This window comes from Carcharhinus amblyrhynchos, chromosome 22, assembly GCF_965287045.1.
Source record: "Carcharhinus amblyrhynchos chromosome 22, sCarAmb.v2.hapA, whole genome shotgun sequence".
NCBI lineage: Eukaryota > Metazoa > Chordata > Chondrichthyes > Carcharhiniformes > Carcharhinidae > Carcharhinus > Carcharhinus amblyrhynchos.
The window spans coordinates 6,477,839-6,744,374 of NC_137345.1; the positions used below are offsets into that span (position 1 = coordinate 6,477,839).

At 44.7% G+C, this 266,536-nt stretch overlaps 3 protein-coding genes across 6 annotated transcripts; 2 read left to right on the forward strand and 1 right to left on the reverse strand.

Annotated features, from left to right (window-relative positions):
- The first annotated feature begins 21,816 nt into the window (after window positions 1-21,816).
- dstyk (dual serine/threonine and tyrosine protein kinase) lies at window positions 21,817-118,150 on the forward strand. 2 transcript variants are annotated; one of them, XM_080209749.1, is made up of 13 exons: window positions 21,817-22,114; window positions 47,948-48,336; window positions 75,656-76,346; window positions 86,159-86,397; window positions 89,410-89,493; window positions 92,859-93,035; window positions 95,137-95,266; window positions 95,927-96,083; window positions 99,441-99,573; window positions 103,087-103,200; window positions 107,609-107,723; window positions 108,846-108,980; window positions 112,787-118,150. In XM_080209749.1, the coding sequence occupies exons 1-13, from the start codon at window positions 21,862-21,864 to the stop codon at window positions 112,966-112,968; spliced, it is 2,799 nt and encodes a 932-aa protein (XP_080065875.1). In that variant the 5' UTR covers window positions 21,817-21,861; the 3' UTR covers window positions 112,969-118,150. The 2 variants fall into 2 exon arrangements, with proteins under 2 accessions (XP_080065875.1, XP_080065876.1); XM_080209750.1 differs by having other exon boundaries at window positions 21,817-22,042.
- Window positions 118,151-132,093: 13,943 nt separating this feature from the next.
- On the reverse strand, window positions 132,094-180,116 carry LOC145356882 (uncharacterized). 2 transcript variants are annotated; one of them, XM_080209851.1, is made up of 15 exons: window positions 179,799-180,116; window positions 168,832-168,856; window positions 166,341-166,466; window positions 163,303-163,421; window positions 160,954-161,065; window positions 151,590-151,637; window positions 150,972-151,111; window positions 150,274-150,348; window positions 150,132-150,186; window positions 147,945-148,108; window positions 144,404-144,472; window positions 142,193-142,247; window positions 138,700-138,786; window positions 135,899-135,970; window positions 132,094-133,511 (listed from the first exon to the last, which is right to left on the reverse strand). In XM_080209851.1, the coding sequence occupies exons 1-15, from the start codon at window positions 179,964-179,966 to the stop codon at window positions 132,610-132,612; spliced, it is 2,217 nt and encodes a 738-aa protein (XP_080065977.1). In that variant the 5' UTR covers window positions 179,967-180,116; the 3' UTR covers window positions 132,094-132,609. The 2 variants fall into 2 exon arrangements, with proteins under 2 accessions (XP_080065977.1, XP_080065978.1); XM_080209852.1 differs by lacking the exon at window positions 168,832-168,856 and having other exon boundaries at window positions 179,799-179,859.
- A 9,689-nt stretch (window positions 180,117-189,805) lies between these two features.
- rbbp5 (retinoblastoma binding protein 5) lies at window positions 189,806-225,340 on the forward strand. 2 transcript variants are annotated; one of them, XM_080209751.1, is made up of 15 exons: window positions 189,806-189,922; window positions 190,499-190,524; window positions 194,116-194,288; window positions 197,014-197,154; window positions 198,971-199,133; window positions 201,498-201,607; window positions 203,293-203,412; window positions 204,357-204,510; window positions 205,991-206,062; window positions 207,954-208,071; window positions 211,543-211,612; window positions 213,900-214,005; window positions 216,320-216,443; window positions 219,134-219,322; window positions 221,306-225,340. In XM_080209751.1, exons 1-15 carry the CDS (start codon window positions 189,904-189,906, stop codon window positions 221,332-221,334), a joined length of 1,614 nt encoding a protein of 537 aa, XP_080065877.1. In that variant the 5' UTR covers window positions 189,806-189,903; the 3' UTR covers window positions 221,335-225,340. The 2 variants fall into 2 exon arrangements, with proteins under 2 accessions (XP_080065877.1, XP_080065878.1); XM_080209752.1 differs by having other exon boundaries at window positions 219,134-219,211.
- Window positions 225,341-266,536: the final 41,196 nt, after the last annotated feature.

The window sequence follows — 266,536 nt, forward strand, 5'->3', positions numbered from 1 at the left end:
TAGAATGCCTACAGTGCAGAAGGAGGCCATTCAGCCCATCGAGTCTGCACCGACCGCAATCCCACCCAGGCCTTATCCCCGTAACCCCATGTATTTTCCCTGCTAATCCCCCTGACGCTATGGGGCAATTTAGCATGACCAATCCACCTAACCCGCACATCTGTGGACTGTGGGAGGAAACTAGAACACCCGGAGGAAACCCACGCAGACTCGAGCAGAACGTGCAAACTCCACACAGACAGTGACCCAAGCCGGGAATCGAACTCGGGTCTCTGGCGCTGTGAGGCAACAGTGCTAACCACTATGCCACAGTGCCTCCAATTGACCCAATTGGTCAACGGGGAAGATTTTCCTTTCTTCTTCAGCCATGATTGAATGATGGAGCATACCTGATGGGCTGAGCGGCCTAGTTCTCCTCCTATGTCTTATGGTCTTATCTCTATCTTGAATGGGTGACACCTTATTTTTAAACATCGATCCCTTGATCTAGCTCCAACAAGAGGAAACATTCTTTCCAAATCCACCCTGTCAAGAATCTTCTCAATCTTTCATGTTCCAATTAATTCGCCTCTTACCCTTCTGAACCTCAGTCAATAGCCTGACCAATCTTTCCTCATAAGACAACCCGCTGTTCCAGATTTAGACCAGGAAACCACATCTGAACTGTTTCCAATGCAATTACATCCTTCTTTAAATAAGGAGACCAGTACTGCGCACAGTATTCCAGCTTGCCCTCAGCAGTATCTTTCAGAACTGAAGCATAACCTCCCTACTTTTGTATTCAATTCCCCAAACAATAAACAAAAACTTTCCAGTAGCTTTACTAACCTTTTGTGATTTATGCACAATGACACCCAGATCCCTCTGCATCTCAAAGTTCTGCAGTCTTTCACCATTTGGACAATACACATTTTTATTCATCCTGCCAACACGGGCAACTTCACATTTGCCCACATTGTCTTCCATTTTTCAGATCTTCGTCCACTCACTTAACCTCAATATTACTTTTTGTAGCTTCCTTACGTTCTCTTCACAAATTACTTTCTTAATTATCTTTGTGTCAGCAAATTTAGTAACCATATTTGCAGCCCCTTCATCCAAATCGTTTATATAGATAGAACATAGAACATAGAACACTACAGCACAAACAGGCCCTTCGGCCCACAAGTTGCGCCGACCACATCACCTACCAACCTACAGACCTATCTATAACCCTCAATCTCATTAAACCCCATATACTCATCCAGAAGTCTTTTAAAAGACCCCAGCGAGTTCGCCTCCACCACCACTGATGGCAGCCGATTCCATTCACTCACCACCCTCTGAGTGAAAAACTTACCCCTAACATCACTTCTGAACCTCCCTCCCCGCACCTTAAATCTGTGTCCTCTCGTAGCGACCATTTCAAACCGGGGAAATAGCCTCTGAGAGTCCACCCTATCTATTCCTCTCAACATTTTGTAAACTTCTATCAGGTCAATGTAAAACATTGAGGCCCCAGCACTGATCCCTGTGGCACACCTCTTATTACATTCTTCCAACTCAAAAATAACCAATTTACTCCAACTCTCTTACCCATTGATGCTGTCAGACCTGCTGAGATTTTCCAGTATTTTCCAGTGTTTTTGTTTCAGATTCCAGCATCCGCAGTATTTTGGAGCTCTGACGAAGAGTCATCCAGACTTGAAACGCTCGCTTCCATTCAATCTCCACAGATGCTGCCGGACCTGCTGAGTTTCTCCAGAATTTTCAGTTTTTGTTTCAGATCCCAGTATCACCAGTTCTTTTTCATTTTTCTGCCCACTCTGGCCAATCATAGAATCCCTACAGTGCAAAAAAAAGTCATTGGGCCTGTCAAGTCTGCACCGACCATATCCCATTCAGGCCCGATCCTTGTAATCCAATATATTTCCCCTGACACTAAAGGGCAATTTAGCATGGCCAATGCACCTAATTTGCACATCTTTGGAATGTGGGAACACCTGCAGAAAACCCATGCAGACACAGGGAGAATGTGCAAACTCCGCACAGGCAGTGCAACCCCGGTCCTTGGCGATGGAGGCGGCAATATTAACCACAACACCACCATGCCACCCATGCATAAAATCTTCTATTCATGCTAATAGCACACTGCACCTTGAGCTTTTACTTTCTGCAATAATCTTTATAATGCCTTCTAAAAATCTACAGTATATCCCCTTTAACCATTGCACATGATACTTCAAACAATTCCAATAAATTGATTAAACATGATTTCTCTTCACAAAACCAAATTGACTCTGTCTGATTGCCCTAAATGTATCAAAGTGTCCTGCTATAGTATTTTCATAATAGCTTCTAACATTGTCCGTTTGTACCCAAATAGGCGCTAGTGTGTGGAAACTAAAGGATTTTCACAATACCTTCACTGCTTGTTAATATAACCCTATTTGTGATACTAATAAATAATTAATTAAAGTGGATTTTGGAAAGGTTTTGTTTTTTAGGGGTGGCACGGTGGCACAATGGTTGGCACTGCTATCTCACTGCGCCAGGGACCCGAGTTCGATTACCGGCTTGGGTCACTGTCTGTGTGGAGTTTTCACATTCTCCCCATGTCTGCATGGGTTTCCTCCGGATGCGCCATTTTCCCCCCGCAATCTAAAGATGTGCTGGTTAGGTGGATTGGCCATGATAAATTGCCCCTTTGTGTCAAGGGGGATTAGTTAGGATAAATGCATGGGGTTATGGGGTTAGGGCCTGGGTGGCATTGCGGTCGGTGTAGACTCAATGGGCCGAATGGCCTCCCTCTGCACTGTAGGGATTCTATGATAGTATGGCAGATATGAAGTGATCTGACCTTTAGTTTCCTGCATTCTGTCTCCCTCCTCTTTTGAATAAGGGAGCCATATTTGTTATTTTCTAATCTCATGGGAATTTCCCCAAACCTGGAACTTTGTAAAATTAAAACCAATGCATCAACTAACTCACTCGCCGTTTCTTTTAAGACACCGGGACGAAATCCTTCAGAGCCTAGAGTCTTGTCTGCCCAGAGTTGCAACAATTTACTCGATACCAATTCCCGGAATATCAATTCCCTGATGATTGTAGTTTTTTTAATTCCTCCTTCCCTTCCATTTCCTGATTTACAACTATTTCTGGGATATTACTTGTACTCTCCGTCATGAAGACCCAAGCAAAAAACCTGTTCAATTCATCTGCCAGTCCATCTCCTTATTTTCCATTATTTATTCCCCAGGTATTTTCTATTGGACCAAAACTCGCTTAGTTAACTCTTTTCTCTTTAAAATAGCTTCAGAACACCGTGTCCTGTATAATGTTTAGTTTAGGCCATTAATATATATCAAGGGAAGCAGTAATCATACTCCAACCCCCTGGGGAACACCATCAAATACTTTCCACCATTCCAAACAACAACTATTCACAGTGTCTCTGTTTCCTGTCATTCAGTCAATTTTGTACCCATGCTGCTACTGTCTGTTTTGTTCCATGAGCTCGAACACTGCTGATAGGCCTGTGTTGTTAGAATGTAACCAGTGACAACCTTGTATTGGATGTAATGTGACCAATGAGAACAAGATGTAAGGGTCAGCAGACCCAGTAAACCATGGAACCAATTACAGAATGTCCAGTTGACCAACTGATTCACTATAAATAGGAACCTGTTAGAATTGTAGGGAGCTTGGAGGGGCCCAGGGTGAGGTCCCAAGTTTGGAATAATGATGTTTCTTTATTAAACCCTTTCTTTGATTTATAAGTTGGCGTAAGTTTTGTTGTATTTTCGTAAGTGCATTTTTGAAGTGTTTCTTCTGAGGAAACATACATGGTGAGTTGTGCTGATTGTCCCTTGAAGGGCAACACAGCAGAGTAAGGGTCACCTGGCTCAGTGGAGCAATTGGGGTGCAGAGTGGGTGATCACCCCAGAGGATGAAGGACTAGGGCCGGTGTGCTGACTGCTGTCTATTTTTTCCTTATTGATAAATATCTTTGTGTATCTCATGAAGTCTGTGAACATGCATCATTACAGCCTGTTCTGTGGCACTTTTGCAACTGCCTTTTGAAGTCCATATCCAAGGGGAGGCAGTGGTGTAGTAGCACAATCACTGGACTTGTCATCCAGACTCTCATGACAAGATCTAAGCACCTGGGTTCAAATCCCACCTTGGCAGAAGGTGAAATTTAAATGCAATAAAAATCTGGGATGAAAATGCTGACCATTGTTGATTGTTGTAAAAACCCATCTGGTTCACCAATATCCATAAGGGAAGGCAATCTGCCATCCTTCCCTGGTCTGGCCTACATGTGACTCCAGAGCCACAGCAATGTGATTGACCCTCAAATACCCTCTGAAATGGAGGGCAGTTAGGAATGGGCAATAAATTCTGACCCAGCCAGTAACACTCGTGCCCTTAAAATGAATAAAGTACACCACATCAACTGCACTATCCTCATCAATTCTCTCTGTTACCTCAACAAAAAGCTCGAGCATGTTCATGAAACATAATTTTCCCTTAACAAGTCCTTGCTGGCTATGATCTACAAAATACACGTTCGTCGAAATAGCTGTTAGTATTGTCCTGAAATATTATTTCTAAAAGCTTTCTCATTAACTAAGGTTAAACTGCTGGGCGTATTGTTGCTGGGATTATTCTTGCACTCTCTTTCACAATTCTTCACTACTCTGGCACCACTCCTGTCCCTAAAGAGGTTTGTAAGGTTATAGCCAAGGCCTTTGCAATTTCCACCTTCTCTTCTCTTTGAACAACATGGTGGCACAGTGGTTAGCACTGCTACCTCACAGCGCCAGGGACCTGGGTTCGATTCACGGCTTGGGTCACTGTCTGTGTGGAGTTTGTACGTTCTCCCTGTGTCTGCGTGGGTTTTCTCGGGTGCCCCGGTTTCCTCCCACACTCCAAAGATGTGTAAGTTAGGTGAATTGGCCTTGCGAAATTTACCCTCGGTGTACCCAAACAGGCACCAGAATGTGGCGACTAGGGGATTTTCACAATAATTTCATTGCCGTGTGAATGTAAACCTACCTGTGACTAATAAATAAACTTTACTTAGAAAAAAATGCAACTCATCCAGTCCCAATGACTTAACAACTTGAAGTAAAGCCAGTCAATCTCACAATTCATCTTTAGAAATTTTTAGCGCATCCAGTCTCACAACTCCCTCCTCCTTCACCATGAGTGGTGGAGGACTGATGTAAAGGACTCATTTAGTGCTTCAGCCATGCCCCGACTTCAATGTGTAAATCTCCCTGTCAGCCCCGAAACTGCCAGTCTCTTCATTTTAACACCCTTTTCTGTGCCGGGAGAAAACTTTTGGATTCTTTGTCTTCACCTTCTCTGAGATCTACTTCTGAGGCCGATATTTTATGAAGGTGCCTAAATGCTTTTTAATTCGGCAATTATTATAATCACAAAAGCAAATTAAATAATAAATAATTAGCTGTTGAAAAAAGTTAAATATATTAATTCTGTGAAATTGACACAAATGCTGCAATGTGTTTAGTCCAGGGCAAGCAGGCAGAAAGGATAGAATGCAAAATCTGTAGCTGGGTGCATTGAATGTTGATGGATTTGTCGTCACAGAAATGGTGTCATGTAGGGGTAAGAGAAGTTCGAGTAGATTTACTTGAATGGTCCCTGAGGAAGAAATAAATTAATACATTGGAGGTATTCATGGGCACAGCCACAGAGAGTATTAAAATACATTTCAGCACGGAAAGCCTGAAGTGAGAGTGAATTGAAGTTGTGAAGCATATTCTCGGGGTTTGTGTTCCCGTCTTGTTACCTTTCTTTGGTATTTTGTCTTGTTTAATGAATGTGTGTGTTTTTTACATTGGTTACAATGGTAATTACATTTTTCAAAAGCATCTAAGTGCATTCCCTTTTTTTCTGCTTCTTTTCATCCCTGAAGGCACTCACCCAAACAAGTAAAAAAGCTACCTTGCCAAAAAGCCAATTCCACATATGTTAATCTTGACAGTGAGTTTTGGCAGGGTATCTAACTGGTGGAGTGAGATGAAGGGAGGAGAGAGATTAATGGTGAGTTTAAAGCAGTGCCTGATCATGTCATGAATAACATCCTCAAATTCTTTGCTTTATTACCTTCACACTTTCTACCCTAACTGGAGGAAATTACGGAAGTATGTCATCACATGTTTTCGGGCTGTGGGCAACATTTTTTTTTATTCCCTCGGACTTGTAGCTCTGGGGCATTTTGAGTCAACTCTGTAATGTGGAATTGGAGCCATGCATAGACCAGATCAGATAAGGTGGGCCATCCTGAGGCTTATTAACTTTCTTTTCCTGAGGGATAGAAAGATCTTTACAACAATCCAACCAATTTCATGATCATTTACTTGTAACACTTGTTTACTTGATACAGCTTTAATTTAAACACCTTCCAAGCATTCTAGTTTAATGAGACAAACAAGGACAGTAATTCAACAATTCCTTTATTTAACACTTCTGGTACCAACTCAAACATAAACAGTTGAAACTCATTAGCTCTTTACTGAACTTTAACTCTAACTGAACTTCAATTTTCAACTGAACTTTAACTCTTAAACTGCATATTAACTTTAATGGAGCATCAAGTTTGACAAACATCAACTTTAACTATTTAATTGAAAATAGATGCTACTGAGTTTAGGAAAACTTTGACGAAGAAATATCCTCGAAGTAGAATCTATCTTCTCCTTCTCAGAAGCATCCTTCAGGGTACAGGTCTTCTTGCAATGATTTGTCTCTTGGAGCAATCACTGCCAAGCAGAAGCTCACATGTCTCTTCATCCACAATTCTCACTTGCTTCCAGAAGATTCTTTGTTATCTTGACAACTGCGTTGTCAGAAATTGATCATATGGCTCAAACATCCAATGAAATTACTTTTAAATGATGCCATTACACTTAGTTCATTTGACATGTACCACACATGGCAGCCATAAAAATCAGAAATGCGCTGTCTCGGTCGATGTAAAAAACTTCCTTCAACTGGCCAACACAGGAAGCTTTAGATCACAGCTCCCAGGTTAGAATCTCTTTATGTCATGCATCTAGTCTTAATCTATAAATTGACCAAAAATCCCAGAATGCTTAGCCCTCAGCCAGAATGGCCATTTTAAAGCCACTATTGCCATTATTGTTGTTAAATCATTATTGCAGCCACTCTTGCTCGGTTCACACACTGAATTTTCTTCCACAACTTATGATGGGAATTTAGCTCAGAAATTGTGGGTTTTTCATCTAATAAAAGAAGACATGGATTTATGGAGAACTTCCATGACCTCAGGATGACATAGAGCACTATACAGCCAATGAAATTCTTTTTGATTTCTAGTAACTCTGATATCGTAGGAAACGAGGTAGCAAATCAGAATTCAGAGAGGTCCCCCAAACGGAAATCACTGAAAATCTGAGCTTGTTTATGTTGACATATTGACCAGATCACTGACGACAACTTCCCTGCTCTTCTTTGAATAATGCAATGGGATCTTTTGCCACAATAACGCATTTTGGATGGTCTAATACAGATAGAAAATATCCAGTAAATGACAGAGTCCTTAAAAGTATTGATAGGCAGGGGGATCTGGGTGTACATGTACACAGGTCACTGAAAGTGGCAATGAAGGTGGAGAAGATGGTCAAGAAGGTGTATGACATGCTTGCCTTCATTGGCCGGGGCATTGAGTTTAAAAATTGTTAAGTCATCTTGCAGCTTTATAGAACTTTAGTTCGGCCGTATTTGGAGCGTAGTGTTCAGTTCTGGTCACCACATGACCAGAAGGATGTGGAGGCTTTGGAGAGAGTACAGAAAAGATTTACCAGGTTGTTGCCTGGTTTGGAGGGCATTGGCTATGAGGAGAGTTTGGAGAAACTTGGTTTGTTCTCACTGGAATGGCGGAAGTTGAAGGGCGACCTGATAGAAGTCAACAAGATTCTGAGAGGCATCGACGGAGTGTATAGTCAGAAGCTGTTTCCTAGGGTGGAAGAGTCAAATACTAGGGGACAGAGGTTTAAGATGCGAGGGGCAAGGTTTAAAGGAGATGTACAAGACAGATTTTTTACACAGGGGATGGTGGGTGCCTGGAACTCGCTGCGGGGGTGGTCGTGGAAGCAGATACAGTAGTGCTTTTAAGGGTGTCTTGACAAATGATGTGGGTATGCCGGCGTTGGACTGGCGTAAACACAGTAAAAAGTCTGACAACACCAGGTTTTAGTCCAACCTATTTATTTGATAATATACTCACAAGCTCTCGGGGTTAGCCTCTTCGTCAGGTGAATGGAGAGTTCTGGCCTCAGACAGAACATATAAAGCACAGACAGTTTAGAGATTACTGATTAGAATGTGAATCCTTACACCTAACCTGCTGTTCAAGACCTGAAGTGGCTGTTAATGTGAGTGGAGGGAGCACTGATCACAGTTTAAAGAGATGTGTATTGTCTCCAGACAGTACAGTAAGTGAGGTTTTGCAAACCCAGTCAAGTCACGGGGGTTACAGATAGTGCGGCATGAACCCAAGATCCCTGTTGAGACCGTCCTCTTGTGTGCGGAACTTGGCTATCAGTCTCTGTTCAGCGACTCTGCGCTGTCGTGTGTCGTGAAGGCCGCCTTGGAGAATGCTTACCCGAAGGTCAGAGGCTGAATGCCCGTGACCCATATCATTGATGAAGACGAACATCTCGCCAGGGCTATCCCCACACCCCCACTTCTTGCTTTCAGACAACCACACAACCTCAAACAGACCATTGTTCGCAGCAAACTACCCAGCCTTCAGGAGAACAGTGACCACAATACCACACAACCCTGCCACAGCAACCTCTGCAAGACATGCCGGATCATCGACATGGATACCATCATCACACGTGAGAATACCGTCCACCAGGTACATGGTAAATACTCTTGCAACTCGGCCAACATTGTCTACCTGATACGTTGCAAGACAGGATGTCCCGAAGCATGTTACATTGGGGAGGACACCTCATGCTGTTCTGAATCTACAACAAAAAATAATTAATAAAGGCAACAGAAGAAAATAGGAAACATAGGAGGAATATATTTACTGAAAGCATTACTGAAACCAGGACTTGCATGGGGAATCACTGATTGATCTCCCTGTAGGATCCGGAGAATACGAGCTCCCTGATGATTGGTAACTATTTTACCAGATGAAGCTCTATCCCAAGCCCTTTCTAAGGCAGCCTCCTGATTGGATCCATTGACGTATTGTCTCTGTTGGGACAGTTTGTGTTTACCGCAGGCTTGCGATTTTTGCTTTATTTTGTGCCATAAAGCACTGTTCCTTTAGAACCAACTCCTGGAGTTGTTATAGAGGCAAGCATGTTGAACAGATTATCAGCAGTAGTGCAACAAACACGGTTTCCACTTATATAGCACCTTCCACATTGTAAAACATCCTGAAAAACAATTATCAGATAAGTTTTGACAGTGAAACACATAGCAATGTATTCAAACAAATAACCCAAAGTTTGGCCAAGGATGTAACTTTTAAGGAGCACCTTTAATATGGAGGGGAAGTGGAGAAGAAGGAAGGTGCGAGCAGAGAATTCCAGAGCTTTGGGTCTGGGTAGCTGAAGGTAATGGAGGAATGAAATAAATCAGCTATGCAGAAGGGGCTGGGATTGGAGGAGCACAGATAGATCATAGAATCTTACAGTGAGAAGGAGACCATTTGGCCCATCAAATCTGCTCTAACCACAATCCCACCCAGGCCCTATTTCCATAAACCCACACATTTACCTTGTTAATCCCCTGAACAATCGAGTCAATTTAGCATTGCCAATCCATCTAACCCCGCACATCTTTGAACTGTGGGAGGAATCCGGACCATCCGAGGGGAAAGCCTCGCAGACACGGGGAGAAAATGCAAACTCCACACAGACAGTCACCCAAGGCTGGAATTGAACCTGGGTCCCTGGCGTCGTGAGGCAGAAATGCCAACCACTGTACCACCGTGCCACCCCATATATCTCCAAGGATTATAGGTTTGGAGCAGGTTACAGAGGTAGGGAGGAATTCGGTCACGAAGAGCTGTGAAACTATAATGAGAATTAAAAAACCCAGATATTCCTGGATTAGAAGTAATGTTCGGGCACAGGGACAATGGGTGAAGATGACTTCATGTAAGGTGGGATACAGACAGTCGGGTCTTGGATGAGCTCAAACTTATCAAGGTTACAAGAAGCCACAATGAGTTTCCAGAATGCAATAGACATGAGCATCAACGATAGGGATTCAGGGTCACTAGGAATGCATTCAGAGAAGACTGCAGATAAGCTTTGCTTTAAACTAGGAATTAGCACTCAGAAAGATGTGATGCAAGAAATTGAACCAAACAAAATCAATGTTCCAGCAGAGAATGCTCTTGAGTTATGGTGGACATTTTTATTCATAGAGACATAGAATAGTACAACGCAGAAGGAGGCCATTTGGCCCATATGTATGAAAGAGGATTCAGGTTTTCAGCCCGAAGGGATGTAATTTGTCTCCTAAACCTCTATAATCCAAATTTTTTTTTAGAATGCTAATAAAAGCTACCTCGAATAAAGCTTTCACTCACCTGTTCTCAATCTTAATTTAAGTGTTACTTGTGACTAATAATGGAGTGGCATGGTGGTACAGTGGCTTAGCATTACTGCCTCACAGTGCCAGGGAGCCCAGTTCGATTCCTGGCTCGGTCACTGTCTTTGTGGAGTTTGCACATTCTCCCCGTAACTGTGTGAGTTTCTTCCGGATGCTCCGGTTTCCTCCCACAGTCCAAAGATGTACAGATTAGGTGGCTTGGCCATGCTAAATTCTCCTTTAGTGCACCCAAACAGGCACTGGAGTGTGGCAGCTCGGGGATTTTCACAATAACTTCATTGCAATGTGAATGTAAGCCTACTTGTAATTAGTAAATATAGAAACAATAAACAAACTTTACTTGATCTCTTTCTATGACTTGGTGTCAAGTTTGTCTGAGGACACTTGTGTGAAGTGCCTGAGGATGTTTGACCGCATTGGGGATGTTACATAAATACATGTTTTTTTTTAATGCTTTTATTTCAATGAGACATTTTAGTGGCACAGAACAAAACTAACCTGCATTGTCAGAGAATTTCTTACATGGAACATTAGTTTCTCCATGGCGTCTGGCCTTGTGGGTCAAATTATAATTGGATTTGTTGAGTTTTTAAAACTCAGCAAAAATCTGAGCAGGGATGTTTAATAATTTATTTCAGTTTTTTTTTCCTTGGTAATTACACATTGAAATCAAATCCACAGAGAGAGCAGCTGCTTGGTTTTGGTGAAGGGGTTATGTTATTTCCTTCTCCTCTTTCTGAATAGGAGCTGAAGTGTCATTTTCAGGGCTTCTCTCTCACAATGACTGAATACATTCGATTCCATTTCAATTACACAAGGTTCATGGTGCTTTACTTTGTATTTTGGTATTTCCCATTCCATCAATTCATCTGTTGAGACTGTAAATTAATGACTTGGAACCATCCAAACATGCAACACAGAAGGAAGGGCATTCAGCGCATCTGGCACAATGGTTAGCACTGCTGCTTCACAGCGCCAGGGATCCCTGTTCAATTCCCGGCCTCGGGTCACTGTCTGTGCAGAGTCTGCACGTCCTCCCTGTGTCTTCCTGGGTTTCCTCCGGGTATTTTGGATTGCTCTCACAGTCCGAAAGAAATGCTGGTTAGGTGCATTGACCATGTTAAATTCTCCCTCAGTGTACCCAAAAAGGCGCTGGAGTGTGGTGACTAGGGGATTTTCACAGTAACTTCACTGCAGTGTTAATGTGGCTAGCACTGTTGCCTCACAGTGCCAGGGACCCAGTTTCGATTCCCAGCTTAGATTACTGTCTGTGTGGAATTTGCACGTTCTCCTCATGTCTGCGTGGGTTTCCTCTGGGTGCTCCGGTTTCTTCCCACAGTCCGAAAGACCTGCTGGTTAGGTGCACTGGCCATGCTAAATTCTCCCTCAGTGTACTCGAACAGGCACCGGAATGTGGCAATGAGAGGATTTTCACAATAATTTCATTGCAGTTTACTGTAAGCCTACTTTTGACAATAATAACTAAATAAATTTTACTTTATGACACTAATGAATAAACTTTAAACTGTTCCAGCTCTTTGAAAAAGCTGCCCAATCAATCCAGTCCCACTCCTCTTTTCCCAAAGCCCTGCATCTTTTTTCCTTCCGAGTGCACTGTAATCTCTCTCCTGTCCATCGTTCAGAAACCCCAGTTATCAGGAAATCATTTGAGCAATCCGTGCATCAGTTTAGTACGGTACTCTGGAAGCAGAAACATGGAAGACACAGTATTTGGATCAACAAAATAATTTTGATTTCTGATTTGCCATTGTTCAATGTTTCAGGCAGCTATTTACATTGTGGTTCAGACAAAAGTTAGGCATTCTGAAGTCATTCAATAATCCAGAAAATTCCAAATTCCAGGCAAGACTTGTCCAGACTACAGAGGTTGGATGTATTTATCCAATTCCCCTTTGAAAGCTACTGTCAAATCCCCTTCCCCTCCTCTTTTGGGAATGCATTCTATGCAACTTTTTACAATATACATTGACAATTTGAAGGAAGGAACTGAAGGCATTGTTGTTAAGTTTGCAGATGATACAAAGATATGTAGATGGACAGGTTGTATTGAGGAGGCAGGAGAGCTGCAGAATGACTTGGATAGGTTAGAAGAGTGGGCAAAGAAGTAGCAGATGGAATGTGAAAAAAATGTGAGATTATGCACTTTGGAAGGATGATGTGGAGATGCCAGCGTTAGACTGAGGTGGGCAGAGTCAGGAGTCTCACAACACCAGGTTTATTTGGTAGTACGAGCTTTCGGAGTGCTGCTCCTTCATCAGGTGTATGAGATGATGGAGCAACACTCCAAAAGCTCGTGCTGCCAAATAAACCTGTTGGATTTTAATCTGGTGTTGTGAGACTACTTACTCTGAAAGGAGGAATGGAGGGATAGACTATTTTCTAAATGCGAAAATGCTCCAGAAATCAGAAACACTAAGGGACTTGGGACTCCTTGTTCAAGATTCTCTTAAGGTTAACATGCAGGTTCAGTCAGCAGTTAGGAAGGCAAATGCAATGTTAGCATTCATGTCAAGAGGGCTAGAATAAAGAGAAGGGATGTAGCTCTGAGGCTGTATAAGGCTCTGGTCAGCCCCCATTTGGAGTATTGTGAGCAGTTTTGGGCCCCATGTTTATGGAAGGATGTGCTGGCCTTGGAAAGGGTCCAGAGGAGGTTCGCAGGAATAATTCCTGGAATGAAGAGCTTCTCATATGAGGAACGGTTGAGGACTCTAGGTCTATATTTGTTGAAGTTCAGAAGGATGATGGGGTTCTTATTGAAACTTACAGGATACTGCAAGGCCTGGATAGAGTGGATGTTTCCACTAGTTGGAAAAACTAGAACCAGGGGGCACAACCTCAAGCTAAAGGGATGATCCTTTGAAACAGAGATTGGGAGGAATTTCTTCAGCCAGAGATGGCAAATCTGTGGAATTCTTTGCTGCAGAAGGCTGTGGAGGCCAGGTCATTGAGTGTCTTTCAGACAGAGATAGATAGGTTCTTGATCAATAAGGGGATTAAGGGTTATGGGGAAAAGGCAGGAGGATGGGGATGAGAAAAATATCAGCCATGATTGAATGGTGGAGTGGACTTGATGGGCTGAGTGGCCTAGTTCTGCTCCTATGTCTTATAGTCTTTGGCCTTATCATGACAACTTGCTACGTAGAGGATAAAATTCTCCTCATCCACCTGTATTCTTCTATTGATTTATGTTAAATCTTTGCGTTCTCTCCTGCCACAGCTTTTCCTTTCTTACTGGAACAAAACCACTCATAATTTTGGCCATTTAAAATCAAACTCATAGAACAAACAGTGAAAGATATTTATGTGAGATATTAGAATTCCAGTTCAATGAATTATGTTGGAATTTGGTTGTATTAGTGTCTGACATGCCCAGTAAAGGTACGACCTAATCATCACCTTAAACGTGTTCATATGTAATTTCTTGGAACTGACTTTCATTTAAAGATGGACACTGACAAATCTGTGTCAGACAACAACTGTGGTCAGGTGACTTTTGCAATTTCTGCTTCAAGCTTCTGGAAAGTTCCTGATTGAATAACTATGGATGGAGCCTTTTTCCCCCCCAACCCCTGAATGACAGGACCAATCTATGGGGTTTATATCCGCTACTGTCTGTGATCTACTCCAAACTTAAAGTCAATGGGCCTCCATACTTCACATCTCCAAAGGTCAATGTTTAACGAAAGGAAGCTGAAGAGATCAGTTATCCACAAGTGTCATTGACCTCATATTCTGTAGCAATTGTATCAGACTTCCAAACTGGTCCAGTCGGACAACATTAACATTGGCCATGTAACTGAAACTGGCATGAGATAACAAGCTTTATTATCCAAAGACCTAGATAGTCAGCAAAGAACACCACTGCAGAATATCAGCTGTAGACTGAAGTGATAGCACCAAAACCTTGTGAAACTTGGAGGCTCTTCAAATATAAAGAGGGAACACTTTCATTTAGTGTAACTGTTCAGAACAGAAGCTTAGATTATGCAGATGAGAAGAGAAAAGCACACGATGTTTAATAATTTCCATGTTTGCATGTTCTCCCCGTGTCTGCGTGGGTTTCCTCCGTGTGGCCTGATTTCCTCCCACAGTCCAAAGATGTGCGGGTTAGGTGGATTGGCCATGCTAAATTACCCCTCAGTGTCAGGGGGACTAGCTAGTGTAAATGCATGGGGTTATGGGGATAGGACCTGGGTGGGATTGTGGTTGGTGCAGACTCAATGGGCCAAATGGCCTCTTTCTGCACTGTAGAGATTCTATGATTCTAAGACATTCACCGAGTTCCACTTCCAAGATTTTCAGTACAAACCTGCAAACGTTTTCTCTTCTGAATAGAATGATAGAAGAACCAACGAGGCTGTTTCGTGGTAATTATGAAATTGGTATGCCATTAAAACCTCAGTTACATTTCACTCAAGATGTGATATTTTCTGCGGTTTTACACGAAGGCTTAAAATGTAAGAGTGGAAATTCTTGTTAATTCACTGATTGCTTAGGAATTGCTCTCTGGGGAAAGCTATTCCATGCACCCTCTGGAGCAGTGTCGAATCTGCAAGACTGAGAGCTCATCTTATTTAAACATATCAGATCCTGAGGGGGTTTGACAGGGTAGATGGTGAGATGTTTCCACTAGAGGGAGAGTCTCAAACAAGGGAACACAGCTACAAGCTGAAGGGATGGTCATTTAAAACTGAAGTGCTGTAATAAGACCTCAGAGGCAGAAATCCCTTCACCAAAATCCCTTTATTTACAGTTCTGACAACAGCGTACAGAGTGTTTTCAGTTTGCAGTCTGCACTAGGAGCCAAGTTCCGCACACATGAGGATGGCCTCAACTGGGAACTTGGGTTAATGTCACTATCTGTAATCCCCACAACTTGCCTGGGTTGCAAGATCTCACTAACTGTCCTGTCTGGAGATAATACACATCTCTTTTACCCGTGCTTAACCCTCTGTCCACTCACATTGTCTGTACCTTTAAGACTTGATGACCTGTGAAGAGTCGCATTCCAACTATTATTTTGTAAATTGAGTCTGTGTCTTTATATGCCCTGTTTGTGAACAGAATTCCCACTCCTCTGATGAAGGAGCAGCGCTCTGAAAGCTTGTGGCTTGTGCTACCAAATAAACCTGTTGGACTTTAATCTGGTGTTGTTAGACTTCTTACCGTACTTACCTCAGTCCAACGACGGCTTCTCCACACCATGACACTCAAAAGGAACTGACAGTCCTGGTTCAATCCAAAGTAAGAGGCTCGCTGATTGGCTCATCAATTTGGCCCTTAATCAGGGAGCTCATATTTGAACAGGCCCACCTCAATTGCCTGGTTAAAGTCATTATGGTTGTGTAGAAATTTCTTCTTGCAGAGGGTGGCGAATCTCTGGAGTTCTCTGCCCCAAGGGGTAGCAGGGGCCATAAGTATTCAAAGTGGAGGCGGATAAATATTTGATAGATTGAGAGATAGAGGGTGATGGGGAAAAGGGAAAGAACAGGAGTTGAAGCTGTTACAGATCAGCCATGATCATATTGAATGGCGGGGCAGGCCGGAAGGGCTTGGTGGCCTCCCCCGCCTCTATTTCTCGTGTTCTTGTGTTGTCACCATCAATTATGAGCATTTACCCTTTAACGAAAGTGTAAAAAGCAAAAAATATACTGCAAAGGCTGGGAATGTCACACAAGTAGAAGTTGGAAGACCACAAGGAGTCCGTCAGCGTATTGCGAGAGAACAATTGACTTTTCTCATTCAAATCTTTCTTCAAAACTGAGGAATAAGAAGCAGGCAGACCGAGTCACATAGTCAGAAAGTTTTAAAGTTTACTTATTAGCCATGAGTAGGTTTACATTAACACTACAATGAAGCTGCTGTGGAAATCCCCCAGTCACCACGATCCGACGCCTGTTCGGGTACACTGAGAGAGAGTTCAGCATGGTCAATGCACCCAACCAGCACGTCGTTCGGACTGTGGAAGGAAACCAGAGCACCAGGAGGAAACCCACACATACATGGGGAGAATGTGCAGACTCCGCACAGACTGTATCCTAAGCCGGGGATGGAACCTGGGTCCCTGGCGCTGTGGAGCAGCAGCGCTGACCACTGTACCACCCTGCTGCAGAAGATGGAACATATATCTGACAACCCAAGGAGAAAGGATAAAAATGGTAATCTCTTAGAAGTAATAAATAAAAGTCCTGAAGCATCGTTGAACCAGATAACCACGGAAGTGAGAGGTTTGGGAAATGGGAGAAAGTAGTAAGAGGCGGAAAATATGGAAAGCTCGATATCTAATCAGGGCTGCCAAGTGTCCAGGGCTTCCTGGATCCTCTGAGAATTAATGATTAATCTCCCGGAAACTGTTGCGATAATATACAGGATAAAAAAAGTTAAAACGTCTGCGCTTTCTAAAATTATCCTTGAGTACTTCTGTTTTATGGTTATAAAAATATTTGAGTGGGAGCCGAAAAGCAGTTTGTCTGAGAGGGCTGATAACAGGGCTGCTGCTGAAGAAACATTTCCACTCCAGCGTCTGTAACCCTGAGTCAATTGCAGAATGAGAACATGTTTTGAAAATGAGAACTTGGCTACGGGCCAAAGGCTAGGATTTTCCAGCCCTTCATGCTGGCAGTATTTCCAGTCCTTCCAAAGGCCATTCCTCAATTTTGGGATGGGTCAGCCACGCAAAACGCTGGAAGATCCCACTGGCATCCAATGGCGAACCACCTCCAATGTGGGAAAACACGTTGTTGGGGGAGTTGCCGGAAAATCCTGTCCGAAATTTATTCAAGCCATTGCTCAGTTCAGGGTACGTGGGAGAGAGAGGGGAGATCTTTATTTCGTAGATTCTGTTGAGCTTCATTGGAATGGTGAGCAGAGTCAGAGGCTGAAGGGTCGGAACAGGGAGTCGGATGTTCGGGATCCTGACTTGTCTTATGATGTTGGCGAAGGACGACAATGTCCATCAGGCTGTGAGTTTCAGCGTGTGTGCAGTGTGTTGGCCGGATGTCTGGCATTGCATGCTCAAGTCTGGGCCTCATCTTCGAAACCTAAAGGGCTCAGCCACCCTGACATTAGTCCACATGAATGAAGGAAAGGAAAAGAAACGGCACAATAGCTGCACGTGACCAGGGAGCTGAGTGCCCCAAACAGGAGAAGAGTTGCAGACAGTAAGACGTCCCAAAACATGGAACTCAGACAGGGTACACAACGAGAGGATAGGGAGAGGTCCCCAAAGAAAGGGACAGAGAGTGAAAGAAAGATGCTCCAAAGAGTAGAAGATCTGCGATTGGCCTTGGAGGGAGTGCAGAGGAGGTTTACTAGGCTGATACCGGAGTTGAGGGGGTTGAGCTATGAGGAGAGGCTGAATAAACTAGGCTTGTACTCGTTAGAGTTTAGAAGAATGAGGGGAGATCTCATTGAGACGTATAAGATGATGAATGGGATGGATAGGATAGAGGTGGAGAGACTCTTCCCGCTCAAAAAAGACAGTAGGACTAGGGGGCACAGCCTCAAGATAAAGGGGAGGCGGTTTAGAACGGAGTTGAGGAGGAACTTCTTCACTCAAAGGGTGGTGAATCTCTGGAATTCTCTGCCCGTTGAAGTGGTGGAGGCTGCCTCACTAAATATTTTTAAGAAGCGGGTTGATGGGTTCTTGATAAGAGAGGGGATTAAGGGTTATGGGGAGAGGGCGGGAAAGTGGAACTGAGCCACGACAGATCAGCCATGATCTTATTGAATGGCGGGGCAGGCTCGAAGGGCTAGATGGCCCACTCCTGCTCCTATTTCTTATGTTCTTATGTTCTTATGACTTTAAGCAGCGAGGGCCCAGGAGAAACCCTGATTACTTGAAAGGGCAGCAGAATGTTGGTGAGACTGTGTTGCAGTTCACTGGGGCAAAGGGAGGAGGGGATTTTATCCCAGCATGGTCGAACAGCTGATATTGCGCGTGTGGGACTGAAATCCCCTAAGGTAGAGACAGGCTTTCAACAAGACTGGTTGACTCATGGGAGCAATATTTCTGTAGAAGTCGGAGCGGGCAGGACAGAAAATTTGGCGGACCATTGAAAGGTTCACTGATCTCGGGCAGGAATTTCCGGTCTTGGGGAACGCACAGCCTGAAAATCCCACCCATTGTGTTTCCTGACATCCGGGTGGGTTGCTCAGAAATTCAGGGTATCTGTCTTGGTCTCATTTGCTTTTTAATTTGTCCGATGGCTTCATTCTCTTGGTAAGTGCTTTGAATCTCAAACATTGTCAACTTTAAACAAAAAGTAATTGGTTGCTAACTGATTGTAACAAGTGCATTAGCCATGCTAAATTCTCCCTCAGTGTACCCAAACAGATGCCAGAGTGTTGCAACTAGGAGATTCGCATAGTAACTTCATTGCAGTGTTAATGTTAACGTACTGTAACACTAATAAATAAACATGGTGCCAGGATCATAGCAAAGGATATTTGGAGGATGGAACGTTTTCCAATGGGGAGTTGTTGAAGCAGAAATCATCTTGAAAGGGAAAGGGTCACATGTTTGAGGCAAAGAGAAATAATGGACTGCGAGGAGAGCTCGTTCTGGAAGTGCAGGAGTTCTGGAGCGCTCGAGTATCAAGCTGGCTGATTACCATTTTAAATCTCTATACTCATTAAGCTTCGCCCTCTCAAAAATATCATTCGAAATGAATATTTTTTTAGATCAATGATAAGAAAATGAAACAAGAGGACTGCTGAAATAATAAAAAAAGTTTGATTCATAATGTACGGATGACTGTATTGTTACTGTTTGAACATTAAATCATAGAATCCCTGCAGTACAGGAGGAAGCCGTTCGGCCCATCTAGCATGTGCCGACAACAATCCCACCAGGGCCCTTTCCCTGTAAACCCACACATTTACCCCGCTAATCCCCCTGACACTAAGGGGCAATTTAGCATGGCCAATCAAGATTAAAGTTCTTTTAATATTTATTAATGTCACAAGTAGGCTTACATTAACACTGCAATGACGTGACTGTGAAAATTCCCTAGTCGCCACAGTCCAGCCCCTGTTTGGGTACACAAAGGGAGAATTTAGCACGGCCAATCCACCAAACTAGCGCGTCTTTCAGACTGAGCCTGCACTCAGATTAAGAGTTCAACAGATATTTTAATTTGAAACACATCAGGATTTGAGGTCTAGTGTCTCAAAATATTGGGATGGGGGAAGCTGAAACTCAGCTAGGGACTGTAGTTTGGGAGTACTGGTACACAGTGAGAACGTAGTTAGTGCTGCCGCCTCACAGTGCCAGGGACCAGCAGCATGAAAGCATCAGCTTTCTCTGACACTCTTTCTTCCTAACTGGCCCACTCCCTGTCACCTGCCTGTGACTCCCCTCTGCTTATAACACTTCACTCTCAATTGCTTGATTGTGGTGTTTGCGCTCATTCTGTGTATTTTTCTCTTCACACCTTACGAAATCCAAAACTCTGTACTGTGCATGTGCGGCCCAGTCCTTGGTGAAGAACGTTTGGAAACTCCTGAGGCATCTTGTTGATGAGGTAAGACTGGATCTCGTAACACAAGGGGAATGGAATATAAAAATAGGGATATTTGCAACAGTTGGACAGGGCAGTGGTGAGACCACATCTACAGTAATGTGTACAATTTCAGTCTCCTTATTGAGGTGGGATTGGCTACAATAAATTGTCCTTGTGTCTCCCAGTATGTGTAGGTTAGATGGATTAACTGTGAAAGATGTGTGGGGTATAGGGATAAGATGGGGGGAAGGGCCTGGATAAGGTACTCTGTCAGAGAGAGTCAGTGTAGACTCGATGGGCCAAATGGCTTCCTCCTCCACTATCGAGATTCTATGATTTTATTTCGGAAAATCTATAAATGTAGAGAACAGCTACTCAACTGACAGCTGGGCTGGGGTGGAGGAAAGGTTGAATGGGTTGGGCCCATATCTATTGGAGTTCAGAAGAATAAGAGGTGATCTTATTGAAACATATAAGACCCTGAAGGGGCTTCACAGAGTGGATGCTGAAAGGAGATTTTCCATTGTGAGATGAACGAGGAGACACGGTTCAAAAATAAAGGGACTCCCATTTAAGGCAGAGATGGCGAGACTTTTTTTTCTCTCAGATGGTCCTGAATTTGTGGAACTACCTTCTTCAGAGAGTGGTGGAGGCAGGGTCTTTGAACATTTTTAAGGTAAATTCTTGATTGACAAGAGAGTCAAAGAGAAAAGAGAGTAGGAAGGCAAATGTAGCTGAGACCATAATCAGATCAGCCACCATCTGGTGGGTGAGACTCGAGTGACCAAATGGTCTGCTCCTGCTCCTAGTTTGTTGATCCAAATGCAAATATGTACATTCAGTACGGGATGAACAGGAATTCTCTCCAATTAAATGTATGGAAGACTGAAGACGTTGACTGTTTCAAACCCATTACTTATTCAGGAGTTCGATGCCACTCCCTGGAAACAGTGTGAGATTGAACCAGTCAATTTGAAACTTGCCAATTTCTTCAACAGAACATTTTTAACCTAGAACCTCTATCACGCGACAAGAACCCAGGCAATAGGAGCAAAGGAACACCACCAGCTGCAAGTTTCCCTCCAAGCAAATCCTGACTTGGAACAATATCCCTGTCCATTCACTGTGGCAGGGTCAAAATCCTGGAACTCACTTAGAAGACAGTGGGTGTACCTGCACAAGATGGAACTGCACAGTAGTTCAGGAAGGTGACTCACCACCGCCCTCTTAAAGGGCAATTAGGGATGGGCAGCACATGCTGGCCTTGTCAGGGATGCTTGCACTAAAGGAAGGCAGTGGGACTGCATAACCCAGAATCCTGAGGACTACAATACCCAGGGACCTTTGCAACTACATTACCCAGAGTGCTTTGGGACTACATTTCCCAGAGGGCTTTGGGACTACATTACCCAGGGGGGCTTTGGGACTACATTTCCCAAGAGGCTTTAGGACTACATTACCCAGAGGGCTTTAGGACTACATTACCCAGAGGGGCTTTGGGACCACATTACCCAGAGGGCTTTAGGAGTTCATTATTGGGGGAGGGGGCGGCCGTTTGGGACCACATTACCCAGAGGGCGTTGCGACTACATTACCCAGGAGGCTTTGGGACTACATTTCCCAGTGTGCCCCGGGCGGGTGTTGTCCACTGAGGGTAAACAGCGGTGGCGGTCCCGGAGCCCGAGTCCCTGCAGCCGGGCCGAGTTACCGGCCCACGCCGGGACATGGAGGCTGCAGGCGCCGGCGGCGGTGGCCGCTCCCTTACTCCGGCGGCCCGGGAGCTGTTGCGGAGCCTGGGCAGCTGCAGCAAACACGCCTCGTACCTGCGGCAGAACCTGCGGGAGACCAAGAAATACTTCAGGGACCTGCGGAACCCGCACGGCGCCAGCCCCGGGGCCCAGGAAGGTGAGCAGGGCCTGCGGGGAGAGGGAGAGAGCGGGCCCGCCGAGGCAGCTGACACTTGGGGGCGACTGCAAGGTGAGGCGGACCTGCGATTGTGAATGGGAATGAGGGGTGTTGTGAATGGGATTGGGAATGGGGGATGGTGGACTGGGAATGAGGGGTGTGGGGATTGGGAATGGGGGTGGAGGGAATGGGATTGGGAATGGGGGTGGAGGGAATGGGGGGTTGTGGGGCTTTGGGGAAAAGGACAAATATTGTCCAAGGCCTCAGGTGCTAAACTGGGGAAAGGCTATTTACAGCCAGATAAGGCAGGATTTGGAAATTGTTGTTTGGGAGAAGCTGTTTGAGGGTAAATCCACATTTGGCATATGGGAATCTTTTAAGGAGCAGTTGACTGGCGTGCAGGACAGGAGAGACAGGATTTGGGAACTATGGATGACCAGGGAAATTGCCAGTCCAGTCAAAAAGATCTCGGTAACTAGAAACTGATGAAGCATTTGAAGACTACAGGAAAAGTAGAAAAGAATTGAAACGGGGAGCCAGCAGGTCAAAAAGGGGTCGTAAAATATCTTTGGTAGACAGGATTAAGGAGCATCCCAAGGCATTTTATACATGTATTAGGAACAAGAGAGTCGGTGGAGAAAGAGTTGGTCCAGTCAAAGACAAAGGAGGGAAATTATGCATAGAACCAAAAGAATTGGGTGAGAACCTTAGTGAGTATGCTTTTGTATCAGTATTCACAAAGAAGAGGGGCATGTTGAATGATGGTGTCTCAGAGGGGTATGTAAACCCTACACAGCAAGTCACATTACAAAGGAGAAAGTGTTAGGTGTATTTCAAAAGCATTAACGTGGACAAAATGCCAGGGCCAGATGGCATCTATCCCAGATTACTGAGGGAGATAATTGCTGGGCCTCAAACAGAAATCTTTGTTTCCTCATTGGCCACAGGTGAGGTCCCAGAGAATTGGAGGATAGCTGGTGTTGTCCTGTGATCTAAGAAGGGTAGCAAGGATAACTGGAGTAATTGTAGGCCAGCGAGCTTGATATCAGTGATAGTGAAATTGTTGGAGTAGATGCTTAGGGATAGAATCTATACAGTGGAACTGAACAATTTTATTAGCAACAGACAGCATGGTTTTGTATGAGGGAGGTTATGTCTCACTAATTTGATGGAGTTTTTTGAGGAAGTGACAGACATTGACAAGGGAAGGGTGGTGGATGTTGTCTACATGGACTTTAGAAAAGCATTTGGCAAGGTCCCTCATGATAGGTTGGTACAAACAATTAAATCTCACGGGATCAAAGTGAACTTGCTAGACGGATTCAGAGCTGGAATGGCTATGGAAAACCAAGGTGGAAGGGTATTTTTATGAATGGAGGTCTGTAACTAGTGGTATTCTGCAGGGATCAATGCTGGGGCTACTTGTTTGTAACAGATAAATGACTTGGTAGAAAATGTAACTGGTCTGATTAGCAAGTTTGTGGATGATACTGGGATTGCTGGAGTTGCAGATAGTGATGAAGATTGTCAGAGAATTCAGCAGGATATAGATTGGAAAATCGGCCTGAGAAATCGAAGATGAAATTGAATCCGGACAAATGAGAGGTGATGCATTTTGTAGATTCAATTCAGGTGGGAGCTATAAAATAAATGGCAGAACCTTGAGAGAGGTCTGGGAATACAGGTCCATAGATCCTTAAAAGTGGTAGCACAAATGGGAAATGTGGTGAAGAAAGCATATGGTATGCTTGCCTTCATCAAACAGGGCATCAAGTATAAAAGTTGGCAAATTATGTTAAGGTTGTATAACACATTTGGAATACTGTGTCCAATTCTGGTTGCTGTAGTACCAGAAGGTGGTGGCTTTAGAGTAAGTACAGAAAAGGTTTACCAGGATGTTGCCTGGTACGGAGGGTATTCACTATGAGGAAAGATTGAATAAATTGGTATTGTTCTCCCTGGAAAGATGGAGGGTGAGGGGCAAACTGATACAAGTTTATAAAATTGAGGCACAGATAAGGTGAACAGTTGGGAGCTTTTTCCCAGGGCAGAAATGACAATTACAAGGTGGCACAAGTTCAAGATGAGGAGGGGGAAAGGTTCAGTGGAGATGTGCAGGGCAAGTTTTTTTTTAGTGGTGGGGGCCTGGAATGCACTGCCAAGTGAGGTGGTTGAGGCAGACACGTTAGTGACATTTAAGATTTATCTGGATAGGCATATGAACAGGTGGGGAATAGAGGGACACAGGCAGTTGGTCTTGGTAGGACAATGTGATCGGCACAGGCTTGGTGAGCCACACCTGTCAGTTCCTGTCCTGTACTGTTGTTTGGGTGTGGAATAGGTAGGGATTTTGGGGGCTGAGTGGGCAAATTTGCAGTGGGGGGAGGGGTGATGTTGTGTGAGGGGCTGTGGGTGGTTGCAAGTGGGGGTGGGGGAGGGCGAGGGCGGGGGGAGGTGCTGCGATGACTGGGCTCGGAGGTTATTCCTGGGCTGCTACTACTCGGAGAGGATGGAGCTGTCAGACCAGAGATGGGGCATATCTTAGTAACATTGCAGAAATGCCACAACAAGTCTAAAACCAGCAACTTTGCTTTGGGAACAATTGGGGACTTTGTTAAACTATGATTTTCAAAGATTTAACAATGAAGATTTAGTATGCGCTGATCTACATGTGGCGAAATCTTCAGCAAGGACCTGAGATTTTGTCTGATGTTTCTGCACAATTTTGACTCCAAAGGTGGTGTTGAATTTGGTTTAGAATATTTTTCATTTCTGGGACCTGATCCTGGCATAGACAGACAAGAGCTTAGTATTATCTCTTAGTTGTGAAAACCCAATATGAAATGATTGTCATGAGTTCAGAGCTCAACTGTTTGCAGACCAGCAGTGTTGCATAGAGGGATTACAGTGAGATCTGGCCATGTCATTCTGTGCAAGAGGAAATTCAGGTAACTTGGTTAGAACAGGTGATATAGTTTATCACCATCCAGTGCTTGATGCTGCCAGCTGATGAATAGCAAGACCTTCAAATCTCACACTGAACAGTACTATCCAATGAAAAAAACAGTCTACAAATAGGAAGAAAGAAGTCATTTTGACTTGCTGTCGCACAGAAATGGGCTACTTAGCTCAAATTGTCTCTGTCAGTATTTGTTTTGTGAGCGGTCTCTCGTCTTAGTTCACTGAACCCCACAGACATACCTTCATCCCTCAAGCCTGTGCTATTTCCCCTTCAATTCATCATTGTTGTACAATTGTGCACATATTCGAAGCAGTACTGTTGATGCACAGTGGCTAGCACTGCTGCCTCGTTGTCAGAGACCCGGCTTTGATTCCCGGTTTGGGTCACTGAATGGAGTCTGCACATTTTCTCCATTGTCTGCATTGCTTTCCTCAGGTTGTCCCGATTTTCTCTCCGTCTGAAAGACGCGCAGGTTAGGTGCACTGGCCATGCTAAATTCTCCCTCAGTGTACCTGAACAGGCACCAGAGTGTGGTGGCCAGGTGATTTTCATGGTAACTTCATTGCAGTGTTAATGTAGGCCTACTTGTGACACTAAACTCTAAATTTATAAGTATTCTATCTTTACAAAACTGAATTGTGCTTACTGCACCTTAGACATGGGCAAGTTGTTTATAAGTGTGAGTATACTGCCTACATGCAGCAGTCCTTGTTTAGTGACTTCAACTGCCATTACTTTTTACTTAAAGGTTGGGTACTTCATAGAGTTATGTGTTAAAAATATATTAGTTTGAGTATTTGTTTAGTACCTTTTTAGACACAGCTTGTGGCTTTAGGTTTCCAGTTTATTTGAACCAGGAAACATTGAAATCAGTCACATTTCAGAACTTTTAACACCACAGGATTTGATCATGCCCATTGCTGAAGAATACATTTTTTTTGAAGCTTTTCATCTTGAATTCATCAGGACAGTTGTAAGTGCAAATGTTGGGAATTTTGCGTTTGTCCTGATGAGTGTCTGATGAAAAACTTTGACCAGATGTCTTTACAATCAATACTCAAATTTTGTACAACCAACCAACTGTTGGGATTGCGAGTAGTTACTTTTTAAGTATTATAAAATATCTTGGCACAAGATAGGGATTTGAGATGGTTGATAACTGCGTGTCAACATCTTAGTCTTGTGGATGAGTCATACTGAAAACAGCCATTTGAAAACAAACCATTTGGTTTGTTTTAATAATCAATAACTATCTCTCCCATTGTGATGCAAGATATTTGATCTCTGACTGAACAGTCAGGAATTAAGCAAAAGGTCAGATACCGAAGCCAAACAATGCTGCAGTTGCAATAGAAGCTGCAGTTAAGGCAAAAATGGTGCTGAATGGGAAGGTTGAAAAGGGCAGAATTTAGAGGGATTAATGCATTTAAATCAAGCGAGCCAACTGAAGTGGTTTGGTGTAACATATAATTTTCATAGGCCATATTTGATGTGGATTAAAACAGCTCAGCAACTTAAACCAAGCATTGGGCCATTCTTTGCGATAGAGCAAAGATGCACAGATGGAGAAGACATTAGTCTTCTGGCTGTATACTGGATTCTACTGTTGTACAGGTCAATACAGGGCTGAATGAGTCAATTCCCATAACTGGTACACAGGGAGTGCCTCCTACAAATAAAGGTGAGAGGATATCTACAGCAAATCTAAACATGCTGGAATAATTCAGATTCTCCAGTACATTACCAAAGCCAACTCTGTTTTTGTTTCAAGTTATTTTGGAAAGAACTGACTTAATTGATTTATTATTGTCAAATGTATTAGTATACAGTGAAAAGTATTGTTTCTTGCATGCTATACATTCATAGCATACCATTCATAAAGAAGGAAAGGTGAGGGTACAGAAGGTAGTGTTACAGTCATGGCTAGGGTGTAGAGAAATATCAGCTTCATGTCAGGTATGTCCAATCAGAAGTCTGATGGCAGCACGGAAGAAGCTGTTCTTCAGTCAGTTGGTAGGTGGTCTCAGACTTTTGTATCTTTTTCCTAATGGAATAAAGTGGAAGAGAGTATGTCCAGGGTAGGTGAGATCCTTAATTATAATTTTCCGAGGCAGCCTATGTCAGTGGATGGGAGGCTGCTTTGAGTCATGAACTAGACTGGGGTTCATTCATGACTTTGTAGTTTCTTGCAGTCTTGGGCAGAGCAGTTGCCATACCAAATTGTGATACAACCCAAAAAAATGCTTTCTATGGTGCATCTGTAAAAGTTTTTGAGTTATAGTGGATATGCCAAATTTTGTTAGCTTCCTGAGAAAGTACAGGTGTTGGTGAGCTCTTAACTACAGTATCTGCACTGAGGGGCCAGGACAGGTTGTTGGTGATCTGAACACCAAAAAACCTAAAGCTGACCGTTTCCACAATTTTGTTTGGATGCATCCGGTGGCTCTCCATCCTCTGGAAGATGAACACTAGTGAAAAATGTTAGATCAATGTGAGAAACACATTTGCAATTCTGGACTGATTTTGGATTGGGGCACTGAAATATCAAATTCTGGTAACCTTGTGGTCGTGAGAAAAAAGAAGCATTGAGTCAACATTCATGATTTGGATGAGTATTTACGAAGCATGGTAAGATTGGTGGCATGGACAGGTTGGCTGAAGGGCCTGTTTCCTTGCTGTAAACCTCTGACTCTATATCATGCAATGGAGGAGGACTTGCTGCCCTTTTCCTCGGAATCCTTACAGTGCAGAAGGTGGCCATCTGGTCCGTCATGTCTGCATCGGCTCTCCGAATTCTGCTTTTCTCTTGGCATATTGGGACGGTCAAAGGAGAATTGAATGAGAAGGCACATCAGTGAATTACTGACATGAGGCCGGCTAAGGACTCTGAACCACAGTGAATGTTGCATCAAAGGACTAATGACATTCAGTGGTGAAGAATTTTACAGGGTGCATTCTGCAATTAGTTTCAATGATTTCATGAGAGGCAGTCAGGTTTTAATAAAGCCCATTCTAATTATGTTTTGTCTGTGAAGACTGCAAACACTGAGCTCAATAGCAGAGAGCTGTGAAATATCACACCGGTTCGTGAAGGCAGGCTTCAGTTCTCCATTTGACAGTGCCACATTATTTTGGGTTGGAGGCTAGATTGTGGCCATCTGGACCATGTGAACAAAGAACAAAACAGCCCGGGAAACACGCCCTTTGGCCCAACGAGCCCGCGCCACCATTTTAACATTAGGAGTCCCCCCTCCACCCATGACCCTTATCTATGCTTATTGTATTCCACATTGAGGGAAAACTAATTTAGGGACAGTTGTGCTGTGGTCAGGGTTGTAACTGATGAGTTTGGTGTTTTTTTTGACTGAGTTAGAAATGGGTTCTCAGGCTTGGCTAGTTTGTGATGAGGTGTTGGCTGTGAGGATGGAATTTGGAGGAACTGGTTATAGCTTCTTATCCTCATAGAAAGCTATGGTTCAGTGGATAGTGCTTTCTGGAATCACAAGGTCGTGGGTTCAAGTCCCACTAGGGACTTGAGCATTAAGCCCTGTCTGGCACTCTTGGTGCAGTATTGAGGGAATACTGCATTGTTGGAGGCCACCTGTCAGATGAGACTTTTAGCCGAAACCCTGTTGGAAGGATATGAAAAATTCCAGGGTTGTTATTACAAGGGGAGCTGGTGAGTTCTCCACAGCGCTTTATAACTCAACAAGCGTCTCAAAACATGTGGCTATGGACAAATTAGCTCGTATGTTTTTGACCTACCTACGGTAAGGACAGTTTTGGGGCCTGGGGGTGGGGAAGGGGTTTGGGCGTATTAAGTGGCTTTAGAACCAGTTTGAATTAGAACAACACTGGTTCCTGTATAAAACTGCTCAGTAACTTTGAAAGAACAAGACTTTACATTTTGGTTTTCCACAGTAAATGGTCAGAGTTCATATATGAGACATTTTACTGGCATCTTGGAATTGAGGGATTGGGTGGGAATGTGGAATTGCCGCAGAAGATCAACCCTGAGCATGTTGATGTCATGATATGGAGATGCTGATGTTGGACTGGGGGAGACACAGTACCTGAGTCACTCCAGTACCAAGTGTCAAATACATTAGTTTTAATGTTTCCTCCAAAGATGAGGCACCATCTGTCCTCTCTGGATGTTAAAGATCCTATGGTCACTTCTAAGAACAGGGGAGCTACCCTCATGTCTTGGCCACAATTCATTGCTCAGTTAAAACATAACAAGCAGATTGTTTTGTTCCTTATCTTTTTGTGGGTAAACACGATACATGCGTAGAGTCGCTGAGCAGAGACTGATAGCCAAGTTCCGCGCACAGGATGACAGTCTCGACAGGGATTTTGGGTTCAAGTCACACTACATGTAACCCCCAAGACTTGCCTAGGTTTGCTAAACCTCACTTAGTGTACTGTCTGGAGACAATATACATCTCTTTAACCTGGGCTTAATGCTCCTTCCACTCACTTTGGCCACTTTAAGACTTGAATAGCAGGTCAGGTGTGAAGACTCGCATTCTAATCAGTAATCTGTAAACTGGCTGTGCTGTTATATGCTCTGTCTGAAGCCAGAACTCTGCATTCGCCTGACGAAGGGGCAAACCCCGAAAGCTTGCGAGTTCAGTATCAAATAAATTGGCTGGACTTAAACCTGGTGTTGTCAGACTTTGTACCATATTGATGTCAGCATAGGTTCGAGCAACTGTATGGTCCACTCCGTGTTCCATTCCTTATGCCAGTAGTTCAAGAAATTGAAGCTGTCATTGCAAATATTGGCATGGACTTGTTTGGATCCTCTGGGATGTTGGGATAATTTTAGTCTTTCAGGCATGTAACAAATCCATTCTTCAAGCTTAAATTGTTGCTGAAGAAAAGGCACACATTTGTACTGAGTCTTTCACAGCCACTCAAATGCTTTACTACCAGTGAGGTGCTTTTGAAGTTCAGTTAGTCACTGTTGCAATGTGGGAAACACGGCAGCAAAGCTGTGCGGAGTACTCTGCCACGAGAAAACAAGGACCAAAACAATCTGCTTGTTATGTTTGAAGTGAGCAATGAATTGTGGCCAAGACATGAGGGTAGCTCCCCTGTTCTTAGAAGTGACCATGGGATTTTTAACATCCACCAGAGAGGACAGTTGGTGCCTCATCTCTGGATGTAACATTAAAACTAATGTATTTGACACTTGGTGCTGGAGTGACTCAGGTGACAGTGCTACTGCCACCCTGACAGTTTTATCATGGAATACAGACAGAAGGTGGCCGTTCAGCCCCTAAAGCCTGCACTGACAAAAATCCCACCCAGGCCCGATTCCTATTACCCCATGTATTTACGCTGCTAATCCCTCTGACACAAAGGGATTTGCACGGCCAATCTGCCTAAACTGCATGTCAGGGCAGCACAGGGGTTAGCACCGCTGCCTCAGTGTCAGCGAGCCGGATTCGATTTCCGGCTTGGGTCACCGTCTATGTGGAGTTTGCACTTTCTCCCCGTGGCTGCGCTGGCGTCCTCCAGGTGCTTTGGTTTCCTTCCACAGTCCAAAGGTGTGCAGGTTAGGTGGGTTGGCCATGTTAAATTGCCTCCTTAGTGTCAGGGGGACTGGTTCGGATAAATATGTGGGTTGCGGGGATAGGGCCTGAGTGGGATTATTGTTGATGGAGACTTGATGGGCCAAATGGCCTCCTGCATGTAGAGATTCTATGATTTTTGGACTGTGAAAGGAAGTCGGAGCACCCACAGGAAACCCATGCAAAAACAGGAATAACATGCAGACTCCACACAGTGACCTGAGGGCGGAATTGAACCTGGGCCCCTGACGCTATGAGGAAGCAGTGCTAACCACTGCCCACAGTTCAGTTACAGAGCAGTTGAATTACTGACTGTCCACTTTTGTTGGTGTAATACTTCATGTTACGTGCCCTTAATCTTTCTTTTATCTGCATTTGCAACAGTGTGTTAAAATGGAAAGCCATAATACTATTACGCCACATGGTAACCGTGCACTAAGGAGAAGCCAATTTTATAAATGTGGAATAGCTGGATAAAGGAATTGTACATAGTGAGCGAGAACTTTTACGCCTGATAGATAAATATGCCCCTGAAATGCTCAAATCTCTAATTATTCAAGAGTCCCCTAAGTTTATGACACTGAAGGTCTTTAGGCCCATTGTGGCTGAAGAGGAGAGATTCAGTCAAACCCCACTTCAGTTTGTGACCTGTGATGGGCATAGTTGTTAATTGCAATGAGGATCTCTACCTCTCAACATTTCAGGCAGCAAGTTTCTCAGATCCCCAGCAACCACTTTCTGGGTGAGTAAACCTGTCCTGTACGGCCCATGAATTACTTAAAATTTTTGCACCTGGTTATTTATACATAGAGAAATAGATCCTCACCCAGGATAGATTGAGTATCTTTTATCAATAAATCTCAACATTTTTGATTTTATTATTGTCATGTGCATTAATATAGTGAAAGTATTGTTTCTTGCATGCTGTACAGACAAAGCATACCATTCATAGAGGAGGAAGAGAGTGCAGAATGTAATGTTAGTCATAGCTAGGGTGTAGAGAAAGATCAACTTAATGCGGAGTAGGTCCATTCAAAAGTCTGGCAGCAGGGAAGAAGCTGTTCTTGAGTCGTTTGGTACGTGTCCTCAGACTTTAGTATCTTTTTCCCAACAGAAGAAGGTATGTCTGGGGTGTGGGGAGTTCTTAATTGTGCTGGCTGCTTTTCCGAGACAGTGGGAAGTGTTGATATGGTCAATGGATGAGAGGTTGGTTTACGTGATGGACTGGGCTCAATATGAACCTTGAGCGTGGAAAGTCTAATAGTCTCTGAACCTTTTCCTATATGCAGAATTGCAGGTAGCATCACGGATTGGAATTTAGTCCAGTATTTATTATTCAATGATGCATCTTTGTTTAATGATCGCCCATAGCTCGCTCAAGGTTAGGCTATTGTCTAAGTTTGTGTGGTATCTGAAAATCAAAATGATCAGAAATCCAAACAGCGATCTCTTCAGAGAATTTTAGGTAAGAGATTTAACCTATGTTGTTAGGGACTTGATGTCTCTGCTTCAAAGAAACCAACTTCAGCCGATCCCATCTTTCCTCCTAGCTAATATTATACATTGCTCGTGGCATCCACACAAATCTCTTTCTTGTACCCTCTGTCATGTTTCCTGTATTATCGATTTATATGAAATGTGATACTCTTTGTAACTGAGTATACGATGATGTACTTTTTTTAACACTTCGAGTACTTGTATTTCCTAGTATTTTTTTCAGCCTGTTTCCTTGGATATTGATATTCTCTCTTTGGCACCCCTTACATGTCAGTCACTTCACAATTCATCCATTGCCTCAACCGCATTCTGTACATCCTACCCATTCACTCTGTCTACACTTCGTGCTGCCACAGTGAAGCAGCCAACATAATTAAGGAGCCCAGACACTTCGGACGTTCTTTCTTCCATCTTCTTCGATGGGAAAAAGATACAGAAGTCTGAGATCGTGTACCACCTGACTCAAGAACGGTTTGTTCCCTGCTGCTGTCAGACTTTTGAATGGACCTACTTTGCATTAAGTTGATCTTTATCTACACTCTAGCTATGACTGTAACATTACGCTCTGCACTCTTTCCTTTTCTACGAATGGTATGCTTTGTCCGTATAGCATGCAAGAAACAATTCTTTTGACTGTATGATAGTACATGTGACAATTCATCAAATCAAATACATGAGCTGTTTGATGCTATGATGGAGAAACTTATTTGACTTGAATGGTTGATGTTTTGTGTAATATTCCACAGTGCTGAAATTTATGGCTATGTTCCCTGACATGAGCTTCTCTGACTTGTGTAGGTTTCTAGCAGTGTTTTAGGTTGGATTTTGAATTCCAGGTTGGCAGAAATTAATGCCTGTTAAGTCTCAGTTATTCCTTGAGGGTGTTTTTGGAGAGGAGCAAATTTCTCAAATGCGGTTTGTAGGAAACTGACATTTATTGATTTTTGTGTCAACAGAATGAATAATCTTTGTTGGATTACAGTGGATCCTGATGGCAAACTCATAGCAGAAGATCAGAGGCCAATAACAGTACATTTGTGTTCAATAATTAACTATTAATTAATTTGGGGCGGCACAGTGGTTAGCACTGTTGCCTCACGGCGTGAGTGACCCAGGTTCATTTCTAGCCTCAAGTGACTGTGGAGTTTTGCACATTGTCCCTATGTCTACGTGGGCTTCCTCTTGGTGCTCTGGTTTCCTCCCACATTGTACCTTTTAAGACTTGGTTACCTGTAAAGACTCACGTTCCAACCATTGACTTGTAAATTGAGTTTGTGTCTATACACATCCTGTTTGTGAACACAACTCCTCACTCACCTGAACGAGTGCTACCAAATAAACCTGGTATTGTGAGACGACTTACTGTTCCTCCCACACTCCAAAGATATGTAAGTTAAGTGGATTGGCCATGCTAAATTGCCCTTTTGTTTCAGGGGGATTAATGCTGTGAATGCGTGGGGTTGTTGTGGTGGTAGTGCCTAGGTGGAATTATTGTTGGTATGGGCTGAATGGTCGCCTCTGCATTGTTGGGATTCGATGAATTTCCTACTTAGCAGAGAATTTACTTGATATGATTTTAATGCTTATCATAGTGCAGTTAGTATGACCTTGCATATTGAATGATGTTTAAAAATACATAAATTTCCAGCATCCTGTAGTATTTTAAATGTGAACAAAAAATTGGTGGAAATGCTCAGGGCAGGCAGAATCCATGGAGTGGATAATAGTTAACGGTTCATATCAATGACTTCAGATTAAAACTGGCAATGGTTAGATATGTGAGAGATTTTAAGCAAGGTCAGGGAAAAAGGGGCTAAGAAGAACAAAAGCAAGGTCTGCAGTGAGTTGGAAGACGAACAGTTAAAGGACAAAGGGCTGATGGTGCAATGCAAAGGAAGGATGACAATGAAACAAGTGAAGGAGCAAATGAGGCATCCAGAAGAGCTGAAGGGCAAAAGCAGAATTCTTTTTACCATTGAACCATCAGGTTCTATTAATAAAATGTGAGAAACATATGGGGAAAAGAGATGGAAAATCTTTTCCGTCTTCTACAGATCCGTCACTTAAATTAAATTTAATCCTTTAACGATTTAAAATATGCTGGCTGGCTGGATCAGAGATAAAAATTAGTTTCTGAATTTATTGTGGTTGCTGGGATGCTTTATTTTGCAACAGATCCTAATACTTCAGAGCAGATAAATGAAGCATCTAAATAGCCACATGACCCAAGATGCACGTGGTTTGAGTATTGATTGTCCATTCCTTCACTGTATTGTTGGTGAGTTTACTGGCTAAAGAAACTGTGCTTTCGACATCATCAGAAAACACGATGCCATATGGTATGTGTACAGTGATGACTGTTACATTTGCCTCACCATCACTTCTGAGGATTCCCCCCACCTTGCCTCCCAAATCTACCTTGTAACTGAGGATAAACCAGCCAGTTTGCTATCTTGTTGGTAAGGTTAAATCATAACAAGGTGAGCTTGCAATCTCTCACTTCCTGCAAGACTGCTTACTTCCATCTCTGTAAAATAGCCAGAATTTGTGTGTCTCTTTATTGCTCTTGTTACACTTGCCTGTGCCTTTGGAATAATTAAAGTTTACAACAATGCTGTCCTGGCTGGCCCCCTAACTTTTGTGCATAAATTTGAGCCGGTCCAAAACTTTGCTTATATCTCACTTGGTAGAAGTCCTTTTTACCTGTCGCTCTCAAGTTTTCTGACCTACATTGATTCCAGAGCTGGGTAAGAATGCAATTTTTATATTTGATCATTTGATTAAATAGCTCCAGAACCTTGCCCCTCCTTATCTTTAACCTTCAACACTCCAAGATCTTTGCACTTTTCAGTTTCCAGTTTCTTGAGCAACTTCTGTTTTCATTATTTCCCTAGTTGTTGTGGCCCAAAGCCCTTGCGTTCACTCTGTCTATCTCTGCCCTTTTATAACCTATCTTTGATGAAGCTTCTTCCTGTTTGATTGTCTCTTTGTTAGGCTTGGTGTCAAATTTTATTTAATAATACCCTTGTGAAGCACCTTGTGTCATTATCTTAAACATGCAAAAAATTGCAAATCGTTTTAACGTTTTGGGGCATCATCTGTTACATGAGAGTGAGCCGGTTTTGTTTTACGTTGGGATAATTGTGCAAAATCCAAGACGGTTGGTTTTCACCCATCATTAGAATCTGCTCTTGGTGTTGACAGATGCACAGCTTCTTTCTTTGTCAAAAGCTGAAATGCTTCAATATATTTTGTGTTTAATGGTTCTCCCTCAGGATGCTTAAGTGAGGTCTGTGAAGGTTTGCTCTTCGAGACTGAGCTTAAATCAAAATCTCGTACTCAAATTAGATTTATGTTGTTTTTCAGTAAACATAAGAACATTAAAAAATAGGAGCAGGAGTAGGCCACCTAACCCCTCAAGCCTGCCCTGCCATTCGATAAGATCATGGCTGATCTGATAGTGGTTCAGTTCCACTTACCCGCCTGCTCCCCATAACCTTAATTCCCTTATTGGTTAGAAATCTATCTACCTGTGACTTAAACACATTTAACGAGGTAGCCTCCACTGCTTCAATAGGCAGTGAATTCCAAAGATTCGCTCCCCTCTGGGAGAAGAAGTTCCTCCTCAACTCTGTTCTAAATTGACTCTCCCTTATTTTGAGGTTGTGCCCTCTAGTTTTTGTTTCCATTCTAAGTGGAAATAATCTCTCTGCTTCTACCCTGTCGAGCCCCTTCATTATCTTATATATCTCCATTAGATCTCCCCTCAGCCTTCTAAACTCCAACGAGTACAGGCCCAGTCTGTTGAATCACTTTGCATAAGCTAACCCTCTCATCTCCGGAATCAACCTGATGAAATTTCTCTGCACCCCCTCCAAAGCTAATAGATCCTCCCTTAAATAAGGGGACCAAAATTGCACACAGTACTCTAGGTGTGGCCTCACCAGTACCTTGTACAATTGCAGCAAGACTTCCCTGCTTTTATACTTCGTCCCTCTTGCAATAAAGGCCAACATTCCATTTGTAAAAGGAGCTCCTTGCAAATGGGGTTTCGTACATAACATGATGGAATCCCTAGAACGCAGCAGCAGGCCATTCAACCTGTTGACAGTCCCACCCTAGCCCTATCTCCACAACCCTGCTGGTTGCCCTGATACTAAGGGACAATTTTAGCATGGCCAATCAACCTAACCCGCATATCTCCAGACTGGGAGGAAACTGGAGCACCCGGGGGAAACCCACGTGGACACTTGGAGAACATGCAAACTCCACACAGACAATGACCCGAGGCCGGAATTGAACCCAGGTCCCTTGCACTCTGAAGCAACATTGTTGTGCTGCCCATTAGTATGGCAATCCTTCACATATTTGTCTGATTTAGAACTGAAGTCATGTGTCCTAGCATGAATGCATTTTGATGGCAAATGGTTCATTCAACGTAAGCCGTGAGTTTTAGTTGTATATATTATTACATAACTGTTATGATCTAATAGCGACATCAACTGCTTTTCAAAAATTTGACACATTCACTTAAGTCACTTCACTCAAGTGATGGCAATCAGGTAAACTGTTGAATTCCTGTGGTCATGAAGACCAAATCTCCTTGGAAGCTGTCTTATTTCTTATTTTTTTGTTTGGGTTAGTTATAGCCTGGATACAATATGACATCAGCTTTGGATCGGTAAGTCAGTGCTATGGCACCAGATTATATTTCATTCGTTTGATAAGATAGCATAATTTACCCATGTTCCCCAGTGTCTTATTTGTTTTTTTTTTGAAAATCGAAATGAAGAGCGGCATGCTTTCTGACTTTACAGATTTGAGGCTAGACAAAAATCAAAAGATGGGTTTTCCCTTTAGTCATAATGATTTGGGGGTAAATATTAACATTTAAAGTTTATTTATTATCGCAACTAGACTTGCATTAACACTGCAATGAAGTTAAGGTGAAATTCCCCCTCATCGCCACGCTCTGGCAACTATTCGGGTACATGGAGAATTAAGCACGGTCGATGCACCTAAAGAATATGTCTTTGGCACTGTGGGAGAAAACCGGAGCCCTCGGAGGAAAGCCATGCACACGTGGGGATAATGTGCAGACTCCTAACAGTGAGCCAAGCTGCAACTGAAACCTGAGCCTCTGACATTGAGGCAGCAGTGCTAACTACTGTGCCACCATGTTGCCGGGTGTTAAATTATGCCATGAGATGTGTTATGCCTCCTTGACAGAAACTGCCATCACATCAACCAAAAGATAAGACCTTGGTGTAGTGCAACACTCAGTATTGCCCATAATTTAGTGGGCAGCATGGTAGCATAGTCATTAGCACTGCTGCTTCACAGCGCCAGGGGCCCAGACTCGATTCCCAACTTGGGTCACTGTGTGTGGAGTTTATACATTGTTCCCATGTCTGTGTGGGTTTCCTCTGGACACTCCAGTTTCCTCCCACAGTCAAAGATGTGCAGGTTAGGTTGATTGGCCATGCTAAATTAACCCTTCATGTCCTGGGATGCATAGGTTAGAGGGATTAGCAGGGCAAATATTTGGGGTTACGGGGACTGGGTGAGATTGTTGTTGGTGCAGACTCGGTGAGCCAAATGGTGGCCGCCTTTGTGATTCTATGAAGTATCTGGATTGTGTTTAACTCCTTGACTGACCTTTCTTCTCTTTACCTCACTGTGTTAGCTGGCTGATTCTGGGGTTCAGTCTGGGGAGTCCCAGTGTAGATGTGCATTTTCCCACTCGTCAACATTGGTTTAATTTTTTTCCTGGTGTAAACACGAGTTTAATGATCTGCATCATTGTGCAGTCCGCATTTTTAATATCAAAAGAAATTGATTTACAGGTCTGAGTAATGCTTATTTCCAGGAGTTGATCTGTACCCAGCATTTGGGCAGCTCAGTGGTTAGCACTGCTGCATCTCAGCGCCAAGGTTCAATTCTGGCCTCAGGTCACTGTCTGTGTGGAGTTGGCACATTCTCCCCATGTCGGCATGTGTTTGCTTTGGGTGCTCTTGTTTCTTCCACAGTCCAAAGATGTGCGTGCTAGGTGGATTGGCCATGCTAAATTGACCCTAATGTCAGGGGTATTAGCAGGGTAATTATGTGGGGTTATGGGAATAGGGCCTGGGTGGGAATATGGTTGGTGCAGACTTGATGGGCTGAATGTCCGCCTCCTCCACTGTAGGAATTCTATGGATTTGGTAGTTAAGGAACTGTACAAGATATTGGCAATTGCAGGTCTTAGGTTTTTCTGTTTGCGTTTGTGTGGCATTGGGTATAGTCCAGGCTGTTTGAATGAGATGAAACTGATGTCAAGCAATGGTAAGAGAGGTGACCTTAAGCATTGCCCAAAATTTGGGTTTTGGGAAGACTTACAAAGAGGGCACAGAATTGTGGCAAGACCAGAGGCATGTGAATGGAATCCTGTAGGAAAACCCGCAGGGAAGCAACTGCTTGCAGTTTGGGTTCAGTCTTGGTTTTATTTTCGATCTGAGTGACACAAAAGTTTTTCGTGAAGGTTTTGTACTTCACCAGATGATATCCTTCTCAAACTCTGAAACTTGAGCTGAGCTGCTGCACCCCCAAGTCAAGTTGTTGCTTGTTTGAGATATGAGGCAGAGAGAAATTTGACCCATTCGGATGTTTGTCTCCTCTGCCATTGGGCAAGATCAAGCTGATCAGGTATTTCAGACTTTAGTGCCATATTTCCATATCCATTCCACAACCAACAGCTATTAAATTGAAGTTTAATGTCGAGAGGTTCCCACTCTTTCAGCAATATAATTCTGAAAATGAGCACATCCAATTTATTGTGAGCTGATTGCATTTACCAGACAGCATGTTGTACAAGGACAAACCCCATAAGCAGCTGTCTGTTGCTGTATCCATTTGACACAGGAAGTTGTAAAAACCAAAATGATCTTTGACTCGATTCCAGCCCTAGTGTTAGTAAATCACAGCCATGTTACTGATTTTGAGGAATACACGTTTTACATCAGTGTGTCTCCGCAGAGAGTCAGAAACGAGTCAAGTCTACTTAGTGTTGCTCATCATTCAAATGTGTGTGGGTGGACAGGACTGAGCTCTGCTGTGCTGCATTGCATAACATTGTAAACTACTGATGCTTTATTGTCTGGGCTTGCTGGCACTGAATGGTCACTTGGTGAATAGCAGACACTGAACATCACAGACAAAATAACAATCCAAGGAATGGAATACATGAAGGTGAATAAAGCTGGAGCAGCTTGCAGAAAGTGGGTGAAATATCAAAAGGATTGATGGATGAGGTTGAGGGTTTCCAAGTTAATTTGGAGGATGACCTTCAGTAGCATACGAGGCCGAACAATCTTCAGGTGCTTTGCCGTAGATCTTCCATCCATCGTAAGGTCAGACGTGGGGATGTTTGCTGATGGTTGCACAGATGTTCAGCACCATTTGCAGCTCTTCAGTTGCCGAAGCTGTCCATGTCCAAATGCAGCAAGACCTCTACAATATCCAGGCTTGGGCTGACAAGTGGCAAGTAGCATTTGCACCACACATGTGACAATGTCAGACAATAAGCATCTCCAACAAGAGATAATCCAACCATCGCGTCTTGACATTCAATGGCATTAGCATAGATGAATCTTCCACTTTCACATCCTAGAGGGTACCATTGACCAGAAACTGAACTGGACATGCCATATAAATAGTGTGGTTCCAAGAGCAGGTCAGAGGCTAACAATTGCGTGGTGAGTAACCCACTTCCTAACTACCCAAAGCCAGGCTGCCATTGGCAAGGCACAAGTCAGGACTGTGATGGAATACTGAGTGCAGCTCCAAGAAATGGGGGGAAGCTGACCCATGTTTATCTTGCAAATTCGCAGTTGGAGTCAGTAAATTTTAACTGGTAATTGATTCTGGAGAGTGGGCTGTTATATCTCTTGGAAATATATTTCTATTTCACATGGGCTACAGTTGCGCTGAAGATGCTCTGATACATGTCTGTTTGAGACCAAATAAAAGCTCACTATGATGTCAGAGAGACAGACTGAGGAGTTGGATGGTTCTTTGATTTAAGTTTTTTAGGTGTTTGCTCAAAGCAGGCAGTTTTAGCATTGCGTTAACATAGACCGAATCTCACTGGGTTGGAAGAGCCAACAGGAGATGACTGTTGGTGAGGTCTGCCGTTTTGGCAGGGAAAACAATTTTATTGACTGTCGAATGTGAGTGGAACTTGAGCTTAGTTTGGATGTTAAGGGGAGAAAACATCAGGAATATTAGTCCAGTCTGCAGTTGGAGATAGAAATCTACAGTGGTCCTTACAGAACCTTGTGACAGAAATAAAATATTACGTTGCCAAACAGCTGAAACGTGAAGATAATTAAACTGAATTCTGTAAGACTGTCATACCTTGTGGTTTGGGCCTAAATTGAGTGACTGAACCTTGAAGATTCCTTTATACATTGCAGCAATGCTTCTATGTTGGATGGGGGTGGGAGAGTAAAAAGAGCTGAGGTCATAGATGTTATTCTAAGTTGTAGTTTTTAATTTGTTCTTGGGATATGTGTATCACTGACTCGGCCAGCATTTGTTGCCCCTCCCTGATAGCATTAAATGAATAATGCTTGCTTTGTTAACTAAAGAGAAAGCAGCCTATGAAGGAGCAGATCAAGTGAAATTACTTGCCGAAGCAACAAGATCCTAAGTAAAGCTGGCACCACCTTGACTCAAATCAATCCTCTGTGCCTCATCCTCCTGCCACCTTGAGCGCCACAGTTTTGTTTCTCGATTTCAGGTTGAGCATGATCAATAAAATTGTCAAGATTTTAAGATGCTGTACCACATTTCAACAGTTTTTACTTGAGCTTTATAATCTCGTTATAATTCGTATTGTTTCATCGGCCCGCAACTCGGGATTGTTTGCATCTTGAAATGAGTAAATATTTGCCTATTCTATTGTAAAGGTGTCTGTTCACTGTCTGCTAATGTGCCCTGGGCATATTGTATGAATCATGTGCGTAATTCCAAGTCTTAATAAATGGATTTATTGTTTGATCGCTTAGCCCTCTATGTTGCTTCCAAATTCCTTTCTCATAGGAAGCAGTTTTTTTCAATTGGGCACGAGAACTGATATTTAAAGAAGCTCAAGATAGAATGGGGTTGTGTGAATGTTTGAGCTTGTGATTACCTTTTATCCCCATTAGGCTCAACTGATTGCGTTGAGACATTTCAGGGTGAACAAATAGCGAGGGTCTTGATTACATTTTGAAATCTGCACAAGTTACAGTTCATTGTCATATGACCATCATGAGTCTCAATTACTAACGTTAATGTTAGAGCAACTAAATTGCTATGAGACTACAGTTTTGGAATTTGAGATGTACGTCAGAAAGTTGCTGGTTCCACAGAGGTCAGTAACTTCTTAATCAATTCTTTGGGTTGAAGAGGAATTAGTTTGTATTGCTAGGTCCCATATCCGTGCTCTTTGTCCTACTGATTTGTTACATAACGTAATAAAAAGCTTGTGTAAAGAAACAATCTAAAATGCCTTCCTTGTTCTTCTATCCTTGAGCTGAGAGCAATGGAATATGATCATACTAGGATTTTGGTGAAAGACAACTGTTTATATCTTGCCTTTCATGACCACCAGGGATGCTGAAGTGTTCTGCACACAACTAACTATCAAATGCAGCCAGTGTTGTGGTGTAGGAAATGTGACAGCCAATTTGCACACAGCAACTTGGAAACTTTCAACTGAAATCACTTGCTAATCTATTTTTGTGATGTTATGTGAGGAGTCATTTATACTGGCCAGTCGCCTTTGACAGTTCAGCACTCCTTCAGTACTGCCTTGGCGTGTCTGCCTTACTTGTTCTACTTGAGTAAAACTTGAACCTTGTGACTAAGAAGCAAGTGTACTCTTAACTGAACTGTGACTAACAGAACAGGCTAATTGATTTTGGAGATGTTGATGCTTAACTTGATCCAGTCTTTGCCCAAGATTCACTTGCCCATCAGTGCTTCTTGACAGCATTAGTGGCTAACACTCAGATGTGAGAGCACATCCTCTTTCCCTTGCGATCTGGATATTTTGACCAGCTCTTCGCAACGCCTTCAGTTTCTGTTCTTATTTCTGTTTCTGTTAATTCTTGAAGTTGGTGCGGTCTCGCGGGTTGATTTGCGTCACTTGCAATTGTAAACTAGGGAAGGTATATAGAATTGCTGAATTATCGTATTGACTAGATGGGCAGTGGCTGAAAGATGTGCAGATATCTTGCCATGTGGCGGCGGGGGGGGGGAGAGAAAAGTATTCCTCCTTTGCAGCAGCTCGGTGTCCAATTTGTCTCAGCAGTCAGCTTGCAGGTGATGAGCCACAAAGTCTGAACGTATCCCAGTTTGAATCCTAGGTCCGTTTGGTTGTTAGCCAATCTTTAGCAGATGGCAAGGTTTATAATTGCTTTCTGTGCCTCTGGCTCAGCGAGGGAAAATTTGGCCAGGATTCTTGTCCTTGATTGCCACCTTGTAAACACGTGTATGTCACGATTGGAGAGGTTTGTGTTTGAATCCATCTGTAGTCAATTGCACAAGCCCAGGTGTGTGTAAATGTGAGAAATGCTGCGTCAACATGATATTGGGAAATTTCTGGTGTTGATATGGTTATTCCCTAACGAGAATCAATGCCTTCAGTCAAGGGGATAGAGTGAAAGGCATGTGGAAATGGAGTAAATAAAGTGCCATTATAATGGGTCTCATGATTCTGTCTATTGGTTTGTGTTCATTGAAGTGGATGTAGAGATTGTGACCCTCGTTGATCTGGGGCATGAAATGATATTGTTCCAGCTGTCTGCACAAGTATGTGATTTTAACTTGCTCACATTTTGGTGCATTTGGCCACCACCTTTTGTGAATCAATTGGCACCTGCTATTCTTGCAGAAACATTAAATGAAGCATACTTTTTACAAGTAATCAGTCTTCTGGCTCCTTTATTAGTTCAACAGATTGAGTTGTGCAACCCCTTGATCAATGATGAAGCAAATTAGCCATGGTTCTCTTCTGACTACTTGTGGGAATAATGTGGAGATGCTGGTGTTGGACTGAGGTCGGCAGCACAACGAAGTCTCGACCAGGTTAAAGTCCAATAGGTTTATGTGGTGGCATGAGCTTTTGGAGCGCTGCTCCTTCATTACTCAAGGAATGAAGGAGCAGTGCTTGGAAATCTTGCGCTACCAAATAAACTCTTCGGACTTGAACCTGGTGTTGAGGCTTTTTGCTGTACTTGGGGAAAAGAACATCATTTGGTTTCAGTCCATTTGAGCTCTGAGGGGAATAGAAATGGCCACATGAGTGAGTTACTTAAAAAATGCAGGGATTTGTGGAATCACACTGGAAGTAAATTTTTTTTGGGGTTAGGAGTGTAGAACATTGCAGTGCTTGAGATTATGAAAGGTTTCTTTCTTTTGTCTTTGCCAAAGACTTCTTTTAAGAGAAAATAGGCTGCACCCTACATGTTTGAGATGATTTCAAGTTCTTGTATTGATAGAGATTTTGCAACGACTTCAATAATACTTAAGTCAGTGACAACGCTGATTTACATATCTGCAAAATGCACAAAGCTTATTTCTGAATGTCACTATTTGTTAAATTAGAACATAAAAGTTTAAAAAATCTTGATATGCATCTGAATTAAGATCTGTGTGAACACGGTCTTTCTCCAGTGTTGAAATTTGTTCAGTCTCGGTCATATCTCACCATGTGTAACACCCAAACTATAATGTGGAGATGCTGGATTTGGACTGAGATTGGTACAATAACAAGTCTCAACACCAGGTACAAATTCAACCGGTTTATTAGAAATCACAAGCTTTAGGAGCACTACTCCTTCATCATGTGACATTGATGAAGGAGCAGTGCTCTGAAAGCTTGTGATATCAAATAAACTGGTTGGACTTGTACCTGGTGTTGTGAGACTTAGTACCTTAACTGTAGTTCAACGAAAACAGCTAAGATTGGTTTGTAGATCATGAAAGCAATGCTTGTTTCTGGACAGATCTCAAGTGCTTGCTAGACATCTCCATTGTAACTGTGCATCGAGGTTTTTCTCTTATCAATAAAATGAAAGTTTGTGGCAATTGGCTCTTGAAAAAAATTCATGTTGTTGGCTGTGAAAATAGCAAGCAATGTTCCTTGCCTTTGTGGAATTTTTTTTTCAGTTCTCTGGGAAATTGTCTTGACTGTTATCACCACCCCGAAAGTCAAGCCACGGTGGTCTGGGCTTGTGTGCAAACCACTATTGTATTCATGTTTGTCGTATGTGGCTCAGCTGAAACCATTTGCAATCAATATTTGCTCGTCAGTGTTCAAATATTGCAAGGCCATGGAGTTGTGTAAAGTAGCTTGGTTACAGTTCCATTGTCAATCTCATTTGATCCTGTGTGTTCACTTGATCATTTCTAAAGTTGATGCAAACTAGACACAAACTTTGAGGTTGGGAGCTCTTCCTTTGCTGAGTCATCAGAATGTTCTGAAGTCACTTCTACATTTAATAAATGTTCCATTTCTTCGTGCAGAACAGCATGCGTGGCATGATTTCAACAAATCTCTCATTTCTAATCAAAGTTAATTCAGGAAAAACCTGCATCTATTTAACATGTGATCATTTTTCTAGAACATTCCAAGGTGCATCTCACATACAAATAATCACCGAAACATGCTAATTATGATTAGAGAACTGACTGCAGCACCCAGTTTGCTCACCACGTGGTCATTTTAAAAAAAAAATAATTTTTTTGTTTTGCTGCTGATTGAGGATCAGAGTTGGTCAGGACACTGGGACAGCTTTAATGTTTGAGTTTATAATCTTTTGACGACGATTGGACAGATGGATGGCTTTGGTTTAATGTTTCATCTTTAAGGATGACACCTTCAATGTAGCATTCTGCCATGACTGCAGTGAGATCAAGTTGAGAAGTGGAGCTTGAAGCCATAATGTTGAGGCGCAAGCAAGGATGCTACCAGTTGAACCAAGCCGATACTGGGTGAAGACAAAAGTGAAGGAGACACATTGCGATGGGTTATCCTGCTGTGAGATGCTTAACGAGTTTGTTTTAATGGCGTTCAGGTTAAGAATTGAATTGATCCAAGAACACTGTTGTGCAGCAAGATGCAACTGTATCAATTTTTATTTCATTTGCTTCGATCGTTCTGGTCACCCATTTGTTTGCAGATAACTTGATGCTGGAGATGGGGCATTTTTTTTGGTTGCTGTGTGTATATGTCCATACTCTATCCAGTATTGAACAATCTGAGGTTAAAACGAAAGCTGTTTGGTGCTCCGGTGCATGCACGTTTGTACTGGAGTAACGGAGACCAGAATTCTGGTAACGTACCAAAAATTCCAGTAGATCTGTCAAGCATGATTTCCCTTTTGTAATTCTGTGCTGCTTTTGTCTGGTTATACCACTGCCTTCCAAATGCCAAGTTATGGAATCTTTGACAATTGACTCTAGCAACTTTCCCAGTGCTGATGTTAGGCTCAGTGGTCTATAGTTCCCTGTTTTCTCTTGCCTTCCTTTTTGAAAAGTGGGCTGACAATTAGCTATCCTCCATGCTCCAAGCAATCCTTTGGAACTCTTCCAGAGTCAAAAGAATTGTGGAAAATAACCACCAATGGATCTACTATTTCCAGGGCCACTTCCTTAGGTACTTTGGGATGAAGATTATCAGGACCTGGAGTTTTATTCACCTTCAATCCTATAATTTCCCCAAATCATTTCTCTACTAATGCTGATTTCCTTCAGCTCTTATTAAAACATGTTTCTCTCAGCACTTCTGGTACATTATCATTTCTTCTTTTGTGAAGACTGAAGCAAAGTACTAACTTAATTGCTCCATCATTTCTTTATTCCCCTTTTTATCAATTCTCCTACTTCTGACTGAGGTCTACATTGGTTTTTATCAAAGTTTTTATCTTTACATACCGATAGTAACTTTTACAGTCAGTTTTTACGTGCCATGCTGTTTTTACTTAGCCCTTTCATCCTCCTTTGACGTTTAAACTAATCCCAATCCTCAGACCTATTGCTTTCTTTGGCCAATTTGTATGCTTGTTCCTTGAATCTGGTACTATCTCTGAGTTCTGTCTCTTGAAGCTGACTGAGATTGATTAAGAGGAAATGTATCAATTTAGAGGTTTCAGGCATTGTAATATTTAATTGCTGTAGAGTTTGTAAAGGATGACGCCTTGGCATTAAAACTTCCTTACTCCCTTCGTAACTGTGTTACTATACCCCAAGGCTGGCAGGTTTCACAGTACCTTGATTGCATTGGGAATGTAAGCCTACTTGTGACTAATAAATAAAACAATAAGATTTGACAGAAGAGAAGCAGTGGATGTGGTTTGTTTAGACTTTCAGAAGGCTTCAACAAGGTCTCTCATAGACTACTACATAAAGTTAAAGCACAAGTGACTGCTGATGGATAGAAAGCTGGTTAGCAGATAGTAAGCAAAGAGTTGGCAAAAAATGGGTCTTTTTCTGATTTGGCAACCAGTGACTAGTGGGGCTGTGTCAGGATTTGTGCTGGGACCCCCAGTTCATATTTATGTTAATGGCTTGGAAGAGGAAACAATGTATTATTTCCAAATTTGCAGATGATGTAAAGTTGGGTTGGGGGGGGTGAGTTGTGAGGAGGATGCAAAGATGCTTCCGTGTGATTTGGACAGGCTGTGTGTGTGGGCATCTGCATGGCAGATGCAGTATAGTGTGGATAAATGTGAGATGATCCACTTTTTGGTAGTAATGATAGGAAGGCAGATTATTACTTGAAGGGATGTAGTTAAGAGAATTGGATACTGAGACCTTGGAGTCTTTGTGCATGGGTCGCTGAAAGTTAGCGTGCAGGGCCAACAGGCAGTGAAGACAACAAATGGTATGTTGGCCTTGATAGGAATGTTTTGATACAGTTGTATAGGGCATTGGTGAGGCCACATTTGGAATATTATGTGCCATTTTGGTGTCCTTATTCCTTGCAAAAGAGGTAGTACCGTGATGGTTTACCAGGCTGATTCCTGGCTTGGCAGGTCTGTCATAAGAGAAGATACTAAGTCAGTTAGGATTTGTTGACTGGAGTTTAGTAGAAGGAGTGGGGACCTGAGGAACATAAAATAGTCTAACAGGATAGATTCAGAATGAATGTTCACTATGGTGAGGTAGCCCAGAACAAGGTCATAATTTGAGGGTAAGGGGTGGTGAACCTTTTAAAGCTGAGGTGAGGAGAAATTTCTTCACCCATGGAGTGGTCAATGTGTGGAATTCACTGCAACAGAATGTAGTTGAGGTGGAAATGTTTCAAGAAGAAATTAGATATGGTTCTTGGGACTAAAGGGATCAAGGGATATGGGAGGAGGGAGAGGATCAGGATATTGAATTCGATGAGCCATGATCAAAATGAGTGGCAGAGTAGGCTGGAAGGGCAGAATGGCCTACTTGAGCTTCTAGTTGCTATGTAGCAGCAACATTTTAACAACACAATTCTTTGTATTTTGTGCAGTATAGTGGCCTTGTCATTTCAGAACAGCACATTGTCTTAGATCATTAAAACCCACTGTTGCTTTAATATTATTTTGGAAAGGAAACCTGCTGTCTGGGTCTCCTGAGACTACAGACCCAGAGCTACACATTTTGATTCTCAACTGTCCTCTGAAATAGTCTAGCAAGTTGCTCAGTTGTATAGAGAAGTGCAATCACCTTATGAAATAAGGGTGGGCTACATAAATGCCAGCCTTTTCAACAACACCAAATTTCATGTATTTTTGAAAAAGATTGTGAAAACAGCCTGGGGATTTTTGATTGTAACATGTCTCATTTCTCTCCTTTATCCTCTAGGTGCTTTGAGCTGTATATCATTTCCCCGACATGAAGAGGAGTACCTGCAGGCAACAGTGGGCTGCTTTCCATGTATTATGATCCTGGGTCAGAACTGTGTGGCTAAGTGTCATGTACTGAACAGTCTATTGGGTGAAAAGCTCTTGCCGGTTGTCAAGAGTGGCAATGAGAAGAAGTGTAAAAGGAGACGGCTGAAGTTTACCCATGGAAAGAGGACCAGTATTAGCTTAGCCTTGCCTGGACAGTATGTGTTAGTTCATCATCTTGTCGCACACCAGGGCAAATGGGACACCATCCCTGAGGAGGACCTGGAAATCGAAGATAACAATGAAGACCCTGCACATCGTGCAGCGCATCTAGAAGTAACGCTACACCATCCATTGTTGCAGGTAATAGGATTACTGATTAACTGACAGTGAGTTTTGTTAGTCTTTTACTTTTGCCTCCAGTTCTGCTGAAAGATCACAAAGGTGTAATTTTTAAAATGTAAATTTTCACACAATGTAGGTGTCACAGGCTATGCAGCATTTTTTAGCCATCCCTAATCGCCTTTTCAATATCCAGGGGTTTCCAGTCACCAGAAACCTGGACTAGCCATGTGAATACTGTGGTTACAAGAGCCTGTGAAAGGGTGAAAATCCTGCAGCAAGTAACTTGCCTCCTGATTCAACTTTGTCCATCATCTACATCGCACAGGTCAGGAGTGTGATAAAATACTCTCCGCTTGCCTGGCTGAATGCAGCCCCAGCGACACTCAATTAGCTCAACACCATCTAGGACAAAGCAGCCCGCTTGATTAGCACCCGAATTGCTAACATTCATTCCCTCTACCCCGATGCATAGTCGCAGTTGTACAAGTTGCACTACAGGAACTCACCAAGGTTCCTGAGACAGTATTTCACAAACCCATGGATGGCACTATCTAGAAGGGCAGGAGTAGCAGACACAGCGAAACACTGTAACCTCCAAGTTCCCCTCCCAGCCACTCACCATTCTCACTTGGAAATGTATCTTACGTTACTTCACTGTCATTGGTTCAAGATCCTCAAATTCCCTTTATAAGAGCACCTACATTATCTGGACTACAACAGTTCAAGAAGGCAGCTCACCGTTACTGTCTCGAGGGCACTTGGGGATGGGCAATAAATGCTGGCTGAATCAGCCACGTCCACATCTGAATTTTTAAAGAACTGTTTCTCCATCCACCTGCTGCATGAGTTGCTGAGTATGTCAATCATTTGCAGCTTCCACCTTTCACACTATGTCTTAGCATTAATGTGCATTTGGAAATAATTTCCTGTGAGCTGAGATGCGATTGTAACTGTTCCAAGTATAATTTTTAAACTTGCTTTCTACGATGTAGCGTTGATACTGTTTTCAAAAAAAGGATGTACTTGCAGTTAGGATTGATGCTGAGTTTTGTGTGTTGATTCTGGGTATGAGTGGTTTGCCCTCTGAAGAGAGATGGTAGAGAGTGGACCTTCTCTAAAGTTGAGAAGAAATGAGACGTGATCTTGTTAAAGCATAGATAATTCTGAGGGGGTTCGACGGGACAGATGCTGATAGGTTGCTTTTCATGACTTGGGAGTCTGAAGCAAGGAGACTAGTCTCAGGAATATGAAGTTAATTCGTTACAAGTGAAATGAAGAGCAATTTCTTTACACGGAGGGTTATAAATGTTTGGGATTGTCTGCTGTATTCATGGAAACTCCCATTTGTTGAGTATATCCAAGACTGGAAATTTTTTGAACTCCAGGGTGTGTGATTTGGGTGGAAAAATGACATTGTTGTTGATCTGTCATACTCTCGTGAATAGCAGAGTAAGCATGAGGGGTTGTACGGTGCAGTTCTGTTCATTTCTTTTGTTCATGCCTCAAGTTCCAGAAGCTGTGTGTAGGCATGCATCTTTGCACTCCCACATCTGACCTAATGGAAGATCCATCTTTTTTCTCTCTACATGGTTCAGTTGTTGCTGAACCTGTTGTTCTCTCAGCTGCTCCTTTTTTATAAAAAAGACTTGCTTAACTTGAGGAACTTGAATGTTGGTCAGTGGAGCATGGCCCTCAGTTTCAAGTTTTAAAAATAAAAATATTTTATTCATGTCACAAATTGCCTTGTTAACCTAAGCCTATGATGTTAGTGTTCAATTTCTCCAGTCGCCCCACTTCAGTGGTTATACTGAAGGAGAGTTTAGTGGAGCTAATCCACCAAACCACGTCTTTGGGACTTTGCAAAGAAACCTGAGCACTCGGAAACCGACAGAATGTTCAGACTCTGCACAGACAGTCACCCAAGCTAAGAATTGAATCCAGGTCCCTGAGGCAGCAGTGTGAACCATGTGCTACCATGCTACCCGCCGAGGTGCTCAAGTGTTTCCATCTCAATCACCAACTTAGGCAGTGAATTCAAGATGCCCATTATCCTGTGGGTAAATAGTGTTTCCTCTTCTACCAATCACTTTGAATTAAAGCCCTTAGGTAATTGACTGCTCAGCTATGCGAAAGAAGCCTCTTATTTCCCCTATTTAGGCCCATGGTAATTTTGTACACAAGATTAGTGACTGGACAACGTTAGTTCATCTTGCAGCGCAAGAAATTTATGTTTGAGGTTTGTCAGAAGCTCTGCGGTCCTGTACACTTCTCAACTGGATAAACGAGGTTTGGTGCTCTTTGTAGTCTGGTTTGTAGTTGAATTTTTTGAGGAAGTGACGAATATGATTTGAGGCTAGGGCAGTGGATCTTGTCTACAGGGACTTGAGTAAGGCTTTCGACAAGGTCCCTCATGGCAGACTAGTGCAGAAGGTGAAGTCGCATGGGATCAGATCTGAGCTGGCAAGGTGGACACAAAACTGGCTCAATCAAAGAAGACAGAGGGTAGCAGTGGAAGGGTGTGTTTCTGAATGGAGAGCTGTGACAAGTGGTGTTCCTCAGATGAGTGCTGGGACCTTGCTGTTTGTAAATGATTTGGAGGAAAATGTAACTGGTTTGTTCAGTGAGTTTGCAGATGAGACAAAGGTTGGTGGATTCGTGGATAGTGATGAGGACGATCAGAGGATACAGCAGGATTTAGATCAGTTGGAGACTTCGGCGGAGAGATGGCAAATGGAGTTTTATTTGGACAAATGTGAGGGAATGCATTTCGGAAGGCCTAATATAGATAGAAATATACAATAAATGGCAGAATCCTTAAAAATATTGATAGGCAAAGGAATCTGGGTCTATAGGTACACAGGTCACAAAGTGGCAATGTAGGCATTGTCAAGAAGGCATCCAGCATGCTTGCCTTCATCGGTTGGGGCATTGAACTTAAAAATTGACAAGTCATGTTGCAGCTTTATAGAATCTTAGGCTGCACTTGGAATATCGTGTTCAATTCTGGTCGCCACACTACCAGACGGATTGGAAGCTTTGGAGAGGGTACAGAAAAGATTTATCAGGATGTTGCCTGGTATGGAGGGCATTAGCTATGAGGAGAGCTTGGAGAAACTTGGTTTGTTCTCACTGGAATGATGGAGGCTAAGGGGTGACCTGATAGAAGTCTACAAGATTGAGAGGCATGAACAGAATGGATGGTCAGGAGCTTTTTCCCAGGCTGGAAGAGTGAAATACTAGGGGGCACAGCTTTAAGGTGTGAGGGGCAAGGTTTAAAGTAGATGTCCGAGGCAGGTCTTTTGCACGGAGTAGTGGGTGCCTGGAACTCATTGCCGGGGGAGGTAGCGGAAGCAGGTTCTGTAGTGACTTTTAAGGAGCATCTTGACACATATATGAATAGGATGGGAATGGAGGGACATGGTCCCTCGAAGGGTAGGGGGTTTTAGTTGAGGTTGGGCAGCATGGTTGGTGCAGGCTTGGAGGGCCAAAGGACCTGTTCCTGTGCTGTAATTTTCTTTGTTCTTTGTTGTGTCAAATGATCTAATATCCAATTTGTTCTCAATTGAATTACTGCACATTGAATGTTCAAATGAAAAAATAATTTCAGACTTCCCTGTAAACGAATGGAATTATCAGCAGGTGGTATTGCTCTCATGTTTCTTTGTATCTATTGAAATGAAAAATTATTCTTTCGGCCGACTGTGCCCTTGGCTAAGATTTGATCATGGTTTTATTTAAAAATCGTCTAATGTCTTTACCATAATATACATTTCATACATTGGATGGAGGTCTTGCTGGCTAAGTTAGCATTTATTGCCTGTTCCTAATTGATAAGTTAAAAGCTTCTGCAGTCTGTGTCACTTATCGTTTTTGTCATGAAGCAACTGGCTTATTAGGCCTAACCTTAGTGTGTGGTTTGGTTTGGGTAAGAAGCCTAACGTAATGCAGGGACTTGGGTGACTGAACCACAAGTAGGTTGCGACTTTTAACTCCTTTGCGTCTACACAGGGTTCTTAAAGCTAAAATCATAGAATGGTTACAACTGAAAGAAAGCTATTTGGCCTGTCGTGTCTGTTCTGGTTCTCTGAAGAAGCTATTCACCCTTATCGCACCCTTGCCTTTTCAGACCATGATCCAACTGCCTTTCGAAAGCCTGAATTAATTGTGATTCCTCCACACCCTCAAACAATGCATTCCGGATGCTGACCACTTGTTGCCAATTATACTAAATTTGTGTTCTTGATCCTGCTATCAATGGAATTTCTAGCTGTCTGCTCTGCCCGGGCCACCTGTGATTTTTGCATACCGCTATCAAATCTCTCAACCTTCTCCAAGGAGAACAGCTCCAACTTCACAATTTGTCCGCAACACTGAAGGTCCTGTTGCCTGGAGCAGCCAGAATAGGAGGCATGGTTTCAAAATGAGGAGTCTCAGTTTTCAGACTTAGATGAGGAGACATTTATTTTCTTGCCTTTGGAATTCTGTTCAGAGAAAGCAATGGAGGCTGAGTTACTGACGACATGCAAAGCTGATTTAGGTTTTTGATCAGCAATGGAGTTGAGGATGTGGCAGGAAGTGGACTTAAGGCCATGATCCGATCAGCCATGACTTTAGTAAATGGTGAAACAGGCTCTGGCCCAAATGGCCTACTCCGATTAATCTTCTTTTAAGTATCTGTTTGTGCTGAATGAACTTTGAGCAGTATTTTCAAGAAGCAGAAAATCTTAATGTTTGAGAAAATACACAAGGGATTAGCATAATAAGAAGCTAATAGTCCTTGGAGGACAGTGCTTAGTCCTTGTTTTAATGGAGCCCAGGGCTAGAAACTGATCCTGTAAATCTCTGGATTCAGACACATGGTACAAGATGTTCTACCTCCTCTGTGTGTTCACTTTGCTTCGCTGCTAAGAATTCCATTGCATTAAATGCAGAACTTTCAATGAAATGTCTAGGTGTGAACTTGGGTGTAAATCCATAAAATAGTCAGGTGTTAAAATATTTTTCGGGCATCTCAATGTGGTGCAGATGACAGTTGCTATGTTTATTTCTCACTGGGAGTGGTATTGTGCATTTGGTAGATTATATAGCTATCTTTTGGAATGAATCTGCTTTAATTTTATCATTCAGTGATGCAGTGTGGCTGTTGAGGTGTTAAGCATCCAGTATTGATCAGTTTGCCCTATGCTACATGGAGCAATAAGTATTGTATTAAAAGCAGAAAATTCAGGCCATGCAGCACATGTAGAGAAAACTAACAAGTTAACAGTGCACTATGTCGAAACGGTTGTCTGATGCAAGTGACCTCCTGGCTCCCCTCAGCCAACATTACCTTCAGGCTTCAACTTTCACTTCATTTTGTAACAAGGTGCCCAATGGCCAGTCCAACAACTTGCAATTCTTGTGGAGTTTTTAATGTAATAAATGACGCAAAATGTAAAAACACCTGGCTGTTGCTATTGAATGGAGGGATACACATTGGCCAAGGTGCTTGGGGTCACTCAGCTATTGAGCTATTGCCATTGAATCTTTTACTGCCAGGTGGCAGGACTTGGTCTAACTTTGATCCAAAAAAGGTAGCGTCTCCAGTAATATCACTTATTGCTCAGCACAGCAACTTATAAATCAAGCTAGATTTCTGTGCTCAAGCCTTTGGAGAGGGATTTGAACCCAAAATCTTGACTAGGTTGAGGTTAGCCGTTGAATTATGAGTGACATAGATCTAATTCAGAGGTCTGGGGGCAGTATACAGCTCCTATCAAGAATACTACCTTTCAACTTAGCTGCATTGCAGTCAAGTTTGACATGTCCAGACACAGACAAGCTATGCATTTATTCTTGGGAAGTCCTTGTGCAAAACTTGCATAAGACGAAAGTCTGTTGCTGTGTATGGTTACACAGTATATATTTTTGATGTGCCCTTGTTTCAATCTAATCCAAAATATAGATGACCTTTATGGAAATTAAGCTGTAATCCCAGCTATAGCCAAGTATTTAATTCACTTTGTTCTGCAAGATTAGTGATGCTTACTTCAAATAAAGCAATAAATATATAGTGAACTATATATATATATTATATATATATATAGTTAAAAACTGCAGATGCTGATATGGAAAAATTAAGTTCAAACAATTGTGGAAATTAAGTGATGACAATTTTGAGTAATGGAAAACGATTATTAGCCAACAAGGTCTTCAGTGAGGCCAGTGCTTACGTACTCCGGATTAGAGACTAATCTAACCTTGCGTCAATTTCATTAACACTACATTCCAGGCTAGGACACAGGATGAAAACAAAGACAAGTTATCATAACAAATACGAAATAACAAGATATATTGTCATATTACGCTAATGAAAGAGGTGGTCTTCCGTTGGATAAGAAAGGACAAAAAGTAATGCTACGATTGGTAGACTATGTCTGCAAATAAAGGGTTCGAAAGTTGCTTGTTTTTCATTTGCTGTAACGATAACTGCTAAGTAGCTACATGAATCAAGAGAACACCATAATGAAATTCACTGTTAACTGTCTGTTCTCCTTGCTGTGGACATGCCGGCGTTAGACTGGGGTAAACACAATAAGAAGCCTCTCAACAGGTTAAAGTCCAACAGGTTTATTTGGTAGCAAAATCCACTCACTTTTGGAGTGCTGCCCCTTTGCTACCAAATAAACCTGCTGGACTTTAACTTGATGTTGTGAGACTTCTCACTATGTTCTCCTTGCTAGCAGGTAGTTAAAACAAAAAATTTCAAGGATTTGAGTACTCACCATACACTATTTAGGTTAATCAACACATGCATTAACTTGGTTAATGAATGTGATGCCTTTATTCCATTCCATCTGTTGAATTGTCTTCATGCTCTTTAAAAGTTAGTTCAAATTTTAAGTATTCCTTTCAAAACAATGAAAGGAAGTTTTTCTATCATCTCTGGATGGGTGGCACAGTGGTTGGCACTGCTGCTTCTCAGGGCCAGGGATCAGAGTTTGATTTCCAGCTTGGGTCACTGTTGGTGTGGAGTCTGCACGTTCTCCCCATGTTTGCGTGGGTTTCCTCCTACAGTCTGAAAGACGTGCTAGTTAGTGCATTGGCCCATGCTAAATTCTCCCTCAGTGTGCCCGAACAGGTGCCAGAGTGTGGTGACTAGGGGATTTTCACAGCAAATTCATTGCGGTATTACTTTAAGTCTACTTGTGACACTAATAAACAAACCTGGATCGAAGCTGACCTCAGACATTGCTTATTAAGATTGATTGATCCTACAATGCTTTGGCATTGGCATGAGGTTTTTAAAGCATTGATCAGATCATTGCTGTATAAACCTTGAAACCAACTGGCATGAAATAGAAGTTTGCAGTTTCATTTTTATCATTCCCCTGTAGACCTGACTGTGCATTTTACACTTGAAGTGTTTATTCAATTCCCCATTTATAACTGGTGAATCTGTTTCTACAACCATTTCAGCTGCTCATTCCAGATCATAGCAGTTTGTTGAATACAGTAAAAAAAACCCCTCCAGATTTTGTTTCTTTAGTTCACACACGCCTGTCTGTTTGAAATTATAACAAAGAATAACCGTGCAACATGGTGTGAATGAAATTGAGAAGATATTTGCTAAATTGGGGTGAGAGCAAAGAAACAAGTGCCAGGGCATGATAGTGATTGGACTAGAGTAACATTGCACCATTCATGTCTTTGCCATTTGAGAATGTGCTCTTCCATGCAAAACCTTATCCCAATTGTCCATCAGATGTTCACTTACCTATGTTTTTAAAGGAAAAAAAAATCTAAAAGAAAATAGTGGAGACCACATCCCATGTTGTTTACTGGAATGATTGCAGTTGGCTGTTCGTGGTTGTTAAGATTTCAGTTGTGTCTGTGGTATGGTATGGTATTTGGGATGTCTTTAAGTTTCCATTGTTGAAAATGAATCCCAGGGCACGAAGTAGGAAAGAATGGTGGTCCACGTGCGCGTGCCGCCACCGCCACCCGGCCCCCCACCCCCAGTCCCCCTCTCAAACAAACTAGTTCAGCATTTTGGCCTTCAGTAATGTTAGGAATGGAACAGTTTTAGAAATTACAGGTTTGTGTGCTATCTTGTGTGTCCTGATTCAATCTGGAAATAACGAAGAACTTTGTGCAAATTCATCATCACATCTCAATCAAAATAATGGAATTGAAGACTTACTTAGGTGGATGTCTAGTTTGAAAGTCAAGCTGTGAAGAAATTGATCAGGCTTGTACAGTATGAATGGTACTCCCAAGTGTTATGGCATACGTTGCTGAAAAAGATTTTTTGTCAAAGCTTCAATAATGCAAATCCAAAGGGTTCAGCAAATTTATGCTTTTGAGAAAAGTGTTGATTGGGTGGCAAGTAATCTCTGGTCAAGAGTTTGGCATGGAAAATGCCCTAGTTGATAGTGATTGAGAGTTAACTGCTGAACATTTGGAAATTTAAACCAGTTATTGATTGTGCCGTTAGTCAAGGCATTTATTTGAGGAATGAATCAACAAATGACTCATTTATTTTGTTCAGTTGAAATAAGCACAATGTGTGCACAAGAACTTTGTGATGAACAGGGCCCTGTGTATTAATATATTTAGCTTCTAGTATGCACATGTGTCACACTGCAGTGTTCAGAATTACTCTGACAACCAATTTAAGATTGTCAGTTGCGTTTGCAGTGTGGTGTGTGAGTACAGAGGGCACTGTTCTTTGCAGACTGAACACGTGCACTCACTGCAATCGTTTCACCTAAACAAAACAAATGATGGCCATTTGCTGGCTCATTACCCAGGGCAGTGCTCTGACCAAGCATGGTCAAGGTGGCTAGTTCACAATGATGCTTGGCAGCTCATCAGTAATAAGTGCATTTGTCATGGCAATGCCTATATCAATCACTTCCCAACCAATCAATACTCTCATGTATCATAAATTTGTTTCACTGGATTTTGATTCTTGCAAATGTCCTGATGACTGCAGGCAAAACAAGTTTTTAATTTGGCAGTGCTCTAATTTTGTGCTACCAAACAAATATTAACATTGAAGTTTGGTCTAGTCCCTGCCACCTTCAGCCTCCCTCCTTGTTCAGATTTTCATGCTTGCATTTAAGCAACACTTGGTACCTGTGAGCAGCCATATGTCATTCTTGATGCAGTTGTAACAGTGCTTCTGTGTTTGCTGACCTCTTCAACGCAAGTAGTGTACTTTTAAAATCATAGTGCAGAATAACATTTTTGTATGTGGGCCAGGTTCTTCAAATTCTTTCAGCCGCCCCCAAGTCTCCCCACACAATTTTCTCCTTTTTAATTTGCTGTGTGCAGGCTGTCAGGCTGGAGTACAGTTCATGGGCGTTTGCAAGCCCATGGTAACTGAGCATACCATCTTACATGGGCTCTGTTTTAGCATCTGCTTATTTTGTAGGAAGAGACGCATGCAGCCCTGTCCTGTCGGCTGATGAGCTCCCCTAGTTTGCAGGTTTACTGTATAGTAAAGGGGAGATTTGCTGATTATTATTGTCTTTCCCGTTGATGTCAGCTAACTTAGCACAGAAAGAACTTTGTTGCCTGGACCTTCCTCAATCGTGTACTCGAGCTATTAGTGAGCTTATCGTCCCTGTATCTATTACAGGGAATTTATTGTGGTAGGGAGGTGATGTTTTAAAAGATGTTATTAGGAACGATCATGGTTTAAATCGTCAAAACTTTCAAAGTTAAACTTGGCAGTTATTTTATGATCTGAAACTCATGATTTGTACAGATTTGGTAGGTATGAGGAAGAGTTAAACTTGTCTCCATATCCTGAATATTTAAAAGCATTATAGTTATGATAGTGGTTAGCCTTGTGTAAAGTGTTTGTGGGAATGTACTGAAGGAGGAAGGGTGTGGCTGTGGACCATACAGAGGCCTCTGAGTTGCAAAATGAGCTGAATGTCTGTCGTCCTTAATTGTACATGTGGTGGTGCTGCTGTCCGAATGTGTTAAATTTCATGAAAAAAGACTGAGTCATTCGAAAAATCAATGTGTTGCCTGCTCCAGCTGTTTCCGTTCCTGATCCTTGCGTGCATTGCAACACCTCTGGGGCCGCTTTGCACAGCTTCCACATTAATAACGTTGAAGTAGTTCATGTTAAAAGTTTCAAATATCAGCTTTAGGAAAGCCAGACTCCTGTGTTCGAAGTTGGAATATATTTATTTAGAAAACAGTAACCGTGGTCTGCGTCAAATAATGGTCCAAATCCTTTGTAACTTAAAGGATGTGCATATTGACTATTGTGTATACTGGTTGCATTACTCCATCCTTGATTATAGTTAATCGACCTGCAGCTCTCACCCCCAAATCATCATTTGTGTCTGAGTCTAATAGTGTTATTACCAGCTTTTGCATCAGATTTTAAAAGTTTTACTAATTTCTGGCCTTTTTGCAATGAAGGCTGCTGTGCTGTATTGTGGGACATTTCATCTTAAGTGTTGGTGCCTGCTGAAACATTGAGCTCTCAGCATTTGCTGTGGCATTGTTATGTAAAACCTTGTTTCTGGCTCTTCTGTGTGAGACTTAGTATTTTCCAAACCAAATATCCATGTACCTTTGGCTGGTCTTGCAGTGTGAATGTGTAGAAACTGGGTTGAGTGCCAAGACACACTCCTGACTGTTTATAAGAGAGAATACTAAGTAATTGAGGGATGATCGATGTTGCGGTAGGCTGAATTTGAAAGTGCAGCCTAACATCATCAAATCTGTGTACGACAGACGTCCGATTGATAACAACTAAAATGAGATCCAGGCTGAATGTCAAAGGTTACTAAGGGAAATGTAAAAGGAAGTGAGACAGAGTAAGAGAAGGTTATTCTCGTTAAGTGGAGATTTTGAGAGCTCAAGTCATGAGGCATATATCCATAGAATCCTTGCCATGTTGAAGGTGGCTGTTCAGCTCATTGAGTTTGCACTGATTCTCAGACAGAGAACCATACCCAGGCTTGATGAAATACTTCTGCCTCCTTGCAAAGTTTGTTTTATAGAATTGAATCATAGAATCCCTTTAGTGTAGAAGGAGGCTGTTTGGCCAATTGAGTCTGCACTGACCACAATCCCACCCAGGTCTCATCCCCATAATCCCATGGTTTTACTCGAGCTCATCTCCCTTGACACTAAGGGGCAATTTAGTATGGCCAATCCACCTAACCTGCACATCTTTGGAGTGTGGGAGGAAACTGGAGCACCAGGAGGAGAAAGTGCAAATACCGCACAGACAGTGACCCAGGGTTGGGAATCGAACCCAGATTCCTGGTGTTGGCAAGCAGTGCTGCTTTGCACCATACTGCCCTAATCTGCTGTTACGAAGACACAATAGAACGAATGGAGACAGTAATTGTTGTCATTTGCTATCCTTCAGCATTGATGTCAACTGAGAATCATAGGCTTCTTCCATGGGTCTTTGTGTGACTCAACAGGCTGATTTTCAACCCGCGTGTCTGAGCACGTGGGGCAGAGTAACCCTTGAGATAGTGGGATCCAGAGTGTAGGATTTGGTTCTTCTCGTGCTTTACTAAAAGCCTTGCTCTAATATGGTCATTTGGGTGTTGGTTTATTAATTGAGAGCACGGACTACCAACAGTGAGCTGCCTATTGTCATGCCCACGATGAAGGACCTTGGGTTGAACAGCAGCTATTTCTGGAAATCTGCACAATTTCTCAATGAGTTTCTCACCAGTTTGAGGAATTCTGTTGGACAGTGTGCAGTCCAGCTTTGCTGTTTGATGTCACTCCTGGCTCAGTATCAACTCCAGATGTTTTAAAACCCCTCTGCTTTTTTATTCCTTGTTGCCCTTGCATTTCCATAAATTTGACTTATTTGGGTGCTGCTGAGGTGAGTTATTTGGTCATGGGAAATTTGCAAGCAGAATCCATTTGCCAAGATTTCATTGCTTCCTCTCTTGCGACCTGGTCTGTTGCAGGCAATGTGGTGCCATGTCTCCTTATTAAGAGCAAGGACTCGGGTTTATATAGCATGTTTCACAACCACACAACATTCTTGAGCCTTTCACAGTGAATTGAATATTTCTGAAATACAATCAGTGTAATGTTAAAAATGTGGCAGCCAATCTGAACACTGGTAGAATCCAACAGCTGGAATGAATTAGATGATTGGATCATCTGTTCTGTATGTTAGTGGAAGAATAAATATTGACAGAGTTGGAGTTTTCAGGAAATGGGTAATTGAGGGTTTGTTTCGTATGATCTGGAGAACTCTGAAGTCGTGTTTTCTCAACAACTTTGCTAGTTCATCCAACAAGCAGCAACAGAAATGACTGACAAGTCAGTCACATCTCTATTACATGAATGCCTTTGCTCTCATCTCTACAAGCCAATAAACATGGTAATGCCTAGCCCCCCCCCCCCCCCCCCACCTCATTGCCATCCCTCAACCTCTTCTCTGACCCTGTTTCCAGCTGCTGGTTCAATTTCCAGCCTTGATTCAGTTGAACTTTTGTCTGGTTAAACGTCGTACAGAATGACAGTGTATTATTCAAACCTTCAAACCCGTTTGGTTTCCAGATTCCGTCACTGATTCTTGGTAGCTGCCTTAGGCTAAGTCAGACAGTTCGTACGCTCAGCATTGCATCCAACTGCTGAGCTCCTGACCCCATTTTCCTATTATCACAAACACTGCCTCCTTCCACTTCTCGAGTATCGCCCATCTGCTGCCAGAAGTTTCATTTCAAGTTTTTTTTTCTCAACATTCAAATTATTCCCAGTGCTCTGACCAGCCCCTGTCCCATAAATTTGAGCTCCTCGATAACATTCTGTATGCTGCCGTTCACCAAGTTTAATTCGTCCACTTGTTGTCTGGACCAGAAGCTTTGAAACTCCCTTCTGAAATCACCTCAACATACTTAAAAAGAAACCTTTGGATACCTGTCAGAATATTATTTTATAGCTTGGTGATACTTCCTGAGTTTTTTTTCTTTTAAGTGGCACAAGATGTAGTGGATGCATTGGTGATCACCTTCGAAAATTCTATGCACTCTGGGCTTCCTACAGATTGGAGGGTAGCAAATGTAACCCCACTATTTAAAAATGGATGTAGAGAGAAAACGGAATTATAGATCAGTCAGCCTGACGTCGGTCATGAGGAAAATTCAAGATTTTCTGGCCGAGCACTTGGAAAACAGTGGCAAAATTGTACAGTCAGCATGGACTTAGAAAAGGGAAATCATGTTGGACCCATCTCTTGGAATTCTTGGAGGATGGAATGGGAAGAGTTGATGAGGGGGAGCCAGTGAATGTGGTTTATTTGGACATTCAGAAGGCTTTTGACAAAGTCCTACCAAATAATTTAACATGTAAAATGCAAGTGCGTGCGATTGGGGGTTGTGTATTGAGACAGAAAAACAGACAGGAAACAGTAGAAATGAATGGGCCTTTGTCCGAATGGCAGGCAGTAAGGAAGATTGATATTGCTGTGGAGAGTGCAGTGAAGGTTTCCCAGACTGGTCCCAAGGATGGCTGCATTGATGTTAGAGGAGAGCTTGGGTTGGTTAGCATTATATTTGCTGGAGTTGAGAAGAATTGGCAGAGGGGGGGAGTTGGGTTGGGTTGTGGTGGTGTGTTCAGAACCAGGGATCATAGCCCAAGGATAGGGGTAAACGTTTAGGACTGAGATGAGAAGGAATTTGTTTACACACCGAGTGGTGAGCCTGTGGAATTCACTGCCACAAAACATTTGAAGCGAAAACATACGTTTTCAAGAAGGAATTGGAGTGCGTGGGAGGTCGGGGGGGGGGGTCAACAAAAGATAGGGCGTTAGGTGAAGGTGGGATCAGGCTGTGGAATTGAATGATCAGCCATAATCATAACTGGTGGAGCAGGCTTGAAGGGCTGATTGACCACCTTCTATTTGGTATGTTTCTATGTTTACTTTTATTCATACCATGCAGTTATTCACAACACCAGGTTAAAGTCCAACAGGTTTATTTGGTAGCAAAATCCACTAGCTTTCGGAGTGCTGCTCCATTGTCAGGTAAGTGGGAGTTCTGTTCACAAACGGCATACAAGATGCGTTTTTCTATTTGTGAACAGAACTCCCGCTTAGCTGATGAAGGAGCAGCGCTCCAAAAGCTAGTGGATTTTTTTACCAAAGAGGCCTGTTGGACTTTAACCTGGTGTTGAGACTGCTTACTGTGTTTATCCCAGTCCAGCACTGGCATCTCCACATGGTGACTACTTTTATTCATCCATGGGATGTCAGCATGCTGACTTTGCCAATATTTATTGCCCATCCTTAATAGCCCTTGAGCTGAGTAGTGTATTTCATGGTCATTATTGGACTTCTAATTCTAGATTTGTTGGAAAAAATCTAAATTTGACCGCCTGACGTTTTGGGATTTGAACCCAGGTCTGCAGAGCATTACCCCAGGTTACTAGTGCATTGCTAATATCACGGTGCAACTGCTTCCCTTATGTGTGGGGCAAGAGCAGATTTTGGTGCATTAAACTCTTGTGAAGCATCTTCTTTATTAAGTAAAAGCTACTATGTTAATGCAAGTTCTTGTGAGTTCTTAACTTCTGTTGTCATGATGAAAGACATCATTTTCCGCCTCTGACTGTGTGGCCAAATTCCCCTCCAACTCGATTTTCAAGTTTGCTGATGACACCACCATGGTGAATCTGATGCCAACCAATGATGGGGCAATGCAGGAAAGAGACACAACCTGGTCAACTGGTGCAAGATGACAATCTCTCACACAATGCTTGAAAAAAAATGAGGTAACCATGAGCTTCAGGAAGCATAATGGAGGACACGGCCTTGTCTACATCAATGGGGATGAAGTAGAAATGGTTGAGAGCTTCAAGTTCTTCAGTGTCCAGATGACCAGCAATCTGTCCTGGTCTTGCATGCGGACGCCATAGTTAAGAAAGCCCACCAACATCTCTACTTGAGAACATAGAACAGTACAGCACAGTACAGGCCTTTCGGCCCTCTGTTGTGCTGAGCTTTATCTGAAACCAAGATCAAGCTATCCCATTCCCTATCGTGCTGGAGTGCTCCATGTGCCTATCCAATAACTGCTTAAAAGTTCGTATAGTGTCCGACTCCACTATCACAGCAGGCAGTCCATTCCACAGCCCAACCACTGAGTAAAGAAGCTACCTCGGACATCTCTCCGATATCTCCCACCATGAACTATATAGTTATGCCCCCAAGTAACAGCTACATCCACCTGAGGAAATAGTCTCTGCACGTCCATTGTCGATCTATTGCCCTCGTCATCTTAAAACCTCTAAGTTGCCTCTCATCCTTCTCCGTTCTAAAGTGAAAAGTCCGAGCTCCCTCAACTTTTCCTCATATGACCTACCCTCCAAACCAGGCAGCACCCTGGTAAATCTCCTCTGCACTCACTCCAACGCTTCCACATCCTTCTAATAGTCAGGAGACCAGAACTGCGCACAATATTCCAAATGTGGTCTCACCAGGGCCCTGTGTAGTTCCAGCATAACCCCACGGCTCTTAAACTCAAACCCCCCCCCGCATTGGTAAATGCTAACACACTATAAGCCTTCTTCACGGCTCTATCCAGTTGAGTGGCAACCTTCAGAGATCTGAGAGTACGAGCCCCAAGATCTCTGTTCCTCCACATTGCTCAACCCTGCCGTTGATCCTGTAATCCGCATTCAAGTTTGTCCTACCAAAATGAATCACCAGTGCTTATCAGGGTTAAACTCCATCTGTAACTCTTTTTGGCCCAGCTCGGCATCTTATCAATGTCTCTTTGCAGCCTACAACAGCCTTTCACCTCATCCACCACTACACCAATCTTGGTGTCATCAGCACATCTACTGACTCACCCTTCAGCCCCTTCCTCCAAGTCATCGATTAAAAATCGCAAATAGTAGAAGACCCAGCACTGATGCCTGTGGTACACGGCTGGTAACTGGTCTCCAGTCTGGAAATTTTCCCTCCATACCACCCTCTGTCTTCTATAAGACAGCCAGTTACTTCTCCAGTCGGCCAAATTTCCCTCTATCCCACACCTCCTTGCGTTACTCATGAGCCTCCCATGGGGAACCTTATCAAACGCCTTACTGCAATCCATGTATACGACATCAACTTCTCTACCATCATCTACACGTTTAGTTATCTCCTCAAAGAATTCAATCAAATTTGAGAGGCAAGACTTGCCCTTCATGAATCTGTGCTGACTATCCCGGATTAAGCTACATCTTTCCAAATGGTCATAAATCCTATCTTTCGGGACCTTTTCCATTAACTTACTGACCACCGAAGTGAGACTAATTGACCTATAATTACCAAGGTCTTTGCTATTTTCTTTCTTGAAGGGAAGAACAACATTTGCTACTCTCTAGTCCTCTGGCACAATCCTCGTGACAGCAAAGACCCAAAGATCAAAGTCAAAGGTTCTGCAGTCTCATCCCTTGCCTCCCAAAGAATCCTAGGATATATCCCATCTGGCTCGGGGGACTTATCGACCCTCAGGTTTTTCAAAATTGCCAACATATCTTCCCTCAGAACATTTACTTCCTCCAGCCTATCGGCCTGTATCTCACACTCATCCTCAAAAACATGGCCCTTCTCCTTGGTAAACACTGAAGAAAAGCATCCATTCATCGCCTCTTATCTCTTCTGACTCTGCACAAGTTCCTACTACTATCCTTGACTGGCCCTACACTCACCCTGGTCATTCTTTTATTTCTCAAGATTAAAAAGCCTTGGGGTTTTCTTTTATCTGACCTGCCAAGGACTTCTTGTGCCCCTTCCAAGCTCTCCTAAGCCCTTTGTTTAGCTCATTCCTTTCGATCTAACCCTCAAGCGACCTAACTGAATCTTGTTTTTTCACCCTTACATATGTTTCCTTTTTCCTCTTGACAAGACACTCGACCTCTTTTTGTGAATCATAGTTCCCTCACTTGCCCATTTCCTCCCTCCCTGCCTGACAGGGACATACCTATCAAGGATACGCAGTATTTGTTCCTTGAACAAGCTCCACTTTTCATTTGTGCCTTTCCCTGACAGTTTCTGTTCCCATCTTATGCTCACTAATTCTGGCCTAATCGCATCATAATGACCCCTACCCCAATTATAAACCTTGCCCTGCCGTATGGCCCTATCCTTCTCCGTTGTAATAATGAAGCGCACCGAATTGTGGTCACTATCTCCAAAGTGCTCTCCCACAAACAAATCTAACACTTGGCCTGGTTCGTTACCCAGTACCGAGTCCAAAATGGCCCACCTCTTGTCAGCCTATCCACATAGTGTCAGGAAACCCTCCTGCACACACTGTACAAAAACTGCCCCATCTGAACTATTTGACCTATCAAGGTTCAATATCTGGAAAGTTAAAGTCACCCATGATAACTACCCTGTGACCTCCACACCTATCCATAATCTGCTTTGCAATTTCCTCCTCCACATCTCTCTCATTATTTGGGGCCTTTCTCAGGAGACTAAAGAAATTTGGCATGACTGCTACAATTCTCCAACTTCCACAGATGCATCATAAAAAGCATCTTTCTGGTTGTATCACAGCTTGGTTTGGTTCCTGCTCTGTCCAAGACCGCAATAAAGTATGAAGGGTCGTGAATGAAGTCCAGTCTGTTAGTCAAACTAGCTTCCCATCCATTGAACCTGTCTACATTTGCCACTGCCTCAGAAAAGCAGCCAGCAAAATCAAGGACCCGATGCACTCCGGATGTTCCCTGCTCCACCTTCTCCTGTCGGGAAAAATGTACAAAAGTCTGAGGACACGACTCAAGAACAGTTTCTTCCCTGCTGCCATCAGACTTTTGAATGAAACTACCTTGCATTAAGTTGATCTTTCTCTGCATCCTCGCTGTGACTGTAATCCTACATTCTGCACTCTCTCCTTTACTTCCCAATGTATGTTATGCTTTGTCTGTACGGCATGCAAGAAACAGTACTTTTCACTGTAAATTACTACATGTGACGATAGTAAATCAAATCAAAAAATCTTGATTGTAAGTGGAATGTGAAAAGTTTCCATGCAGCATGCATAGATTTCTGAAAGGATTTTGATTGTGTAAATAGGATGGGTAACAAACTTGTTTACTTGTAGATAGCAATAAATACCCAGGGGGAGAGGTCAGAATGAGTGACAAGCACTTAGTTGGATACCTTCCAGCTTGGTAGCAGTGCAACTGTTGAGCATTTTCTTATTGCCTAGACTCTAATTCAGTGCAAAGCAGTTAAATTTGCTGATGCCAAGTTGGAAGGGGCAATCAAATTAGGGGAAGCAATATAAATATTTGAGTTAGACCAAGTAAGTATTTAGATAAATCAGTGATTTCATGGTGTGTGAAGCATATTAGATTGAAATTTATAAATAATCTATAAATGATGGAAGAGCTGTGAATGAAGTATAAACAAACCTGAGTCTTCATTTGGACGTGCACTTGCTCAAACAAAAGGAGAGTGGAATTTAAGCCAGAGGCCCTGGTCAGAATTACTAAGTCCAGTTCTTGTTCCTCAGAAATGAAGGAGACATATAAGTGCTGGGGATAATGCAGGGAAGAGAAGCAAGGATAAGCTGTATCTTGAGCTACAAGGGATGACTAAAAACACAAGCTTTTGAGCCTAGGATGGAGATATGAGATGACAACCTTGGAGGTATAGCATATTGTAAGGAAACAATATTTCTTGTGTATTGTAGGTAGATCATGGGAGGAGGGGAAAAGGGGTACCAAGTTTAAGTAATGCAAATAACTTCAGGGACTGATATCATTTTCTTCATAGTGAGCAACACAGTGATGGACTTCATGCTAGGGAGGTGAGCCTCCTTGGATGCATTTAATAAATAACTAGATTCTACACAAAGGGGACTGAGGAAATTTTAGGTTAGCAAACCATTAGTAAAGTGTGATCCTCCTTTGTCTACAGTTGCCTTGTGATCTCATGAAGGGGTGGATTCCCTGACGTGTTGAGTCCAGCGACATGGGTTATCCTTCACGTTCTCACCCAAAGGACAATTCTTCAAGTGTGAGCCTGGATTCATTATTGGGGTGCTTCTCTGAGGATGTGGGAAGATGGGTGCAATGAAGAGAACGAGGAAGCATAGGATGACTTCAATGCAGTGGAAACTGGTGTACGATGTGCACACATTTCGAGGAGTAGTAACTAAGAAGTGAGCAGGAACTTGAGCTGATTATTTTGCTTCCCTCTCAAAACAGGAAGTGTCAAGCTGTGTGTATTCAGTTGGTGAATTTTGGCTATTTTCAACAGGATTGCTAAAACAGTGCTTACATAAGAACGTAAGAAATAAAAGCAGGAGTAGGCCTTCTAGCCCCTCGAGCCTGCCCCACGATCTTATTGAATGGTGGGGCAGGCTCAAGGGGCTAGATGGCCCACTCCTGCTTCTATTTCTTACGTTCTTATGTAAGCACTGTTTTAGCAATCCCGTTGAAAATAGCCAAAATTCACCAACTGAAGAGCATAAACTATCCTGGCTGAGTGAACCACTTCTTACCATAAGTAACTAAACCAAATACCAAATACCACATTCCAGTTCATCATCTGCCTGGGCTACTCCTTCACCTTTTGAAGAATTAGATTTATTTATTTATGGCTGTTTGAGTTCCATTTCAGGCTTGCTACGTGGTAGCTTGGAGATACCAGTGACTGCCTCCTTTGTAGGAGCAGTTTAGACTGGAGTCATTCATTCCCTTCAACCTCGAGCTGCCAAAGCCACAGTCAATTTAGCCAGGCTTTTAATAGTTCCTTTTTTTTTAAAGGAATTTTCATTTGATTAAAGCTTGTTTTATCTGCATCCTTTCTGCAGCATGATTTTAATTTCCAATGAAGCACTTTGAATATTCCAATCGTGATAAGGTTCAAGAGATTTTGAATGTTTCGAATACTTTTTTCATCGTCAACTGCTAAACACTGAAATATTGTCCATTTTCTGTAGATTTAGATTGTAATTTGAGATGAATTCTGGTGGGACATCAAGACTTTTAAAGTTCTTTCTTGATTTTTGCCCCTGTTTTCATGCAAGGTGTTTGTCCTTCTGGGTCAGAGAAATTTTCCACGAATGTTGTGTAAATTGTAGTTTTAAAATTTAAGTCTGTACTGCGTCTTGAGAGTCTCTTGGATAAAATTACACATTATCTTTTCGTCCCCGCGACCTAAGTCTCAGTCCAGCATGAATTGGCAGTATCACTCTACTTTTGCTGTGTACTGGCTTCATGAATATTCAATGTGGGGAATTCTGAACTATATTCAACAGTACGAGTGTCTGGAATTCAGCCTGAGCATTACTCATTCAGTTATCACTTAAAGATTCCCGAAGCATTAACTTCCACGATCCCAAAGTTTTATGAGGGGGATTGCAAATGAAGCCTTGGAAGTTGAGCCATAGATTTTAGACATGCTCATCTGAGGTCAAGTTCACGGCAGGGTGTGTTGTGAGGATCTACCAGGTGAATCGTATTTTCTAATTTTTAAGTTGTGGCAAATGGGGTGATGAGTGTTTGTGAGAAGATGTGCTTATGATGTTGACTGTAATGCACATTACTTTATAGACCTCCATAAGATCTATAATAATGAAGGGCATAGATCAGTTAGTTAGTCAGTGTCTTTTCCCAAAGTAGCAGAGTCTAAAACTAGAGGGTGTCGGTTTAAAGTGAGCAAGGAGAGATGCAAAAGGGTCCAGAGGGGCAATTGTTTCAGAGGGTGGTATCTGGAATGAGCTGCCAGTAGTAGTAGTAGAGGTGGGTACAGTTTTGGCTTTTAAAAAGCATTTAGACAGTTACATGGACAAGCTGGGTATAGGGGGATATGGGCCAAATGTGGGCAATTGGAACTAGCTTAAGGGTTTTAAAAAAAGGGCAGCCTGTGCAAGCTGGGCTGACGGACCTGTTTCTGTGCAGTAAACCTCTGACTCTATTAGTGCAGAGCAACACATGGCTCAAAATGCAGATCTTGCACATGATATGGCACCATTAAGATCTTTGGCCTATGTTGGCCCTTGCGCAGCCTTTAATGTTCTTGCATGAGTGTGGAGGTTATGGTCCAAAAACCCCATATGAAGAATTGAGCATGTCATCTCAGCTAATGCTGAAGATGCAAGTTTTAGGGGGAAAACATCTAGTTGGTTGTGGTATTTCAGCCAAGGTGTCTAGCCTTGGATTGGTGAGGCTATTCCTTGTGTCTCAGTCACTATCACTTCCCTTGTTTTGGGCTAACTGTGCAGTGTAGTAATGAGAGGGTGCAGCACTATATAAGGTCCTGGTTCAGAAGAAATGCAAACTGAGGACCTGTCAGCCCTTTCACAGCAAGCTCCCATCAATAGCAGCGTGATGATGACTAGATAATCTGATTCAGTGCATTGATTTGCTGCATAAATATCGGCTAGTGAACTGGGGACAATGTCGACTTGTCAAGTCATCCTTTTATATCCACCAAAGAAAGCAGATGAGGTCTTGGATTAACGTCTTATTTGGAATGCCGGAAATGCAGTCATGGAAGAGGTAGATGGTGGAGTGGGGGGTGTTTATTCTTCTAAGAAATCAGGGGAGGCAAAACCTGAATGCTTTCTTAGAAGAATAAACAGAGGGGGCTAGTTGAATTCAAACCAAGAGAAATGACTAATGGGGTAAAGCGCTCATGCAAACCACAAAGGGATCAAGGGATATGGGAGAGGAAAGGCTGGATCAGAATTTGATGATGAGTCATGATCAAAATGAATGTTTTTAGTTCTGACCAATTGAGCCCCTTGGAATTTTATTAGTAGACTGGCAAGGCTAATAATCCCAGCGAAGTAAAAAGCTCATGCAACCATGTTACGGTCCCTGACTAGAACCCCAAGGTAGATTGTGAAGCCAGACTATTGTTCTATTTTGGCATAAATGTGAGCAAAGGATGCTTTGTTCCAGGAGTAATTCCACTGACAGATTAGGGATCTTTTATCAAAATGAGCTTTATTCGTAACGTAATTCAATTTCGCTCTAACAAAATGTAACAGACTTACTCTTAACAGTTGAGCCATCTTGAAACATGAAAAGAAATTACTTTCTAATTACCACTATTTCAGTTCCAAATAAGCAACATTCCTCTTAAAACCCACTTCAAATATAGTTGGCTATTACCAATATACTTGCCAAAATGAATGTAGACAGCTTTAGAGTGTTCAGAGAGATGTCGAGTTTTTGGAAGCCAGCAGAATTCCCCTAACTAGAACAGCCATACTCCAACTCCTTTCTGCAAAACCTGTTTCTCTCTTTGCTGCAGATCCAGGACTGCATTTAAACCACAACATCATATGACCATGCCAATCACAGTAATCTGAAATCCCAGAAGAACTGAAGCAAACACAAGTCCATTAACTCCACCGAAGAGACCCACTTGTAAGGTTGAATTGAGTAATTATTCTGCTTCCCAGCATCTGAGCTGTATTCCTCCCAGAAGTACTGACTATCTGTCAAAAAAACACTGAGCTTCATAAGATTCTTTTGAAACATCTATAAACACACACACACATATATCATTTGCACACTTCATCACAACAGACCCTCAACCAGCTCTGTCATGGAATTAATGCTTCTAAGAATCATTGCAGTAATATTTCTCCAAGACTTAACTACTGAAATAAGTGTATTGAAATACAATGAAAACAGAAAATGCTGCAAAATCTCAGCAGGTTTGACAGCATCTGTGGAGAGAGAATAGAACCAGCATTTTGAGTCTGGATCACCCTTAGTCAGAACCCTGACAAAGGGTCATCCAGGCTCAACATTGCCTCTGTTGTCTCAGATGCTGTCAGAGTTAAAATTTTCCAGCGTATGTAGTATATTGCTTTTATCCCATTAAATCCAGATGGAAGACATTAACTTAACGTTTCTGAAGGACTTCAAGACAAGAAAAGGTGAACTTGCCCATTGACAGTAGTTTCTCTAGTGTATACACCCACCTAGTGTAGAATTTGACTGCATTCTATATCCAGCCTACTTGCCAGAATATAGTCCAAATATTTATCACGGTATTATGAATAAAATACTTCCATGTCTCAGTTTGATATGCAAATTTTTTTGTGTTTTGCTAGTTTGAGTACTGTCTGAAGCAATCTTCAGGGTTTGCTTTAGTTTTTAAATCTGTGTTTACATCAGGTGATGTAAGTTTCTCCCACTCAACATTCTTTTTCCTGAAAAGATGTACTTGCATGAGAGGAATGTCCTAAATAGGAGGTGGTTTTTCTTGGATTGTTAAAATTTAATGGATACAGTTCCAAGATTTGTAAGCTGAGTCCTTTGTTAGTGTTATATCCTCAAGTACCGCAATGTTTTCTTTTCCTCGAGTGAGATGACTTTGCTATCATGAGGATTTCATTGAAGTGTAAATTGTGGCTTTGTATAATTTATATGTAGTGCCCACTTGAACTGAATACATAATAAGTTTGCGTTCATAAAGCAGTCTAATGTTGTGAAACATTGCAAGGTGCTTCACGGTAGCATTTTCAAACAACATTTTGAGCTTGAACTACATGAGGTAGCCAAAAACTTGGTCCAAGTACTTGGGAACATCTTGGAGGAGAGAGAGACACTTGAATAAGTTCAAGGAGAAGTTTTCCAGGGCTTGGCATGGCATCAAGGCACATCTACCAACAGTAGAAAGACTCAAATCGATGGTGCATCGGATGCCAGAGTTGTTTGAGGGCTGAGATCTAGGAGGGCTTAAAAGGCTGGAAGAAGTTGAAGATGGGGAGGAATGAACATAGATCTGAAAGCACAGGAATGAAAGGTGAATGGGGACTCTGTCTGTTAGGCTATGGGCAGCCGAGGTTTCAGGGTGAGTAAAGGAGGCACTGATGTTGCGGTGTTGTCACTGGACAGATAATCCGGAGACCCAGGGCTTGAATTCCACCATGGCAGATGGTGAAATTTGATTTCAATAAAAATCTCTAGATTTAAAAGTCTAATGATGACCATGAAACCATTGTTGTTTAAAAACCCAACTAGGTCTCTAATGCCTGGCCTCCAGAAACACAGCAATGTGGTTGACTTCTAAGTACCCTCTGAAATGGCCTAGCGAGCCACTCAATTCAAGGGCAATTAAGAATGGGCAGCAAATGTTGGCTCAGCCAGCAGTGCCCCATCCCACGAATAAAAGATTAGCCAGGAATATGATTGTGAAATCTATCTTTACTAGCTTGTATCATCTCTGGGGAATTATTTAGAGTAATATATTACTCGATGACAGATGTTGTTAGAGTTGGCAGTAATCTGCAGAAAAGGAATATCTCATTTCAAGAATATTGGCTTTCGTTTCACTCTAGCCTCATTAACACAACAGCGTGCGTTTATGTAGCATATTTAATGTCAACTCTGAAAGTGCTTTGAAGGAGCATAATAAACATCAAAGATGCTGGAATTGGAGGGGTGGGTGACCAATAGTTCGGTGTTAAAAGCTGAATTTATTCAGGCTTGTGCAGGAGGCAATTTGTTGACACTTGGGTGACAGAAGGCGCATAAAGGAAGAACAATGTTTTGACTTGAGTGTCTGCGCATTGGATTTTGTGGGGAGGGGTTAAGCCTTGAGGAGGCTATGGAGAATGAAGGTGAGGACATGAGATTTAAATTAGATCCTGAGGGTTTTGGGCAATCAACCTATGTTTAGCGTAGAGGAATATTAAGTATTTGGGAAAGCTGACTGCGTCACTGTTTATTGTGAGGGGAATTGATGTAAAAAAAAATGGAAATTATGCTTCAGTTGTACAGGAGCTGCATGTGCATGAGGACATCTGCTCCTGCAAGTTCCCCTCAAATCCCACTATCTTGACTATTGCAATTTCTTCATTATGGTGAGGCCAAAATCCAGGAGCTGCTGACCTAAGAGCACCGTGGGAGTACCTTCACCACATGGACTGCAGTGATTCAAGAAGGATGCTTGTCACTGTCTTGCAGATAGGCAACAACTGCTGACCTTAGTGAATTAATAACTTTCAACCCTTTGTCAGCAAGTAACAATCACCTGGCTTGGGAAGTGAGTACTCTGTCCATTTTCTTGTGAAGGATAACCACGTAGGGCTGGTACCAGAAGGCATTCTGTGCCAAGCAAGAATGCAAGCTTGAGTGAGGAAAGGAGAAAATTGGCTTTGTGGCAAACTTAATTTGCAAAGAAATGCTGAGAAACGAGTGAGCCTCAGATCTTCGTTCCTTGTTCCTCTTTGTGGGTTTTTCCCTTTCGCTGTGGCAGTGGGTTGCAAACATGATGCTTAAAATAACTAAATTGGGGAAGTTATTTTTTCATTTTAGCATGTGCACAAAATTAAATGTTTGCACAAACACCTTGCATTGCATGACTATGCCCTATCCCACCAAGGATGCAGGATCCTTCTCCTGTACCCCTCCCCAAATTTTTTTCTTGTCATCTTGATCAGAAGGAATGGTTGGGGGCACAGTTCAGTATGGGTGGGTGATCGGGGGTGGTGGGTTCAGTGGGAGTGGGTGGTTGCAACATGGACCTTGGAGAGACAGGAAACCAAGCCCCAGCTATGGGATATGTTTGTCATTGAGTTGATGAATTGTTGAAAGAACATGAGTCTGGTCAAGAATCAATGGAATAGCAGGAACGAATAGGAGGCCAACAACTTGGTGCTGAATTGATACTAATTCCTGTTGAGTTTGCTTTCTCTGGTTTCGTGACTGTTTCTCTGCATGAGATAAAATATCAAACTCTGTTCAGTGTGATGAGAACACTTTCTTTTTTGTTAGGTGATTTCTGCTGTTAATTTTTTCCCGGTCTCTGAGATTTTCCTTGCCTGAGGGGTGGAAAATTATATATTTTTAATCTTGTTTGGGTTATTTAATTGTAAATTTTTGCAATGAAGTTACTGTGAAATTTTACAGAACATAACCAGTGTTAATGTAAGCCTACTTGTGACACTAATGAATGAACTTTAAAACATATTTAGAGCTAGGACATGTTGGTGATACTGTATAACTGTGTCCAGCTGCATGTTGACAAAACAGGCTACAAGCCTCCATGATTGTCATCCTTCACCTACAATTTTCATTCCAGTAATGTCCAGATATCATCTCAGGCTATCAGAATCTTGATTACCTGCTTCTGTCTCTACTATGTACTGAGTTAATTTTAAAAAAATTATTAGTGTCACAAGCAGGCTTACATTCACAGTAACTTCATTGTAGTGTTAAAATCCCCTTATCGTCACATTTCAGCACCTGAGGGAGAATTTAGCGTGGCAGTGCGCCTATAATAGTCTTTTGGACTTTAGGAGGAAACCCATGCAGACAGAAGGACAATGTGCAGACTCCACATCGACAGTGACCAAGCCGTGATTTGAACCTAGGTCCCTGGCACTGTGAGGCAGCAGTACTAACATCTGTGCCACCTTAACACCCAATTAAATGTTTAAACATTTCCTTCCCTTATTCTCAACATCATCTGCCTCAGTCCCTATTTCTTTGCAGTGCTGAATCTCTAGAGCATTCCTATGCTGCGTGAAGCCCAAAGCTTGCAGAGCAACATTGTGCTAGTATCTGACACTTTGGCTATTGCTGGTTCCCGACTCCAACAATCAATACGTAGAAATAAAAACAAAATACTGCGGATGCTCGAAATCTGAAATTAGAACATAAAATGCTGGGAAAACCGAGCAGGTCAGGCTGCATCTGTGGAAAACAGTTCACGTTTTGTATTTGTACGACTCTTCCGTGCATATATTTGGCTGAATATTCTTCTCGGTGACTAATGCTAAAACTGACTGAAAAAGGAAAAGAACAAGCTGGCCTTTGTACAGCATTTTTCATCACCTTAAGTTGTTCCAATGATGTATGAAATCTAAGTTGCTTTGAAGTGTAGGTATTGCACAATTGTAGGAAATGTAGCAGCCACATTAGACACGGCAAGCTCCCACAAGCAATGTGAAAATGACCAGATCATTCGTTTTGGTGTGGGATTGATTTGGCCAGGACACCTGGCAAACAGCACATGTTGTCTTTGAATAGTTGAGTGGGTTACTTTATGTCCATCTGCCCCATAAAGTGGGCGATGTGCTGGTTGGGTGCATTGACCATGCAAAATTCTCCCTCAGTGTACCGGAACAGGTGCCGTACTATGGTGACTGGGGATTTTCACAGTAACATGGTTGCAGTGTTAATGTAAGCCTATTAGTGACAGTAATAAACTAATATCTTAACATCCAAAAGGCAGAATCTCTAACATTGATTCTCTCAATGGGAGTAATTGATTTGATTTGTGTTCCTCAGTCACCTCTGACTCTGAAGTGCAACACTGAGTCACAGTCAGCAGCATGGCTTTGTCCCATTTCTAATCATTGTCTCTTTGTTCCAGGAAATGGATATTCTGGTTCTTCCGTGCCACGAAACTGGAGCAGAAGGGGGCAAGCTCGATGACTGTTGGAGACATTCCCTGCCCATAATTGTCTATGCTATCAGTGAGGATCGTTTGGCAGACTGGGAGGAAAGTGAACTGCAGGGGATGAAAGAACATGCCCTGCCTGTTTTCTTCATCAAGGTACCAAAACACTTGAGCAGCCTCCACCCAGACACTCACTCCGGACTGGACAAGGAGTCCTCGGTGAAAAATTCCAAATCTGAGAAGGAAAAGAGTTATCTTTATCGTCAGCTCACAAAGTTGGACTACTTGAACCCTATTGTGGCTGGGCTGTCTAACACCAGCAAAGCCCAAAGCATGTTGGTAGAACATTTTGAGAAGTTCCGGCAGATTGGCGTCTTCGCCAAGCAAGTGGCGCAGATGCACCTTGTGGATGCAGCAACTGTGCTGAATGGCGTCCACTGCCGCTGTTTGGACATCTTCATCAACCAGGCCTTCGACATGCAGAGAGACTTGCAGATCACGCCTAAGAGGCTGGAGTACACCAGGGACAAGGAGAATGAGCTGTTTCAGTCACTGATGAACATAGCCAACAGGAAGCAGGAGGAAATGAGAGACATGATCATCGACACTCTCAGCGGCATGAAGGAGGAGCTGTTGGAAGAAGCGGCAAACTTGCAATTCAAAGGTGAGATTGAGGTGTAATTTTTCCATTGCAGGTTCAAGGCAGCTCGCAGCTCCCTGATCTTACTGATCATTGCACTTCAATCAGCTCTGGTTTAAGGACAGATTCAACTGATAAAATGCCAAGAGTTCTAATTTTGCAATTTCTGTTCCTGCTACTGATTATTCCAGGGATAGGTGAATGGGAGGTGGGAATGGATTTGAATGGGGAGTGGAGAAATGACATGAGAGCTTGTATTGCACAGGAAAACACTGTGGTAATATTAATGAAGAAATGAGTTGAAGGAGCAGTGTCACCATAAGACTTTGGCTTCTACAGATATGGGACAGCCAATGGTAAGCTTTATTTTTAATCAAGTAACACAAACATTTTCCACTGTGATTTCCCATATGTAAGTTGGGGGAGAATTGTCTTGCATCCTTTTGTGTCTTTACAAACTTGCTGCATTTAGTTAAACCAATGATTATTTTTTCTTGAGTGTGAGCTCTCATTAAGCTGTGCATTGAGAACGGAGGGGGTAAGAGCTTGTTATAACAAGTTATAAGAGCTTGTTTTCAACTGAGTTGGAGAGGGAAACTGATGTTCAACAAGCCCAACTGAGGCACAATGGGCGAAATACCACCTCATGTACTGATTATTAACAAATTAATTTACTACTTTAATAAACAGGCATATGCTATTATATATAGCACATCAAGCAACTGTACTAGATTTGGAAACATGCCACAAGGAACTATTTGATTCTCTTCAGGAGCTGGCAGGAAAGCAGTGATAAACCCTAATCAGATTGGTCATGATCTTACTGAGTGGCAAAGCAGGCTTGAGGGGCCTCATAACCTACTCCTATTTTTCGAATCCTCATAATCCATTTTGTGCTAGTTGTGAACAAAGCTATCCAACAAATAATTCTGCATTTTAAGTCTAACCCACTGCTTCTCGGCACTGACTATTGAGCTTTGCTTTTGAATACTAACTAGCCGGCAAGACATTGCCAGTGCTGTTTTCCAGGCTTAAAATGGAGTATTTTGTTATTGATGATTTTATGTAGACCCAGTCGTCAGCCTGGAGCCCAAGTTGGCCTGCTGAACTTCAGCGAGAAGGTGATCTTTTCGTTCATGGTTTGTTCTGTTCTGAAAAATGATGAATAAGAACTGAATATTTAAAATTTGACAGTCTCCTTATCCTAACCACACTGCCTGCAATGGTGGTTCATGAGGGCAGTTCAGTGAGCGCGCACACGCGCATACACACACACGCGCACACACGACAGCAGCAAGAGCCATGAGCCTCTTCTGGTGACGGGCTAAGGTTTGGCATGAACCAGTAATGCAATACTGACCCAGTCGAATGGGGGACGGATTGCTTGGGTCGGGTGGGAGCCCTGAGGACGGCTGAAGGTGATATAACAAGTGTCACCAGGGCTAGGACAAATCTGTTTAAGGGGAAAAGAGACAAAGGAACATGAGATAACTGGTTAAATATATTGTTTCACAGACAGTAATCATTAGGGTGTTTAACTGTTGCAGAGCGATGTTCAACTCTTCACTGCTAATTTTCTGTGTCTCCAGATTGCTACATAAACTGAACATGTTGGGATAATTTTGAAACTAAGTACCCAACTGGTGGCAAGACGGGGGATTTTGCTGCATGTTCTTTGGGCGTACTTATTTGAATAGATTTCCAGCACTCTCTGCATCTGAGTCCACCTGGGAATTCACGTCCAAGAGGCTGGCATAAGCATACTGACCGATCCAGTGCACTTGCACCGATCTATCATTGGGGTCATTGCCAGCCTCGAGATGGCTTCCCCTATGCCAGTCCTGATTTCCACACCCCCCCCCCCCCCCCCCCCCCCCACCCCACCCCAAACCTTTATCAGCAGTTGGCCCTGCAGGGTGCCAGGCTGGCACTGCCCAAGGGAATCCCTCCTCCCACTCCATCCCCTGACCTCTCTTGATCTCTCAGGGGCAGCCTCTGTCCCCACTAGTGACTGTCCTCACGCCTGATTCCCACTGGTGCTCCAGTGGCAGGCTGGGAAAATCACACTCGTTCTGGAAATTCACGTGAACCAATCACGTTCCAGTTCTCCTGCTCGAGAGACACAAGAATTCATTTTTCAAAATTTCAAAGCATCATTAAGCATTTGGCAACCAATAAGATAACTGTCAAGTGTAATCACTGTTGTGACGTAGGTAATTCTCTAATTGATTTGTGCACAGCAAGCTCCCACTAATGGCAATGAAACAACTGCCCAGATGATGTGTTTGTGAATCGTAGAATCCCTACAGTACAGGAGGAGACCTTTCGGGCCATTGAGTCTGTACCGACCGCAATCACACCCAGGCCCCTATTCACACAGCCCCACACATTTACCCTCCCATCCTCCTGACGCTACGGTCAATTTAGCATGGCCATTCAACCTAACCTGCACATGTTTGGACTGTGGGAGGAAACTTGTGCAGACACAGGATGTTTCAACTCCACACAGACAGTGACCCAAGGCCAGGGTTTAACCTGGGACTCTTGCGCTGTGAGGCAGGACGCTGGGATCAGCTTCCTTGATTTTTCAATGGCTCTACACAATCTTTTCCCACAGCCTGAGAGGGCAGGTGGGCCCAAAGGTTAAGGTCGGTTCTGAAAAGCAGCACTTCTGACAGTGCAGAACTCCCTCAGTCTGTCACTGAAGTTCTGGCTTCTGGAGTTGGATCTGAACCTTCAGACTAACTTGTTCTGTGCATAGTGCCAGCCTTCATTTGAAAACCTGAACATGCACAGCTTGTGTTCAAAGTTATTTGAATGCACGCGCACACGTGCACACATCCACATGTTCTCATTCTGCAGCTGCAAAAGTTGTGCAGCAATATGATTGTATTTTGAAAGCCAGTGGAGCTGTGATGCACTGTGGACTCTGCTCGCATTAAGGTGTTGATGAAAGGGACCAAATATAGGAAATGGCAATGACGCCAATGTTTATGAAATTCAAGGCTGTGTTGTGAAATTTGTGAATCCATGTCGTCCTGAACAATGTGTTGTTATAAGAAGTTTCCACGAGAACCAAGTAGGCTAGGAAGTTTACGAACAAGGTGTCCTAGCAAAAAAAAGAGGCCATTTGGCCCATCAAACCTGCACTGATGACAATCTCACCCAGGCTCTATCCCCGTATCCCTGACACTTGAGCAATATGGCCAGTCCCCCTAACCTGCACATCTTTGGAGTGTCGGAGGAAACTGGAACACCCAGAGGAAACCTGCGTAGACACTGGGAGAATGTGCAAACTCCACATAGTCACCCGAGGCAGGAATTGAACTAGGGTCCCTGGCGCTGAGGTAGCAATACTAACCACTGTGTCACTGTGCTGCCTTTGAATGGATTAAGGGCCTTGAATCTCCTTGCTTGTCATTTTTCCCAATATGGTAATACCAAGGCTTACAAATTAATTTGAATTGATTTATTGATTGGCAAAAGGGTGCGGAAGACCTTGCAGCAGACTTGTGGTATTTCGTGCTTCACTGTTGTTTGGTCTGAGGCTGGAAGTATATATCTTAACGCTGACGCCTGGAGCTTTTACTGACGTGTGTATGGTCAGAGTGACACCTCGTGGTTGTATGCATCACTGCAGGAACTCAACAATTAACCTTAATAACTTGTATTTAGATAAGCACCTTTAATGTCATAAAACAGCTCCAGATACTTCAAATTTGACACCAAACCACACAAACTGATGAGGGCAGATGATCCAAAGCTTGGTCAGAATTTGGTATAAAGGAGCCTCTTGAAGGATAGAGTGATAGACAACAGGAGTGTCATGCTTTGTATAAAGTGTCGTTGAACTATTTGAATGCAAGTCATGCACTGAATCACTTTGCAATGCAGCCAATATTTATTATAGGCAAGAAAATGTCAGTCTGTCTGTATCAGATGATGAAACATGACCAATTGACTCTGCCTGTATTGGTGAGAAGAAACATTGGCCTACTGGATGTCTGCTCGGCAAATAATGCTGTTAGCGTCTTTAATGTCCTGCTGAAGCACGAGAATAGACAGGTGGTGTAACGTGTTGAAGGTTAGCATTTCCAACATTGCAGTATTTGCTCAGCAGTGTGCTGACTCTGCATTTGGACAGTGGCTCATTAAATTGTCAATCTTTTGAAGGGTTTCTCTCATTTTAAAAATTCTTTCATGAGGTATGGGCTTTGCTGACTCAACCCAACCTTTCCTGTCCATCCCTAATTATCCCCTCAAAGGTGGTGGTGAGTAATCATCTTGAACCACTGCAGTCCATGTGGTGTAGATTCACTCAGTGTTGGAAACATAGAAGATAGCAGCAGGAGGAGGCCATTTGGCCCTTCAAACCTACTCCGCCAGTTATTATGATGATGGCTGATCATCCAATTCAATAGCCTAATCCTGCTTTCTCCCCATGACCTTTGATCCCACTTGCCCCAAGTGCTGTATCCAACTGCCTTTTGAATACGTTCAATGTTTTGGCATCAACTACTTGCTGTGATAATGAAATCCACAGGCTCACCATTCTTTGGGTGAAGCGATGGCTCCTCAGCTCTGCCCTAAATGGTCCACTCTGAATCCTCAAACTCAGGTGGGGGAGTTCTGGGATTTTAACCCAATGACAGTGAAGGAGCGATGGTATACTTAAAAGTCTGGATGGTATGTGGCTAAGAGTGGAACTTGCATGTGGAGTGTCCCCATGTAGTTGCTACCCTTATCCTTTTTAAGGTGGTAGAAGTTGTTGTGGCTTCACTACTTAAAGTGTAGTCACTGTTTGTAAACACAAATTTAAATTGGTGAAATGCAGGGCACAGGAGCGACTCTTGACAACTGAGTGGGTAATTCAGACCCTACCCCCATTCCCCAGAGAGATTTCACCTCCATTCCTTAGCTGAGCAACACATTGCTGATCTATGTGGCTTGCAAAGCTGCCTTGTTCCAGCATCTTGGGGAATAACCAGCCCTGCTGAACTTTGTGTTCACCACAAGTTTTGTGTGTTATGCAGCAGGGGCAATGGGCAGTGCCTGGCTGGCCACGTACTTCTTAACCACTCTTGCATTACTTGCAGTTCTCAATAAGAAAATGGCCTTGTACAGGCAGCTCTGATCACCTGATGGTGAGAATATCAGGCAAAGGCATTGCCTTGGCTGCCCACACCTGGTTTTATCTGGTACCAGGATGTTCTCTCTGATGCAGTTTCAATTTTCAAACAACTAAAGGAAAATTAGTGCAAGAGCATTGCATTTCACATCCTCTGGACATCCCAAAAGCACTTCATAATACAAACTGGAAGGAGGAGTAGGCCGCTCTGCCATTTATTTTGATCGTGACTGATTTAACAACTTGAGTAAACTTATCATGATCCTCTCGGTCCCAAAAGCTAAATCTAATTTCTTCTTGAAATCACACGTTTGGCATCAACTACATTTTGTGGGAGTGAATGCCACACATTTACCATCCTCTGGGTGAAGCAATTTCTTATCAACTCAGTGTGAAAAGGTTCATCCCTTATCCTCAAAACTATGACTCCTTGTTCTGGACTCCTCCGCCATTGCGAACATTCTTTCTGAATCTACCCTGACCAAACAGCTGGGAATTTTATAAGTTTCTATGAGATCCCCCCTCACTCTGCTAAACTCCAGTGAATATAATTCTACCCAACTCAGTCTCCTCTTTATGACAGACCTGCCATCCCAGCAATCAACCTGGTAGAACTTTGCTGTACTCCCTCTATAGCAAGGGCACCCTTCCTCAGATAAGGACACCAGAACTGCACATGTTACTTCTGGTGGGACCTCAGTAAAGCCTGATACAATTGCAATAAAATAATCCCCATTCCTATACTCAAATCCTCTCACTACGAAGGCCACCCTACCACTTGCCGCCTTCATTGCCTGCTGTACCTGTGCGCTTGCTTTAAGTGACTGCTGCATGAGGGCACCAAGACCTCACTGAGTACTGGCCTCTCTGAATTTACAAAAATTGGTGTAAACCTAATTATTGGTCTTCTGAGTTTTGCTACTGAAGTGAATAACCTCACATTTATCCGCATTGTACTGTATCTGCCTGGCACATGCCCACACACTCAGCCTGTTCAAATCACGCTGCAGCACGTCTGCATCCTCCTCAAGTTCACTCTCCCACCTGACTTTGTGTCATCTGCAAACTTGGAGATAAAACACTTGATTCCCTTTTCTGAAGCAGTAATATATAATGTGAAGAGCTGGGGTCAGATCCTGAAGGTACCTCACTAGTCACTGCCTGCCAGCGGTGAAAAGAGCCAATTATACCACATCTTTGTTTCCTGTCTGCTTATCAACTTTCTTTCCCTTTCAAGACACTACCCGCAATCTCATGCTTTAACTTCACATCTGTGATATGAGACCTTGTCAAAAGTCTTCAAGTCTAAATAAACCACATCAGCCAGTTCCCCTTGGTTCATTCTACTTGTTACATCCTCAAAGAATTCCAATGCATCAAGCATGATTTCCCCTTTGTCACTCCATACTGGCAATCAATATTTTGGAATTGTAGTCACTATCATAATGTAGGGAACTTACTTCATTTCAATCTTGTACTGTTTTTGGATGCTTTCTGTGCACAAAATTGGTGCTGAGTTTCCAACGTCAAAACAGTGACTGTATTTCAAAATTGGTTCAATCCTTTGAGACGTCGTTAGGTTGTGAAAGATGCTATTGAAATGCAAATTATTTCTTTTGTCCCAATTTAACAGTTGCACCTTATCAGAGCTGAACAGGTACTTGACTTTAGCAATGCTTTCTTTCCTGAAGCAGGCAAAGAACACATTAGTCTGCTAAATCTTAGAACCCCTACAGTGCAGAAGGAGGCCATTCAGCCCATTGAGTTGCACCGACTACAACTCTGTAGCTCCACGTATTTATCCTACTCCATCCCCCTGACGCTAAGGGGCCATTTACCATGGCCAATCAACCTAACTTGCACATCTTTGGGCTTAAATAAAAACAAAGACTGCGGATGCTGGAAATCTGAAATAAAAACAAGAAATATTGGGAAATTGCAGCAGGTCTGACAGCATTTGTGCAGAGAGAAACAGAGTTCATGTTTTGGGTCCGTATGACCTTTCTTCAAAGTAGTAGAAGACTTGCATGGACTCAAAAGGTTAAATTGGTTCCTGTCTCCACAGAAGCTGTGCCAGACATAAGAACATAACATAAGAACATAAGAAATAAGAGCAGGAGTAGGCCATCTCGCCCTTCGAGCCTGCCCCGCCATTCAATAAGATCATGGCTGATCTGTCGTGGCTCAGTTCCACATTCCCGCCCTCTCCCCATAACCCTTAATCCCCTCTCTTATCAAAAACCCATCAACCCGCGTCTTAAAAATATTTAGCGAGGTAGCCTCCACCACTTCAACGGGCAGAGAATTCCAGAGATTCACCACCCTTTGAGTGAAGAAGTTCCTCCTCAACTCCGTTCTAAACCGCCCCCCCTTTATCTTGAGGCTGTGCCCCCTAGTCCTACTGTCCTTTCTGAGCGGGAAGAGTCTCTCCACCTCTATCCTATCCATCCCATTCATCATCTTGTATGTCTCAATGAGATCTCCCCTCATTTTTCTAAACTCTAACGAGTACAAGCCTAGTTTATTCAGCCTCTCCTCATAGCTCAACCCCCTCAACTCCGGTATCAGCCTAGTAAACCTCCTCTGCACTCCCTCCAAGGCCAAAATGTCCTTGCGTAAGTACCTGCTGAATTTATCCAGCATTTTACATTCTTGTCATTACCTTGTTGGTGAGTATCACAATCCACAAGTGAAGGAAATGGCTGTCAATTTAAAAGTAAAGTTTATTTATTTATTTATCACAAATAGGCTTACATTCACACTGCAATGAGGCTACTGTGAAAATTCCCTAGTCGCCATACTCCAGTGCCTGAATGGGTACACCGAAGGAGAAATTAGCATGGCCAGTCCACCAAACCGGCACGCCTTTCAGACTGTGGGAGGAAACCGGAGCACCCAGAGGAAACCCACACAGACACACAAGGTGCAAACTACCTACGTTCAGTGACCCAAGCCGGGAATTGAACCCAGGTCCCTGGCATTGAGGCAGCAGTGCTAACCACTGTGCCGCCAATGTTGCATGCATTACGAGCTCGGTACTTCAGCTTGAGACAATTCCTCCTCCATCCCTGAAAGATCCGACACGACCTCCTAGATCTGGCTTCAAAATTGCACAAACATCTTATTGTCATGGCAAGAATTATATTGGGACCTTTGAGTTGTGCAAAGTTTTACAAACCCTCAACTCCTTACTCAACCCATTTAAGCAGTTCAGCAAAAAGATTCCAGGATAGATTCTAAGTTCATGTTCACTTTGCCTGGACTGCGCTGTGAACTGTTCATCCTACCTTAATGAACTTCAAGAAGTCTACCCAAACACAGGTGATTCTCTGACTTCTGATATAACTTCAGCACAAGACTGATGCAGACTGGCTGCGTCTACTGAGTGATAATCAAGCCAGTCATTCAAATACTGTAGATATAAAAATTAATGTCATAATTTGAAATTGCAGATCTTTACTTTTTCCAAAAGGTATGGCTTATTGCAAGGGCTCAGATGAAGTTGGGTATGGCACAAAAACAAAGTGCTTCGTGTGTTTAAATGTGTGATCAGCTTGTGTATTGTACATATGAATTAGAGTTTTAAAAGAAGAAAAGTGGTGAACCAGCATGACGTTGATTGTAAAATCAAGGATTGTTGAGATCACTGTAAAAGACACTGACCTGCTTCATCAGCAGACTTCTAAAGGAATCATCTTGCAATGGTACAGAAGAGTTGTGCGATAAATTATAGCTTGGTATATGAATATTAACACCATAAACTGGTATCTGGTGGTTCTGCGATCACTGATAAATCGCTGTATTCTCCCAAAGCTTATGTGACAAAGAGCAATTTGAATGTCTAACAGTTGCCATCCATGTTCTGTCTTTAGCCAGTCCTCAGCAGATTTGGAAATAAGTCTGTCCAAATGTTAGCAACTGCACTTCATGTCCAAAAATCAATGTCTACCTTGAATATATTCAGCAACTGAGCATCTGATATCCTCTGTGGCAGACCTTTGTGTGAAATATCTTTATTCCCTTCAGTGGTTCGCACTGCTGCCTCACAGCACCAAGGACCCAGTTTCAATTCCGGCCTTGGGTGACACTTTGGAGTCTGCCCGTTCTCCTTGCGTCTGCTTGGTTTTCTTCCAAGCGCTTCTGTTTCCTCCCACAGTCCAAAGATGTGCAAATTAGGCGGATTGGGCATGGCAAATGGACCCTTAGAGTCAGGATGATGAGCAGGGTCAAAATGTGGCTTTACAGGGATGGGGCCTGGGTGGAATTGTTGGTGCAGGCTTGATGGGCTGAGTGGCATCCTTCTGCACTAAGGATTCTATGATCTTGGTCTGAAATGGCCAACTCTTTAGTGTGAGATGGTATCCCCAGAGCGTTCACCTTGGCCTCTGGATTGCAGTTTAGTGACAGCACTATGCCACTATCATCTCTTTTTAAATGTTCCACTAGTTAATTTATCTTAAGTCATGGGCCGTTTACCAGATGGTCTCTGTTTCCCCACTTTTTTGAATTAAATGTATGATACAGCTAGTGTGCGTTGATTAAATGAGACCTTTTCCCATCTTAAATTCCATTACAGAGGAAATAGTATCATTGCATCATTAGAATGAAATATGTTTTCAATATTTTGGTGATTTGGTTCTTCCAATCAGAATAATTGTGCCTCTTATGTTGTGTGTCCTCTTCTCTGCTACCCTCCCCATTTCCCCAGATATAATCATCTCAGAGAATGGTGAGACTGTTGGCAACAAGGACATTAAGTGCTGCATCAAACAGATTCAAGAGTTGATTATTTCTCGGTTAAATCAAGCAGTTGCCAATAAGCTGATCAGCTCCGTCGATTACCTTCGCGAGAGTTTTGTCGGGACCCTCGAGCGCTGCCTCAAGAGCCTGGAGAAATCCAACCAAGATTCTGCCATAAACAATGCCACCAGCGATCACCTGAAACAGGTGTGTGGACAGTGCATTCAACCATCACAAGCTGAATGCAAAGAGATTTCTCAGAACTGCACAACCTTGGTTGGTTTACAGGATGAAAGCCCTGCCCCACGGCTCAAATGCTTTTCAAATAAAATTTTGTTCTTTTGCTAGACTTGTGTGTGGAATCAAGAGGGGAGATGGGAACTTTTTTTAAGCCATGACTTTTCCAGCAAGTGGGAGTTGAGAGCTGAAATAGACCAGTGGTTGGGAGGCTCCAATGACAGATTGAGCTCAGGCTCAAGAATGTGTGAACCTTGGAATGGAGAGCAACTATGCTTGTCTTTAGGAATTGGTGGGCAAAAACAGAGCCAGGCCCATCAGGTTTGCCTTCTCCCACTTGGGTTAGTCAGGTGATATGACATAATAGGGTGGACTTATGTTGATCAATCTTTATTGATAAGTTTAGAACGGACCCAAACAAAAAATGAGTGAACCCTAGACAGCTTTGAGAGTCATGCATCCAAAGTCCTCTTGTTCATTCCCAGTAAACGTCTCTTACTGTAAGCAAGCCACATCCCTTAGGAAAAAAAGCGCAGAAGAGACCTTTGGGCCCATTGAATCCGCATTAGCAACACCTGAACTCCCACCGAATCCCATTGATCCACACCCCTGAATGTTATGATGTGCCAAGTACTCATCCAAATAGTTTTTGAAGGATGTGAGGCAACCTGCCTCTACAGTCCTCCCGGGCAGTGCATTCCAGACTGTCATCGTCCTCTGGGTAAAAAGGTTTTTCCATACACCCTGCTAAACCTGCCCCTGACCTTGAACCTATGTCCCCTCATGACTGACCCTTCAATTAAGGGAAATAGCTGCTTCTTGTCCAATCTATCCATGTCCCCTAATCCTGTAATACTCAATCAGGTCAACCCTTAGTCTTCTCTGCTCCAACGAAAACAAGTAAGAAGTCTCACAACACCAGGTTTAAGTCCAACCGATTTATTTGATAGTAAACTCGCAAGCTTTTGGGGTTTTGCCCCTTTGTCACGTGAATGGAGAGTTCTGTCGTCAGACCCTCCATTTACCTGATGAAGGGGCAAACCCTGAAAGCTTGAGAGTTTACTATCAAATAAATTGGTTGGACTTTAACCTGGTGTTGTGAGACTTATTACTGTGTTTACCCTAGTCCAACGCCGGCATCTCCATCACAACGAAAATAACCCAAGCCTATCCAACCTCTTTATAACTGAAATGTTCCATCCTGGCTACCATCCTGGTGAATCTCATCCGCAGCCCCTCTGGTGCAATCACATCCTTCTGATAATGTGCTGACCAGAACTGCATGCAGTACTCTAGCTGTAGCCTCACCAAACTTCTGTACGTTCCAACATGACTTCTCTAGGGTGGCACGATGGCTGTGGTTAGCACTTGCGTCACAGCACCAGGGACCCGGTTCAATTCTGACCTTGGGTCACTGTGCGGAGTTTGCACACTCTCCTTGTGTCTGCATGTGTTTTTTTTTCCCAGGTGCTCCAGTTTCCTCCCACACTCCAAAAATGTTTAGGTTAGGTTGGTTGGCCATGCTAAATTGCCCCTTGGTGTCAGGGTAAATTCTTGGGAGTGTTGCGACGATAGGGCCTAGGTGGGATTGTTGTCAGTGCAGGCTTGATGGACCGAATGGCCTCCTGCACTAGGGATTCTATGATTCTCGGCTTTTGTAATCTGTGCCTTGATTAATAAAGTCAAATGTCCCATATGTCTTTTTCACCACCCTACTAACATGCCCTTCCACTTTCAGAGATCTGTGGACAAACACACCAAGATCCCTTTGTTCCACTGAACTTCATACTGTCCTACCATTCGTTGAATACTTCCTTTTCAAATTACTCCTTACCAAGTATATCATCTTCACTTTTCAGGGTTAAATTCCATCTGCCACTTATTTGCCTGTTGAACATTCTGTCTATGTCTTGTTGCTCATTCTGTCTCACTGTTAACCATCCAATCATTGTGTCACTTGCAAACTTAGTAATCCCAGCCCCCACAAAGCTCAATGAATAATAGGGGGCCCTGTGGTTTGCCATTGGATGCTGGCTTCCAGTCACTAAAGCATCTTTCTGTCATCACCCTCTGCCTCCAATTTTGAATGCACTTTATCAAGTTACCCTGTATCCCATGTGAATTTACCTCCTTTACAAAGGCTTTGCTGAAACCCATATAAACTACATTGAGTGCATTAACCTCGTCTACACACCTCGTCACCATCTCAAAAAATTCAATTAGATTTATTCATCAGAACTTCCTTCCGATGAAGCTATGCTGACTATCCCTGATCAAGCTTTGCCCCTCCAACTGGAGACAGATGCTGTCCTTCAGAAGTTTCTCTAATAGTTTCCCGACCACTGACGTGAGACTCACTGGTTTGTAGTGCCTTGTTTTACCTCGACAACCGTTCTTAAATAGTGGAACCACGTTAGCTGCTTTCTGGTCATCCTGTGAATGAATCATAGAAACCCTACTGTGCAGAAAGAGTCCATTTGGTCCATCGAGTCTGCACTGACCACAATCCCACCCAGGCCCTATCTCCCATAACCCGACCTATTTACCCATGAATCCTGTTAACTTACGCATCTCTGGACACTAAGAGGCAGTTTTAGCATGGTCAGTCAACCTAACCCACACATCTCCCACATTCCAGAGGAAACTCATGCAGACACTAGGAGAATGTACAAACTTCACACAGACAGTGACCCAAGCTGGGAGTCGAACCCAGGTCCCTGGAGTTGTGAAGAAGCAGTGTAACTACTGTGCTAATGTGCTGGCTGAGGGGAATTGAAAATGTGGGTCAGAACCTCTGTAATCTGCTGCCTTGCCTCCCACAGCAGCCTTGGGCACAATTCATCTGCACTTGGAGATTATCCACTTTTAAGGCTGCCAATACCTTGTCCTCCCCATGTCAATTTGAACTGATACTTGTCCTTTGAATTGAAACTAACAATGTATCTTTTCAGTCTTTTGGAAAATAATGTTGTCTATTTTTAGATTCTAAATGCTGCTTATCATGTTGAGGTGACATTCCATTCAGGATCAACGGTGTCCCGGCTGCTTTGGGAGCAGATTAAACAGGTAAAGTTGCTTGCTTCTGATGATTTGTGTGTATGACCTAATAGCTGCCATTTAAAGGCATTTGAAGTTTCCTTTTCCAATGCAATATCTCCAAATTGTTGTACATCTGTCCTTGCTATGAAGGTTGAAAGGCCTAGTCTTGTTAAATATCCCCTGATACTGACAACTTTTCCCTAAAGTCCATTGATCACTAAATGTGCTGCAGCACTGAGCACTTTGATTGGAATGCTCTGGGTTTCATTGCAGGTAATTGGTCTCACCTCAGGGAATGCTAATCAGTGTACGTTTGATCTCTTGCATTCCTTGTGTTAGGAAGTGGAATAATCAGCTGGGGTACCTGTGCTGATTGCTGTCCTGTCAAGTCTAATGGAAGACATGGCAGCCCAGGCTGAGAATTCCCCTGCAGTGCCCAGTGACATTTGCTGCTTTGGCTTCATGGATGAAGAATGACCACTTTGAGAGACTAGAAGATGCCTGGCAACTGCTCCCCAACATGAGTCAGTACCTTTAGGAGCAAAACAATCGTATAATAGTTTTTTAAAAATTTATTTATTATTCTCACAAATAGGCTTACATTAACACTGCAGCAAAGTTGCCACACTCTGGTGCCTGTTTGGGTACACTGAGGGAGAATTTAGCATGGCCAAACTACCTAACCTGCACATCTTTGGACTTTGGGAGGAAACTGGAGCACCTGGAAGAAACCCAAGCAGACACAGAGAGAATGTCCGTGTGGAGTTTGTGCAATGACCTGAGCTGGAATCAAACCAAGGTCTCTAGCATTGTGAGGTAGCACTGCTAACTACTGTGTTGCCCAATGCTCTACGTGTCTTTGGCAATTCTTTAATCAATCTAACTTGTCCACTCCTTGCTCTTTTCCTGAAGCTCTGCAAATGTTTCCAAATTTTTCTTCAGTTCCCTTTTTGAAAGCTGTTATTGAATCTTTTGCAGCACCCTTTCAGCCGTTACATTTCCAGGTTGTTTTGACTTACTACATTAAAAGCACATGCACATTTCACACCAGTTTGCCCATTACCTTCAGCTTGTGTCCTCCAGTGTCGGAAGCATCAGGAACTAAGAACAATTTTCCTTTATTATTCAAAATGATGGAAGCATTTGATAAACTATTAAATCTCACTGTATCCTTCTTATATTTGAAGGAGAACAAATTCTAAGTTCTCCAGCCTGTCTATATAAACTGAAATCCTTCATCCCTGTAACAGTGCTAGTAAATCTCATCTGCAACCTCTCCAAGACATTGACATCCTTCCGAAAGAATGGTGTCCAGAGTTTGACAATATTGCAGCTAAGGACTAACATAGAAGATGGAAGCAGGAGGAGGCCATTTGGCCTTTTGAACCATTCATTCATGGGACAGTACAGTGGTTAGCACTGCTGCCTCACAGCATCAGGGACCTGGGTTCTATTACCAGCTTGGGTCGCTATCTGTGTGGAGTATGCATATCTTCCCCCTGTCTGCGTGGGTTTCCTCCCACAGTCCAAAGATGTGTGTGTTAGGTGGATTGGCCATGCTAAATTGCCTCATAGTGTCTCGGGATGCCTAGGTTAAAGTGATTAGCAGGATACCAATGTGGGGTTATGTGGGATCGGGCCTAGGTAGGATTGTTGTCGGTGCAGATTCGATGGGCTGGATGGCCTCTTTCTGCACTGTAGGGATTCTGTTAATTACCATCATGGCTGATCATCCAACTCAATAGCCTAATCCTGCTTTTTACCCATAACCTTTGATCCCATTCACCCCATGTGCTATATCCAACTGCCTCTTGAGTACATTCAATGTTTTGACATCAACTACTTCCCGTGGTATAAAGGTTGAGCGTAATTGTTTTGCTTCTATTCCACTATTAATTAAACTCAGACTCCCATATGATGCTTCAACAGTCTTGCTACTTTCAAACATTTGTGGATGTAACCCCCATATCTGTTTGTGCATAAAATTGTGGATGTACCTACATGTTAGGGACAACTGCGATTCAGGAAGGCAGCTTGCCAGTGCTTTCTCGAGGGTAATTGGAGATCAACCAACAACACCACAGATCCCATGAATTTTTTAAAAATTATTTCACTGAGTATGTTTTCATGTTTTCTTTTTGGTCTTTGGATGGTGAGTAGCTGGTTGAGAGATTGAAGCATTGTTGCTTTGCACTGTTGTTTACAACACTGGTCTTCAAGCAAGACCACATCACCTAGGTAGTCCTTGACTTGCAAAAGTAAACTCTTACTTCTCCAGTTCTGGAATGTGTTGGAGATTGGATTGTGCTCCAACTTGAATATAAGATGGGTCCCTCCTGTGGATTGAGTTTCCAATGCATGTAATTGGCAGCGATGTCAAAAGAAGACATTCGTGTTTATATTCAAGGAAAGTAGCAAGCTGGAGGGAGAGTTGCTCAAATAACTCTGTCTGGCTGAGTACAGAACATACAAATGTTGACAGAAGATTCGGATCAGGGCACATCCTGATCCATTAACCAAACTGCCAAAATATATTTAATTTCCACTGTTCCTCCAATGGTGAAATAAGAATCAGGAGTACAGTTGTTAATGAACGATTAGATTTCTGATTGAATAATTATTGCAATCCAGTGCAAATTTCAATTATATTGTGGTGCATTTCTGGTCGATTTAGCAGCAGTGACTTGGTGTAATAGCTAAATTGTATATTCTTGCTCATGTAGACCTGAAGGGTTCCACCCTTTGCTGATGAATATTGAGCTGTTGAATATAAACAGGAGATTAGCCGTTGAGCCAGTCTATTTGCCCTCCAGTTTGTTTTTTGTAATAGGGAGCCGGGCGGAAGACAACCAGGGTCTCCACTCCTGAATGCAGTCATGTCCTCTGTCCGGTTTCCCCTCACGATCCAGAGATGTGCAGGTTAGGTGGGTTGACCATGCTAAATTGCCCCTTAGTGTCAGGGGGCCTAGTTAGGGTAAATGCCTGGTGTATGGAGATAGGGCCTGGGTGGGATTGTAGTGGGTGCAGACTCGATGGGCCGAATGGCCTCCCTCTGCACTGTAAGATTCTAGGATTATTCTGAATGCAGTCCAGTGTCCCCTGCTGTAAAGTGACCAATCAGTATTCTCCACAATTAAGTAGCCTGTCAGTTTGTTCTCTCCAAACGCATTTGTGAAGACCGGCCACTTGGATAATGTATCGAGGGGCTGCTGGAACCTATGTCACTGCATCCCTGCAAGAGTCAGCACCTTGCAAGGAGCAAATTGGAGAAAGTGAAGCTTTTATGTATTTTTTCTAAATTTTAAGAGGCTGGTTATCCTTGCCCACAGATTGGTGAGGTTCCTTGTTAAAAAATCTTGAAGTTCATTGCTTTTGTGTGTCTTTTCCTGTAGATTATTCATAGGATGCCTTGGGTACATCCCCCTTCTGTGACCATTGAGTGGAAAAGGAAAATTGCTCAAGATGCCATCGAGAGCCTCTGTGCATCAAAACTTGCCAAGAGCATATGTAGTCAATTCCGCACACGGCTGAGCAGTTCACACGAAGCGTTTGCTGCCTCTCTACGGCAGGTCTGTTTATGCCGACTTTAATATATTAAAGTACTGGTTCTGTTCACTTCCCTAACCAGTGTCTTAATCCAAAGTCAATGTTATTCTATGCTTGCATTTGAAAGGTGTGTCTTCTATAGCCCCTTCTGTAGCTGTATCTGACCCCTGCCTCAGTCAGAAGACTGTGGGTTTTGGTTCCACCCAGAGATTTGGGCACGTAATCTTGCTGACACTCCCTCAGTTGTGCATTTGTCAGTCTTTTGGATGGAAAGTTGAAACGTGCCTTCTTGATGTGAAAGATTCTAAAGCGTCAGTTAGAAGTTCTCATGGTGCCCTGACCCTTGAGATTTAGTTATACCTCAACCAACACCAATTTAAAACACAGCTTATTTAGTCATTCCTTTTCGTTCGATCTTGCTGTGTGCAAATTGGTTGTCATGTTTCCCATTACTACATTACAAGTGATTACACTTGAAAAGAACTTGTTTTGTTTGGGAAACACACGTGATGTTTGGTGGCTATAAAGTTTCTTCAGAAATGCAAAGCTGTCATTTTTCCAGCAAATACTAATATTTGTATTGAGCTTTTAACAGAAAACAGAAGAAATTCCCAGAGTTTGGGATCCAGGTTGCTGAAGGTGTGGCTGTCAATGTTGGAGCGATTTGAAGTCAGTGATGTTTAAGGGCCAAGTGTTAGAGGAGTGCCAATATCTGGAGGGTTGTGGAGGAGTTTACAGAGATACAAGGGCAACATTATCAAGGGATTTGAAAACAAGGTTTTGAGGCTTTTCAAATCAAGATTTTTTTTTGAAACTGGGAGCCAATCTCAATCACCAAACACGAGGTAATGCAAGTTAGGACATGGTCTTTGGAGTTTTGGATGACAAAGTTTAGAGGGTAAGAAGTGGGAGGCCAGCAGGACTAGATTGTAATCATCAGTCTAGATGTGACAAAGATACAAATGAGGCTTCAGCAGCAGGTGAGCTGAGATGGGGAGTACCAGACAAGGTTATGAGGCTAGAAATGGGTGGTCTTCCTTAATGACGGTCCAGGTATGAGGTTATCTTGGAGGGCAGTGAAGTTGGTATTTAGAGAGCATTTGGTGTGATAAATGCAAACAATATTGTCAGTCCATCAAATAATTAATTGGGGATAATTTCTCATCCTCCTCCAGCACTGAACACTGAATTCACTGGCCAACATTCTGGCACCCCAGATTAATTGGTTTTTCATCTCGTTGCTGCTTGTAGAATCTTGCTGTGTGCAAAGTAGCTATTTTAAGTCATTACGCTGCCAAGTAACTAACTGTGTGAAGCACTTTGGGACTTTTCTGAGACGGGATGCACAAGTTGATTCTCCTGTTAGGTTAAGAATAAAGACTTTGCATCACTTAACCCCGATTTTCAAAAAAATTGAAAATGTACAAATGAAGGGCGTCACCAAGGTGTGATAGGTAGAATTAATTCGACACATCACACAGAGGGTGGTGAGCACCTGGAATGAGCTGCCAGAGGCAGTGGTATAGGTGGGTACAGTTTTGTCTTAAAAAGCAGCCAGTTACAAGGGTACTAACGTGGTAGTTATAGGACGGATGTCAGGGGTAGGTTCTTTACCCAGAGGGTGGTGAGGGATTGGAATGCCCTGCCTGCTGCAGTTGTGGATGCGCCTAGTTTGGGGGCGTTTAAGAGATCCGTGGATAGGTTTATGGATGGAAAGGGTTTGGTTTAGGTTAGAGGGTCATTGTTTTTTAACTGGTCGGCGCAACATTGTGGGCCGAAGGGCCTGTTCTGCGCTGTTATGTTCTATGTTCTATGTAAGATGGAAATAGAGGGATGTGGGCAATTGGGTCCAGCTTCATCTTTAAAAAAGACCGGCATGGACAAGTTGAGTTGAAGGGCCTATTTCTATGCTGTAAACTTCTGTGACTCTAATTGTAGCAGGCCCTTCTGCCCAGTTGCTCTTGTGTCGAGAGTGTTTATGCTCGAAATAAAACTTTTGTGCAATATCTCCTTATCTTAACTCCAACACATCCTATCCATTTTATTAATCCAACTTTACTTTCAACGCATTGGTTTCCCCTCAAATGCTCCACAGGATTCAATTTCTCTGCTGTTTCTCTGCAGCTTGAAACAGGACTTTCAGGAAGGCTCGAAAGAACTGAAGATCTGTGGTTGAAAGTACGGAAAGATCATGCTCCACGCCTCGCTCGTCTTTCCTTGGAAAGTCGCTCACTTCGGGATTTGTTGCTGCATGGTAAGGTTGCTTTTTTTTGTGCTTTTTGTTGTTTGGCTTTTGGAGGTGGACAACCTCTTAAAGTACTGAAGACTCAATAATGGAGAACATGTGCGTGACGTAACATTCCTATTATATATTCAGATTATTAAGTATTTCCCCTGTAATTAGGACTGAAATTGGCCATTCAGCCCCTTGAGCTGATTCAGTTAAATCAGGTTCTAACCCCACTTACCTGCTTTGATTTTTAACCAAAACTTGTTCATCTCCAATTATAAATTTTCAATTGACTCTCCGCTTCAACAGTTTTTTTTCTGTGAGGGGCTTCCAGATTTCCCCCCCTCTCTTTTTGTGGAGGAAGTATTTCCTGACTTCACCCCTCAATGGCCTCTCTCTTATTTTTATTGTCATATCCTCTTGTTCTGGACTGCCCCCACCAGAAGTAGGGTGGATTTAAAGAAGATTTCTACTTTAATCGCAAACACCTCTATCAAATCATCCATAATCATCTTGACATGAGGAATGCAAACCTATCCTATGCTCGGTCGTAATTTGACTCTTTTATCCTCAGTTGCTGCCTAGTGAGCCTGAGCCTGTGCTGGAGGGTCAATGTAATCTTCCTAAGGTGCAATGCCCACAACCGAACACAGTGCTCTAATGGTGTTTGTGTCTCCAACACAGGTAAACCTAAATTAGGGCGGGAGCTGGGCCGTGGCCAGTACGGAGTAGTGTACCTGTGTGACAGTTGGGCTGGTCATTCTCCTTGTGCACTGAAGTCTGTCGTACCTCCAGATGACAAGCATTGGAATGATCTTGCACTAGAATTCCACTACACAAGGTAGGATCTGTGCAGAGCTTGATATCTGGAGTGTTGTTGCACCAGGAAGCTGCGGTCTTTCTTGGAGGATCTTGTCCAATCTTCATGTTAACATTCTGCATTGTAATAATCCAAACAGCCAATGGGTCGTGGGTTTAAAGACTGCTTTTAGAGGGTGCACTTCTCCTGCTATAATTGGTCTTCTCAGGATTTAATGCTGAAACTGGTTTACAAACAAGTTAAAGTTTTTTTGGTATTATGTGAAATTAGTTGTTCTATTTCTACCTCGTGCTAGTGAGGGCTGGTTTTGCACCTAATTCCCACTTTGTACTGCCAATTTGTGTATTTTCCCAAATTGGAAGAACTCACAGGAAGCTTGTAATATTTTAACCAAATCCTATTACTGGTGTCTGTTCCAGAAAAGTCATATTGAACTCAGCATTAACTCTGTTTCCTCTTCCACAGATGCTGCTGGACTTGCTGAGTATTCCGTGCACTTGACTTTTATTTCACTTCTCCAGCACCCACTGAGTTTTGCCTTTATTGGAGCCTTTACTGTGCCTCTGTTTTTGCCTGATTCCTGACAGCTTGATTACACTGGATTACCAAAAGTAGACAATGTCCCATTACTCAGTGTAGACGCGTCTTGCTGCTGCCTTTCTTATGGCTTTAGGAGCAGAAGCTGTTGTCACCGTTTTCACGTCAATTTCACTGACTAGTCCAATGCCCTGCTCGAGAGCAAGTCTCACTCCAAGATCTCAACCTGAAACTTGAGTGTGGGGCAAGTTTGTGCTGCCTGGTTTGGTCAGGTTGAGCATAGTTGCAATTCGGCGAGTTTTGAAGGTGCCAATTGTAGAATATGGCCTAGACAGGGTGGCCATATCCTCAGTTCTATTGAGGTTTGTCCACATACTCTTGGGATATTGGATTGGAGGCAGTGTTTATTTGAGGGCCTTAATTGCTGCAGAGAATTCACCAAGAAGTGTTAACTAAAAACTATTCAAGAATTAATTCTTACTTATTAAATTTCACATCATGACTGTTGTAAAGCTTTCGTAGTAAGCTAAAATAATATAACATAAGAAATAGGAGCAGGAGTAGACCATCTAGCCCTTCGAGCCTGCCCCGCCATTCAATAAGATCATGGCTGATCTGTCGTGGCTCAGTTCCACATTCCTGCCCTCTGCCCATAACCCTTAATCCCCTCTCTTATCAAAAACCCATCAACCCGCATCTTAAAAATATTTAGCGAGGCAGCCTCCACCACTTCAACGGGCAGAGAATTCCCGCGATTCACCACCCTTTGAGTGAAGAAGTTCCTCCTCAACTCCGTTCTAAACCGCCCCCCCTTTATCTTGAGGCTGTGCCCCCTAGTCCTACTGTCCTTTCTGAGCGGGAAGAGTCTCTCCACCTCTATCCTATCCATCCCATTCATCATCTTGTATGTCTCAATGAGATCTCCCCTCATTCTTCTAAACTCTAACGAGCACAAGCCTAATTTATTCAGCCTCTCCTCATAGCTCAACCCCCTCAACTCCGGCATCAGCCTAGTAAACCTCCTCTGCACTCCCTCCAAGGCCAAAATATCCTTGTGTAAGTACGGCGCCCAAAACTGCACACAGTACTCCAGCTGTGGCCTCACCAATGCCCTATACAGCCGCAGCAAGACCTCCCTACTTTTATATTCAATCCCCCTCGCGATGAAGGCCAGCATCCCATTCGCCTTCCTGACCACCTGCTGCACCTGCAAGCTGGGTTTTTGCGACTCATGCACAAGGATCCCGAGGTCCCTCTGCACCGTCGCCTGCTGCAGTTTTTCGCCACTTAAGTAATAGTCCTTCCTACCATTATTCCTACCAAAGTGGACCACCTCACACTTGCCAACATTAAATTCCATTTGCCCAGCCTATCTAGATCCTTCTGCAGACTCTCCACACCCTCCGCACAATTTGCCGTTCCACCAATCTTGGTGTCGTCAGCAAATTTCGACACCATACACTCGGTTCCCTCCTCCAGATCATCTACATAAATGGTAAATAGCTGAGGCCCCAGCACCGACCCCTGGGGCACTCCGCTAGTCACCATCCGCCAATCCGAATAGCACCCATTGACCCCCACTCTCTGCCTCCTATTTGACAACCAATCTTCTATCCATGCTAACACCCTACCCCCAACTCCATGTCCCCTGACCTTCTGCAATAACGTCTTGTGAGGTACCTTGTCAAACGCCTTCTGAAAATCAAGAAAGACCACATCCACCGGCTCTCCTCTATCCACCGCCCTAGACACATCCTCATAGAACTCCAGTAAATTTGTCAGACACGACTTCCCTTTAACGAAACCGTGCTGCGTCTGCTCTATCAAGCACTTTCTCAAGATGCCTCGCTATTTCCTCCTTGATGACGGATTCTAACATTTTACCTACAACCGACGTTAAACTAACAGGCCTATAATTCCCTGCCTTTTGTCTGGCACCCTTCTTAAACAACGGCGTAACATTAGTCGTTTTCCAATCTTCCGGCACTTCCCCGGAATCCTGCGACGTCTGGAAAATAACCACCAAGGCATCCACTATCTCCTCAGCCATTTCTTTCAGAACCCTCGGATGCATTCCATCCGGTCCTGGTGACTTGTCCACAATCAGCCCCTCCAGTCTGTCGAGCACCGCCTCTCTAGTAACAGTAATGTCATTAAGACCCTCCAGTCCTACCACCTTTCCATCTCTAACACCTCTAACAATAATAATAATAATAACATCTCTAACAATAATAAAAGGGCAAAGGAGATCTAAGCAGGAAGGTTAGTATTTGGAGGATGGTGAGCGATTGTGATTGATGGCGGGAAGAAATTCCTAGGCGTGACACTTTGCAACAAGCATTTGATTGTAAATCTAGGGGAATAATCTGCTCAGAACAAATAAGTTCGAGATTGAGATTAGAAGCCCCCTTTTAATTTGTAAGATTATGATAAGTAGGATGTTTATGAATCTGTTTCCAAGTTAAAGTTTTTAAAGTTTGTTTATTAGTCACAAGTAAGGCTTACATCACACTACAGTGATGTCACTGTGAAAATCCCCTTGTCGCCACACTCTGGCACCTGTTCGGGTCAATGCACCTAACCAGCATATCTTTCAGAATGTGGGAGGAAACTGCTCAGATACGAGAATGTGCAAACTCCACACAGAAGGTGACCCTAGCCACGAATCAAACCCAGGTCCCTGGTGCTGTGAGGCAGCAGTGCCAACCCATAATTCAAGTCCAGGTGGATAGAGAAGGAGAAAACTATTGGTTGTCACTGTACAATGTCACAATTCAGAATATTCGACCAAGTTTTAACTGCGTTTCTAAAATTTAAATATCTTTTTTCTCCATCCAATAGATCTTTACCCAGACATGAGCGACTGGTTGATCTTCATGGGTCAGTGATAGATTATAGCTATGGAGGTGGATCCAGCATTGCTGTTCTGTTGATCATGGAGAGACTACACCGAGATCTCTATGCTGGACTGAAGGTAAACACAGGAGAAGCTGCCTGCTCTTCCACACCCAGGATCTGCCTCTATCTAGAATTCAGCTCCTCCAGCCCATTCCACTAGTCAATTAAATAATGACTGATCTGCACTTGAGCATTCTTCACCAGATTTTGCTCCACAGCCCTGCCAGTGAAAATCTATTGGTCCTGTCCAGAAGTGTTCCAGTTGACCCCCGCGTTGACAAACCTTTGCGGAACAAGTTTCTGATTTTTATCTATCTCAAATAAAAATGAGGCCTAATTATACTCCCATATCTTATGAACTTATGAAAAAGGGCTTCCTGATAGAATCCTCAAAGATCTTGGATCTAATTTCAAGATTGTTGCCTTTGTTTTTGATTTCCTCCACCAAAGGAAATAATTTTTCTGTATATGACCTGTCAGTTCCTTTTAATGCTTTAAGTCGCTTGGTCAAATCTACCACTTCCCTCAAGATTGTTTTTCCCAGGTTTGGCAGTCAAGGAAACCCTCATTGCCTTGGACAATGTGGAGGATTACGGGGAAAGGGCAGGAGGTGGGCCTGGGCAAGATGCTCTTTCAGAGAGTCAGTGCAGACTCAATAGGCCAAATGGCCTCCTGCACTGTTGGGATTCTGTGTGCAACTGGCAAATTATCAGCATCACTTCATGCAGACCCTGTGGTCGTTCTCGCTCTTTGTCGAAAGCAGATGTGTACCTGTCTTTGAGGAAGAACGATTGAAGGAGTTTCTGTCTGCAGTAGATCCTGGGGGAGGTTTTGCTGCCTCAGTCACCTCACTCTCGCATGTGGGGTGTGTGAAAAGTAAGAAGTATTTACAGCACAGAAACAGATAATTAGGCCCCACCTGACCATGGTGATTCTTATGCTGTATTTGAGGCTCTACCCATCACCTTACTTTAATCCCATCAGCATATTCTTTACTTTTCCCTCTCATTTATCCAGCTTTCCCTTCAATGCATTTATGCTATTCATCATAATTATCCCTTGTGGTTGTGAGGTCCACATTCTAATTGCTCTCTGGGTGAAGAAGTTTCTCCGAAATGGAAGTTTTTAATGTGACTGTGATATGTATTATCTGAATAGAAACCCAATCTTCCCTGCTTTTTCTATCAAATCCTTTATTGATTAAGACCTCTGTCAGATCAACCCAGAGTCACTCTTGCAAAGAGCTTTAACCTGTTCAATCTTTTCATTTCTGGCAATTCATCTTGTGCATCTTCCCTCTTGGCTCTCGTGACCAAAAGTAAGGAGTGTCTCAACACCAAGTTAAAGTCCAACAGATTTATTTGGTGATATGGGCTTTTGGAGCACTGCTCCTTCATCAGGTGACTCACCTGTTGGACTTTAACCTGGTGTTGAGACTTCTTACTGTGCCCGCCCCAGTCCAGCGCTGTCATCTCCACCTCCATGGTGGCGAAAAGTATTCATAGTACTCCAAGTGGGATCTAACCAACGTTTTTATGCAAGTTTAACATGATTTCAGGGATTTATACAAGTTTTGTGTAAATCAAAATAAGTGAACAAGAACAATTCCTGTAGCCTTCACTTTTTTCAGTCTGATTTGTTAAGTGTGTGAATAGAGGGCGGTTAATTTAATAACTTGAGAATGCATGAAGTAGTGTCAGCAGAAAGATATAAAGGATAAGATTCCTGGTTGTGTCCTCTTTGATTTGAAGGAGTTCCATCATGATAAGACCATAAGGCATCGGAGCAGAATTAGGCCACTCAGCCCATTGAGTCTGCTCCACCATTCAATTATGGCTGATATTTTTCTCATCCCCATTCTCCTGCCTTTTCCCCATAACCTCTGATCCCCTTATTGATCAAGAATCTATATCTGTCGTAAAGACATTCATTTACCTGGCTTCCACAGCCTTCTGCAGCAAAGTGTTCCAAAGATTCAGCACTCTCTGGCTGAAGAAATCCCTCCTCATCTCTGTTTTAAAGGATCATCCCTTTCGCCTGAGGTTGTGCCCTCTCTGGTTCTAGTTTTTCGTCCTCGTAGAAACTTCCTCTCCCCATCCAATTTATCCAGATGCTGTAGGAAAGGGAAAGACGTGGTTTTCAGCCAGACCAAGTTCCTTACTGCGGAATTGCCTGGGCTTTCCCATTGTAACGCATCTGTTGTGCGTCCTACTCAGAAAAGGTGGAGGTGTTTCGGGTGATTTGGTCAGCATTTTTTTAAAAACTGATGTAACTGGCCATTGTGTTGGCACAATGGCTACTTCATCTGTTGACATAAGTCAATAAGTAATTAATTATATGTAAACTGAAACTTGGTACAGTGCAAAATCGATGCAAGGTGCTGTTTTGCTCACAAGTAGGTATTTGGTTATTACAATTAACACTCATACTCGGCTAGTTTCCTTTCTCTAAAATGCAATCTGCATTTGGAGAGGTAGTCATTGTAGGAAAACTCACCCAATACTCTTGTCCCATTGTTTTTAAAATGGGAGTTGCACATGGATACGTATAGGACCTCGATAGAGTTCCACTTGTTCAGTGCTTTCGATTGCCAAGCTTTCAGCCATTGTGTGAATTGATGTTGGAACATAGCTTTAAGTCTTGCTTTGTTTACACGTTCATCTGAGTACATAGAGTCTCAAACACCAGGAACTTGATAAAATCCTCCTAGAAGAAATGCATCTCTCTTGGTTTGCACGTATTTTTATTGCAATTAAGTTCAGTGGTACTGTTACGACATGGAGGTGATGTTTCTCACTGCATGATTTTGGAACCTCCCCAAAGGAAAATACCTCACCTTGTAATCTTGAGTGCTTGAGGTAGTAGGAAACCATTGCTTTGTTAAATTAAAGCGGGATCTGCCATTCTCTATCATGAGCAATTAACTGGTCTTTATTTTTAAACTGGTGACAACCTTATTAAAACAATTAACAAACTGAATAAATTCCCAGTGGAATGCTGTTCCAATTACAAGACTCATTCAGGAATAATGAAATAAATCCTGCAGAATATAGTCATTCTCAAATACCAGGTGCCTATTGCAAGTATGAACTTTCTTCTGATGCTTCAGGCTGGTATACTTTGAGTTGGTTTCTCCTTCTATTTAGATGATGATTTGATGAAGCTACATATTAAAAGTGCAGTATTTCGTATGAGAGCCTTGCTTACCCTCTTTTCTCCAAGAAATAGCAAGTATAGTCATCTCTTTTTGTCCAGGTTTAAATACCTGAAATTACCTCAATATTCCTGTAATTTGAGTGGCTTGAGGCTGTCAACAACACTCAAATTTCGATTCAATTGGTTCTGTGTCTTTGAGTGCTTGTTTTAAATTAATCTTTCAAAAACTGTGATGCTCTGCTGCGGCTCTGGCTACTGCTTTGGTTGCATGTTGCAAAATTGACTTCTGCAGCCTGCTTTTAAACACCACATTTTTAACCTTGTATATGCAATTTCATAACAGTACACCCATTGCTGACTTCTGATTGGCTGCCAGAAGCTATTGTAGACACGAGACTTAATCCAAATTTAGAAATTGCTCTCTAATTTCTAGGTTGGCCTGAAGCTTGAAGTGCGTTTGCTGATTGCTCTCGATGTAGTGGAAGGTATCCGGTTTCTCCATCGCCAAGGACTCGTACATCGAGACATCAAATTGAAAAACGTCTTGGTAAGATCCATATTTACCTCATCGATTTGTGTTGTCTTTTACCTGTCTATCGTATTTTGAATGGCTGCTTACTTAGTTCACAGGAGTCTTACTATCTAAATTGATGACTTCAAACTCCCAAATCTCTTTCAGTTTTCAGTTGAAATCGTGATAGAGGGTAGGTCTGATAGGCCACGGTACTTGCTTCTCACTGGACTAAGGACAACTTTCTAGAAAAATAATTATTTAATCTCTTGTGGGTTGACTTTGGTTTTATTGAAGTTTCAATATCCATAGAATCATGGTGCACAGGAAGCTGACATTGTGTCTGTGTTTGCTCGCTGAAAGAGCTAACCAATTCGTCCCACTCTCCTCCTCATATTCCTGAAAATGTCACATTTTCAGGTGTATATCCAATCCCCTATTTAAAGTTGTATTGAATCCATTTCTATAATTTAGTCAGAGCAAATGCATGCATAAAATTTAAATTCTTCCCATTTCCTGGATTTTTTTTAAAAACCAATTATCTTAATTGTTTAAGATCTAAGTTAAAAAATCTCCTTCCTTTGATAATCAACTCTTCTGGCAGTGGAAACAGTTGCTACTTATCCTATTCCATTCCCTCAGTTTTGAACACTATTAAATCTTCCATTAACCTTCTCTGCTGCAAAGCGAATAATCCCAATTTGTCTAATATCTTCACTTGTGCTCTTTTTAGTAACATGAAATACTCTTTGGGTTCCTGTGTGAAATATATCTGACCAGATATGTTTAGTCTGTACACTCAATTGTTTTCGTGGCTTAGTATTTTTCCACCTTTAGAGACAATGGGGGAACTTTATAGTGTTCTTGTCTATTCTCCAGTCATGAATAATTCAGTTTCAAGGTTAATTGTTAAACCCACTGTCCTCGAGTGACTGCCTGTGTGGAGTTTGCAAGTTCTCACTACATCTGTGTGGGTTTGTTTTGGGAGTTGTGATTTTCTCCCACAGTAGGTTACTGGGATCAATGTGTGGGATTACAGGAATGGGTGAGGGGTAGATTTAGGTTAAGAATCTTTGTTGGAGAGTTGGTGCAGACTTAATGGGCCAAAAGATCACCTCCTGCACTATGGAGATTCAATGATTAACCATTATGGTAGAGGTAAGATTTGGTTCATGGTACCCCTCCTAATGCAGTCAGTAATTTAGCTATGAAGTACAAAACAACTTTCCATTTTGCTGGAGATTAAAAGATGTGGAGGTGGAAACAAAATGTTCAACCCATTTGTCCTGATTTGCAGATTAACTTGGATCAATTTCGCCTTCCTTCTCCTTCATGCCAAAATGATCTTGTGAGCTGGGCTTCTATCTATCTTTGTGATTTTGATGTTTCAGCTGAGTCTAGGGGTATATTTAGCTCTTGCTGTCTATTGAACAGTGGTATGCCGTGAATATGGCTGCATTTTTTTCCCTGTTAATTGCTTGGCTTGGAATCCAATGCAATTTAGGTAGTTTTGCACTATTTCCTGTTTGAAGTGATTTGGGTAATTTAATCTGTGTATTAGACCATATAGAAACATAGCACTTGGTATCCTCATGCTTCTTGCAGGAGTGGCTAGTGGGAAATAGAAAAATTGATGTAACATCTATGGTGGGTGAAGGAAATTTAGAGGTCAGGGAAATTGAGACTTTTTTTGTTGCAGCAACTATGTTCACAAGCCAAGTTATTTCTTGAAAATTGGTCTGGGTATTAATTAAATTTATCTGCATCCTCTGCTTTGAACACTAAATGTTAACTGGTATTCTCAGTTATTATATGAAAGGACCACATTTAGATCTTGTAACTTGGCCTTTTTTTGTTTCTCCACAGTCTTTTTGTTGTCCTTTAACTTTGGAGGTTAAATTTAATTTTCTCAACCTTTGTTGCTTTGTATTGTAAAATAAGGCTATTCCTTCAATGTTTAAAGAATAAAATTGGAAGAAATAATCCATTTCTAGCTGACAATGGAAACCCTTCACTTGCAACTCTTTTGTATGAGTCGAGATGCTTGAAATATTCTTTCATTAAAGATAATGCTCTATGAATGCATGAAATACTTTCAGGAAAAACAACAAAATGTAAGAATGAGTCACCCTACATTGATGTAACCTTCATGATGACGAAGTTACAGCCAGCGATTTTAGCATATCGTGTCCTGGGCTTTGTAAAGGGTTGGAGTACAAAAGACATAGTTCTGCTAACTTTCTTTGATAACGTTGTTTGACCCCTGGAATATCGTATTCAATTCTGCACACCACACTTAATGGAGGGTTTGTAGGCTATGGAAAAGGTGCAGAAGAGATTTACTAAAATGTTTCCGAGAACGGAGGAATGTCTCCTTGGAGCAAAGAAAATGAGGAAGACTTGATAGAGATGCTTGACATCGTGAAGGGTTTAGATAAGAGTAAACAAAGAAGAATACTTTATTATAGTTGGTTGATAAGAGGCTGCAGAAGTAAGGTGATGAGCAGAAGAACTAAGTGTGACAGGAAAAGCATTTTTATGCTATGATTTGTTTGGATTTGAAACACCCTGCCTGATTGAGTGGTGGATACATGTTTAACAGTTGGGTTTCCAACTGTGTCCAAAGATGTGTGTGGTAAATTGCCACATTGCCCCTTGGTGTCAAGGGAACTAACTAGGGTAATACATGGGGTTATGGGATTGTGGTCAGTGCAGACTTGATGGGTTGAATGGCCTCCTTCTGCACTGCAGGATCTTATTGAAATGTTTTCCTGGAAGTTTTGTTACATGACTTGCCCCATGTTCCACTTGCTAATTTCCCTCCGACAGCACTGGATTTGCATTGGCTCAAGAAGGCAGCTCACCACCACCTTCTGAAAGACAACTCGGAATGGGTAGTAAATGCTGGTTTAGGCAGAGACACTTCAATCCATAAAATGAATTTTAAGAACAGCAATTCTTGTGACCTGTTACTTTTCAATCCAGTTGGAAAGCAAAAAAATCATTATTCAATACAATGGCACTAGGCTGAGCCCTTTTCTCCCCTTCTAATGTTGGTGAAGAACAATGTTCAAAGAAGTTAACGAAAGACCCTGTCTTAATAATACCATGATTTTTCTCCACGATTGTTGACTGGTATCCTGGAGATTAATCTGCAATTCCTGGAAATTTGAGGCCAAACTTGGAGTTGGCAACCCTATCAACAGTGACCTTCCAAAGAGAATTAGACAGACACTTGATAGCAAGGAAATGGGGAAAGAGGGATGGGACTAGCTGATTTGCTCTTTGGGCCAAGCAGTAACTATATTTCAGGACTAAGTAATTGTCTGTAAAGCAATTTGGGATGTTGTAATGTTGTGGAAGGCGCTACATAAACGTAAGTTCTATTCTTTGTCATTTGGATACTTCAAAGACCACTGCAACCAATTAATTACTTGTAAAGTGCAGCTCCTGTTGCGTGGAGGCAAGTTTGTAGCCAAAACGTAGTGTATTAACTCTCCAATAGTAGCATCATAGAATGCCCCAACATAGGAGTCAAACCATAGGGAAAGTTAGTCAAAAGCTGCTTGGTGTGTTAGTGAATGCACAACCTGGATTGTACTGAATCTGAAAGGTCTCATGATATTGGGTAGTTCGATGCTATGTCTTTGGCAGTGACATTGAGGGAAGATTGTTCATTAGTAATATCAGGTGAGCTGCTGCTTGTTGTTTTTGATTTATTATTGTCATATTAATATAAGTGAAAAGAATTGTTTGTTGCATGTTATACAGACAAAACATATTGTTCATAGAGAAGGAGACTAGGTTATAGAGAAAGATCAACTTAATGCAAGGCAAGTCCTTTCAAAAGTCTGACAGCAGCAGGGAATAAGCTATCGTTGCTTCAGCTGGTACATGACCTCAGACTTTTGTATCTTTGTCGTGACAGAAGAAGGTGGAAGAGAGAATGTGCGGGGCGTATGGGGTCCTTAACTATATTGGCTGCTTTGCCGATGCTGCAGGCAGTGTCGACAGTGTCAATGGATGGGAGGCTGGTTTGTGTGATGGCTTGGGTTACATTCACAACCTTCTGTTCCTTGCGAACTTGAGCAGAGCAGGAGCCATACCAAGCTGTGATACGACCAGAAAAAATGCTTTCTATGGTGCTTCTGTAAAAGTTGGTGAGAGTCATAGCTGACATGCCAAATTTGCTTAGTCTTATGAGAAAGTAGAGACGTTGGTGGGCTTTCTTAACTATAGTGTCGGCATGGGAGGACCAGGACAGGTGGTTGATGATCTGGATACCTAAAAACTTGAAGCTCTTGTTTGAATACAATTAGTAGGAAAAGTGGTCACCCCACATTGTCAGGAGCAGGATTTTATTGAAGGCATGTTTGTCGTCTTGTCTAGTAATGCAGGATGTTATGTTTCAATCTTTTTGATGTCTCTTTTTGTGATTCCACAGTTGGATAAACAGAATAGAGCCAAAATCACTGACTTGGGGTTCTGCAAGCCTGAAGCTATGATGTCTGGGAGCATCGTGGGGACTCCTATACATATGGCCCCTGAGCTGTTTTCAGGTATGTCATTTTATCAGAACAGGATTGTTTGATTGGGGAGCACCCAGATAGAATTGCTAAGCTAATGTTGCTTTCGGAAAGAGCTGTGGGCTGTGACGTACTAACTCTATCCGGTGAGCAAAGCAACACAGCCGAGAAGCTCCAGTGCTGCTGAGTTAGTTTGGCAACAGTGGCTGTTTAATATCACTGCCTCTCGGCTCGGAAGGTAAAATCAAGCAGAGTGTTATCCAGTGTATCAGTAGTGGGTTTTGGCACAACTCTGACCCTGTTTTGATCAAACGGTTTACTCTGCACATGGAATAACGTAGGTGGCAGCAAGAACTTGCATTTATATAACTTGCTTTAACTAGATAAGTAACGTGATAGGTCTTTCTGATGCTGGTTGATTTTTTAACAATTGTATTTCTTACATTAATGTTAAACCTGGTAACTTGTTACCTTTTGCTGGTTCTTGGATCTGGCACTTAAAGACATTGGAATCTTAAGATCCTCTTATACCTTTCCCGATCTATTACATGTATGGTGGCAACAAACTGGGGGGGAGGTTATGGTCTGTATGTTGAGGAGGGTGGTGTGTGAGGTTACCTTCTACCCCAAAAATATCCCATCAGAGAGCATCTTTGCAAAAGCAAGAAGATTGTTATCTTGCACAGGGTTATTTTAACGTAATCGGCATGAATTTGGCACCAGGCAACCTTGCACTATCAGTAAACTACTTATGTTGAAATTAACTTGGTCAAAGGAACAGGAGTAAACCATTCGGCCCCTCTCCTTCTTTTCCACCTTTTGTCCAGATCTGATCTATCCCCAAAACCACTTTTCTTCGTAGCCTTTGTAACACTTGCAGGACTATTTCTTGACATGACAAAGAGGTGCAAGACAGCTCACCATGACCTTGCTGTCAGCACTCCACAAGTAGTGGCCACTAGGAACCGGTCAGGAAAAACCACATGTTTTGTCTTCCGTGATGCATCTCAAGTCCGAGTGACTTTACTGAGATTGGACGAGGGAAGATGCGGAAGAGGATCATTAGTCAGTTGGCCGCAGCGTATCCTCAAATATTAAGATTAAAATTCTTTCCTTGTTTTCTTTTCACCTTTACCTCCCTCCCAAATCCTTCAGGAAAGTACGATAATTCCGTAGATGTGTATGCATTTGGAATCCTTTTCTGGTATCTGTGCACAGGAACGATTAAACTCCCGGAGGCGTTTGAAAAATGCTCAAGCAAGGATCAGCTGTGGAACAATGTGAAGAAAGGTACTTCGTCACTGCTTCTCTGTGTGTCACATGTAAGATAAAGTAGAAGTTTATTTATTAGTCACAAGTAGTCTTACATTAACACTGCAATGAGGTTACTGTGAAAATCCTCTAGTTGTCACACTCCGGCACCTGTTTGGGTACGCTAATGGAGAATTTAGCATGGCCAATGCACCTAACCAGCACGTGGGATGAAACTGGAGCACCCGGAGGAAACCCACGCAGACACAAGAACATGCAAACTTCACATAGACAGTGACCCAAGCTGGGAATCGAACCCAGCTCCCTGGTGCTGTGAGGCAGCAGTGCCAAACGCTGTGTCACCCAGTTGAAATAAGTTGGAAGCTTTCACAAAAGTATTTGTGTGTAAATACCACTTATTTAATCTAGCTAAGTTTGAGAATAGATTTCGCAGCTTTGTAATCCAACTAAATTTGATGATCAGAAAGGTGCCATCTGGACAGGCAATCAGAAGTTTTGCACTAATTTTACAATTTGATATTTTTAGCTTGGAACCCTCAACTGTTGGGAAATCATGCAGATTTTCACAATTTAACTTGTCTGTGCAGCTGGGTGCTGCATTGAGACAGCAAATAGAGATGATTATTCCTCCGCTCTTCTCCCCCCTCCTACCTTGAGAAGTGTCATTCAGTAATTCCTTGTTCCTGGTGGTGATTTATACTTGAATTAATACCATCTCGTTTTAAAAAAAAATTGTTTTGCTTGAGCCTTTTGGTGCATTAACATCCTCTTCAAAACACTGAAGAGCAATATCAGCACTGCACATCATCATAGTTCACTAAAGTTTGACTAAAAATTTGAAACTGAGGCTTGAAGGGTTTTAAGGTGAGATGTGAAAGAAATCCCAATTTTTACGTTCAGCTGAAGCTTGTTTGCAGGTAGATTTGATGAATCTTCATGAAGGAGGAGACGCCAACAAGTTTAGGCCAAAGTTCTGGAGCAGAGAGTCTAGACATTATGGTGGGGTGTAGGAAATTGGTCAATTCGTGAGTGGATTACCCTCGATCTTTATTCCAGCAAGCGGGTTCACTATAAAATGCTCAAGGCATTGAGATTTATCCTGTAGGACCGAGGAGAGTTGACCTTGTTTGACTCTCTGGCAATTGTGACCTGCAACCTGGTCTGAGAATGCTTGATGCAAATTTTATTACTAGTTTTAATTATTCTCAGGTCAAAATTGCGACAAAGTCAGATAGGTCAGCCCTCCTAGTTTCCACATCATGAATCATGTTCCCGCTGATAATTTTATACCATGAACTCACACTGACAATAAACTCGATTAGTCAATCTCTGACAGCCTGAAAAAGCATTTTATCTCTACCCCAATCGCAGACCTTGAACTAAGTGTTGGTTTGTCTTTTCTTTAATAGTTCTAAGCTTTTCAACATCATTTGATTTATCCCGCCAGTAATTGTGGCATAAAACAAAAGGTTTTAGTTCAATTGTTAGTGTGTGAGGAAAGTGTCTCCTGTGTCGTTATAGCTCATTGGCAGGCTTCGTGCAAAGTTTTCTGGCTGTCTGTCCTGCAATGATCCTAAATTGCCTCATGATATGAAGTATTACCATGAAGCATATTGTTGGGACAACTTTCTGTTCTTTTTCATTTTATTCAACACCACACAACTTGGACATCAGATGTAACAACTGCAGAATCAGGTCTTTCATAAGCTCATATTACACAATCTAACCATTCAGGTAATTCATGTCACTATATACCAATATTATCACAGCTTGGTGTAACTCCTGCTTTGTCCAAGACTGCAAGAAACTACAAAGAGTTGTGAACATAGCTCAGCCCATCATGTAAACCAGCCTCCCATCCATTGACTCTGTCTACACTTCTCTCTGCTTCAAAAAAGCAGCCAGCATGATCAAGGACGCCATGCACCCCGGACATTCTCCCTTCCACCTTCTTCCGTTGGGCAAAAGATACAGAAGTCTAAGATCACTAACCAGCCGACTGAAGAATAGCTTCTTCTCTGCTGCTGTTTTGAATGGACTTACCTTGCATTAAATTAATCTTTCTCGTCACCCTAGCTATGACTGTAACACTATTCTGCACTCCCTCCTTTCTCCTTCCCTACGTATTGTATGAACGATATGTTTTGTCTGTGTAGCATGCAAGAAACTTTTTCACTGTATCTCAGTACATGTGACATTAATAAATCAAAGGGAGTTTGCAATTCACTGTAGTAACTCTGGTACATCATGCACAAGTGCCAACCTGATTATAGAGTCCCTACAATGCAGACGAGGCCATTCGACCCATCGAGTTTGCACTGGCTACAATCCCACCCAGCCCCTATTCCTGTAACCCTACATGTTCACCCTGCTAGTCCCCCTGACACAAAATGGCAATTTAACGTGGCCAGTCAACCTAACCTGCACATGTTTGGACTGATGTGGGAGGAAACTGGAGCACCTGGAGGAAACCTGCGCAACCATGGATCACACCATAACGGTTTACTCAAAACACTTGCACTTGTATATTAACACTAAACCACAAAATATCATAAGACACAACATTGATGTGTTCTATGGTATTGGAGATTTGTGGAAATTCTCTCAACAATTATTACCATGGCTATGTGATTTACTTAAGTCCTTCAATCATTTCTAAATTATAAACAGGGAACAAAAGATCTCCCCTATCCCAAGGTATAGATGAATGTTTTTCAACAGGTCTATTTTACAAAGTACTACTGTTCAGCAGAACTGAAGGTTCTATGTGCTAATCCCACAATTAGTCCAATGAATTGAGGTACACAAATTGTGTGAATCCATATTATTACACGTACTACTATCATTCCCCAGCTCTGCCAACTGAGTTCCCTTGCTAGTTTTAATGTAGTCAATCCTCTATACTCCCTTTTTCTTTTTCCTGTGAAAGGTAGTACCCAATTTCTACATTTGTTTTTGGATGCTGGAACGGTGTTTTCCCCTTGTGGAAGAGACTAGAACTCGGGGGCACTATTCTAACATAAAAGGCCTCCCATTTAAGTTGGAAAGGAGAAGAATTTACTTGAGGGCCATGAGTCCTTGGAATTCTCTTCCCCAGAGAGCAGTGATAGCAGGATCATTGGATATTTTTAAGGCAGAGTTCAATAACCTTTTTTCTTCAACTTTATTTATTCGTGTCACAAGTAGGTTTACGTTAACACTGCAATGAAGTTGCCATAATCCAGCACCTGTTTGGGTCAATGTGCCTAACCAACATGTCTTTCAGACTGTGGGAGGAAACCCATGCAGACATAAGGAGAACGTGCAAACTCCACACAGACTATGACCCAAGCCGGGATTTGAACCCGGGTCCCTGGCGCTGTGAGGCAGCAATGCCACCATGTTGCCCTGTTTTACCCCATTGTTAGTCAAGAGTCTGTCAGGGGTGGGCAGAACATGCAATTGAGGTCATAATCTGAGCCATGGTATTGAATGGTAGAACAAACTTGAAGGATTCTTATGTTCTTATGACCAATGGTCTGCTCCTAATTCACGTTCTGTGCAATGGTGGAAACCCTTTTAGCTGAGTGTCAGTGAACACAAATTTAAGATAGTCATTTTAAAAAAATAAGTAGAGACTTATTAAGATGTGATCTGGCGAACATACTGCCTTTAGGGATGATGAAGGCAGGTTCAATAATTTATAAAACGGAAATAGAATAATACTTAAAGGAGATATTTAAATAGTTGTGGGGGAAGGCCAAGTGGCAGTGGAACTAACTGAACAGCTTTGAAGAGTACAATGGGCTGAATGATCTCCTTCATGTCGCGTGATTGTGTTTTAGGTGTACGGCCAGAGCGACTACCTACATTTGACGAGGAATGCTGGCAGCTGATGGAGGCATGCTGGAATGGCGACCCTTCCCAGAGGCCCTTGCTTGGAATAGTTCAGCCCATCCTGCAAAGCATCATGGACAGACTCTGCAAAGGTCACTCCGGACTGCTGTGCAAAGACAGCTCGACGTGATGGGCAAGTGGGAAAGAGTGTGGACTTGCAGCATCATCTCCACAGAGTGGGGGTGAAAACAACAGCCAAGAAGGAACCCAGCTTATCGAGGCTGAGTTGTTTCCATTGACTCAATATAAGTATTAACACTAGTTCAGCATTATTGTTTACCTTCTGCTATGCAGCAAGACTTGATATTTTTTATCCATTTTCTTGGACTTGTGGGGGATGCAATAGGACAGCTTGTTAGGGCTGGTGCAAGGAACTCATTGGCTTTTTTCTGGACAGTATTTTTGAGCAAACCTTGCTTGCAGTTCTCCAAGCTATCACCGAATATCATTAAAAAGAGGCACATGTAGGAATGTAGCTGCTTGCTTCTTGCCCTTCCCTCCATCCATCAATTTCCTCACTCTTCCCACCCTCTCTGCACCCATTTTGATCCATGTAAGCTGTTGCATTGAATGTGGATAGCAGCTGGTGAATTAGTGTTCTTTCTCCAAGAGCTGGGAGGAGCAGAGTTACATTTTGGTAGTGTTTGTCATTCACTTTCTGTCAATAGCTTCTAATGCCAGACACAGTTGCATTTGTCTTTCTACCACTGGCACTTGTCTTTCTCTTTCTTTCCACAAATAGTGTCACTTTGCACTAATTTTACATTTGATATTTTTTAGTTTGGAACTCAAGTTTAGGGAGGTTGTGCAGAGATTCACTATTTGCCTTGTCTGGGTTGCTGTGTGCTGGGTTGAAGACGGGAAATAGTGATGAATGCTCCTCTGCTCTCCTCCTCTTGATGCTGCCAGTCCTGCTAGCTCCTGCTTGTGCCTGCTGGCGTTTCACACGAGACTTGCTGCTTTTTTTTCCATTCCCCTAAAATGGCTCTCTTGGGTCTTTTGGTGCATTAAGATCCTCTTCAAAGTACTGAAGAACAATATCACTACTGCACATAATCATAGCTCAGAATAAGAACTGGGAACAGAGGCTGCGAGGAAAGTGTTGTTTGTTTGTGAGAGCTTTTAAATGTGAAATAATTCCCACTTTTTACCCTTAGCCGTTGTGCTTTTAGCAATGTGCCAATGACCATATTGAACACGTTTACCATCCGATGGATTCTTCAGCTTCTGCCAATCCTCAAACAAGTGGGAAAGGCTGCAAAAAGTCCTGACCTTCCCCTCTAGCCTAGAAATTAAGGAACAGAATATCTCTGATTTGAGGACACTTGGTGCTTCCTTAAAATTAAACACTACATTTCCTTCTATTGCCCGTAGCTCCATTTTTCGACATTGAAAGGATCAGGGTGAAGGTCAGATGGTTACTGCTGCCTGCCTACTTAAGTGTCTGGCTGTTCAGGAGTGACAGACTGTGACTATTATATGGATACGTTGGTTAGCTACGAGCAAACTTCGGGTCAACTCCATTTGATAAATGTGTTGTGGCTGAAGACTTGAAGGGTCTTGAACAGAAGATCGTGAATCACCAGCCTTCTTTACACTCCATCCTAGTGCCATTCGGGCTGAAGGTTCTCTTATCTTCCATCTTGCATTTCCAGCCAAACCCAGACTGTTTTGTGTTGTAATGTACTGTTTTATACATGTCTTATTTTTAAAGTGTCCTATGTTACTATGTTGTGTTTTTTGGCAATTTTTCTCCCCACCAAGATCAAGGACTTTTTTCTAAATGGTTGAATTTTGCCCCGTGGAAGTGCCCAATCTTTGCTAAATTTTGTCCTTCACTCTTTTTTTTGTCCATGTTGTAAGATATTGGAACACTTAAATGTGAGTATTATTATAACACAAAGACGTATTGTATGGATACCTATATTGGTAATCACTTTGTTTAAAAAGAAGTGTTTCTAGGGCCCAAAGAGCCAATGAATGATGTTTATCAGAGTGACTGAAAACTGTAGCCAATGAGATCAAATTCATTCTTGGAACACACAACCCCTTAATTTAGCACTTTGAAGCTGAATTGACCACGTTCATTTTTTTCTGAACTGAGGGCCAACTTAGATTTAACGCTCCATCTTTCTACAATCCACTTGAAGACGATGTAAACACTAACTGCATTACAAGAGAAAAAACAGGTTAAGGTGCTTTAGAATTGGCTCATTTAACAGATTGCTCAATAATCTGACCAGTTCAGTTTGATCACTTGGTGTGAAGTGCAAGTCGTGTATTGAGTTGTTTTGATATCTGCGCCTGAGTTCACAGCGTCTGGGATGTTGTTTCAGTGCTGTTGAGAAAGACGCAGTTCTTGGAAGGGCGGGCAGGCGTTAAGACTGATAGATGAATGAGATGGAAGAGTGTCAGATTTGCTGCAGAAGCAGTTAGGCAAAATGTTTTCATGTACAAGTATCCTTAACTCTTGAGACTGAAATGGCGAGAGAACCCTCTTCTCCCAGACTCTAGCATCGTGTGATTACAGGGTGGCCTGTTCTATTACTAATTCTGCTGCTTGTCTTTTCCCCAAGATAAGAGGCATTGAGTGGCTAGACAAGTGTTTGAGAGCCTGAGCATTTGCAGGGACTGCATCACCTTGGGTACACATAAAAGGTGTCTCCTACTGCCAAGTGAACCTCTTGTGCTTTGTTTAGACTGTTTTGACCAATATTGCTTTTGGAGCATAAGTATTTCTTGTTACCGATCAAAAAGTCTTTTAAATCGTGATAGAAAACTAAGTTATTAAATTGGGGAGGAGAGGTTACAGTGCACGTAGCATCCTTGATGGGTTCTGACCCCAGTGTTTGTCCATTTGAAACTTGAATGCCCCATTTTCTTTACTGTCAGAAAGTGATGGATTCTCTAGTGTAATGACAGCATTTATGGATCTATTCAGAGAACGATTGTGAACTAGTTCTTCCTTTCAGCCAACCTCCCTCTCCAGCTGTGTCCAAAGTTCAAACCACAATTGGAAGATTCCTCAATCTGTAACCACCACACCCTGAAACACAATACTGTAGAGAAGGACAGCTGGTGCCCATTTCCCCAACTTAATGCTCAGTGAAATCTTGTGAAGCAAGTTGGGCTGAGCTTTAGGTATGTGGGTAATTTTTGAAATTTAAAAAAAAATTAGAGGAAAGGAAATTCCTCTACAAGTGAGCACCCGCAAGTAACAAAGCCCCAACCTACCCTTGCAGAAACACTTAAATCATCAAAATAATGAGATAATTTGCAACATGCCCCCAACTGGAAGGGCCAGCCTGACCCCACACTTTGTATGCTGTCCTAATCCCAGCAATATCGGGTTTGGAACTTGCTGCATTATGCTCTCTCTACCCCCACCCCCCTCCAAAATAAACACTCGTGGTATTGTTCCTGTCTGTCTGGATAGGATGCTGGTTGGTGTCTGGATGGTTCCAAATTGACTACGTCAATCAGCCTAGGTTAGCTGAATGAGTTTTGCAATTTATCTTGCTCTGACTTAGCTTCACACATTTGTGAGAGAGAGAATATTTAAAGTCGAGTGTGAGCCAGTGGCGTGAGCTCAAAACTATATCCCACTGGATGAAGGCTCTGAAACTTATGGAAGTTTGCATAGCGACACTTTATTCGCAAGAGGTAGGGGTTAGTGCAATGTTGGTTTGCCCTTTGAGCCTGGGTGTGAATCCAGCTCAGACAAGTAAAAATGCAAGTCACTTTTAGCCTGTCTTAAAGATCCTACATGAACTAGAATGCCATCAGACTCCATTCCATTCCTAGTTCGTGCAAATCCACCACGCAAAGCTGCCCCCAGGTTTGCTCAGTTGCAGGAAATGGAGTAAGTTTAAACTGTTGGATTGGAGTGAAGGGAAAGAGCTGCAGTATGGGTGGGCCATCTGCAAGTGACAACTCTTTAACCCTCCTCTCCAGTAATGAACTGCAGAATATTAATGTTGATTGAAGCACACTCTTTCACCAGTGAGGGGCAAGCTTTTTTTCTGTTTGGCTCCTGCTCCACCTGTTTTGGAAGTTGTGTATTGCTGTCATTAGGAGTCCGAGAAATCAAGCCGTTCATGCCGTTGATGATCCTCGGGGAGCACGGAGAAAATGTTCACCAAAATTGGAAATTCAGGTGGACAAAGCAGCAGTTGGGGGGGAAAAAACTCATTGTTCCATAGAAAATAAACCTCCTTACGAAAGCTAAAGGAATGAGAGAAATTGTGACTGAATTGAACACAATTCACAACAAACAATTATTAGGATAAGGGGATGAGAGAAACATTGAAAGAGGCAGGTTTCAAGTGAAGTAGTGAGAGATCTTTATCTATTGAAGTGTTTTTTTTTAGTTTAAATGTCCAGACCCCTTCTCTTAACCTCAGGATTTATTTCCAAAGCAGGGGTGGGGGTGTTAAATGGTTAAGGCCAGGAAGCAGTGAGCCATTAGCCAGTTAGCTTGTACTGAGAGTAAAATTCCTCTTTATGAGACTATCTCAAAGCATCATTTGCTAGATTTCAGATCCTCCCCCTCCCCATGAAAAAATCTCGAGTGCACTTTTCTGAGGGTGTCATACTGGATTTAAGTTTGCTTTCTCAATGGGGTGTCTCATTGCTCTAAGAACTTAGCTTTGTGAGCGATGGTACAATAATGTAGAAGTCTTGGAGCATTGAACTGCAGCATAGGAGGGTCCAGGTGTTTTATTTTCTGTCGCACTTAATTGAATTATGTCTGAGAATTGGGAGAAAATTTGAGGGGAGTAAAATAGTTTGCCAAGTTACTACAATGAATATGGTTGTACAGACTGCCCTGAGAGGGGTAGGAGGAGGTCATTTGATTATCCCAAACCCAGAGGAGCTGCCTGATGCAATCAGTGGAGAGACTGAAGGGGTTTCAGATCAAAGAAATTAAGCCCCAGGTCACGTTTTCTCTTTTCATACAAAGGGATATACAGGGATCAAAAGCCAAACAACTCGATCGTTGAAGAGAATATAAACTGAATTAACAACACTAATTCAGATCACTTTGAATCTTGATTTATTCTAAAGCATTGGTGTGTAAGTACACCAGTTTTAACTTGAAACTGAGCAAATCTGTCCTCAGTCCCACAAACTGGCCTGTACAAAGTAGTCAGATGTTTTGTTGTCTTGTGCCTCAACTTTCAGAAATGGTATTGGAGCTGAAGGTCTGTATTTCTCATGAGAGCAAAGCTGAGAGCATTGTATTATCGACTGTAGTGATAGGTTGGTCTCCCGAAAGCACTTCCACCCTTGAAAGGGGCTTGTATTTTTTTTTAAAGAAAGCACTTGGATCTTCAGCCACTCTTTCTGCGCACAGGCCTCGCAAGTTACTCGGGTTAATGTGTTGAGCTGAAGCACTGGACTGTGGAGGTGGTGAGCTGGGCTCCATCCACTTTTAAATAGGGCGTTCTGTGGGAAAGCCAGCTATCGACTGCTGCAGTGTTTTTTTTTACATAAGGCCTCCTTCAAAAAGGTACAAGTCTGATTCCTTTTGCAAAAGCGCGAGTTTGATTATACCTTGCGGTTTTGTAAATTCCAGGCAAAAGGAGTCATTTTGTGCTTGGATCACAGGTTGGATGGAGAAAATCCTGCCTACATTGTAAGTGAGCTAACTCCACCTGTGTTTGCACTGTTTACTGAATAATTCTGGCCACGCGGTGTTGTTTCCGTTTTAAGGCCCTACCTTTCACTCCATATTTAAAAAGACACCAGTGCAGTATTAATAACTCCCGAATGTTAACTCATTGGCTGTACATGTTTACACACAATCTTGCACACTTTTTCCACATTCGGCTCCCTCTTTTGGTGATGATGAATCCTCCCTCATTTCCCTATCCAGCAAAGTGCCAAGATGTTCTCGTGCCACGGAAGCTAACTGATGGGCATGCTGCTGAAATCTAACTGGCCACTCTAATTCCTTGCCCATGTACCCTGGCCTGGGTATGCACTTGCATGAATGCTTTCTCTCAATTGAGACCCAAACCATAAATTAAGTATGATCTGTTAATATTTTGAACATTTTGGCATATTTGTATAACACACTGAATAGAAGTATAACTATATTCTTGTGTATATGTCTGTGTGTGAACCTGGTTGATTGTCCATCAAGGTTTAATATCCTTTAAAACCAAAGTGCTTTGTACAGTTGGCTAAATCTCTGCACTTTAATTGCCAATACGAAACTATAAGTAATTGACAAAGGTTCCACACTAAAGAGTCTAGTTTATTCCTTAACTTTTATAATTTCCCATTCTGCATTCATTTTGGGGGGGGAGGGGTTGTGGGGGGGGAATAGCACCTGGATTATTTTATTGAGGGCTTAACTGAAACTTTGGTGTGTTGTATGTTCTCCAACTTCAGCTGTGGACAAGGTCAGCCACTATAGAATCATGAGATGGGAATGTATTCATTCTGTGTTACCTGAGTAAACTATAAAGGACCTCCCTCTGACCATTGCTGTTACTCTGCCCACTCTCACCGCTACAGAGTGATAATGATAGCATGGAAGGGCTCAAGATGGGCCTTGTTAGGGAGCTGAATTGGGTTAATAAGATTTTTTTTCTGCCAACACTTGTATGTTGATGCTCTTAGGAGGAGAAAGGATCTGTCAATTTTCACTAAGTGGGTCTTTTCAAAGAAAAAGTGCTCTTCATTTTTCCCCTCCCATCCCATTCTTCCCTTCCCAAATTGGTCATTACGCCCTAATTTTACCCAGTGCCATTCTGCTGCTTGTTCTCCAACCACCACCTATCGCAATTTCCCTGCCTTGGTGAAACCCTGGGAACTAGAGGCAAGGGTTTTACCACCAAGATGGGCATTTTGTGTGTTTGTCTGCACACCCATGCATGACTTTGCTCCCCACCTGCTTCTAATTGGGGAGGGGCCAGGGGGTTGAAGCAACATCACAGCATAGCCAGTTATGAGGGAGAATCCTGTGAGAATCATTAGCACAATCCTGTATAGAACAATTGTGTTTTTGTTTTTCCTTTTGGTACATTCTGACAGTCTGTTTTGTTTTAATGTGAATGGTAACTAGACTTGGCATCATAATGGAGATTTTTAAAATACTAAATATGCTTGGACTCTAGTGCAATGAACAACAACTAGTTGGATGCATTATTAATATTTTACTATTGTGTATTCCTTGTAATTTTTCTCCAGTTAAGCATCGAGCAAAGTTTCAAGATAAAGTACTTGTTTTAAAACAAAATGCTACTCCATTGTTAAAATGCCTCTGCTCTCAAATCCTGTTTTATATAGAAACTGAAAAACTGCACGAAGTACAAGGTGCTATATAATAAAGATGGACATTAACCTATTCCTTGTATTAATGTCTCACTTGTGCTATTTTTCCCTTTCCTAGTTACGCTTGTTACTGCGTGTTACAAGGGGTGGCGTGATGGCACAGTGGTTTGCACTGCTGCCTCAGTGCCAGGAACCCAAGTTCAATTCTGGCCTCAGGTCACTGTCTGTGTGGCGTTTGCACATTCTCCATGTGGCCATGTGGGTTTCCCCCAAGTGTTCCAGTTTCTTCCCACAATCCAAAAAGATCTATGGATTAGATTGACCTCAGGCGTCAGGGGATTAGCAGGGTAATTGAGAGGTTATGGGGATAGGGTCTGGGTGGGATTGTGGTTGATGCAGACTTGACGGGCTGAATGGCTTCCTTCTGCACTATAGGTATTCTGTGGAAAGTTTAAAATTTATCAGTCACAGGCTTACGTTGACACTACAATGAAGTTACTGTGTAAAATCCTCTAGTTGCTGCACTCTACCTGTTCAGGTACACTGAGGGAGAATTTAGTAACTTTCGTCTTTCGGACTGGAAGGAAACCCATGTAGACACGGGGACAATGTACGGACTCCATACAGACAGGTCCCTGGCTTGATAGGTCCCATAGTGCCACTGTGCTGCCCACAAAAAGGGGTTGGAAGTATGTAGGAGTGAGGGAAGGCTGAATTCACAAGAGGGATAAGTCTGTAGTCATTTGATTCCCACTTTGCTTTCTGTGCTGTAAGACTCTATTTGGGACATGGTGATGGCTCATTCCCCCAAATCTTAGCATTGCAAATATTTCCTTTTAAATACTTGCCTAATTTCCTTTTGAAAATTACTAATGAATCTGCTTCCTCCAGTTTTAGGTTGCACGCTGAAAATCACAGCTCACTTTTCATTTTGTCTTCTCACATTAGCTAGAAAACTCTAAAAGGCAAGAAAAATGGTTTGGAAGTGACAATGGCTTAATATTATTGGGTTGTAATTGAGGACAATATTTCACTGGTTTCATGCTGGTTGTGGCTGTTGTGGGTTAGTTATCTTGTTCCCAGAACATCACTGCAGGAGTTCCTTGGCCAAGACACTTGCAGCTTCTGCTTCAATGACCCTGTATCATCAGGTTAGAAGTGGAGATGTTTGCTGATTGAGGTGTTCAGTACTATTTGGAGGGTGGGGGTGTAGCACAGTGGTTCGCACTGCTGCCTCACAACTCCAGGGACCTGGGTTAAATTCTGGCCTCGAGTTACTGTCTGTGGGGAGTTTGCACGTTCTTCGTGTCTGCGTCGGTTTCCTCCGGGTGCTCCGGTTTCCTCCCATACTCCAAAGATGTGTGGGTTGCTATGGCCTCAGCTATTTACCAATTTTATAGATGATCTGGAGGAGGGAACCGAGTGTATGGTGTCGAAATTTGCTGATGACACCAAGATTGGTGGAACGGCAAATTGCGCGGAGGGTGTGGAGAGTCTGCAGAAGGATCTAGATAGGCTGGGCGTATGGGCCAGGAACTGGCAAATGGAATTTAATGTTGGCAAGTGCGAGGTGGTCCACTTTGGTAGGAATAATGGTAGGAAGGACTATTACGTGGCGAAAAACTGCAGCAGGCGACGGTGCAGAGGGACCTCGGGATCCTTGTGCATGAGTCGCAAAAACCCAGCCTACAGGTGCAGCAGGTGGTCAGGAAGGCGAATGGGATGCTGGCCTTCATAGCGAGGGGGATTGAATATTAAAAGTAGGGAGGTCTTGCTGCAGTTGTATAGGGCATTGGTGAGGCCGCAGCTGGAGTACTGTGTGCAGTTTTGGTCGCTGCACTTATGCAAGGATATTTTGGCCTTGGAGGGAGCGCAGAGGAGGTTTACTAGGCTGATACCGGAGTTGAGGGGGTTGAGCTATGAGGAGAGGCTGAGTAAACTAGGCTTGTTCTCGTTAGAGTTTAGAAGAATGAGGGGAGATCTCATTGAGACATATAAGATGATGAATAGGATGGATCGGATAGAGGTGGAGAGACTCTTCCCGTGCAGAAGGGACAGTAGGACTAGGGGGCACAGCCTCAAGATAAAGGGGGGCGGTTTAGAACGGAGTTGAGGAGGAACTTCTTCACTCAAAGGGTGGTGAATCTCTGGAATTCTCTGCCCGTTGAAGTGGTGGAGGCTGCCTCGCTAAGTATTTCTAAGACGCGGGTTGATGGGTTTTTGATAAGCGAGGGGATTAAGGGTTATGGGGAGAGGGCGGGAATGTGGAACTGAGCCATGACAGATCAGCCATGATCTTATTGAATGGCGGGGCAGGCTCGAAGGGCTCGATGGCCTACTCCTCCTATTTCTTATGTTACATGGATTGGCCATGCTAAATTGCACCTTCGTGTCAAGGGGAGAAGCTAGGTAAATGCATTGGGTTATGGGGATAGGGCCTAGGTGGGATTGTGGTCAGTGCAGCCTTAATGGGCCCAATGGCCTCCTGCACTGCAGGATTCTATGATTCTACAATTTGCAACTTCACAGGTGCTGATGCAATTCTCACCTGCATGCAACAAAACCTGGACAGCATACAGACTTGGGCTATATGTTGGAAACATTAAGAAGTTTCACAACACCAGGTTCAAGTCTAACAAGTTTATTTGGTAGTTTTCGGAGTGTTGTTTCCTTGTCAGGTGAGTGGGAGACCTGTTTACAAACAGGGCGTATAAAGACACAAACTCAATTTATAGAATAATGATTGGAATGCAAGTCTTTACAGCTAATCAAGTCTTGAAGGTGCAGACAATATGAGTGGGGAGAGTGTTAAGCACAGGTTAAAGAGATGTGTATTGTCTCCAGACAGGACAGTTAGTGAGATTTTGCAAGTCCAGGCAAGTTGTGGCGATTACAGATAGCGTGACATGAACTCAAGATCCTGGTTGAGGCTGTCCTTACATGTGGAACTTGGCTATCAGTCTCTGCTCAGCGACTCTGCGCTGTTGTGTGTCGTGAAGGCCAAACACCCCCAGCAAGAAGGATAGTAATCTCTCTTTGATGCCATCATCAACATCCATTGACCAGAAATTTAACAGGATCAGCCATGTAAATAACTTCACTACAGAAGCAGGAAGGATGCTGGAAATTCTGTGAAAAGTGACATCTGACTTCCCAAACCCTGTCCACCATCCACAAGGTGCAAGTCAGGAGTGTGAAGTAATTTGAAACCAAAAGAGAAAATGCTGGGAAATCTCAGCAGGTCTGGCAGCATCTGTAAGGAGAGAAAAGAACTGACACTTTGAGTACTGACGACCCTTTGTCAAAGCTGTTCCACTTACCTAGATGGCTGCAGCTTTGATAACACTTGGTGTTATCCAGTGCAAAGCTGCCTGCTGGACAGCAACCCATTTACTTTTGTAAACACTTGCACCCTGCACTGTGGCAGGGTTAGACAAGATGCACTGCAGCAACTTAGTTAGACTCCTTCAGCACTTTCCAAACCCATGAACTGGACGGCCTAGAGTCATAGAATCATTATGGTGCACAAGGAGGTCATTTAGGCCCATTGAGCCTGCACCGGTAACAATCCTACCCAGGCCCTTTTGGAGACGTGGGTTCAAATCTCATGAGGTCTGTTGGTGGAATTTAAATTCAGTAATTAATTATTAGTCTCTGTAATGGTGCTGTGAAACTATTACAAATTATCATAAAAACTCCCCTGTGGACAGGAAATCTGCCATCCTTGCCCATTTTGACCTACGTCAGTGGCGCAATGACTTGCACTGCTGCTTCACAGTGACAGGGCCCTGGGTTCAATTCCTGGCTTGGGTCATTGTCTGTTTGGAGTTTGCACGTTCCCCCTGTGTCTACATGGGTTTCCTCCAGGTGCTCCAGTTTCCTCCCACAGCCTGAAAGACGTGCTGGTTAGATGCACTGGCCTGAACAGGTGCCTGGACTGTGGTGACTTCGGGATTTTCACAGTAACTTTGTTGCAGTGTTAACGCAAGCCTTACTTCTGACTGACAAAGTTTATTTTATTTGCTGTGGGTTTGTAGCCACATCAAGTAATGTGGTTGATTCTTAACTGCCCTCTGAAATGGCCTAGCAAGTCAAACAATCTAAGGGCAGTTAGGGGTGGGCAACAAATACTGATCTTGCCAGTGACACCCCAATCCCACGAAAATGCCTTTTTCAATAGTTGTGTGGTGCTGATCCATTCCATCACGTGCACATTTTACTGCTCTCAGAAGTAGTCACTCTATCTGATTTTATTCCTATTGGATGCTTATTGCAGTAACTGGGCCATCAGCTGCATGAACTAGAGATTGAGCTGCTTAATATCTTTATTTCAATCCATTTTCCCACTCAACCTTTGTGATCAGGCAGAGAAACAGGAACACATTCTCATTGCCACAAGATGGCGGTCTGAGGCTGGCACGAGGGCAGAGCTGTGCCGTGAGACTGAGCTGTTGAGTCTGGAGCAGGGAATCTCTCTTATCACTGCAGTTGTACTGGTTCAATGTGAACGCACTCTATCACAAGAAAAAGACTCACATTTTGTGACACTGCTATAATCCAGGAAACAAAGGGCCCTATTTTACCATTTTCATTCTAAGTTCTGGGCAGGCTTGAAACTGGGAGTGTTTCTGATCTGACTTTTGGACCCATTTTCAGGCATCCCCATATGTACTCTGCCTGAAAAGATATTCCAAATTGCACTGCACAAGCCTGTGAGTGGGGCTTAACGTGCCCAAAATCTTGTAGCTAAGATCGGTGCCTCAAACTTTGCATGCACACAAGAAGAATGATAGAATAAAGTTCTCCTGCCACATTATTCCCGGGCTGGATATTCTCTCCCTAGCTCCTATAGACATTGTCCCATCTCCCCCACAATATCACTGACCCCCTTATCCACACCCTCCTCTCCACCCGCGCCGCCACCCCCCCCCCCAATCCCCATGCCAGCAAGACTGATATCAGGTGGAGTGGCAGTGGCTCCCCCTCCCCTCCACCCGCCCCACCAATCTCAGACAGAGTGGCAGCAAACCTCAACCCCAGACCCTCCCACACCAAGCCCCCATCTCCCCTGGATTCTGATAGCTATGTGACACCCTCCCTCTCTCTCCCCTGTCCCCAATCATTGAAAGAAGTCTCACAACACTAGCTTAAAGTCCAACAGGTTTATTTGCAGCAAACACCACTCACTTTTCGAACAGCCTGTCCCTTCGTCAGGTGGGTGGGAGTTCTGATCACAAACGGGCCACAAAAACACAAACTCAATTTGCATGAATAATGATTGGAATGTGAGTCTTTACAGCTAATCAAGTCTTAAAGGTACAGACAATGTGAGTGGAGAGAGCATTATGCACAGGTTAAAAGGATGTGTATTGTTTCCAGACAGGAAAGATAGTGTATCGTGAACCCAAGATCCCGGTTGAGGCTGTCCTCATGTGTGCGGAGCTTGGCTGTTAGTCTCAGCGCAGAATTGCTGAACAGTCGTGTGTCGTGAAGGCTGCGTTGGAGACCGTTTACCCGAAGATCAGAGGCCAAAGCCCACGACCGCTGAAGTGTTCCCCAACAGGAAGAGAGCAGTCTTGCCTGGTGATTGTCAAGCGGTGTTCATTCATCCATTGTTGTAGTGTCTGCATGGTCTCCCCAACGTACCAAGCCCTGGGACATCCTTTCCTGCAGCGTATCAGGTAGACAACGTTGGCTGAGTTGCAAGAGTATGTACTGTGTGGATGGTGTTCTCACGTGAGATGATGGCATCCATGCCGATGATCTGGCATGTCTTACAGAGGTTGCTGTGGCAGCGTTGTGTGGTGTCATGGTCCCACTCATCTTCAACTATCCCCACCAACATATCCTCCTATTCCTTTCTCCCTCGTGTTGTCTATCGAGTCACCCCTTAACTGTTCCCGTGCAAAAGCTCTGACATGGACCAGCTGGGTTGTACATTACTTGTGTACGGTATAACCATTTGTAGGGAGCCAGTCAGCTCAGTTGGCTAGTGTATGGTTTAGATTAGTGCCAACAGTGTCTGTTTCCTCGTCCTTCCCCTGGGAAAGGCAATGGCAAAACCCCACTGCCAGAAACTGTCAAGGAAATGGCTCCAGAAGAGGCACTGATAAACAATAAGCTTTTCATAGAATCCCTACAGTGCAGAAGGAGGCCAGTCAGCCCATTGAGTCTGCACTGACTCTGCAAAAGAGGATCTTACCCAAGTCCAACCACTTCTTTAACCTTGTAGGGCCCCACACATTTACCCCACTAATTTCCCAGCCAATGTATCTTGGGACACTAAGGGGCAATTTAGCGAGGCCAATCCATCTAACTTGTGCATCTTTGGAGTGTGGGAGGAAATCTGAGTACCTGGAGGAAACTCACGCAGACATGGGGAGAATGTGCAAACTCTACACAGTGACCCGAGGCTGGAATTGATCCCAGGTTCCTGGTGCTGTGAGGCAGCAGTGCTAACCACTGTGTCACCACGCAGTTTTGGGCACAGCATATCTAAGTATTTGAGCGAGTGTCGCCACTATGTGTGGCACTCATCCCTTCTGTGTTGTCCACGTTACACAGAGGAAAGGGGGAGGAGGGTCAAAGATTACCATCTTGATACACAGCAAGGAATTAAGCTTAAGATTTTTCAGTTTATTTATTAGTGTCACAAGTAGGCTTACACTAACACTGCAGTGAAGTTAGTGAAAATCCCCTAGTCGCCACACTCCGGAGCCTGTTTGGGTACACTGAGAGAATTTAGCACGGCCTAGTGGCACGTTTTTCAGACTGTGGGAGGAAACTGGAACACCCGGAGGAAACCCACGCAGACACGGGGAGAAGGTGCAGACTTCACACAGACAGAGACCCAAGCCGGGAATCGCACCCAGGTTCCTGGCCTCCAGAGGCAGCAGTGCTAACCACTGTGGCACCGTGCCACCCGCCAATAATGATACAAGTCGGAGGACCTCCATTCCTCTAAGCTGGTTCACCAGCTGTAAAGAATCCTGAGGAGCCAGAAGATCAATAATTACTTTCCTGTCAGTCAGTTAAACTTGACAAACAAGACAAATCAGAATGTGTAGGCTTGACAGACACTGCATCCTGTCTTTCAGCAATTTCTAATAAGAGAATGGAAACTCAACTGTTGCTTGAGGTGGTTTTGTGGGTGTATTCGCGGTTCCAGATAATCGTTTTACTCTGAATTAAAGGGTTGAAAATATTTTGTTTATTTCCAGTTCTACTGCTCACCTTCTACCCCTTTCTTGAAGATGGTGACTCTATGTTGGGGGCATGCGGTTCCCAGGGTGCTCACGAACCCCATGTTCATTATTCAGAATGAGTTCAGCATCTCAACTGGAGAATGATGGGCAGCAGGAGTTGCCCCACTGCACCCAGTCCCCTCTCTGAGTTATCTATGACGCACACCAGATGTGTCTGCCTTGTAGTTTACAATCCCGTCACTTGATACATGGGGGTGGGGTAGTTTAAACTGCAGCTCAAGGCGAATTCTGATTCCACTCCCCCCCACCCCCACCTCCACCTGTCCCCTTTTGCCTGCTTCTACGTGGGGGGCCACGCTTGGCATTCTGACTGAGGTTGGTAATTCCCTGTCCAGGAGGAAGGAAAATGGGAACATTAGAAACAGTAGGAGCCCTTCAACCCTGTCAGTCCAGGCTGAGAAAAATCCATATCTCACCTCCAGTTCCTCAACTTTGTTCATTGATAGATTTGCATAGCAACAATCTAAAATTCTCAGACTTGAAAGGCCTGTTGATAAGAACATAAGAAATAGGAGCAGGAGGAGGCCATCTAGCCCTTCGAGCCTGCCCCGCCATTCAATAAGATCATGGCTGATCTGAAGTGGATTAGTTCCACTTTCCCGCTTTCTCCCCATCACCCTTAATTCCCTTGTCTATCAGAGATCTATCTACACGTGCTTAAATATATTCAACGAGGTAGTCTCCACCACTTCAATGGGCAGAGAATTCCAGAGATTCACCACCCTTTGAGTGAAGAAGTTCCTCCTCAACTCCGTTCTAAAGTGCCCCCCCTTATTTTGAGACTGTGCCCTCTAGTTCTGTTTTCCTTTCTAAGTGGGAAGAATCTCTCTACCCTATCTAGCCCCTTCATTATTTTTATATGTCTCAATAAGATCCCCCCTCAGCCTTCTAAACTCCAACGAGTACAGACCCAGTCTATTCAATCTCTCTTCGTAAACTAACCCCCTCATCTCCGGTATCAACCGGGTGAACCTTCTCTGTACTCCCTCCAAGGCCAATATAGCCTTTCGCAAATAAGGGGACCAAAACTGCACACAGTACTCCAGTTGCGGATTTGCAGATAAAATTGTAATGTGAGAGATTGGATCATTTTGTGATTCCATCATCTCTGGGACCTGGGCTAAAATCAAGCCTTGTCAGCCAGCTCAGAGTTCCTTTTGCTTGGCTGTCTCAAAGCAATAACTTCTGCTCCTCAAAAGACATAAACTGGCAACATCACTAACTGCCACAGAAATGCTAATGTGAGAAGTGGAAGTGCACAGTGGTGGGTGTTCTTCTGAGGCTGTTACCAAGACGTATAGTTGGAGCCAAGAGGAGAATTTCTTTACTCGGTATATGGTTGTGTGTCACACCTAATCTAGCAATTGTCTAAATGATACTGAGAATCTGAACACACAATGAGGTTTCATTCCTCAAGGCTAGCATTACTGCTTGCGATAAACACACACCTGGAGTGGATGAGGTAGTGAGGTGTGGCGGTTCTAATACTTGGGTGAACATGGAAAATCAAGACGGAATCAAGATTATTACATAATGCTTCCCCTCTTAGAACATAGAAAACTACAGCACAAACAGGCCCTTTGGCCCACAAGTTGCGCTGATCATATCCCTACCTACTAGGCCTATCTATAACCCTCAATCCCATTAAATCCCATCTACTCATCCAGAAGTCTCTTAAAAGACCCCAACGAGTTCACCTCCATCCCCACTGATGGCAGCCAATTCCACTCACCCACCACCCTCTGAGTGAAAAACTTACCCCTGACGTCTTCCTCATGGACACCATGTAATAAGGCAAACTAATGACCTTCTCCACTAGTATCAATGGATTATTTTTAATTGACCAGTTTTATACAGGAGGTAGGGTTCTATGCAGATGTTATGCATGTCTTTTTCTATGCCAACTATAATTGGGAACGTTTAGTTTTCACAAAGAATTAATTGCCCTTTCATATGTGGTGAAAAATCCATTTGAACGCTGATTTTCTTGAACCCCGATTTAGTGCGACCCCGCTTTTTTTGCAATAACGTTTTATGGACCCCAACCATCGCGTTATAACGGGGTCGCACTGTACAAAGAAGGAGTTTGATCTCTGTCATAACTTCAATCATAAGAACATAAGAAATAGGAGCAGAAGTAGGCCATCTAGCCCTTCGAGCCTGCCCCGCCATTCAATAAGATCATGGCTGATCTGAAGTGGATCAGTTCCACTTTCCCGCTCTCTCCCCATAACCCTTAATTTCCTTGTCTGTCAAAAACCTATCTACCTGTGACTTAAATATATTTAGCAAGGTAGCCTCCACCACTTCAATGGGCAGAGAATTCCAGAGATTTACCACTCTTTGAGTGAAGCAGTTCCTCCTCAACTGATCTAAACTGACTTCCCTTGTCTTGAGGCTGTGCCCTCTAGTTCTGCTATCTTTTCTAAGCAGGAAGAATCTCTCTACCTCTACCCTATCCAGCCCTTTCATTATCTTATACGTCTCTATAAGATCCCACCTCATCCTTCTAAACTCCAACGAGTACAGACCCAGTTTATTTAGTCTCTCTTCATAGTCCAATCCCCTCATCTCCGGTATCGAGTATAAAAGTTGGCAAATTATGGTACAGTTTACAAAACGTTGGTTAGGCCACATTTTGAATACTGTGTCCAATTCTGGTCACCACACTGCCAGAAGGACATGGAGGCTTTGGAGAGAGTGCAGGATGTTGCCTGGTATGGAGGGTATTAGCTATGAGGAGAGATTGAATAAACTGGACTTGTTCTCCCTGGAAAGACAGAGCGTGAGGAGCGACCTGATAGAAGTTTATAAAATTATGAGGGGCATAAATAGGGTGAACAGTTGGAAGTTTTTTTCCCAGGGCAGAAATGACAATTACAAGGGGGGCACAAGTTCAAGGTAAGGGGGGAAAGGTTCAGTGGAGATGTGCAGGGAAAGATTTTACACAGAGGGTGGTGGGGGGCTGGAATGCACTGCCAAGTGAGGTGGTTGAGGCAGATATGTTAGTGGTATTTAAAACTTATCTGGATAGACACATAAACAGGCACGGTATGGATGGATACAGGCAGTTGGCCTGTATAGGACAATGTGATTTGTGAGGGCCGAAGGGCCTGTTCCTGTGCTGTACTGTTCTTTGGTCTGGTTGTGGGTTCAAGTCCTTTGAGTGGGGTACAAGTTTCTAGCTCAGAGCTAAGAGGCTGCCCGCTGAGCTACAAGTGATGCCATCAGTGCGCTGTGGTGCAAACACATTATCCTGTGCGGTTTCACATTAATACGGGACCCCCCAACACCCATCAGAGCAACTTCTTAATGGAGAAATGTGTGATTTTAATATAAAGCATTATTCTTAGCAGCACCATGAGCATCACAACCTCATAGCACGAAATGGTCAAAGCTGGATTATGTTAATTTTCAATAATTATTTATATTCACCAGATTAACACTCTTTGCAATGTTGATGTAACAATCAAAATGGAAGTTTTTCAGAAAAGGAACTTTATTGAAAACCGTCGTCCTGGTCTTTAATACTGAAAGGTAGTGAGATAGCGTGGGCAGCACAGTGCATATTAGTCAGATGTTCACAGTTTGTAAAAATGAAGGGCGGGATTCTTTGAGCACAGTCGGCCCAAAACTAGAAAAGCCCGCACAACCCCCACCCCCCCGCCACACCCCCCTGCCACACCCCCCCCCCCGCCACATCCCCCACCCCCGCCACATCCCTCCCCCCCGCCACATCCCCCACATCCCCCACATCCCCCACCCCCATCCCCCACACCCCACCCCCATCCCCCACACCCCACCCCCATCCCCATCCCCCACCCCCCACCCTCCACACCCCACATCCCCCACCCCCCACCCCCCCCCATCCCCCACCACCCCCCACCCTCCACCCCACCCCCATCCCCCACCCCCCACCCCCCCCCCATCCCCCACCACCCCCCACCCTCCACCCCACCCCCACCCCCCACCCCCCCCACCCTCCACCCCACCCCCATCCCCCACCCCCATCCCCCCCACCCTCCACCCCACCCCCATCCCCCACCCTCCACCCCACCCCCATCCCCCACCCCACCCCCATCCCCCACCCTCCACCCCACCCCCATCCTCCACCCCACCCCCATCCCCCACCCCCCATCCCCCATCCCCCACCCCCCACCCCACCCCCCACCCCACCCCCATCCCCCACCCCCATCCCCCACCCCCCACCCTCCACCCCCCACCCCACCCCCCATCCCCCACCCCCCATCCTCCACCCCCCACCCCACCCCCATCCCCCCTCCCCCCTCCCCACCCCCCATCCCCCACCCCCCATCCCCCCTCCCCCCTCCCCACCCCCCATCCCCCACCCCCCATCCTCCACCCCCCACCCCACCCCCATCCCCCCTCCCCCCTCCCCACCCCCCACCCCCATTCCCCCATCCCCCCTCCCCACCCCCATTCCCCCATCCCCCCTCCCCCCCACCCCCCCTCTTTCCTACCTACCCTCTGCTCCTGCCCTCCTCTCTGAGCTTATATTGTCATAGAATCCCTACACTCCAGAAGGAGGCCCTTCAGCCCATTGAATGTTTACCGACCTCAATCCCACCCAGGCCCTACTCCCACGACCCCACACATTTACTCTGCTATTCCCTTTGACACTAAAGGGCAATTTAGCATGACCAGTCCACCTAACCTGCACACTTTGGACTGTGGGAGGAACCCGGAGCAAACTCACGCAGACATGGGGAGAACGTGCAAACTCCACACAGACAATGACCCAAGCCAGGATTTGACCCTGGGTCCCGGGCACTGAGAGGCAGCAGTGCTAACCACTGTGCCACCGTGCATCCTTAAGGGATGAGATTTTTCATCATTAGCCACATCCTTAAAATGTCACAAACAGAAAGGTGGACGACGGTAACCGTGGTCAGTATGTTCATTGGCTCACAGTATAGTGCAATCATGCGGCTCAGAAGATGGCCATTCAGCCCATTGTGTCTGGGTCCAGCCCATTGAAAGCGCGATCCAATTTGTCTCCACTCTCCTACTCTCTTCCCCGTAGCTTGGCAAACATTTCCTTGTCACGTTGAGAGCCACAGGGGCCTTGAGTGAAGGATGTTGTGCAAAGGTCTATCAGCGCTCAGGGACAAACACGAACATCCCAAAATGTGGCCTTTCACTGAGGCAGCTATCCTGGGTAGAGACTATTCACCATTGGCTGTTTGGAGCCTGCGAGGCCTTCACTGGGATTTTCTGCCTTCGAGAGTCAGCGAAGGTTGACTGTAATACCCAGAGGACACGGCCAAGGATTGCTGAGGGACGTCGCTACATGTATCATGAGCCAAGCTAGCCAAATGGGCACTGCTTGCCAAGGGCAATAGTCTGACAGTCATGTTGTTCTCTGCGTGGTGCTTTGACTGGTAACCGAGGTCACCGGATGTGGTGGTTTTGAGGTGCTGGTGGGGGGTGAGCCCTGCTGGGTCCTTCTCCTCTGTCATCAGTTTGTCCAGTGTGGAGAATTGTCTTATCAGGAACGCAAGCGAGGAGGACGATACGCGATCTTCTCTGTAATGCCAGTCTTCAAACCAGGAAGGAGAGAGCTGCTGGTATGCAGCAAACGCCTCAATCCTGTCAGCCAGCCTCTGCCGGGCTGCGCTCTCTCCGCCTTTGGTTCCCGGGAGGTGAGTGATCATGCTCTGGAACTTCTGCAGGTCGGCCATCAGTTTGTAGGTGTGCTTCTTCCTGAAGATCTCGGGGACCTGGACCCCATCGCTGATCCTCTCAAAGAAAACGACGGAGAACTTATCGGCCAGGGACCTTGCCTGTTGATCTACCACTGTGATTAATGCGGGGGTGAACAAGTCTCCAGACTCAAACTCGACAAAGTAAGGCCTGTCCTCCTCACGCAGAGACTTTGACATCCATTTCACTTCGGCTCCCTTTGACCAAACGATGGTGACTTTATCCGCTGCCGTGAGCTTCTCTGTCAGCCAGATCATTGCGCCCTTCTGGGCGATCTGCCTCCTCTCCCACAGCTCCAGCATCACCTCACACTTGCAGTCCTGTTGAAGGTAGAAGGCAAAGGCTTCGATCACCTCCTGGAAGTACCTGTGATCCCAGGAACAGAGGAGCAGCAACTTGACTGTGGGGACAAAACAAAACAAGCTCACGTTATTGCACAGATTGGGTTGCAATGTCTGTGTTATCGATATTGGTAATTCAGAGACCTGGACTAATAAGCTAGGCGATGGAAGATCAGATCCCACCACAGTAGAGTGTTGGAATTTAACTTCAAACATTTGGAAATGAAATACTTTTTTAACATTCATTCTTGAGCCATGCACGGTGGCACAGTGGTTAACACTGCTGCCTCACAGTGCCAGGGACACACGTTCGATTCCCGGCTTGGGTCACTGTCTGTGTGGAGTTTGCACATTCTCCCCATGTCTGTGTGGGTTTCCTCCGGTTTCCTCCCACAGTCTGAAAGACGTCCTGGTCAGGTGCATTGACCGGAACAGGTGCCAGAGTGTGGCGACTAGGGGATTTTTACAGTAACTTCATTGCTTTGTTAATATAAGCCTTACTTGGAACAAATATATAAACTTTACATGGGCATCGCTGGCTGGGCCAGCATTTATTGCCCATCCCTAGTAGTCTTTGGAAGACAGTCAGAGTCAACCACATTGATGTGGCTCTGGAATTACATGTAGGCTAGAACAAGGAAGGACAGCAGATTTCCTTCCCTAAAGGACATAAGTGAACCAGATGGGTTTTTCTGGCAATCGCCAATGGTTTCATGATCATCAGTAGATTCTTAATATCAAATTCCACCACCTGCCATGGTGGGATTCAAACACAAGGCCCGAGAAAATGAGCTGAGTTTCTGGACTAATAGTCGTGTGATAATGCCACGGGGCCATTGTTTCTCCAGAAATCTACTGCCTCACCTGCCATGGAATCGGTGCGGGTGAGGGACGGACAATGGAAATGTCCGTTGACCTCGGGTGGGATTTTCCAGTCTTGGGTCAAGTGGGGCTGTAAAATCCCACCCACTAGCATCAGCAAATGTCGTGGATTTGTTGGATTGCGGTTAAAAACCCAATTGCTTCAGTGAATTAACTCCCTTTAGGGAAGGGAGTTTTCCGTCCCACATCTGGTGTGACTCCAATCTCACACCAACATAGTTTAGATGAGTGTCTCTTTTCAGATTAATCTGCAGGTCTATCGAATCTCCAAAGCCTCTCAGCGATATCACCACCACTGCAAATAATACAACAGTTCAACAAGACATCCCATCACCACATTCACAGGGTGAATTAGAATGGACAATTATTGTCTTGCTGTATCCCAAGAATGAATTAAATAAAACTTGCTGATTGCTTGTTAATTAAATGTGTTCAAAGCTAGAATGGTGTTTGATGTAATGTGTTTATCACTTATTGAGAAATGGATAAGGAGTAATTACCGTTGCTTAAAAATTATTTACAGACGGTGATGGGGATGGGGATGGGTAGCGTGGGTTAGCATTGCTGCCTCACAGCACCAAGGACTCAGGTTCAATTCCAGCCTTGTCTTACTGTTTGGAGTTTGCATGTTCTCCCCATATCTGTGTGGGTTTCCTCCAGGTGTTCCCACAGTCCAAAGATGTGCAGGTTAGGTTGATTGGCCGTGGTAAATTGACTCTAGTCACGGGGATGGGCAGGGTAAATATGTGGGGGTCATGGGAATAGGGACTGGGTGGGATTGTGGTCGGTGCAGACTCGATGGGCCAAATGCACTCTTGAGATTCTATGATTTTCTGGCCACGCTTGCCTCGAAACTGGAAAATCCCACCTGAGGTCAACGGACCTTTCCATGATCCGTTCCCCCTCGCCTGCTCCGATTCCCAAGGCAGGCGGAATGGGAAAATTAGCTCCTGGGTTTTCTGAATGTTTCTTTGGCAGGAGGGACATCCGTGGACACTCTCGAAGGCGTGGAGAAAAGCAAGGCTCACCCATGAGAGATAGAAGGGCGAAGTGGCTCTGGGAGCAAGGGGCAGGGGCAAGAACTGAAGTGCAGGAACCGGGACGCGTGTGGTTGAGGACCTGGTCTGGAAAAGGGGAACCCCCAGCTGAGGAAAATGGAAAAAGTGTCGGAAGACCTGGTGTGGGAGGTAGCAATGACAAAACACAGGCGAGAGAGACCCAGTTCCCATTGTCTGCCCACATCCCCATCACCTTCCTTCCAGAATGTGTCCTCACCTCCCGTTGCACCAACAATATCCGTCATTTCCCCCAGCTCCCTCACTGCTGAAGAAGAGGATTTGTTGAAATTTGGAAGCTTGAGATTGATGGTTAGTAATGGGCATGAATGGATAAGGAGTCAAGGCAGGTAAATGGAATTGAGGTGCTAATCAGCCTCGACAAATCGGGAGAGGGACAGGCCCCGAGGAGCTGAATCACCTCCTTCTGTTTCTATATTCAAAGGAGAATGGTCTTGTTGAAGAAGATTCTTGGGAAGGTTGCGAGAGGTCACATCCGGTGTTATTACCTGGAGCCAGTCGCATTTTCAGCTGCTCATTTTCTTTCCGGAGTTTTTGACAAAGCCGAGATTTTTTCCTATCTGTCGGTTACAAAAGGAGACCCATTACACACAGTCATAGAAACCCTACGGTGCAGAGGAAGGCCATTTAGCCCATCAAGCCTGCACCGACAACAATCCTATGAGGAGAGGTTGGAGAAACTTGGTTTGTTCTCACTGGAGCGATGGAGGTTGAGGGGAGACCTGAAAGGAGTCTACAAGATTATGAGAGGCATGGACAGAGTGAATAATCAGAAGCTTCTTCCCAGGGTGGAACAGTCAATTACTAGGGGGGCACAGGTTTAAGGTGTGAGGGACAAGGTTTAAAGGAGATGTACGAGGCAGAATTTTTACACAGAGGGTGATGGGTGCCTGGAACTCGTTGCCAGAGGAGGTAGTGGAGGCGGATACAGTAGTGACTTTTAAGGGGCATCGTGATAAATACATGAATGAGTTGGGAATAGAGGGATATGGTCCCTGGAAAGGTAGGGGGTTTTAGTTAACTTGGTTGGTGCAGGCTTGGAGAGCCGAAGGGCCTGTTCCTGTGCTGTAATTTTCTTTGCTCTTTGAAAGTTATTTTGGTGCTGGGCTATTCCAACAAGTAGAACACATAAAATTTACATATTTGCCAGGTATACATCTGTAAGCCTTAGGGGAGATAGAAATATAGAATCTATAGAATCCCTACAATGCAGAAGGAGACCATTCAGCCCATCAAGTCTGCACTGACAACAATCCCATCCAGATCCCATCCCTGTAACCCCATATATTTACCCTGCTAACCCCTCTGACACTAAGGGGCAATTTAGCACGGCCAATGCACCTAACCGGCACAATTCTGTACAATTGCAGGAAGATTTATTTATTCCTGGACTCCAATCCTTCTGCAGGAAAGGCCAATATGCCATTTGCATTTCTAAAAACATAGCGGGGGCAATTTTCGCGCCCCCCCCCCGCCCCCAACGCTGCGCTGATTCATTTAGCACAGTGGGCCGGGAGAAACCCGCAGGGGTGATTTGCGGAGTCCCTACCAGCGTTAATGTCTCCCAGTGCCGGAATTCCAGTGCGGTCTGCTCCATGCTGGAAACCATGGATAAATGATAAATTGGCTGTCTGCACTGCGGGGTGGGGGGTAGGGAGGGGGGGGGGGGGGGGGAGCGCACTGGAGATTGGGGTAGTCCGGGACGAAGCGGGGGCGGGGGGGGGGGGGGTTGCGGGAATGGTCAGGGGCTGCGATTGTGGGGGGATCTGAGAGGGAAAGCACTGCGGTGGTCCCGAGCTGACCAGCAAACAGGAAGGCTGACAGTTCGGGACCCGCTGGTTTCAGCTTCCTTGGTGGGAATAGACCCCACCCCCCCTGAAATCTAATGATATTCACCCTGCTGACCTCTGCAATGCACAGAGTGCGGGAGATTCTAGTGTGAACTCCCACACAAAAAAAAAGAGAATTACTCCAGTCTTCCCGCGAATTCAGCATTTTGGGGAGAATTCCTCCCTGTATGTTCCTTGTACTGGCGGCCCGACTAAGTCTCTTTGAACATCAACACTTTGAAGTTTCTCGTCTTTAAACAAAAGATGCGTCAGTAACCACCCTAACCAGCCAGGGCACTATACTCAATCAACCTCCAGGTACAGTGAGAACAATGCAGCAAAAACAATTTGAGTGAAAAAATATTTAGAGAGGTGTGTTGTCACTGCCCTCAATACCCAGTGTAAATAAATAGATCCTATCTAGGATCTGCACCCTCAGGTGACATTGTATACTTGACTCCTCTCTTTGTTCCCAGCAGTTGCTGTGCTGCAGGGTGACAACAATTTGTTCTTCTGGCAGTTTCACATTGTTCTTATCAAATCAAAATTTGACGCTGAACCGTAGAAGGAGATTTAGACATTGTAATAAGCCCTCGGAGGTAGAAGTCCTTTCACCAAAATCCCATTATTTATAAGTCTGACAACAGTGTACAGTGTGCTTTCTGTTAGCCATCTACACTAGGAGTTCCAGAGGAATTGACACGCCTGGTTAAGTACAAAGTAAGAGGCTCCCTGATCAGCCCATCAATTTGGCCCTCAATCAGGGAGCTCATATTCTAACACGTCCACCTCAATTGCCTGATTAATGTCGATACAGACATATGGGATAGAATTTTCCTGTCCTGCCTGCCACGGGAATCGTAGCGGTCAGGGGCATGGACCATGTTGATCTCGGGCAGGATTTTCTGTCTTTGGGGCGAACGCGGGTGGAAAGTCCAGCCTGTGATGTCCAAAGCTTGATCAAACGGGTAGGGTTTAAGAAGAGTTTTCAAGAAGAGGTAACAAATCGGAAGGGTTTAGGGTGGGAATTCCAGAGCTTAGAGCTTTGTACTGAAGACACAGTCGCTGCCAGGGACACTGAAGAGGGCAGAATTGGAGGAGGGTGCAGATCTTGGGGGATTGTAGTTGGTTTTTTGGATGGGTAACCAAGAAGGTAGATGAGGGCAGTGCGGTTGATGTTGTCTACATGAACTTTAGCAAGGCCTTTGACAGGGTACTGCATATCAAAGGCCTTGCTAAAGTTCATGTAGACAACATTAACTGCACTGCCCGCATCTACCATCTTGGTTACCCCTTCAAAAAGCTAAATTCCTGTGAGCTAGCTCCACCTTTTTCTCGGTATTTTCTCCCACCTCTGTCTGAAGCATATGGGAACATTTTTCTGCGTAAATAGAAGGTGTTATTGATTTGAGAGACAGGTTTAAGGTGCAGCGGCAACAGGACAAATTTGCAACACTCACATTTCTTGTAAAGGATGAGCGCGGCCAGCAGACCCAGGACGAGAGATATCAAAGAGGTGGCAGCAAACCAGCGAGATAGAGTTCTCTCTGAATGAAGGAAACAGAACAAGACACTTCAGTCTGAAATCCATTATTTAAAACAGCGGCACGGTGGCACAGTGGTTAGCACCGCTGCCTCACAGTGCCAGGGACCCGGATTCGATTCCCGGTTTGGGTCACTGTCTGTGTGGAGCTTGCACATTCTCCCCGTGTCTGAGTGGGTTTCCTCCTGCAGTCTGAAAGACGTGCTGGTTAGGGTGCATTGACCAGGCTTTGGACTGTGGCAACTAAGGGAATTTCACAGTAACTTCATTGCAGGGTTAATGTAAGCCTTACTTGTCACTAATAAATTTACTTTACTTTTAGAACTGAATGCTGTGTAGAAGAGCCTAGAAAAAGCAGAAAGCCATTCAGCCCCTCGAGTTTATTCTGCCGTTCGCTTAGATGGTGGTTGAGCTGTATCTTAACTCCACCTACCCACCTCTGTTCTATAATCCTCAACAAAAATCTATCAATCTCAGGATAAAAGCAAATTACTGCAGATGCTGGAATCTGAAACCAAAAGCTTTGACAGAGGGTCATCTGGACTCGAAACGTCAGCTCTTTTCTCTCCTTACAGATGCTGCCAGACCTGCTGAGATTTTCAGGTGTTTTTCTCTTTTGGTTTCTATCAATCTCAGCTTTTTTTTCTGGCGAGACGGGGCATTTCTGAAAAAAGAGACAAGTTACCAAAACTTTTTGTCTTGTATTCATCAGAACCAATACAAGAATGTGAACTTTGGCACTCTTGCACTTGTCCTGATGCGTGTAGGATGGAAAACTTAAGCAATATGTCTTTCTTTGCAGAAATAATCTCAGTTTTGATGGTTTTAATTGATTCTTTGCCTCAATCAGCCGTGATTAAAATGAATGGCGGAACAGACTCGAAGGGCCGAATGGCCTACTCCTGCTTCGAGTTTCTATGGCTGGAATTGTATTGCCATACCCAGCCCAGAATCGGAGTGAGGTGGCTCCATCGGTCTCCTGTGGGATTTTATGAGCCTTGCTTGAGTGAGGTTGTCAAATACTGGCCTATGTTTCTATGTTAGTAGCTTTTCAAGGTCCAGATTTCTGCCACCCCTTGTGTGAAGGAATGTTTCTTGACATCCACATGAATGGCTTGGCTCAAATTTTAATATCCCTTTTGTTCCAAGCTCCCTCCAACAGACGAACTAATCTTCTCCAATGACCCTTCAATCATAGAAACTCTGCAGTGCAGAAGGAGGCCATTTGGCCCAACAAGTCTGCACTGACAACAATCCCACTCCAGGCCCTATCCCCACAACCCCACACATTTATCCCACTAATCCCTCTAACCTGCACATCCCACGACACTAAGGGGCAATTTAGCATGGCCAATCCACCTAACCCCCACATTTTTGGAGTGTGGGAGGAAACCGGAGCACCCAAAGGAAACCCACGCAGACGTGGGGAGAACGTGCAAACTCCACACAGACAGTGACCCAAGCCAGGAATTGAACCTGGGTCCCCGGCGCTGTGAGGCAGCGGTGCTCACCACTGTGCCGCCACATCACCCCTCATCGAAACCACCCTTTAATCTCCTACACACAAAGGAATACAAACGTATGTCAGAATTCTGCTGCCCCACCCACCATGGAATTGGAGCGAGTGAAGGTGCGGACTCCGGGAATGTCCGTTGACCTCGAGAGAGGCTGTTAAATCCCGCCCATAGTCTATACAGCCTGTCCTTGTAATTTATTTCTTTTTTTTTTTGAAAAACTAGGAGTGAGATTTTCCAGTTCCTGCTCCAGGTTAATGGAGATTTAAATGGGCCATCCAATTTTCCATTCCACCCAGGAGGATTCCTGTGGCAGGCGGGACTGGAACGTTTATCCCTTGATTTTGTTTCAAAAAGAGGGACTGGAGCAAATCTTCTCTCTGTTCCACCAGGTCTAAAAGGTTTGGATACTGTAGACATGGAGGGGATGCTTCCTCTTGTGGGGCACCCTAGGTCTTAATCTTAGGATAAGGGGCCGCAAATGTAAAACAGAGTTGAGGAGAAACTACTTCTCCCCAAGGGTTGCGAATCTGTGGAATTCGCTGCCCCAAGGTGCGGTGGATGCTGGGACAGTGAGTAAATTTAAGGAGGAGTTAGACAGATTTTGAATTGGTAATGGGCTGAAGGGTTATGGGGAGAAGGCAGGAAAATGGAGATGAGGAACATATCAGTCATGATGGGATGGCAGAGCGGACTCAATGGGCTGAATGGCCTAATTCTGCTCCTATATTTTATGAACTTATGAACCACAATAGTTTGGACCCAATTTCTTTGACCAGAGTCTGATCAGAGTCAATGACCCAACCAAACTCTAGAGAGGGGAAGTTTTATGGAATTCCTGCTCCAGTCCGGATATCTCTACCAAAGGTGGTCCTTGTTTCCTAAGGAAAGGCTTTTTGAGTTCTGTTAAGACTCCACGAGGCTCTGGTGTGGCGTTACGGAGCAGAAAGTCACCACTCACCGTTAGACAGAGTGTTAACACCAAGCACAGAGGCAAAGGAAAGCAAATTTGATCATTTCCTTTCAGCAAGTAACACTTGGGCCCCCGTATGTGAATAATCAGGGACCTGCTATGCATTAGTGGAGTGTACTCGGGAAGAGTAGGTGACTTCAGTCCTCTGATTTCCAAAGATGTGCAGGCTAGGTAGATTGGCCTTGGGAAACACGTGGGGTTATAAGGATAGGGCAAGGGGATGGGCCTGGGTAAGATGCTCTTTCGGAGAATCGGTGCAGATGGGTTGAGATGCTTATTTTACACCGCCAGAATCCTATGTTTCTAGGGAAAAAGACCAGGGTCCATTTAGTCCACCCCCCACCATCCTACAATCCCTACAGTGTAGAAGGAGGCTGTTTGGCCCATTGAATCTGCACCCAATCCTCAGAAGAGTGTCTTACCTAGGCCCACCACCTTGCTCTATCCCCCGAACCCCACACATTTACCAGGGCAAACCTACCTAACCCACTCATCTTTGGACTGTGGGAGGAAACCGGAGCACTTGGAGGAAATCCGCGCAGACACGAGGAGAACACGCAGACTCCGCACAGACAGTGACCCAAGCTGGGAATCAAACTGCCAACCACTGTGCCGCACACCACTGACACTCCTAAAGCTCCTCCACTCTTCCTTATACTTTCCCCAACCCCAAACCTAAGCAGCACTCTAAAAACAAACTAACTGTGGAGCATCTGAATGTTAGTCAGCCGACACTCAAACATCATCAGCAGGTTCTTCCCCCTGCGTAAGTGTGACAGCAGCATAAAGGATAGAAGCTGAATTAAGGAGATGGAAACGTAATCATTTCCACATTTCAACTTATAGCAAAGAATTGATGAAGATCAGAGCTTTTCCACATTCCATGTAAATTGCTTTCTGGTTATCTAGAAAAACGTTCCTACTTGGCTGTGTGCAGTAGATCTTTTCAGGCAGTGGGTAGATGTCATCAGACCAGACCTGGAAAAGAACGACAATCACATGAACATTCAAGTTGGTATTAAAGCAGAATTATCCCATTATCGGGCTCCTTTCTCACCGTCTTCCAGAGGTGCTACTCGCTGAAGTGGGGTTCCTTTGATTCATGAACAATGGATGTCACTGCAAAAATTGCCATGGATTAGCCAGGGTAAATGCACGGGGTTATAGGGATAGGGGAGGGGGTGGGTCTGAGGAAGATGCTCTTTCAGAGTGAGAGTCAGTGCAGACTCAATGGGCTGTAATTGGGAAGGTCTGAGAGGCTGACATTATTGAATGCACTGAGGAGATGTTTGAGTGGGTTAAAGTTTAAAGTTTTTGTTTATTTATTAATGCCACAAGTAGGTTTACATTAACGCTGCAATGAAGTTACTGTGAAAATCCCCCTAGTCGCCGTTAGTCAGGCACCTCTTCGGGGTACACTGAGGGAGAATTTAGCACGGCCAATCCACCTAACCCGCACATCTTTGGACCGTGGGAGGAAACCCACGCAGACACTGGGAGAACGTGCAAACTCCCCACAGACAGTGACTCAAACAAAGAATTGAACCCGGATCCCTGGTACTGTGCTAACCACTGTGCCGCCCCTGGTTTCTGGTTCTCCTCCAGTGTAAACAATTTCTCCCAAGCTACTCTTCCAAACCCCTGGTCATTTTGAACATCTTCATCTGACTTGTTTACCTTCTACCTAATGAATGACAGCACAGCTCCCAGTCTGCTATCAGCTAATGGCTATATTAGAAGTATATACAGGTTGGGTGATGAAGGGTGAGAGGAGTGTCATATAGAACACTGCTCTCCATGTCTTATCGCTTACATTGTTGAGGGAAACAGGTGACGGGTTTTTGAACACATATCAATCGGGGATAGCTGGGACACTGGGCAGTGTCAACAATAAACAAAGTTAATAAGCCACCTCAGTAAGGAAAGGCTTGGTGTCTTACCTTTGCCCTCACCAACTGGCATGGATCCTAGTATCAACTTGCCTGGATCTATTGGGCTGAATGGCCTCTTTCCGAGCCTTAAAAATATTGGGCAGAATGATATGGGGCTGTGAGGGGATCTGGACGGCATGCTCCCCCCAGAATTCATTTCAGTGTGGAGCTCACACACTCCAAGTTAACCCACCTCGCACCAAGAAAGCACTGTGAGGCTCATTAACAAGGGCTGAGTGGGTGGAAGACCTGCCCTCAGGATTTTCCAGCCAATCAGATTAACTTGCAGCTCCCTCCATTCCGACAGTGCCAGGAAAGGCTTCCATGGCGGTTGACTGGAGTCTTCAGGTGAGGAGTGGAGCCCAAGTGTAGGGTCCCTGCCTGGGATCTTGGCCTGGGAGTGTTCCGGTAGGTTCGGGTGACGGGTGGGAAAGTGGCGGGATTTCATGCCCACCCTCTGGGGAAACACACCTGCCATAAAATTTAACCCATTCACGTAAATCCAATCCATCCAATCCATCACACAAACCAGCCTCTCATCCATTGACTCTGTCTACCCTTCCCGCTGCCTCGGAAAAGCAGCCAGCATAATTAAGGACCCCATGCACCCCGGACATTCTCTCTTCCACCTTCTTCCGTCAGGAAAAAGATACAAAAGTCTGAGGTCACGTACCAACTGACTGAAGAACAGCCTCTTCCCTGCTGCCATCAGACTTTTGAATGGACCTACCTCGCATTAAGTTGATCTTTCTCTACACTCCAGCTATGACTGTAATACTGCATTCTGCACTCTCTCCTTTCCTTTTCTATGTGAGGTGTGATTTATCTGTATAGCGTGCAAGTAACAATACTTTTCACTTTATGCTAATACATGTGACAATAATAAATGAAATCAAATATCCTGAAACAGACGAGTGTATCATACTTGGAAGTGCACATTATGTGGGTGTTGAGTGAGGAACTTTTGGCAAAACATCCCTTGAGGTTACTATCAGCCTGATACCATTGCCAGGGACTCTCACAGCGACTGGCACTGCCTGGTGATTATGGGGCCATCTACCAACAAGGAGTCAACACTATTAGAAGAGGACAGAAGGAAACAGGCAGAAAAAGGATGATGAAAGAAACAATTGATGTTTGGCACAGGCGAGATTGGCATTGAGTGATTAACATTTGAAGAATTTGACAGGTGGAGACACTGACCTTTACGCACAAAACCTTGTGTTGCAGGATTGGCTTGATGCTGAACTCATGCATTTTTGATTCAGAGACCTGCCAGAAGGAGAAGATGAAAATGAATCGATAATGTGAGGGAGCGTTGTGTCGATGGTGGCTCGCTGCAAGACAGGGTCTCCACTTGATTCTTTCATCATGACCTCTTGACTTATGGACAGTGTTGTGAGCAAAATGAGGGTGGAGTTAGATTAACGCAACCAGAAGCTCAACTGATTAACCCCTTGAGAACACATGCATTGTTCATCCTTTACCACACACTGGAGCTGTTACATCCGTACGCTAAGAGACTGGTCACACATTGACTCAGTATGACCAGGCCAGGGGGAAATCTTGTTCTTTCGTTTCCTCCCCGTCCCCTTATCTCCCTCTCCATATTGGTCGCAAACAGTCCATTTAGCACATACCATTTGCAAAGCTTTGGGGAAAGGGAGGGAAACTCATTGGATAATTCTTTCAAACTGGGACAGACAGGATGGGCCAAACAGCTTCCTAAGTACAGTGCAGCCCCTTTGTAACGCGATGATTGGAGTCTATAAAATGTTATCGTGAATGTTATCGGGGTCGCGCTAAATCTCGAAACGGGAAAGGGCAAAAAAAAAGCATCCATCTGTCATAACGCATATCCGATTTCATGCTAAATCGGGGTGCATAAAATCGGGATTCCACTCTACCACATCATTCTCTCAAATACTTACTCCCTCAAATACTTCTTGAAACATATAAGAGCCTAAGGCGACTTTGCTATGACTTCAGCCAATCTATTGAGGGTGGCTTGCCAGAGCATGAACTGCCTGATGAGTCATACCTCCTCGTGAACCTGCCCCTGGGCCTGGTGAGAGGCGCCATCAATAGGTCCAGGCAGCGGGCGATCGATGGGGTCGTCCATCCCGACTGTCTACCCCTCTACATTCGCGGCCAGGTGTCCCTGGAGAGGGAGCATGCGGTGTCCACAGGCGCAGTTGATGCCTCCCATGCCCGCTGGGCACCACAGGGGCTGGGCTGTATTATCGACACTGATAATCACATTTTGATTTAATGTTTTAAGTTTCCTTTTGACTTTGTTTCTTGTTCGGACTGTCGCCCCTTCCTCTTGGGGAGCCGCCCCTTTTAATTTGTCCCTAAGTTAATTTGAGTTTGTTTAAAGGGCTGGATGGCCTACTCCTCCTCCTATTTCTTATGTTCTTATGTTCTTATTTGTTTGGTGTCAAAGAGATTCCTGATGAGTCCTAACTGATGTTAAATCAGGGAAGCCTCATGCTCCCTATTTAAAGCAGGTGTGTCAGACTCCTAGCCTGCATTCAGCAGGGAGCGACTGGAGACCTGGCTGCGTACAGATGTATGGTGCTAATAAAGTAACTTGGTGACGGGACTTTTGCCTCCGTGGAGTTATTACAGATTTGACAAGGTGGATACTGAAAAGTGTTTCTCCTGTGGGAGAGAACTATGGATACGGTTTAAAAAGAAGAGAACTTTTTTTCTTTCAGAGATTTGTAGAACTCTTCCCCCAGAGAGCAGAGGGGCTTTTAATGGTTTTTTAGGCTGGGTAAGATAGTCTTGATTGATAAGGGAGTCACAGGGTGCTGGGGCAGGGGCAGGCTTCTCCGACCTCTTGCCCTGAGACCAGATATTGCCCACAGAGCCCCACATTGCGGCCTGGGGAGGTAGCTTTAACATTCCAGTAATTGCCATGGAAGTTTCCACTGGGAAGGATAGACTGGCTCTGGGCCAGAAGAGACTGGATTTGATGATGCGAGCAGGATCGTGGAGGCGTGTGATTAAAAATACTCACTGTCCAGAGAATGAGAGGGAGAGAGTGAGGAAGTGAGTATGATTGAGTGAGTGGGTGATGGAGTGAATGTGAGTGGGAGACTGAGGAAATGAGTGAGGGAGTGAGAGGGTGAGGGGGAGAGTGAGTGAGTGAGTGTGGGAGGGAATGAATAAGTGAGTGAGTGAGGGAAAGAGTCAGTGATAAAAAGTGAGGGAAGGAGGGAGTTCTAGGCACCACACTAAATGAAGAATATGAACACTCTGGAGAGAATGCAGAAGAGGTTTACAAGAATGTTTCCAGAGATGAGAAACTCCAGTGAAGAGGATAGATTGGAGAGGATGGGACTGTTCCCCATGGAGAGAAAAAGGTGGGTAGGAGATTTGATAGAGATGCTCAAAATCATGAGAGGGCTGGACAGAGGAGACCAGGAGGAACTGTTCCCCCTCATAAAACGATCAACAACGAGAGGGCGCAGATTTAAAATGATTTGCAAAAGAAGCAAATGTGATGTGAGGAAAAATCTTTCTCACCCAGTGAGTGGTTGGGTACTGGAATGCGCTGCCCTGGGAGAGAGGTGGAGGCAGGTTCAACTGAGGCATTCAAGAGGGCATTAGAATATGATTATTTGAATAGAAACAATCTGCGGGGATCTGGGGCAGAGGCAGGGGAATGGCAACAAGCCCTGTTACTCATTTGGAGAAGCGGTCGAGACATAATGGGCCAAATGGCCTCTTCCTGCACCATAACAATTCTGTGAGTCTGTGTGTGGGAGAGAGAAGGGGGTGGAAGGAAGAGGGAGAGAGTGGGAGGGGAGAGTGTGCATCTGGCTGATTCCCAATCACAGGGTTCTTGTTCACCTTCACTGCCACGCACTCACATTCTCATTCATCAGCTTTTTTAAAAACAGATTCATGTTTAAGGTTGCGTCAGACCTTATTTTTCTGAAACTTGCGAATTGTAGAATCATGGAATCCCTACAGTGCAGACGGAGGCCATTCGGCCCAACAAGTCTGCACTGACAATGGGCATTGCCATCTTGGCACTACCAACCTGTGCCCTTGGCACTGCGCATAGGGCAGAGGCAAAGGGGCAGGGCCCATGGGCGGGGGGGAGGGTGCTTGGGGTCAGGGCCAGATGGGGGCGAGGCCTGGTGTGAGTGGGTGTTGAGGGGGTCCTGCTGCCACTCTGCAGGCAGGATCAGTGGAGGAGGGAGGATAGCGATTAGGGCAGATGGGGCCAGCCTGTTGGTGGGGGGCCGGGGAGGGGTGTGGAATTCAGGGTTGGGCCTGGGAATGTTCAAGGAAGTAAGAAGTCTCGCAACACCATTGACTACCAATGTTCAAGGGGGTCAGCGATCGGGCTGTGGAGCGGTGAGAGGGCTGGTGTCACAGGGTCATGGGGCTGGTCAGTGATCAGGATACCATTAGACAGAGACCGCTGGGCATGCACTGATCTCGGCAGATTGGCATGTGTGCAGTGGCCCACTCAGCGCTATGCTGCTGGCGTCCTGGGTGGGGAGTAGACCACTGAATTCTGGAGAAAGTTGCATTAGTGCGTTTAGCAGTGCACAGACTGTGGGAGATCCTTCTCTGCAATCCCACTGAAAAAAAAGTGTGAATTACTCCAGTTTTCCCGCGAGTTGGACACCTTGGGAGAATCGCACCCAAAAAGTTTGTCATTTACCCCTAATCAGTCTTGCTACCTTTTACTGATGAAAAATAAAATCAAACTGGGACCTACCAGCAGTTCTTGTATTTCCGATATGTTTGTGAGCCAGCCCGTGCCGTCTTCCTTGTAGTAAAACATCACTTTCATTCGGATGGTGCAGATTTCTGGAAAGCCACTGGGCAGCACTTGGAGGGAAGAGGGAGTTGGTACCAGCTTGATGTTCAGGCAATGGCTCCCTGCGTTCAAACAGCAATGGATGAATAACGTCTCGCATAGAGTCATCGCACAGAGGATTAGGGGAGGCAAACAACATTGGAATAAAGAGTAGAGAAATAGGAGGGCTCGGGCAAGGGAGATATAGGAAGTAGCCCAAGGTGGGGCTGTCATTCATGTGGATGCCATGCAGATTGTGGCAAATAAGGCTGGTGAGTTGCAGTCACAAGTGGCTGCACAGGATGGGTGGCACAGTGGTTAGCACTGCTGCCTCACAGCACCAGGGACCTGGGTTCAATTTCCGGCTTGGGTGACTGCCTGTGCGGAGTCTGCACATTCTCCCCGTGTCTGCTTGGGTCCCCTGCCGGTGCTCCAGTTTCCTCTCATGGTCCGAAAGACGTGCTGGTTAGGTGCATTGACAGCTGACGGTCTGCAGCGACTAGGGGAAATTTCACAGTAACTTCACTGCTTATTTATTAGTCACAAGCAAGGCTTACATTAACACCACAATGAAGTTACTGTGAAATGCTACACTCCGGCGCCTGTTCGGGTCAATGCACCTAACCAGCACGTCTTTCTGACTGTGGGTGGAAACCGGAGCATCTGGAGGAAACCCACACAGACACAGGGAGAACGTGCAGACTCTACACAGGCAGTGACCCAGGCCAGGAATTAAACCCGGGTCCCTGACGCCGTGAGACAGCAGTGGCAACTACTGTGCCACCCAGTTTCCAGTGGCAGGTTGAGGAATGAGCAGGGGTGTGTGGGGCTATTTCAAAAGCTTCTGAAGGGCCAGCATGATGGGCTGAATGGCCTCCTCCTGTGTTGTAAGAATTGGAAACAATGCAGGAAGCTGTGAGGATCGGAAAGGTGAGATCAGGGATGTCAACAAGTAGCCAAGAACAATAATCAGCTTCGACAATCGTGAAACCTGACTCAGAGAATTCCAATGACTCTTGGTTTATTTCGCTTGTTGGGGGGTGATGCCCTTGACCCAGGCTGCTGGCTGGACTTTATAACACGTTGCGTGATGCCTGCAGTTAATTGCCAAAAGCTCACTTAAAAAGCGTCCTTTCACTCCAGAGGTATTACAGACTAACACCTCAGTGCAGTACTGAGAGAGTGCTACACTGCCACAGATGCTGTCTTTTAAGTGGGAGAGCTCAAAGCACTTTACAACCAATGAAGAACTTCTGAAATGCTGTCGTTGTTGCAATTCAGGCAACATGAGAGGCAAATGCGTGCACAGTAAGCACCCAAAAAGAACAATAACATCATCACTATATTGTCCACTTTATGGTGATGTTGCTTGCATGAGAAATGTTCACCAGGACTTCAGAAATAACTCCGCTCTGCTTTGTGTTATACCACAAGAGTATTAAGAGGAACGAAAGAGCCTCGGTTCACTGTCTCATCAGAAAGACAGCATCGCCAGCAGTGCAGCACTCCCTCCGAAATGTCAGCCTAGATTGTGCACTCTGGAGACCAGCCTAAGCCTATAAACCCTCAGCCTCAGAGGCGATGGCAATGGGAATAGATTTCGAGTAGAACACAAATTCAGAAACAGTTTGAGAGATCCCAAAGGAACTCTCTTCAGGGCTGGTTCCAATGCTTCACTATAAATAGCGGCACGGTGGCACAGTGGTCAGCACTGCTGCCTCACAGCGCCAGGGACCAAGGTTCAATTCCAGCCTTAGGTGACTGTATGGAGTTTGCACCTTCTCCTCGTGTCTGTGTGGGTTTCCTCCAGGCACCCTGGCTTCCTCCCACACTCCAAAGATGTGTGGGTTAGGTGGATCGGCCATTCTAAATTGATCCTAGTGTCAGGGGGACTAGCTAGGGTAAATCTGCAGGGTTACTGGAATAGGGCTTGGGTGGGACAGCGGTTGGTACATACTTGATGGGCTGAATGGCCTCCTTCTGTACTGTAGGGAACTACAGTACAGAAGGAGGCCATTCAGCCCATCAAGGGATGTGTATGTAAGAATGAGAATCAAGTGAAGACACTTGATAATCATTGAGCATTTCTTGTAGTCTCTCACGTACCTTTAAATGGACACTCCATTTCTTCGTGGTACAGGCTGTGTCTTTTGGTGACAACCTGCGATGACAGGAATGCAAAGTTAGTCACTGCAGGAATAAAAAAGAAGTTCCATGTTAGAAACAGAATTGAGCTTTAAACACTCACCCTGACACACAGGCACGGAATCTTGGGAACATTCTTAAAGATGACACTGCTGTTCCCGATCGTATCCTTGGGTGGCTGCAATCCAAATTCAAAAAAACCTCTTGCATCAGTCTGCCTGGTAGATTAGTACTCAGTGTCATAGAGGTTTACAGCATGGAAACAGCCCAACTTGTCCATGCTCCCCCTTTTTTTTTCCAATGACTAAGCTAGTCCCAATTGCCTGCATTTGGCCCATATCCCTCTACACCCATCTTACCCATGTAACTGTCTAAATGCTTTTTAAGAGACAAAATTGCACCCGCCTCTACTACTATCTCTGGCAGCTTGTTCCACACACCCTCTGAGTGGAAAAATTGCCTCCCTGGACCCTTTTGTATCTCTGTACTTCTGAAAGAGAAAGTTTCAGAAACGTACTCAGCAGGTCAATCGACATCAGATTAAGTTGAAACTCAGTTCTAAACCTGAACTGCCGACTCTGTCACTTCTCTCTCAATTGCTTACTTCTGGACAATTCCATTCTTTGTTTGCTACATCTTATATAAGGCTGTAAGGTAAAGGAGCGGAATTAAGCCACATGACCCATTCTCCTGCCTTTTCCCAAAACCCTAATCCCCTTATTAACCAAGAATCTACCTATCTCTGTCTTAAAGGCGCCCAAGGAAGGTGATGGCGATTGGACAGGATGGCTGCATACTTACTGCGAGGTCCTGAGCCTCCTCAGAGCTGCAGTACCGACTCTTCCAGATGCACAGATACACCAGGTACTCGCGGTTGGGATGGGAACTGGTGTAGGTCACTGTCAGGTTAGTGTCGTTCAGAACACACTGGATGGCAATGTCTGCAGAACAGATTTTTAAGTTATGCAGTCGCACGGCAACAGTTTCAGGCCAGAGGCGACCTACTGTCCATCTAACTCTCCTGCCCCACAGTATAAGCACATGTCAAAAAGTTCCACGTTGGTTGCGAAGCACTTGGGGATGCTGAAGGAACGAAGAGATATTTGAACGGTGAAGGAAAGTGGAGCGGAAGTAGACAATCAGCCATGATCTTGAAAATACAAGTACATAGTTCATTGAGAGTGGCATCACAGGTAGGCGGAGTGGTGAAGGGCTTTCACTGAACTGTAGGCGGTGACTAAAGAACATGCTTTCGTTTAATGCACCCCATTTCTTTATACGAAATTTACGACAACAGCCTGACAGTCACAGGGAGGAAGACACAGGAGCTTTAGAGACTGGGTAAGTCCTTCATTGAGAAAGGCGGTTTACAATCTATACAATGAACATCACAGCTCTCCCCTGCACACTCACACCCACCTGGACAATAATCTTCAGCATATCTTTTCATCATTGGATTGCTGCAATCTGAAAGAAAAAAGAAATGGCATCGCTGGAAAATTCCAGAAAATTCAAGATTTGGAGATATATTTACATATATTTTGTTTAAGGTTTTTGTGTGTAATTATTTAGACTAGAATCCCTCTGTAATCCGTCACACTCAAACTCCCTCACTCACTTGCACACTCTCTCGCACTCTTGCACACTCTCTCATGTTGTCTTGCACTCTCTTGTACTCTCTTGAATTTTCTGTGCTCTCTTCTGGTCTTTTGCACTCTCTTACATTCCTTCACGCTCTCTTGCACTGCTCACATTGTCTCTCACTCTCTCACACTGTCTCGTGCTCTCTCACACTCTCTCGTGCTCTCTCACACCAACTGACACTCTCTCACACTCTCTCATGCTCTCTCACACTGACTGACACTCTCTCACACTCTCTCGTGCTCTCACACTGACTGATACTCTCTCACACTGACTGATACTCTCTCACACTGACTGATACTCTCTCTCGTGCTCTCTCAGACTCTCTCGGCTCTCTCGCACTCTCTCACATTCTCTCGTGTTTTCTCACGCTGACTCACATTTTCTCACACTCTCTCCTGATGGGAAATGAGAGAATATTAGACTAGGTTAGGCATGAAGGAATGTGAGACAGTGTGAGAAAACGTGAGGGAGAGTGGGCAAATATGATCACCTAAGAGAGTGTGAGACAAAGGTCGGAATTCTCCGGCCATTCACGCCAGCAGGATTATCCAGTCCTGCTGCAGCGAACGAAAGTTTGGCTGGGTGCCAAATTCTCCATCCTTGCTCGTAGCGGCAGCGGGAGGAGAACGGCGGAAAATTCCAGCCCATATTACACAGCGTTTGAGGGAATGAGGGGAGAGGGAGTTGAGGGTGAGAGGGGAGGGAAAAGGTGGCGGGGGGGGGGGGTCAGAGTGTGGGATCACGTGGAGATGGCCTTTAGCACTCCTCAAGTTCACTGGAAACCTCAAAACATTTTACAGCCAATAAAATACTTCCTTTGAAGCATGATAACTGTGACAATGTGGGAAACACAGCAGCCAATTTACGCACAGAAAGATCCCACAGATAGCAAAGCGATAGAGATTGGAGAATCTGGTTTTTTTTTTGCAATGTTGATTGTGAGGCAAATGTTAACCAGGACTCTGGAGATAAATAACTCCCCCGCCCTTCTCTGATTCAGCACTGTGTGATTCTTTACATCCACGTGAGCAGGTATAGATGCACACGCCTCGTTTTAATATCACACCTGAGAATTGGCACCACTAGCAGTGCAGCACTCTCTCTCTGTCTCTCTCTCTCTCTCAGGACTGCACAGGAGAGACAGCCTTGAGTTTTCTGTTCAAGCCCTCGAGATATTTTCCAAGGTAACCAAGGGAGACCACAGAAATAGGGAGGGGTGAGCAGAAAATTCACTTACACATTCCCATCGACTCAGTATCAATATACAGCACCGGGGATGGGGGGGCCTGATCTGTCAGACTCCCGTCCGCTATCCAGCTCCATCACTGGCCAGACCAGGACTCCGGTGGTGCTGCCCCTACACTACCCATGCACCCCCCCACCCCCCCAAGGGCCTGATCACGGCCCCCATGACCACTCACAGGCCAGTCCTGACCACCTCCTGTCCCGGAGCACCTCAATTTCCAACCACCCCCCCCCCCCAACTCCCCCACCCCTAGCAGTGCCTGGGGCAGGCAGACCCCCCGCCCCCACCCCCCACACACCCCGATCACTCCCCCTCCAGCCTCGACTGATCCCCATGCAGAGTGACGGCGGGACCCCCCCCCCCCACCCCACCCCCACCCCCACCGATCACCCCTAAGCCCCAGCCACAATAGGCCCTACACCCTGCCCGATGGGCAGTGCCGAGGTGTCCCCTGGGCATGGGCACTTTGTCCCTCGGGTAGTGCCAGCGGGCTCCAACCCCCACACACTGCCCGACCTCCTCGAGGGCCCCGACTGTCCCCCCCCCGCCCACCTTCACCCCAGTGGGGTCCCTCGCTAGTTCCCCGTAGGTGGGGAGCTACTCTAAACCCTGCCAGAGTGAAGTACTCCTGGCGGAGTGGGAAATGCTGCCGGACCCGGAGAATTCAGTCCCGGGCCTGATAATGACATTTAAATGACATGAGAAACAGATTAAAATCACTTACCCAGTCTTCTGAACCCCCAACTAATCCCATCTCCCAGCACTTATAGAATATAGAAAGCAAAGAGTGGGGGTAAATGGTGTTTTCCTGGCTGGCGATCAGAGACTAGTGGTGTGCCTCAGGGATCAGTGTTGGGACTGCAATTGTATATGATTTACATCAATGATTTGGGAGCTGGGGACCAAGTGCAGTGTGTCAAAATTAGCAGATGACACTAAAATGGGTGGCAGAACAAAGTGTGCAGAGGACGCTGAAAGTCTGCAAAGTGATACAGATAGTCTAAGTGAGTGGGCGAGGGTCTGGCAGATGGAGTACAATGTTGGTATATGTGAGGTCATCCGTTTTGGTAGGAATAATAACAAAATGGATTATTATTTAAATGGTAAAAAATTGCAGCATGCTGCTGTGCAGAGGGACCTGGGTGTCCTTGTGCAGGAATCACAAGGAGTTGGTTTGCAGGTGCAGCAGGTATTCAAGAAGGCAAATGGAATTTTATCCTTCCTTGCGAGAGGAAAGGAGTTTAAAAACAATGAGGTTTCTTGCAGCTGTGTAAGGTGCTGGTGAGGCCACACTGGAGTACTGTGTACAGTTTTGGTCTCCTTACTTGAGAAAGGATATACTGGGACTGGAGGGGGTGCAGAGGAGATTCACTGGGTTGTTTCTGGAGTTAGAGGGTTGGCTTATGAGGAGAAACTGAGTAGACTGGGGCTATACTCGTATAGAGGGGAGAGCTTATAGAAACATATAAGATTACAAAGGGAATAGATAAGATAGAAGCAGGGAAGTTGTTTCCACTGGCGGGTGAAACTAGTACTAGGGGGCATGGCCTCAAAATAAGGGGGAGCAGATTTAGGACTGAGTTGAGGAGGAACTTCTTCACACAAACATTATGAATCTGTGGAATTCCCTGCCCAGTGAAGCAGTTGAGGCTACCTCACTGAATGTTTTTAAGGCAAGGATGGATAAATTTTTGAACAGTAAAGGAATTAAGGGCCATGGTGAATGGTGGTGGTGGTGGTGTTGGTTGAGGGGGGGGGAGCAGTAAGTGGAGCTTAGTCTATGAAAAGATCAGCCATGGATCTTACTGAATGGTGGAGCAGGCTCGAGGGGCTAGATGGCCTACTCTTGCTCCTAGTTCTTATGTTCTTATCATAGAAACATACAGCGCAGATATCATTTATCGCATTGATGCCTGAGGGTCTTATGTCCTTGTCATGTTGAGATGTCCTGTGATCACAAAAGACTCAATATACTTGAACAGCTGATAAATATAAAGCTGATAAATATATTCTATAGAGGTGTATAAGATTTTGATGGGTATAGATAGAGTGAATGCAAGCAGGCTTTTTCCACTGAGGCTAGGGGAGAAAAAAAACCAGAGGGCATGGGTTAAGGGTGAAAGGAGAAAAGTTGAAAGGGAATATTGCGGGGGGTGCGGGGGTGGGGTGGGGGGGGTGCTTCTTCACACAGAGAGTGGTGGGAGTGTGGAATGAGCTGCCGGATAAAGTGGTAAATGCGGGGTCACTTTTAACATTTAAGAAAAGCTTGGACGGGTTCATGGATGAGAGGGGCGTGGAGGGATATGGTCCAAGTGCAGGTCAGTGGGATGAGGCAGAGAAATGGTTCAGCACAGACAAGAAGGGCCAAAAGGACTGTTTTTGAGCTGTAATTTTCTATGGTTGTAAATAAATGAAACAACTGCGGTACAAAAATAAGACATACCAAGAAGCCCCAGGAAAAGATGTAAGAGAAACCAAAATCGGCTGAAGAATATGGAAGGCTTTGGACCATGGAAGTAATAGAGAAAGGCAAGAAAAGCAGGGGAGATTATGGATAGGGCTCTCAGAAGCTTGGTCGATGCAGGCTTGGAGCGCCGAAGGGCCTGTTCCTAGCTGTAATTTTCTTTTGTTCTTTGAGTTCTTTACTTGAAAAGATTAATTTCTGCTTCAGCTGATGTGGGAACACCACCGGCCAAACCGGTTTCGCTTCTACGGCAGGTCGAACTGGTTTTACAAACTTGTGAAACTGACTGAATGCAGGAACACAAGATCGAATAAACTTTAACCATTTCAGGGAGGAGCTTGGCCTCCTCCCAGTGAAACTCGCAGGGGAAGGATTTCTCTCTCACCTATCAGCCTTCCTGCTCTCTCCTGGAGAGGGTGACTGGTGCTGTCCCCCACTGGCTGCTCTCCGGCACCTTCTTCAGTAAGAAGTCTCACCACACCGGGTTAAAGTCCAACAGGTTTATTTGGTAACGTATGTGGATTTTGATACCAAATAAACCTGTTGGACTTTAACCTGGTGTTGTGAGACTTACCTTACTGCGCTTACCCCAGTCCAACGCCAGCATCTCCACATCATGACTACCTTATCCACTTCTTAGAGTCTTTACAGTGCAGAAGAGACCATTTGGCCCATCGAGCCTTCCTTGACTCTCTGACAGAGTATCTAACCCAAGCCCTCTCCCCTGCCCTATCCACATTTCCCCTGGCTAATCCATCCAGCCTACATATCTCGGGACACTAAGGGTCAATTCAGCATGGCCATAATTTTAGTGACATTTGATACAGTTCATATTCCTACAGTCCACAAGAAGGCCATTCAACCCAACGATGACTATCCCACCCAGGCCCTATCCCTGTACCCCACGTATTTACCCAGACACTAAGGGGCAATTTAGTGTGCTCAATCAACCTAACCTGCACATCTTTGAACTGTGGGAGGAAACCAGAGCACCTATAGGAAACCCACGCAGACACGGGGAGAATGTGCCGGCTCCGCACAGACAGTGACCCAAGGCCGGAATTCAACCCGAGTCCTTGATGCTGTGAGGCAGCAGTGTTTACCACTGTTTCACTGTGCCTTCCCTGTTGGCTGTCTTCAAGTCAAGCCATTGCCTGCAAAGCCCCAAATATGTGCAGGTCGCCACCCCAGGGGGTTCTGGGTGTCCTGTGCCTTTTGGGTACACCCTGGAGCTAATCTTTGTGAAGTTAGAAGGATTGCTGAGAGGGGCAACTCTCTCATACTAGGTCAGGAAGAGCCTGAATCCTCTGCCGGCAATGTTTGGGTGCGGTGAATTCCACTACAATTCTAAGAACACATAAAACAGGAGTAGGTGTATTGGGGGGGACGGTAAGATGATACTAATGTTAGAAAGTCCAGACGCCCAGCCTAATGCTGTGTAGACACAAGTTCTGCACGGCGGCTGGAGAAATTTAAATTCAATTAATAAATACATTTGAAATTAAAAGGCCAGTCTCAGTGATGATGATCATTCCCAGATTGTTATAAAAATCCATCTGTTTCACTAATGGGGGGACAGTTTAGAACGGAGTTGAGGAGGAACTTCTTCACTCAAAGGGTGGTGAATCTCTGGAATTCTCTGCCCCTTTAAGTGGTGGAGGTTGCCTCGTTGAATATATTTAAGTCACAGGTAGATAGGTTTCTGTTAGACAAGGGAATTAAGGGTTATGGGGAGAAAGCGGGAAAGTGGAACTGATCCACTTCAGATCAGCCATGATCTTATTGAATGGCGGGGCAGGCTCGAAGGGCTAGATGGCCTACTCCTGCTCCAATTTCTTATGTTCTTATGTTAATGTTCTTTAGGGAAGGAAATCCTTACCCTATCTGAACTTTATGTGATTGCAGACACACAATGTGGTGACTCTGAAATGGCCTTGCAAGCCACACAGCATGGGAAAAGAGGGATTGGGTAATAAATGTTGATCTTGTCTCACCCCATCTGCACGTTGTCCTTGAGGTGGTGGGGGAGGGGCCACTGTCCACCTCCTTACAGAATGGGTCTTTGCAAAGCAGGTCTGGAGAGGGATGAGGTGGTTTTGTTGAGGTTCACCCCATGTCGCTCCATGATGCAGGGCTCTGTGCTCTACAGGCTGTTCCCCGGCACGCACTCCAAGACAAACATCAGGTGTTGCTGGGGGATCATCAACTTGGTGAAAGATGCTCTTTGGTCTGCCCGACACTTGTTGCTCTTCCAGTGCAAGGACCTGTCCTCATAGAATCATTCTTCCCATTGAGTCTGCATCGACCATAATCCCACCCAGGCCCTATTCCTGTAATCCCACATACCTTTCTGACCAAACTTTTGATACTCGCTTCCAATATCTCCTCACGCAGTTTGGCATCAAAACTTAGCTTTCTAACAGACCTGTGAAGTGCCTTAGGACATTTTGCTACTCAGTGGCGCTATGTAAATGCATGTTGCCTGTCCCATGCTGCTTAGAAATCCTGGGGGAGCAGGAAGGCCTTAGCCTGGACCTTCAGCTGAGTGCTTCACAGGGATGTCACTGAGTTAGAGATTATTGATCCACAGCCAAAAAAAAAGAGATATCAGGACAGGCAAATGAAAGAAGTATCCTTAAAGAGGAATAAGGGGCAGGACAGAAACTTCGAGAACTTAAGATCCAGACAGCCGAAGGCTTAGCTACCAATGGTAAAGTGAAGTTAAGACAGCCTCTACTTTCTCAGGAGATATTTGGCATGCCTATTACGACTCTCACCAACTTCTACAGATGCACCACAGAAAACATTCTTTCTGGCTGTATCGCAGCTTGATTTGGTTCCTGCTCTGCCCAAGGCTGCAAGGAACTAGAAAGGGCTGTGAATGAAGTCCAGCCCATCAGGCAAACCAACTCCCTCCCACTGACTCTGTGTACACTTGCTGCTGCCTCAGAAAAGCAGCCAGCATAATTAAGGACCCCATGCACCTTAGACATTCTCTCTTTCACCTTCTTCCGTCGGGAAAAAGTCTGAGGTCAAGTAGCAACTGACTCAAGAACAGCTTCTTCTCTGCTGCCATCAGAATTTTGAATGCACCTATGTCGCATTAAGCTGATGTTTCTCTACACCCCAGCTTTGACTGTAACACTGCATTCTGCACTCTGCCCTTTCCTTATCCATGAATGGTATGCTTTGCCTGTTGGCGTGCAAGAAACAATACTTTTCACTGTATACTAATACATGTGACAAATATTGATGTAAGGATGGCACAATGGCACAGTGGTCAGCACTGCTGCCTCACCATGTCAGGGTCCCAGGTTCAATTCCAGCCTCGGGTTCTGTGTGGAGTTTGTGCATTCTCCCTGTGTCTGCATGGGTTTCTTCGGGTGCTCCAGTTTCCTCCCACAGTCCACAGATTTGTGGGTTAGGTTGATTGGCCACGCTAAGTTGACCCTAGTGTCAAGGGGTTCATAGGGTAAACGCATGCAGTTGTGGGACTAGGGCGTGGGTGGGATTGTGGTTGGTACAGACTCGATGGGCCAAATGGCCTCATTCTGTACTGTAGGGATTCTATGAAATCAAATCAAAAGGGAATGGGGGAACGTGTAAGAGGCCTGAATTGGAGGAACACTGTGGTCCTGGGTAGTTGATGATATTTACTGACATATGGTTGGGTGGGGCAGTGTCCAAGCCCTAGAGTGCGATTTAAACCCAGAACTTTGTGACTCAGAAAGCTATTCATGAGACATTGCTGACACAGAGCTATTCATTGGTGTGTTTCATAGAATCTCTACAGCGCAGAAGGAGGCCTTTTGGCCCATCCAGTCTGCACCAACAACCATCCCACCCAGGTCCTATCCCCGTAACAGCACATATTTATCCCACTAATCCCTCTAACCCCTTACTGTCCCTCTATCCCGGGACAGTAAGGGACAATGCACCTAACCAGCATGTCTTTTGGACTGTTGGAGGAAACCAGGGCACCCCGGAGGAAGCCCATGCAGACACGGGGAGAATGTGCAGACTCCACGAAGACAGTGACCCAAGCTAGGAATCGGACCCCAGTCCCTGGAGCTGTGAGACAGCAGTGCCAACCAGTGTGCCACCGTGCCGCCCATAAAAGGAGGCCATTCAGCCCATCATGTCTGACCAATAACAATTGGTCCTATCCCTGTAACCCCAGCTATTTGCCATGATAATCCCCCTGATACTAAGGGACAATTTAGCACTCAACCTAACCTGCACACCTTCAGACTGTGGTAGGAAACCAGAGCACTAGGGGGAAAGTTTAAATGTAAGTTAAATTTAAAAGTTTAAATTACCTGATCCTAGCGTAAAAATATGTGAAGAGATCAGCCAATGATTCGGGCTATGCTTTCTGGGGAGAGCTGGCAGTGATGTTGGAGTTTTGGACTCTTTTGCAACCTCCATGTGCCTCCAGAAATAGAAGCTTAATCTCTCAGGCACTGCTCACAGAGCTTGGTGCTTGAGATTTGAGCTGGAGTGCTCCCTCCATTGGCCCATATGAAACTGTAGTCAAAGACACTCAGTTACACCCAGTCCAATCTTTAAGCAGCAAATTCTATGACACTGCAAACTGTTACCATGTGATTGGTTGTCGCATGATTGAATGGCACACATGGTCACTGATTGGCTGAGAGTGGATGATGTCATGGTCATGTGACTATCATCTAGCGCTGGGGTATGTGGGAGGTGGGGGATCAGATTATTTGAATTGTTTTACTGGACAGAGACAGTGGCTCCAAGAGCAGATCAGGGGCCAGGAATACTGTGGTGAGTAACTCACCCCCTGACTCCCCAAAGCCTGTCCAGCATCTACAAGGCACAAGTCAGGAGCGTGATAGAATACTCCCCACTTGCCTGGATGGGTGCAGCTCCAACAACACTCAAGAAGCTCAACACCATCCAGGACAAAGCTTGATTGGCACCATATCCACTCCCTCCACCACTGATGCTCAGTGTACTATCTACAAGATGCACTGCAACTCACCGAAGATCCTTAGACGCACATTTCAAACTCATGGCCTCTTCCATCTTGAAGGAAAAGGGCAGCAGACACATGGGAACACCACCACCTGCAAGTTCCCCTCCAAGCCACTCACCATCCTGACTTGGAAATATATCGCCGTTCTTTCACAGTTGCTGGATCAAAATCCTGGAATTCCCTCCCTACAGCATTGTGAGTCAACCTATAGCACGTGGCCTGCAGTGATTCAAGAGGGCAGCTCATCACCACCTTCTCAAGGACAACTAGGGATGGGTAATAAATGCTGGCCAGTCAGTGACGCCCATGTCCCATAAATGAATTTTAAAAATAGTTGGCAACTCTACTTGGCACGGGACAGGGAATGAAGATGTTTGTTGTTAAATTTGCTCAGATCCAGTTTGCCCGTTGATAATGAGGCACTTACCTGGTAAGCGGACATTCTTCACCAGAGCCTCTGTGGGTGGAATGCTGTAGATGCTGACAGACAGAAGTTGTGCGGGTTTTAGCTGATGGCATGTGTAGTATGTCAGGCTCCACTGGGAAAGGAAAGGTTACAGATCACATGACTAGCCTCCTCCCTGTAATAACTTAACACAATGTCTACCTAATGACGAGAGCTTCAAGTTTTTAGGTGTCCAGATCACCAACAATCTGCCCTGGTCCCCCCCAGTGCTGACACTATAGTTAAGAAAGCCCACCAATGCCTCTCTCAGAAGACTAAGGAAATTTGGCATGTCAGCTACGACTCTCAACAACTCTTACAGATGCACCATAGAAAGCATTCTTTCTGGTTGTATCACAGTTTGATATGGCTCCTGCTCTGCCCAAGACCACAAGGAACTACAAAATGTTGTGAATGTAGCCCAATCCATCACACAAACCAGCCTCCCATCCATTGACTCTGTCTACACTTCCTGCTGCCTCGGCAAAGCAGCCAGCATAATTAAGGACCCCACGCTCCCCGGATATTTGCTCTTCCACCTTCTTCCATTGGGAAAATGATACAAAAATCTGAGGTCATGACGCAACCGACTCAAGAACAGCTTCTTCCCTGCTGCTGTCAGACTTTTGAATGGACTTACCTTGCATTAAGTTGATCTTTCTCTGCACCCTAGCTATGACAGTAACACTATATTCTGCACTCTCTCGTTTCCTTCTCTATGAATGATATGCTTTGTATGTATAGCATGCAAGAAACAATGCTTTTCACTCTATGTTAATACATGTGACAATAATAAATCAAAACAAATCAAATCAAATGAGGTGGTTGATATTTCTGGAAATCCCCTGGAAAGATTTTGATTTGATTGATTATTGTCACCTGTATTAGTATACAGTGGGAAGCATTGTTTCTTGCGCGTTATAAGACAAAGCATACCGTTCGTAGAGAAGGAAGCGAGAGAGTGCAGAATGTAGTCTGTGGACAAACACAGGGATACACTTGAGGGGTTATATGACCTTCAGGAGTTGGCTGTAAAGTGCTTTACTGCACAAAATAAAGCAAAAAGCCACAAGCCTGTGGTGCACGCTAAGCAGTCCCACCTCAGACAATACACCAATGGACCCACTCGGGGGCCTGCTTTATAAAGGCATGGTATACCTAATCAGGTAATTACCAATCCCCAGGGAGCTTTTATTCTACCAGTCCTACAGGTAGGTCAATCAGGGATTCCCCCATATAAGTCCTGGAGGTTATCACAGGGTAAATGTTCCAATCCTGTCTGTTATGGGAATTGTTGCAGGAAGGATGGAAATCTTGGTGGACCACTTCAAGGTCCATTGACCTTGGGCAGGAATTTCTGTCTCGGGGTGGGCGTGACCAGAAAATCCTGCACTTGGGCTCTTCTATCATGAACCATACCCGCCTCTCTATTTAAGTTACCCTCACTGAACTGTGCTCCCAGCAGCAATGAAAGTCTTCAGATTAAAAGAAATGTTTACATTTATATAGTGCCTTTCACGATCTCAGGATGCTCCCAAAGCACCTTGAAGCCAGTGAGGCACCTTTGAAGTGTCACCACTGTCTTGATGTCAGAAGCGCAACAACCAATTTGTGCACAGCAAGCTCCCACAAGCAGTAATGTAATAAATAAAAGAGCCTTTTTAAAATTTATTCGTGAGACATGCGTGTCGCTGGCTGGCCAGCTTTTATTGCCCATCTCTGGTTGCCTGAGGGCAGTTGGGAGTCAACCACATTGCTGTGGTTCTGGAGTCACACGTAGGTCAGACCAAGTAAGGACAGCAGATTCCCTTCCCTAAAGGACATTAGTGATGCAGATGAGTTTTTTCTGACAATCGACAATGGTTTCATGGTCATCATTAGATTCTTAATTCCAGATATTTTTTACTGAATTCAAATTCCAGCATCTGATGTGGTGGGATTCGAACCCGGGTCCTCAGAACATTAGCTGAGTATCTCGATTAATAGTGCAGCGATAGTACCACTAGGCCATTGCCTACCCTAGTGATGAGGCCATTGTCTCCCCTAGTGATGGTTACGAAGGATAAATATTGGCCAGGATACCAACAAGGACTCTTCAAATAATATCACAGGATTCTTTACATCCTCCTGACGGGGCAGTCAGGGCTCGGTTTAATGTCCTGTCTGAAAGAGGGCGTCTCTAGGATGTCAGCCTACGTGCTCAGGTTGTTAGAATGGATTCATGACCCTACGAGGTGAGACTGCTGCCCATTGAGTTACAGCGGGTATCAAGGTGGGTTGAGGAGATAAGAGAGGTCAGAAAGGTTATTGAATAGAGGAATTGCTACTGACCAGTTCTCCTCGGTGGTTGGTCTGTGCTGGAAATCCATTGAGGTACCAGAAGGTTACGCATTGTATCGACCCGACTTGAGAGATGGCAATGACCGTCTTATTAATGGAAATGAGGTTCGCTGAAGAAAAACATGAAAATCAGTGAAACAGGATTTTTTTTTGTGAGAATAAAGATATTGTGATCAGTTTACAATCTAACATATCCCTTATCTGGGCACCATCCGTTAAATCGATATCAGGATCAAGGAGACAGAAGAGGCTCTTCTCAGTTCACATTGCGGTATTTCTGGGAATGGTGCAATTTATTAGTGTCATAAGTAGGCTTACATTAACACTGCAATGAAGTTACTGTGAAAATCCCCTAGCTGCCACTCTGGTGCCTGCTCAGGTACATCGAGAGAGAATTTAGCATGGACAATGCACCTAACCTGCACGTCTTTCAGAAACTGGAGCACCCGGAGGAAACCGTTGTAGACACGGGAGAATGTGCAAATCCTCCCGACACTAAGGGGCAATTTAGCATAGCCAATCAACCTAACCCGCACATCTTTGGACTGTGGGAGGAAACCAGAGCACCTGGAGGAAAACTCATGCAGACACGGGGAGAACGTGCAAGCTCCACACAGACGGTGACCCAAGCTGGGAATTGAACCTGGGTCCCTGGAGCTGTGAGGCAGCAGTGCTAACCACTGGGCTACCCCGTGCCACCCCTGCAACTTCCCTTCAGACAATATGAGCAACTAAAAATAGCTTCATTCAAATCAAAGGCCAAGTGCTGCACATGCTGGAATTGTCAAATAATCCCGGCTCCCGTTTTTTTTCTTTTTTCTTTGCAGCTTTCACTTCTACTCTCCTTTTTCTCTTCTTTTTGCTTTCCCTAGTTCTGTTTTACTTTCTCCCCTCTTGTCCAGTCATGTGATCCCTCCTCCCAAGTGTCCTCTCCATAGATGACCACCATACCTTCAGACAGACCACGACACAACATCGAAAGGAAGACCCTTTCTCTATGATTCGAAATGTTATGAATTATTCTGAAAAGCAACTTGGTCTACTCAAATATCCACAAATTGGGGATAGCTTTAACGAAAGAGAGGGCTAGAGGATCTTTTAAGTTAATTCCATATGATTTGGATGAATGCTGATCTGTAAATAACGTCAAATTAGTAATACTTTTATTTTATTCACAGAATCGCCATGGTGCAGAAGAGACCATTTAGTCATCGAGGCAGGCTGCACTGATAGAGTATCTGACTTGGATAGAGTATCTGACTTGGAGACTCTAAAACTTAGAATCATACATGAACTTTACATCAATATGGATTGGCGGAGGAAGGGGAAATTGGAAAGTTGTGTACAGATTACCCCCCTCAATGGGCTAACATGTTGCCATCGTGAAAGGCAAAAGTAAAAGAAATGGTACCATGTTAATCAGTTAGAAACTGCAGAGTAAATGCTACACTTTGTTTTGTTACAGATGTATATCCTGATATGTTACATCCTGATATACACAGCCCGTCTGAATAGTTCCTCAAATATCAACATTCTATGAACAGGAATTAAAAATTTGAAATCAATACCACTTCCCAAGAGACAACGGGCGGAACTTTCCCATCCTGCCTGCCACAGGAATTGTAGCGGAATGGACATGGACCATGCAAAGGTCCGTTGACCTCGGATGGGATTGTCCAACATTGAGCGCGGCTGGAAAATCCCACCGGGTGTCCATTTTGGCAGTTTCACTGGATGCCAATTGTGACATGATTGTGAGAATTGTGATTAGACCACAGGTGAAGATTTTGGGTGCGATCTCACCGGCCGTTCACGCTCCCCTGCTACTCCAAGTGAGGACGGAGGATTTGGCCCTCAGCCAAATCTCCGTTCGCTGCAGAAGGACCAGAAAATCCCGCCGGTGTGAAGAGCCGGAAGGTTCCACCCTTCATGTGTGATGGTGATGTTAGGAACCCAGGGGAACCGGCTTGGGGGGGGTGCGGGGTTCACTTTAGATCATCGGTCACTAGTTTTGCAGAATTGGAGGGATGTGGATCAAAGATCAACATGTGTAGAGAGGATATTGAATCATTCCAAGTAGCTTTTGGAAGAAACATGGGACACAGTGGTGCCCCATGGCAAAAACTACTGACAATTGGGAGGTGGGGGGTGGAGGGGGGGAGCAAAGACCATCCACTAGACTAGACCATCCCTCTAGGTTAGAGGGTCATTAGATTGGTTCCACTGGTTGGCGCTACATTGAGGGCCGAAGGGCCTGTACTGCGCTGTAATGTTCTATGTTCTATCCTTCAGTGGGGTCCAAAAGTGAAAATGCTGGAAAATCTCAGCAGGTCTGGCAGCATCTGCCAGGAGAGGAAAGAGCTGACGTTTTGAGTCCAGGTGACCCTTTGACTTGCTGAGACCGCTGACATTTTCCAGCATTTTCTCCTTTGGTGTCAGGTTCCAGCAGTAATTTACTTTTATACTGTAGTGGAGTCCGTTTGAACTCCTTCTGTGCCAGCAGCCTCGCTGCTGAACCTCATTTTGAAATAATGATTTGAATGTAGTTGGAGGGCTGAAGCCTCCATTCTGAAGTGTCTCCTCCATTGCTTACCTCCCATTATAGTCTGCTGCAAGCCCAAACCCAATTAAGAGGGGGGGGGGGAGGTGGGGTGCACCCTTGGAAATCTCAACGGGCAACTGCTTCCACCTGCTTCCAACTACAGGTGGGTTTGGGACACAGACGGAGTCCCAGTCAGTGTTCTCTCTCGCCACCCTCACCCCACTGGCACCACGCAACACCAGGACTGAGAAAAGCCATGATTAAGGCCAACAGGTGGAGCGTCACATAGAGTAGGGGCAGGAGACAATCTGAAGCTGGTGGGTCAGGGTTTCCAAGATGAAATGAGAATGCCTGTCATCAAGTGCCCGCATTGTAGTTTGGACTGCACGGCGCGAGGCAGGGTGACACCTGTTTAGGTAGCAGTCTGCTCCCTCGATCGCTACGTCAACCGGAGGGGCCACTGCCTTCTATTTCCCATCATTATTACCATCAGCGGAATAGGTGAAGTTAATCTCCAGCACCGGCCCGACCCCCTTCATCAGAACGATGTGGATACTCATTTTCCGAGGTGGCGAGAGAGGCCAAGTATCCTGGTAGTTGGGTAGACAGTCTCCTGGTGAAATAGAGAAGAAAATGTGAGACTGGGACAACCCCTCCGCTCCTGGGCAAGGCTCGCTTTCCCCTCAGCGAGAGGGATAATCAAATTGAGGGCTTTAATTAAAAGATGTAACGGGATGGATGACGATAAATGGGGAGGGGGGGGCGGGTACAAAATGTAACAAAGAGGCTCAACCTTAAAATTAAAGCCAAGATGTTTAGGTGTGATATCAGAACACTTCTCTTGGGGAGGCGATGACCTAGTGGTATTATCACTAGCCTATTAATCAAGAAACTCAGCTAATGTCCCGGGGATCCGGGTTCGAATCCCGCCACGGCAGATGGTGGAATTTAAATCCAATAAAAAATATCTGAAACTAAGAATGTGCTGATGACCATGAAACCACTGCTGATTGTTGGAAAAACCCACCTGGTTCCTTTAGGGAAGGAAATCTGCCATCCTTACTCGGTCTGGCCTACACGTGACTCCAGAGCCACAGCAATGTGGTTGACTCTTGACTGCTCTCCAAGAGCAAATAGGGATGGGTAATAAATGTTGGACTGCCAGCAAAACCCATGTCCCACAAATGAATCAGAAAAACACAGAAGGTCATGGAAATCTGGAATTCTCCCCTCAAAATACTGCTGAGGGAAAGGTTGTAGCGACATTTATTGAGGGGTAAATATTGGGCAGGACACCGGAGAGACCTTCTCTCCTCTTCCTCAAAATTGTGCCATGGGATCTTTCACATCCAGCCATCAGGCAGCAAGGGCTGAGAGCTGTCTCAGCTCACCACCTCCTCAAGGGGCAATTAGGGATGGGTTATAGATGCTGGCTTAGCCAGCAATGCCCACACCCCATGAATTAATAAATAATTAAAAAATAAAACTGTTCTTAGTTGAGGTGCTAGCAAGCACGCAAGTGACCTTTCACAGATTCACAGAAATGTTACAGTGTAGAAAGAGGCCATTCAGCCCATCATGTCAGCACTGGCTCTCTGAATGAGCAATTCATTTATTGCCATTGCCTGCCTTTACCCCATTGTCCTGCACATTCTTCCTTTTCAGAATACACTCTAATTTCCCCTTTGGAAGTGTCTATTAACTTTGCATCTGCGCAACTCATTCCAGATCCTCACCGCTGAGTGTGAAAAGGATCTTTAAGATGAAAGAGAATAAGAGCTAGAAAAATTTTTGCAAGAATGAGAAAGAAACAGCACCCAACTCCCAGTGTTAACAGCAAAATCGAGATGCAGCACAGGGTTAGATACAAGGTAAATCTCCCCCTACACTGTCCCCATCAGATACTCCCAGGACAGGAACAGCACAGGGTCAGATACAAGGTAAGATTCCCCCTATACTGTCCCCATCAAACACTCCCAGGACAGGAACAGCACGGGGTTAGATACAGGGTAAAGCTCCCTCTACACCGTCTCCATGAAACACTCCCAGGGCAGATGCAGCATGGAGTTAGATATAGAATAAAGCTCCCACTACACTGTCCCCATGAAACAGTCCCAGGGCAGGTACAGCACGGAATTACATATATAGTAAAGCTGCCTCTACATTATTGCCATCAAACATGCCCAGGACAGGTAAGCATGCAGTTAGATGCAAAGTAAAGCTCCCCCTGTATCGTCTCCATCAAACACTCTCAGTACAGGTACAGTGCGGGGTTACATAACAGCGTAAAATTTCTTCTACGCTGTCCCCATCAAACACTCCCAGGACAGGAACAGCACTGGGTTAGATACAGAGTAAAACTCCCTCTACACTGTCCACATTAAACACTCCCAGGACACGGACAGCACTGGGTTAGATACAGAGTAAAGCTCACTCTACACTATCCCCATCAAACACTCCCAGGATGGGTACAGCACGGGGTTACATACACAGTAAAGCTCCCTCTACACTGTCCCCATCAAACACTCCCAAGACAGGAGCAGCAGTGAAACCCTATCCTACAGGTAATCGGCAAGCATCTTTGCATTGCTCCCAATGGACATCAGTGGAAATATGAGTGTGGGGAGATGTACATCGGCTGCTAACTCTCAATCCCTTATTTCCACAAGGTCAGAATGAGAATCGGATGAGGATTTGTCCACACAGGTGTACATTCATCAACCCAGTTCTACTGACTCATTTCCTCTTGCTGCCTTTGTGCTCCCAGAGCAATGAAACAGTGTTGGCGGGGGGGGCGCGGGGATTCTCCTGTCCCGTCCAACAGGGGAACCGTAGTGGGCAGGGGGAGCGGACCAGGTCCATTGACCTGGAGCAGGATTCTCCAGTTTTGGGGCGAGTGTGGCCAGAAAATCCCATCCATTAACTTGGTCATTTAAAATGGAAAAAGCAAATGCAAATCATCCCACCACCAAACTCACCTTTAGTTACTCGGCAGGGAAGATTCTGCAAATAGACAAATGACAAAGAAAATTATCAGATGATTAGATAGTAGCAGACAGTTTTCCATTTGATAGGACTGTATCTATTCATCAGAACGGTGTCTACTGGTTTGGGTGTGGAATGTCATTGTAAATTGCATGAAATGCAAAATTTGTTAAGAAATTGAGGAAAGAATGACTTGATTTATATAGTGCTTTTCATGACCAACAGATGTCTCAAACCACATTACAACCAATGAAGTTACTGTGAAAATCTCCCGGTCGCCACAGTCCAGTACCTGTTCAGGTACCCTGAGGGAGAATTTAGCATGGCCAATGCTCCTAACCAGCATGTTGTTTGGACTGTAGGAGGAAACTCACACAGGGAGAATGTACAGATTCTGCAGACAGTGACCCAAGCTTCAATGAAGTGTTGTAATATGGGAAATATGTGCACAGCAAACAGTGCAGTGCCACAGTGGTTAGCACTGTGCCTGACAGTGCCAGGGATCCAGGTTCAACCCTAACCTTGGGTCTTCTCCCCCTGGTTGCATGGGTTTCCTGCCACACTCTAAAGATGTGCGGGTTAGGCTGATTGGCCATGCTAAATTGACTCTTAGTGTCAGGGGGATTAGCAGGGTAAATATGTGGGATTAGCGGGATAGGACCTGTTGTCGGTGCAAGCTTGATGGGCTGAATGGCCTTCTTCTGCACTGTGGGGATTCTGTCATGATTCTAAGCTCCCACAAACAGCAAGAGAAAAATGAGCTGTTCTTTGAAATAGTCTCACGGGATATTTTAAGTTCACACAAGGGGCCTTGGTTTAACATTTCATCTGCAAGGTGGCCCCTCTCAGAGCACTGGACTGTCTGCTTGATATTTGTGCTCAAGTCCTGGACTGGGGCTGGAACACAGAACCTTTCGTCTTCGAGATGAGAGTGTTAATAGCTGAGCCAGGGCAGTCATTCCTCGTGCGTTCAGCGAAGAACATCATATTTTCCAGAGTGCAATGCTGACCCTATGGAGATTTTCACAGCTGTTTAAATTGTGTTGTTGTTCACAACCACCGCTGTTGCTGCCAATGTCATTTCAGTAATTGTAGCAAAGTCAAAGGTGACTCATTGTGGCTTCAACAATGAATGGTTCATTATCAATACAATATATATACAAAACAAGGTGACACGGTGGCACAGTGGTTAGCACTGCTGCCTCACAGCGCCAGGGACCCAGGTTCGATTCCCAGCTTGGGTCACTGTCTGTGCAGAGTCTGCACTTTCTCCCTATGTAGGTTTCCTCCCACAGTCTGAAAGACGTGCTGGTTAGGTGCATTGACCGTACTAAATTTCCCCTCAGCGTACCCGAACAGGCACTGGAGTGCGACGACTAGTGGATTTTCACAGTAACTTCATTGCAATGTTAATGTAAACCTACTTGTTACTCTAATAAATAAACTAAACTCAAACAAGGGTTTGACAGAGCTACTATATACACCTAGGGCAGGACTTTACAGACTCATTCGGCACATATGAAGAGAGATTGAACAGTTTAGGCCAATACTCTCTAGAATTTAATAGACGTAGAGTGGATGCTTCCTTTTGTGGGACATTCTAGGATGAGAGGTCAGAGTCTTAGGATAAGGGAGAGCAAATTTAAAACAGAGTTGAGGAGAAATTATTTCTTCCAAATGGTTGTGAGTCTGTGGGATTCGCTACCCTAAAGTACGGTGGACGCTGGGACAACGAGTAAATTTAAGGAGGAGTTTGACAGATTTTTTCATTAGTAATGGGCTGGAGGGTTATGGGGAGAAGGCAGGAAAATGTGGATGAGGAGCATATGATGGAATGGCAGAGTGGACTCGACGGGCCGAATGGTCTAATTCTGCTCCTATATCTTATGAACTTATGAACAAAGGATCCTTGATGAGTTGTTACAAAGGCTTGGGTGGATATTAGGTACTGCATGATCAGCATTTCTAGCAACTAATTAAAGTATTTACAAGGCGCAACCTAAATAATTAAAAGCCTGGGAAGTGTAGTCGTACCTGCGATGTTGGAAAAAAGAGATGATTACATGTGTGCAAATGGTTGCTGAAATATTAAACCGTCTCATTCAGGTGCTGTGAGGTTGAATATTACAAAGGTTTTCTCTCTCATTTCTATTGGACAGGGACATCAGAGGAAGATTTAAGATGACAAATTATTTCATTTTACTTCAAAACCTCATGGACTATCTGAAGATCATTGTTTAACAGCCGTTTGTGGTTCTTCATGCCACAGTCAAACCTCAAAGAACAAAATTATTTATTCTCAAGGACAGGACAAAGGAATAGAAACCACGGGATAGAATCCCTACAGTGCAGAAGGAGGCCATTTGGCCCATCGAGTCTGTACCAACTCTCCAAAGAAATCTTATCCAGACTCATCTCCTGCCCTATCCCCACAACCCCATGCATTTCCCATGGCTTATTCCTCTAATTTAGACTTCTTTGAACACTAAGGGGCAATTTAACATGGCCAATCCCCCTAACCTACACATCTTTAGATACTAAGGGTCAATTTAGCATGGTCAATCCCCCTAACCTTCACATCTTTGGACACTAAGGGGCAATTTAACATGGCCAATCCCCCTAACCTACACATCCTTGCACTGTGGGAGGAAACTGGAGCACCCACAGGAAACCCACGCAGACACAGGGAGAACATGCAAACGCCACACAGACAGTGATTCAAGGCTGGAATTGAACCCGGATCCCCGGTGCTGTGAGGCAGCAGTGCTAACCACTATGTCACTGTGTCACAGTAAGAAGTCTCACAGCACCAGGTTAAAGTCCAACAAGTTTATTTGATAGTAAACCCACAAGCTTTCGGGGTTTGCCCCTTTCTCAGGTGAGTGGAGAAGGGGCAATACCCTGAAAGCTTGTGGGTTTACTATCAAATAAACTTGTTGGACTTTAACCTGGTGCTGTGAGACTTCTTACTGTGTTTACCCCAGTCCACATCATCACTGTGTCACAGCAGTATTTAAAAAAATCATAAAAAACATGAAATATAAGCAATCAATAACATCCAGCAGACGTAACAAAGAGAACCTGTCACCAATGTAAAACATTAGTTAAGAGAATAGTGACATCTCATGGGATGGAATTGGTAATTTTCTAGGAGCAGATTATTTGTGAATCTTGGAGCTGGTGAGATAATTAAAGAGTTAATGTCCACTGTAGAGATCTCCGAAGTAACCTTATATTTAAACTAACTAAAATCTGGGTCAGACCCTTGATAATTCAGGGGACGGAAGCCCCTTATACACCCTCTGTCTTCAACACCCGACTGTGGAGAAAAAGTTAAGACGACTATCGGGGTGCCTGAATAAAATATTAGGAAATGAAAATTGGCCGTTCAGGGGAATCTGGGATCTGGGGAGATGTATTAAAGCCGAAGAGGCTATTTGGACACAAAGTAAATGGAAAGTTTTACTGTCCCTTTGGACAAAGAAGGCTAATGAACTAACTGAGAATTCAAAACTGGCCAATTGGGAGGACAATGCACGTCAAAGGGGGATAAGTGAATGTGACAATGAGGGTAAACCCAAATCCTGGGAGATTTGGAAAGGGGAATGTGAAGAATATGAGAAGCAGAAAAGAGATAGAGCAGAACAAGAGAGGTTAGAAAAGGAAGATAGAGATAAGAGAAAAGGATTAGAAAGATAGGCCGAACAAAGAAAGCGTAAGAAATGTGAGGTACCTCCTGACTTATCTGGCTTGTCAATGTTGTTCAAAACAAAGGACACCTATGATCAAGGCGATGATCGGAGCCTCTACCCAACTGCTCCTTTTGGCCCACCAGCACCACTTGCCCCGTCCGCCATTCCTCCGGTTTATAGTCCACCTCTAGTTAATCCCCTGTAGCCACCGGCACCACCGCTGGCAGCGGCTTTCCATGATTCTCCTTCTAGCATACACAACTCTTTTCCTCTGTCATTCATCAATCAGAGCAGGAACCTTCTGGATAAGTAGTATGCTATGTTCTTTTATGGCCCAATTAACACAATGTAACCAAAGTACAAGTTAGAAGTAATCCAAATGATTTTCTACCAGTTTAACAAATTATAGAGGAAACTCCTCCATCATTCTGTTTTACCAATTTTATTTATGAATACCATGATTTGCGCAAATGGTTTATTTGTTCCTCTTTTAAGCATTCCCTATTCTAACCCCTGTAACCCCCAAATAACTAAGTACTCGGAAAAATCCTGTCATCTGTTGTAAAATCATTGACACTCTCCAGAGCCCTTAACTTTTCAGAAAAATTAACTCCCAACTTATTAGCATTTGCATACATTGAACCGAACAAACTTTGCATGTGAACATGAGGATTACCACAGGCTATATTTACTCAGTATCGGAAAGTCACAAAGCAAACTGGTATTACTTTGTAAAATTATCTCACATTCAAATGGTTACATCATGAACTGAGAATATGTTTCAATGCATCCCTCTTTGAAACACAAAACCTAAAGAGACTCACTTTCCATTACCCTTTATTTGTCAAAATTAAACTTATTTACCTCTTTAGAATTCAGGCAACGTTCCATTTATAAGTTGGCTATTTTGTGCGTTCAATTTACTCTATCAATTAAATGTCAGAAACTGTAACGCTTGAGTGAAATCAATCACTTTAATTTGAAAGTTAACAGTGAGAAAATCTGAATGAGCCGAACCCTTCGAGTCTCAATTATCACTAGGTTGTGATAAACAATCTTGGAGTCTTGAACCTGCGAGACTTGTTATTCACGAGCCATCTATTTAAGACAAAACACAAAAAATACATTTGGCTTGGAGCCAAATGAATTAATTTGGTCTCAAAATCTGTCAAATTAAAAGAAAAAATAAAATTTATAACCTCCAATGTATATAACTTTTAATTGCCAAATTAGGAATAGAAGATGGTGAAATCTCTGCCAATTAAAAAAAACACAAGAAATAAAACACATTCCAATGTGATGATGTCACGACTTCTTCAAGTCAAAGGAAAGAGCACATGGTTCCCTCCAAGGTTTAAATCCTTTCTTAACAAAATTTGAACCCAGGATTATTCAAAATTCAAATTGGTTATTTCAAACTTCAATTTATGTACTTTGATTTTGAAATTTCAATTTACTTTCCAAAAATTGTGTTCAAAGTAATGTCCCACACACACACATATATGTATGTATATATATATTATTTATGTATTTATATTCTATACCTCTTAAGCACAATTGTATCCATTGATTATACTTAAAAGGTTAAGGAATTCCAAAAAATTATTTCAATTTAATCCAATCCAATTTCTATTTAAACTCTATCAAACCCACTGTTGTAAAATCACAATTAGGGGAAGAACGTTAAAACATTAAAGCAAACAGCAACAAAAACATCCACGCAACCACTTTATGAAACACACACAGACTCAAGTGGAAGCTTCCAACATTTCGTTCCACAGCACTGCCTCTTTCATTCAAACTTAACATTTTAAACTGGGATGAAAGTAAAACATTTAAAGAAAATACAGAAAATTGATTAAGACAGTCGCTTTCATTCTTCTTTCTTCCAAACTGTAATTAAACTCAAAAACAGAAGTAAATTCAAGGAATTTTATGCTTAAATTTTAACAGTTTTAACACTTCCTCAGCCCCCTTGAAGTTAAACCAAGGTGTAAAGCATTGCATTTATTGCCCGCAATAAATACTCCACAAGAACAAACAGGCTTTAACAACTCCTGCTCTCAAACTAATACAATCAACCATCTATATTCGACAAGCAACCAGATCACACAAACACACTGAAATACAAAAACCACTCAAATTATAAGCTCAAGCTTAGATTTTCTCTAATCAATTTTCTATCTTGCCGAGTAGTATTTCCCTAGTAAGAACACAGTTCCTTTCTCTCAAAATTCTGTAACACACACTGCACACTCCCTCCTTTCAAAACAAAGGACCACTTGGGGTTCTTTGTGATGTTAGTGAGGGTGTAAGCTCCTTACCCCACATGATCTGTCTGAATGGGGTTCATGGGTTATTTTCTAATAACGTAAGGCTATCCATTGATGGGGACGGTTAAGTCTGCATGCACTGAGGGTAATGCCCCGGCTGATTGTGCCGCCAAGGCCACTGCCGCCTCTGGTGCTATGGTTGTGCCATCCATGAATAAGGGGTTGATAAACCGCTCGTGTCCTTTGAGCACGCTGGGTGTGCCAGATACAGCCACTATTCAGCGCTTACAGAGGAACGCCCCTGCTTCCGAACTGGACCTTTGGAAGACGCATGGAAGTTCGCACTCTACGTCAACAGGCCTCTGGGTTAGCCCAGCCGGCCAAGTTTGTGTACCTGATGCATTATTACCTTTAGCGCTTGATTGCTTGCATGCAGATACGCACCTCGGCAAAGAGGGAATGCGTGAACATTGCTCCACACCTGTTGGCACCCGTGATTAAATGAAGCCGCCTAATCATGTCATGTCTGATATGTCAACAGAATAACGTCAGCCAAGGGTATCAGGTATCCACAAGGTAGCACCCCTTTGCCAGGTGGTCCGTTTGATCGCATTCAGCTAGATTTTATAGAATTACTGTGTGTACAGTGCTACAAGTATTGTCTTGTGATTGTTGATGTATTTAGCCATTGGATCAAGGCGTTCCCCACCACCAATAACAAAGCCTGTGTAGCAGTAAAATTATTATTGATAGAAATAATACCCAGATTTGGCGTACCCCAAGAGATTAGTTCGGACAATGGCCCCCCCTTTGTTGGAAAAATTAATAAGGAATTGTGCAACATTATTACACATTCAGCAGCAGTTCCACTGTGCCTACCACCCCCAGGCAGCAGAAACAGTGGGAAGAGCTAATGGGGTCCTTAGTGCCAAGCTAGGCAAACTAACATCTGAAACGGGTCTAAATTGGCTGAAGGTCTTACCCTTAAGCCCTCTACCACATGAGAATAACACCCCACTCTATCACTGGACTATCATAAGAACATAAGAAATAGGAGCAGGAGTAGGCCATCTAACCCTTCGAGCCTGCCCCGCCATTCAATAAGATCATGGCTGATCTGAAGTGGATCAGTTCCACTTTCCCACTTTCTCCCCACAGCCCTTAATTCCCTTGCCTACCAAAAACCTATCTACCCGCGTCTTAAATATATTTAGTGAGGTAGCCTCCACCACTTCAACAGGCAGAGAATTCCAGAGATTCACCACCCTTTGAGTGAAGAAGTTCCTCTTCAACTCTGTTCTAAACTGCACCCCCCTTATCTTGAGGCTGTGCCCTCTAGTCCTGCTGTCCTTTCTGAGCGGGAAGAACCTCTCCACCTCTAACCTATCCATCCCTTTCATCATTTAAACGTCTCAATAAGATCCCCCCTCATCCTTCTAAACTCCAATGAGTACAAGCCCAGTCGATTCAGCCTCTCTTCACAGCTCAACCCCCTCAACTCCGGTATCAGCCTAGTGAACCTCCTCTGCACTCCCTCCAAGGCCAAAATATCCTTGCGCAAGTGCGGCGACCAAAACTGCACACAGTACTCCAGCTGCGGCCTCACCAGTGCCCTGTACAGTTGCAGCAAGACCTCCCTACTTTTATATTCAATCCCCCTTGCTATGAAGGCCAGCATCCCATTCGCCTTCCTGACCACCTGCTGCACCTGTAGGCTCGGTTTTTGCGACTCATGCACAAGGACCCCCAGGTCCCTCTGCACCGTAGCATACTGCAGCTTTTCGCCCTGTAAGTAGTAGTCCTTCCTACTATTATTCCTACCAAAGTGGATAACCTCACACTTGCCAACATTGTATTCCATCTGCCAGGTCCTCGCCCACTCGCTCAGCCTATCTAGATCCCTCTGCAGACTTTCTACACCCTCCGCACAATTTGCTGTTCCACTTATCTTTGTGTCATCAGCAAATTTCGACACCTTACACTCGGCTCCCTCCTCCAAATCATCTATATAAATGTTAAATAGCTACGGCAACAGCACTGATCCCTGGGGCACTCCACTAGTCACCAACCGCCAATCCAAATAGCACCCATTGACCCCCACTCTCTGCCTCCTATTTGACAGCCAATCCCCTATCCACACTAACACCTTACTCCCAACTCCATGCCCCCTAACCTTCTGTAACAACCTTTTGTGCGGCACCTTATCAAACGCCTTCTGAAAATCGAGAAACACCACATCCACCGGTTCCCCTCCATCCACCGCACTAGACACATCCTCATAGAATTCCAATAAATTTGTCAGACACGACTTCCCCTTAACGAATCCGTGCTGCGTCTGCTCTATCAAACAATTCTTCTCAAGATGCCTCGCTATTTCCTCTTTGATGACTGATTCAAGCATTTTTCCTACAACAGACGTTAAACTAACCGGCCTATAATTCCCTGCCTTTTGCCTGCTACCCTTTTTAATAGCTGCAGAAATAGTCTATCGGCTGCAGAAGTAGTCTATGGTAGGCCAAGCAGAATGCAAATACGAGCCCACCCATGCAGATAGACTCACACATCATGGGTGACGAAATGCAGAGGTACTTCCACCAGCTACCATCGTCCTTTAAGTTTTTGCATTCACAGGTACTGTGTGCCTTTGGACCAAACAAGCAGACGGAGCCAGATCCTGACCCACGCACTGACTTCATTAGACCCCAGATAGGAGATCTAGTGCTAATAAAGAACTGGGATCGACCCAAACTTGGGCCACGGTGGGAAGGACCATTCCAAGTTCTCCTCCAGACTCCAACTGCAATCAAGGTTCAAGGACAACCTCGCTGGATACATCTGAGTGTCTGTAAACGGTGGACACCAGTACCTGCCGACAAACCATGAAGCTTATTCCCATCATCCTCAGCCTTTCGGCTATCCTTCTGGTATGAGGACAACCAATCCAAAGGAAAAGATGTCTGGGAAATGGACTAACCAATGGATATTTTCACTCTAATATCTTTCTATACATGTCTTATCTGTATGCATTGCAGTCAAACCTGAGTAAGTGTTGGCTATGTTCACATATTCCTATCCATGCCAAAGGAGGAATCCCCTTGTTCCCCGTCCCCTTATCCACACAGGGAACTATAGGATGGATATTGCATCAAATCGGGACTAAATGTCGGAGGCGAAGCGGGTCCCAGACTATCGGAGGTAACCACCAAGTAGATATTACAGGTGACGTTTCTACTCTGAGAACTGCTGGGACATCCCTTATTCATAGCTTCAAACCCAAATATAATAGGTTGGACTCCCCGCCCCATTCTGTTGTCATGAATCAGCAGAATGGATCCGTACGTATCCTTAGAAATGGGACTAAGCCAGTCGGTCCTAGTAGCTGTACCCAGGCTTTCAGTGTCACTAAGGGCCACCAAAGGGACATGCTGAAAATTGAGTGTTCTGATGGTATTGCCCAACTAAGGATGGATACCGAACTACTGAGCGACATGGTTGCGTGTAATGGTACCTATTTTGTCTGCGGAAACAATGCCTATCCATGGCTCACTCGAGACGGGGCAGGATCTTGCTATCTAGCGTATGTGGTCCCCTATATCCGACATTATGACTCCCGACGCCTCCACCCCTAGATACACCTTTTGAGATCAAAACGGGATGTCACAGAAGCCCGGCAATTTTGGATGGTAGCCTCTCCTCTCTAAGGACAGCTTCCCGAGAACTGACCGACAATGGCCTCAGTTCTTGAGAAAATAGCCAAAAACACAGCAGCCGGTCTGGAAAGTACGGGCACGGCGATACCTGAGGTATCGGCAGAAGTGGTTGCCCTCTGGATGATCGCTAGCCCTTCAAAACCGAATGGCTTTGGACTACTGGCTGAATTGGGAGGTGGTCATGATGTGGAGATGCTGGCGTTGGATTGGGGTAAAACAGAAAGAAATCTCACGACACCAGCTTAAAGTCCAACAGGTTTATTTGGGCGTTTGCTACAAATAAACCTGTTGGGCTGTAAGCTGGTGTTGTGAGGTTTCTTTCTGAATCGGGAGGGACATGCCCTCTAGTGGGAACAGAGTGTTGCACCTACATCCCTGATTCCTCCGAAAATATAACAAGCCTAGGTAATCACATTAGAGAGACAGTAGATAAGATCAGAACAGAAGGGCAGAAATTCAATCATTATAGCCCCCCCTTGGTTGGTGGCCATTTGCCAACATATTTGGAGACTGGGGAGGAATGATAGTACACCTGGGAATCATGATCTTGGTCGTGTTGGTCTTCTCAAATGCCTACGTAATTATATGTCCCGTTCTTCCAACAGCCCCCAATTTACGAGTTAATTATCTTGGAATGATAAAAGATGGGAATGAGATATTAAAGAGTTAAGGTCCATGTAGAGGGCAAGGTGAACTATTGGGCTTGCAACCATGGCAGAGAAACAGCTCGTGGGAGCAAACTAACAAAACAGGTTAACTACAGGCTCCAACTTGCTGAGCACAGCTGAGGTGCCGGTCTAGCTGAGTTCATGATAATGTTCTCTTTTGCGCTAACAAACGCCGTAACCATTATGCTTATGTTCTGATGGGTGAGTGTTGCAAGTAGTAAATGCGTATTTTAATAGGATGTTCTTTCTCATGCAGCAATTCCTGAAACCACTCAATTTTGATTGAATCGGGTGATGTATGTTTAAGTCTTGTTTGGAATCACATCCACCTGATGGGATCGTAAACTGTATAAAAGTTGCTTCGTGTGCTTTTTTTTTGCTAATTGACTTCCAGCACTGAATGGAGGTTAAATAGTAAAGGTTAGCTAGTCTACATATGTAGGACAAATAAAGAACTTTGATTCTGACAACATTTGGTCTTTGCCTTTGTATCAAGGACGGAAGAGTCGCGCGAAAAACTAACTTAACACCCGTAACAACACTCAACAGCTGCAGTGTTTGCTGGGCTTTGGAAATGGCCCTTGCCCCCCTCTCGGGGGGAAGAGCAGAGGTCTTACCGTCTGTGAGCAGTCTTGAGTGCAACTCTCCACGGTTCTGTCAGAAACTGCCAGGGTTTCGTAACTGCTCCTGTCTACCAGTCTGGGAGCGACACGTGAGATCACCAAGAGGATAAAATAACATGCGGGCAGGAGAGCTCCCCCCAGCATTGACATTCCACTGGGCATGGGTCCGCACACAGCGCTGACAGCTCAGTCAGGAGTGGTGCAGAGGCAACAGCCGACAAGAAGCCAAACCCAGTGGCTGAAGAAAACTGCAGAGACAGCAAACAAAAGGAGCAGAAGTACCTGAGCTGCACTCTTGTTTAGTGAGATTTTCCAAAGATCTTGGCGGTGGTGCAAATCCGTAATCCCACCCACTACACGAACAAAGGTGTGTAGCAGCCAGAGGCTGTTCCTACGCCCATGATAATGACATCCCAACGGCATGCCTTGCATTCTTACGACCTGTTGATTTTGGAGATGTGGAAAGGGAGGGGTGAGAAGCTGGCACCAGCTTTTCAGGTGAGTTCACACTCTCTTTGGTGGCACGGTGGCACAGCGCCAGGGACCCAGGTTCAATTCTGGCCTCAGGTCACCATCTGTGTGGAACATAGAACATTACAGCGCAGTACAGGCCCTTCGGCCCTCGATGTTGCGCCAACCAGTGGAACCAATCTAATGACCCTCTAACCTAAACTATTCCAATGTTATCCATATGCCTATCCACTGACCATTTGAATGCCCTTAAAGTTGGCGAGTCCACAACTGCTGCAGGCAGGACATTCCACGACCTTACTACCCTCTGAGTAAAGAACCTACCTCTGATATCCGTCCTATAATTACCACCCCTTAAGTTAAAGCTATGTCCCCTTGTGTTAGCCATCACCATCCGAGGTAAAAGGCTCTCACTGTCCACCCTATCCAATCCTTTGATCATCTCATATGCCTCAATTAGGTCACCTCGTAACCTCCTTCTCTCTAATGAAAATAACCTCAAGTCCCTCAGCCTTTCCTCATAAGACCTTCCCACCATACCAGGCAACATCCTGGTAAACCTCCTCTGCACCCTTTCCAATGCCTCCACATCTTTCTACATCTTCCTTATAATGCGTCTGCATTATAAGAAAGTCTGCACATTCTCTGCATGGGTTTCCTCCCACACCCGGAAGATAAAAAAGTAAAGTTTATTTTTTTAGTCACAAGAAAGGCTAACATTAACAATGCAATGAAGTTACCATGAAATTCCCCTAGTCATCACACTCCGGCGCCTATTTGGGTCAACACACCTAACCAGCGCATCTTTCAGACTGTGGGAGGAAACTGAAGCACCCAGAAGAAACCCACGCAGACACGGGGAGAACATACAAACTCCACACAGACAGTGACCCAGGCCGGGAATCGAACTTGGGTCCCTGACGCTGTGAGGCAGCGGTGCTTACCACTGTGCTACTGTGCCACCCGAAGATGTGCAGGTTAGGCTGATTGGCCATGCTAAATTGTCCCTTTATGTCAGGGGGATGTGTGGGATAAATACGTGGGGTTACAGGGATAGGGCCTGGGAGGGATTGGATCATAGAATCCCTGCAGTGCAGAAGGAGGCCATTTGGCCCAACAAGTCTGCACCAGCAACAACCCGCCCGTGGCCTATCCCCATAGCCGCACGTATTTATCCGGCAAATCCCCCTGACACTAAGGGTCAATTTAGCATGGCCAAAAAAACCAAACCTGCGTATCTTTGGAATGTGGGAGGAAACTGGAGTACCCGGAGGAAACGTGTGCAGACACAGGGAGAATGTGCAAATTCCACACGGTCAGTCACCTGAGGCTGGAATTGAACCTGGTTCCCTGGCGCTGTGAGGCAGAAGTGCTAACAGCTGTGCCACCGTGCTGCCCTAAATTGGAGAGGCCCAACCCATTCCTCCGGGTGCTCTAGTTTCCTCCCACACTGCAAGGTTGTGTAGGTTAAGGAGATTGGCCATGTTAAATTGCCCCTTAGTGTCCAAAGGCGTGTAGATAAGGTGGATTGGCCATGTTAAATTGTCCCTTAGTTTTCAAAAATGCGTAGGTTAGAGGAATTAGCCATGGGAAATGTGCAGGGTTGGGCAGGGGATAAGGCAGGAGGTGAGTCTGAATAAGATTCTCTTTGGAGAATTGGTGCAGATTCGATGGGCCAAATGGTCTCCTTTTGCACCATTGGGATTCAATGAAGTTCTTCTAAACAGAGATTCCTCAGGATACATGTATACAAAATTGGTGATGGTGGCCGGCAATGTTGAGAAAGTAGTCAGAACAGGATTGGCAACGAGGAGAATTTCACAGTAACTTCATTGCAGTGTTAATGTAAGACTTACTTATGACGAATGAATAAACTTTGAACTTTATCTTTACAGGATTTTGGCTTTTATGGATAGAGAGAACAAAAGCAAGGGACAGAGTTCAGAATTTTGATATTGATGGAAAGAGGGATGTGTTGCTGAAGCTTTTCATCTTACACTCATCAGGACAAATGTACAAATGCCAAATTTCAAACGATCGTACCAATTTATACTGCAGGAGGAAGGGGTGATGGTTGGTCAGCACTAATTGACTGAGGTGTTGCCATGGAAAAGTTAATGGGGAAAGTTGCAAGTCTTGAACATATTCTTTTTGTTTGCTGAGAACGGGTCCCAGTATGCAAATGTGTGTCGCTTCTTGCAACAGCAAATGAGCCAAAGGATATGCAGATTAGATGGATTGGAGATGCTAAGTTGTCTCTTAGTGACCCAAGGTGTGTAGGTTAGGGGGATTTGGCCATGGGAAACGTGTAGGGTTACAGGGAATGGGGGGGTGTGGGGAAGGGCCTGGGGAAAGAGTCATGCAGACTTGATGGGCCAAATAGCCTTTTCTGCACAGTAGCAATTTTAATTCTATGAGGCATGTTATGGGTTTGACTGGTTGTTGGTATAGCTTATTTTATTTATTTTTAGTGTCACAAGTAGGCTTACATTTACGTTGTAATGAATTTACTGTGAAAATCCCCTAGTTGCCATACTCCAGCACCTGTTTGGGTTCACTGAGGGAGGATTTAGCATGGCTAATGCACCTAACCAGCATGTCTTTCGGACTGTGGGAGGAAACCGGAGCGTCCAGAGGAAACTCATCCAGATACGGGGAGAACGTGCAGACTCTGCACAGAGAATGACTCAAGCCAGAAATCGAACCCGAGTCCTGGGTGCTGTGAGGTACCGTGCTGCCCTCGCCACCGTGCCTCTCTAAAAGCACAATCAGGATTGCTCAGTAGGGGCTGACCGGAGCGGTGAACTGAGTGGGCAATCAGGGCATTGACTGAGTGCCCAATCAGTGCAGCCAAAAGCTGTTCCATTGATCATTTTATATAATTGCAGCGTCACTGCTCACTCAGCTGCTGTCACCACTGCCTCGGAGTGGGGGTTGTGAACCCCCCACCCCACCCCATGATTTTAAAACCACTGCTCTGCGGCTTTGCAGTGTTTAATCTTCAGTCCCTGAGATACCAGAACAACCCTGTTTGAATGTTTATATTGGAGGTTTCATCGCATGATCACCACCTTGTAGTGGGTCATCCGTAGTGGAACCCTCTTTATCTAGCCGCTCGATTTTCCGAAACAGAATCAATGTTCTCAGCCTGAACGATAGAGCTCTGTGCGTGGGTTCTCTGCAATGGTGAGTGCTCAGAGAGCTGGGAGGCACTGTCAATCTTTCACCTCCTGGATTTTAGCAACGAGATTGCCCCTGACATTGAAGGGAAGTCACATTTGGAAAGAATGACCTCATCCTCCCACATCCACCATCAGAATGACTCACTTTCTGACCAACGATAATGGAATAAGATTTGTTATTCAATTCCGATCTTGTTTGGTGACTGGATTCATCCAATTTTTTATAACTTTCAAAACAAAGGGTTCAAAAAATTCTATAAGAATGACAGTTTTTCACTGCCCGTATGACCTTTCTCCTGTGTAGTGATCTTGAGATAAACCTTTGATTCCTGATTGCCCCAGTAATCCTGATTTTGGTAACCCAGGAACCCATTAAGACACTGCCTCAATGCAGGTTGTTTTCTTGGAAGGTGCGTGAGAGGCTTTTTGATTGGGGATTTCTGATGGTGCTACAGCTGAACAAGTATTGTGAATGTTCACGGCAACATCCTGCACCCTTTTGTTTAGTGTCATTGTATTTAAATCTTCCAGTCGTCTGAGAAAATTAGATTCAGCTAAAGCTCCTGCGTAAGGCTTTGCGTTGAGATCCTGGAGTGAGAAGGGACTGCACAAAGTGGCCTCACACATGGAACATTCATTCGCCCAGATTCATACTGCGCAGACAGAGGCCATTCAGCACATCAAGTCTATGCTAGGTTGTAGCACTACTCAACCCCCGCACCCTTCCCCCCAGTCCAAAGTTGCACAGGTTAGGTGGATCAGCCATGGTAAATGCACAGGGGACAGGGTGGAGGGGAGGTCCTGGGTGGGGATGCTCTTTTGGACAGTCAGTGCAGTTTTGATGGGCTGAATGGCGTTTTCCTGCATTGTAGGGTTTCTAAGTGGGAAGAAAGTGCCATTTTACCAGCTGATGCCCAAAGAACACCACTTCTTGATGCAGACACCTTTTTTTTGGGGGGAAACTCACTCTTCAGCAATATTAACAGTTAGAATCATAGAATCCCTCCAGTGCAGAGGAGGCCATTCAGCCCATCGAGTCTGCACTGACAACAATCTCTAGGCCCTATCCCCATAATCCCACATATTTACCCTGCTAATCCCTCTAACCTACACATCCCGGGACACTAAGGGGCAATTTAGCATGGCCAATGCACCCAACCTACACATCTTTGGACTGTGGGACGAAAAAGGAGCACTGGCAGGAAATCCACGCAGACACGGGGAAGAACATGCAAACTCCACACAGACAGTGACCCAAGTAGGGAATCGAACCCAGGTCCCTGGAGCTGTGAGGCATCAGTGCTAATCACTGTGCCACTTAGCACATTCGTATAACTTTTCTCAGGCGACTAATTATAACTTGAGATGTTGTTGTTACACAGATGAACATTTCTTTTGAAAGACTGGGACGGGAGGAAGGCCCAGCAGTTCTGTAATGTGGTGCCACAGGATGTTTGATGTCCATCTGAGGGACAGATAGGACCTCAATTTAACATCACCTCTGACAGTGACAATAACAATGTTGTTCCTTTGTTTAAGAAGGGTAGCAAGAATAATCCAGATAATTACAGGCCGGTGAGCCTTACATCAGTGATAGGGAAATTATTGGAGAGGATTCTTCGAGACAGGATTTATTCCCACTTGGAAATAAGTGGACGTATTAGTGAGAGGCAACTTGGTTTTGTTCAGGGGAGGTGATGTCTTACTAACTTGATCGAGTTTTTCAAGGAAGTGACGAAGATGATTGATGAGGGTAGGGCAGTGGATGTTGTCTACATGGGCTTCAGTAAGGCCTTTGACAAGGCCTCATGACAGACTGGTGCAGAAGGTGAAGTCGCATGGGATCAGAGGTGAGCTGACAAGGTGCATACAGAACTGGCTCGCTCAAAGAAGACAGCGGGTAGCAGTGGAAGGGTGCGTTTCTGAATGGAGAGCTGTGACAAGTGGCTTTCCTCAGGAATCAGTGCTGGGACCTTTGCTGTTTGTAATATATATAAATGATTTGGAGGAAAATGTAACTGGATTGAATAATAAGTTTATGGATGAGACAAAGTATGATGGATTTGCAGATAGTGATGAAGACCATCAGAAGATACAACAGGAAATAGATCAATTGGAGGCTTGGGCAGAGAGGTGGCAGATGGAGTTTAATCCAAACAAATGTGAGGTAATGCATTTTGGGAGGTCTGAGACAGTTAGGAAATATACAATAAATGGCAGAACCCTTAAGGGCATTGATAGGCAAAGGGACCTGGGTGTAGAGGTACACAGGTCACTGAAAGTGGCAATGCAGGTGGAGAAAGTAGTGAAGAAGGCGTAGAGTACGCTTGCCTTCATCGACCGGGACGTTGAGTTTAAAAATTATCAAGTCATGTTGCAGCTTTATAGAACCTTAGTTAGGCCGCACTTGGAATATAGTGTTCAATTCTGGTCGCCACACTACCAGAAAAGTGTGGAGGCTTTGGAGGGAGTACATAAAAGATTTACCAGGATGTTGCCCGATATGGAGAGCATTAGCTATGAGAAGAGGTTGGAGAAACATAGTTTGTTCTCATTGGAATGACGGTGTTTGACGGGCAACCTGATAGAAGTCTACAAGATTGTGAGGGGCATGGACAGAGTGGATGGTCAGAAGCTTTTTTTCCAGGGTGGAAGAGTCAGTTACTCGGGGGCTGAGGTTTAAGGTGTGAGGGGCAAAGTTTAAAGAAAACGTACCTGGCAAGTTTTATTTTACACAGGAGATGGTGGGTGCCTGGAACTTGCTGCTGGGGGAGGTAGTGGAAGCAGATACGAAAGTGAGTTTTAAGGGGCGTCTGGACAAATACATGAACAGGATGGGAATAGAGGGATGTGGTCCACAGTAGGGTAGGGGATTTTAATTAAGTTGGACAGCGTGGTTACTGCAGGCTTGGAGGGCCGAAGGTCCTGATCCTGACCTGTAATGTTATTTGTTCTTAATAAGGCATTGGAATTAATGCAGCTTACTTTCTTTCTCGTCCACTCGTTATCCCCTTAAAATATGTATGGAGTTTGCACATTTGCCCCGTGTCTACATGGGTTTCCTCCGGGTGCTCGGGTTTTCTCCCACAGTCCAAAGATGTGTAGGTTAGGTGAATTGGTCATGATAAATTCTTCGTCAGTGTACCCACACAGGCGCCAAAATGTGGCGACTAGGGGATTTTCACAATAACTTCATTGCAGTGTTAATGTAAGCCTACTTGTGACTAATAAATAAACAATTCTTTACTTTTTTGGGAAGTGCTGGAAGTATCTGGAACTAAGAATCTGCTGATGACCATGAAACCATTGTCAATTGTTGTAAAGACCCATCTAGTTCAGTAATGTCGTTTAGGAAAAGAAATCTGTTGACCTTATCTGGTCTGGCCTACCTGTGACTTCAGACCCAGAACAACGTGGTTGACGCTCAACTGTCCTCGGGCAACAAGCGATGGGCAATAAATGCTGGCCAGCCAGTGACACCCATGTCCCACGAATGAATTATAAAAACCTCAGTGAACCTGGACATGTTGTGGAGAGAGTTAAAAGTTGAAAGTTTATTTTAGAGTTAGTGCTGCTGCCTCACATTGCCAGGGACTCAGATTCAATTCTAGCCTTGAGTCACTCTCTGTGTGGCATTTGCAGATTCTCCCCATGTCTGCGTGGGTTTCCTCTGGGTGCTCTATTTTCCTTCCATAGCCCAAAAATGTGTGGGCTAGGTGGACTGGCCATGATAAATTTACTCCTTAGTGTCCCAACATGTGCAGGTTAGGTAGATTGGCCATGCTAAATTACTCCTTGGTCTCCAAAGATGTGTAGCTAAGGGGGATTAAATGTGTGGGGTTACACAGATAGGGTAGGGACGTTCCGGGCTAAGGTGCTCGGATAGAGAGTCAGTGCATACTCGCTGGGCTGAATGGCCTCCTTCTGCACTGCAGGGATTCTACAAACAAGGCACATAAGGAGATATTAGGACAGATAACCAAAACCTTGACCAAAGAGTAGAGTGGCTGCATTTACAAAAGTCCAAACTGGGACATAATGGAATTTTTTTAACTTACAGGGAAGTACCACCCTGAGATAAGGGTCCTGCATACCGGAAACTACTCCACAGGATGCAGCACCTTCTTCATATTTTATCAGCAAGTTACTGGAAATGAGGGAAGAGAAGGTCGTCAGTCAGGGCCTTTCCTTCCTTCCAAAGTCGACACCCTGCCAGCGAGGTACCCGAGGTACCAACGTCTGTGGAGGTAGACAATGTGGGCAAGCATGCCCCACCTGGCACCCCCCCCCCCCCCCCCCCACACATCCTCCCAACTCCACCCCAGCTAACATTCCCCTCCCCCCACCTCCTCACTCCCACCTCAACCCCAAATACTCCCTTCCACCTGGAATCTTCAACACTTCACCCCCTCCTATTGGGGCTCGCTGTTACAGTTTTATATTTGCCTTAATGGAGGAGAGTGGTAAGGGATTTGAGGAACTCGGAAAAGCAGCCAGCACAATCAAGGACCCTACGCACCCCAGACACAGTGGTTAGCACTGCTGCCTCACAGTGCCAGGAACCTCGGATCGATTCCCGGCATGGGAGACTGTCTGTGTGGAGTTTGCACGTTCTCCCTATGTCTGCGTGGGCTTCCTCTGGGTGCTCTGGTTTCCTCCCACAATCCAAAGATGTGTGGATTAGATTAAGAACATAAGAACATAAGAAATAGGAGCAGGAGTAGGCCATCTAGCCCTTTGAGCCTGCCCCGCCATTCAATAAGATCATGGCTGATCTGTCGTGGCTCAGTTCCACATTCCCGCCCTCTCCCCTCTCTTATCAAAAACCCATCAACCCGCGTCTTAAAAATATCTAGCGAGGTAGCCTCCACCACTTCAATGGGCAGAGAATTCCAGAGATTCACCACCCTTTGAGTGAAGAAGTTCCTCCTCAACTCCGTTCTAAACCGCCCCCCCTTTATCTTGAGGCTGTGCCCCCTAGTCCTACTATCCTTTCTGAGCGGGAAGAGTCTCTCCACCTCTATCCTATCCATCCCATTCATCATCTTATACGTCTCAATGAGATCTCCCCTCATTCTTCTAAACTCTAACGAGTACAAGCCTAATTTATTCAGCCTCTCCTCATAGCTCAACCCCCTCAACTCCGGCATCAGCCTAGTAAACCTCCTCTGCACTCCCTCCAAGGCCAAAATATCCTTGCGCAAGTACGGCGCCCAAAACTGCACACAGTACTCCAGCTGCGGCCTCACCAATGCCCTATACAGCCGCAGCAAGACCTCCCTACTTTTATATTCAATCCCCCTCGCTATGAAGGCCAGCATCCCATTCGCCTTCCTGACCACCTGCTGCACCTGCAAGCTGGGTTTTTGCGACTCATGCACAAGGACCCCGAGGTCCCTCTGCACCGTCGCCTGCTGCAGTTTTTCGCCACGTAAGTAGATTAATTGGCTATGCTGAATCACCCCTTAGTGTCAGGGGTTAGCAGGGTAAATAAGTGGGGTTATGGGAATAGGGCCTGGGTGGGATTGCGGTCAGTGCAGACTCAATGGGCCAAATGGACTCCTTCTGCACTGAAGGGATTCTATACTCTCTTACAACTTCTGTCGGGGAAAAAAAAATACAAAAGTCTGAGGTCACATACCATCTGACTCAAGAACAGCTTCTTCCCTGCTGCCATCAGGCTTTTGAATGGACCTACCTCGCATTAAGTTGATCTTTCTCTGCACCCTAGCTATGACTATAACACTACATTCTGCACCCTCTCCTTGTCTTCTCCATGAACGGTATGCTTTGTCTGTATAGCAGACAAGAAACAATACCTCTCACTGTCTGTTAATAGATATGACAATAATAAATCAAATCAAAATAGAGAAATATCTTCACTGAGAGGGTGGTGGGAATATGGAACTTGTTGCCTGAAAGGGTGCTAAAGGCAGGAAACCTCACAACATTTAACAAATGTTTAGATGAGCACCATAGTGCGCAAGGCCACCTGACAAAGTGCTGAAAAATGAGTTTAAAACAATAGGTGCTTGATGGCTGGCACAGACATGATGGGCTGAAGGGCCTTTTTCTGTGCTGTAAAGCTCTGTGGCTCTATGAAACGTTTCAGATTCATGATGAAAGGTGGGTAGTCTAGAAGGTTAACTCTATTTCTGTCTCCAGACCTGCCACTGAGCCTTTCCAGCACTCTGAGTTTAATGCAGCTTTCCAGCAGCTGCAGGGTTTTGCCTTTGAGTCTGCGCAGTCCGCGGCCGGAACCTTTGGCGGCGCTCAGCGCTCTCCGCGGCGGGGACGGTTTACGGGGACGGGGCGGCTCAGCCGGGGGAGGAATTTGCTGTGGGACCGGGAAGAGGCGGAGGCCCCGAGTGAGAGAGGAGGAGGAGGGCGGGCTGTGAGCGAGAGGCATCCCGGGGAGAAAACACTGCCGAGAATACCGAGAGAGGATGAACCTGGAGCTGCTGGGTGAGGAGGAGGAGGAGGAGGAGGGGGCGCGGGAATGAGGGAGGGGGAGGAAGAGGGGGGTGTGGAGGGAGAGGGTAAGGAGGGAGGGGAATGGAGGCAACGAGGGGGGAGGGAGAGGGAATGAGGGGGAGAGAAGGGGGTATTGGAGGGAATGGGGGAGGGGGAATGGAGGGAATTGTGGGGAGGGGCAGTGGGGGAGTGAGGGGAGGAGAATGTGAAGAAATGGGGGGGAGGAACTAAGGGGGAATGAGGAAATGGTGAATGGGGGAAATGGAGGGAGTGAGGGGGAGGAATGAGGACGGGGAAATAGAGGGAATGATGGAGGGGTGAACTTGGAAGGAATTAGGAAAAATGGAGTGGGGAAGGCGCAGGCATGATGGGCCAAATAGCCTCCTCCTGTACTCTGAATCTGTGGAAACTGCTAGGTTGACGTTGGGGAGTAGAAGGGTATTCTATAAAAGATGAAATGTGACAACTTATGTCTGTCATGTACAGTGTCAGGGCAAAAGCATCTTCAGAAATTTTCAAAATCTGGCATCTAAATTGATCTGTTTTCATCCTCCTTCTTTCAAACAGAGTCCTTTGGACAGAACTACCCAGAGGTATGTTTGAAACGCGCATGTTTTTAGCAATTGCTGTTGAAGTTCTCTTTTATTTGTTAAGTTAGTAATCATCTTGGCAACATTCACACCTTCAACAAAGAAAATTGTCTTAATATTGTAGTGAATATGTTGCAGAAGCTGCAACTTGTTGTTTGTTATGGTATAGGGTTAACTTCTCTGTCAGAGAGTCTGTAGCACTCCTGTCAGCCGGCAGTTTTCTTATTCACGTGGGAGACATGGGCGTCATTGGCCGGCCAGCATTTATTGCGTTTGAACTGAGTGGTTTGCTTAGTCGTTTCAGAGGACAGTTGACAGTCAATTGCTGTGGCTCTGGAGTCACTTGTAGACCAGACCAGGTAAAGACGGCAGATTTCTTTCCCTAAAGGAATCAGTGAACCAGATAGGTCTTTCTGACAATCAGCAAGGGTTCACGGTCGTCAGTAGATTCTTGATTCCAGATTTTTTTATTGCATTCAAATTCTGGGTGGTATTCAAATCTGGGTCCCCAGAACCAGTTTCTGGATTAATACTCTAGCGATAATACCCCTACGCTATTGCCTCAGATCCATAACATCTTGGTAATAGGTAATGAAAAGTCCAGATTGCAGAATGACCTGATGTGACTCAGAAGAAGCTCAGATCTTGATATTGTACAGTCTCTAACAGTCTGGTGCTGGACTTTTAAAAATATTGTATTTCAGATGAAGTCAAAATCTGCGACCTCTTCAGACCATGTTCAAGTGGAGGCAGTGGCTTAGTGGTAATGCCACTGGACAAGTAATCCTGAGACTAACGTCCTGGGACGTGGGTTCAAATCCCATCAAGGCAGCTGGTGGAATTTAAATGCAATTAATAAAGCCTGGATTTGAGACCAAATGGGTGATTTTCCAACCTTGTTGTACCTGGTGCTGATAGTGCCAATTCTGGAAAATAGGGCCTGAAAATTAGCTCCACACCAGGCATCAAACATCCTGGCTCCTTTCTACTGGTGCAAGGCTGATTGTCATGAGATTGACTTGATTTCAATCCCACAGTGTTCAGCACGCTGTTGTTCCCCACGTGCTGGAATGTTTCATCTCTGATGGGATGTTTTGCAGGCTGAATCAGTTCTGGTCCCCCTGAGTCTGAGTGGGGTCTAAAATGGGGAAACTGTATCAGTGGCCATGATTGGGGGGGGGGGGGGGAAATGTTGTGGATTAGGCAGGGGAACCAGTTGGAAGAGCCCTGATGACCCCGGGAGGGGATTGGGGGGCGGCATGCCCCCAAGGAAGCATGGTGCACTGAGAGATCAGGGCACCTGACAAAACTCATCACTGTCCCAAAAAATGATGGTGTGCGATGATTGCAGTTCAGATCGCCCATGACTGTATGGCGCAGATCGCTCTGGTATTCTTGGCATTATGTGACTTTTGTAATTTTCCCCCACCCACAAAACAAAAAAGTGCCATAACTGGCACTGCCAGGTGAGCACTGCCTGGACATGCCCCTTGTGCCTGGAGAGGTGGGAACATTCATGGGGTGGGACAGTCATATGCTGAACTCGCTAATGAGGTTGAAATCGAGTCAGTCGCATGTTAATCAAAGGATGTGATTCAGTTTGCGCCCATAGAAAGGGGCCGGGACAGGAAGATTACAAATTGTTTGGCGCTGGGCACGGAACCAGTTTTTATGCCCACATGCTTTTCCCAGGATCGACACAATCTGCGCCAGACGTGGCGAGCTTGGAAAATTGTCCTCCCTTCCTAAGTTTTTTTTTTGGGAAAATTCCGCCCTGAGCCTAACTGATGGTTACCATGAAACTATCATCAAAAAACCCATCTCGGATTTACTAATGTATCTGAAGGAAAGAAATCGGCCATCCTTAACCGGCCTGGTCTTGGACCGCAGATCTACAGTAATGTAGTTGACTGCCCTCTGAAATGGTCTAGGAAACTACTCAGTTCAGTGGCAATTTGCAATGGACAACATCCTGGGGAGTGACGGCCTCCCATGAATGAATTAAAAAAAAACCCCATGGGAAAGTTTGAAGGAAAGTGGCTCTGGCTCCTGATTAGTATTCCTCCCAACTGAGGAATTGCTGGAAGGCAGACAGACCAGGGTGCATCTACTTCTCCTGTGGTTACACGATACAATGATAATTAATGTATTGACTATTCATAGAGGTTAATCCCTATCAATGAGTCTACAATAGACCCAGGCATGTGGTATGGAAAACACCCTGTGATGGACAGACTTGGGAATCACGAGTCCAATATTATCTGGGATGGCGCCGGAGTGTGACGACTTTTGCAAGTTGTGCCCAGCGGACCTTCTAATTCTATCTTTTACTCTTGTCTATGCTTCTCAAACTTTATTCTCACTCTTTTAAACTCTAACAATGCTTTAATTCAATCTTTTGCTTTCTCTGCACCTTAGCTGTGACTGTGATACTGCTGCGCTTTTTCCTTCTCCATGAATGGTATGCTGTGTATAGCGCGCAAGAAACAATGCTTTTCACTGTATACTAATACATGTGGCAATAATTTAAATCAAATCAATCACTCGAATCTGTCCCGGCCTTCAAACCCTGCCCCAAACTCTACTTGCTAGCCATCTATTCCGCCCTTTTTACTGTGCCACTGTCTGAAGCTGAACCAGGTTTATTGCAGTCTTGGCCTCCTGCTTGACCCTAAGCTGACCTCATCCATCACCAAGAGTGCCTAATTCCACTTCTGTAGTATTGCTCACCTCTGTTTCTGCCTCGGTCCATCTGTTGCTGAAACTCACATCACTGCTTCGGTTACCTTGCACACTCTGTCTCTGGTGGCACAGTGGTTAACACTGCTGCCTCACAGCGCCAGGGACCCAGGTTTGATTCCCGGCTTGGGTTGCTGTCTGTGTGGAGTCTGCACGTTCTCCCCGTGTCTGCGTGGGGTTGCGTCTGGATGCTCCAGTTCCCTCCCACAGTCCCAAGATGTGAGGGTTAGGTGGATTGGCCATGCTAGATTGCCCCTTAGTGTCAGGAGGATTAGCTAGGGGAAATGCATGGGGTTATGGGGATAGGACCTGGGTGAGATTGTGGTTGGTGCCGACTCGATATGCTGAATAGTTTCCTTCTGGACAGTAGGGATTCTATGATTCTAGCCTTACTCGCACAAAACTCTTTTCAATGCGTTATCCCGTGCTCGCTAACATGATTTGGCAAAACCTCAGTGTTATAATTCTCTTCCTTTTGTTTAAGTTCCCTCATTCTCTTGCCCTTCACTAAGTCACAAACCTCTGCCAGCTCTACAACCCACTAGGAATTCTGCATTCCTCCAAGTCTGACAGTGCTCATCCCCCCAGTTCTTCTCCACCTGTGCCTTTAATTGCCTCAGCCGTATGCTCCGGAATTCCCTCTCACTGCTTCCCTGCCCCTCTCTCTCTCTTCCTTTTAAGATGCTCCTTAAAAAAACTACCTCTTTGACAAAGCTTTTGTTTACCTGACCTAATATCTATGCTTTTATAAAGTACCCGGGATGGTTTTACTGCATTGGAGACACTGTATAAATGCTAGTTGTGGTTGCTGTGTACGAGTCTGAGCTGTGACTTGGTGTAATTTTTTTTGTGCAGGAGGCAGATGGAACCCTGGACTGTATTAGCATGGCCCTCACCTGTACATTTAACAGGTGGGGTACGCTGCTCGCTGTGGGGTGCAATGATGGTCGTATCGTCATTTGGGACTTCCTGACGAGGGGTATTGCCAAAATCATCAGCGCGCACATCCATCCTGTGTGTTCACTATGGTAATTGATTTTGTGTGTCGGGTGGTGTGTGTGTGTGTGTGTGTGTGTGTGGGGTGGCGGCGGCGGAGAAGTATGTACCTATTGATTTGTAAGCTGGTAAGTGGCTGTGCACGCTATGGGATAGCGTTTTGCAGAAGTTAGGTGACATTCACGTGCTCCTGGGAAAATCGCTGGTGGTGTGTTCTCAGGTAAGGATAAAATCTGAACTAGGAATAGAAAGTTCTGGAAATTTGAAGCAGGCTGATTAATACCTAAGATATCTGGGTGTTGGGGGGTTCTTTTAAGGAATAAGATAGCTAAGTTTCAGAACCCTGTTCAAGAGGAGATGCATCAGAGCTGATCAGCTTTGGGTCTAATCTTATTCAAGATTCAATAGTGCAGCAATATTATGGCATCATCCACTCCATCCTTTAAAGGGACTTCTCAGCAAATTTGAAATAGTTTTGACTGCTGTTAAAATGTGACGGGATGCATTTTGGTAGATTGAATCAGGGCAGGGCCTACTCAATTAGTGGTAGGGTATTGGTGAGTGTTACAGAACAAAGAGATCTAGAAGTCCGTGTTCGTAGCTCCTTGGAAGTGGAGTCACGGGTGGACAAAGTGGTGAAGAAGGCATTTGTCATGCTTGGTTTCATCGATCAGAACATTGAATGCAGGAATTGGGACATCTTGTTGAAGTTGTACAAGACACTGGTAAGGCCACACTTGGAATACTGTGTACAGTTTTGGTCACCCTCTTATAGAAAGGATATTATTAAACTAGAAAGAATGCAGAAAAGATGTACTGGAATGCTACCAGGACTTGATGATTTGAGTTATAAGGAGAGGTTTGATAGATTGGGACTTTTTTCTCAGGAGTGTAGGAGGCTGAGGAGTGATCTTATAGACTGATCTATAAAATAATGAGGGGCACAGATCAGCTAGATAGTTAATGTCTTTTCCCAAAGGTAGGAGAGTCTAAAGCTAGAGGGCACAGGTTCAAGGTGAGAGGGGAGAGATACAAAAGTGTCCAGAGGGGCAATTTTTTCACACAGAGGGTAGTGAGTGTCTGGAACAAGCTGCCAGAGGTACTAGTAGAGGTGGGTACAGTTTTGACTTTTAAAAAGCATTTAGACAATTACATGGGTAAGATGGATATAGAGGGATATGGGCCAAATGTGGGCAATTGGGATTAGTTTAAAAAAAAAGTGGCATGGATTAATTGGGCTGAAGGGCCTGTTTCCATGCTGCAAACCCCTAAGACTCTAAAAGGAAAAGCAATTCTTGTCCTGATTTATATATTTGTAATATTTTTTAAGTCTAAAAAAAGTGTAGTGAAAATTTGTTACTGCAGCAGATTTGGTGTCTTTTGTTGATTCATTTTGAGTCACAGAATTCCTACAGTGCAGAAGGAGGCCATTTGGCCCATCATAAGTGCGCAGACCACAATCTCAGGCCCTATCCCTGTAACCCCACATATCTACCCTGCTAGTGCCCCTGACGCTAAAGAGTAATTTTCCATAGCCAATTAACCTAATCCGCACACCTTTGGGGTGAGGGAGGAAACCCACACAGGCACAGGGAGAATGCGCAAACCCCACACAGTCACCCGAGGCTGGGAATCGAATCTGGGTTCCTGACGCTGTGAGGCAGCAGTACTAACCACTGTGCTGCCCCAATTCATAGAATCAGAGAACCCTACAGTGCAGAAATAGGTCCTTCGGCCCATCGAATCTGCACTGAATACAATCCCACCCAGGCCCTACCCCCATATCCCTACGTATTATACCCACTAATCCCTTTAACCTACACATCCCTGGACACTAAGGGGCAATTTCTTAGCATGGCCAATCAACCTAACCCGCACATCTTTGGACTGTGGGAGGAAACTGGAGTACCCGGACGAAACCCACGCAGACACGACGAGAATGTGGAAACTCCACACAGGCAGTGTCCCGAGCTGGGAATTGAACCCAGGACCCTGGAGGTGTGAAGCAGCAGTGCTAACAACTGTGCTACCGTACCGCCCATTCTAATGTTGTTTTTCATTGTGTCTATTTCTCAAGTTATGGGCAACATTGCACGTGGTTCCATTCATTAAACCAAAAGCACTCGTTTTGATCATTCCTCTTTAGGTGATAGGCAGTTGATTTTAATGGATTTGTGCAAATGTCTCAGTATTCCCCATGTGACTACAATTCATGAGGATGTAATGGCATTAAAATTATAAAGGAAAAATGCACATCTTACAAAATGCTGGGATGTTATCTCTGCGATTGTTTTACACAATTTTTAAATCCCATCTCTGAGGCACGCACTGTCCTGACTTGAAACTATATTGCTGTTGCCCCACTGTTATTGGGTCAAAATCCTGGAACTCCCCTGCTAGCAGCTCTATGGGTATACTGACACCTCGGGGACTGCAGCTGTTCAAGAGGCAGCTCACCATCACCTTCTCAAGAGCACCTGGTGATGGGCAACAAATGCTGGCCTAGCTGGTGATGCCCATAATCCCTTAAAAGAATAAATTAAAAAAATATAGATTCCCTACAGTGCAGTCTATCGAGTCTGCGCCGACTCTCTTAACCAGAACTCCTTACCCTTGCCCACTCCAGCCCCATAACCCCATTGCATTAACCATGGCTAATCAACCTAACCTACACATCCTGGGACACTAAGGGCCGTTTACTATGACCAGTCCAGCTAACCTGCACATCTTTGGCATTATTGTTCTAATGTTTTACAGTTGGAGTCGAGATGGGCATAAACTAGTCAGTGCTTCGACTGATAACATTGTGTCATTGTGGGATGTTCTGTCTGGTGACTGTGACCAGAGGTTCCGCTTTCCTTCACCAGTTCTCAAAGTGCAGTTCCATCCCAGAGATCAGTAAGTAACCCAATAACTTGTGTGGATTTACAATAAAATTACCTGGAAAATTTCAAATCTTTGATCTAAAGAACTTCCTTGAGACTATAAAAGGAAGATGGGTGAATTGTCTTTCTAATTTTCCTGTTTATATTCTTCTCCAAAATTCCTACGTGATGTGAGGTGGGACAATCAGTCCAGTTTCGGGTGGATATGGGACTAGTGGGATATTGATTAGCATTTAAATTAAGCTACAGGGAGCAGTATTGGGAAATGTCCCTTTAATGTTACTAGTGCTGTCTTGGGGCTGAGTCGCTCAGTTGTTGTAGATTGTGAGGCAGCTTATCATTCTTTATAAAAGAGCATTGCTGCAGATGCTGAAATGAAAAGAGAAAATGCTGGAAAATCTCAGCATGTCTGGCAGCATCTGTAAGGAGAGAAAAGAGCTGACGTTTCGAGTCCAGATGACCCTTTGTCAAAACTAGATGTTTCAAAGCTGACAAAGGGTCATCTGAACTCGAAACATTGGCTCTTTCCTCTCCTTACAGATGCTGTCAGACTTGCTGAGATTTTCCAGTGTTTTCTCTTTTGGTAATGTCCTTTGGCTTCTGAGTGAGCATCAGAAAGTCTGCCATTGGCCAGATGTGACACACATTATACAGAGCTTTAGGGCAAGACCTTCCTTTCTCATGTCCCAATATACAAGAGAAGTTTACTGCCTGATTCTGGTGAACGCTATTCCTTTGTGAATGACAATCGGTGGGAACCTCCACCATTGCCGCGCTGTGGTGGCTGCCGCTCCGAGGGGATCTGCTTGGTCTCCGTTCGGCTGCCTTGCCATCATCAGAAACTCTGTGCCAGGAGCCACAGAAGCCAAACCTAATCTCGGCAAATGCATTAAATCTGAAATAGAAGCCAGCAGCTGCTGGGAGTACTCAGCAGGTTAGGCAGCATCTGTGACGAGAGACTTAAAACCTTAACTCTGTTTCCATGACCTCTCGTCAGGAATAGAAAAGATTTAACTGTTTGTTGCCAAGTCCAGAGACAGGGCTCGAAGGGGCAGAGGAAAGAACAAGAAGAAAGGTCTGCGACTGGGTGCAGGTTAGCAGCAAATGAGCGATGAGATCGGCGAAACGGCGATATAATGGGATAAATAAAGAAACAAAAGATGAGTCCAGAGGAGGTATAAATATCAGCAGAACTATCGCTGGCACCTGTTGTCTAATAAAATGGGAGTAGTATTTATGATCTACAAGAAACTGATCTTCTGGAATGAATAGTTTATGTTGTCCCTGCATCAATGATATGAATATAAATGACATTACCATTAATAACTTTGAGCGTTCGGTATCTCTGGTTTCTGGAGGCTAATCGTAGGTTAGCTCTCTTTGATAATGAGGGGTTTGCCTTTAGGTGATGTACTTGATGATGGGCTGGCGCAGTGACACAGTAGTTAGCACTGCTGCCTCACAATGTCTGGGACCCAGATTTGATTCTCAGTTTGGGTCACTGTCTGTGTGGAGGCTGCACGTACTCCCCATGTCTGCATGGATTTCCTCTGGGCGCTCCGGTTTCTGCCCACAGTCTGAAAGACGTGCTGGTTAGGTGGATTGGCCATGCTAAATTCTCCCTCGGTACACCAGAACAGGCACCGGGCTGTAGCGACTAGGGGATTCTCACAAAAGCCAAACCTAATCGTTGCGAATGCTGAAAACCTGAAGTAGAAGCAAGAAGCTGTAACTTCTTTGAAGTGTTAATGTAAGCCTACTTGTGACACTAATAAGTAATAATAAATAAATATATTTGTTTCTAATGTGTATTTACACTTTTTCAACAGGAACAGGGTCCTCGTCTGCCCGATGAAATGTGCTCCGGTGTTGTTAACACTCTCTGACTCTAAGCACGTGGTTCTACCTGTAGATGATGATTCAGATCTTAACGTTGTGGCATCTTTTGACCGGCGTGGAGAGTATATTTACACAGGGAATGCCAAAGGAAAGGTGAGTATCCAGAAGAACTTGTTTTCTCTTTTGCTTTGTTTACCCTGATTTTATCACTGACAGATTAGATACGTCGATTCTCAGTATACTTGTAAAGGAAAAGTTAATTGACCCTAACAATCTTTAAATGAACACATTTTTAAAGGTTTCTTTCTCTCTTTCTTCAATTTTCTTTAATAAAACATAGAAACTAAAGTCCTAAAGGTCTAATGTTCTGTCACCACTGGCTGTATCTATTGGTATACAGTAAACTTCCTGTTATTAAGGAAAGCGATTTTGATGCAATCCAATCCAACTCTTTTGCCTCCCTCATTGTCAACTCTTTTCCTTCCCCCTTGAGGCTATGGTATAGTTCCACAGACATCAGAAGTTCTCCAATGATGTGTCCCAGTGGGAACCTCCATCATTGAAGTCAACGGGTTAACTAAGACTGTTAACCAACACTGGAGAGGGAAGAGGGAGAGAAAGAGAGACACAGAAGGCTTGACCTTGCCCCTGTTCTTGGGCATTTCCAAGGAAGTGCCAGAGATGATCAGGATTGGAAACCCCGGATAGTTTTTGTCAAATTTATTTCCCTACTGGCACGGGTGGCACGTGGTTAGCACTGCTTCCTCACAGCACCAAAGACCTGAGTTCAACTCTTGGTTTGGATCTTGTCTGTGTGGAGTTTGCACGTTCTCCCCGTGTCTGCATGGTTTCCTCCAGGTGCTCCGGTTTCCTCCCACACTCCATAGACATGGGTTAGGTGGATTGGCTATGCTAAATTTCCCGTTAGTATCGGGGGACTAGTTAGGGTAAATGTATGTGGTTAGGGCGTGGGTGGGATTGTGGCCAGTGCAGACTCGATGGGCTGAATGGCCGCCTTTTGCACTAAAGGATTCTATAATAGCCCATAGATGCTGAGTCTAGTTACAATGCTGTTATTGAGGATGGGCACGTCGTCTTCCTCCAGAAGAGTAAAGCTCTGACGGTTTGAGTTCAGACCTTTAGTCAGAACAGGGCTGTCATTTTTTTTGCCTTATACAGAGGCTCACATGCCTGGTGTTGCATATAAATGCAAAGATCCAGCCTCTACATAGCCATAACCCTTTGGGAGAAAACACTTCTCCCCATCTCCAGCTTAAGGGTAGACATCTTATTTTTAAACTATGTCCTCTAGTTTTAATCTCTCATACAAAAGTAAACATCCTCTCTGGGTATTCACCTGTCAAATCTCCTCAGGATCATTTATGTTTCAATAAGATTACTTTTCATGCTTCTAAACCCCTAGGGGGCATAGGCTGAACTCGTTCTACTTTTCTTCATAAGGCAAGCTCTTCATCCCTGGAATGCATTCAGTGAGCTTTCTTTGAACTCCTTCTAAAGGAAGCCTTTAAAGTAAGGAGACCAAATCTGCACCCAGCACTCCAGATGTGCTCTCACCAGTGCCTTGTACAGCTGTAGTAAAACTTCCCTACTTTTATATTCGTTCCCCTTGCAACAAATGTCAACATTCCATTTCAAATCACTTGTTGTACCTTCATGCTGGATATTACTAAACTAGAGAAAGAGTGCAGAAGTGATTTACTAGGCTGTTGCCAGGACTTGATAGTTTGAGTTATGAGGAAAGGGATAGACTGGGACTTTTTTTCCGTGAAGCGTAGGAGGTTGAGGGGTGATCTTATAGAGGTCTATATAATAATGAAGGGCACAAATCAGCTGGATAGTCAATATCTTTCCTCAGAGGTAGGGGAGTCTAAAACTAGAGGGCACAGGTTTAAGTTGAGAGGGGAGAGATACAAAAATGTCCAGAGGAGCAATTTTTTCACACACAGAATGGTGAGTGTCTGGAACAAGCTGCCAGAGGTAGTAGTAGAGACAGGTACAATTTTGCCTTTTAAAAAGCATTTAGACAATTACATGGGTAGGATATGTATAGAGAGATATGGGCCAAATGTGGGCAATTGGGATTAGCTTAGGGGTTTAATAAAGAAGGGCAGCATGGACAAGTTGGGCTGAAGGGCCTGTTTCCATGCTGTAAACCCCTATGGTTCTATGACTCTATCTGAAATAAAAGATTGAAGGAAGCCTTTAGTTGGGAATCCGTACCATCTCCCTCAGTATTGCACAGAGTGCTAAAGGAAAATCAGACTGCATTTATATAGCACCTTTCATTGCCACCAGATAACAAAGTGCCTTATAGCCAATGAAGTATTTTTTGCTGTAAACCTCTGACTCTATACTAAATTTGTGTGATTTGTGTAAAATGAGCAGAGAGATCTGTGATGCTGCATTTAGAGGAACTTTGTCCCCACGCTGGCTCCTGTGTTATTACTCAATTGTTCCACATCTATTGGCAATGCTGAAACATACTTGCATTTTCAGATCTTGGTTCTAAAGACGGATACACAGGAGCTGGTAGCTTCATTCCGAGTCACGACAGGCACCAGTAACACCACCGCTATTAAATCTATCGAATTCGCAAGGAAAGGAAGGTGAGGCATTTACTGTTTCTCAGATTTCCCAGGAAGTTTTAGAATGGACTTTGCTTTCAATCAATGGCGTATATCTACATGGACCTGGTACTAACACCTCAGTGTATTTATTGAATGACTGGCCAGTGATCAGAATGGTAGGTCTGGAGCGGTGTTGCACCATGCAAACTTCATGTGTATTGCTTTGAAGAATTTGTAGGTTTGTACATTTATATCCTCTTTCATGATGGCATAGTGGTCAGCACTGCTGCCTCACAGTGCCAGGGACTTGGGTTTAAATCCCGGCTTGGATAACTACGCAGAGTCAACATGTTCTACCCGTGTCTGCATGGGTTTCCTCCGGGTGCTCCGGTTTCCTCCCACAGTCCAAAGACATGCAGGTTAGGTGGGTTGGCCATGTTGAATTCTCCCTCAGTGTATCCTAAACTGGTGCCAGGGTGCGGTGGCTAAGGGATTTTCACAGTAATATCATTGTGGTGTTAATATAAGTCTACTTGTGACACATAAATAAACTTTAACTTTAGTGCCAGATCCCTCTCCTCATATCCCCTAAGTGAATTGTTTCCTTGCTTGAACATAGGTTAGTGCTGGGAACACAGTGGCACCTTTTCCAATAGCTGTTTTTCTTTGTGTGAGCTTGAACGATGTGTCTGTCGGCAGGTGGGGGAAGGTGCAGTTAAATTCTCACAGGAAGTTCTAGAAATATTCAGCACTGGCGACATCTGTGGAGACAGAAACAGTTAAAGTTTCGGGTGGATGATATTTCACCTGATGCAGCCTGACTTGCTGAGAATTTCTGGCACTCCCTGGGGAAACTGTGTTGCATTAGATCAGTTCATGTAATTAAATGTAGAACAATGTACCATCCCTTCTTGTGCTGAGAAGGGATTAGTCCTTTTTCACACGAGGAGGAGGATAGATGTTGAATGTACAGGGCACTTGGTATATCAAATTGTCTCACATCCCTGGAACCTGGGATTTACCCAGACTAACCATGCTGGCTGTACGAATCTGATGCTAAACAACTTGGGTGAGAAGAAGATGAGACGGCAACAGAACATGGCTCATGGCTGGTGACATACTAGTAACCTCCTCTCCCAAAATGTGACTAGGTTAGTTGGCGTGGGAAGTAGAAATGTAGTCCAGAGGCACTCAGAGGGTGCAATATCTTCGTTATGGACAATTGAAAATGATTGACATTCAACCATAATGCGTAAAAAGGGTGAATAATCCATATAGTTCGTTGATTGCTCCACCAGTGGCATTCTTCTTGCCTCCCTTTCCAAATGTTTGTGTGCGTTTTTAAAAAAGGAAATGCAGAGATAAAGATTATTTATTTTGTAATGAAGATTGGAAAACATATTTCAAACTGGATTACTGAACAGTGTGAAATTAATCTAACATTTACCCCCCTGCCCTGTCCCCACAAAATACTCAGTTTAACCTATTTAATAATTTCTCTCTTCTCTCCTGACTTAAAACTGGGTGAAACAAGTGAAAACCTTCATCCTCAAGCACTTGTGTTGTCCTCAGTTCAATTTGATTTTTGATGTTTCGTACAGTCATTAGATAGATCTCACTGTGTTTTATTTCCATGCTGGGTGAGAGCCATTGATTCAATTTCTCTCCGCCTCAACGCACTGATGTTATCTGCCTTCTCTAAACTATTGCCTTTATCTTGGTAGCTGTTTCCTCATAAACACAGCAGATAGAATAATTCGCGTGTACGACGGCCGGGAGATTTTAACATGCGGGCGCGACGGGGAACCTGAACCTATGCAGAAGCTGCAGGACTTGGTGAACAGGTAGGTACTTAACTAAACTACTGGAGACACGCTATCAGTTGGTTAATGATATCGTAACTATGTATACAGCAGACACAGATACAGCAGTGTGTTGCTATGGGCCTTAACTATTTTCATTTGAAAGTTGTTAATGTTGAGGAGACTGAGTTGACTCCCAGAGCATCAGATCTTTGTTTCATTGAGTTAATTCATCATCAAATTAATGAAAGATGACAGAATTCTTGTTTTTATCTAACGGCTTTCCGTGGATGAATTATTGTCAGATGTGGCACCTTGGTGAGTGTCTGGAACAACTGCCAGAGGTAGTAGTAGAGACGATACAATTTTGTCTTTTAAAAAGCGTTTAGAGAGTTACATGGATATGATAAGTTTAGTGGGATATGGGCCAAATGCGGGCAAGTGGGATTAGTTTAGGATTTAAAAAAAAAAGGGTGGCATGGCATGGTTGGGCCAAAGGGCCTGTTTCTGTGCTGTAAACCTCTATGATTCTATGACTGTATCTGAAATAAAAGATTGAGGGAAGACTTTCGTTGGGAGTCCATGCTGTCTCCCTCAGTATTGCACAGAATGCTAAAGGAAAGTCAGATTGCATTTATATAGCATCTTTTATTGCCACCAGATTACAAAGTGCCTTATAGCCAATAAAGTATTTTTTGAAACCAAAAAAAAGGGCAGCATGGACATGTTGGGCCGAAGAACATGTTTCCATGCTGTAAACCTCTCTGACTCTTTCACAGTTGATTCTTTTTGCTCATGTTAATCATGGAAAAAACGTTGAGATTTCCTGATTTCATTCAATTGGTTGAATCTTTCTGTTTGTAGAAATCACAAGGCATTAGTACGGTGAGCGTTGATGTATCATTTACCTTGTGAAGAGATTCTGTGTAGGTCTTTTTTATATATATATTATGTATATATGACCTGGTGGTTTATTTCAATCTCAGGACTCCCTGGAAGAAATGCTGTTTTTCCGGTGATGGGGAGTATATCTGTGCTGGCTCGGCACGCCAGCACGCACTTTACATCTGGGAGAAGAGCATAGGGAACCTGGTGAAGATTCTACACGGCACCCGGGGGGAACTGCTGCTGGACGTAGCGGTAAGTGACGATTGGTGGCTAATTAGTTTTGGAACATTCTTGATCGCTGTCACACTCAAAATTACTGAGTTCTTCTGATTTGAGTTGTGATTCTTTGGGCCTTCCCACATTGAAGGTCAAATAAAATCGGTGCAAGATTAGCCTCTGCTCTGCCAATCAGTAGATCGTTTATAATTATCCATCTCGACTCTTAGTGTCCAGCCAAATCACTGAATCTCTCTACTGTCCAGAAATTGTCTCAAACCTTTTTCCAACTTGACTTGATTTACATACTCCACATTTTAGTCTGAGGATTGTGGCTGTTTCCTGTGGAAGTATTTGGGTAATCGCTGGTGCTTGCGTTGCTCACCGTCAAATTGAGACGTGGCACAGTGGTTAGCACTGCTGCCTCAGTTCCAGGGACCCAGGGTTTGATTTCCTGGCTTGGGTCGCTGTCTGAAGTTTGCACGTCCTCCCCGTATCTGCGTGGGTTTCCTCTGGGTGCTCTGGTTTCCTTCCACAGCTCAAAGATGTGTGGGTTGGGTGGATTGCCTGTGCTAAATTGCCCCTTAGTGTCAGGGGGACTAGCTAGGGTAAATGCATGGGTTTATGGGGATAGGGCCTGGATGGGATTATGGTCGGTGCAGATTTGATGGGCCAAATGGCCTCCTTCTGCACTGCAGGGTAAATAAATGAGGTTACGGGGATAGGGTCTGGTTGGGAATATTGTCAGTGCAACTCAGTGGGTCGAATGGCCTCCTTCTGCACTGTTAAATTCTATGATTCTATTCTAACTGGTCTGTACTAAGGTTACCCCAGGCACCCTGGACATTCCCTCTTCCACCACCTTCTGTTGGGAAAAAGATACAAAAGTCTGAGGTCACGTACCAACCGACTCAAGAGCAGCTTCTTCCTCCTGCTGTCAGACTTTTCAATGGACCTACCTTGCATTAAGTTGTTCTTTCTCTCCACCCTATCTCCAACTGTAATACTTCATTCTGCACTCTCTCGTTTCCTTCTCTATGAATGGCATGCTTTGTCTGTATAGCGTGCAAGAAACAATTCTTTTCTCTGTATACCAATACATGTGACAATAATAAATCAAATCAAATTGTGTTCCTGCTCAGTTTCCCCCTCACCCTGTTGATCTAGTGGGAATGAAGCTAAATGTTTCTGTATTGGTTAACTGCGTGTTGTGACTATTTAGAGGCACTAACTTCAGTTGTGGAAGGTAGTATAAGAGATGTGTTGCTTCTGAGCAGACTGAACTTCCTATAATTTCAATGCTTCAGCCAGTAATCATTTGCTCCTGTCAGGCTCCCAATTTATGTTTCAACAGTGGTAGACAGTCTACTGTAAACGTGTAAAATTATAGCTTCCCGTTGAATATTTGAATTCATTTTTGACAAAGTCCTTATTTCACAAAAACTCAGACATGTTTGCAGTTAAGATAAAGGTTAACTAACTTTTATTTCCCTTTGCCTGTAAAATTTCCCTTTAGTGGCACCCGGTTCGGCCGATAATAGCCTCGATATCCAGCGGAGTCGTGTCCATTTGGGCTCAGAATCAAGTGGTAAGTGCCGGGACTGATCTTTAGCTTCTTGGAGCTGGGGTCTGTGGGGCGATCCGTCTGACTGAGCGCTGTCAACATGATAGACACCCACGCCAGAATTCCCATTTCTGATAGAGGCCCATACTGGAAGGCAGGCGTGCGTGCATTAGGTGAAGGGTGAATGGTACCCAACTGTCTAGGCCACACTTGGTGTCTTGGTTCCCATATGTGATCTGGTCATTGCGGAGACGGTGCCTCTCAGCTCCAGAACTCCAACGTGAACTAGAGCCTTTGACAGACAGCCGGTGGAAAAAGCAATTTATTTGTATGTTAACGTATTAGAATGTATATTATGTGTTTTTCCACCTGACCGCTTGGCTGATTGGCTTGGGAAAATAATCAAATAACAGGCGGCACCCAAGCCCAGACAGTATGGAGTGTCTAAAAACTGAAAGTGGGATTTGCTGGACATGGATAGCAGGGTGGCACAGTGGTTAGCACTGCTGCCTCACATCTCCAGGGACCCAGGTTCAATTCCAGCCCCGGGTAACTGTCTATGTGGAGTTTGAATATTCTTCCTGTGTCTGCACGCATTTCCTCCGGGTGCTTCAGTTTCCTCCCACAATCCAAAGATGTGCTGGTTAGGTGGATTGGCCATGCTAAATTGCCCCTTCGTGTCTCAAGATGTGTAGGTTGGCTGGGATTATCCATGGTAAATGTGTGGGATTACAGGGATAGGGCGGGGGAGAGGCCTGGGTAAAATACTCTGTCAGAGAGTTGGTGCAGACTTGATGGGCCGAATGGCCTCTTTGCAGTGTAGGGATTCTATGATACTTCTTCTGTTTCTTGTTTTATTCTTTTCCAGCCTAACAACATCAAAGGTTGTTTTTACGGTTGAGTTATTTATAACTCATCAGCCTTCCTATCAGTTTACTGTCACTCAAGTCAGTCCTGACTGAGATTGGGAATAGAAGAAAGGAAATGCGTGATGCAGTAGCTATAAATTGACAATAGGCCCCCCCTTGTCGGAAACCCTGTATTCATTAGCCCCAACTGAAATTAAAAAAGTGGGATGATCAGTGGGTGCGAGAAAGTGAGATTTGAATTCAATAAAAATCAGGAATTAAAAAGTCTACTGATGACCATGAAACCATTGTTGATTGTTGTTTTAAAACAAAAACCCATCTGGTTCGCTAATGTCCTTGAGGGAAGGAAATAAAAGTTAAAGTTTATTCATTAGTCACAAGTAGGCTTACATTAACACTGTAATGAAGTTACTGTGAAAATCCTCAAGTTGCCACACTCGGGCGCCTGTTCGGGTACGCTGAGGGAGAATTTAGCATGGCCAACGCACCTAACCAGCACATCGTTGGACTGTGGGAGGAAGCTGGAGTACCCGGAGGAAACCCACACAAGCACAAGGAGAATGCGCAAACTCCGCACAGACAGTGATCCAAGCTGGGAATCAAATCCAAGCCCCTGATGCTGTGAGGCAGCAGTGCTAACCACTGTACCAGCGTGCCACCCCCTTCCTTCCTACCTGGTCTGGCCTACATCTAATTCCAGACCCACAAATGTGGGTCCTAAATGCCCTCTGAAATGGGTACTTAACAAGCCACTTAGTTCAAGGGTAGTTAGGGATGGGCAAGATATGCTGGCCCAGCCAGTGACACTCACATCCCATGAAAGAATTTTTAATAAACTATCCCACAATGCAAGAGTGGCCTGGCCAGCTGTGGAGCAGATGGTTCCTTCTCTTCTTTTCCCTCTTTCCTTCTCAGCCCACTCACCTATTTTTTTCTAAATTCTTCCCTTTCGTCTCCCAGAAGCTTTTAATTGTGTTTCAGATTTGTGGCGTTTGGTTCCCCTGGTGTAGAGGGTTTAACTAAGGTGGTCATTGCTTCTCCCTCAGGAAAACTGGAGTGCATTTGCCCCAGACTTCAAAGAGTTAGATGAAAACGTTGAATATGAAGAGAGAGAATCGGAGTTTGATATTGAAGATGAAGACAAGAGCGAGCCAGAACAGACCGGTAAGACATGTCTGTCCCGTTTGAGTTGTGGTGGCTACGTACTGCTGAGTGCACTGTAAGCTCAGCTGGGAGATGGTAGTGTTAATGCCATGGGTCTGTGTTGTCGATGCCATGAGGTGGAGATGCTGGTGTTGGACTGGAGTGGGCACAGTAAGAAGCCTCACAACACCAGGGTTAAAGTCCAACAAGTTTATTTGGAATCACGAGCTTTCGGAGCACTGTTCCTTCCTCAGATGAGTGGCTGTGCTGTGTTGTGGAAACAGCACAGTCCTCTAATACAGCACTCTGCAAGGGGGGCACTATTTCAGACAGACCCCTGTAACAGCACTCTCCTCTGATTTATCACTCGACCGAATCACAGATTTCCACTATGTTCATACACTGGTTGTGTACATAGTACATTGTTTAAATTCCAATCTTGTTTACATATTCAAGCTTTCACTCGAAGCAGAGGTTATCTCTTCCTAACGAGAGATTATCTGTCTTTTCCTATCTCCCAAGAGGCTGCACTTAATCTGGTCTGACTCGATGTCTGTCTTAGCAATAATGTCAGTAATCTGTAAACTGTCTGTGCTGTTATATACTCTGTCTGAGGCCAGAACTCTCCATTCACCCGATGAAGGGGCAAACCCTGAAAGCTTGTGAGGTTACCATCAAATAAATCGGTTGGACTTGAACCCGGTGTTGTGAGACTTCTTACTGTGTTTACCCCAGTCCAACGTCGGCACCTCCACATCATAGCAGTGAACAACCAGGTCTTGCTAATTCAGATCCTTAGGATGTGTGAAGTTCACTGGCATGTAAGCATTTGACCAACATGTGCTCTTAGTCAAAGTCAGGGTGACTTTTAGTAAATCTATTCGTTCCCCTAACATCTGCTTTACCGCTACAACCTGGAGTATCTGCTTCCAGATTATTGCTAATGCTGTTCTTGAAGAAGTTGCTCATTAGGTAAGGTGAAGTGTGATGAGATAGTCTAGAAACACTAAAAGGTAGACTTCCAATTATATGGTGCCTGGATGTCCCAAAGCCCTTTACAAAAAGCAGAATACCTTTGAAGTGTAGTCACTGAATTGTAATGTAGGAAATTTGGTGCCTAATTTACGCACAGCAAAATCCCTGTCAGATAATAAACCATGAGTTTTGGTGATGTGGAGGAATAAATATTAGTCCAACTTTCCTGTTTATCAGATGATATTGGGCCGTTTTACCTCCACCTGAGAGAGAAGACAGGGCCTCCACTTAATGGCTGGAATTCTCCCAAAAAAATTCTAAGTATTGAATTTGTGGGAAAACTGGAGTAATTCACATTGTGAACTCCCAAGAATCTCCCACACTCTGCAATGCAGAGGCCACCACCACGAATATCATTAAATTTCAAGGGGTGGGACCTGTTGAAGGCCAGGAGGCTAAAATCTTCTTCTTCTGCCCCCAATCCACCTCAGTCGCTGGCCTCCCCTCTGCCCCGGCTGATCCCAATACAGAGTGGCAACTGAACCCCTCTGCCTCGCACTGGGACTAGTGAAAATAGTTAGAATGGGAGTAGGGGTAAACCTTTTGGAACAATCCCACAATTTATTTATTGAAGTGAATGTAATAATCATGGTTTTTAAAATACTTCAATTTAAAATAAAGTTTATTTATTAGTCACAAGTAAAGCTTAGATTAACACTGCAATGAAGTTACTGTGAAATTCCCCTAGTCGCCACACTCCAGCACGTCTTTCAGAGTGTGGGAGGAAACCGGAGCGTCCGGAGGAAACCCACGCAGACACGGGGAGAACGTGCAGACTACACAGACAGTGACCCAAGCTAGGAATCAAACCCAGGTCCCTGGCACTGAGAGGTAGCATTGCTAACCACTGTGCCACCCAATTTAAACGAAAGGATACAATAAGGAACTAAGAGCACAGCACTTCACAAAATACCATGTTTAAATTATTCTAAATCTTAGTGTGCTTTTGATATGCTGTCTGCTGGAGCTTTTCCATGGAGTCTCCCCTACTAGGAAAGATTGAACGAACTTGGGCTGTTTTCCCTTGAGAGACGTCGGCGGAGGGGGGATCTAATAGAGGTTTATAAGATTATGAAGGGGATAGATAGAGTAAATGGTGGTAAGCTTTTTCCGCTATTAAAAATGGATAGAACAAGGGGTCACGGGCTTAGGATGAGGGGGGCTAGGTATAAGACAAATATTAGAGGGCAGTTTTTCACGCAAAGGGTAGTGGGGGTGTGGAATGCACTGCCGAGTAAGGTGGTGGAAGCAGGCACGCTAGGGTTGTTTAAGAGTCACTTAGACAGCCACATGAGCGGGCTACATATAGGGGGATATAGCAGGCCTTACTAAACATTGTAGGCTTGGGATTATGTCTTTGCCTGTTTAATAATGAATTTTTTGTCTCCACAGGCATTTAAGTCCAGCAAGGGGCATGCATGCGGCAGGTTGTAGTGGGCTGCTCTTGGACGTTGCTTCGGGAGTTGCCTATTGCTTCATGTCGTTAGTGTGCTTAAACTGGACCATCTCGAGGGCAACATGACAGCTCAGAGACTATCTCTGTTGCTGTGCAGACACATGGATTTGGGCCTGTGTCTGTGGGAGTTTGCACGTTCTCCCCGTGGTTGCGTGGGTTTCCTCCGGGTACTCCGGTTTCCTCCCACATCCCAAAGATGTGCTTTTAGGCTGATTGATTGGGTACTAAATTGTCCCTATATTGGACCTCCCTGATCCTCGCACATTAGGCATAGACTAAAATCATGAATAGGTCACTGAGACAGTGGGACGGCGGCGCGGGCTCGTTGGGCCGAAGGGCCTGTTTCCCGTGCTGTGTTGTTCTTTGTTGTTCTTTGTTCTTTGTTAGGTCAAACTGGGAAATCTTCATCGGTTAACCTCTGACTCCAATGCTATTTTTCATATAAGAATCAAATAATGTTTTTCTCATTATTTAGGCATTTATTATTTAACAGTTCTGTTGGACATTATACAAGTCCTGCCTTTCTAGTGATTTATGTTAACTCAGTTCCCTATCAAAAGCTTTGTTTTCTTGTCAGTGTGGTTTTAAGAAGAGTTTTGAGTGTCTGATGTGAGTCTACAGGCTTGCATGCCCTAACTTCTCAACAACATGAAGGTTTTGCTGATGTCATTATCAATACGTGCAAGTGTCCAGAAAACAGCATGGACCAGATCATCTCCATTGGAATATAGATTCCTCTGGGAATTTTTTTTGTCTTCAAAGTCAAAGCATTGCTCTTAAAATGGTCTTCTGTGAAATTTATTAAGTTTTTAATATTTTGCCAGTTCTTAAAAGATGGATTGTACTGCTTTGTGCCCTGAAGGTTCTGTTTCTTTGAGTAGATTGCGCTGCCGATAAAGTGCTTTCCTGCACTACCGCATCCCATACATATTTGTATACTAAAGTGCACATCTCAGATTTGTTATTAAACTTTGACCTATTTCTGTGTGAAATACTTTTAGGTGGTGATGCAGCAGAGGATGAAGAGGTTGATGTCACATCTGTAGACCCTATTGCTGCTTTCTGTAGCAGGTAGGTAACTGCAATGGAATATAAGCTGTGTAATGGAGAATGCATGAACTTAGAACCCAAGCTATGGAATTCCTCTGAGTTGGCACGGTACATTGTCAGAAGTGCTTCAGAAACCTTACTTCAACTTCAAGTTGTCCTCTTCCTCCTGAGATTTTAATATAATTTTTTTCAGTTTATTTCTCCTTGAGACGTTACAGCACTGGCTATGCTGGTATTTACTGCCCCTTTCTAATTGTCCTGGAAAGTTGTGGTGAGCCTGTTTTAAACCACTGCAGCCTGTGCGGTGATGGTCACAAGAACGGCCAACTTAGCACGGCTAATAGTGCAGGACCTAACCAGCAAGTCTTTCAGACTGTGGGAGGAAACCCATGCAAACATGGGGAGAATGTGCAAACTCTACACAGACAGTGACCCAAGCCAGGAGTCAAACCTATGTCCCTGGCGCTGTGAGGCAGTAGGGCTAACCGCTGTGTCACCCTTACACAAGAAGTAGAAGCAAGAGTGGCCACCAGGCCCTTCAAGCTTGCCCCACCATTCAGTACCATCATGGCTGATGTATGCCGGCCTCAGCTCCTTTTCTGTGTCATTTCCCCATCGCCTTCCACTCGATCTATCAAATATTTATCCACCTCCACTTTAAATACTTAGAATGCCTTCACTACCCTTTGGGGCAGAGAATTGCAGAGATTCACAGCCCTCTGCGAGAAAACATTTCTATGCACCCCAGTTTTAAATGACTGGTCCTTTATCTTGTAGCTTTGTCCCCTTGTTTGAGACTTCCCCACTAATGAAAATATCTCGCCACCTTCTCTGTCAAGCCCCCACAGGATCTTTTATGTTTGAATAAGGTCACCCTTCACTCTTCTAACTGCAAGGAATATGGATCTAGACTATTTAGTCTGTCTTGGTAGGACAACCCTCTCATCCCAGGGATTAGCCCGGTGAATCTCCTTTAGACTACCTCCATTCTATCCTTTTTTAAGGCAAAGGGACTGAAGCAGACCTTCCCAATGTGTCTGAGAGTTCCTGGCTGTTTACAGTGGTTAGTAACATTTATCATGTAAAGAAAGTGAATGCTTCTTCAGTATAGAAATACTGTTCTATCGTTAATGCACTATTGTATTCTTAGATCACATTGTGATTATGCACCATGCTAACAAATGTGGATGCACCATTTTGTGAAATAGTTCTTCTGTTATTCATTCTAGGGCATTGCTGGCATTGCGTGCCCATTCCTAATTGCCCTTGAGAACGAGGTGATGAGCCACCTTTGTGCATCGCTGCACTCGATGTGGTGTAGGTACGCTCACAGTGCTATTAGGGAGGGTATTCCATGAGTTTGACCTAGCAACAGTGAAGAACAGTGATACATTTCCTAGTCAGGATGGTGAATGGCTTTGAGGGAATCTGCCAGGTAGTGGTATTCCCATGTATCTGCTGCACTTGCCCTTTGAGATGGCAGTGGTCATGGGTTTGAAATCACTGTCTGAGGATCCTTGGTGAGCTCCTGCAGTGTATAAGTACACACTGCTGCTACTGAGCGTCAGTGGTGGAGTGAATCTTTGTGGATGGGATGTTAATCAAGCAGCCTGCCTTGTCCTGGGTGGTGTCCTGAGTGTCGCTGAAGCTGCACTTATCCAGGCAAATGCGTAGTATTCCATCACACTCCTGACTTGTGTCTTGTAGATGGTGCAAGGAAGTCAGGAGGTGAGTTATTTGCTGTAGGATTCCTATCCTCTGACCTGCTCTTGTAGCCACAGTGTTCATATGGTTGGTTCATTTATATTTCTGGTCGGTGGTAACTGCCAGGTTGTTGATAGTGGGGGATTCAGTGATGGTTAGATTCCCAGCTGATCTGGGTTCTCCAGACTGTTGTTCAGCAGCTCCTGCTGGGAAGTGTCCAGCTCAGCTCTGGAGTGTGTTTGTGTACTGGATTGGTGCCATGCCTTCTATGTCTCATAGTCTATTAGGTTGTTGGTTTCTGTTGCTTATTGAATATTTCCTCAGCAAGAATTGGAACCTTTAAGAAGTTTTTAAAAAACTATATACCTTTCTCGAAGGAAGGAACCTGCAGTTGGTGAATCATGAGTTCAGACTGGAATGGGCTATTTCTCTGATTAACTGCGCAGCCCTGGTCACTTTCCATTTGCCTTAAGTGAGTCTCTGTAACACTTCTTATGGAAGCGCAGCTTGGAGAGAGTGGCTTCCTCTACTTGTGAATGGAGCAGCCATTAATGTGGGAACAGTGTCGGTGTTTTCATGTGTTGCATTCTTTGTTTTGCCTTAGTGATGAAGAGTTTGAAGACTGCAAAGCCCTGCTGTATCTCCCAATATCTCCAGAAGTGGAGGATCCTGAAGAGAATCCTTACGGACCTCCCCCTGAAGCAGTACAGGTGCGATTTGGGAATAACATCATAACCCAGCAGTGATTGTGGGAAGGGGTTGCATGAATGGTCGTCTATACTTGGCACCTTTTCTCATACAATATAAATTGCAGTTCTCTTTGAAATTTGGCATTCTTGTGTCTGTCCTGATCAATGCAAGATGAAAGGCTTTGATAGCATGCCCTTTTTCATAAATAGACTATTTAATTTGGATTCTTTGTCATGATGTAACTATGTTTATTGTAAGAAGAATGTTTATTTTCCTGAGATATAGCCCTCCATTTGCAGGGGGAGGGGTATTATGTAAGTAGATTTTTCAATATTTGCCCAGTGTTTAAAGATGTTAATGATGTATTGGGTTAATAATGCATAGAACAGTACAGCGCAGGAACAGGCCCTTCAACCCACGATCTGTGCTGAATGTGACACCAAATTAAACTAACCTCTTCTGTCTGGCCTTGGTCCATATCTTTCTATTCCTTAATATTTTGGGGTTCTGTCTGTGAATAATTTCAGACAAGCCAGTAAAGCAAACTTGGGAGGAGTGGGAGAGTTTTGTCTGTGGATCCCAAACTCGTCACCACTGGAATTTTCCTTGCGTCATGTCTGGGGTGTGTTATAGAGGTTGATTGCTATCATTTAGCAACTGTTCCACCTGACTACCAAGCATGGTAGAAGGTGAACTGGTTAGACCTCGTTCTTTTTATTTTGTCTAATCATTCAGATACTTAGCATTCCAAAATGAAAAGTGCTGCTTGCGCATCAGGTCACTGCGGAAAATACAATTAAAGTGCAGGTTAAAATCATAGAATCCCGATAGTATAAAAGGAAGCCATTCGGCCCATTGAATCTGCACCAATCACAATCCCACCCAGCCATATCCCTGTAACCCCACTTATTTACCCTGCCAATCCTCCTGACACTAAGGGGCAATTTAGTATGGCCAATCAACCTAACCCACACATCTTTAGGCTATGGGAGGAAACTGGAGCAGCGGGAGGAAATCCATGCAGACATGGGGAGAATGTGCAGACTCCACACAGACAGTGACCCAAGCTGCGAATCAAACCTGAATCCTTGGCATTGTGATAACGGTGCTACTGTTATTTCTTCTCTTGTTTTTATTTCTTGCTTTAATTTCTGCTCCATGTCTCAGATTAATGCCACATAATCTTCCTGTCCCCTGCACTCACCATTTCCTTCCCCACCCCATTGCACCCAGCAGCACAATCTCAGTTAGTTTAAAGTTTATCTATTTATTAGTGTCACAAGTAGGTTTACATTAACACTGCAATGAAGCTACTGTGAAAATCCCCTAGTCGCCACACTCCAGCGCCAGTTTGGGTACACTGAGGGAGAATTTAGCATGGCCAATGCATCCTAACCAGCACGTCTTTTGGACTGCTGGAGAAAACCCACACAGAAATGGGGAAAATGTGCAGACTCTGCACAGACAGTGACCCAAGTGGGGAATTGAACCTGGGTCCCTGGTGCTGTGAGACAGCAATGCTAACCACTGTGCCGCCCTGTTAGATGTAAACAAATGCAGGCCACCAGTTGAAGAAGGCGCGTTTCTCCCTGGTGAATATTTATCTCACAGCCTACATCTAAAACAGATGATCCGGTTTTTTATCACATTGCTGTTTATGAAACCTTGATATGCCCAGACTGCCACATTTCCTACATTGCATCAGTGACTAGGCTGCACAAATACATTCCACTGGTTTTGGGACATCTTGAGGGCCTGAAAGGTACTATATAAATGTTGGCCTTTTCTTAAAAACTTAATGCGGTGGAATATAGTGAGGCAGCTCATTGTGGCATAATTAGAGACAAAAAACATCAATGGAACAATGGAATACTTCAATCAGAGAAATGGGGTGTGGGGAGGGGTACACTGACAGTGGATGCTGATCCTAGTCTTGGGTTTTTCCTGTAAGAAATCTCACGACACCAGGTTAAAGTCCAACAGTTTATTTGTTATCACGAGCTTTCGGAGCACTGCTCCAAAAGCTTGTGAAAGCCACTCGCCTGATGAAGGAGCAACGCTCCGCAAGCTCGTGATACCAAATAAACCTGTTGGGACTTTGACCTGGCGTTTTGAGGCTTCTTACTATGCCCACCCTAATCCAATGTTGGCATCTCCACATCATGAGTTGGTCCTACCACAGAGTAATCACTCACCCTGATGGGGCTTCTGTTCTGGACTAACTTTATGATCCCGAGACTTGTCAGCCAAATGTGCAGAGGATGGTTCTTACAGAGTGAATCAAATTGTATTTCATGTCTTAAGGCTTTTGTGTGACATCTTGTTCTTTGGCAGAATTCCGGAACTGATGACCTGAACAATCCAGACAAGAAGCGGCAGGCGTCCACTGATGGATCGCAGCCTCCGAAGAAGAAACCCAAGATGACCAACATTGAGCTACAAGGAGTACCGTGCGATGGTAACTGATTTAGCTGCTACTCATTAGACCAGTTATCGTGAGCATTTTTGCTCTTTGAACTGATAACTCTCTGCTTTCCAAATTTCTCAACCTCCTCATAATCGGTGACAACACTTCAAAAGTAATTAATTGGCTAAGTTTAGAACAAAGAAAATTACAGCATGGGAACAGGCTCTTCGGCCCTCCAAGCCTGCACCGACCATGCTGCCCAACTTAACTAAAGCCCCCTACCCTTCTGGGGACCTTATCCCTCTATTCCCATTCTATTCTTGTATTTGCCAAGATGCCCCTTAAAAGTCACTATCGTATGTGCTTCCACTCCCTCCCCCAGCAGCGAGTTCCAGGCACCCACCACCCTGTGTGTAAAAGAGAAAAAACCTGCCTCCTACATCTCCTTTAAACCTTGCCCCTCGCACCTTAAACCTTTGCCCCCTATCAATTGACTGTTCAACCCTGAGAAAAAGCTTCTGACTATCCACTCTGTCCGTGCCCCTCATAATCCTGTAGATTTCTATCAGGTCACCTCTCGATCTCCATTGCTCCAGTGAGAACAAACCAAATTTCTCCAACCTCTCCTCGTAGCTGGTGTCCTCCATTAGGTATGAACAGGGCTGATTGAGGTGTCTGCAGGGTGTGAAAAGACGTTATGGAAATACAAGTCTGTTTTATTTTGATTGTTTCTCTGACTGCTGCTGGAGTGATTCCAGGAGTACCAGTCATGGTCTGGTATCTCATGCAAGTAGCAAATCTTAATGAGTGTGTGACAGCAGCTCGTTTGAAAATGCAGGGCAGCTGAAGCAGAGCACAATTCCTGCAAGGGTTGCTGGCTGGTGACCACGAGTGGAAAGCTGGCTGAATTTCACCAATTTCCCCCTCGCCCATGGGTTCTGAGGTTTTGATGCTAGTTGTTTGTTAGCCTTCAACTATTTCAGTGCACCGATGAGCCTCCTGCAATCCGCCCTCTAAACACGAACACGTCCAAAACTCATGTTCTAACTTGCCCGTGTTCTAACTCGCACTAAGTTCTGCTCACTTATCTCTGTATTCTCTAACCTAAATTTCTAGAAGGCTGGAATCCAATTGCAGCGATGTACTGCTGAGGCTGTATAAGGCTCTGGTCAGACCCCATTTGGAATATTGTGAGTAGTTTTGGGCCCTGTATCTAAGGAAGGATGTGTGCTGGCCCTGGAAAGGATCCAGAGGAGGTGCATGAGAATGATCCCAGGAATGAAGGGTTTCTCATAGGAGCGGTGAGGGGTTTGGATCTATACTCAATGGCGTTTCGAAGGATGAGGGGGGGGATTTAATTCAAACTTACAGAATACTGAGAAACCTAGATAGAGTGGACATGAAGATGATACTTCCACTACTGGGAAAGACTAAAACTCGAGGGTGCAACCTCAGAATGAAGGGACGCACCTTTAAAACAGAGATGAGGGGAATTTCTTAAGCCAGAGGGTGTTGAATCTGTGGAACTAATTGCCACAGAGGGCTGTGGTGGCCAGGTTATTGAGTGTCTTTAAGACAAAGATAGATAGGTTCTTGATCAATAGGGGATCAAAGATAATGGGGAAAAGGCAGGAGAAATGGAGGTGAGAATCATATCAGCCATGATCGAATGGCAGAGCAGGACTCAGTGGGCCGAATGGCATAATTCTACTCCTGTATCTTATGGTTAGGCTTCCTTAGTTCAAAGGGCTCAGTTTTAAATTCTTATCCTTGCTTTCAGGCCCTCCGTGGCCTCGCTCCCCCACCCCCCACTATCTCTGTAATCTACTTCAGCACCACAACCTTGGTGCCATCTGTACCTTGCTAACTCTGACCTCTTTATCCTCCCAATTTTAAATCACTCCTCTATTAGTTGCCGTGCTTTTTGCTCTTTGGTGATCTTCAAACTGTGTACATATATACAATATACAGTTGACTGACTACCTGAGCAAGGTGAGAGCTTTATTTGTTTAACTTTATGATTTTTACTTAAACTTATGATGTAAAGTGTGTTTGGTGTAGCGAGCGTTGCTTCAGGGGCATATGGTGCACCATGTGCATACAGGACTTTCCCAAATCACCAGTCTTTTAACAACACAGCCTGTCCTCAGTAACTTGTGAGCAGTGGCCCAGTTACATATGGAGTTATATACGGTGAGTTGGTCTCTGCTGTTGAACCACTGGGGAATATTAATGGCACCGATTACCTTGAACGAAACTGAGCAGAGTTAGAATTTGTTTTTTATAGCACCGTACATAAAGGTCACATTCCAGGCCCCCTACCACCACCCACTGTGTAAAAAAAAAACTTTTCCGCACATCTCCACTGAACCTTCGCCCCCCCCCCCCCCCCCCCCCCCCCCCCCCCCCCCCCCCCCCCCCCTCCTTATCTTGAACTTGTGCCTCCTTGTAATTGTCACTTCTGCCCTGGGCAAAAGCTTCCAAGATTGCCACCAGAAATCTTTGTTGTGTACGCAGTTTCGTTCACACAAGAAGCAGTTTTGATATATCTTTAGACGTTTTATAAACTGGTTTATTAGTGTATGGATTAGCAAAGCCAGGAGGAATCGAGCAGAAATGCTGACTCCACCATCCTCCTTGCCATTCTTTCCCCTTTCTCGTTGACTCGGAGCTTGTGTTACCGTGTAAGGCTGCTGCTAAGCTCAGTGACAGTAACTGACGGGTTTAATTTCCTCCTGCAGAGGTTCACCCGTTGCTGGGTGTGAAGGGCGACGGCAAGTCGAAGAAAAAGCAAGCGGGCCGGCCGAAAGGAACGAAAGGTAAAGAGAAAGATTTCATTAAGTCGAAAGCCTTCAAAGGGGACAGAGGTCAGTCTTTGGAAGGAACAGTGAAGGGCAAGGAGCTAGCGGAAGTGGCTGAGCCACCCGCAGGTAAGGACCATGGTGGGAGCTCCCGCAGCTTGCCTGGTACCTGTGCTTTTCCCCCTCCCTCCCTCCTTCATCTCTACCGCTCCCTCTAGTTCCTGGTCCGGCTTTTGCATGCGGGTTTGCTGTTTGAAGTGCATTGAAGTATTTGGTATTAGCAGCAGAGAAACGGGCCTAGTTTGTCATTGTCAGCCCCTGTGCTCCTATTTCATCTCATCTGATCAACATATCCTTTTATTCCTTCCACCCTCGTTTGCTTATTAATGGATCCCATTAAATGCATCCATGCAATTTGTTTCAAATATTTTTATATTGCAACACAGGAGGCCACTTGTCCCGTTGGCTCCCTGCCAGCCCTTGGGATGTCGCCAATTAATTCCGCTTCCCCTGCTCATTCACCTTTGGTGTGTAATTTTTGCCTCATATCTTTCCTAAAGTGCGGTGTTTAGAAATGATTGCAATATTCCAGCTGAGATAATTTCCTTATATCTTTTATAAAGATTTAAAACAACTTGCTTGCTTTTATACTTTATGTTTCTATTTATAAATCATCAGCTTTTTGTTATTTATTTGAGTATAGCAGTGGTTTTTAAACCATTTATGGGGGTTTTTTTCTACATGTAAGCATACACTTGAGTCCTTTGCCTAAAACTTACTGAATGGGAGTAAAAGGGATACGTCAAAATAGTAAGGGGTTATTGTAAATTGAAGACACAAATTCTTCACACAGCAACTATCAACATGTGGTTCAGATAGAATGCTGAAGGCAGCAGAATGCATGCTAAAATAGAGAGACTTGGATTTTGTATAATAAATTGAGAGATAATGAATGACCTCAACTATAATTATTTTGCCATGCAATGTTAATAGTAACTTCACTGCAGAGTTAATGTAAGCCTGCTTGTGACACTAATAAATAATCTTAAACTTATCCATAAAGAGAGATTTAATTTCTAGTATTTATCTAAAATGATAATGTTTTCTGAATCATCCATCTCATTGCTTTTGGTGTGTTAGAAATTGTGCTGATTCGACAAGAGGATTTGGACAACTGAAAGCTCGTGCTGTGTTAGTCTTTGAAAAAACACGTACCAAGTGATGTATTTTCTTGGGCTATCAGAATTCCAGAGAGCTGGATTCTGCTTCACGAGGAGATTATTACGTGATTGAAGAGCCCTGGAAGGGCATCAAGATCTCAAAACCTGCATTCACCGTTGAGAATCCTTCAAGTCTTTTGAGGGCAGCACAGTGGTTAGTGCTGCTGCCCCTCAGCACCAGGGACCTGGGTTCGATTCCCGGCTTGGGTCACTGTCTGTCTGGAGTTTGCAAGTTCTCCCCGTACCCATCACTGTTTGCGTGGGTTTCCTCCGGGTGCTCTGGTTTCCTCCCACATTCCAAAGATGTGAGAGTTAGGCGAACTGGCCACGATAAACTGTCCATTAGTGTCAGGAAGATTAATAGGATCAATATATGGGGTTTACAGGGATAGATGAATTGGCCATGCTAAATTGACTCTAGTGTTAGGGGGTGTAGTAGGGTAAATGTGTGGGATTACGGGAATAGGGGTGGGTTCCTATTCACGCAGGCTCGATGGGCCTGAATGACCACCTCCTGCACTGTAGGGATTCTATGAAACCGTATTCAGAATCCATCATCAGCATCATTACATTTCTCCCAGTTTCCAGATCTGCACCCCCCTCGTTTGATGCAGTTTTGTTCGCGAGAGAGAGAGGTGTGTGTGAACCATTTGCCCTCTCACCTCTTTCACTTGATAGAGTTCTCCTCCATCGTTCACTAGTTATTAATTTATGAACCCATATTTGAAAACCACTGTCATACGAATGCCAGTAGATGAGCAAGTTAATTTTGTGTCGGTTTGTGGCTGGAATTGGGAAAATACACTCGTTGTGAGACCTTGGTTTCATTTTTGCTGTTCCATTAACTGCCTCAGTTGTAATTCCCCTTTCCTCTCTTTTTTGGGGCTTTCAGGAGGTGGAGTTATTTCAGACCTACTGTGAACGTTGGGCGATGATGATTCTTCATCCCTGAAATTGTCGCGCTGCCTTCGTACTTTTTTAGCGGTACGATGCAGCATCTAGAAAGAGTGTGGCTCTTGGTCAGTTTGTCGGCCAAGGCATTAAAGGAACCTTCATGAACCTTCAGGAGTGGATGTGGATGGTCCCTTCATCCCTCCTCAAACTATGGGCATTGGAAAAAAAATAAGTCAACTGAAGATATTTGGCTGGATCACCAGGAAACTCGCGCTGATGTGTAATTTCTGTCTTCATGTGTTACATGGTGGCGTTAATTTCATTTGGAACCATAGCAGAAAGGCACTCATGACTCAAGCGAGAGCGAGGTACGGCAAAGCGCACAAAACTATTTTTGGTTTCTTTTATCCACATTCGAAGTAACTATCGATGGGCTGCAAGAGATCACTTACATCGCAAGACTGGTCAAGTTCACTGGGGAGATCCAAGCAGTCCGGTTCCTGAGGCTGGAAGTCTCTGCTTATCCACTTACACTGTTTTAAACAAACTATTTGTGGTAATTCTTAGATGCCTGAGTGTTTGTATTCTAATTAGATGAATATCTTTTGTATCGCTGTACGACAAGCTGACACTGAGAGGCTAAATATTGTAGCTTTTGCTTTTTTATTCTTTTGTCCCGTGAGCTGGGCTGTTTAACCATTTTGGGCTATAACTGATGCCTTTATTGAAGTGGACGTTGGCCTTTATTTTTGTATCTTTATTTTGCCCCTACACTTTCTAAGTCTAGCACGTCCACTCTGCAGTGCTCTCTGCCTCAGGCAGCAGGACCAGTTGCTCTCTTCCCAGTCCTACCAATCTGTACCAAAAAGGGCAGGCTGTACCTAATCGGTACACTGTTGTAACTCTACGCGCCCCCCCCCAACCCCCAACCGTGAGGGCCTGAAATTCCTCCAGGGTTTCCGCTGGTATAACTCTGGTGGGAGACCGGCAGATGATGGCAGTCTGGCCACAATTTTGCTCCAAATGGAGACTGAAGTTGGAGTGCACGGTCGATACACCCAGTGGAAGGTGAGCTGGATCAGCGTCCAAAAGGCCAGTGGTCTCGAAGCCTGCCTAGCTGTAAATGCGCTCCCTAAGACACGGAAGTCATTTGGACCATCTCTACTATGGGCCTTCCTGTCTCAAATTTCTACCACCCCAGCATGGAAGGAATAAGGTCAGGGATCACGAAGGCACAGAGGAGGCGAATGCCAGAACTGTGCCCATGTTGATAAGCTGTCTTTCCCACTAATCTTGGGAAGTCCTGGAGAGCACTGCCAGGGTTACTCTGGGAGAGTCAGCCCAGGAAAGTACTGTCAGGGTCACAGCTTGAATAAATTTAAGGTCTTAAGGATTCAAATGCGAATGTTCCATCACCCTCCATTGTTCATCATGTAGAGGACAAGAAAAGTCACCCAAAATCTAAGGGCAAAGTCAGAACATATGATAGTAAACTGCAATTTAATTTATATATGTCTGAAAAAAACTTCCTATGATTCTCTGACGATTAAATCTTTTGATTAATTCTCATTTATTCAACTTCATGAATGGAAGAATGAAGAACTGTTTCAAAGTTTCACGATGCTCTACAAGAACTCATCACTTGACCAGACCCACATGTCATAGCTAATGAGTGGGTGGATGTGTTCATATGCAAAATGTAACATGCTCCCTCTTTCCCATTCCAATTCACAAACAATCCAAAGATCCTCACGCACACTACTTTATCACTTTACCCCCCCCCAGGTGCCCATAGGTGCATATTCAAGCCCCATGATTCCTAGAACGTGAGCCTCGCCCTACTACTGGTACTGTACATCATGTAGCACAGAAAATCAAAACCTAACCCCATGTACAAACATCCAAAGCTCCTGGGCAAACAGAGAGAAACTGCATGGTTATTTTGCAGCATTGTTGCTTTCTTTCCTGTCTGGGACACAACTTTCCTTTGTGTTAACTTACTTTGGTTTTTTTCCTTCCAGTAAAACCAGTGGTTGTTTGAAGTGACTTGGTTCTGGAGTTTCTGCTCACTGGAAAAAAAGCAGCATTCACGTACTGCATGCAGTGGGGCAAACACATCATCACGCCTTCAGGTCCCCAATCCCAGAAAAATAGACCAAAAGTATGACTTGCATAGTAATGTGCTGAATGGTTCTGAAAGTCACACTGTTGTCTCATCCAGGTCAAGCTACCCAAGGCATGCCTTGAGGGTGGCACAGTGGTTAGCAGTGCTGCCTCACAGTGCCAGGAACATGAGTTCAATTCCGGCCTCAAGTCACTGCCTTTGTGGAGTTTGCACGTTCTCCATGTGTCTGCATAGGTTACCTCTGAGTGCTCCTGTTTCTTCCCGTAGTGCAAAAATGTGCAGGTTAGGTTGATTGTTCATGCTAAATTGACCCTTAGTGTCAGGGGGATTAGCAGAGTAAATAAGTGAGGTTACAGGAATAGGGCTTGGATGGGAATGTGGTCAGTGTAGACTTGATGGGCAAAATGGCCTCCTTCTGCATTGTAGGGATTCTCTGAATGAACTGTGGTTCCATTTCTCTAATGCATTAAACTTGTGACTCAGTTGCAAAATCGCAGAGCTCCATTTTGAATGGTTATGGCAAAATAATTTCTGTTCAGATTCCACTGAGCACCATCTCAAAGCAGCGAACAAGATCCATCCTAGCAGTTGTATACTTTTAAATAAAAAGGTGAATAGTCGCAGTGAAATGTGTGCCCTTTAAATCTAAGTAGAATGATTAACAATTCAATTTACAGCACTGAAACCAGCCCATTTGACCCAACAGATCCATTGTCTGGTCCATGCTGGAGTGGCACAGTGGTTAGTGCTGCTGCCTCACAGCGCCAGGAACTTGGGGGTTCGATTCTCAGCTTGGGCCACTCTGTGTGGAGTCTGCACGTTTTCTCCATGTCCACGTGGGTTTCCTCCCACACTCCACAAAGATGTGTGGTTAGGTTAGGTTGGTTGGTTAGCACTGCTGCCTCACAGCACCAGGGAACCAGGTTCGATCCCCGAACAGGCAACAGAGTGTGTTGAATAGGGGATTTTCACAGTACGTTCATCGCAGTGTGAATGTAAGCCTACTTGCGACACTAACAAATAAGCTTAACAAACTTTGTGAGCTCTGTATTCTCACCATATGGTTTCTCTTTGTTCTCTTACCATTTAAAATTATACCCGTTTATGTAAACCTGCTTTAACAGGAGAGAGCACGAGGCAGAGAGTAGATAAGTGCAATCCATTTAGTTCCTTCCACACAGCAGTAGGCGTATTAAGCGGTATCTTGTTTGCAGCAACAATCAGTCGCTTGATTTGCTATTTTCATTCTTAAGAAATGGTCCATTTTCTGAATTGTTCCAAAAATCCAGTGTTTCTGTTTGACTCGAGGAAGATAAACAACAAGGCACTTGTATGCAGAGAGAAGAAAGTACTGCTGCGCTTTTAACAAAAAAAGGAAACTGATGGTATCAAAATCTGGTTAGTGGATACTTTGGGATGAGTGCGTTTGGTTATGATCTTTTCGATGATGAATGACCCCTTCAGAGAAGGCCTGACAAGAGTTCCAGATTCGTCCTGTGACATTGCCATTTCAAGGCTAGACACTTGCTGTTCCTTCTGCTGGGGACGCTGTAGCCTGATGCCACTGGTGTGTGTCCCTTTGGCTAGTAAGAAATACCACGTCTTAGACCCAGCAGTCCCTGGCCTTGTTAACAGCTGCTGTTGTGAAACTGTCTCTTCCATTTGGGAATTGGGCTGTTTTGTAATGATTTTTAAAAAAGAAAATGTTGATGGAACAATACTTGCTCGATGCTCTGTTGCGTCCAGATCATTTCTTTTCAAGGAAATGTGTCATTGACTGGAGTGTGTTGAGGTGACCTGATATTTGGTAACCAGTGTCATTGTACAGAACACAAATGCAAGGATGGTTTGCGCAATTGTGTATAGTGTTTTTTATTCCTGTAAATAATAAACATTACCTGGTTTTAAGTGAGTTTGGCACTTTTTTTAATAAGAGTTTCTACTATCAGTAAGTTGTACCAGTGGGTTATGAACAGACATGCTTAGTGAGCCCTTGACCTGAAAATTCATTTGTTCTTGCCCAAGAGATTGGGTGCTGTCGAGATGCAAGGGAATAGGGAGAAAGAGAAGTCGAAGGAAATTAGTATAAGCAAGAAGGTATTGGAGAAATAAATATGACTGAAATATGATAGGTGTGATGGTACTGTGCCTTTAAGAATTTTATTTATAATGTGTCTCTTACAAAGGGTATGTTTAAAATTCAGCTTGGTTTAACGTGCTGCCAGTTTGTCTGGGCACCGGGTAGCTCGCATGCTGAGAATCTAGTCTAATGATTGATTTTATCCAGGAATGTGTGTGTTTTCATCTGAATTAATGCATTTTTGTTTGTGTTTCTTTTTCTCCTGAGGTTTCAGAATAGGGTTTTGATTAGGTTGATTGACAGCCATGTGCCTAAGAGGAGAAGCTAAGTTTGCAGGGGAAAATGCCCAGTTACTGCTGGGTTCTGAAAGAAGCAAGAGGTCTCTCTTTCTCCCTTTTTCTCTCTCTGGCGGCTGCTGTTTGGGACCTGCTAGGAGAAATTGGTCTCTCTCTCTCTCTCTCTCTCTCTCTCTCCCCCTCTCCCCAGAGCTATTCTGGAGGCTTGAGGACTGGCAGCCCAAATACAAGCATGTAAGCCTGTGTTTTGCTAACTGATTTTGAAGAGGCGTTTAAGTCTATAAGAAGAATATTGCTTGAATTTCAACTAATAGAGATAGGTTATCAGTTAAGATTGTGTTCTGTCATGTTTAACTATTTCAATTGGTAAAAATTAAGCCAATTTATTTGTTATAGTTAACTGTATTGATAAATAAAGCTTGTTTTGATAAAAGTTTCCTTGTGTGTCAATAGAATCACACCTGGAGTGAAACATCTTATCCTCATACTAATGCCAAAATAGAAAACTGTTGAGGTCTATTCTGGCTTCATGATGTATTTTGGGATTTCTGATCCATCCGTTAAGGGTAGTACAGTGGTTAGCACTGCTGCCTCACAGCGCTAGGGACCCGGATTGGATTCCCAGCTTGGGTCAATGTTTTTACAGAGCCTGCATGTTCTCTGTGTCTGTGTGGGTTTCCTCCCACAGTCTGAAAGACGTGCCGGTTAGGTGCACTGGCCATGCTAAATTCTCCCTCCGTGTACCCGAACAGGCGCCGGAGTGTGGCGACTAGAGGATTTTCAAAGTGTCTTCATTGCAGTGTTAACGTAAGCTTACTTGTGACACGAATACATAAACTTTAACAGTCCCTGGAACCTAATATTATGCATCCCAGAGTGTTGAAAGAGGTTTGCTATAGAGGTGGTGCATGCTCTTGTGATCATCTTCCAAAATCCTGGAAAAGTTCCAAAAGTTTGGGAAGTAACAAATCTCACCCCAGTATTTAAGTGAAGGAGAGTGAAAACCAGGAACTTATAGACCTGTTAGCCTTACATCAGTCATAGGGAAAAATGCTGGAATCTATTATGAAGAATGTTATATATGGGCACTTGGACACTGTGGCTCTATGAATGGGAAATCATGTTTGATGAACTTGAGCCTTTGTGAGGGCGTTACTCATAAAACTGGTAAAGGGGAGTTGATGGATGTCGTATATTTAGATTTTCAAATGGCCTTTGATAAAAGTTCCCCATGGGTGTTTGATCAAGGTAAAAGCATATGGTAAAAGAGGCAATGTGCTGTCTTGGACTGAGGATTGGCTAGCAGGCAGAGAAGAGAATAGGAATAAACAGGTCATCCTCACATTGGCAGGCTGTGACTAGTGGGGTACCACAGGAATCAGTACTTGGGGCTGAGCTGTTCACAGTATTTATCAGTACAACAGGTCCACAGCAGATGCCATCTCCCTGGCCCTGAACTCAACCCTGGAACACCTGGATAACAAAGACACCCATGTCAGACCCTTATTTATTGACTACAGCTCGGCCTTCAACATTATTCCTACAAAACTCATCTTCAAACTCTGTGCCCTGGGCCTCAGCTCCTCCCTCTGAGACTGGATCCTAGACTTCCTAACCCACAGGCTACAATGAATAAGGATAGGTGGCACCAACTCCTCCACGAATATCCTCAACACTGGTGCCCCGCAAGGCTGTGTCCTTAGCCCCTTACTATACTTATACAACTATCATCATGTGGTCAAATTCCTTTCCAATTCCATTTTTAAGTTTGCTGATGGTACCACTGTAGTGTGCCGGACTTCAGTGATGAGGCAGAGTACAGGAAAGAGAGAATCAGGTGAGATGGTGCGATGAAAATAATCTGTCCCTGAATGTCAGTAAAACAAAGAGATTGTCATCGACTTCAGGAAATATAGTGGAGAACGTGCCCCTGCCTACGTCAATGGAGACGAAGTGGAAACGTTCGAGAGCTTCAAGTTTCTAGGTGTCCAGATCACTAACAACCTGTCCTGGTCCCTCTATGCCGATGCTATAGTTACGAAAACGCACCAACACCTCTACTTTCTCAGGAGGCTAAGGAAATTTGACATGTCTGCTACAACTCCCTGCAGTTTTTACAGCTGGACCATAGAAATCAATCTTCCTGGTTGTATCACAGCTTGGTACGGCTCCTGCTCTGATCAAGGCTGCATGAAAGGGTTGTGAACAATGCCCAGTCCATCACGCAAACCAGCCTCCCATCCATCGACTCTGCCTACACTTTGCAGCCAGCCAGCATAATCAAGGACCCCACGCACCCTGGACATAATCTCTTCCACCGTCTTCCATCAAGCAAAAGATACAGAAGTCTGAGATCATGTACCAGTCGACTCAAGAATAGCTTCTTCCCTGCTGCCATCAGACTTTTGAACCTTATATTAAGCTGATCTTTCTCTACACCCTAGCTATGATTGTAACACCACATTCTGTACTCTCTCCTTTCCTTCTCTATGAGCGGTATGCTTTATCTGCATGGTGTGCAAGAAACAATACTTTTCACTGTATGCATGTGACAAATCAAATCAAAAATGGAATGAGACTCCAAGTGTAATGGTTAATTTTCAGTGTCAGAGAGCTTGTTTGGCAAGAATAAACTTCTCTCCATTAAAAAGTGCGTGTAAACTGAGATGCTTGGGATTTAACTTTATAAGAGGAGTTTAATTTGTGGCCTATCACACAAGTGCTACTCAGCAGCTCTGGCAGCATCTGTAAGGAGAGAAAAGAGCTGACGTTTCGAGTCCAGATAACCCTCTGCCTGATCAGCTTGGACAGAGGATCATCTGGACTCGAAACGTCAATTCTTTTCTCTCCTTACAGTTGCTGCCAGACCTGCAGAGGTTTTCCAGCATTTTTTCCTTGTGGTTTCAGATTCCAGCATCCGCAGTAATTTGCTTTTATTTTTTACACAAATACCACTCACTGGTCAATGTGTTTCACTGATGGGGCATTAGGTAGAGTCCCATTTTTGTGAAGTGAGCTATACGACTGGGATAATGAGGCATGATTAACAATGCTTACCTGGGCATCTAATTACAACCTTAAGTTGCTGCACCATTCAATTTGAATAAATGGCCCACCGACTTGAACAAAGAACAACACAGCATGGGAAACAGGCCCTTCGGCCCAACGAGCCCACGCCGCTGTTTTAACATTGTGAGTGCCCTCTTCTACCTACGACCTTTGTCTACGCCTATTAGACTCCACAATAAAGGAACCATAGCCAGATTGAGGGATGACCAATTTAGGGACAATTTGTTAACACCAATCAGCCTAAGAGCACGTGTTTGGGGTGTGGGAGGAAACCGGAGCACCCGGAGAAAACCCACGCAAGCACGGGGAGAACGTGCAAACTCCCACAGACGCTGGCCCAAATCCATGTATCTGCACAGCAAACAGTGATAGTCACTGAGCTGTCATGCCCGTCAGCTGGTCCAGTTTAAGCGTACACTAACGACGTGAAGCACTAGGCAACTCTTGAAGCAACGTCCAAGAGCAGCCCTCGCACGACCCTCCGCATGTATGCCCCTTGTTTACTCTTACTCTTTGGCATCAAATTCTCAGCAGTTGTTTTGTGCATCCATAGCCTTACTCATGTTATCATGGTGTAACCTCAGTTCCATTGTCCCCAGAGCTCCATTGTGTTGATGGTTGATGTAATAAAGACTTGTTAAAATTGGAATATCCACAGCCCTAACCCTGCCCCCCCCGCCTCTTCCCCTTTAAAGAAATGCCAGTCCTGTGTGCCGCTATCTATCTCGCCCTTGTCTCTTCGCTTTTCCTGATTCAGCTGGCCACCTGCCAAGACGTTAGCACCCTGCCGCCGGAATGGGAGAACGCCACGATCAAAGGACTCTTACTGCTGAGCGCCAGCCCCTGTAGCAAAACCTGTGGCCTGGGCTGGCGGTCCGAATTTTACTGTGAGATCGACAAAGAGGCGCACGCCAGTAACTGCCAGTCGACAACTACCTTGTGTCTGGTCAATGAAGACTGTGGCCTGATCGCCAAAACTGCCACGGTGGGGACCACCGTCAGCATCAGCTGCTTGGATGCGACCATCAAAAGTTTGGGATCATCCGACTTCACCTTTGTGTGGAAGATCGCAAGAGGGATTGTGACGACGGATAAATATCTCTTCAAAATCTTCCTATTGAAGGGAACAAAGACACCATGGATGATTATCATAAAGGTGAGTAAATGAAGTGCTGAATCAGAACTTCAGTCCACTTGTATCCAAATCCTGTATCTGGGGTGTGGTGGGACACTTCAGGGGAGGGGATGACCCAGTGGTATCGCTAGACCATTAATCCAGAAACTCAGCTAATGTTCTGGGGATCCGGGTTCGAATCCCACCGCAGTAGATGATGGAATTTGAATTCAATAAAAAATATCTGGAATTAAGAATCTACTGATGATCGTGAAACCATTGTCGGAAAAACCCATCTGGTTCACTATTGTCCTCGAGGGAAGGAAATCTTCCATCCTTACCTGGCTGGCCTATATGTGATTCCAGAGCCACAGCAATGTGGTTGACTCTCCAACTATCCTTAGGCAACTAGGAATGGGCAATAGCCAGCGACACCCATGTCCCACAAATAAATTAAAAAAAACCTCCTATCACCACCTCAAGGGCAGTTGGAGTTGGGCGTGAGTTTCCTCCAGGTGCTCCAGTTTCCTCCTGCAGTCCAAAGATGTGCGAGTTGGGTTGATTGGCCATGCTAAATTGCCCCTTAGTGTCAGGGAGTTTAGCAGGGTAAATATGTGGGGTTACAGGGATAGGGCCTTGATTGTTCTTGGTGCAGGCTTGATGGGCCAAATGGCCGCCTCCTGCACTGTTGGGATTCTGTGAGTAAATGCTGGCCTCAGTGATTCTCCCAGTCAGTAAATCAAATAAAATGCTTCAGCCGTGTCAAGTGGTAGCTTGTTCTAGCCACTCGGAGTGAAGAGCTACCTCCGTATTTTCCTCTTGGATTTATTGGTAATTATTTTGTATTGATTCTTTTCCCATCTACTCTGTCCAATACATTCATAATTCCTAACACCTCTGTCACATAAGTGAGCAAGCCAATTAGTTATGCAATAAAGCTCCGGAGTTATTTCCATGGATATAGAGTTCAAAAGGAGCGAAATTTATGTTGAATTTGTGAAAGGAATGACCAGGCTGGGATAATGAGATGCGATTAGCAATGCTTAACCGTGCATCTAATCACAGACTGGAATTTTACTGCCACGCCCAGCGCGGGAATCGGATTGGGCGCGGGGCAGATAATGGAAAGGCCTGTTGACCTCAGGCAGAACTTTATGGTTTCGGGACGAAGAAGGCCGTAAAATCCCGCCTAGTGTCGCCGTCTCTGAAAAGAACAGTGGAATACCGGAAAAAAGTGTGAAAAAGATTGACAGGGATGGTGCCAGAACTGAGAGGTTATAGCTATTGGGAAAGACTGGGGCTGTGTTCTTCACCAAAGGAAATAATTCTGTCGGTGTGGAGTTTGCACATTCTCCCCGTGTCTGCGTGGGTTTCCTCCGGGTGCTCCGGTTTCCACTGCAATGAAGTTACTGTGAAAATCCCCCAGTCGCCACACTCTGGCACCTGTTTGGGTACACTGAGGGAGAATTTAGCATGGCCAATGCACCCTAATCAGCATGTCTTTCCGACTGTAGAAGGAAACTGGAGCACCCGGAGGAAACCTACGCAGACACGGGAGGGAATGTGCAGACTCTGCACAGATGGTAACTCAAGAATTCTTTTCTTTGGTAAAGAACAAAGCTCCAAACTACTCAACCTTTCCCAATAGCACCATCCTTGTCAATATTTTACACAAGTTTCTCCAGTACTTCACTGTTCTTTTCTGAGATGGGGACTGTGTGCACAGTACAGTGGCTGAGTCATGCCCTTCACAAATTCAACATAAACTTCACTCCTGTTCCATTCTACACCCGTGGAGATAACTCCAGAGCTTTGCTGCGTAGTTAATTTACTTGCTCACTTGCGATGATGCCGTTTTGAGTAATTCACCTGTATCTTTGAATCATCCTATTTGTTATTCTATCCTTATTTGTATCTGAACTCCATTTACCTGGTCCACAACAATTAGTGTTGCTGGCCAAGAACTTCAACTAATCTCACATGTAAAATGATCAATTGAGTTTGAATTCACTGCTTCCTGCAGGATAGTTTCAGCCCCTCTCCCCCCACTTTTTACAAGAAGATGATTTTCACCCCCTCCTCCCCTGTTTCTGATTTTAAGGCTCCGTCCCCAAGCCTTAAACTCACCCAGAAAGAAATGACTTAAAAAAGATACTAATGGACAGGGCAATGCATTTTACTGAGAGGCAAAATAGAAGTTCCTCAAAATGTAAGCCAGAGACCAAAAATGTTATAGAATCCCTATAGTGCCTTTTAATTCGAGCCCATTGAATCCTACCCCTCCCAACACCCTCCACAATGTCTGTTTCCCATGCTCAGGGACAATGACTATGGTGTGTCCTTTGGATAAGTATTGAAACAGTAAAACGCCTCAGGACACCAGGTTAAAGCCCAACAGGTTTATCTGGTAGCACGAGCTTTTGGAGTGTCGCTCCTTCTTCAGGTGATGAAGAGTTGTTCACCTGATGATGGAGTGACACACTGAAAGTTCGTGCTACCAAATAAACCTGTTGGACTTTAACCTGGTGTTGTGAGGCTTCTTACCGTGCCCACCCCAGTCCAACGCCAGCATCTCCACATCATTAGCATTGGTAACCAATAAAGCAAACGTCAGAGCGAAAACTGTGATTTCCCAATCTTGCTTTCCATATTTTAAAAAAATGTACACACGGCTTCTTGCCTTCATAGAATCCCTAACAGTGCAGAAGGAGGCCATTCAGCCCATCGAGTCTGCAACGACCACACTCCCACTTAGGCCCTGTTCCCATAACCCCACACATTTACCTTACTAATCCCCCTGAAACTATGGCCAATTTAGCAATGGCCAATCCACCTAACCCGCACATCTTTGGAGGGCGGGAGGAAACTGGAGCACCTGGAGGAAACACGGGGAGAACGTGCAAACTCCTTATTCAATGTGCAATACCTTACTCAGTGGATCGCCCTCATTTTGTCTTCTTAGGTGCTAAGCAGTCATGTTTTTAGATGTTGTCTCTGTATTTGGAATACGTTTTTGCCTGACGTTGACAAGGTGCTGCCAACCCCTCCCCACACCCCCCTCCGCCCCCACCCCCATTTCTCTTTCCTCCCCACCACCCCCCTTCCCACCAATAAAGGCCATCCAAGAGAAGCATGCTGGGACGTATATGTGCCAAGTGCAGAACACAAAAACGCTGCAAGTTGTCAAGCGCGTGTTGATTGGAGTCCGTGTCATTCCTGAGAACTTGGTGCAGCTGAATTATCTCGAAGTCCTGACACCTGAGCAAAAGGAGGAGATGGAAATACTTCAAGGGAATCAGGTGACAAAGAAGAAGCGGAAATCGTTCCTGGACAAAGTAATGGATCTATTCCGAAGCACAAACATGACTGTGCGAGTGATTGCCAGCGGTTTGGCAATCGGCGTAGCTTTGGCTTTAGTTTTTGGTACTATATTTTTATGTATGTCAAATAATTGAATATTTTATAAATAAATTAGATTTTTATTGACATCAGTTTGATAATATTTTTGCCAGTTAACCTCTCACTTTCTCAGATTTGTTTGCTGATTTTTCCCCCACATTATAAAGACATGTCTTCCTCCTGTTCACCAACAACTTCTCCATGTCAGGACCGCGAAGTGATGGACCAAGGGTAAGATGTCTCCTCACCACTCCACAGTGCACTAACGTTCACACAACACCAGGTTATAGTCCAACAAGTTTAGTTGAAATCACAGGCTTTCAAAGCGCTGCTCCTTCACCAGATGAAGTGATTGTATCAGGCAACAGGACCCTGTGCGAGAATCTCTCAGGTTACATCAAGACCATCCTGAAACCCATCGAACAAGGAACCCCCAGCTTTTGTCGCGACACCATAGACCTTTTACAGAAACTCAGCACCCGTGGACCAGTCTAAGCAGGATCACTCCTCGTCACAATGGACATCTCGGCATCCTACGTCAATGTCCCCCAAGATAACGGCATCGCTGCAACAGCCTCAGTCCTCAACACCAATAACAGCCGATCTCCAGGTGCCTACAACTCATCCACTTCATCCTTGACCACAACGTCTTCACCTTTGACAACAGTTTTTCATCCAGACGCAGAACAGCCATGGTGACCAAACTCGCACCTCAATACACCAACATGGAATGTAACCCTGAAAAGTGTGAGGCTATACACTTTGGAAGGAGTAATTTGACAAGGAAGTACTCAATGAATGTTAGGAAGTTCAGTGGAACAAAGGGATCTCTGAAAGCAGAAGGGTATGTTAGTAGGGTGATGAAAAAGGCCTTTGGGACACTTGCCTTAATCAATCAAGACAGATTACAAAAGCAGGGAACTCATGTTGGCGATGTATAGAACTTTGGTGAGGCCACAGCTGGAGTACTGTGTGCAGTTCTGGTCTCCACATTATCAGAAGGATGTGATCACTGTGGAAAGGGTGCAGAGGAGATTCATCAGGGTGTTGCCTGGGATGGAACATTTAAGTTATGAAGAGAGGTTGGATAGGCTTGGGTTGTGTTCGGTGGAGCAGAGAAGACTGACGGGTAACTCGATCGAAGTTTACAAGATTATGAGCGGCATGGACAGGGTCGAAGGGTCCTCAGTTGAAAGGTCAGTCACAAAGGGACATAGGTTCGAGGTGAGGGGCAGGAGGTTTAGGGGGGATGTGAGGAAAAACTTTTTTACCCAGAAGGTGGTGATGGTCTGGAATGAGCTGCCTGGGAGAGTGGTAAAGGCAGGTGCCTCACATCCTTCGTAAAGTACCTGGATGAGCACTTGGCACATCATAACATTCAGGGCTATGGGCCATGTGCTAGCAGATGAGATTAGGTGGGAGCCCAGGTGTTTCTGTGCTGTATGATTCTATGATTCTGTGATCTTCATGCACAAGTTTGAGCAAGACTTCTGTCGTACGGGGCCTCCAAACAACGCTATACATCAGATAGACTTCACCTGATGAAGGAGCAGTGCTCTGAAAGCTTGTGATTTCAAATCAACCTGTTGGACTATGACCTGGTGTCATGTGACCTCTCATCTTGCCTACTCCCGTCCAACGCTGGCATCTCCAAATCTGAGAGGTCATTCCCTCCTGCAGCATTGTCCCCTTTTGAATCTCACCTCCAATCACATGGAATTTCTCAACAGGACATTTTGGTGCTGTGTTGTACGGTTTCTCTGTTGTGTGCTGGACTTTCCAATGAGCTCCATTGAAAGGACATAGTAAGAAATCTCACAACACTAGGTTAAAGTCCAACAGATATATTTGGTAGCACGAACTTTTGGAGCGCTCCTCTTTCACCAGGTCAAGGAGCAGCGCTCCGAAAGCTCATGATTCCAAATAAACCTTTTGGACTTTAAGCTGGTGTTGTGAGACTTCTTACTGTGCCCACCCTAGTCCAATGTTGGCATCTCCACTCCATTGAAAGGGGAATGGGAGCAGATATTTTTCCAGACACTTGCTCAATATTACATCCTCTGGCAATGTCACGGAAAAGTTCAACTAGTTAGTCGTCACACCCTGTTTGGAAGTTATTGTGTGTCACAATGATTACAATATTCATCCAAACAATAATAGTCACAGCTTGGCTAAAAAACGTGGCTTATTGTACAGGAATTTTTAATTAGTTCAGTCACATGTTAAACTGCTATAGAGGTGCAAGTTTTTTAAACTAGATTATTTGTCAATCTTGATAGGCTCTCTCCCTGCTCCCTCTATAGTTTGTCAAATTTGTCTATTGTGAGGTTTATTTAGCACATGTTGTGGAGAATGACGCAATGATTGTGCCCTGTTCTTGAAACTCTTGAGAAATAGATTAAATATGTTATAATTAGTGTTGCAAGTAGTCTTACAATTAACACTACAATGAAGTTAGTCTGAAAATCCCCTAGTCGCCACAGCCCGGTGCCTGTTAACATGGCCAATGCACCTAACCAACACGTATTTCACACAATGGGAGGAAACCGGGACACTAGGAGGAAACCCAAGCAGCCATGGGAAGAACGTCCAGACTCCATACAGACAGTGTCCCAAGGCTGGAATCGAACCCAGGTCCCTGGCGTTGTGAGGCAGCCGTGCTAACCACTGTGCCACCGTGCCATCCATTCTGAGTGACTACTTGTCTGTAAGCACAATACCATCCCTAAAGTTGGCAGCCAATTAGCAGTTGTATTCACAGGGACCTCATAATGGGAAAAGAGGAAAACTGACAATGAGGGGCTTGGATTTATAATGTGCCTCGCGTGTCTTGAGGACATCCCGATGCACTTCAGAAATAGTGACCAATTTATGAAGTACACTCACTGCTGCTTTAAAAGCAGCAAGTGTCCATAAAATAGTGTTGGTGCTACCAATTAATCAAGATTACAAAGATTTGATAGAATAAAGGCAGAAAGCATAACTAGGGACTGTAGGTACAAGATAGTCACCAATAAATTTGATATGTGTTACAGGTGGATCTTCTATTGCCAGAAAGCGGTTTGAGTGTGAAACACCACTGTTTGGGGAGGTGATGGCCTAGTGGAGTTTTTGCTAGACTATTAATTCAGGAACCCAGCTGGGGACCTGGGTTCGAATCTCACCACGGCAGATGGTGGAATTTGAATTCAATAAAAATATCAGGAATTAAGAATCGAGTGATGACCATGAAACCATTGTCGATTATCAGAAAAACCCATCTGGGTCATTAATGTCCTTTAAGGAAGGAAATTTTAGTTCTTAGCTGGTCTGACCCACATGTGACTCCAGAGCCACAGCAATGTGGTTGAATCTCAAGTGCCCTCCAAGGGCAACTAGAGATGGGAATAAATTATGGCCAACCAGTGATGCCCATGTCCCAGGAATGAATAAATAAAAAACCCACAAGTGTGGTTGAGGTGCAGACCATAGATGCTTTTCTCTTAACACGTTCCTTCAGGATTAAGGATGGCTTTCTTTCACTCTGGCTCAGTGGGTTCTGTGATGCTTCATAAATCTGGTACCCAATCTGGTATCCTGTGGGCAGGTGGTGCTGGAAGGGTTGGGTAGATCCATTGTCTGGAGGTTTTGATTTGATTTATTATTGTCACATATATTAACATACAGTGATAAGTATTGTTTCTTGTGCGCCATACAGGCAAAACATACCGTTCATAGAGAAGGAAAGGAGACAGTGCAGAATGTAGTGTTACAGTCATAGCTAGGGTGTAGAGAAAGATCAACTTAGTGCGAGGTAAGTCCATTCAAAAGTCCGATAGCAGCAGTGAAGAAGCTGTTCTTGAGTTGGTTGGCACAAAGTTACTGTGAAATTCCCCTAGTCGACACACTCCGGCAACTGCTCGAGTCAGTGCACCCTAACCAGCATGCCTTTCGGACTGTGGGAGGAAACCGGAGCACCCGCAGGAAACCCACGCAGACATGGGGAGAATGTGCAGACTCTGCACAGACAGTGACCCATGCCAGGAATCGAACCTGTGTTCCTGGCGCTGTGAGGCAGGTCTGAGCTCAGAGATCTCGAAGGGCTGTAGGGCTGGGGAAGGTTACGGTGATGATGAGGGGCAAGGTTATGGAGTGAGTGAACATGTGGGTGACAAATTTGAGGTGCTGCACTTTAACTGTGATCACAGGCAAGACTGGGTCAGTCCTTGTGGCATAGTAACGTTGAAAAGGACTACCACAAAGGGAAACACTCTTGCCCTGTTTGGTGTTTGGCACAACTCACTGTGATAGACTTTACTGTGAGTTTCAGAAAGGTTTGGATGATGTTTAGTATGTGAAGTAGTTGCAATTGAATTGACAGACGGCAAAGGACACATAGACTTCCAAAAATCATACTGAGCAAAACTTAGACATCACTACAGTTCCATACGTTTCAAAGTCAGAGGCAATGGAACTCTGTTACCGATACAAGACTGTGACTGGTTGCTTCAGATGTATTGGCTGGCACGGAGTGTAACTTTGTGAGATGTCCTGTGGGACACAGAGTGATGCTAGGGTTGCCGACTATGGTTAAATGTATTCTTGGAGGTTTCATCATGATGGCACGGGGGCACAGTGAGGGCCACCCTGCCTTACAGCGCCAGGGACCTGGGTTTGATTCCCGGCTTGGGTCACTGTCTGTGAGGAGTCTGCATGTTCTCCCCGTGTCTGTGTGGGTTTTCTCCAGGTGCTCTGGTTTCCTCCCACACTCGGAAAGACATGCTGGTTAGGTGCATTGGCCATGCTAAATTCTCCTTCGGTGTACCTGAACAGGATGTGGAGTGTGGCGACTAGGGGATTTTTACAGTGCCTTCATTATAGTGTTAATGTAAGCCAATTTGTGACACTAATAAACTTTAAAAAACTTGAGTTTGTCCGGGCCTCAGCCATTAGTTGGCCAACACATCTATCCTTGTGACGCATTGCCTTCCTAGCCAATGAACAGAAAAGGTCATTGCACAGTTGGATGTTGCTCCACAGACAGCTCAGCAGCCTTCTCTCAGCACTTTTAATCTTTTATATCTGGCAAAGAGAAACGTTCACAGAAAATAACAAAACAGAGCAATTTTAGAAGTCCCAGTGGTTTTGTTCCTCCAGAGTTCCTCATGGTCTTTAATTCCTGGAGCCTCCAGGCTAATCCTGGAGGGCCGACAACCCTAAATGAGACTTGGGTTCCCAACTGGTGAATCCATTCTGTAAAGAAATGGGCAGGTATTTTATGAGGAAGAGGATTTGTGACAAGAATGTTCCTGAGTGCCACGCAGCAAGCGTAACATAGACACGGGCCTGGTCACACGCTTTCCAGAACATCGATAAGCGAGACAGGGCAAGAAAAGTATAAGCAAACAACATACCATTTGATAATGACCATCAAATTGGGACAAGTGGTTTAAATTTATTTATTTATGTCACAAGTAGGCTTATGTTAACACTGCAGTGAAGTTACTGTGAAAATCCCCTTGTTGCCGCACACCGGCACCTCTTCAGGGACACTGAGGGAGAATTTAGCACGGCCAATGCACCTAACCAGCACGTCTTTCAGACTCAAGAACAGAGAACGCTGGAAGATCTCAGCAGGTCTGACAGCATCTGTGGAGAGAGAATAGAGCCAACGTTTTGAGTCTGGACGATCCTTGGTCAGAGCTGATACTGTAATCCTGGGTGGATTTGGAAGGTGAGGGGGGTGGAACATCATTTGGAATCTATGTGGGGTGAGTCGGCCCATCGAGCCTGCACTGACAGCAATCCCACCCAGGCCCTCTCCCCGAAACCCCACATATTTTCCCTGCTAGTTCCTCTAACCTACGCATTCTGGGACATCACGGGGCAATTTAGCACAGCCAAGCAACCTACCCTGCATATCTTTGGACTGTGGGAGGAAACTGGAGCACCCGGAGGAAACCCATGCAGACCCGGGGAGAACATGTTGACTCTGCACAGACAGTGACCCAAAGCCAGAATTGAACCTGGATCTCTGGTGCTGTGAGGCAGCAGTGCTAACCATTGTGCCACTGTGCCGCCCAACCAGCATGGCAGAGAGAAACTTGCTGTTACACATTTTTCTTGTGCCGTTCATCCTGAATTTTGGTGAGGGATTTCATGATGGGACTGGCTGTCTGTATCCTTGCCAGAGATGTAAGGATTGAGAAGGAAACAGAGGATGGACCACTAAAATGAGATGAATGAGGGTGAATTAGAGTCAGATCAGGCACAGGAAGAGAAATAGAGCTGGAATGAAAGATTGGATTAAGTGAGAGGGTAGACACTTAATACTTTCTGGTTCCCATAAGTTAGAAATATCGTACTTCTCAAGTCAAAATGCTGGAGTTTATTAAGTGTATTTCATAGAATCTTAGAATCAGAATCTACAGCATGGAGAGAGGCCCTTCAGCCCAAAATCATCCATGCTGACCAAAAAGCCCATCTAAGCTAACCCTATTTGCCTGCATTTGGCCCATATCCCTCTAAACCGTTCCTATCCGTGCATCTGTCCAAATGTCTTTTAAATGCTGTCAATGTCCCTGCCTCAACCACTTCCTCCAGTAGCTCGTTCCACACACGTACCATAATTTGTGTAAGAAAGTTGCTCCTCAGGTTCCCATTCATTCTTTCCCCTGTTTCTGTTGTGCTGGGCTGACAGACCAGTGCATTGTTACTCATCCCATGAGTGAAGTGAGACTGTGAGTGTGACAACCTGGGATAAACATTCACATAACAATTGACATAGACACTTGCAGGTTCCTCTCCAACCCACTCACCGTCCTGACCTAGAAATATATCTCCGTCCCTTCACTGTCGCTGGTTCAAAACCCTGAAACTCCCTCCCTAACAGCACTGTAGGTGTACGTACACCACACGGACTGCAGCGGTTCAAGAAGGCAGCTCACCACCACCTTCTCAAGTGGAAATTAGGGATGGGCAATAAAAATGCTGGCTTAACTAGTGACACTCACACCCTGTGGAAGAATTAAAAAAGCTTCCTAGTCGTTTATCAATAATCTATATATTTTTATTCATTCATGGGCTTTGCTGGTTGGCCAGCATTTATTGCCCATCCCTAGTTGCCCAAGGGCAGCTGAGAGTCAACCACATTGCTGTGGCTCTGGAGTCACATGTGGGCCAGATCAGGTGAGGACAGCAGATTCCCTTCCCTAAAGGACAACAGTGAACTAGATGCGTTTTTCCAACAATTGGTAATGGTTTCATTGTCATCAGTAGATTCCAGATTTTTTTTATTGAATTCAAATTCCACCATCTGCCGTGATGGGATTTGAACCCAGATCCTCAGTATGTCAGCTGAGTTTCTGGATTAGTAGTCTAGCAATAATACCAGTAGACCATTGCCTCCCCATTAATATAACAGATAGTAAGGAAAAATAAGAACAAATTAAAATGTTTTAGACCTGACCTTTTTTCTCTAGATTTTAAGAAGGATTTACTCTACGCAGGATTGAGGGAGGGATGGATTGTCATTACAGTTGCAAAGATTACATTGCTAAAAGGATACTTATGCTCTCATTTACCAACCCAAACTTTACTGTGGCAAGTTTAATGGGCACATTAAAATGCAAGCCCTTCAAATTAACAGAGTGGCTGAGGATGATGCGCTGTTTGTGTGAAGCAAATTGACCAGTGTTTCTGGGAATTCCCAACTCACAGCGTATCCCTTAATCCCTTCAATTTGTCGACCGATGTGTGCGCTAGTCATGATGTGAGTCATTAACGTGTCAATATTTTTACCAATGACTAACAAACAAAATTAAGCTCAGTAATTGCCCAACTGCGATGTAAGCAAACCTCCATTGCAACGATTCAGTTGAGGATTTTAAAGACTGATTTATCGTCTGATGTGCAAGGACCGGTAACGAAAGGTCATTCCGTGTCCCTTCCACACCACCAACGAAGACAGAAAATGCTGGAAAATCTCAGCAGGCCTGACAGCATCTGTGGAGAGAGAATAGAGCCAACATTTCAAGTCAGGGTGACCCTTAGTCATGTCAATTCCTTAGCTCTGACGAAGGGTCAGCCTAACGCATTGGGGTGACACAGTGGCATAGAGGTTAGCAGTGCTGCCTCACAGTGCCAGGGATCCGTGTTCAATTCCTGACTTGGGTCACTGTCTGTGTGAAGTTTGTACACTCTCCCCATCTCTGCGTGGGCTTCCTCCAGGTGCTTCGGTTTCCTCCCCCAGCCCAAAGATGTGCGGGTTAGGTGGTCTGGCCATGCTAAAATTGCCCCTTAGTATCAGGGAGACTAACTAGGGTAAATGCCTGGGGTTATAAGCTTAGGGCCTGAGTGGGATTGTAGTGGTTGTTGAATGGACTGAATGGCCTCCTTCTGTACAGTAGGTGTTCTATATAGTGGTTATGTTTCTACAGGGTAGTAATAGAGAGCAAGAGACCATTCTGCCATCAGTAGATCGTGAACCATGTGCCAACAACTTCTGCGTGGTCACTCAGTTGTCGAAAATCTTTTTGTTTCTTTCTCTGCTCACTTTCCACTGGCTCAGTTCCATGACATTGGATTCTGTTCGTCTCCACGCTTTCCTTCACCATCTCCAGTCTGCTTTGCTTCATTGATAGAATCATAGAAACCCTACAGTGCGGAAGGGGGCCATACAGCCCATTGAGTCTGCGCTGACAACAATCCCACCCAGGCCCTATCCCTGTAACCCCACATACTCCCTGACACTAGGGGCAATTTAGCCCGGCCAATTAACCTCTGGCACCTGTTCGGGTACACTGAGGGAGAATTTAGCACGACCAATCCATCTAACCAGCACGTCTTTTGGATTGTGGGAAGAAACCGGAGCACCCGGAGGGAACTCACGCAGACACGGGGAGAATGTGCAGACTCCACATAGACAGTGACCCAAGCTGGGAATCGAACCCGGGCCCTTGGTGCTGGGAAGCATCAGAAGATTCCTATCCTATTCAAGTATTCATTTAGTTGCCTCTTAAATGCCACTAGCATACCTGCTCCCACCACCTCCCTGGGCAGCGCGTTCTAGACATTCACCACCCTCAGTGTGAAAAACTTGCCTCGCACATCTCCTCTAAACTTTTCCCCACTCACCTTAAACCTACGTCTCCTAGTGCTTGACTTTTCTATTCTGGGAAAGAGCACCTGACTACCCACTCTGTCCATGCCACTCATAATCTTGTAAACCTCTATCAGGTCACCCCTCAACCTCCGTCGTTCCAGTGAGAACAAACCAAGTTCATCCAACCCCTCCTCATAGCTAATGTGCTCCACACCAGGCAACATGTGGGTGAACCTCTTCTGTACCCTCTCCAAAACATCCACATTCAACAACGGAAGGAAGATTTCTTTCCTCCTATTGGACCCGTGATTTTTTAAACATGTTTCTTCCCTGCTCCTGGGAGTTCACGTGGTTTTCGGATGGAGTGTAGACTGTCTGTGCTGTGATGCACAGGACATTGACCTGGGACAGGTGGGGTGGGTCACAGAATCCTATCCAGGCCCTTAGTTATTGTATGAAAGCGGAGTGCTCAATTGAAATAAATGCTCAGAGGCCGGTGTCCCTTCACCAGATTCCTTTATTTACAAACTTATCTCCACTCCTCGAGTGTTTCAGCCACAGAGTCAGAATCAGTGTGTCAGTGGACCTGGTATTTTCCATATTTATATACAGGCAAGGGTCCCTGATGGGGCAGGAAGTTATGACCTCAATCAGGGAGCTCGTACTCCAAGAGGCCCCACCTCAAGGTCCCGCTGAAGTTATTACAAACGTCAGATAAGGGCAGTACTGGGCTGTAAATTCCCCCACGTTCCCCTGGCCCTGCCTCCAGTTCTGTTCTAACAGTAACCGTAACGCTATACTTGGCACCTTCCTCTGCCCCCTTCCCCTGCCATCTTCTGCCCGCCACTCTCCCCTGTTGAATTCTTACCACAATGCAGCAAGTGTTCCTGAATGAATGGAGATCATGGGGCAGTGCGGTGGTGCAGTGGTTAGCATTACTGCCTCACAGGGTCAGGGAGCCAGGTTCAATTCCGGCCTTGGGTGACTATCTGTGTGGAGTTTGCACATTCGCCCTGTGTCTTATGGGTTTCTTCCGGGTGCTCCGGTTTCCTCCCACAGTCCAAAAATGTGAAGATTAGGTGGATTGGCCACGCTAAATTGCCCCTTCATGTCAGGGGGAGCTAGCAGGGTAAATACATGGACTTATGGGGATAGGGCCTGAGTTGGTGAAGGTTCAATGGACCGAATGGCCTCATTCTGCACTGCATGATTCTATGATTACGAGAAGGTTTGAGCCTTGGATTAATGGGGTGCACTCTTGACTATGAGTCCAAAGGCCTCAAACCAGGGACGTAACCCAGGCTGACACATCGGCTGTCTTTGGGTCAAGGGGTACGGAGAAAAAGTGGGAATGGGATACTGAAAGTGCACGATCAGCCACGATCAAATTGAATGGTAGTACAGGCTTGAAGGGCGGAATGGCCTACGTCTGCACTTAGCTTCTATCTTCCTGTGGCTCCAGGATTAATTCTCTCTCCCTCATCAATCCATTTGCTCTTTAATGTTGTCAAACATCATGCAACCTATGGATTAAGCTAAAAGCCTGAGTGATTGTATTATCAGTCTAAAGACTATTAGCATGAAATGAGATGTTAATCCAGGGTCCCAGTTGCCTTCGAGTTGGACGTTAAGGATCTCACTGCACTGTTTTGAAGAGGAGAAGGGGCCGTACTAACTGCTATTTATCTCTTGCTCATCCAATATCACCAAAACCTCTTAACAAGTCACTTTTAACACGTTAGCGTTTGTGGGACCTTGCTGTGTGCAAATTCACTGCAACGTTTCCTCCATCACAGCGGCAAGTACGCGTCTTAAAAACAAAAACACTCCATTGGCTCTCAAACATTTCGGGATTGTCCTGAGGGCGTGAAAGGTGCTATACAAATGCAACTTCTTTCGTTTGGAGTGATCTTAACTGACGGGGGAACCAAAATGAAAGCTGGCTCGGTGAACCTTTCAGCTGAATGTAATGCTGACTCGAGTTGAAAGCGGTCAGGAGGAGAGAGAATCTGCAGGGAATCCAGCCGAGGTAATTCTATTATCGAGCAAGTTGGTTAATGTGGAACACAGATGGCAGTGTACAAATAACCAAATGTGATTCAATAACTAGACAGAAGCACTCCGTAATGCAATCACTCAGACTTTTAGCTTAATCCAGAGGTTGCATGACGTTTGACAACATTAAAGAGCAAATGGGATTGATGAGGGAGAGAGAATTAATTCTGGAGACGCAGGAGACAGGATCAGGAGGAGGCTAGTTGGCCCTTTGAGCTTGCTCCGCTATTCATCATGATCATGGCTATTTGTCCAACTCAATAGCCTAATCCTGCCTTCTCCCCATGACCTTTGATCCCATTCGCCCCAAGTGTTATATGTAGCCGCACGGCTTTCAGTTTCCCATTCCCACTTTCTCTCCATACACCTTAACCCCTTTAGCCACAAGGACCACGTCCAGCTCCCGACAGTCCCCTGGAGATTGGGGGTGGCAAGCAGCAGCAGCAAGGGACGCAGTTAAACTTGTTGCCAGATATTATTCTCTGTTCATCTGTGGGGCATGGGCATCGCTAGTTGGCCAGCATTTATTGTCCATCCACATGGTGGCACAATGGTTAGCACTGCTGCTTCAGAGCGCCAGGGATCTAGGTTAGATTCCTGGCTTAGACCAATGTCTGTGTGGAGTTTGCATGTTCTCCCCGTGTCTGCGTGGGTTTCCTCCCGGTGATCCGGTTTCCTCCCACAGTCCGGAAGACATACTGGTTAGGTGCTTTGGCCAGGCTAAATTCTCCCTCAGCGTACCCGAACAGGTGCCGGAGTATGGTGACTAGTGGATTTTCACAGTAACTTCATTGTAGTGTTAATGTAAACCTACTTGTGACACTAACAAATAAACTTTAGTTGCCCTTGTTCAGAGGGCAGTTGAGAGTCAACCACATGGCTCTGGAGTCACATGTAGGCCAGACCAGGTAAAGACAGCTGATTTCCTTCCCTAAAGGACATTAGTGAACCTCTAATGGTTCACTAATTGAACCCGGGTCCCCAGAACATTCGCTGAGTTTCTGGATTAATAGTCTAGCGACAATACCACTAGGCCATCTCCTCTCCACCGATCGCAGCTTTTGATTTGATTTATACTTGTCACATATATTAATGTACAGTGAAAAATATTGTTTCTTGCGCGCTATACAGACAAAACATACCGTTCATAGAGACGGAAAGGAGGGAGTGCAGAATGTAGTGTCGTAGCTAGGGTGTAGAGAAAGATCAACTTAATGCATGCTAAGTCCATTCAAAAGTCTGACAGTAGCAGGGAAGAAGCTGTTCTTGAGTCGGTTGGTATGTGACCTCAGACTTTTGTATCTTTTTTCCGATGGAAGAAGGTGGGAGAGAGAATGTCCGGGGTGCGTGGGGTCCTGAATTATGCTGGCTGCTTTGCCGAGGCAGCGGGAAGTGTAGACAGGGTCAATGGATGGGAGGCTGGTTTGCATTATGGATTGGGCTACATTCATGACCCTTTGTAGTTCCTTGCGATCTTGGGCAGAGCAGGAGCCCATACCAAGCTGTGATACAACCAGAAAGAATGCTTCCTGTGCAGCATCTGTAAAAGTTGGTGAGCTTGCAAACCGTAGATAGATAGGATTTCTTGTTTTCTTAGCCCCGTTTCCCCCAATTTTTTTCCACATCTAGTGAAGGTGATCATCTTTTGCCACAGACAGCTGACAGGTTCCAGCAAAAAAAGCAACATGTCACAGATTCTGGGAACGAGAAATGAAAACAGGAAATTCTACATGTGCACTGTGTCTGTGAGACACGCATTTAAAAAAAAACCTTTGTTTTAGTGTTCAACTCACTGCCACTTTCTCTTAGGAATGTTCACCCCAAAGATGTCTTGCCCTGTTCTCTGTGGAGTTTGCACATTCTCCCCGTGTCTGCCTGGGTTTAGATCATAGAATAGATCAAGTAATCATAGAACCCTACAGAGCAGAAGGAGGCCATTCAGCCCATTGAGTCTGCGCCGACCACAATCCCACCCAGGCCCTACTCCCACATCCTTACATATTTACCCACTAATCCCTCTAAATGACATCTCTCAGGAAACTAAGGTGCAATTTACCATGACAATCAACCTAACCCGCCCATTTTTGGACTGTGGGAGGAAACCGGAGCACCCGGAGGAAACCCACGCAGACACGAGGAGAATGTGCAAACTCCACACAGACAGTGACCCAAGCCGGGAATTGAACCCAGGTCCCTGGATATGTGAAGCAGGCAATGCTAACCACTGTGCTACCGTGCCACCCTTTTTCCTCCAGGTTTCCTCCGGTGCTCCAGTTTCCTCCCACAGTCGGAAAGACGTGCTGATTAGGGTGTGTTGGGCCTTGCTAAAGTCTCCCTCTGTGTACGTGAACAGATGCCGGAGTGTGGTGATGAGGGGATTTTCACAGTAACTTCATTGCAGGGTTAACGTAAGCCTTACTTGTGACGCTAATAAATAAACTTAAAACCCTCATATCGCACTGGAGTGGCAGCCGTGAGATTGGGCTCAGGTCTCTGGAGGGCGATTTAAAACCTCACAACTTTTATCATTCGTGATTAGAGCGCAACCAATGAACTGTGGCTGGAAACACCAAATAATCCCGTAAACCTGATGATAGTTCACGTCCACAGCACTGAGTATCTCTCCTTGCCGTGCCACATACAGGTTTAAAAATCAGAGGCAATTGTTAAAGATCTTGTTTCTCTCGAATTAAGACGCTCACAGATCTCCAAAAGAGAAAGCAGTTTGATCTGACTCTGAAACATTGAGCTGACCAAGGGAGGTTCCTTAGGGAATTCCCACCTCATCGCCCTGCTAACCTTGATGCTTTCCAGCAGCTCCTTGATGTCGATGAACTTCCAATGAGGCGCCAATGAGTTCCTCCTCAATGTCAACAAACGAAGGAGATCGACTCCAGGAAGCACAGAGGGGAACATGCCCCTGTCTACATCAAAGGGGATGAAGTAGAAAGGGTCGAGAGCTTGAAGTTTTTAGGTGACCAGATCACAAACAACCTGTCCTGGTCCCCCCACGCAGACACAATAGCTAAGACTCACCAGCGTCTCTACTTTCTCAGAAGACTAAGGAAATTTGGCATGTCTGCTACGACTCTCAGCAGCTTTTACAGAGGCATCATAGAAAGCATTCGTCCTGGTTGTATCGCAGCTTGGTGTGGCTCCTGCTCTGCCCAAGAGCGCAAGAAACTTCAAAGGGTTGTGAATGAAACTTAGTCCATCACTCAAACCAACCTCCCACGCATTGACTCTGTCTACACTTCCCGCTGCCTCAGAAAAGCAGCCAGCATAATTAAGGACACCATACACCCCAGACATTCTCTCTTCCACCTTCGTCCATCGAGAAAAAGATGCAAAAGTCTGAGGTCACGTACCAAAAGACTCAAGAACAGCTTCTTCCCTGCTGCCATCACATCAGACTTTTAAATGGACTTACCTTGCATTAAGTTGATCTTTCTCTACACCCTAGCAATGACCGTAAGAGTACATTCTGCACTCTCTCCTTTCCTTCCCTATGAATGGTATGCTTTGGCTGTATAACATGCAAGAAACAATACTTTTCCTTGTATGTGACAATGATTAATCAAATCAAATCAAAATGATTGCCTGCTGTTCATGTCTCCTGCCACCGAGAGGCAGCAGAGGACCAGTTTTGTTGATTGGTGTAGGATTCTGTTGTGATTGTTGGGGTAATTAACCCCCTGGGGCAACTACCTTCACTAACTGGTTTAACTTGGCATTTGTGTCAGGCTTTTAAAAGGATTAAAACCCCTCATTATCAGACACTGAGACATATTGTGGTTCTGGCCAACACATTACAGAAAAGATCACACTCCGGGGGGGTGCTCCGAGAGTTGGGAAATTCTAACAATGAGGAAAGATCGGAAAGGCTGGAGTTGTTTTTTCTCTGACAAAGAGGAGAACGTTCGGGGAGTTAATTGTTTGTATAAAATGAGGAGGGGTCAGATGGGGTCAACAGGAAGGATTTGGTTCTATCGGCAGAGAGGTCAATACTCGGGGGTTGTAGATTTAAAGAGATTGGTAACAGACTGGGGGGCATGAGGAGGATTTATTTTATTCAGTGGGAGGTGGGGCTCTGGAACTGACTGCTGAAAGGACGATAGTGTCAGAAACCCTCTTTGCATTTAAAAAAAAACTCTTGGATCTCCACTTGGAGACATCCAATGCTTCTACTTTCTCAGAAGACTAAGGAAATTTGGCGTGTCAGCGACGAGTCTCATCAACTTTTACAGATGCACCATAGAAAGCATTCTTTCTGGTTGTATCACAGCTTGGTATGGGCTCCTGCTCTGCCCAAGACTGCAAGGAACTACAAAGAGTTGTGAACCAAAGCCCAGTCCATCACTCAAACCAACCTCCCGTCATTGGCTCTGTCCAAACTTCCCGCTGCCTCGGCAAAGCAGTCAGCATGAATAAGGACCCCCATGCATCCTGGACATTCTCTCTTCCACCTCCTTCCGTTGGGAAATCGATACAAAAGTCTGAGGTCACGTACCAACCGATTGAAAAACAGCTTCTTCCCTGCTGCTGTTAGACTTCTGAATGGAGTTACTTTGCATTAAGTTGATCTTTCTCCACACCCTAGCTATGACTGTAACACTACAATCTTGCACTCTCTCCTTCCCATCTCTATGAACGGTATGTTTTGTCTGTATAGCATGAAAAAAAATACTTTTCACTGTATACTAATACATGTGACAATAATAAATCAAATCAAATCAAATGAAACTTGATATACCAGAACCTACAGAATCAGAATCTGGAAAGTGGGATTCAGTTTGACAGCTCCAGTTTAGCTGGCACAGCCCTCAATCTCTGGAATGATATGTGAGCCATGAACAAACTGACATAGAGTCTGTAAGAACTGAGATCTTTAATAAATGATATCTTTGAGAATAACTGTAGAATTCTTCAGGAATTGGTAAGTCACCGAGGTTGAGAAACTGATTTTCTTCTCGCTGAAGCAGACACAAAGAGTATCTGGAAATATCAAAACCTCCTGGTTCAGGCTCCAACGCTGACATTACTGAGTCAGTAGGATGACGCCTCGCATTTCCCTTTCTTAACACTAGTACCTGGTAAATGACCCCCCAGCCTGTGTTAAACCAAAAAGTGACCTCGTGCTAAAGGGTGGACGGGTGGGAGGTGACCATTCAGACCCCTTGGGCCCTGTATTTGTTGGGTAGAAATGTTCAGATGAGTAATTAACGTCCGGGAAACGACAAATACCTCAAAATAAAATATATTAATGAGTGTTCGGGGACAGTCCTGATCAGGGACAGTTTCTGGTCAGGGGAAAGTCCTGATCAGGGGGAAATCCTCAGTCGGGTTCAGATGGAAAGGTGGATCAGGAAGGAGTGACAGGGATATTTGATTTGATTGATTATTGTCAAATGTGTTAATATGCAGTGAAAAGTATTGTTTCTTGCGCGCGATGCAGACAAAGCATACCGTTCATAGAGAAGAAAAGGAGTGCAGAATGTAGTGTTACAGTCATAGCGAGGGTGTAGAGAAGCATCAAGTTCATACAAGATAGGTCCATTCACAAGTCTGATGACAGCAGGGAAGAAACTGGTCTTCAGTCAGTTGGTGCGTGACCTGAGACTTTTGTATCTTTTTTCCAATGGAAGAAGGTGGAAGAGAGAATGTATGGGGTACGTAGGGTCCTTAATTATGCTGGCTGCTTTTCCAACGCAGTGGGAAGTGTAGACAGAGTCAATGGATGAGAGGCTGGTTTGTGTGATGGACTGGGCTTCATTCACAACCCTTTATATTTCCTTGTAGTCCTGGACAGAGCAGGAGCCATACCAAGCTGTGATTCAACCAGAAAGAATGCTTTCTATGGTGCACCTGTAAAGGTCCGTGAGAGCCGTAGCAGACATGCCAAATTTCCTTAGTCTCCTAAGAAAGTAGAGGTGTTGAAGGTAAGAGTTCCTGACCACTCCAGATAGAAATGTTTTGCTGCCATCGCAACTTATTGAGATCGATTCACTCTGTACCAACCATCCTTAGGCCCTGTGGGATTAGTGAACCATTCTGCACAATCACAGATTGTATATTTTTCCTGTCTATTCAACTAATGCAGTGTATCTAGACTGATGCTTATTAATACACCTAACAAATTACTATAAATCATCTTCAAATGCTCGAATGTCTGTCTTAGTCATCTGCTTGCGGCTCTAGAACTCAAAATCTTACAGATTGGCGTCTGAAGTGGATTCTGCAGCAGTGGAGGTGCCGTTTGAGATTTATCTTGAGTTGTAGTTCAGCACACGTGGGGTAGTCACAGCGGCATTGGCATCAGCTAGGGAACGACGGACAGACAGTCTGGACAGACAGCCCCGGGGCCAGAGGTATCCCGGGAGCTGTAGGATAGTGTGACGGAGATTACCAAGTGCATCTTCAACAGGCTTTCGACAGATGTTCAGAAAGGAAGGCTTAAGTTGAAAAATGTCCGAAATAACAGGTTTAAGGTGCTGGGGAGCAAGTACAGAGGAGATGTTAGGGCTCAGTTTTTCACTCAGGGTGGTGAGTGAGTGGAATCGGCTGCCGTCGGTGGTGGTAGAGGCAAACACGCTGGGGTCTTTTAAAAGACGTCTGGATGAGTACGTGGGATTTAATGGGATTGGGAGTTACCGATAGTTCTATGGCCTGGTCGGTATGGATATGATTGGCGCAACTTGTGGGCCGAAGGGCCTGTTTGTGCTGTAGTGCTCTATGTTCTATAAGTTTGGCCTCTGGTGTATGCATGTTTGCCTTAGAGAGGAATAAAATGTGCGAGCTACTGAACCAACAGCAAAAGATAAATGAATGGCTGGGAGAAGAGGGTTGCTTTCTTACAGTTTCAGTTATGCTGGGAACAGGCATTTGGAAGAGCCTGTCTATAGGAATAAACTAGACCAAAATATTGGGGATACAGCACAGGATGCTGAGAGAATGGCCCCCATATGAAAACATTATATTGCATTGTGAAGTTTCTCCAGTACTCACGAGCGAGATAAGATATTGCATGCGCAAAACAGTATTGTTTTAGTTTATTTATCAGTGTCACTGGTAGCCTTACATTAACACTATTTGTGACACTAATGAATAAACTAAAAAAAGACTTTAAATATTAATGCACACCCAGGAACTCCTTGTAAATAACACTGGGGCCCTCTGTAAATATCCCAGTCTGGTATCATCACAGTTACACACTGTACCTAAGTTTTCCAGCCAACAGTGCAACTCTCAATACAGAGGCTCAGAAACGTCTGAACACTTCACTCCAATAGCTACTCCTCCACCTTCGCTGTCCACTTCTTTTGTCAGTAGAGTAATGGCCATTGCTAATGTGATTTAACACAGCCCCTGGAGACACTTACCTGCTCAGCACTGATGTTGCTTGTAGCCAGAATCTGGACAAATGGTCTGACTGGTTGAAGCTATTTATCAGCCTGAAGTCTGTCAGCCTGGGTCTCGAATAGCCAAATCTCATTAGGCTGAGAGAGCTGCCAACGTCAGGAACACAACATTTTCCTTCTTAATCAAATCAGTTAGTATCCTTCGAACACCAATTCATACATTACTCATAGACAACTCCATATGCAAGTGCCCGCGTGTCTATTAGTTGTCAGTTTGTATCACTGTCACTTCCTGAGCCAGAAGATTTTGGTTTCAAAACCCACTGCAGAAACATGAGCAAATTCCTGGCCATTGTTTATCCCGCAACACATAGTCGCCACGCTCCGGCGCCTGTTCGGGTACACTGAGGGAGAATTTAGCACAGCCAATGCACCCTAACCAGCACGCCTTTTGGTCTGTGGGAGGAAACCGGAGGAAACCCATGCAGACGTGGGGAGAACGCGCAAACTCCGCACAGACTGTGACCCAAAGCCGGGAATCGAACCCCAGTCCCTGGCGCTGTGAGGCAGCAGTGCTAACCACTGTGCCACCCTGCTGCCCATTTCCTCCCCTCAACGCTGCAAAATGTTTCTTTTCAAGATTATACCCAATTCCCCTTTGGGAAGTTGTGAGTGTATCCACTTCCACCCACACTTTCAGGCAGCAAATCCTAGATCACAACGACTCGCTGGAAATCACCCCTCTGGAATTCTTTTGCCAATTTTTTTTTCCCTGAAATCCCGAAGTAGAGTTAAGACTCGGTTAAAAGAAAACTAGGTTCTATCAGAGTGCAACTGGGATAAGAAAGCTGGGTTTAGTACGGAAAGTCATTCATGCATAGACCTTTCGTGGTAATGAGGGTCCTTTAAGAGGGCAATCCTTCGAGGGGCATGTGATTGGACCAGACCCTAAGGAGTGACCACGCCAGAAGACAAGCCAATCGGGAGTGAGGGCGCACGTCCTGGGACAGGGAGGAACCTCAGTTGGAGCCAGGGAGGAGAAGAGAGCAGATGAGTTTCTCTCAGAGTACCTGTGGAACCGTGCCATGAAAGGAGGGGAGAGAGAGAGTGAGTTAGTCTGTTCCGTCTGCCATGCGAATTGTAGCGGGCGGGACAGAAATTTGGCAGACTGTTCAAAGGTCCATTAACCTCGGAGGGGAACTCCTGGTCTTGGGTTGCATGCGACTGGAAAATCCCACTGGGATGTGTATTGTAGTTCTGTCAGAATCTTATCTTACACGTGTGAACAAAGCCCAGTTCATCACTCAAACCAACCTCCCATCCATTGACTCTGTCTACACTTCCCACAACCTCAGTAAAGCAGCCAGCATAATGAAGGACCCCATGCACCCTGGACATTCCCTATTCCATCAGGAAAAAGACACAAAAGCCTGAGGTCACGTACCAATTGCCTCAAGGACAGCTTCGTCCCTGCTGCCATCAGACTTTTGAATGGACCTACCTTGCATTAAGTTGATTTTTCTCTATATCCTAGCTATAACTGTAACATCTATACGCTCTCGTTCCCTTCTCTATGAATGGTATGTTTTGTCTGTATAGCACACAAGAAACAATACTTTTCATTGTACGTTAATACAAATCAAATCAAATCAGTTCCTGGTTTGGGTCACTGTCTGTGTGGAGTCTGCATGTTCTCCCCGTGTCTGCGTGGGTTTCCTCCGGGTGCTCCTGTTTCCTCCCACAGCCTGAAAGACATGCTGGTTAGATGCATTGACCATGCTACGTTCTCCCTCAGTGTGCTGGAACAGGTGCCAGGATGTGGTGACTAGGGGATTTTCACAGTAACTTCATGGCAGTGTTAATGTAAGCTTGCTTGTGACACTAATAAATAAACTTGCAATTTAAAACTGAATCAGAAGGTTGTGGGTCCAGTTCATACCCTACAGGCTTGAGTACAAAAGCTGGGCTGACTCTCCATTGCAGTACTGAGGGAGTGCTGCGCTGTTAAAATGTGGCCTTCTGAATGAGACTTTAATCCAAGACCCTGTCTCCGCACCCCTCACCCAGCCCCTGAGTGGACTCTCAACAATTCCATGGGCACTATTTGGAAGAAGAGCATGGATGTTGTCCAATATCCTGTCAATATTCCATGCCTAAACCGCTGAAGCCGATTTCCTGGCCATTATCCCATTGTTGTTTGTGGGATCTTGCTGTGCCCGAATTAGCCACTGCGTTTTCTGCACCACGGCAGTGGCTGCCCTTCAGTGGAATTTCATTGGCTAGGAAGAATCTTCAGGTCATCCTGAGGTTGTAAAAGGCGCTACACAAAGTCACGTCTCAGCTGTTTCTCTTCGTAGAATCAAAGAATCCCTAGGCTTGGATTGTTTTCGCTGGAGTTCAGACGAATGAGGGGGGGAGTCTCCGAGAGACTTGTAAAATTCTAACAGAACTAGACAGGGTAGATGCAGGGAGGATGTTCCCCATGGTGGGGGGAGTCCAGAACCAGGGGTCACACTCTGAGGATTCGGGGTAGACCATTCAGGACGGAGGTGAGGAGACGTTTCTTCACCCGGTGAGCCTGTGGAATTCATTCCCACAGGAAGGAGTTGATGCCAAAACATTGAATGTATTCAAGAGGCGGCTGGATATAGCACTGAGGGCGAATGGGATCAAAGATTATGGGGAGAAAGCAGGATTAGGCTATTGAGTTGGACAATCAGCCATGATCATGATGAACAGCAGAGCAGGCTCGAAGGGCCAAATGGCCTCCTCCTGCTCCTATCTTCTATGCTTCAACAGTGCAGAAGGAGGCCATTCGGCCCATTGAAACTGCACCGACCGCAATCCCACCCAAGCCCTATCTTCATAACCACACGTATTTACCCCGCTAGTCCTCCTGATGCTAAGGGGCAACTTAGTACGGCCAAATCCACCTATCCCACATATCTTTGGCGTGTAGGAGGAAACTGGAGCGCTCGGAGGAAACCCACGCAGACGCAGAGAGAATGTGCAATCTCCACACAGGCAGTGATCCGAGGCCGGAATCAAACCCAGGTCTCTGGCGCTGCGAGGTAGCAGCGCTAACCACTGTGCCACCGTGTTGCCCACAGTTGTCTTGATTTGGTTAAGGTAAGATCCCCCTTACCTGAATGTGGTCATGTGAAGATAACAGCAGCAGCACTGCAACGCGGCTGGAGATGTGAAGGATGACAACTTTGTACGAAATCTGAAGCTGGCGGTGACAAAAGTCGCAATGTGAGAAGAATCTGTCAAGGAACTGCGACCTCTCCTGAGGTCCCTCTTGCTCTGTCTCTCTTGTCCCTCAAACAGTGTCACTGGCTAATAGGAAATGGACTGCTGCTGTTAATGAAGGACAAATTATTTATTTAGATTGAGGGAGATGGGGAGGCTACAGAGGACGAGTGTGTTTGAAGATTTCCCTGCTGGCTGGCCCCAGTTGAAGCTTCTCATGAAGAGCTTTAGCTGGTGCTAATGAAGGGTGTGATGTGCCTGACTGCTTTGCCTAATGCTCTCGCGCTATGTTTGGTGAATAAATTATTTCTTACTGAGGGTGATTGAGCTGCAGCTTTCTGGAAAATAAATTACAAAGCGGTTGATAGTTTTGGAAGGAAGTGATTTTGGAAATCCTCTCTCACCGCCCTCTCTGTCAATCCAGTAATCCTCTATTGTGCCCAGCAGGCCATCGATTGTGTTTTGACTGGGGCTAATTTAGCTCATAGCTATTGGGAAACAAATCCAGCGCTGTGCACAAAATTCTATCTGGATGCTTAAAGTCTCTCATTAGCCCAATTCTCCCTCAGACTTTACAACTCAAAGTCATGTTGACTCTTTAAACTGGCAGATTTACAAGAGGTTACTGGGCCTTCCTGTACGTGACATATTCACCACCATATTTCTTTCTGGGAGGATATTAAGAAAATGTAGTCAAAAACTTGCAGGGATCCTGGGAAAGGGGCACAGTCTCTCAGGGACCTGGGGAAGGGGCACAGTCTCTCAGGGACCTGGGGAAGATGTTCAGTCCCTCAGGGAACTGGGGAAGGGATTCAGTCTCTCAGGGACCTGGAGAACGTGTTCACTCTCTCAGGGACCTGGGGAAGATGTTCAGTCTCTCAGGGAACTGGGGAAGGGATTCAGTCTCTCAGGGACCTGGAGAACGTGTTCACTCTCTCAGGGACCTGGGGAAGATGTTCAGTCTCTCAGGGACCTGGGGAAGGGGCACAGTCTCTCAGGGACCTGGGGAAGATGTTCAGTCTCTCAGGGACCTGGAGAACGTGTTCACTCTCTCAGGGACCTGGGGAAGATGTTCAGTCTCTCAGGGAACTGGGGAAGGGATTCAGTCTCTCAGGGACCTGGAGAACGTGTTCACTCTCTCAGGGACCTGGGGAAGATGTTCAGTCTCTCAGGGACCTGGGGAAGATGTTCAGTCTCTCAGGGACCTGGAGAACGTGTTCACTCTCTCAGGGACCTGGGGAAGATGTTCAGTCTCTCAGGGACCTGGGGACGGTGTTCAGTCTCTCAGGGACCTGGGGAAGGGGCACAGTCTCTCAGGGACCTGGGGAAGATGTTCAGTCTCTCAGGGAACTGGGGAAGGGATTCAGTCTCTCAGGGACCTGGAGAACGTGTTCACTCTCTCAGGGACCTGGGGAAGGGATTCAGTCTCTCAGGGACCTGGAGAACGTGTTCACTCTCTCAGGGACCTGGGGAAGGGATTCAGTCTCTCAGGGACCTGGAGAACGTGTTCACTCTCTCAGGGACCTGGGGAAGATGTTCAGTCTCTCAGGGACCTGGGGACGGTGTTCAGTCTCTCAGGGACCTGGGGAAGGGGCACAGTCTCTCAGGGACCTGGGGAAGATGTTCAGTCTCTCAGGGAACTGGGGAAGGGATTCAGTCTCTCAGGGACCTGGAGAACGTGTTCACTCTCTCAGGGACCTGGGGAAGGGATTCAGTCTCTCAGGGAACTGGAGAACGTGTTCACTCTCTCAGGGACCTGGGGAAGGGATTCAGTCTCTCAGGGACCTGGAGAACGTGTTCACTCTCTCAGGGACCTGGGGAAGGGATTCAGTCTCTCAGGGACCTGGAGAACGTGTTCAATCTCTCAGGGACCTGGGGAAGATGTTCAGTCTCTCAGGAACCTGGGGACGGTGTTCAGTTTCTCAGGGACCTGGGGAAGGGGCACAGTCTCTCAGGGACCTGGGGAAGATGTTCAGTCTCTCAGGGACCTGGGGAAGGGGCACAGTCTCTCAGGGACCTGGGGAAGATGTTCAGTCTCTCAGGGAACTGGAGAAGGGATTCAGTCTCTCAGGGAACTGGGGCAGGGATTCAGTCTCTCAGGGACCTGGGGAAGATGTTCAGTCTCTCAGGGACCTGGGGACGGTGTTCAGTCTCTCAGGGACCTGGGGAAGGGATTCAGTCTGTCAGGGACCTGGGGAAGGGATTCAGTCTCTCAGGGACCTGGGGACGGTGTTCAGTCTCTCAGGGACCTGGGGATGGTGTTCAGTCTCTCAGGGACCTGGGGAAGGGATTCAGTCTCTCAGGGACCTGGGGAAGGGATTCAGTCTCTCAGGGACCCGGGGAAGGGTTTCAGTCTCTCAGGGACCTGGGGAAGATGTTCAATCTCTCAGGGACCTGGGGTCGGTGTTCAGTCTCTCAGGGACCTGGGGAAGGGATTCAGTCTCTCAGGGACCCGGGGAAGGGTTTCAGTCTCTCAGGGACCTGGGGAAGATGTTCAATCTCTCAGGGACCTGGGGTCGGTGTTCAGTCTCTCAGGGACCTGGGGAAGGGATTCAGTCTCTCAGGGACCTGGGGACGGTGTTCAGTCTCTCAGGGACCTGGGGAAGGGATTCAGTCTCTCAGGGGCCTGGGGAAGGGATTCAGTCTCTCAGGGACCTGGGGTCAGTGTTCAGTCTCTCAGGGACCTGGGGAAGGGATTCAGTCTCTCAGGGACCTGGGGAAGGGATTCAGTCTCTCAGGGACCTGGGGAAGGGATTCAGTCTCTCAGGGACCTGGGGAAGGGATTCAGCCTGTTGGGGAAGTTTGCAAGTACACACAGTCCTTACACCTGTCCCTGGCCAGTGTCAGTCATGGTTCAGGGAACAGACTCTCACCTCATAGCTGGACTTATCCATACCAGTGGTTTCAGCACGGAATCCTTCCAGAGCAATGTTGAGGGAACACATCATTACTGAGGGAGTGCTGCACTGTCAGAGGGTCAGTACTGAGGGAGTGCCGCACTGTCAGAGGGTTAGTGCTGAGGGAGTGCTGCGCTGTCAGAGTGTCAGTGCTGAGGGAGTGCCGCACTGTCAGAGGGTCAGTGCTGAGGGAGTGCTGCGCTGTCAGAGGGTCAGTGCTGAGGGAGTGCCGCACTGTCAGAGGGTCAGTGCTGAGGGAGTGCCGCACTGTCAGAGGGTCAGTACTGAGGGAGTGCCGCACTGTCAGAGGGTCAGTGCTGAGGGAGTGCCGCACTGTCAGGGGGACAGCACTGAGATCTCCACAATCTCTGTACTCGCTACTGTGGCCCTTTTTGATCCAAAGATATGTGAGTTTGGTGGATTGACCATGATAAATTGACCCTAGTGTCAGAGGGAGCAGCTAGGGTAACTGCATGGGGTTACGGGGATAGGGTCTGGGTGGGATTGTGGTCGATGCAGACTCGGTGGGCTGAATGGCCTCCTTCTGCACTGTAGGGTTCTATGATTCTATGTTCTCTCTCTCAGGTTGACATTGAAAGGTTACATGGCCACCATTTTGAAGATGACTGGTGGGGGGATTCCTCCCAGTGTCACGGGGCCAATGTTTATCACTGGACTGATACTGCGACAGGAGACGGTTGTGGTTCTGATGTTTGCTTTGTGTAACCTGCTTGCCCAGTTTCCTTCATCGCAACAGTGATTACAATTCACAAAAGCCTTCCATTGGCTGTAAAACACTTTGGGGTGTCCTGAGGTTGTGAAAGGCGCTATGTAAGTGTAAATCTTCATTAATTGCATTGCCGCTTCTCCCGGTTTCTCATTCCTGGCGTCTGCCTCTGACACACTGAAGCTGTGAAGGTTCCAGAACAATTAGGAATCAATCCCAATGTTTGGAAGCTGGCACGATTCCGAATTTTTTGCTTTCAGATTCTTGATGCCAGAACCCGAGCTGATGCAAAACAGGTTTAAAAAAATGATGCTAACTGGAACTCACTCCGGGGGAAATACTGGAAGCAGATACGGGAGTGACTTTTAAGGGGCGTCTTGACAAGTACATAAATAAGGTGGTAATAAAAGTAAAGTTTATTTACTTATTAGTCGCAGTAAGGCTTACATTAACACTGCAAAGAAGTTACTGTGAAATTCCCCCAGTCGTCACTCTCCGCCTCCTGTTTGGGTACACTGAGGGAAAATTTAGCATGGGTAATGTATCTAACCAGCATGGCATTCAGACTGTAGGAGGAAACCGGAGCATCCGGAGGAAGCCCACGCAGACACGGGGAGAACGTGCAAACTCCACACAGCTAGTGACCCAAACTGGGAGTCAAACCCAGGTCCCTGGCACTGTGAGGCGGCCCTGCTAACCAGATGGCCCCCAGAGGGGTAAAGGGTTTTAGTTCAGTCGGGTAGCATGGCCAGTGCAGGCTTGGAGGGTCGAAGGACCTGTGCTGTAAGTTTCTTTGTTCTATGCTCCTCTCCCTCCAGGTAGTTGTCAGGCTGTTAGTCCCACATCTCAGACTGGACCGAGAGGAATTCTTCTCCGTGTCTGCCCCGCAAACTCTGTTCCCTCAGCACCGAGTCCATCCTCCTCGAGGGCCACATGGCCTGAACCAGACCATTCACACCCCCGGCAGCTCATTTGACACCGAATTGAGTTTCTGACGATAGAAACCCCCTGTCAGGAACAGTGTCTGGGGTGCTATATAAATGCAAGTTGTCGTTGTTATTGCTTTACGACACACGGACCCTTGCTGGAGGCACAGTTACACAAGTAACAGCTCCCCCTCTGGTGCTGCATGTAGGCTCTTCGGCTACAGGGGAATCGTAATCTGACCCTCACCTGCATGCTACTTCCAGAAGGTGGACACTTGTAGAAAAAGGACAGGAGGAGTCCCCGAGTGAAAGTACTAAACCGGGGGAAGGCTAATTAACACAGTAATAGGCAGGAGCTAGAGAATGTAGACTGGAGCAGCTGTTTGAGAATATATCAACATCTAATAAGTGGGAGTGTTTCAAAAGTCAGCTGTTAACAATTCAGAACAAGTATGCCCCTGTAAAAATGAAAGATAAAGATGGCAATATTCAGGAGCCTGGGTGATAAGAGAGATTGTGAGCTTAGTGGAAAAGAAGGAGGCATACATAAATGTCAGGAAATTGAAAACGGATAAGGCTCTTGTGGGAAGCATTAAAGAGATGCAAGAGGCAAGTTTTTCACGCAGAGGGTGGTGAATGCCTGGAAGGAGGTGGTGGAAACAGATTCTTTAGCAATGTTCAAGACAGATGCATGAATGGTTATGAGGTGGAGATGCCGGCGTTGGACTGGGGTAAACACTGTAAAGGGTCTCACAACACCAGGTTAAAGTCTTAAATAAACTGGTTGGACTTTAACCTGGAGTTGTGAGACTTTTTACTTAGATGCGTGAATAGGCAGGGAATAGAGAGATATGGACCATGTAGGGGCAAGGAAATATTAGATTAGACAGGCACCTGTGTCGGCACAGATTTGGTGGGCCGAAGGGCTGTCCCTGTTCTTTGTGTAACCATTTCTTCAGACCCAGCGTCCTGGACATTTGGAGCTCCCTGCCTCATAATTCACTGGGGACCTGGGGGACAGGGGCTGGGTGTTGGAAGGGGGCTGGGGGTTGGAGGGGGGGAATGGTGAGGATTGGGGGCGGGTGGGGTGTCAATTGAAAATTTCAAAATGATACGTTTTTGAGAGGCAAGTGTATCACTGGTCACAGAATCGAGGCAAGTTGATGAGTTCAAAGTTTATTATTAGTGTCACAAGTAGGCTGACATTAACAGTGCAATGAAGTTACTGTGAAAATCCCCTTGTCGCCACCCTCCAGCGCCTGCTTGGGTACACGAAGGGAGAATTTAGCACCGCCAATGCACCCTATCAGCATGTCTTTCCGACTGTGGGAGGAAACCGGAGCAAACCCACGCAGACACAGGGACAATGCCACACAGACAGTTCCCCAAGCCCGGAATCGAACCCGGGTCCCTGGCGCTGTGAGGCAGCGATGCTAACCACTGTGGTCTGATTGAACAGTAGGGTAGGCTGAAGTTGCCTCCTCCTATTGCCATGTTCCAAGATTGCACGATTTTCGAACTGAGTGCTCCACTTTTAAAACGGAATTGCTGTGTAAATCTAATCCAGGATAGTGTGCAGAGATTCTGGCATCGATAGATTTAATCTTTGCAGTGCTAAGCTGGACAGCCACTTGATGACCACTTAGGGGAGACGGTGGCTCAGTGATATTGTCACTGGGCTGGTAACCCAGAAACCCTGGGTAATGTTCTGGGGACCTGGGTTCAAACCCCACCATTGCAGATGATGGAGAATTCAATAAAAGAATATCCAGAATTAAGAAACTGCTGATGACCATCAAGTCATTGTCGATTGTCGGAAAAGTCCATCTCATTCACTAATGTCCTTCAGCAAAGGAAATCTGCCATCCTTAACCGGTCTGGCCAACATGTGACTCCAGCAAATGTGGTTAACTCTTAAATGCCTCTGGGTAGGGAATAAATGCTGGCCCAGTCAGTGTTGTCCATATCCCATAAATGAATATTAAAAATTACCTGTGTACAAGTTGGTTAATCATAGGATAGAATGCAGGCAATGGTTAACAGGATCCCAAGGATTTTGGGATCTTTTTTAACCATTAGGATTGAAAGGATCCTATTAGATCTTTTAGGATTTCTGGTGAATGCCAGTGGTAGCCATGTGTGGAGGATTTTTAAAATTTTATATAGGATGTGGGTCTTGCTGGCTGCATCTTTAATTGCCCGTCTTGAAGTTCATGAGGTATATCTGGACCCCACGGTGCTGTTAGACAGAGAGTTTGATCCAGCAACAGGAAAGGGGGTTACGTTGACTACGCTCGGACAAGTAATTCCAGACCAGTGAGGCGTTAGTCTGACCGAGAGAGGTGGTGATAGTGGGAGTTGGTTTGGTTAACCAAATGGAAAGGTACAAAGACATTGAGGTGGTCTGGGAGGGGTAACTTGGCGAGTCCACACAGCCACAAAACATGTTGTGATGGCAATGAATGTTGTTTTGGTAACTGATGAGAATGGTCTTGATGCTGTCGACAGAACGGAAACCAGAATAAAGCTACTCCAACGACAGAAAAGGGTGAAGAGTGCATGGATCTGGATGGCAATGATGCATTCCAGAACCTCAGGGAAGGTTAGAAGTAAGGGAGGGGAGAGATAACTGAGAGAGAGCAAGAGAGTGAGAGAGCCAAGAGGTCAGCATCATGAGTGGACAATGCTGGCAATGGAGTTGAAAGGGTTTAATGGGGAGAAGCATCTTTAGAGCAATAGCAGTTCACAATATCAGTGAGTTTATGACTGAGGGAAGATTAGTTGGATGGGGAGAGCTGAGCTGGGGGTGATTGAGGGAGACAGACGTGTGTTGTGGGTATGATGAGGGCTGACAGCGAAGATGTAGGGCATTGTCAGTGTGAGGTTCAGGTGGAAGAGGTTCAGGCATGTTGGTGGCTCCATTTTGGAGATGGTTTCAGAATAAATTCCATTCAAATTGTCGTGTAGTCTTTGTAATACTTTATTAGGAAGAGGAGGCCAGGCTTTTATTTATAAATCAAATACACTATAGTACATTGATGTGTCCGATATTCTGAGCTGATGAAGATGGTTTGTTCAAACAGTGATAGAGACGGTCTGTTTCGCGCATGGAGTTGTTGAACTGTCAGCATTGCAGATGTGGGTCCTATTGTTTTTACACTTAACACGAGGTGTTAATTACAGAAAGTAAATTTCATTCATCGTAATTGGCAAATTTATTTACACATTTCCATCAGCTACCATTCCCCAGCTCCCAAAGGTACACATGCAATAATTACCGACACGCTTTGGTGGGGAGTCTGGCTGATAATAACCCAAGCCTTAATGATTGGCATTTATCTCCTGGACTGTTTTGCCAAGTGAGTCCCCCCCAGCTCAAGGTCTGATAAAATCCCACCAGATACAGCCCGTCGTTTTGCTATAGCTGAACTGTAGGAACATCGGGGCAGGCATAGACCACTCAGGCTCTTGATCTCATTCTGCCATTCAGTTAGATATTGGCTGATCTATATCCCAACTGCCTTCACGCCAAAACCACTCATACCCCTTTGTCAATATTAAAAAAGGGTTCAACCGCAGTTCAGTTTCAAATATTGTGATGGAATCGTGAATGCTTTATCTAAAACACTGGCATGGGCAGATGTGGCCTCAACTGAATCCCTTCTCTGAAGAATAATGAATGCTCTCCAACTCGCTGCTCACACATCAACACTGTTAGTTGGGTGAATTGAAATCTCAACACACTAATGATGAGCCAGACTTCCTTATTCTTAGGCTTTCTAAGTCACAGATCTTGCTCCAATAACAATTCCAACACACAGCTTAACTGCCAACTTATTTTCTTGGGCGAGAACGCAAGAGTGTAGGGTTCCATGTTGAGAGGGCAGGATTTGTGTATCAGTGTTTGAGAGCAGGGTGTAAGAGTCGAATAGTAGTTAAGTTTATTTTTAGTTTATTATTTATTCGTCACAAGTAGGCTCACATTAACAGTGCAATGAAATTAGTCTGAAAATCCCCTGGTCGCCTCACTCCGGTGCCTGTTTGGGTACACTGAGGAAGAGTTTAGCATGGCCAATGTACCTAACCAGCACATCTTTCGGACATAGTAAGTGTCTTCAGACACTTGAGCGGGAATGATCACCCCCATTCCAGACATGTATATTCGTAGGTTCTTTATCCGTCTGACTTTATATAAAGGCTAATTTAGCTTGAAGGATTGCGAACATCACCCCAGATCAATGACTTCACTCAGTAGGGGCTGAACCTCTCTGTAGAAGTGAACCAATATTAATGTGTCTATCACAGGGTGACATTATTCGCAGCAATGGTGACAATTGAAATAATGATCCCATATCATCAATGCTCTTCAAAAAGAAGGTTCACAGAGTACAGATTACGACAGCCAATGTCCTCAACACACAAATCTAATTCCTCCCTCTCTGCATTAGGTGTAATAATAACATCATTTCCACCTTTGTGTTTCTTCAGGGAGTAGAATTAATTTATACAATTTGTGCCTGGCCAAAGAATATTTACATTTAGGTCTCGTGGTAACCGCAATTGGAAAGTGCAGTGATCACTAATGAGCTCCACAACCCCCCCTCCACAACCCGACACCAACACATGAATATAATTGACAAATTGTACTACCAACTACAGCACAATCACATTTACAAGTTTATCCCTGATGGTAAATGTGTGTGTGTGTGTGTGTGTGTTATATGTGTGTGTATCTGTGTGTGTGTGTGTGTGTGTGTGTGTGTATGTAACTCTGTGTGTGTGCCTGCATGTGCGTGCATATGTGTAAATGTGTGTCTGTGTATGTGTTTGTGTGTGTGTGTGTGTGTGTGTGAATAGGTCTGTGTGTGTCTGTGTGTGTTGCGTGTGTGCATGTGTGTGGTGTTTGTGTCTGTTTATGTGTTGTGTATGTGTGAATAGGTCTGTATGTATGTGTTGTGTGTGTGTGAGTAGATCTGTGTGTGTGTATTGTGTGTGTGCATGTGTGTGGCGTTTGTGTCTGTGCATGTGTTGTGTATGTGTGAATAAGTCTGTACGTATGTGTTGTGTGTGAGAGTAGGTCTGTGTGTATTGTGTGTGTGCATGTGTGTGGTGTTTGTGTCTGTGTATGTGTCTGTGTATGTGTGTATGTGTGTGTATGTGTGTTGTGTGTGTGAGAATGTATGTGTATGTGTGCGTGTGAACGTATTTTGTGTGCGTGTGTGTGTATTGTGTGTGTGTGTGAGAATGTGTGTATGTGTGCGAATGTTTTGTGTGTGTGTGTGTCTGTGTGAATGAGTGTATGTCTGTGTGTCTGTGTGAGTCTGTATGTGTACGTGTATGCGTATTGTGTGTATGTGTCTGTGTGTGCATGTTGTGTGTGCGTGTCTCATGGGATGTGAGAAATCTTTAAACTCTTTATCCATATTTCTCCCTGTGTCCCTGAGCTATGCCTCATGGCGGAGTCCATTGGTGTTAGAAACCCCCCTGGCACTTCATGCCCTCAATTTACTTGGGTGATTTGAGCAGGCTTTGTAAATGCAGAGCACATTAATGCCAAGTTCAGTTCTGCGCTCCTTCATTTTCCAGCAATTAATCACTAGCGATCCGGAGTGCGAATCCTGGTTGATTTTCCCTCTCTATCCCACAGGTCCTTTGCTGTATATGAAGAACCCTCTGCTGACCCTGTATTTGAGGGTTGCTAACTCAACACATTTGGGAATGAAATCAAAGGCTTTCTGTCCAATAATACACTGGTTGATGTCTGGCTCATAAAGAGAAATTGGTTAAGGTGTTTCTTCACTCAGCAAGCAACAATGAAAATGAAACTTAATATTGTCAGCTTCCTGCCTCTTCTCAGTATACAGCTTACTGCAAATTGTTCTTCCTCATCAGCCCCCATCTGCCTGTTGCCTTTATCTCCAACCTACTGATGGTCAGATTGCTTTTGCACTTGACAATCTTTCAGTCAGTTCCTCCCTTGCTCTCACTCTGCCATTTGAGAGTCTACCAGTGAGCAGAAAGGACCCCAAATGGAAGCAGAATAGCAGGAAATGTGAGCGATCGATGACTGGGGGAACCTGCTCCAAACGTGGAGCTTCACTTGACGGGAGCCTGGTTCGGAGACCGAAACAGGGAGGGCAGTCCTACATTTCTGGATATTATCTTCCCTGCTGCTCCCTTTGAGTGAAGCTTGAAGTGTAACCCTTCTGACTCTCCAAGTGTCTTTATAATTTTATCTGCCGTGGATGTGATGGGAATTGAGCTTCACATGGCTGATGGTGCACTTTCTGGGAACTCCCGCTGATTTGGAAAGGACCGCCATTGATCTGCTCATGTGGGTTCCAGCAAGGACAGTCCTCTTATGTTTGCCAGAGGCATTGAGCGTCATTGTGAAAGTTACACGTTGGACAGAAGCAGTCTTTCCTCCATTGTAATTGGCCTTGCGAAACGACCCATTCAGTAACTGTTAACTCACTCCCAGCACCCACCTAATTCCTGATGATTGGGATTCTGGTTGCATTGTTCTGGGAATCCAACTAACAACACTGCTGCGACCCTTCATTCTGACAGCCTCAAGTATTGAACCATCATCCCAAAAACTTGGCTTGCTTCTCGAGCGCAAATGTAATATAAAATTAAATAAAATAAATTAATCATTTTAATCACCTTTCCATCAAGGAAAGTGTGGAACTATGACCTCACCCTGTACAAACCAATAGTCAAGCCTGCCTCAGTGCTATAAACTGCCTCTATCACAAACCCCCATCCCACGCTTATTGCTACAGTCTAAAATTATCTCAACTACAACATCCTTCCATTCTCAAAGAACAATCACCAGCTTCTTTCCTA

What these genes read in the sequence shown, in the direction of transcription:
- dstyk (XM_080209749.1), top strand. Translation starts at nt 21,862, where the DNA reads ATGGAGGCTGCAGGCGCCGGCGGCGGTGGCCGCTCCCTTACTCCGGCG. An exon ending in CACTTGGGGGCGACTGCAAG is followed by an intron (nt 22,115 to 47,947) that starts GTGAGGCGGACC and finishes TTTATCCTCTAG; the next exon opens with GTGCTTTGAGCTGTATATCA. An exon ending in ATCTCTATGCTGGACTGAAG is followed by an intron (nt 99,574 to 103,086) that starts GTAAACACAGGA and finishes TCTAATTTCTAG; the next exon opens with GTTGGCCTGAAGCTTGAAGT.
- LOC145356882 (XM_080209851.1), bottom strand. Translation starts at nt 179,966, where the DNA reads ATGCCCAGTGGAATGTCAATGCTGGGGGGAGCTCTCCTGCCCGCATGT. An exon ending in TTCCGTGCCTGTGTGTCAGG is followed by an intron (nt 150,187 to 150,273) that starts GTGAGTGTTTAA and finishes CTGTCATCGCAG; the next exon opens with GTTGTCACCAAAAGACACAG. An exon ending in GATCTACTGCACACAGCCAA is followed by an intron (nt 138,787 to 142,192) that starts GTAGGAACGTTT and finishes TCCTTCATTCAG; the next exon opens with AGAGAACTCTATCTCGCTGG.
- rbbp5 (XM_080209751.1), top strand. An exon ending in GAGCGAGCCAGAACAGACCG is followed by an intron (nt 208,072 to 211,542) that starts GTAAGACATGTC and finishes AAATACTTTTAG; the next exon opens with GTGGTGATGCAGCAGAGGAT. An exon ending in ACAAGGAGTACCGTGCGATG is followed by an intron (nt 216,444 to 219,133) that starts GTAACTGATTTA and finishes TTCCTCCTGCAG; the next exon opens with AGGTTCACCCGTTGCTGGGT.